At 41.7% G+C, this 288,358-nt stretch overlaps 1 protein-coding gene across 3 annotated transcripts; it reads left to right on the top strand.

The window, feature by feature from the left end:
* The first annotated feature begins 58,948 nt into the window (after positions 1–58,948).
* Positions 58,949–249,608, top strand: LOC119853315 (prolyl endopeptidase). 3 transcript variants are annotated; one of them, XM_038396251.2, is made up of 15 exons: positions 58,949–59,108; positions 63,690–63,764; positions 77,621–77,754; positions 82,307–82,437; positions 86,389–86,598; positions 87,946–88,067; positions 109,707–109,812; positions 146,455–146,646; positions 160,686–160,883; positions 164,150–164,253; positions 224,618–224,754; positions 231,408–231,502; positions 234,181–234,312; positions 238,109–238,265; positions 248,862–249,608. In XM_038396251.2, the coding sequence occupies exons 1-15, from the start codon at positions 59,064–59,066 to the stop codon at positions 249,154–249,156; spliced, it is 2,133 nt and encodes a 710-aa protein (XP_038252179.1). In that variant the 5' UTR covers positions 58,949–59,063; the 3' UTR covers positions 249,157–249,608. The 3 variants fall into 3 exon arrangements, with proteins under 3 accessions (XP_038252179.1, XP_038252180.1, XP_043366671.1); XM_038396252.2 differs by having other exon boundaries at positions 58,961–59,108; positions 109,707–109,803; XM_043510736.1 differs by lacking the exon at positions 238,109–238,265 and having other exon boundaries at positions 58,961–59,108; positions 248,862–249,126.
* Positions 249,609–288,358: the final 38,750 nt, after the last annotated feature.

Raw genomic sequence — 288,358 nt, 5'->3', positions numbered from 1 at the left:
GAAAGCAAATTAGTACCACGGCTTAAATATTTGTGACCATGAAAAAGAATCTTTTGGTGGAGAAAAAGATAGAGAGTGTAGTGGGAGTGAGAGGGTCAGTCTTTAAGGCAGATTTCCTATCTGATCTGAATGGGTACCCCTTTTAAGAGGACACCCCTTTAAGGTGTTACATTTTAGGATATAAAGATTCAGTATTAGGAGTGAAATTCTTTGACCTGAATCTTAAAGAATATAGATTCCTTTTATTTTTTTTTAATTGTTTTCTCCACAGTTGGCAAAACCAGTTACCTGAACCTACAGGCAAATGACATGTTGATAAAACCATGTCAGAACACATTTAAAGGATGTCTGATTTAGATCTCAGTTTTTCAAGTGTAACTTTAGTGTAACTTTAAGCTTATGAATAGTCCTATTAATGTAACTGAACCAAGTTTTCCATAGAAGAAGTGGCAAATCCGCCTGACAAAGGATATCTGTTTTAATGTTTGTGTTGAGTGCCAACTAGTGCTATCGCTATAGAACTACGAAAAGGAATAGGACTGAAATTATGAAAACTGGTAAAACAAGTGTTAGGGGCTCTATACTAAGGAATTTAGATAAAGGTAATTTATGATACAAAGTAAAGGCCTTTGTTGAGGCATATTGAACTGTTGCTATTGTTTTGGTATTGAAATCTATTAAATAGGGTTTATAGATAGTAAAAATAAAGCAGGACAATAAAAATATTTAGTTGTGTGGAAAAAATAATCACATTTTAGAAAATTAGTTTAGTAGGAAATAAGCGTCCTGAATAGGAACAATGAACAGGCTGGAAAAGAGGCCTTATCCCACCGGCATGAGGAGCAAATAGTTGGCATCAGTGTAACAATTCCAGTTATGGGGAGGGGAGGACATGATGATATAACCAGGTAAAGAATATTTGTCAGTGCCTATGCAAAAAATAGAGCCATTAACTATGCAAGAGCTCAAGAACATAAAGGGACACCTGTAAGACAGCATATGGAGCACTGGAATTTATTAGAGAAACAGCTTTTTTTTCCCCCTCTGAAAATCTCCATCTAACTTCACAATTTACTACATCTCACATATAAATGCCATTGTTTAAGATCTACAGCTACCCTTTCAAATGAGTGATGGTATAACACATAAAACCGAAACAGACAAAAGCATACACAATGGAGAAATGAGAATAGGTGGAAAATATCATTTTGCTTGCCAAAACCGTTGACATACAGCATGCACACGCACTAAGCACTCATACACATACTCATGTGTGCAGTCCCATACACAACCATATACACAAACACACTCATCCGTACATACAACTCTCACTGTTGCTACTGCTAGTTGAGTTGTGCCAGTACAGGAAAATGTTTATGAATTTTCCAGTGCAGCTGCATCTTTTGAGATTTACCCTGTTTTTACAATACCTACATATACAAAACCATGATCAATTACATATTTTGTTAAAGAGCTAGGAGTCTTACTTGCAGACTAGCAAGCATGAAGATTAGTCATCACTGAATTTGGCTCCAATCCTGCAAAAAGTTCTCTACTGGTGGAATGCTAGTTATAGTCAAGCAGGTTTTTTTACATAACCTCCAGGAGCTCACATATTAGGATTCATAGAATATCAAGGTTGGAAGGGACCTCGGGAGGTCACCTAGTCCAACACTCTGCTCAAAGCAGCACCAATCCCCAATTTTTGCCCCAGATCTCTAAGTGACCCCCTCAAGGATTGAACTCACAACTCTGGGTTTAGCAGGCCAATTCAAACCACTGAGCTATCCCTCCCCTTGTTTACTTGCACTAGTTTGCAGACTGGTATGACAAGGCTAGGTTTATGGGCAGGTAAATCTGAAAGTAGCTGAACCATCATTTTCCAATAGGTTAAGCAAAGACAATCTGCACAAAAATTGCTAAATAATTTTTTGATTTTGAACAATTATTCAGGGCATGGACTGTTGCTTAAATAATCAGGAAAACACAGATCTTAGTGACAGTCACCTAAAGTTTCCTGGTAATTATTTAATAGATTGAGCTGTCCACAGGATCATTTGCAAAATAGGTTGTTTTAATATCATTTCTTTGAGGACCATTAAATCTCTAGAGTTCAAGGGTAGCAAGGGAGCTAATATCATGGCAATGGTATCAAATCATTCTTTTTACGACATCAGCTTTCCTATAGATTATACTTTAAATGATCTAGTTGTGGAGACAAGCTGTTCTATTAATCTGTCCTATCCTTCACCTCGTATCAACGCAGTTAATTTTAAAAAGCGTATTTGTGGGCATAACAGGATTAACACAACAGCCATAAATAATCTCCTTGTCAGAACTTCGTGTCATTGCATGATTTCTTTCTACCAAACCCCAGGTTTTTTGTCACATCACTGTTAAGTCACACATCTTTGACTCATGGGCTCATCGGAAATTATTTAGTTTATTAATGAATTTAAAACCATTTAACGGTTTGGGATTATTTTTATATTATTTCCATGTCTCCTTCTAAAGGCCTTATTCTCATAGATATTCCAATTCATTCTTCTAATATAAACCAAACAGGGTGATATCCTGGCTCCATTGAAGTCAGTGGCAAACCTCCAATTGGCTTTAATGAGGCCAGGATTTTGCCCATAAAATTCAACTTGAAAAAAACGTGCAAATAGGACACAGCAGCATACTCCATGATCATAAATTCACGCCATATCCTGCCATTCATACTCAGGCAAAAGTGCCTTTGAAATGACTGAGTCAAGTCTGACTAAGAATGACAGGATTATATCCTTAAATTGTTGAAGGTTCATGTGCATAACTGAATAACATTTCCTTTGAAAGCTAGAAGAAAACCTTTCTAAAGTTAAAAAAGTGAATCTGAATTTTGTATGTTTCTGAGGTCTGTATCAGAGCCTGCAGTTTTTGCCTTGGGTCTTGTTTTTAGAAACTCAGACTTTTGGATGTGGTCCAAAACTTTTTCAGCACTTCATCATTATTAACTCAGTGTTTCTGTGTGAGTGTAAATTTTCCAGGCCTCATTGACTAGACAGACTGACAAAGCTAAATCAGTCAGGGCATGTTTGACACATCTACTGCTACAAAGGGAAAATAGAGGGAGAGCTTTAAAAATAATATATCAAAGCACAAAGGAACTATAATGAATGCATTCCCCTTATATACTGGTGTCAGAGGATCAATGGTGCTTAACAAGACTCCATAGGAAGCAACAGTGAAAACAGCAAGTTTAAAGGAGAATGACTTTGCTATAAAACTAGCACCTCGGTTTACCAGCAGCCATGAGAATTGAAACAAGAATGCTATTCATCTAAATAGGCTGTTTACCTAGAGTTTTATTAACCAGCAGGATTTTTCTGTATTTATTGTTGCTCTGCAACAGCCACACGATTTCTGACTAGAGCATCAAATAAGTGAACTCTAATCCACAAAAAGAGATATTCACCATCCATTTGTGATTTATTGACCCAGACAGATTTAGTTCAGCATCTGGTTTCTTTTTCACTTCCACATCTTACCCAGACTTCAAGCTTGGTGGGCTGAGGCACAAGGAGCTCAACTGACTTGGCCAGTCACACAGTGAGTCAGTGGTTTAGGTGGGATTAGAGTCTAGAACTCTTCAGGTTCCCAGTGGTTTGCACTAACCACCAAACAGTTTACCATTAGGGAGAAGTCTGTATCACTTAGTAGGGATGGTAACAATAGAAATTATTTAAAACATTTATCATTTAAGAGAGAATGACAACTTTGATATAGTATTTTTAAATCATTCTATTGAATTTAATAGATAATTATATTCTTGCTATTTTAAAGATCTCATTATCAGTTTGGGTGTGATGCAAAGTCAATTGAAGTTAATAGAAAGACTCCCATACAAGCCCTCAAATTATGTAGGACTTTTCTGTAAGAGTCCTTGTCTTTACTGAGAAAAATCTCCAGATTGTGTGGTCTTAGTTGTAGAGATTCCATGTCACCTGTAGCAGTTGCCTCTCATCTTAAGAGAGACCCATGAAACAGCTTTACATCATTATTTATTTAAAATGTATATTGCAGTAGCATCTAGAAGCCACCCAGATCAGGACCCCGTTGTGCTAAAAACTATACGAGCATATAGTGAATGACAGTCCATGCCCCAGAGTGTTTATAGCCTAAAAGAGAAGACGTGGCAGATGGATGAAACAAAAGGGGCCCTACCACCTTATCTCCTCAGAATGAAGGTATGCTCAGCTGACAAGAGAGTTTAGAACAAGGAACTCTTTCAAAGTTCATTAGCATCTCAGCACAATTCCAATGAACAAACAATATAGTCAACAATTTGGGGACAAGTCCTGAAGGAATGGAGGACAGTCCACCCTCTGTGTGCACTTTCTCCACTCTAAATACTGGGATTTGCATGCTTCAGCCTGAGTGCTGTCAGATGTTCCCATTAACCGTTTTGTAGTGAGGTTTCTCAAAGGACAATGAAATGGAAACGAGATAGTCAGATACCACAGTGATGAGCTTTGCATAAATCCTTATTAGATAAATAGATAAACCATTTACAAATTACAATAAGGTCCCTGTGCACTGTTCTGGGTCATATGCCCTCATTTGAAGGCCCCTTTATTCTAAGACGAAGAGCATAAAGGGACCTGAGTATAAATAAGCACCTAGTATCCAGAGCTCAGCATGGCACTTGCACTATTGTGGATCAGCAAAACAACTCCAGCGCAGCCCAGCCTAGCCCAAGGCAATGAAGAGTGGCAAATATGTAAGCATCCATATATACTGACTGAATGAGAATAATGACATTAAGGAACAGTTCTTGGAGGACTACTCCTTTTTATTATTTTTTTCCTATTGCTGAAATTCTTTTCACTCCTTGTGCTCAGATAAGATCTAGTGGTTCACCATAGTCTAACCTCTATGCAGGGACTGACTGAAACAGAACCAGATGATCTTTAAGTATATACCGAGGTCTTGCATAATAACTTAGCTATAATTCCTTAATATATGTTGTAATTGTTAATTCCGTTGGTCTTCCTGCTTATCTGAGGTTGCCACACTACTATTTAAGAAAAGATCCCTATTTCATTTCCTGTCTTTGTTTTCACCTATTTCCAGCCCATCTGTGTGCTCTGTGTTCCAGCATTTTCACTCACTGAAATTGGAAATGAAATACAAAAACGCACCCCACACCTTCGAGAATTAAAAGATGGAAGAAAATCTATTAGGTCATATGGCGCAACTCTCTGATGATGCAGGATTGTCCCTACTTACTAATGTTTGATCAGATCTAATTCTACATGTCCTAAGGTATGGGCTTTTCACCACTTCTCTTGGAAGACTATTCTGCAGCTTAATAGATCTCACTGTTGGGAAATTTTCTGTGATATTCAGCTTAATTTTTCCCTTCTAATCTCATTCCATTATTTCTAGTTTTACCTTGCATTACCTAAAATAATTCTTCCTCCTTAATGGTTACACTTTCAAATATTTTAGTGATATATCAAAAGCTTTCCTCCTTTAGTAGCTAAACTATACATATTTAACTCTTTTTTAGTCTTCTCTCATATATCAATCCATCCAAACTCATAACAGTTTACCTTGTTGTTCTCTGAACTCATTCCAATATATCAACAACTTTCTGGCAATGAGGTACCTATGCACATATAAAAAGGGAATATTTTTGTGTGATGTTCTGTGTAGACAGCCTATAATAGTGTTGGTCTCAGCTGTAGCCATACTGCCTTGCAAACACATGCTGAATTTATTGTCCTGAAGAGCTGGTCAAAAATGTTAAGCATGTTTTGTGAAAAATTCTGGGGAAAATAAGTTGGGTTTTTTGTCAAATTATTTTGTGGAAATGTGATTTTTTTTTCAATAAAAACACCCTTAAAACAGATTTTTTAAAAAGTTTGTTGTCCTGTTTTGGGTTCCCCCCCCCCAATTCCCACTGTTCTTCCCCCCCCCCTTTTATTTCCCTCCTTTTTTCAGTGGCAAAATGAAAAGAAAAAAAGGAAAAAAAGATGAAAAGGGTAAAATTAACCATTTTTACCATCCTTCTACCCCTCAGGCCCACAGCCTTGATGGCATCCTTGGTTTGTCTCCTCCCTCGCCCCACCTTTGATGCAGCTGTAAAGTCCAGCCAATTTATCCTCTACAGTATTTCCAAAATCCATCTATTCCTCTCCATTTTCATTGTGAATATCCTGGTACAGGCCCAGGCTATTTCTCACCTCAGTTATTGCAAATGAGTGGTCGTCTTTGACCTAGTGGTCCTCTTTGACCTTCCAGACATCTTGGACTACTTCCATCCATCCAAAATGCAGCCATCAAGATCACCTACTTTCATTTGTGAACATTTTCTACTATTCCCGGTAAGCAGCACTCACTCTCATTTTTTTTAAACTGAAGTATAAGAAAATATTAATTTTGGAGTGCTGTATTCAATAAATGTATTTTAGTAATTTATATATTAACACTGCACAAATAAAAACTATCTAACCACATTATCCTTTTTTTGCAACCTGCCTCATAATCCCGGCCTTCAAGTGTAACCTGCTTGCTCTATGAATGAATTTGTCAAATGCCAAAAACTAAGCAGGGTTGTACTGTGTTGGTCATGTGCTGGTAGACTTCCAAAGAATGCCTAAGTCAACGGTAGTCAACAGGCCAAATCAAGACCACCAGCTGCTTTTGAACAGACCCCAAAATCGTTTTATTTACTTATTATTATTACTTATTGTTGTTTTTTATTATATTCTCTGGAGTCTGGACCTTGACTATACCTTGACCAAGAAATGTGGACCTTGACAAAAAAAATAATTGACTACCCTTGGCCTAAGTGCTACCAGAAATTGTGCTGAGGACACTGTTCCCTTTAATCTGGACTCATCTGATGTCCTGATAAAGGACATTGTGCTGCTGGAACTGACAAAGTTCTGACCACTGGGGGCTATTAAAATTCCCAGGGCCCTTTGTGCAAAATATGGACATTAACCCCATGACCTGAACAAATTCTACCTTTAAGCTGTGGAAATTTCTCTTTCCCTTCTTTCTTTTTTTCTACTCCCTTCCCTCCTACCTCTTACGTCAATTATTTAAAAAGAGAAAAAAATCCCAATGCCTACAATACACTCAAATAAAAAAGCTGTGCCAATTCTTTATCATATCATTTGCTTGCATACTGTATCCTTATCTCCTACCTTTCATCGTTTTATGTCTTTAGATTGTAAGCCCTTCAGAGATGGTCTCTTTTCTATATTTATATGGGGTCTAGCACAATGAGACCTCATTCTCAATTGGGGCCTTTGGATGCTACCAATATATTTACTACTACTACTAATTATTAATTATAAGTACCTATATTCAGCATACCTAGACATTCCTCTTGCAGTGTTCATTAGCTATGGTATTATTCACTAACTGCTTTAAACTGCATTGCTGTGTACATTAAAACAACTGATGTGTAGTCATTGACACCAGTGCAAAGTGAATGTAAGACATGATTATTCTAAAAGGGTTGCATTGCACCAATGTTAATGACTACACAAGGTGCAGGCAACAGAGGAGTATGCAAGGCGTGATATAAAACCAAAATCTGTTCTTTCTAAGGCACTCCTAGAATGGTGTCAAATAAGAAGCCTGATTGATAAAGGTGAAATGCCTTTTTCTGGTGAACTCTCTCTTGCCTGTGGCAGAAATGTGTGTTGCTACCACTGAGCAGTCACCCTAAACTAATAGTTTCTGCCTGGAGACTACTGGGACTAGAATGGGCTAGTGGTGGTGGGTTTTGGGGTGGTCTGGTTGGAGGCCCTTCACTCCACCTGCAAACAAAGGAATATCACTCAAGAAATAAGTGAATTTGTTTTTCAGTTTATACATTAGAAAGTCAGGAGCTGAAATTAATATTTTAAAACATGACAAAATAAACTCTACAGATATGTAGTGATGTCCTTTAAAAACTACAGATTTCAAAAACACACATTTGTGAGAATTGTAACCCAGTATCAAGAAACATCCAGTGTTCAAAAAATGTCTATGTTTATAAACAAACGACTTCACACATTTTTTAGAACTACAAAGTGAAACTTGTCCCTAAATGACATTTTTGAAAACAACTGTGAACCATAATGTTTCACATATTTTAGATTTGGCATAGTTCTGTCAAAGAATTAGAATTCAGATCCTAGCACTAGGAATGGCTGGATCCTTCAAGTATTAGGGACATCTCTTTTTTCTGACCTCCCATTGCAGAGCTTTTTCTTAAACTATTGGAATCAAGGCTGATATAATTCTAGAACTGCTCTGAGATTTATCAGTGTAATTAGGGCTTTGACAACATTGGGAAAGGAAGCAGTGGCTGCCAAACATTATTGTATCCGATGACTCATCTCAGTGAGCTCCAACATGTCTAGGCAGGTATTTACCCTGTTATCCAGTGACTAATTGACCCTTAAATTCCTGTTCTGAAAAACAGGTGATCCAAGTGTAACAGCACCAAGTTTCACAACATTATGGATACATCTATGTTAAAAAAGGCACGGTGTATCAATCACAACTCCCCAAGTACCTTCCTCAATGATGGTTGAACACAGTCCGGCCACTAGGGCCAAACTACATTCAACACCCTTGATAGAATCATGGCCAACCAGATGGAACAAATAGTTGATCATATTTTCTGTTGGCCTAATTCTAACTCCAATGAAACCTGGATTTGATCTGCTAAAATATGTTCAACCTAGCCAAAATCTAGCAGCCAAATAATATAACCAGGGGGCCTTCAGAAACACTGACACTTGTTGCTGTCCATAATTGTAAATTTTAATGCAAACCCAAGTGTGAAACTTTATTTTGTTAAATTAGACCTGATGTTTCTTTCCAAGGATGACGTGGCCAATCACTTTGCTTGGAAAGAAAGATAAACACACCTCTGGAGATTGGAAATTGGAAGTATGGGTCATCATATCTAGTATAGGTAGTGGGAGATTATGACAGTTTGAAGAATGCAGTTTGCAGTTACAGCAGCCTAAACACTGTGAAGTTGTAAAGTTTGATTTACGTGTTACTTTTTTAGTGAGTCTTATGAAAATCGTTGTTTGGGTGGCATAAGCTTGTTCAACAATTGAAAGGTTTAAAGTTGAGCTATGAAAGAACTGAGAGTGTCTCAGGGGTATATATAAAGCAAAGTAGAATTAGGAGGAATAAAAACAAAAGAGGAAATCCTTTCTGACAAACAGCCTTAGGTGAAGGAATAGGTGTTGTTTCTCTTAGTGCTTGGAGGGCCTTTTCCTCATCTCACACTCCCAGTTTGAAAAGCCTGTGTTTTTGTTTGGTAGCATTATCATTCTTTAGGGGTAAAATAAATGGTAGCTTCCATTGAAATGCTGATCTCAAGGGAATTTTAAAAAGTCCCTCTTTAAAACCATTGAGATGAGTGAAATGAATCACAGACAGGTTCAGGCTTTTTTTGATTGGGGTATTAAGCTAAACATTACCATTATTTCTGTCACTGTGCTATGTGTTGTGGAGATAGATGTGCAGGAAGCTGAGGGGTAGAGAAGAGAATAAAGAATAATATACTTCATGCCATTTTCTTTATTCCCTTCCCTAATTTTTACATATGAAAAAATTAGGGAATAATGGGGATTTCTTAAACAGACTTTAATCTTTAAGTAAAAGGAAAAATCCTCTTTGAAATGTGCTTTGTATTAGGGTTATCTGGTCAGTCACCAATGAATGTGAAAGGTTTAAACACAGAGACAAACTCAAAGAAGTTCAGTTTCCAGTTTTCAGAGAAGTTTCAGTTTCAGCGTGAAAGGAAATATGTGAATTTACAGTCTGAAGGTTCATCTGAAAATTAAATATGTAACACAGGCTGCAAGGCTGTAGCTGGCAGCTTTTAAGAATGTGCAATTTTCTGTTTCAAAACAATTGAGATCTGTAAAATGCACTGCCTCAGTGTAGAATAAATCCCTCATTTCAACAGGGTTATTCCTTACAGATACCTTGCGTTCACTCAGCTGAAACATTGACTTAAATTGTTGCAGAGCAGATTGATTTATGTAACATGGTATTTCACAGAAGGTTTTGTGCTAATTATTGGATTTGGCATGCAGTATTACACTATCTGAGCAGATTTTTTATTTTCCTTTCAAATATACTCATTAAGGGTCTGATGCAGAACAATCAACTTATTCATTTGGCAGGTTTAAGTATCATGTTTGATTGATTGCTGATGGCCAGAGATTCTGCACCAGTAAAACAGCTAAATCTGAACTACAGTACCATTTTAATGTAAATGATAAATTAAATAAGAGAAAGTGAATGCTAACATGGCCAGCTTGCACCCTAAACATTGGAGCTCTGAACTGGGAAGGAGATCTATATTAACCCCTTTAGTTAAATCAGTGTATCTTCAGTATGTAGACAAGCCCTAGATGCAGCCATTAAGCAGATAAGGTGTGCTATTTGTCCATTGTTTAGTCTTTGAAATGCATTGTGTTTTGCACTGAATCTGTTTCTTCAAAATTATCCCATTCCCAATTAAGTATCTGTGCAACTTTTGTCAGGGCATTAAATAAATTCTACTGTATCACATAAGTAAGGAACAGCTCCATTATATTTAGCATTACAAAATAAAATGTTATCCAAACTTAGGAGAGAGGCTTCTGGAAATGTCTTTCTCTGAATTTGAAATTTCCATTATGGGGCTATGGAAAGACTGTATGTATTAGTCATTATTTATTAGGCATATGGTTCTCAGGACATCACTTTTTTTTATCCCACATTTTTATTTCGCTCTACAGCGTTTAATTCCTTCTAAATTTTGACTTTGTTTTCTAATAAATTGTCAGCGAAGTCTGTTTCTGATACCCAACATACAGTACTTTAACTATTTACAGTTACTACATTTCCCAAGGGCTGCCAGGGTCTAAAGGCCTGATCCAAAGCCTATTGAAGTTGGTACATTGACTTCAGTGAGCTTTAGGTCAGGCCCTTAGGGCTTTAGAAAAACAGAGAATGTTATCAGTTTGAAACAAAGCACAGCTCAACCAAATAAATGCAAAATAGCTGTCAGTTTTCAGGTTTCAGAGTAGCAGCCCTGTTAGTCTGTATTCGCAAAAAAGAAAAGGAGTACTTGTGGCACCTTAGAGACTAACAAATTTATTTGAGCATAAGCTTTCGTGAGCTACAGCTCACTTCATCGGATGCATTCAATGAAGTGACCTGTAGCTCATGAAAGCTTATGTTCAAATAAATTTGTTAGTCTCTAAGGTGCTACAAGTACTCCTTTTCTTTTTTGTCAGTTTTCACTATTTGCAGCACATGAAAATCCATTTATGCCCATAAAGGTCAGATTGAATTGAATCCAAGCAATGTTTCTTTTCCTCATATTTTAACATCTTCAGTTTCACTCTGTTACTCGCTTTTGAGAAATAAGTTGAATGCCTTCCTATGAAAAGAATAGCTTAGTACCGTAAGAGCCAAAAAAGGAACTGATATTTATGTGTTTCCAGAACAGAAATTCAATCCCACTTGTGGTATTGTAATAGCTATGAGTGTGTTCCATTGTACAGAAATGAAAACAGAATCAACAATAAATACCAGATATTCTTTTCACATCAAACAACTTCTTTGCCTTTGTTTGAACTCTCTGTGCTCCTCTCTCAGTTTACTTTCTGTTATGGAAGGGCTGCACAATTCTGTATCAGTGGCATAGTGACACCAGCTGGTAATAAGAAAGACTGTAACTAGATAGTCTATTGTCAATGCTCCTCATTCACCTTGGAGCAGGAACACAAAGAGGTTCTTGTCAATGCTTTCAGCAGCATCACTTTTTGAATGCAGGAGAAAGAATATTGCCTTCCACAGTAAAATGCTGTCCTTCTGAAATCATACCTAAAGGAACCAACTCTATGCTCAGTTACATTGTTTTAAATTGAATTGTATTAGAATAAATAAGATAAATATTTGGCCCTTGTTTTTTAAATGCCACACTGATAAGCCTAAATGAAGTGATTTGTAAGGAAAATAAAATGACTGTGCAGGTGGGTGGGTGAGTATGTGTGTGTGTGTGGATGAATAGATGTGTATCTATGTGTATATATATTCAGATAGAGAAAATTACTGTGTTAACTTTAAGGAATAACACCCCTAAAAGTAACACTTGAAAATGAGTATAAAGTTACCCCTTGGAAAATGAATGAACAAAACTCATTTATATCCTAGATATAAATCCTCAGCTCATGCAAAGCGGCATAGCTGGAACATCTTCTACCCTACTCTGCCCTAAAAAAATTACTTAAGCAATCCACAAGACACATCCCGCCATTCTCTTGTGTTTACTACAGAGGGAGTGGAGTGGAAATATAATGTATATGAGATGACTGTGCGGGACTTAGGGTGCCCTTTTTCCACCAAATGCATCCGATGAAGTGAGCTGTAGCTCACGAAAGCTTATGCTCAAATAAATTTGTTAGTCTCTAAGGTGCCACAAGTACTCCTTTTCTTGGTGCCCTTTTAACAGACCATGTTTCAACAAGTGTTTTGATGCAAAGCCACATTCCAGAATTTCCCTTATGAAAGGGAAACATGCAGCAGCACATCCTTCTGAACATTTACCTTAAAGCTGCAGCAAGCTCTTTGTCAGGGACTGAGGCAAGGGAGGGGTGAAATTGTTTTGCCTCATTTCAAACCCACTTGACGGTCATGGGTTTTAAAGTTCAACTCAAACGGTTATTCGCTTTGCATTCTTCTTTGGTGAGGCTGTGAGGTTGGCGGAGAGGAGGAGAGAGGTACAAGAATATGTAAGATTAAAAAATGGGTCAAAGAGTGGGAAGAGAGACAAACAAATTCAGCAAAACAATGAAAAAGGAGCAACGAGGAGGAAAGAGATAAATAGAGTAAAAATATGCAGTGCAGTATATTTATACCCTCTATAACACAACTCTTTGCTGATTGCTCTTCAAAGCCTATCATTGTTACAAAATGTGTTTACTATGGTCGTGTCTACAGGACAACAGATAATGGGACTTGTGCTAGAATAATGTAGAAACATAGAATAAGAGACAGCCCCTGTTCTAAAGAGCTTACAATCTAAGACCTTGTCTATACTGGCGAGTTTCTGTGCAATAAAGCAGCTTTCAGCTTTCTGTAACTCCCAAGGTGTACACGCTGCCACACCACTTAGTGCACGAAACTGCACAGTTTCAGCACTTTAAAAAACCTACCCCGACAAGAGGTGTAAAGCTTTCTGTGCCAGGGTACAGTACTGCAGTGCCAGTGTAGACACCCTGGTCGATTACAGTTTTCCAATTTCCCTCCGGGAGGCATCCCACAATGCCTGTTCTCACCTGGTCATCAGTTTGAACTCTACTGCCCTGCCCTCAGGTGACCAACTGTGAGCCCAACCCCTTAAATTCCTTGGTAATTTTGAAAGTCCCCTTCCTGTTTGCTCGGTGATGCGTGCAGTGGTCTCAGTGCTTCTTTCCAGGTAACCATGCCTGCTCCATGCACTAGGCGATCCCTCACTTGGAGCAATGCCAAGCTGTTGGATCTCATCAGCATTTGGGAAGAGGAGGCTGTCCAGTCCCAGCTGCACTCCAGCCATAGGAATTATGATACCCATGGACAGATTTCATGATGCATGACAGAAAGGGGCCATGACTGGGACACACTGCAGTGCAGGGTCAAAGTGAAGGAGCTGTGGAACGCCTACCACAAGACGCAGGAGGCAAACCGCCGCTCCAATGCTGCGCCCACAAGCTGCCAGTTCTACAAAGAGCTGGATGTGATACTCAGTGGCAACCCCACCTCCACTGCAAAAGCCATTGTGGATACTTCGGTGGCCCGCATGCCAGTCAAGAGTGGACTGAGCCAGGGGGAGGAGGAAATCTTGGACGAGGAGGGGGAGGGGGACCCAGAGGCAGAGGATGATTCGGAGGTCAGATGCATGTAGCCAGGAGCATTTTTTATCTGGAGGAGGCTAGCCAGTCACAGCTGTCAGAGCTTGGTGAAGCGCAAACAGGAGAGGAGGCCCCTGGTAAGTAACTTTGATTTTGGGAATCGCTGAAGTGAGTTGTTGGGGGCAGGAGGGTTGCAGAAAGCAGGCTTGTGTCTGTAGAATGCGTATACCACTACATGCCTAGTCTGAGCAGTGGAAGAGGGTGTTGATTGACTCCCTCACTTCACGGGAATCTGCCCAGAAACTCTCATGGAGATATTGGGCAATCCGCTGCCGCAGGTTCTTTGGCAGAACTGCTTTGTTTCTTTCCCCATTAAGGGTAACTTTCCCATGCCGCTCTGCCATCATGCGGGGGGTGGGAGAATGCGGCGTACCAGAAAGAAGCCACGGAGCAGGTAGGCGGGGTCTCCCAGGATCACAATGGGCATTTCGACTTCCCCTACAGTGATCTTCTGGTCTGGGAAGAAAGTCCCTGCTTGCAGCTTCCTGAACAGGCCAGTATTCCGAAAGATGCATGTGTCACGCACTTTTCCAGCCTGTGTTAATGTCTGTGAAATGCCTACGGTGATCCACAAGCACCTGGAGAACCACTAAAAAATACCCCTTCCAATTATTGTACTTGGTGGCTAGGTGGTCTGGTGCCAGAATTGGAATATGCGTATCATTTATTGCCCCTCCACAGTTCGGGAAACCCATTTGTGCAAAGCCATCCACAATGTCACACACGTTGCCCAGAGTCACGGTCTTTCGGAGCAGGATGTGATTACTTCTGTCAACACAAGTCCAACGGTCGACTTTCCCAATGCAAACTGGTTAGCGACCGATTGGTAGCAGTCTGGAGTAGCCAGCTTCCACAGTGCAATCGCCACACACTTCTCCAATGGCAAGGCAGCTCTCATTCCCATGTCCTTGCATCACAAGGCTAGGGCAAGCTCATCACCCAGTCCCATGAATGTGGCTTTCCTCATCTGAAAGTTCTGCAGACACTCCTCATCATCCCAGATGAGCATGATGATGTGATCCCACCACTCAGTGCTTGTTTCCCGAACCCAAAAGCAGCATTCCACTGTGGTCCTCTGTAAATGCCATAAGCAATCTTGTGTCGTAACTACTACGCATGGCGAGATCAATGTCGAACTCCTCTTGCCTTTGTAGTTTAAGGAATAACTCCACTGCCACTCATGACGTGTTAGTGAGAGTGAGCAGCATATTGGTCAAAGAGCAGGATCCATTCCTGCAGACCGAAGAGGCAGAGCATGCAGTACACAAACCGTTGAAAGATGGCACCAAATGCAGATGGAAGCACAGGGATTGCTGGGATGCAAAGCAATGCATCATGGGGCATTGGGACAGGACCCAGAATGCCCCGCGACCCCCTCTGCTTTTCCACAACTTTTAGTGGCAGAAGAGGAAGAGATACTCTGTGGGATAGCTCCCCAGAGTGCACCGCTCCGAATACCACTGCAAGTGCCGCAAGTTTGAACACGCTGTTGTGCAGGCAGCTGACAGTGTGAACATAGAACAGCAGTTTCCCTTCAGTGCTCTCTGAGAGGCTCAGTAACTGCCGGCACTGTAACTCTGCCAGTATAGACATACCCTAAGATGCAGGGTAGGGAAAATAAATATAACACACAAGCAGAGTGAACAGAGTGATGTGGGACGGATGAAAAGGGAGAGAGCTCTAGAAGGAAGACAGGTGAGGGGGATATGACAGGAGAGAAAAGGAAAGGAGCATGGAGGGCAGGCAGAAGTGAGTTTCAGAAACAGCCAATCAGCACAGGACAGAGAATGTCCAGTTAAATTTATAGAAAGCAGTGATATCGTCAATGTCCTCTAGTACCTACTGCAAAATCTGGTGGGGCTGTCTCTCTGCTGGCTTTAAAAGTTCTCTGGCTCAAAAGCTGGCTTCTCCCTGGAATATTGCTTCCCAAAGTACGGGGTGGGGGGAGAAGAGAGGCTAGTCTTTAGCTGGACAAACATGTTATTATTATTAAATTACCCATGAAGAAATATGGTTTTAAATTATAACTAATTTTTGAGCCCACCAGCCAGTATCAGAGATTCACAAGAAGTCTTGTCACCACCACACAGCCCACATGAGGGCACAGTTCAAGTCCATAACTTTGGAAGAGCACAAAGATTTCTTCCTCTCTATTCCCATGGGGGAACAAAGAGGATCAAATGGAGCAGGGAAGAATGGGGAGAAGGCAGGGCCATGCTCCTACTCTCTTTCACTTTGGCTTACAATGCAGAACCAGAGCAGTGGATGGGAAGGAAAAGAATGCTGCACTCCCTAAAGCGGGTGCAGACACAGTTCCTCCCTCCCCTTCCTGCACCTCAGGGAGCTGAGGGCAGAATTCCTTCTCTGATACAGAATTCTTCCAAGCTGCCCCAAGGGTCGTGTGGTTCTGCTTCACCCTCATGCTGGCCTGTGCTTTAATAGTGCATTGAGTTCATACTTATTAAAGAAGGGGAATGCGGGATGCAGTGTGTATCATAGAACAAGTGCATTGTACTAGATCACCTTCTTTAGAAAGAAGGAGTGACGTGCGGCTGGACTAGTGGTATGAGTTATCTTGTGTTGAAAAAGGAGGATCAGGCTCTTGCTGCTCTCTTCTTGTAATTCTTGCATGACATTCTCTCATCCTAGGCACTTGTTAATCCGCACATCAGTTCAAACTGACATCCAGTCATCTCGGCCTTTCTTCACAACTTCATATATGGCAGAACTAGTGATGTAAAATTTCCAGAAATTTTGAAGGCATGGGAAAACAAAGGGGGGTGGGGAATTCTACTGTTTTTTTTTTCCTGGAAAAAAATGGAAATTTGGGGGAAAATGGAAATATGTGCAGCAGTTACTTGCTCATTGAAACTAAACTTTATTCTGAAGAATGAAAAATGCATTATGTATAATTTAGTTAGCTTATAGAAAGTACTGCTAGGTATATTTCTGAAATAAATAAAATACTAAAGTAAAGAATTTATACTTATCTAGTATTGGAGACGGAATTGCACATTAAGGTATTTACATGTATTTTTTATGCCTGTTGACATGTCTCTAGACACCATTAATGATTACTTCGTGGAGCAGCTAGTCTAGAACCCAGAAGAGGAGAGGAAATTCTTGATTTAGTCCTGGGTGGAGCACAGGACCTTGTCCAAGAGGGGAATATAACTGAATCGCTCGGTAGTAGCGACTATAATTTAATTAAATTGAATATTCTTGTGCGGAGGAGAAATACCAAAGAAACCCACCACAGTAGCACTTAACTTCAAAAAGGGGAACGACACAAAAATTAGGAAGCTAATTAAAAGTCACAAGAGTGAAATGCCTGCAAGCTGCATGGAAATTTTTTAAAAAGACAATAAGAGAGGGTCATACTAAAAGTATATCCCAAATTAATAAAAAAAACCAACCCAATAAGAGAACCAAAAACATGCCATCATAGGTAAGCAACAGAGTAAAAGAGATTGTTAGACAAAAAAAAAGTCTTTAAAAATTGGAAGTCAAATATTATTGAGGAAAAGAGAAAGGAACATAAACTCTGGCAAGCTAAGTGTAAAAGCATAATTAGGCAGGCCAAAAAAAAAAAAAGGATTTGAAGAGCAACTAGCAAACAACACAAAAACTAACAGCAACATTTTTTTAAGTACATCAGAAGTAGGAAGACTGCCTAACAATCAGTAGGTCCACAGGACAACCGAAGTGGTAAAGGAGCATTCAAGGAGGACAAGGCTGTTGTGGAGAAGCTATATGAATTCTTTGCATCAGTCTTCACTGTAGAGGATGTGAGGGAGATTCCCACAGTTAAGCTATTCTTTTTAGGTGACAAATCTGAGGAACTGTCCCAGATTGAGGTGTCAGTAGAAGAGGTTTTGGAACAAATTGATAAATTAAATAGTAATAAGTCATCAGGATCAGATGGAATTCATCCAAGAGTTCTGAAGGAACTCAGATATAAAATTGCAGAACTATGTGATATGTAACCTATTGCTTAAATCAGCCTCGGTACCAGATGACTGGCAGATAGTTAATGTAACTCCATTTTTTTTAAAAGGCTCCAGAAGTGATCCTGATAATTACTGAAAAGAGTCAGTTAAGGGGGGATATAACAGAGGTCTATAGAATCATGAATGGTCTGGAGAAAGTGAATAAGGAATTGTTATTTACCCTTTACATAACATAAGAACACAATGAAATTAATAGGCAGCAGATTTAAAATATACATATGTAAGCTCTTCTTTACACAATATTCAATCAACCTGTGGAATTTGCTGCCATGGGGTGTTATGAAGTCCAAAAGTATAACTGTGTTTAAAAAATTAGTTAAGTTCATGGAGGATGCTCAGGGACACAACCCCATGCTCTAGGTGTCCCTAAGCCTCTGACTGCCAAAGCTGGGACTAGACAACAGCAGGTGGATCACCTGATAATTGCTCTGTTCTGTTAAGTCCCTCTGAATCATCTGGCATCTGCCATTGCTGGAAGACGGGATACTGGCATAGTTGCCAAGTTTCATGCAGTAAATAAGCACCTCGACTTTCACAATAAGCCAGAAATCAAGCTAATCCCATTTCAAAACAAAGCCAAAACAAGCCAATCCCTAAGAACCTGTGTGACTAGATCCCCCTAGCGTGCATGCAGTCTGGGACTGTGGTGGGCCAACGGTGCACCCATGACTCTCTCCCCACCCTTGCCCCGCTTGCCCTTTGCCTCTGCTTGCTGGGAGCTGATCATAAAAAGAAGCAACAAGCTACAACAAGCAGCAAGCTACAAGCCAAAAACTAGCAATTCACAAGACAATTAGGTCAAAAACAAGCTAAATTTCTGTGTTTTTTTTTCACAGGTTTGGCATGTCTGGATACTGGGTGAGATGGACCATTGGTCTCACCCAAAATGGCCTTTCTTATGTTCTTATGTTCTAAAATTGAGAGGGAAATAAAATGTTGAAAATAGAAGACATCAATATTGTCGACTTATAAACAAAAAGGAAGGTTATATCCATAGGATCAGATACAGAAAAAACTTATGTTGAGAATAAGCTCAAAAAATGAACATCCCTATATATATTTGTTATAATGGCGTTAACACAGCACAATATTAAGGACCAACAGTAAATATGGGTATACAGCCAAACTTTATCATAAACTCCAGACTCTTTAATAGTGCATTATCACCATATATAAAGTAAGTTTCATAATTGTAGGCAAAACTAGCCATCCTATACCATTTGAGCAGTTTAGTTACTAATATCATGGAAATGCTAACATAATTCAAATTTTTCCTTGTGACTTCTCTAATCAGAATCGATGTCTGAAAGATCTACAACTTCTGATTCTTAACTTTCATTATGATTTTAATGAATTCACTTAATTAAACTGAAGATTTGCACACATTGAAACAGGTTTCTCAACTCTTTTACGTTAGCCTGTTTTTTGATTTTGTGTATGTATTTCCAATTACTGACCAGTTTCTTTTGCATGCTACAGAATCTGGAGGAGTCTGAAGCAGATGAGAAGCAAAAGGAGTCAAAGGCTCTTTTGAACAAAGGCTTTACCACTATGTTGTAGAAAAAGCAGCTTCTCAGATTGTTCTCTTGGACCAAATACCTGAAGAGGCTCTGTATTCTGCAACATTTGAAAGCACTTTTCAACATTTGGTTCTAAGTATGTGGCTTGTTTAGTAATCCAGTCAAATGCTACACAATGCTATCATTATTAAGGCCTTGTCTATATTAATGCTGTAAGTTGATCTAAGTTACAGCTGGTTAAGTTACGTAAGTTATGTAATTTATATAGACTTAAAGCAGTGTCTACTCTCCTGTCAACATAGCTTCCATCTCTCATTGAGGTTGAGTACTGAAGTCGATGGGAGAGCGCTCTCCCATCGACTTAGCTCATCTTCACAGACCTGCTAAATCGACACCGGTGCATCAATGGCAGTGACGCCGATTGAGCACGGTAGTGAAGACAAGCCTTAACATTACTGCCTCCAAAGCCTGGATCTAAGAGGTTTGCTTGTATTGGTTTGCAGCAAAAATCTTCCCATCTCTGAATAAACTCCTTCACTTCTACTCCTTCCTGACTTGTGAGTGGAGATGCACTTAGATTCTCAAAAACAGTTGACTTTATCTTAGCCATAAACTGAGGAATGTCTGACAAAAGTACTTTGTCTGGTTCAGGTACAGTGATTGCAGAAGCAATTGGGTGTAGAATCTTCAGAGAGTTCTGCAGGTGAACCTAGAAGATCTCCTCATCAGCTACTATGGATCATACACTTTTAACTACTTCAGTATCTTCAAATATCACTGTTTCTTGAAAAGCTACTTGGTTTTTTAATAAACTTTCAAATGACATCACCACACTTCCCCATCTTGTTTTGCTAGAAAGTTCCAGTGTTACCATTTTATTTGTACCATGCTTTTCTTCCTGCTTCTTCTTAAATAGTGCATCTTCAATATGAATAGTTTTTCACATATTTTAGAACTTCTTTTCAGGGCTAAAATTCAGACCGAACTGTCCAGCGCAGAGCTCCAGTAAATATTTTCAACCCCCCTGGAGTTCTCATAGCATGTTGGGACAAGGGAGGGTCTGAGGAGGCTCTGGGAAATATTCTATAACGTTGGATCTCAACCTATTTAACTAAGTGTTACCTGGGCCACAGGTTGAGAACCACAGTGCCCCCCACCTAACTCCCCCCACAAACCCCTATGCACAGTGTCCTTCAGCCAGAGACCTCTTCATAGAGTGGGGTGTGGAGCGGGACACCGGGCGCAGGGTGAGCAGCAGGGACCTCAATTGTGGGCCCTGCTGCGTGGGGACCCCTGACCCCACCAGGCAGTGCTGGGGGGCAGCCAGACCCTGGCCTAACCTTGGACCCCGTGATCCTGTACCCCATGGGTACATGCTGCATGGGGCTAGGCAGCAGCCAGCACCCCGGCCCCTGATTCTGCTGTGTGGGGCTAGACAGCAGCCTGGAGCCCACAGCCTGACTCTGTCATGCAGGTCCATGTGGCAGCCTAGAGTCCGCAGCCTGACCCTGATGTGTGAGGCCGGGCGGCAGCTTGGAGCCCACAACCTGGAGCCTAGAGTGTGGGACCAGGTGGCAGCCAGCAGCCCGCCACACAGTGGGACAGTGGAACCCAGACCTGCGGCCTTTAGCACACAGCTGTTCTGGGCTACATCTGTATGCTAATTGGGCCACCTGCTAATTGGTCTTTTATAGATCTTTTACAGTGTGCCCCATTTCATGAAATCATTAAGAAGCAACTTGAGGCCATGGGAAGCATATCCTACTGTTGTAATATGTGGATATTTGTCCACTATGATATCCCATGCTGCTTTCATATTACTGGCATTATCAGTCAGTATAGCAAACACTTTCCCATTTCCAGTCTTCTCTAGTACTTCACATATTTCACTACTAATATACTCTGCAGTATGTCTGTTCTCTCCTGTTTCAATGGTCTTGTAATAAACTGGTAAAAGTATTGTTATCACAAAGTTTACAATTTTTTCCCCCTAAACATGTGTTCAACCATCTGTAAGTACTGCCAGACAAAGTGATTCATTTGCGTTTTTCTTGCACAGTTTGCATTGCTCATTCATACTCTGATTGCAGAAGAGGCTTGCTTGAAGAATGTCTGCTGGGTAACTGGTATAATGATCTTAATAGTTTAAATGCTATCTGCCAAGAACTATTTTCAGTGACTGATAATGGAGTGCTAGAGGTGAATATTGCTCTTGAGAGAGCTTGGTCAATTTTTTATTGATGTTCAAGTGTCATCCTGTCTATAATTGAAGTAATTGCTAGTAGTATTTTGGATATAGTTGGTTGAGATGCCCGTTTTCCTGATGATTGAAGAGCTGAACTCAAGTGTACAACACTTCCAGATGGTGATATCACAGAAGCAGAAGGACGTCTGAATCAAAAAAGTTTATTGTTATGTGCAACCACTGTCAGAGTCATTTACCTCATGCTCTTCTTCTTGACCTTCATTTCCACTCAGAAAGGATTTATTAATGTCTGCAGGACATTTCATGCTGTCACGGAGTCACCGGGTGATGCTCTGGAACTACTCCATATGAAGCCAGTCAGGACTCTGGGGAAGCCTCCCCAGGGCAAGAAGCTTACACAACTTCGACCTTCCTTGGGCTGACCTCGGAGCATTCAGCATCCCCATCCACATCGTGCGCTTCCCACAGCGAGTCTGCACAGGCGGGGCTCCTGGGGAAGCCAGTGGGTCCTGCAACCCAATTCCACAGTCAGATGTGACTCTCAGCCAGCCAGTAAAACAGAAGGTTTATTAGACGACAGGAACATGGTCTAAAACAGAGCTTGTAGGTAAAGAGAACAGGATCCCTCAGTCAGGTCTGTCTTGGGGGGCAGGAAGGCCAGAGCCCCATCTAAGCCTCCCCACATTTTCCCAGCCAGCTCCAAATTGAAACTCTCCAGCCCCTCCTCTCCTTGTCTCTTTCCCAGGCCAGGAGGCCACCTGATCTCTTTGTTCTCCAACACCTTCAGTTGGCACCTTTGCAGAGGAGGGGCCCAAGCCATCAGTTGCCAGGAGACAGGGTGTCGGCCATTCTTTGTGCAGACATCATCACACTGGCCCCCTAGGGCTCTACCACAATCAAACACCCTTATCCCACCACCTGGATACTTAAGAACTGCATGGGGAAACTGAGGCACCCACATAGTATTCAGAGAAAACATTAAGAACATTCCCACTTCGTCACACATACATACGATGTGTTTCGTCATCCTGGTAACATTTGGAAATGCAGATTTCATTTGGTAGTATTTGCAAACTAGAGGTCCTTTTGGGTCTGAATGTCTTTCAGTGTGGAAATGCTTCCATATGTCAGAAGATGGTTGCACCATTTTTGCTGAGGCAGAAGAAAAATGTAATAAGAGCTCCTCCATGCTGGGTGTGGTTGGTTTCTCCTGTGGATCTCAGGGTAAAGATTCAGAGACAAGATCTATTCCAGCCTGCTGAGGTGAGATGACATCTAAGGGATGTGTAGGCTGCTCACCAGGGATAGGCAGGAGGACAGCAGCTGCTTCTCTTCTCCTGCTCACATTGTCTCCACACCAATCTCTACTTCCAGGACAGAAGTCATCCAAAACAGGCTGCCAGCAGTCCAAAAGAAAGGGCCCCTGTATTCATTCACCTGTTCTCTAGCTCCCTCTACTGTACTAATATGCCCCAGGAGGTTACATAGATATAAATGCAAAAAAGAAAATGTTAGTCTCTAAGGTGCCACAAGTACTTCTTTTCTTTTTGAGAATACAGACTAACACGGCTGCTACTCTGAAACCATAGAGATATATAGGTATATAGACCTACAATACATAGGAATTGTAATTGCCTAAATTGTAAGTTTTGAAATAAAGAAACATCATTTGAAATACTTGTCAGGTAATTATAAAGCATTTTGAAAGACTGAAGTGTAGCATAGTAATATCATTTTAAACATTACTCTAAAAATTATTTCACTGTATATTCTGAGAGGAAATATTTCACATAAATATTTCTTTTCGATTTTTCCTCCAAATTTCCAATTTTTCCATATCAGGCCTCAGAGGGAAAAAAAATAGTTTTTTTTTCTGAACGTTTCAGGGATTTTTCCGGCCCCTCACATCTCTAGGCAGAATCCCTGTATTCTGTTGCTTCATGTACCAGGTATTTCCTACAAACCGCTAATTACAATGGGATGCATTGCAATACAAAGACAGTACAGTGGGTGCAGTAGCAGAAGAGCTCCTATTGGGATAATATTCTACTTTTATTATTTCCACCTAACTTTTATATATTGTGTTTTGTCATCAAATATAATTCCTAGTGTTCATTTTAATTAGCATCTGCCTTGGCTCATAAGCAGTACACCTTTTATGTTATTTTAAAACAGAAATCACGCTCATCGGGCAAGGTTTTTTCAGTCTCTCACCAATCCAGTTAAAATGTTTGGAGAAAAAAGGAATAACCGTATGGTTTCTTGTTGATGACATGTTTGTGCTCTCCACTGCTTTCTAACCAAAACGTGCCACCATACCTGAAATGGTAAAACCTGACAAGAAGATCCATGTGCAATGTCTTCAGAAATTCCTTCACAGTGGATGTTTGAAATCACCTCGTTCTTGTTGTTTTGAAATAAAAGTTGTTGAAGTGAATTTACATACCAGAAACCTTCATGAAGACAGAAAAGTCTGTGGTACTCTCTCTTTTCTTATTGTTATATTTGAATATCTGATATGTCCACAATTCACCATTTTGGGCTTTTGTTTTTTTTCCATTTCCCAATGTATCTGAGTATTTCAGCAAATGAAAAGTATTTAAAAATATTCCATTGCCTATAACAGGAAACTAGACAGCCCTGATCCATCTGCAATCTCCCCTTCTGTTTCTCTGGCATTTGAAAATAAATTATTTTAAAAATCACTAATGTTATATAGATCACTAGCTTAAGTGACTCTTGACAAGAGAAGAGCTTGTGAATTCAAGAAGTGGATTTTTTGAGGCCTGCTCAGTCTCTTTATTGTAGAGGTCCCAACATGAGGCCTCCCTGTGTTAGACTTAGTACATACACATAGTATGAGACTATCCCTCCCCCAAATATCTTGCAAGCTAAATACATAAAACAAAGGTTGGTAGAAAGGAAGTAGTATTAACCTCCATTTTATAGTTGGGAAACTGAGGCACAGAGATTAAGTGAATTCTCCAGGGATACAAAGGAAATTTGTGGCAGAACCAGAAATGTAAGCCTGGTCTCCTGAGTTCCATTCCAATGCATTTATCACAAGACCATTCTTCTCATATTCAACATAACTTCTATGACTACAACATCATTGGCAGTGGTATCAGGAGCACTGCAGTGATACAGAGTGGCCTCCCTCCAATGAGATGGAGAGGAACCACTCTCCACCCCTTGGTGGGCAGAGTCAGGCCAGCTTCACCCCCCATTCTGGAGGCAGAGAGCCAGGACAGGAAGTATAAGAGGTGGGGCCTCCATCTCAGTTGGATGAGAACCAGGGAAGGAGACAGATACCCCTTCCTTGCTGCTGAACCCTGGATTGAATTGTGCAGCACCCAGGCCAGTGTGGGAGACTGATGGTGGGGAAGAGCTGCTGGGATTGCCATCAGCCAGAAACCCAGAGGAGCTGCTGGGATTGCCGTCAGCTGAATACCCAGAGGAGCTTCTGGGACTGTCATCTGGTGAGTATCCTGAGGATTCAGAGGAACCGCAAATGATGGAACCCTATGACTGGATTGGGGTAGGAAGTAGCCCAGGGAAATCAGACATTAGTATGGTTGAGTTAATGGGCGTTGAGTCAGAGTGTTGCAGTGGGATCCCTGCTGATCCAGTGGCATGATTACTCACCACTGCTAGTGCCCTGGGCTGGGACCTGATGGACTGGGTTGGGCCCGGATCCCCCTCTGCCAACCCCACCCTTGTGGGGGTAGCCTATCCACCTGAGGCCGGAAGGCCTGTGTGTGCTTGCTGTCTTCCCAAGCTAGGAAGCAGGGCTAGACTGCTAACTGCTCTGCCCTGCCCAGAGGCCTAAAGCCTGACTGTGTTTGCCATCTACTCAAGCAAGGGAACATGGGTGACAGTCTGCTGGTTACTCAGCCTAGCCCTAAGGGGCCAGGGTCCTTGACCATTAACAGATGCTATATCTTTCTAATCTCCTGTCAATTGACTATCAATAGCTAGGTGGCATAGTGAGACAGAGTGGCCTCCCTTCATGGCTGACTGTCACAGCTGTGTCACCACCAAACCTTCTGAGATGAAGGCCAAGGACAGGGTAGGCCACTTACTCAATAAGGGGAGGGGGGAACAATAACATGAAATATGGAAATGGCAGAAGTGCTAAAAATAATTTTTTTCTTTCAGTAGCGATAGGAGATCTGATAGTGATATTGGATAGTGAATGCCGGTGACAATAAGATAGGATCTGAAGCTAAAATAGGAAAAGAACAAGTTAAAAATTACTTAGAAAAGTGAGATGTTTTCAAGTTGCCAGACCCTGACAAACCATATCCTAGAATACTCAAGGAGCCGACTGAGGAGATATTTGAGCCGTTAGTGATTATCTTCGAAAAGTCATGGAAGATGGGAGAGATTTTAGGGGACTGGAAAAGAGAAAATATAGTGCTAATCGATAATAAACGGGAATAAGGACAACCCAGGAAATTACAGAATAGTCAGCTTAACTTCAGTACCAAGAAAGATAATGGAGCAAATAATCAAGCAATCAATTTGCAAACACCTATAAGATCATAAGGTGATAAGTAACAGTCAGCATGGATTTGTCAAGAACAAATCATGTCAAATCAACCTAATATTTTTCTTTAACAGGGTAGCAAGCCTTATGGATGGGTGAAAATAGTAGATGTGGTATGTCTTGACTTTAGTAAGGCTTTTGATACTGTCTCGCATGACCTTCTCATAAACAAACTAGAGAAATATAGCCTACATGAGGGGAAGGGATAGCTCAGTGGTTTGAGCATTGGCCTGTTGAACCCAGGGTTTGTGAGTTCAATCCTTGAGTGGGTCATTTAGGGATCTGGGCCAAAAATTGGGGATTGGTCCTGCTTTGAGCAAATGGTTGGACTAGATGACCTCCTGAGGTCCCTTCTAACCATGATATTCTATGATTCTAGATGGAGCTACTGTAAGATGGATGCATAACTAGTTGGAAAACCCTTCCCAGAGAGCAGTTATCAGTGGTTCACAGTCAAGATGGAAGGACCTATCAAGTGGGGGCCCACAGGGATCTGTCCTCAGTCCAGTTCTGTTCAATATCTTCATCAACAATTTAGATAATGAAATAGAGAGTACACTTATAAAGTTTGCAGATGATAGAAAGCTAGGAGGGGTTGCAAGAGTTTTGGAGGACAGGATTAAAATTCAAAATTATCTGAATAAACTGGAGAAAGGGTCTGAAGTCGATAAGATGAAATTGAATTAGGACATACACAAAGTACTCCACTTAGGAAGGAACAATCAATTGCACACATTCTGACTGCTAAGGAAGGAGTACTGCAGAAAGGGATCTGGGATCATAGTGGATCACAAGCTAAATATGAGTCAACAGTGTAGCACTGTTGCAAAAAAAAGCAAACCTTATTCTGGGATGTATTAGCAGTATTGTTGTAAGCAAGACACGAAAAGTAATTCTTCAGCTCTATTCTGCACTGATTAGGCCTCAACTGGAGTATTGTGCCCAGTTCTGGGCACCATATTTTAGGACAAATTGGAGAAAGTCCAGAGAAGAGCAAAAAAATTATTAAAGGTCTAGAAAATGAGCTATGAGGAAAATTGAAAAAATGGGGTTTGTTTAGCCTGGAGAAGAGAAGACTGAAGGGGGACATGATAACAGTTTTCAAGTACATAAAAGGTTGTTACAAGGAGGAGGGAGAACATTTTTTCTCCTTAACCTCTGAGGATAGGAGGAGAAGCAATGGGCTTAAATTGAAGCAAGGGAGGTTAGATTGGACCTTAGGACAAATTACCTAACTGTCAGGGTGATTAAGCACTGGAATAAATTGCCTAGGGAGGTTGTGGAATCTCCATCATTGTAGATTTTTAAGAGCAGGTTAGACAAACACCTCTCAAAGATGGTCTAAATAATACTTAGTCCTGCCTTGAGTCCATGACCTCTTGAGGTCCCTTCCAGTCCTACGTTTCTATGATTCTATGAATTTTGGAGGCCGATACAAGAAATTAGGTTGCGTTTAGGCAATCATGCATTCTCAGCAAAAAGAAACATAGCTAATTTTCTGACCAAATGCATTTCAATGAACAGTTATAGGACCAAATACAACCAGTGTTCAGATGCCCAAGTTAGAAGAGCCCACTTATTTTCTATCGTCTTATCATGAAAAGCACTGAGGCTCATCATTGTACCATCAGGATTTGTGTGTGGCATCATTCCAACACTGGAAGCAACACTAGACAATTTAGGAAGACCAGAATGATCACCTACATCTTTCTCTTTCATTGTGTTAACAATTGAACCGCCCAATGCTTGTTTCCTCCAAATAACTGCCCAGTAATTGTTTCCTCTTGTCTAGCGCATTTTTAGAATTATATTAATTTCTCCTATTGTTGACCCTGTTAGTTTAGTCTATAATGTATATTTATTGCATACACATGGCACCACCTAACTTTCTGCCCTCTATTAGCTTCAAGTGCAACTTCAGGATAACAAACATAAGTAATTTAAAAAGAACTGTTTTGACCCATGTGACTATTTATCATGCCAATTTAGATTATTATTAAAATTCAAATGCACTGTTCATCGCTTATGCCATTTGCTTGTTTTATGCATTTCACTTAGACAATGAGACTAGACTGACCAATTTCATTTTGTGATTCTGCTCAAGGATACAAATGTTGCCATATTTTGGTTACACACACTGTAGTGTATTTACTATTATTAGTATTTTTAATCCAAGCAAAATATCTTTTCAATTAACTCTTTTTTAAAAAAGATCCTGAAATATTCTACAAATATTAGGATTTTATAATACTTAAATGCTGAGCCTAATATCTGATAGTGTCCCCTTAAATGTTCTCTTGCCTCTGTCTTTGGGAAGAGCTCAGCACCTCCATTTTTTTAAATTTATTTATTTATTTCCCCACCCCATTTTGAATTCAATTTGCTTCAAGGAGATTGATACAAAGGAGAGCAACTAGAATTGTGAAAGTTCTAATATCAAGATTTTCTCTATTTCTCTCTATTCTCTATTTCTGTCATATCCTTTAATGTTTGCATAATGTACTGGCTTAGTGTTTCTTTTTAGTAGCTGGCCTGCACCAATGATAAGAGCCTGCTGCTTTCATGAAGCCAAGAGAGTTATTCCTTTAGCTGAAATGATTGGGGTTGTGCTTTTGAGGACTGATCCAACACCCACTGACATCAGTGGAAAAATTCCCATTGAAGTCAGTTGGCTTTGGATCAGCTCCTGGATGATAACGAGGAGTCCAGTGGCACTTTAAAGACTAACAGATTTATTTGGACATAAGCTTTCATGGATCAAAAAACATTTTCACATGCATGGAGTGAAAATTACAGATACGGGCATAGATATACTGGCACATGAAGAGGTGAGAGTTATCTTACAAGTGGAGAACCAGCCATGTTGCTGACAAAAAAATAATTTTACTGTCAAGAATAAATGTCATGATTCATAACCTTAATGACTCCTCTCATATACACCAGGGTGACAAGAACAAATACAGGAAACCCTGACCTCTGGTGTTTTGTATGTACGTCTCCTTTTAGCTTTTGTTCTCCTATTTCATTACAAAAACCATGAAACATTCAGACATTTTAAACAATGTTTTCCCTATTTAAATTTTATTGCTTTAAATTCTTTCTAAATTTATGTATATTATTTTAAGCAACACAGTTAGAAATATATATATACACACACGCATGCACAAAAATTAGGATCAAATGGAGAATCTTCCTGCAAGCGATGGCAAGAGTGTGAAAAAGGAAATCTCTCTCTCCTCTGCACCATGCACCCAACACTGCTAGCTCTGCTTGATCCAATGGGAAGGTGACATAGCCTGCCCAACAGTGTTCTATCCCCAGAAAAGGCACAGCCAGTTGGATTGGGGTCATAGCCAGAGCCTTGAACCTTCTGTGCTCCCCTCAGCATCTGGCAACAGGAATGGAGAGAACATGCTATTACTTTATAAAGGAAATGTTGTGAATTCTGGGGCTCATGATGTTCTGGGGTGTGTCTACATTGCAAAACAAAACCCATGGCACGGAATCTCGGAGCCGTGGTCAGTTGACTTAGGTTCACGGGACTTGGGCTGTAGGGCTAAAAATAGCAGTGTAAACCTTTCTGCTTGGGCTGAAACCTGGGCTCCAAGACCCTCCCCCCCTCGCTTCAGAGCACAGGCTTCAGCCCAAGCCTGAACATCTACACTGTTATTTTTATTCCCGCAGCCAGAGCCCAATGAGCCCAAGTCAATTGACCCAGGCTCTGACAGTGACACTCAACCTCACATGTTTTTCTTTGCAGCATAGCTACACCTCCACTTTCCCACAGGCTCTGTGCCAGGCAGGCAAACTAGCTATCTTCATTCAGCTACAAGCTGTTTTGTATTTTCCAAGTTAGAAACCAGGACACTTTAGCATAAGCTTTCATGGGTAAAAAACCCACTTCTTCAGATGCATGGAGTGAAAATTACAGATGCAGGCATAAATATATATTAGCACATGAAGAGAAGGGAGTTACCTTACAAGACTCCTTTCTCTTCATGTACCAATATATATTTATGCCTGTATCTGTAATTTTCACTCCATACATATGGAGAAGTGGGGTTTTTACCATTGAAAGCTTATGCCCAAGTAAATCTGTTAGTCTTTAAGGTGCCACCAGACTCCTCGTTATTTTTGACAGGTTTCAGAGTAACAGCCGTGTTAGTCTGTATTCGCAAAAAGAAAAGGAGTACTTGTGGCACCTTAGAGACTAACAAATTTATTAGAGCATAAGCTTTCGTGAGCTACAGCTCACTTCATCGAATGCATCCGATGAAGTGAGCTGTAGCTCACGAAAGCTTATGCTCTAATAAATTTGTTAGTCTCTAAGGTGCCACAAGTACTCCTTTTCTTTTCTCGTTATTTTTGTGGATACAGACTAACACGGCTACCCTTCTGATACAGGACAGTTTAGGGTGACGAAAGTCTCATTCAAAAGACACTTTTTTCAGTGTAGGCTGGTGTTTCTACTGCCAGCCTCTGACTCAACACTAGCTTAGACATATTTCTCAGAACCAAGGATTTTTTCTCCAGCGATTTAATGTTCTGAATTAGGTAATATGAAACCTGTGCCATTAATATGCAACATGGAGTAACAGAACAACTCTGATAGTATCTATGTACACTCATTCAGCTTTTCTCAGCACTTCAAACACTGTTCATCACACTGATGACTTATTCTACAGCAAAAAGAAAAGGAGTACTTGTGGCACCTTAGAGACTAACAAATATATTTGAGCATAAGCTTTCATGAGCTACAGCTCACTTCATTGGATGCATTCAGTGGAAAATACAGTGGGGAGATTTATATACACACACAGAGAACATGAAACAATGGTTTTATCATAAAAAGAAAAGGAGTACTTGTGGCACCTTAGAGACTAACAAAACAAAAAAGACTAAACAAGGTGCCACAAGTACTCCTTTTCTTTTTGCGAATACAGACTAACACGGCTGCTACTCTGAAACCTGGTTTTATCATACACACTGTAAGGAGAGTGATCACTTTCGTGAGCTATTACCAGCAGGTAGGGGGTGGGGGAAGGAAGAAAACCTTTTGTGGTGATAATCAAGGTGGGCCATTTCCAGCAGTTGATAAGAATGTCTGAGGAACAGTGGGACGTGGGGGTGGGGGGGGGGGAAATAACATGGGGAAATAGTTTTACTTTGTGTAATGACCCATCCACTCCCAGTCTCTATTCAAGCCTAAATTAATTGTATCCAGTTTGCAAATTAATTCCAATTCAGCAGTCTCTCGTTGGAGTCTGTTTTTGAAGTTTTTTTGTTGAAGGATAGCCACTCCCAGGTCTGTAACCGAGTGACCGGAGAGATTGAAGTGTTCTCTGATTGGTTTTTGAATGTTATAATTCTTGATGCCTGATTTGTGTCCATTTATTCTTTTACGTAGAGACTGTCCAGTTTGACCAATGTACATGGCAGGGGGGCATTGCTGCACATGATGGCATATATCACATTGGTAGATGCGCAGGTGAATGAGCCTCTGATAGTGTGGCTGATGTGATTAGGCCCTATGATGGTGTCCCCTGAATAGATATGTGGACACAGTTGGCAACAGGCTTTGTTGCAAGGATAGGTTCTTGGGTTAGTGGTTCTGTGGTGTGGTGTGTGGTTGCTGGTGAGTATTTGCTTCAGGTTGGGGGGCTGTCTGTAAGCAAGGCCTGTCTCCCAAGATCTGTGAGAGTGATGGGTCGTTCTTCAGGATAGGTTGTAGATCCTTGATGTTGCATTGGAGAGGTTTTAGTTGGGGGCTGAAGGTGATGGCTAGTGGCGTTCTGTTATTTTCTTCATTGGGCCTGTCCTGTAGTAGGTGATTTCTGGGTACTCTTCTGGCTCTGTCAATCTGTTTCTTCACTTCAGCAGATGGGTATTGTAGTTGTAAGAATGCTTGATAGAGATCTTGTAGGTGTTTGTCTCTGTCTGAGGGGTTGGATTGTCTGGCTATGTAGTGAGCTCACGAAAGCTTATGCTCAAATAAATTTGTAAAATTTTAGTCTTTAGTCTCTAAGGTGCCACAAGTACTCCTTTTCTTTTTGCGAATACAGACTAACACGGCTGCTACTCTGAAACTTATTCTACAGCAGGGGCTCTCAATCTTTTTCTTTCTGAGTCCCCCCAACATGCTATAAAAACTCCACTAATTGAACAGGCTAATAACAACAACTGCCAGACCAACTGGTTTTCTGTATATAAAAGCCAGGGCTGGTGTTAGCAAGCAGGGCAATTGCCTGGGGTTGCACACCACAAGCCCCCTTCCCCCAAGTTGCTCACACTTCAGCTCCATGCAGTGGAGCTATGGCTTTCTGCCCTGAGCCCCACCAAGTCTAATACTGGCCCCACTTGGTGGACCCCTGAAACCTGCTCGCAGACCCCCATCCCCCGGGCCTTGGACCCCAGCTAAGACCTACTGTTCTACCGGACTGTTTGTTCAAAGCAACCTCTGTTCAGTATAGCACTATGCTTTGAACAAACATTTTGCTGCTATCAGAAAGCAACAACAAGCATTTAGACTAATGAAAGGAAAAACTGGATTTTTTAGGAATTCTAAAAAAAGTTCCTGGGACATCATATTTAAAGCCAGGACATGTGATCTCTCTAACCATTAGGTAGGCTCCTATCCCCAGGGCAGTTATTGTACTTAAAGGAATCACTTAGCCATGACTAGAAATAATTAAAATATCCTGTTGAGTTTTCCATAGAAAGAATTTAAAATAAACACAAATTGCACATTTTGTACCTCATGTACCTTGATATGTAATGTGTGTAGCATTTCTATGCTTTACTATATCGGCAGAGGTTTTTAAAATGGTAAGCATTGGCTTATATATGATCATTTAAGGATTCCTTAAACTCCAGTAAGCTTTGGATAGCCTCCGAAAGAACAGAAGTGATACATTAGCTAGACTTGCGTGACAGAGTTTGCTAACATTTCCATTCATACAAAACAAGAGGAAACCTAACCTTAGGAAGACCCTGCCAATGCTTGTTGCCAGACATTTTAATCATGAAGGAAGGGACAGCTACTGGGTGTTAAATTGCATGGGCCTGTGTGCTGCTGTTTAGATTTGTCTGCAGTCTTCAAGCATGAGGGAAAATCCATTTATCAAGATATTTGCTGGATTTCAGTTTGCCCTTAAAGCAAAGGTATGGCATCTACTCACTTACCTGGGAGCAAGTATTTGCACTGGAATATTGTTTGTTTTTGATGAGTTGAGCCCTGCTTGCACATGGCTCAACACGTTACATTGCACTGTGTTATGATATTAAAGGTGGTGCTGTGTCACTTGAATGCTTTTTAGTGCATCGAATGACACAACGAAATGAAGCAGAAAGAATGCTGTGACATTTCTCAATAGGAAACATTTAACTCTGCTTCATCAGTGCTTAATTGACTTGCAAACCACTCTGGACTCCATGAATGTTAAGTGAACAGATCCTTAGCAGACAGTAACACTTTATATTAAGTGTCTCTAAGTACACTTGTTTATAGTGTAAATGTTCTATAAATAACTCATCTTAAATAACACCTTTCTGCATGTTAGTGACTATGTGTAGCTTGAGCTCTGTCCCCACTGAAGTGTGCAGGGGTTTCATGTTTGGCACTCTAATAATTATTTCTGGAGTTACACAAGATCCCTGCTTATGGGTACCTGCTTGCATGATCTTTGTATCATTCAACAATTGTTACAAGAAGCCTGAAAGTCCATTAGCAGCAAACTGTGACAATTTTAAAAACAACTCTCAAATAATAGCTAACTTACCATGCAAGTTAGGGCCTGATTTGTTCCCTGTCTTCTTTACTTGTAATATAATTTATTTTGAGATCCTGTTGAACAATGTATGCAAACCCTGGGGGAATTTAATTATAATGTCTGTGTAATTTTCTATACCACTTCATGCCATTTAAACTGTGACAATAATCTTCACCTCCTTGTTATATCTTCCATGTTTTGTGCATTTCTGGTTGCTTGTTCTGTTATTTCAAATTTGAAATATTCTTTGGGCTGTCATAAACTACCCAGAATGTAACCCATTTCTAGGAAATGAGTTATTGATTAAATATTGACAGATTTCTTCCCTCTTTACAGACTGGTCACGACCAATATGCTGCTCCAGAATAGGGAGGGGTGGGGGGTAGGACTCAATCCTTCCTAGTCATCTTTCTGTGAGGGGAGTAGTAGTCTTAGTGGGGAAAGAGAGGGATTTTAAGTCCTCAACCTTACAGGACTGTCCTCTCTGTGGAGACAATTCAGTTTTAGACCTTTCAGGCAAGACTGCTTTCTGTGAGCTGCAAAGGCCTTTTCGTCCCTTCATCTGTCAGTCATCTGGGCTAGAGCTTCAATCCTGGCTATGATGGCTGGGAGCACTGACTGCTCTCATATCATTATCCCCCAACAGCTCCTAATAGCTCTATGCATGGAAGTGACGCTGCTGAGGATTTTGGCCCTAAAAGCACATCGCAATTGGCTTTTATAAATTATCATGCTTGAAAGAAGTTAGATTTACAGGTTTTTCAAATTCCTTGGCACAAATGGTGTTTCCTAAACCTCGAGGAACTGGATAAACACAGTCCCATCTGAAATTGCATGCTGTAATTTCTGTATAGGAACTTCAAGAATAAGTTGCATTTCAAATGTAAAGAGCTGCTTCTGCTACTTAATTATTTTAAACACTCCTCTTAACTTTCTGTGCCACAGTGACAACAAAATGGCCTCAAACAAAAGTCCCGGTATGAGAGATGAATGAAGGGTCATGAATCCTCAAAAACAACAATGCGACAGGTCTATTTTGGTAACTATCTTGGCAGACCAATATGGAAGCTTTTTGTTAAGTGAACTACTTCCAAGTTTCAAGGGAGTGGGTCATAAATAGATTCTTCAGGAAATTCACAAAGCTAGGGTCTGACATTGAGACATGAAATGATTTGGTTAAAGGCACATGTTTGCATTTACCCATCTGACTGAATTACTACAACTATGAAAGTGTTTTTGTAGGACTCTGGAGTTTTTCTTCTTATTTAGATTTTTTTTAAATTAAACTCCCCTCCCCTTTTTAAAGGAGAATTTAAATGATCATGGAAGACAGTGATAGCCTTTGAGCAAGGTTAGGGGAACATAGTACAATAAAACACAGAGAGGTCTGTGTGATGACAGCAGGAAAAGCACAAGAAAAGAAAAGAGAGTGCTGCTGAAGGATATGTGCCAGAGAGGGAATGGAGAGTTGAAGGGGAGGGAGGAAGTGGGGGTCAGAGAGTGAAGAAGATGAAGGAGTCCTGGAAGTAACTGTTATTTCAAGAGATGGCACTGATAGGCACAGTGTAGACTATATAGCATGGCCACTGACCTTTAACTAGATTCATGTTACAGCAGCTGTCAATCTCTAACAATGACAGAGTTGGTCCCATCTTCAGTATTCTCCTGAAACACTCATACACTATATTGCACCTAATTCTCCCAACTGTTACTTTCCACTGTGTGTTGTATTTAAGCCACTCATAAATACCTCAGCTAGTCAGGTAGACTGTGATTTTCTGCAGATTAGAGATGGTCAAAAAAAATTATTCAAACAAAATTATTAGGGGAAAAAAAGGGCATTGTGAAAAAAACAAAATGTTTCTTTGAAGGACTTGATTTCTTCACACACAAAATGAATAAAAATTTCAAAATGAAAAAAATTGAAATATTCCAAATTTTTCTTTGATTTCAGTGAATATTTTTTAAAAATATTTTTTCTTTGATTTCAGTGAATATTTTTTTTAAAAAAATATTTTTAAACCTTTTTGAAACACATTATTTTACTTTTTACTTTTTTTCCCCACTAGAAAAACATTAAAATAAATTAGTCACAGAAAATGTGTGGGAGAAACCCTTCCTCTTACCTTTTTATTTTATTTTTTCCACTGGAAAAAGATTCTCTCTCTCTCTCTCTCCTACCCACACTGACACACACACACTCACTCACACACAAACACTTTTTCACTATCTTTTAAAAAAGAAGATAGATTAGAGTACTTCCAAACTTATGTTTTGATTTTGGCTTAAAGTATTTGTTTTCCATTTTTTATTGAAAAATTAAAATTTCCCACAGAAGGAGGAAAATATTTTCTGAACAGTTTTCCATGGAAAGCAAGCAAAATAGAAACGAATAGGCATAAAATCACTGGTGAATATAAAAGTTTTCAAATGATCACTAAAAGAAAACTAAATTCAACCCATCCTTTATTATTAATAGGAAAAACTTACATTTATATAACACATTCCTCTCAAAGGATCCCAGAATACATTAGAAAGACATCTGAAGTACAAACTATACACAGGGGTCACATAATGTTACTGTCATGCCACTGCTCTGTGATGAAACTTGGCAAATAGTTAACAGCAGGAAGTGAAAAATATCTAATTGTAGGGGGAATAAATTTCTGTTGACAATATAATACTTCACTTTTGTATCTGAGCATGTCACCACATTTAACAACTCTGTTGTGACAAGTGTTATGAAATCTTTAATGTCTCAAATGATCAATTGCATTTCATCTGCATGATGTCAACCCCAGGAGCATAGTACTGCCATAAGAATAGTGGGGACATTCTTGCCTGCTAAATCATGAACGTCACTTTGTACAGCACTTGTGAGTCTCATGGACATCTCCTGACCAAATACTATTCTGGCTTGACCCTGTTCACATTATGAGAGCTGAGGGACATTGCAGCACATAGTGGCATGGAAGCTTAATATAAAGGGTTCACTCAGACTTACCACTCATCCTGAATTTTGTGAGACAGTCCTGATTTAAGCAGCTCAGTCCTGGGGCCTTCAAACAGCACAAGACAAAAATTCTCAGTTTAGATTTTGTAGGAAACAAGATCTCTGCACAAATTTTGTTGTAAACTGGGTAAGCCCCTAAAGAAACTTGATTGAAATCCAAGTTTGCCCAACATTTTACTGAATTTTCTTCCTTTACATCATGGGACAAATACAAGTTAAAACTGGTAGTTAGAACTTGTTCAACCTTTTATGCAATTATTTTCAGTGAACATACATACCTGCAGGTATCATGCCAAGCAAGTACAATCCAAATTCCTGTGTACTAAATAAAGATGTGCATTCTATTTGTTGTTTTGAAACCTTGAATATCCTTTGATCAGCCTGCCATACCGGAACTGCTTTCTGAGGTATGTGGAGAGGAATGGCCTCTTAGTTACCCCCTGTTTTGTGAGAGTAAGACAAGTTAATTGGGCTTGACAATACAGATGACCCTTTCAAGTCATGTAAAATGAGACTCCTTTGCTTATCACAGATAGATAACCATTAATATTACTTGTACTGTCTATGGGAAGAGAAAGGGTCTTGTTTGTTTTAAATGTTTTCAAAGGCAGGTAACAAAGGGGTAGTAAGGGGGTACCAGCATAGAGGAGACAGTGCAGCCATACGAATAGCTCAAAAGAAATTAACAGACAGGATCCTTCAATAAAAATTGATCATTACTCCTAAAGATCCAACTATTTCTTTACCATTGGATTAAGCCTGTTCATTGAGAAGAACAAATATTCAGAAACAGAATAACTTTATATTTTATTCAAGAGGAACTACTGGGCAGAGATTCCACTTGGTAAACCAAATCCTGTAATTTGTATCCACTTTTTACTCAATTCTTATTTATGCAAAACCCTTATTGCCCATGATTTGCACCACTCAGGATTTGGACCAATAGAAATTTTGCCTGAGTAAGTGACTGAGTACAATGTGAGTAAGGACTTGAGGATTTACTACCTTACTAGCATAAGCATTTATGTGGCACCAATTGCTATAGTATACAGGCACACTTTCCAATATTTAGATTTAATAGCAAACATCAAATCTCATTAAATGGGCATATATCTTCCAAACATAAGCAATGCTCAACTATCTAACATAAAATGGAGGGGGAAACTAGTCAGTAGGGTAAGTGACAGGAGAATTTACAAGTGCAGTCAGTAGTCAGCCCAGACAAAGAGGGAAATTTTGCAAACACTGTAGCTGGCCAAATATTTTGTTCCCATAGCACTAGTTATAGACCTGATTCAAAGTCTATTAAAGTCAGTTGAAATGTTCCACTAAGAAATGGAGAGACATCTCCCTACAAAAACTGAAAGCACAATGTACATATTTCTTTGTTACATGCGGCTGTGATGCACCTTATGCAGTATCAGTCTATTGAAGTCAATGAAAAGACTCCCATTGACTTGAACTGTCTTGGGATCAGGCCCTAGTAGATTTTTTTCAGAAAGATTCTTTGTATCTGATAGTAGAAGCTTATTTCAGCTCAAAAGTTAATGTTACAATCTAAAGATAGTGTAACCGGAGACCATATGAGCTGCGGTATGAACCTGTAGTAAAATAATATGAAAAAGACTACTCTGGTGTTTATTTCCCATCAAATATATCACACAATGATCATTTTTGTATTATTTTAGGGACACCATTGTAAAATATACAAAGACAACTTCCCAAAACGGCAGCCAGGCATAGAGCTCATTGTTGAAAAGGAACTCAGCGGAGACAAGATATTTCCAGCAGTACTGAAGATGCCAAACCCCCAATGGGCTGGAGTTCTTAGTTACCCATTTATTAAGGGTCGGGACACCATTTTGATTTCTGAACTTTCTAATGAACATCCCCAAAACAGCAACAACAAAACAAAAAGAAAAATTTTGCCTCCTCTAAAGGTAAACCTTCTTTAAAGAAATAAATGCATAATTGTTTTGCTTCAACTGAATAGTGAATTAAAATACACAAAGAGACTTTGTATCATGCCAAGATATCAAGATCAAACAAGAAGTGTGTGTCAGTAAAAAAGCCAGCAATTTCAAAATACCTTTTTAAAAACTTTTAAACTTTTAAAAAATAAATTCTATGAAAACTACTAGAGTTGGTCAAAGAAACATTCTTTCTGCAGTAAATTCTAACATTTTGAATTGAAACGAAAAGTCTAAACTTTGAAATTTCTCAAATAAAAAAAATGATTTGGAAACATTGAAGCATTTCATTTTGATAATGTCAAAATATTATAACATAATATAAAATTTAAAATAAAATATAATCTTAAACAGAATATACACATGTAATACAATAACATTGATATTTTAATATAATATTAAAGACTAAACTAAATTAATTGAAACACTTAAGTTGAAACAAAATGATAAAGGCAAAATGATTCATTGAGAAATTTTTCTGGAAAAAAATTCTTTGAAATCTACACATTCCTTTGAAATGTTTTGATTTTGACAAAACTTCATTGGCAATGGAAAATTGTGTGTTCCATCAGAAAAATTCCGATGAGCTCTAGAACATACCCTTCAGCATCAACTTCATCTGGGTATTTACACTACTTTCTGTGTTCATCATTTGAGATGTTCCAGTTTATACTCCTTGATGGAATGGCTATTTACAGAGAGATGGCACAAAAGAGATAATGAACTTGAACAGTCACACTATATTATATCTCAAGGCGTATACTATAAAATATTTTAACAGTTTTTTTCAATGAACATATTTATTAAAGCTGCCAGTGCACAAATCAAATTAAGCACTTGTTAATGAGCAATGAATTTTTCCATCAGCAGATTTAAGTAGGATTTTATTTCAACAACTCTCTTACTCAGAGATCACAAAGTACTTTATAAAGCTGTGGAGTTACATTTTTCTAGTACAGCAGCCATACGTACTGAGCTATAGCTCATATACAGTACTGTACAGTAGACCCTAGCTTGAGAGAGAATGATGCCAAGATACATTGAAGTTATTCTTTGTCCTTTGCAAGAAACATTATATGTTTTTTGACTTCAGTAGCTAGCTGAGATTATCAGAAGAGAACTCTGTATAAAATCTCAAATGAAGGATTTATCCTCTTTGTAAAAGTCTTTCCATCATAAGAATAATGCTCCTTGTCGACACTACAAAGTGTTGCTGACATAGTTATGTCAGCTAGGAGTGTGGAAAAAATCCCATACCCCTAGCCAACACAGAAATGCTGACAAAACCCTCAGTGTAGATGCAGTTAGGTCGATAAAAGCGTGCTTATGCTGGCTTAGCTAACATCATTAAAGGAGGTGGTGTTAATATGCCAGCAGAAGAACTCTTTCTGTTGGCATATGCTGCATCTACAGTAGGGGGTTACATTGACACACCTAGACAAGCATAGGGTCTGTAGTGGACATTTGGCCTTCAGAATGCCGATAACTCCCTTCAACCAGGTTTCAGAGTAGCAGCCGTGTTAGTCTGTATCTGCAAAAAGAAAAGGAGTACTTGTGGCACCTTAGAGACTAACAAATTTATTTGAGCATAAGCTTTTGTGAGCTACAGCTCACTTCATCGGATGTATGTCCCTTCAACCACTAACTCCCTACCAAACCAAACCAAATCAACAAACTACTCTAAGAAGAGCTCTGACCCCATAATGGGAGAAGTGGCAGAGACTCCATGAAGTCCTCTAGGGCCTTCACTATTGCTATTGATTTCATAAGGTTGGTACTCAGATACTTTAGTGTTGGTCAGTCAGATAAAACCCTAAGATTAGCTAACTAGCTAGGATTGTGTCTCTAAATCCTCCTTCTCATACTAAGATTTGAACAACTGCTATCGATAGTAGTACAGTAACAGGCTCCCCTGAGCCATTATTGAAAATAGTTTTAGCCCTCGTGTAACCCTTCATTTTAATTATTTGAGAATCCATTCCTCAGGCAATTTGTTTTGTCCTTTGGAAAGGCAAAGATTTTGTTTGCTTTCTATAATTTCTGCATGAGAAGTAATTTGCAAGGACAACACGATGTGCATACATTTTGAAGCAGGCCATAAAACCTCATGCACTGGACAAATGAGGCTATATTCTATGGAAAAAATGGACTCTGTCCATAGAGTTATCAGTTGGTCACTAGTTAATAAGTAACAGTCAATCTACAAGAAATGAACTCTTCATAATTCTACATCACCTGGGAAACTGTGCAGATATGCTTGCCTTCCATAATCTCATAAAATTTCCATTTGTTGTGTTAGCTTCATGCATACTAGCTTTAACAAAAATTAGTTATTGTCAATAATTTACTTGCTACAATGCAGTTTATAATGCAATAATACCCAGACAGAAGTAGCTATTAACATAGAGAAATGAATTTGGAATATTTTATAAATAATAAAACCACAAACAATTATATATGTATATTAATAGTACATGAAATTATTAAACCCTGAAGATATAGCTCTAAATTCAGTTAGTTTATGCAGGCTCATATAACATAAAATATTTTGTAGGTTATTCACAAAATCTGTAGGTTATTCACAAAAAGTGAAGCAAGTAGTTATTTATTTATTAAATCTTGATAAGTTTTTGCTCTGTTGAAAACATATCAGCTTTTTATAGGTGGTAAACAGAAATGGAGATGTTCAGGTTCTGTCTTGTTAGAACTAAATTTCAATCAAAATGCATTGGAACAAGTTTATCTCTGGTATAACTCATTGGTCCAGATCCTAAATTGATACATATTTGCATAACTCCATTGTCTTATTCAGCTATTCTGATTTTAAATCTATTACGATAGCTAAATCAGCTCTTCTGATTTCATCTGCTGAGGATCTGGCCCAATATTGACTTCAACACCGAGTTTAAATTTAGCCCATTCTTTTTTCCTTTCAAACTATGTAACAGGCACTTGAAGTTCTAAGACATACAGAGATCAGCAAAACTGGGTTCACCCCACCATTGGTGCTGAACCATTCGAGTTCCCCTGGAGTTCCACAAAAGCACCCTGGAATTGGGTAAGAATTACCCTTGCTATGAAGATGGTACTTCATACTTCAAGATGGTATAGTACTCTCCCTCAACACAAAACATGCATACCGCAAAATTGTACACAGACACCCAAACTGAGAACATTCCCATCCCTCACACACACACAAAGTTTTAAGGGGACGCTGTGTTCCCAATTCCTAATATGCCCCTGATAGAGCCTAATTCAAAAAATACAGAGATTATTAAACTTTCATTGAACCTTAAAAATGTTTTGGCTCATCCCTTGGGCAATGGTTTGAATTGATTCTTATTTATATACCTAATTAAAACATTCAGCTTGATTCTTGGGTTTGCTTTCAAATTTAGGAGAGAGCTGTTTTAACCACACATAGAATGTCTCAATTGTTTGCTAAAGGCTCCAGAGGTTGTGGTCAGGGTCAAATACCCTTGCTTTCAACAGATTTTAACTTTGCATAACACTGACTCCTGAGTTCATGATAAGGAGGTAAAGCAAACCAAGAATAAAATCTTCACACTGTATCTGAAGGAATTGCTGAATGTGCAGGGCCAGGTGTGCAAAGCATTTGGGGTGGGGAAAGGGAACAGAGTGCAAGGAGAGTGATCTTCCTTTGTATCTCTATGGAGGGGCCAGGCACATGATACCATGATAGTAGCTGCAGTACAAATGCCCAGAGAGACAGGTGTTTGGTGTTTGCACTTCAGTGAGAATAAAGACTCCACAAGATTAGTGGTACCAGTACTGCACACCTTTCCAAGGGTATGTCTTCACTGAAGAGTTAACTGAGGCTCTTACTAGGTGTTGCCCCAACCCACCTCCTGTCCATACACAAAACTTTCTCACCCAAGTTTGGCGGTGCTTTCAATATGGGCTAACTGGCTAGCTGGGTTAGCTTCCCACAATTCCCCCCAAATTCCCAGAAAGACAGACAAGTTATCCCACAATTCACTGGGAAAAATAATAGATGACCCAGTTTATTGCAGCACAAAGAACCATGTGATATGCCCCCTGAAGTCCTAGTGCTGCACATGGGTGAAACACAACACAATAACTTGAGTGTGGCTTTTGCAGTTTGTTTGCTCACACCTAAAGTAGGCGAATGTGGGTGCTCAGAACCAGGTGCCAATCATTTGAGTTAACTTTGCAATGAAGGCACGTTCCAAGTGTGTGGGAGGGAAAACCATGGCTCAGGGGAGTAAAAGCACCAGAGAGTATTTTGCTACCTTCATCACTGTGGTATCTGTGCATGTAGTCTCTGCATAGATGTGTGTCTGTTCGCTGCCCTTGCATTCAGGACCAGATTGTGATAGTCCCTTGTGTGGTTGCATGGGAATAGGAGGCCACAGCATAATCTTTTATATAGCTGACAACAAGGAATGATCATAATAGCAGTCCCTCTGATCAGGGACTGCTCATCCTTGTTCCCACAAAGGGCCAAATTATCCAGAAAGAGGGAAGAGGTAGGGATTCAGATGCAGAGCCCCAACTCCTCTCTATGCTGGCCTGGAGAGTAGGAATGGCACACTGGGAGAAGCAATCTATTCCATTTTATTGACTTGCCCACAGTGTATAGCCTGCCATGCCCACTAGGCAGCCCCACAAGAGTTTGAGCCCTCTGAGAGGCGAGGCGTTATTTTAACCCAATCAAAAAAGATGTGCACCTTTCCAGTAAGAGAAGGCAATATTCTCTTGATATATGCTTGGAACAAATGGACCAATTCTGTTTATTTTTCCTTGGAAAAGAGGGATTACCAGTTCGTTTCCATTGCCAGGAAGAAGGGGACTATCTTTGTTTATTTTCAGCACCCTCCAGAAAATTGGATTGTTAGGTGCATTATCCTGAAGTTTGAAGATGAGTTTGCTTTCTTAAGTGGGTGTAAGGGCCTGGGTACTGAACTTGATGAAACTTTGCCAGAAGGTGGAAACTTAAAGCAACCCTATTATCTCTCCTGACTGCTTGGTGCCCAGATGTGCCTTGGCTGAGCTTGCCAAATTCAAACTCAATCTGCCAATCCTCTGCAGAGGTCCTAAACATGCAGTAACCTTCTTTTCAATTCATTCAAAACAGCTCTCCATAAAATTATCAGGAGCTTGGTGAAAATGTATGTCCTCACATAAGTCATAGTTGTGTTTGTGGCAACATTATCCAGAAGCTGCCAGCTTTGTATTAAACTTGAAATTCAGTGTAGTCATCTTACCAGAGAAAAAGAAAATCCAGGTAACATTACACAAGAGAAAGGTACATTTCTTTATAGGATCTCTTTATTGCTAATGAGGTTTAGATAACATGCTTATCTTTAAACAAATCAAGATATTTTGCAAGTCTGACTTGATGTGGTAACAACTATTACACTTTATACCTTAGTAAATATTGTGAAATTCACAACAGCAAGGGCACAAATAAAGTTAGCAAACTGACCCTAACTCTGAACATCACTTGCCTTTTAGCATGCATATTTAATTATGTGTGAAAATTAATGTTTGGACATTTTGGTAATAAGACAAAAAACTCAGGTGACCAGAAAAAATTCCTATAAAAGATTTTATCATTTTTTGAAGTTTTTGATAAGAAATAATGAAAAATTTGAAGGGAAGTAATGAATGAATTCAGTGAAAGGCTGTCTACAGCATTAGCAACATCATAATAAGTAGAGATGGGAAACACCTACTAGATAATCAAGACCATCCCCCTGGAAAAGTAGGAGCTATAGCCCCCAATGTATAGTATTTGCATGTTTCCTTTAAAATATGAAAATGAGATATATTTATTATTAATTTATTATTATTATTATCCCTCAATATTACAACTTGGGAATCATTTAAAAAAACAAAAAACAAAAAGCCTTCACAACATACAAGATCTTTAAGCACAAAAAGGGAAAAGCTACTGTCTAAAATATATCCTCGTGAGTCTAATAAATCTGGACCACCACCTGTCTCTTTTGAGTTGAGTAATCAGGAGTTTTGTTAAACCATCCACAGAATTCCTACATTTTAGGTGCTCAAATGCACTTGCTCCTTAAAATTCTTGCAGTGCCTAAGAGCAATGTCTTCTGGAGGTCACTGATCATGATGTCTGGCATGCTGAATGGGTTTTTGAGCTGCTCATACACCTTCACAGATCAATCCGAATGGTCCAAAAATCACTGGGCTCGCCTTTGTTCTAGTTTTCCGTAATCATTCCACTTCGTGGTGAAGTTCTCCATACTTCACTATCTTCTCTTCTTGTTTCTTTTTTATGTGTCTTTCTGCCGGTATGACAATATCTCATTTAACATGGTATTAATGATGATGATGATGTACTGGATTGTCATTAAGAAACTGTGTTGCACAGACAGAAAATTTGATATCAATGCCCTGAGGTTATAAAATGGAAAAATATGGGTTCTGATTAAGTAGTAACACTGACAAATAAAAAACCAATTAAAACACTCACGACCAGCTCCTCAACTGAACTATGCTGATGTACCTCATCTGAGGAGGTGGCCCATGATTTCCTTTTCTCTGCCCTCCAGCTCTAATAATCCTTGGGAAGCACCAATTGTTTCAGGCTGTTGATTAGGCTCCATTCAAAACTGACCCCAAAATTTTGGAGTATGTGAATTATGGGAGGGAAGGAAGCAATCTAATCATTCTCCAGAATGCGTCTCTTATAAGAAAACTCCCAAATAGTTTAGCTCTGAAATTCAGACTAAAAAAAGAAAAAAGAACTAAGAATTTGTTAGGATGTATTTTATTTGTATTGATTTTCAAAATTTATTTCAATAAAACTTTTTTTAGTTTTAAACCTTCCCAACAAGTATAGAAATCAAAACTCAAGACTATAGTAGAAGTATAGAAATGGAAACAGAGCAGTCTAATTTTACTGCCAAAGCTGAACAAAATGGAAAAGATAAACCATATAAATGGTTAAAAAGAAAATTAGATTTTTAAAAATATTTCAGTTCTAATAACCCAGCTGTTATTTGTTACACTTCAAAGGACAATTTCTTTAAATAGGATTATCTTGAAAATGCTCCTCTAGCCCTTTTGGAAGTTTTAGACATATACATTTTATTAAGCCACAGTTAACTGATAGTGTGGAAAGTGCTAGTGTTTTCCAGGCTAAACAAATTCCTTTATACCTCAGAGAAACTTTTGATACCAGTAAACTTTCCTGCTGAAGGACCTTTACTTAAGTGGCATAAACTGGGGTACCCCTTTTCAGTCCTAACTTGGGGCAGAGGAAAAGGAGGATGGATGGCCCTGAATCACAACTGGCTCAGAGTGAAGAATCAAAACCTCAAATTCTGCTTTAAAGTAATTTTACTTACTATAATACATTTGTCATGGATCCTGTTATCAGTTTCTATTGGAGCTGTGCTTTCAGGGAACAGACAGGGTTGTTGAATTCTCAAAGCTAGTAGAGAGGCACTGATTGCCCTATTCCCTCTGGGATGCTCAGGATTTAAGAGTGGCACTTTCTCCCTGAATGATTTGGGTGAAATTCTGTGGAGTTCCTCTTGTGGAGTTTTCCTTCCCCTGAACTCTGTCATGGGGGTATTTCTGCAAATACCATGGGTATTTCTGCAAATGGGCACAATCCAGTCTGAGGAACCTTGACCTAGGTTGACCAGATAGCAAGTGTGAAAAATCAGGACAGGGTGCAGGGGGTAATTGGCAACTATATGAGTAAATGCTCCAAATGTCAGGGCTGTCCTTATAAAATCGGGACATCTGGTCACCCTACCTTGACCTGTGTCATTCTTCTTTTCACAATGTTGAGGAATTCTTTTCCATCAATAACAAAAAGAGTTTCTACTTTATGGAGTGCAGTTTCACACCTGCCAGTTGAAAATCACCTAATAAAGCTAATAACATATATATATATATAATTTAGTTGAAATGCAAAATTTCCCTCCAAAATTATTTCCACGAGCTGTGAAGATAGTGAAAATAAATAAATAAAAATATTAAAAAATTGTGAAAATTACATTAAAAAATTTAAAATTTGAAAACAATTTGGCTGGTCTAGTATCCAACACATCCTGCAATCTTTATGCAGGAGAAATTCCATACCCCTATAGTACGGCAAACACTACCAATTGTCTGCTATAAAAAAATGCATAATTGGCATTGGATTTCAGCACGTTTATTGTGTCTTCAGAAGCATAAAATTCATATCCATAAGAGGTAACTAATTAGTAAATCATGTGGGGATTTAATTAGTTTAAATGCTAACCATTTAAAATTAATTAGCTTTTATTAACAATGAAATGTACTTTAGAATAGGAAAATAATATCTCCATGTCTTCTCCAAATTTCTGTGGGAGATCCCTCTTGGTCCTCTTCCCATCTCCCTCTACACCTTATATTGGGAGTAATCTCAGGGTAATCTGATCTGCAATCATAAATTCAACTATCATCTTACTATCGGTGACTCACAGATCTATCTCTCTGTTCCAGAGCTGTCTCCTTCTGTTCAAATTAAAATCTCAGTCTGTCTCTCTGACATCATCTCCTTGTGGATGTCTAGCCATCAGCTCAAATGCCACATGGCTAAAACAGAGCTTTTAATCTTCATCCCAAGCGCTCCCCATTACCACCTTTCTTAAATGCTGTCGACAACACCACCATCCGGCCTGTCACTCAGGCCCATAACCGGGGTGTCATCTTCAACTCAGAGCCCTCTCTATGTTTTCACATCAAGGCTATGTCTAAACCGTGAAGATTATTTTTTCATATCTCTAAAATATGGCCTTTCCTATCTAGCCACATTGAAGACACCGTGGTCAAGCAGCAAAGAGTAGGCTGGCCTGGAGTGCAAGGCCGTGGAAGGGAGCTCGGGGCAATAGGTGGGGAGGCAGTGGAGCCTGGGGGCAATGAGGTGGGGTAGGAAGTCTGGGGAGGCAATGGGAAGCGGAGGAGATGGGGTGGGTGAGGGATGAGGGAAGGCAGTTGGGGACAGAGGTGATGGGGATGGACCTGGGGAGGCAGCAGGGGTCAGGGATGCCAAAATACAAGTTAGCCCAAGGCACCATTTTTCCTAAGGCTGGCCCTGGCTGGTGGGAACTGCAATAATAAATAATAATAAATAAATAAATATTAATATAATGAATGTCAAGTTCAATTATGAAAATATTGGACATTTCTAATTTAATTACAAAATTATGTTTAGATTGTATTCATTTAGAAGAGAATCAAACACTATAGAAGTTATCCAAACCTATAAAAAACAATTTTGAATTCTTTATGAATGTACTATTTTTATTCTGAGGTTACCTTGTTTTTCTTAATATATATATTCAGATATTTATTTTGGAACAGAAATACTTGTCTCCTTCTTATCATTTTCTCCCTTATGAAATGCCAATGATAATATTTAAAATAAATTGTTTTAAAAAGTGGGTAGAGAAATTTAACATGCAAAATCCTAGCACATTGCTTGATGTAGCACGGGGTCGGCAACCTTTCAGAAGTGGTGTGCCAAGTCTTCATTTGTTCACTCTAATTTAAGGTTTCGTTTGCCAGTAATAAATTTAAATGTTTTTAGAAGGTCTTTTTCTATAAGTCTATAATATATAACTAAACTATTGTTGTATGTAAAGTAAATAAGGGTTTTAAAATGTTTAAGAAGCTTCATTTAAAATTAAATAAAAATTCAGATCTTATCAGTTTAGTGTGATCCTTGCCCTTGCTTTTCCTTGCTGAGTTTTCCAATGTCTGGCATGTATTTGGATACTTTCAGCTGCACACAGGCTTCTGAGTGATCAGTTGTTAACCGGCTCCGAGAGGGACAGAGGACAGATTTCATGTTTGAAAATACCTGTTCACACAGGTATGTGGATCCAAATGCTGAAAGCATTGCAAATGCAATTTTCTTCAAACAGTTAAATTTCACTGGCAGGGATGTCCAGCAAGTCGCCCCATGATCTCTCTCGGTAGCTTCAAGTGCACTGCTGAGATCTCCAAACTTAGATGCCCACAATTCTGAGCTTTTTAACTGAATGAGTTGCATTTTGAAATCTTCAACACCCATCCGCTGAAATACAGACAAATCCAAGTCGCTTTCATTGAACTTTTCAGGTTTAATTAGAAGAGAAAGCATTGGGACAAATCACTGGAAATCTTGAAATCTGTCAGAAAATTCTGATTCCAGTTCTTGCATGTACATTCTAATCTCAACGTCAAATGAAGTGCGCTGTTCCACGTGGCGTGATAGTGATGTAAGCAGGACTTAAAAATATCCCAGTACAGCGGCGCTGGAACAATTTTTAAGGTGGGGGGTGCTGAGCTGTGCCTCCTCTTGCCCCTGTCTGCACCCCTCACTGCCCCAGGCTGGGGCCAGTAAGCCACAGCTGCGAGTGGCTGCAGAGCTGCGGGCCGGCGGCCAGGACCCCAGGCTGGCAGCAGAGCCCCCTGGACTGGCGGCCAGGACCCAGGGCTGGCGGACGGAACCCCAGCTGGCAGGGGGCCAGCAGCCAGTACCCCAGGCCAGCAGCGGAGCTCCTGGGGCTGGTGGCCAGAACCCGAGCAGTGTGAGTGCCACTGAAAATCAGCTCGCATGCCGCCTTTGGCAGGCGTGCCATAGGGTGCCTACCCCTGATGTAGCCTATCAGCTGTACTGATTCAGCAGTCACTGAACTGTGCTGGGTTGAGGCTGGGTTGGGTTTTTTATTTGTGTAATGGGTTGGTTTGGTTTGGGGGGTTTTATGTTAATAAGTTCTTTTCAAAGATATTCAGTTGGCACTCATACAAATTGAGCTTGGGATGGCTTTTCTTGTGTTTTTTACTCAAAAGTCTCTACTCTTCCTACAGAAATCTGGGGCATTGTATGAAATTATAACGCAAAACCAAGCATGTGGTGGTAGAGTGGGGTGTTGTCATAATGTATGTATGTATATAATAGAAGTCATTTATTTATATTATATTGCTCTGCAATGTCTTACACTGCATCTGGTCCTGACACATAGCCTCATGGCAGCAATGGGAGTCTAAGACAGTTTGATAAATGCAAGCAAAGTGTGTATATATGCAACATATAAAATTAGACAATGACTTCCTGAAAAAGATCTTTCATGCTGAGAACTTTTGTAAACAAGACAAAGCAAAGAGAGAAGATTGTTTTTCTTTCCCAGGAAAATATATCAATTCTTCTATATTTAGTATATTCCAAACTCTGTCAACAAGTCACAACTTGTGAAAAGAAAGTTGACTTCTACGTTGCCTGCTAAAATTAGGGTTGAAATTCTGGCCCCATTGAACTCGATGGCAAAACTTCCTGGATATCATCCAAAACAACTAAATGTTTATTGTTAGCTTTTGAAAATTAAAAAGAACCTGTCCCCCTCCCCCATTCACACTTATCTACATTTCCAAGGACTGTATATTTAAAAGCTATTCATAGTATGATCATTTTCAATAAATAGGTTATTTTTGTAGATATTGATGTTTGAAGATAGAAATTTGTATATAAACTATTTTTGCAGTGTACAACAAAAAGAATAGAGTTAAGCAAAAATAATAGCAAACATATGTAAAAATAAACACATCTGTACTCCCTTTAATATTTTTGTTCTGTATATATTTCTATAGAAAATGTGTGTTTACAGACATTTTCTTGTTTTTACAGAGTGATATTTGCTGAGCTAGAGTGTGATCCAAACACCACTTAAGTCAATGAAAAGACTCCCATTGCTGCCATGAGGCTATGTGTCAGGACCAGATGCAGTGTAAGACATTGCAGAGCAATATAATATAAATAGTTCCATCTGCTCTGCAATAATTTTCTTTAGAAAGAGCAGAAAATTTGTGTTTTGTTCATGATGTCATAGCTGAATTAAACTATTTAGGGGTTTAAAAAAGTACTGCTTTGAATTAGAGTGGGATAAGTTTCCAGAAATGCTGCAGGAAGTATAATTGATCCAATGGCATACGTATATTGAGGGACCAGTCCAGCAAAGTGCTTGGCTCTTCACGGGAAGTAACGATTGTGCTCAACCACACTGAATTTTTCAGTGGGAGCGGAAAGTGTTCAGCAGCTCCTCAGAAGCACTGAGGCCCAATTTTTCATAAATGGCCTCTAGTTTTTGGCACCTCTATTTTTCAATGCCCAAGTCTGGTAGAGTTGGGCAGTTAAAAATTGAAGGACCAAAAGTAGAGGCCCCTTATGAAAATTTGGTTGTAAGTTTCTTGCCAGATTGGGCCCTAGACTATTTTCTTGTTGAAAGAATATCCTATATTTCTTTGCAAAAGAAAAGGAACAGGTTAGGCCTTGTCTACACAAAAAGTTTCACCACTTTAACTAAAAGTACGTTTCTAAACCAATTTAGTTAAACTCGTACAACTTTTTGTGTGGATATTTTTATATCAATTTAAACTTGGTTCATTTTGCTTTAGCTTGTACCTGTGTGGAAACTAAACTGATATAAGATGCCAACAAGTTTGAACCAGTTTAATGAAATTGGTTTTTTAACCAGTTTAAGTTAAACCAGTGCAATTTCTATGTGTAGACAAACCATAAGCACTTCACGGGGTGATGGAAGTTCCACAGTTTATCTATATGGACACCAAAACTATCCAAAGTTATATTAAATACTAAAAATCCAGTTTTGGAAGGGATATAAAACCTCATCATTCAAGGGTTAATCCAGTCTCCTGCTTTAGGAGCAGATTTTTCTGAGAGACAGTTTATCCTACTTCTACTTACTTTGAGGCTTTCCCCACCTTCCTTGGAAGCATGTAGTGCTGGCCACTGTCAGACACAGAGACTACATGGACCATGAGTCTGATCCAGTGTAGCAATTGCTATATATGAGCACGTTTTTTTAAAGAGAAACATTTATTTTTAATTTAATGTATTACAAAAAAAAATTGTACAATCTCTTTCTGTTTGAGTTTTAGAAAAGTATTTTGCTCATAGAACTTCAGTAATTTCTGAGTCTAAACAAACAGCAAGTTAAAGTAAAAAGAATGAAACATTATTTTACCAATTACTTCCATTTTTAAACAATTGATATTATTGGGGATTTGTTGTGTACCAAATAATATTTATTTAATATGCTGTTGTACTATATAATACTAAAGACATATATAGAGATATGAATTTCATATTTCATTTCTACAGCCATGCAAGCTATCAATTATCCATAAATTATTTCAATGCTAATAAAATCTAAATGGTATATAGTGGGTAAACATGATTTAGGAGCTTAAGTCTCATTGGAAAACAATGGGATTTGGGCTCATAACTCATTTAGGCATGTTTGAAAATTTACCCATTACACTATATATTTTCAGAGGCATATTTCCCCCGAACAACATTTTTCTGATATTTTTAGATGAATTTCAAAACATTCAGCAAACCCCGATACAGATAAGAAGCTTTGACATTTAGCTGCTATTTGTGAGAATGTGAAAGACTGAGGGTTTGCTCCCATCTGGTGGTAAATATCTGAAAAGCAGGAGCTGTGTTTTGCAATAACGAAAAACCACAAAAGTTGAGGTTTCAGAGTAGCAGCCGTGTTAGTCTGTATTCGCAAAAAGAAAAGGAGTACTTGTGGCACCTTAGAGACTAACAAATTTGTTAGTCTCTAAGGTGCCACAAGTACTCCTTTTCTTTTTACAAAAGTTGAGGAAAGCAAGAGTGAGGGTAGAAAGTTGACATCTGTCTTTGGGAGAGAAAAATGTCAAGTTATTAAGTCGTAATGATCAAATAGGGTGGGGGAAAAGGTGAAAAAGGAAGGTAAAAACTGAATTCACAGGATTTTTTTTCACATCTTTCTTTACAGAAGCAATGAGCTCATTTCCTACTGAGTCAGTATACTACTGGAAGTGAGTCAGTGTGGATATGCTGAGTAAGTTGAAAGAATGTAGCTAATGACTGTCTGATAGCCAGAAATATAATTATTAAAAGAACACAATGAACCAAAATATATTTTTGAAATGAACAAACTAGTACTAAAATGGGAGCGCAATGGAGCGTATAAACCACATGCAGTGTTTGACATTCAGCGATTAAAAACCTTTTTTGAAGTAAAGCAGAAGAACCTTCCTTCACCCACTAAAATAGAGTATTGTCTTCCATTTAAAAACTCAGGAACCAACTTGCAAGAACTGTTGTGTTGATAAAGGGGTTTCAGGCCCAACAGAAAATAATAATAATACCTAGCTCTTCTATATCATATTTTGTCAGTAGATCTCGAAGCACTTTACAAAGGAGGTCAGCTTCTTTATCGTCCAGGGGAAACAGAGATGGAGTGATTTTCCTAAGGTTACCCAGAAGGGAATAAAACCCACATCTCCTAAATCTCAGCCCAGTGTTCTATCCTCTAGGCAGCACCCTTCTTTACTGTTACAACACTGAGGCATGATCTACAACACAAAGTTACGTCCACGTAAGCCACCTCATGTCCACCTAGTTATGACATGTGTCTACATTTGTCTCCTATTTATGTGTCCAGTTACAGTGATGCAGTAAAACCACCCCCACACCCCCTTGGCATTGAGCCTTGGTCAATTTACTGAAGTCAACTCAAACCTAGCGTAAACACTGCATTACCTATTTCAACCCTAACAGTCCTCCAGCAGCTGATCTGCAAGGCCCAAACTGACCACTGTAATTACAATTGTGAGCGCCACACTGCCCAGGGGTCATGGAGACTAGAAGCCCCCTCTCTCCTTTAAAGCCCTGCAAATTTTTGAAATGCCTTTTTCTGACTGCCCAGTTTAGCAAGCACACCTAGCAGCTCTCCATTGTTGTGTGCAACTACCCAGCTAACTATGCCAGCTAAAGTTTCATTCAACCAAGCAATTCCCTCCTCAATTCTATTTCCCTGGTGCCACACTCACCATGGCTGATGCTGTGAGTAGAATTAAGCAGCTGCAGTTAGTGTATAGCTTGTGAGCATGCATACTTGGCTCCTTGCATCATCACTGTGCATTCTCCCCAGGAGTGCTCGTGTTGATGCAGTGTGGCACACCATGGGTAGGGATCCCAGTGCGTAACCCACCACCGTCCAGTGCACTGTCTTTTGGGAAGTTTTGGCAATGCATGATGGGACAGAAACAAGTCACACAGGGTGACTGAGAGCAAGAGGTCAACTTCACAGCATGCAATTTTCTCCGTCCCCTACTGTCATCTATGTCCCATAATTTTTGTGCGTTTTTAAAAATCCCATGAACCAGCAGAGCCCTCCTTGCTGTCCACTATCTCTGACAGAAACCTGGACATTGCTCTGCACTATTGTTATAAGCGTTGTAAGCACAGGACACACAATCCTCTGGTATTTGCAGAGCCACAAGAAGAAGCAAATCAGCAGGGAACATACCCTGAGTTTAGGTAGTATAGAACTATTGTTGTTATGGTTGCTGAACTCTGATCCTGTTTTCTTTAAGACAAAACAAGAGAAACACATGAAAAAGCAGAGAAAATTAAGGGCTAGTCTACACTGGCAACGCTAAAGCACTCCCGTGGCAGGCTTTAATGTGCCTTGTGTGGTCACTGCGCAGCGTGGGAAGAGAGCTCTCCCAGCGCTCTAAAAAAACCCACCTCCATGAGGGGTGCAGCTCCCAGCGCTAGTGCACTGTCTACACTGGCACTTTACAGCGCTGAATCTTGCTGTGCTCAGGGGGGTGCTTTTTCACACCCTTGAGCCAGAAAGTTGCAGTGCTGTAAATTGCCAGTGTAGACAAGCACTTAGCTTCTGTCTCTGGTGCTGACTTTCAAAAGTAACCTCACTACTGTAGAATCATAGGCTCAGCGCATGGTCTTAATCAGCCTGACTCTGACACCAGGCAAACTATAGGCTGTTTAAGGCATTGCTTTTAGTTGTCTTTCTGGTCAAGTGCTCACAGCACAATAGCAAAAGCTGCAATTGTCTTGGTGGCTAACACAGAAGAGGGCTATTAGAAGACAAAAAGAGAAAGATAGAACAGAGAAGAAATAAAGTGGAGAAGAAAAATGACACACAAAGGAAAGAATAACGGATGGAATATAAATCTCACATTCCAGGTGTTGATCAAGATTTAGCTAAAGCTGATGAAGGAGGTGATGTTATTTGGTTCTTTCTCTGTGGCCCAGTGTGGTCAGAACATCTTTCAGTATCAGAACAATGAAGACCCAAACGTGTTATGGTAACTCTCAAAATCCCAGAAAACTGTGGTGGTAGCAGCCACCTTGGCAAAGCTTGCTCCCTCCAGTCCGCCTGTTGCCCTGCTCCCTTTTTGGAGCCTCTCACAGCCAGTTAAACAGTGTCCAGAATAGGTGGTAACTTCATCTCATTAAAATTAACCAGTCAAAGCACATTTCAGTGATTTCTACTATAAACATTCCCTCCCACTTCTAGAATTTTTCAGCAAATTGTCCTGTCAACCTGTGACAGGAGCCCCTCATCACCATTCTTTAAACTTAATTCAGCTTGTACCAGTTATTAGTTTCCAACTTTTGCTGATTTTTACAAACCATTTTATATTGCAGTCTGAGTTGGACTTCTGTTATCTTGGACAACTTAGACCTCTGCTCAACAGAACCTTGGTTGTGCATGGGGCTAACACTGGTAATCCACAACCAATAGCGATACCATGGCCAGAAATCAAAGCATCATTTATGTGTGGCCCTGCCTGCCATGGTGTGAGAATCCAGCTAATGGTGATTTGTAAGGCATCTCTTTCCACTTTGGACCTGCTCCTCCTCCCACTTATACTGATTCAAATCAGAAGTCATTCTGGTGAAATGGTTGGGACAATTTGAGGTAAGACTCAGGTGGCTGAGAAGGGAATTGGGCCCACTATCCTAATAGTTCAGGGCTTAAAAATGTTACCAGATGCCCACTAACTGCAGGATTAAACAAACTAGCTACTACTTAAGAAAATAGGGTGTTGGGAGACACATACACAAGATTCAAAGACAATGGCCTGGTGAGAAGTCCAGCACTCCTGCCATGCCCAGCAGCTGGGAATGGGAACAGTCACAGTGCTGGGTTTTCTACCAGATTTCTCCACCTCGTGTATCAGATGGAGGGCTTGTCTACACATGGAAGTTATTCCTGAATAAAGAAAAGGAGTACTTGTAGCACCTTAGAGACTAACAGATTTATTTGAGCATAAGCTTTCGTGAGCTACAGCTCACTTCTTCAGATGCATTTGGTGGAAAATATAGTGGGCAGATTTATATACACACACACAAAACATGAAACAATGGGCCTTATCATACACACTGTAAGGAGAGTGATCACTTAAGATGAGCCATCACCAGCAGAAGGGGGGGAGGAAAACCTTTTATGGTGATAATCAAGGTGGGCCATTTCCAGCAGTTAACAAGAATGTCGGAGGAACAGTGGGGGTGGGGTGGGGGGGGAGAAATAACATGGGGAAATAGTTTTACTTTGTGTAATGTCCCATCCACTCCCAGTCTCTATTCAAGCCTAAGTCAATTGTATCCAGTTTGCAAATTAATTCCAATTCAGCAGTCTCTCGTTGGAGTCTGTTTCTGAAATATTTTGTTGAAGGATAGCCACTCTCAGGTCTGTAATCGAGTGACCAGAGAGATTGAAGTGTTCTCCAACTGGTTTTTGAATGTTATAATTCTTGACACCTGATTTGTGTCCATTTATGCTTTTACGAAGAGACAGTCCAGTTTCACCAATGTACATGGCAGAGGGGCATTGCTGGCACATGATGGCATATATCACATTGGTAGATGCACAGGTGAATGAGCCTCTGATAGAGTGGCTGATGTGATTAGGCCCTATCATGGTGTCCCCTGAATAGATATGTGGACAGAGTTGGCAACAAGCTTTGTTGCAAGGATAGGTTCCTGGGTTAGTGGTTCTGTTGTGTGGTGTGTGGTTGCTGGTGAGCATTTGCTTCAGGTTGGGGGGCTGTCTGTAAGCAAGAACTGGCCTGTCTCCCAAGATCTGTGAGAGTGATGGGTCGTCCTTCAGGATAGGTTGTAGATCCTTGATGATGCATTGGAGAGGTTTTAGTTGGGGGCTGAAGGTGATGGCTAGTGGTGTTCTGTTATTTTCTTTGTTGAGCCTGTCCTGTAGTAGGTGACTTCTGGGTACGCTTCTGGCTCTGTCAATCTGTTTCTTCGCTTCAGCAGGTGGGTATTGTAGTTGTAAGAATGCATGATAGGGATCTTGTAGGTGTTTGTCTCTGTTTGAGGGGTTGGAGAAAATGCGGTTATATCGTAGAGCTTGGCTGTATACAATGGATCGTGTGGTGTGATCAAATGCGGTTATATCGTAGAGCTTGGCTGTAGACAATGGATCGTGTGGTGTGATCTGGATGAAAGATAGAGGCATGTAGGTAGGAACAGCGGTCAGTAGGTTTCTGATATAGGGTGGTGTTTATGTGACCATCGCTTATTAAGCACGGTAGTGTCCAGGAAGTGGATCTCTTGTGTGGACTGGTCCAGGCTGAGGTTGATGGTGGGATGGAAATTGTTGAAATCATGGTGGAATTCCTCAAGGGCTTCTTTTCCATGGGTCCAGATGATGAAGATGTCATCAATGGAGCGCAAGTAGAGTAGTGGCATTAGGGGACGAGAGCTGAGGAAGCGTTGTTCTAAGTCAGCCATAAAAATGTTGGCATACTGTGTGGCCATGCGGGTACCCATCGCATTGCCGCTGATTTGAAGGTATACATTGTCCCCAAATGTGAAATAGTTATAGGTGAGGACAAAGTCACAAAGTTCAGCCACCAGGTTAGCCGTGACATTATCGGGGATACTGTTCCTGACGGCTTGTAGCAATGCTCCTCTGCCATGTACATTGGTCAATCTGGACAGTCTCTACGTAAAAGAATAAATGGACACAAATCAGACATCAAGACTTATAACATTCAAAAACCAGTCGGAGAACACTTCAGTCTCTCTAGTCTCTCGATTACAGACCTGAGAGTGGCTATCCTTCAACAAAAAAACTTCAAAAACAGACTCCAACAAGAGACTGCTGAATTGGAAATTAATTTGCAAACTGGATACAATGAACTTAGGCTTGAATAGAGCCTGGGAGTGGATGGGTCATTACACAAAGTAAAACTATTTCCCCGTGTTATTTCTCCCCCTCTACCCCATCCCCCACTGTTCCTCAGACATTCTTGTTAACTGCTGGAAATAGCCCACCTTGATTATCACCATAAAAGGTTTTCCTCCTTTCCCCCCCCTGCTGCTGGTGATGGCTCATCTTAAGTGATTACTCTCCTTACAGTGTGTATGATAAAACCCATTGTTTCATGTTCTCTGTGTGTGTATATCAATCTCCCCACTGTATTTTCCACCGAATGCATCCGATGAAGTGAGCTGTAGCTCACGAAAGCTTATGCTCAAATAAATTTGTTAGTCTCTAAGATGCCACAAGTCCTCCTTTTCTTGTTGCGAATACAGACTAACACGGCTGCTACTCTGATTCCTGAATAAGGTAGGGTGTGAATTTAAAGGGGGCCAGCTTTCGGAACTCCATATGTGGACATTCCTATTCTGGAATACCAGTGCCTTGGTCTGGTTTAGTTCTATCCACTTCCAAATAGCTCAAACTAATTTGGAAAAAAAGACAGGGTTATTCCGGGTTTGGTGCCCACCCTTGGGAGCTGCTCCAGAACAGCTCACCGTGGAGTCAAGCCCTCAGGGGCTTAGGGCAACGTGCAGCTCCACCCCCTCATGCTGGAAGGGAAAGAAGTGGTCAATGTTTTCTTCCTCCCCTCCCAGCATCTTCTGCTGAGTACACTCGTGCACTGCCCCCTGCCCGGTAGCAGCGGGCGGAGCCCAGCGCAAGGATGCCACAGCGCCACCACGCGGGCAGTATCCCCCCAGCCTCGCTAGCGAGCCGCGGCGGCCGGGGACCGTGCCGCCCCTTGCCTGCAGAGGGCGCTGTGTTCGCTGCGCTGCCGGCTCCCCGGCACACGCAGCCCTCTTGGCTGCGGGCGGCGCTGCCAGCGCAGCCGCTTCTTGTCACGTGGGCGGCTCTTGGCTCCCCGCCTGCTTCCAGCTGCGGAGCCAGCCCCGAGCGACCCCTCTCGCCGCCCGCCCCGCACCATGCGGAGCTTCCAGTACCCGGAGGCCTATCGCGACGAGGCTGCGGTGAGTTCAGCCCTGACCCCCCCCCCCCCACTCCCCGCCCCTCCCGCCGCCTTTGTCTCCCCTGGGCGGCTGCCGCCCGGAGCAGCTGCCCAGCCCCTGACCGGCCACGTGGGGCGCGTCTCCCGGCCGGCCCCGGGCTCTGCGCCTGGCTCGGCGGGGCAGGGGCGGGCTCTGCTGCTGCTGCCCACCGAGGGGAGCGGGGCACAGGCTGGGGCAGTGCGCTGTGTTTTCCGCCACGCCGGTAGGGCCTTCCAGCTGGGGAGCCCCAAAGGGTTTGTGATCCGGAGTGTCCCCTCCCCACGCTATCGGTTAGGAGAGTATTAGCAACCCCGTTTTACAGCTGTAGACATTGAGGCTCTCCCTTCAGCGAGAGGCTAAGTGACCCGCCTGACGTGCTGGTGAGCAGTGCTTGCTCTGAGCCAGCTGGACAAGGATTTTTCCTTTGTTTTTGTTTTCTTTCAGGAAACTTTGTTAGCATGACGTTATAAAACTGTGCTTATTTTTGGCACCTGAGAGACTAACAAATTTAAGCTTATGCTCTAATAAATTCGTTAGTCTCTAAGGTGCCACAAGTCCTCCTTTTCTTTTTGCGAATACAGACTAACCCGGCTGCTGCTCTGAAACTTATTATTTTTGTTGCTAATCACAGTCTGGATGGTGTGTTGTGGTGCAATTTGAGGCACAGGTGTCAGTGAAGGGCAAACCCTGTCAGTAATGGGTGTACTTAACAGTTCTGAACTGTGAGTTTTATCCCAAACTTGAAAATGTTTTCTCACAACCCTCACCGTTTTTTTTCAGCTAAGCAGGCAGTAATGCTTTGGATTTCACACCCTTGATAAATAAAAGTATAATCTTTGTCCAGTAAATAGCACTTACATTTTGTTTTAGTTTTATAGAACTAAAGAGGTACTCCTGCTGGAATTCTGCACCACTACCCAATGCAGAATTGGGCAGATTAATGACAGGTTTCAGAGTAGCAGCCGTGTTAATCTGTATTCGCAAAAAGAAAAGGAGGACTTGTGGCACCTTAGAGACTAACAAATTTATTTGAGCATAAGCTTTCGTGAAGTCACACAATAAATTTGTTAGTCTCTAAGGTGCCACAAGTACTCCTTTTCTTTGTGCACATTAATGTTCCCCTGTGCTGCTGGGGCTGACAGCAGGAGTGAGATTATATTGTGTTATTTCTAGGGCTGTCAAGTGATTACAAAAATTTAATCACGATGAATCGTGCAATTAAACAATAATAGAATACCATTTATTTAAATATTTTGGATGTTTTCTACATTTTCAAATATATTGATTTCAGTTACAGCACAGAACACAAAGTGTACAATGCTCACTTTGTTTATTTTTTATTACAAATATTTACACTGTAAAAAACAAAATAAATAGTATTTTTCAGTTCTCCTCATAAAAGTGCTGTAGCGCAATCTCTTAATTATGAAAGTTGAACTTACAAATGTAGAATTATGTACAAAAAATAACTGCATTCAAAATTAAAACAATGTAAAACTTTAGAGCCTATAAGTCCACTCAGCCAGTCGCTCAGATAAACAGGTTTGGTTACAATTTGCAGGAGATAATGCTACCCGCTTCTCGTTTACAATGTCACCTGAAAGTGAGAACAGGCGTTCACATGGCATTGTTGTAACTGGTGTCACAAGATATTTACGTGCCAGATGCGCTAATGATTCATATGTCCCTTCATGCTTCAACCACCATTACAGAGGACATGTGTCCATGATGATGACAGTTTCTGCTTGATAACAATCCAAAGCAGTGCAGACTGACACGTTCATTTTCATCATCAGAGGCTATGTCTGCACTACCTCCGGGATCAACGCTCTGAGATCGATCCGCTGGTGGTCGATTTAGCTGGTCTAGAGAAGACCACCCAAATCGACAGCAGATCACTCTCCAGTCGACCCCTGTACTCTACCCCCAACGGGAAGAGTAAGGTAAGTCAATGGGAGAGTTTCTCCCGTCGACGATCCCCTGCAATGTAGACCCTGCGGTAACTCGACCTAAGGTATGTAGACTCCACGTTATTCATGTAGCTGGAGTTGTGTAGCGTAGGTCAACTTACCGCGGTAGTGTAGGCATAGCCTGAGTCAGATGTCACCAGCAGAAGGTTGATTTTCTTTTTTGGTGGTTGGGGTCCTGTAGTTTCTGCATCTGAGTGTTGCTCTTTTAAGACTTCTGAAAGAATGCTCCACAGCATGTCCCTTTGTGGACAGCACTTCATAGTCTTAAACTTTGGGTCCAGTGCTATAGCTATTTTTAGAAATCTCACATTGGTACCTTCTTTGCATTTTGTCAAATCTGCAGTGAAAGTGTTCTTAAAACGAACATGTGCTGGATCATCATCCGAGACTGCTACAATATGAAATATATGGCAGAATGCGGGTAAAACAGAACAGGAGACATACGATTCTCCCTCAAGGAATTCAGTCACAAATGTAATTAACGGATTATTTTTTTAATGATCATTATTAGCATAGAAGCATGTCCTCTGGAATGGTGGCCGAAGCATGAAGGGGCGTACGAATTTTTAGCATATCTGGCATGTAAATACCTTGCAACGCTGGCTAAAAAGTACCATGCGAATGCCTGTTCTCACTTTCAGATGACGTAAATAAGAAGCAGGCACCAGTATCTCCCATCAGTGTAAACAAACTTGTTTGTCTTAGCGATTGACAGAATAAGAAGTATGACTGAGTGGACTTATAGGCTCTAAAGTTTTACTCTGTTATGTTGTTTAGTTCAGTTATGTAACCAAAAAAAATCTGCATTTGTAAATTACACTTTCACAATAAAGAGATTGCACTACAGTACTTATATGAGGTGAACTGAAAAATACTATTTTATCATTTTTGCAATGCAAATATTTGTAATAAAAATAATATAAAGTGAGCACTTTACACTTTGTATTTTGTGTTGTAATAGAAATCAATATTTGAAAATGTAGAAGAACGTCCAAAATATTTAATCAATTTCAATTAGTATTTTATTGTTTAACAGTGCGATTAATCATTGTTGATTTTTTTTTGAGTTAATCATGTGAGTTAACTGCGATTAATCAACAGCCTTAGTTATTTTGATAAATATTTAGAATTTTGTGGAATTTTAAAATATTGTGCACAGAATTTTTAATTTTTTTTTGTGCAGAATTCTCCCAGGGGTATAGAGGGTAACAGTGTTGTGTTAATATAATCATAGGACACATAAAGAAAGGAATCACTTTTGGCATTTTCCCCAAATGGTAATGTCATTGTTTGGGTATAAGAAATAAAAGCTAAACTAAATCTTAAATTTATGTCAACTTTTTAAAAGTTTACATATATAACATATGTAGGAAAAAACATAGATGTAAATTTTCCTAAAGTGACTAGCATATTGCATGTTTTTGGATCACCAACTTGAGACTTCTTAATATGACCTGACTCCCATAGTGCGTGTGTCCAAATATCAGGCCCTTTTGAGGGATCTCAAGTTTAGTATCCAAAAATGGAGGCCTCCAAAATCTCCAGTTTCTCTTGGAAAATTAAGGCCTTAATCTAAATGATGAAAGATGCAGAAAATTAGAAAGTTTATCTTATATAATGATGCACCTGTAAGACTCTCACTTTGCTTTCTGTACATCAACATTCAGAATATATATTTCGAAAACTAAACATCTCTGTGTTCAAATGGTGAAACTGATGTCCATTAAAAATAACCATGTAGGTTCTATTAAAACTGGTTGGTGGTTCCCCCCCTTCCTGCCCCACAAAAGGCAGTGCTTTAGGCCCTAATCTTGTAATATTAGGTATGTGTTTAATGTCACTCATGAGAAGTCTTTGCAGAATTGGAGCCTTAGCTGACACTGCCAAAAAGATCAGCTTGACTTCCTACTTTTAAAGCTGAGTGAACTATAAAACTTGAAATGTCTGAACTAGATTCACACCCTGGCTTGCCATGCAGTAACTTGTCATAGTTACTATGTTGTTATATTAAGTAGACAAGCCACTACTTAAATAACTTTCCTTGGCATCGTTAATACTGATAGAATAACTACAGTCAAACATACTTATTCTTAAATAATTGGAAACTTTAATTACTGAGTGTCTATAAAGGTTACTAGTGAAATGAAAAGTCACAATTCCAGTTGAACACTGGGCTTGTGGCCATCTTAATTGTATCTTCAGATTGCTGAGCAAGACAGTGAAGAGGATGCTAAATGATGGTGATTTGGTTTGGTTTCCCATATGAAAAGAGTGTAGAATTTATATGTACCTTCAGGAGTTGCACTCACTGCTAGATAATTATCTGACTTTTTCTTTCACGGTGACTCTACTGACTTGGCCACCATTCTCCTGGCCATAGAACGTTGGCTTGCTTGCTTTGGAGCCAGGAATTACCGGGGGTGGGGCTGGGGGGAGTGTTGTTTTTTTTAAATGTTACTCACATAGTGCTTCTTTCTTCCCAGTTCTCTTGTTCCATAGAGCCTTTATCTTGATGTGGATCATTTGCTAATTTCAAAACAAAACAAAGTTTGCTTTTGTGTTTGTTAAAGAAATGTCTCTCTCTTAAATTCAGGTACATGATTACCATGGGTGTAAAATATGCGACCCGTATAGCTGGCTGGAAGACCCTGATAGTGAACAAACAAAGGTAACTTTTTAATCTATAAGATTCGAAGTTTTTACATTCATCTCTTTGTAGGCCTGAGACATGCTCCCCTTCCTGCAAAATATTGATAACTTTGTAAAACTAGCATATTATTTCCAAGGTAACAGTACTCTTTGATATCAATGAAACAATGGTATTAAGACACCACATCTTGTGACTTTGTTAATGTAGAGCTAAAGATATTAAACCATTTGGATAGTTCACATCTTATTTATAATGTAGCCCACATATGGGTGTTGAGGGTGTGGCAGTAGAAACAACAACAAAATAATGGTTTTTGCTTTCAGCACCCTCACTATAAAACTTGTTCCAGCACTCTTGCCCCATATTGACAGATGATTCCTGAATATCAAGGGTGACCGAACTCAAGTTTCTGTTTCAAAATGTTCTAACACCTAAAATTACTGTAGCCAAAATAGTAGAAGGTTCTCCTTTCATTGGTTTTACTTTGTGTATTTGACAGCACTTTGTGTAAAGTTTCATTCCCCCCTCCCCCCCCCGTATAACCAATATAGCCATTGATTTTGGGATTACTCTTGTGAATAAGGTTACACGTGTGTATAAGTGTTTGCAGGATTGGTCCAAAAGTAGTCGGGCTATCATGTTAGAGTGGGTCTTTCATGCAGCACCAGGAGGGAGAAAACTATTTGATTAAAAATAAGAAATTGTCATAGGAACTCGGGGAGGATGGGGCAGAAGTAGTGTCTGAAATGGCTGTTAACTTTTTTCTTTTAAGGTGACTGTTGTCACAGTTCAGGGCAGCTGCACCGGTATTCCCCCCTCTGTGGTCCAACAAGGGCATATGTTCTCAGGCTTGCGGCTCCCCAGCTGTCACCTGTCTTGGATGAAGACGTGTCTCTTTCCCTCATTACCAGGATTTTTCCAGACCACTCAATTCCCTGCCTACACTGAATTCCCCAGCAACTCAGACTGCCTCAGCAGGCCTGCTTTGCTTTTCTTCTCAGAGGCTGTAAACAGCATAATTGCCCATAGATTTAAGTTACAACACATCTTTTCCTAAGCAAGCACACTTATTCTTAAGATAAAAGCATTACAGAGAAAATATTTTAAAATAATAAAAAAAAATCTACATGCATGCTAATAATCTTACCAGATCACCCAAATTCTGTATAAGGGCTTTGACAGATGTACTAGCCTTTAAACAGCACCAAGGATTTTTTTGTGTGGTCACAAGTTCACAACAGCTATTAACTCAGAACAAGTATGCCCATGTATCTGTGATTATTATTTTATTATTATTTTTTAAAAGGTTGGGTCTTTGATCCTTAGAAACAGTGAATAAGTAATCCATCAGACAATGCGTTTTCCTCAAGATGTAGCTTTAATAGGTTGGGCCCAGAAGTGGGGAATTTGCATTCCCTCCCCCCAGGTATTTCTTTAGGTATCCCACTAAAATTTGTTTATCCCAAAAGTTCCTTCTTCTATGGCTCATAATGCTTCCCAACTTTTGCATTAGTCATGTCTCCCTCCTAGAGATGTTACATTCAGTCCCCCAGTAATACATAAATATTTGCATTTTTAATATAATGAACTCCTAAAATGCTTAATTCAATAAGGTTTAATTTAATTCAGTAAGGCTTAACTTAATTCAAGTAAAAGTATAAAAAGATGGACCATGAAAGAATTTGAAGAGCAACTAGTTGAAGATACAAAACCTAACAGCAAAATTTTTTTTAAAGTACATCAGAAGCAGGAAGCCTGCCAAATAGTCTATGGGGCCACTGACCAATAGAGGTGCTAAAGGAATACTCAAAGAAGAAAGGACATTGTGGAGAAGCTAAATGAATTCTTTGCCTCAGTCTTCACTGCAGAGGATATGGGAGAGATCTGCACACCCAAGACATTCTTTTTAGGTGGTAGATCTGAGGTAGATCTGAGCGGTCAGTAGGTTTCTGATATAGGGTGGTGTTTATGTGACCATTGCTTATTAAGCACCGTAGCGTCCAGGAAGTGGATCTCTTGTGTGGACTGGTCCAGGCTGAGGTTGATGGTGGGATGGAAATTGTTGAAATCATGGTGGAATTCCTCAAGGGCTTCTTTTCCATGGGTCCAGATGATGAAGATGTCATCAATGTAGCGCAAGTAGAGTAGTGGCATTAGGGGACGAGAGCTGAGGAAGCGTTCTTCTAAGTCAGCCATAAAAATGTTGGCATATTGTGGGGCCATGCGGGTACCCATCGCAGTGCCGCTGATTTGAAGGTATACATTGTCCCCAAATGTGAAATAGTTATAGGTGAGGACAAAGTCACAAAGTTCAGCCACCAGGTTAGCCGTGACATTATCGGGGATACTGTTCCTGACGGCTTGTAGCAATGCTCCTCTGCCATGTACATTGGTCAAACTGGACAGTCTCTACGTAAAAGAATAAATGGACACAAATCAGACATCAAGACTTATAACATTCAAAAACCAGTTGGAGAACACTTCAGTCTCTCCAGTCGCTCGATTACAGACCTAAGAGTGGCTATCCTTCAACAAAAAAACTTCAAAAACAGACTCCAACAAGAGACTGCTGAATTGGAAATTAATTTGCAAACTGGATACAATGAACTTAGGCTTGAATAGAGCCTGGGAGTGGATGGGTCATTACACAAAGTAAAACTATTTCCCCATGTTATTTCTCCCCTCCACCCCACCCCCCCACCGTTCCTCGGATATTCTTGTTAACTGCTGGAAATAGCCTACCTTGCTTGTCACCATGAAAGGTTTTCCTCCCTCCCCCCCTGCTACTGGTGATGGCTCATCTTAAGTGATCACTCTCCTTACAGTGTGTATGACAAAACCCATTGTTTCATGTTCTCTGTGTGTGTATATCAATCTCCCCTCTGTATTTTCCACCAAATGCATCCGATGAAGTGAGCTGTAGCTCACAAAAGCTTATGCTCTAATAAATTTGTTAGTCTCTAAGATGCCACAAGTACTCCTTTTCTTTTTGCGAATACAGACTAACACAGCTGCTACTCTGAAACCTAACAAAAATGTGTATTAGGGTGATCCAGTGGATATATAGGGTATTTAGACTTTCAAAAAACTTTGACAAGGTCCCTCACCAAAGGCTCTTAAGCAAAGTAAACTGTCATGGGATAAGAGGGAAGGTCCTCTCGTGGGTCAGTAAGTGCTTAAAAAATAGGAATAAATAGTTGTTTTTCACAGTTGAGAAGGGTAAATAGGGTTTTTCCCCCAACGATCTGTATTGAGACCTGTGGTGTTCAATATATTCATAATGATCTGGAAAAGGGGGTGAGCAGCATGGTGGCAAAATTTGCAGATATTAAATTATTCAATATAGTTAAGGCCAAAGCTGACTGAAGAATTACAAAAGGATCTCACAACTGGGTGACTGGTCAACAAAAAGGCAGGTAAATTCCGTGTTAAGTGCACCGTAATGCATGTTGGAAAAAATAATCCCAACTATACATACAAAATGATGGGGTCTAAATTAGCTGTTACCATGAAAAAGATCTGGGGTCATTCTAGATAGTTCTCTGAATACACCCGCTCAATGTGCAGCAGCAGTCAAAAAAGCTAACAATGTTAGGAACCATTAAGAAAAGGATAGGAAATAGGGACACAAAACATCAAATTGTCATTACATAAATCCATTGTATGCCAACACCTTGAATACTGCATGAAATTCTGGTCACCTCATCTCAAAAAGGACATATTAGAATTGGAAAAGCTACAGTAAAGGACAACAAAAATGATTAGGGGCATGGAGGAGCTTCCATACGAGGAGAGATTAAAAAGGACTGGGACTGTTCATCTTAGAAAAGAGATGGGTAAAGGGAATTAAGATAGAAGTCTATAAAATCATGAATGGTGTGGAGGAAGTGAGGGAAGTGTTGTGCCATGTGAAGGGGTAAACAATACCTAGTAGTCATACGATGAAATCAGTAGGTAGCCGGTATAAACGAACACTTCTCCACACAGTTTGGAAGTGTTGGCAGAGTATGTTGTGAAGGCCAAAAGTATAACTGGGTTCAAAAAGGAATTGGATAAATAAGCAAGCAGGAGGCTCCAGGGAGCAGCTCTAAGGCAGAGGGCAGAAGCAGCACATAGCAGTCGGGGGGGGGGGGGGCAGCTGAACTGCTGGCAATTGATAGCCTGCTGGGCGGCTGCCGCACAGGGAACTTAGGGGAATGGGGCGAGGGGGCGGTCTGCCGGTCCACCCTGGTTCCAAGCCCTCACCAGCTAGCTCTTCCTGCAAACCATGGACAAAGCAGGCAGCTGCCAGATGACGTTATAAGGGAGCATTGCACAACTTTAAACGAGCATGTTCCATAATTGATCAGCAACCTAACAACAAAACAATGTTAACTGGGACGACTTTAAGTGAGGAGTTCCTGTCGTTGTCTACCTACATTCCTCACTGGCCTCTGGCTCCGCAGCAGAGGAAAGAGGACATGGGTCTGCTTTCTCTCTCCTATGGGGAGCAGTGAAATTGATACTCCTGTCTTCCTCTTCATCAAAAGGGGTAGGGCGGAAGAGGAGGGACAGCCACACTTCCAGCAACAGAACAAATAAGCAGGGACTGAGGTTGTAAGAAGTTTGGACTACCCAGGGTGCTTCAGGAAGTACCAGGGCTGGTTTCAGTGCAGCCAATAGGTTTTCAGCATTGAGACCTGTGCCCATCCCTCCCCTTCTCCCAAAGGCTTTCCATTTCTTTGTGGGCTGAGGGTGCTTCTCAACACTCCCAATCCCCCAAGTATCTTGGGGGGAAGGGTATAAAATCTCATTCAACTGACTCCATAGATCACTTTTATGTCTTCTGCTTTGCTTTGAAGGAGCAGCCTGTGTCATTTGTCTTCATAGAGTCAGTGTTGCCGGCAGCTGATGCGCCTCCCCTGATTTTGATGGAATGAGCAACCCTGGCAGGGAGGCATAGTGTCCTTCCTAGAAACAGGAAGGAAAGAGAGACTCTTGAGTTGAGGGTAAGATGGGGCAAGAACCTAATGTTAACTTTAAACAAACAAGATCAAAATTAGTCTCTTATCCAAATGGACCTTCTGTTATTTAAGTGGGTGCTAATGTGTATATATAGGTGACCTCTAAAAATAGTTTGTTTTTTTTTTAACAGTGGTACCCCTTCCATACCTCATTCTCCAATCCTGTTGTGCCTTTGTATGTTATTTAGAAATGCTACAACGTGTAGCTAGACAGATCTGAATCCTAGAATATCTTCTCTTTTTTTCTATATGATTTTCAAATTCTACTTGGGTCAGGCATGCTTATCCTTATTGAGGGGAGGCACCTAACATTTCATCCAACCAACTCCGTAGATAATCTTCGCTGTCTTCTTTTTACACTTTGTACCCATTTAAAAGATATTGCTTTGAACTCTCCACCTTGTTGCTACTAGGCTATTGTTGCTAATGCAGTTTGGCTGCAAAATACTGAGGTCAAATTATGTGAAGAGCCTACTTTAAATTCATAAGAGTAAAGAAATTCCAAGGTAAAACTGAAAACTCTGATCTTCTCTCCCACTAGTGCGACCAAAGCAGTCACCATTAAAATGAGGTCATGATTAAAATATTGATATCTACATCAGATATTGAATTATGTTCTTGTGAACACAGACATAACCGTGGTTGAATTTAGCAAAAGTGTAATGACGCGCTAAGGTGATCCTGTTTGCTTATAAATCAATTCATAACATGCATGAAATTCTTACCCAATGACTGGGTCAGGGAGATTATACTAAATGACTCACCCTTTATCTGGGCAGTTGAACCTTTTCTGAGGTTCCTTTGTAAAGCAGCTGCACAACGAGGGTTGATGCACAGGTTGTCTTATTGTGACCATTTCATCCCAGAGGAGGAACTCTGAATAGGGAGTAGAGGTGGGCTGTTGATGGAAGGAACAAGGAACAGTATCCTCTGTGCATTGAGAGACAGTTCTGAGGCTGCTGCTGCTTGGTGATGAGGCAGTGGTGCCGTACCTGAGGTTTGCAGGAGGGACTTGCCTGTGAGCAATTTGAGACCATCTCTGTTCAAGGAACCAGGACTTATTTGTATACTTCATAAGTAAATATATTATAGTAGTAATACATTAACTCCATGTCACTGATTTCACCTCTGACACGAAACTGATCAGCAAGGTATGAAATCTGCTACTGCTTGGCAAAGGGGCAAAATTAATCATGCATCTGGTATAGCAATACTGTGATTTTTAGACAATACCCTTAGGAAATAAGCTGAATACTAAGCTTATCCTAGTGGGTGTTGTCTTTGAAGGTGAATTGCAAGCGGTTTCTCCTGTTGGTTGGCTAGCTTTAAAGACCTAGCTTCAGCATTAGATGCTGAATGCCCCAGGAATAGTGGGTGTATGAGCAGACATGTAACTTTAATTTATTTTCTACCTATGTTGTTGCAAACTGAAGCCCGCTTCTTGCTGTGGAATGCCTCAATATGTAGTCTGCTAGTAATATAACCACCACAAAATAGGACAGAAGAATACCCTACCCTACCCAAGGAAGGAAGGTCCTTCCCTCTCCAGCTCCAATATTTAGATAGTGCATGCAGGACATGAATAACAGTAATAAAGGAAACCATATAGAATTGCTGAATAGTGGGGCCACAGAGAAATGGTACTTACTCCTTTGTTATACTCCACTTTCAGTACGTTTATACAGCAGCTTTGACAACAGCAATAGAACATGTGCTGGAACAAGTAATTTGATTGAGATTTGTGATCAGACTTCGCAGTTTAGGAAAAACAAATTAATTTACACACTTCCGATAATCCTTTCAAGTGTACATTTTAGGCACATTTTGCACTGTTGATAAACAAGTTAAAATAACTTCATCAGCCTTCAGAATTTGAAGAAGAATTGCAGTTAATTCTTACTAATCCTGGTAATCTTCCAAATGAATGTTGTTTATTGCTTGTGTGGTTTTTCCTCTTTTCTCTTTTATTTATGGATAAGCTATGTGCTCATGAAAATAGTGGGCTAGTTGCTGTGTACCATATCCACTTCAGTGCACTCCTATGCCCACAAGCTTAAATCCTAACCTTCTACATGCCTTTTTTCTCCTGAAGCTCTTTTGATCACACCATATCCTATTTTATAATATGATGATACCTTCATTTATGACATTGTAGTATGTTTTAGAGAGTTTGAAGAAAAATCTGATTTATGTTACGGCATAATATATGGTCGGTGACTAATAATGCACTGGGTGTCATTGAGTTAAAATTTGTCACTTCATCACAGGGCTAGAACATCTTTATAATCCAGCATAAAAATAGGCAGGAAGAGTGCTTCTCATCTTTATGACCTCCTTTTATTATTTATCCCTCTGTTTTTACTGTATGCACACAGACTATAATGCATGAGTTTTGCTTATTACCTTTTGAAGGACAATAGAAGAAATACTATACATCTTATTTTTAGGTAGTGGCTTTGATACCCAGTATTGCAAAATGTGTCACTAAGAGTGTCTGTCTTTCTCATAAACTAAAGAGAAAAAGACGATTTAAGGTGAAATTTAAAGTGAGGCTTCCGAGCCTCAGTCTGCATATCCCTGCGATAAGAAGGCTTTTGCTGACCTATGTCGGTTAGGCTGGATTTCTCTCATTTTTTATTTATTTATTTTTAACGCTCCTAGCTAGAAAAACTTTTAAGTGTGGGCCAGGCCTAAGCCATGCTGGCAGAAGTCCAGTTTTCCTAGTGTAACTGCACTGGGGGCTTTTGCCAGGACAGCTTTGTCATCACACCCTTAAGTAATGTAGCTATGTTGGCAAAAGTTTGTATTGTTGTTCTGGGCTGAGAGCAGACTGGGAATAAAAAGGGCAGAGATTAAGCAGCAAGAGCAGTTAACTTGGGACGATGGAAATATAATGTAGTTATAAACAGAAGGTATGCTTGAAATAATAAACTAGAAGTGAAACTATTTTAAAAGGTTCATATAGATTTGTAGTAATCTCTGATTGATTCTTCTCCAGTTGCACTTTGACTTGTCTCTTTCCCCTTAGAACTCTGTTACATTGTAATATTTAATTCCATCAGTGATACCAGCTCTGTTCTGGGGTATGGGTTTTGTTAGATTGATCGCCCTTTTAATAATAGGATATATATTTCTGTTACTGCTAAACAAATAGAACTCTGTATAGTTCACTTACAGAAACTCAGACCACTGCTGAACACTTTCAAAAATTCTACCCCAACTCTGCTCTCACAGAAGCCAAAGATAAATCCCTCTCTGACTTCAGTGGGAACAGAATTAGGTCAGTACTGCGCACTTTTGAAAACCCCATCCTGTGTGTGGGGAAATTATTATCCTGCTAAGAGACTAGCATACCTCTAGCAAGAGAACTGGTGGGTATGACAAAGAATTGGTCAATAACTTAACAAACTTTGCTGCATAATTATTTGAATACTGTTCAACTTGCTCTGGAGTGAGTCATATATTTTATTAATAAACTATCAAAAATCCATCCAGAATTGCTGAATATTTTACCAGTTGAATATTCAAACAGCTACACATATTGTTTCTGATCTATTTCACATTTAGTCATTCAGCAAAAACTTCAGCATAAAGCCCATGACAAAATAAAACCAGTTGCTAGTTGTGTACGTTGTCATCAAAAAACAGCACGCCAGTTAACCTCAGTCCAAAAATGCAAAATATTGAGGGCACTGCGTGGTCTTTGCTATTCTCACTTAAGTAGGGGGATAAAGTTCATCCATAATATTTCTGTAGAAATAAGCTATTATGTTTCCAAACTATAACCCATATCATGCAATTTATGAGCAGGCAGACTGCTACACCTGTGCAGAGCCCCATTGACTCGTATGGGATTCTGTGTGGGTGTGGCAGTCCATTGGTGTACAAGTAGCAAGAACAGGGCCCGTTTCAGCGGCCTTTAACAAGAAAAGGTAAACCTAACAGGGGTGTGGCTTTTGATACAACACTGAACTTTAAGTTGACATTGTAAGGATAAACTAAATATTGATTGTAAAACACACTGGCAAATAAGATACCTATCTTTAAGTAGCTTTGAATGTTTCCAGTGAAAATATAACAAGGACTGTTTTGTGGTCTCTTCTTTTTGGGTAGATTTTTAAATTAAAAAAAAAAAAATTCTACTGGTGGTGAAGTCTCTCCATATGTGTATTTTATGCTTCAGTGTTTGGAAAGTGCCTAGCATGCTTTGGGCATTAACACTATATAATTAATTATAAAAACAGTATATCCTTCATTTAAGTTGCTGATATGAAACTGTGGAAAAATACATTTGGACTTCTTGTGCTCTGACAGGGAATGCAAAAGAAATGTGGCTATTGCTATAATCTAACTGGATTTAAAATTAAACAAATAAGGAAGAATTATGTTGTTTTGGTAGGCACTGTGGTAAGTAGCAGAATGAGTTATACTATTTTTGAGGTTGAACGTAGATCCTATATATATGTATGTATATATATGTATGTATATATGTATATATAAAATATTCTCCACTACTGGATTAGTGAAGAAGATAACTATAATAGCATTCTGTATAGTGTCTCTTTTTATATATCAAAAGACAATCTAGTATGTTAGAAAAAGACTGTCAAATATTTAACCACACCTTCCATTTTTGTGTACATATGTAGAAGACACATGATGGGGTGGTACACTATTATTTATGAGACCTCAGTGCTGTATGGGGATCTGCTAGCACAGGTTTCTACCTACTCAGCCCTGACCTACACTGGAGTGGGGGAAGGGTGTTTCGATCCAAATTACTCAACTTCAGCTACGTGAATAACATAGCTGAAGTCGACGTACTTAGATCGACTTACTGTGGTGTCTTCACTGTGTTGAGTCGACTGCTACCGCTTCCCCGTTGACTCTGCCTGCGCCTCTCGTGGCGCTGGGGTACAGGAGTCAATGGGAGAGTGCTCGAGGGTTGATTTGTCGTGTCTAGACTAGAAGTGATAAATCCATCCCTGCAGGATTGATCACTGCCCTCCAATCCGGCGGGTAGTGAAGACATACCCTCAGGGTCCCAGACCTGGGAGACTCTGCTCTTCCCTTTCCTTCATAATCATTGGGATTCCTCTGATCAGAAACCAGAGGCCAGGGCTGAATATTTCTTAACTACGTGAGTTTGACTTGAGGTTCTAGCTAAATAAAGAGAGGGATGGCAAGTGGAATACAAGTTAGAGGATCTATTCAAACTAATGTTCTGAAAGAAAGAATTCAGACAAATTTAGTATGAATTCTGTAGTCCTATGATGTGATCAGCAGGAAATGCAGCTTGCTACTATAAATGCATTTGCTACAGTCTTTAAACATATGGCTGTTTCCCATTTTCTCCTCACTGACTAACCGTGAAGCTTCACTTTGAGTCCTTCTACTGTACAAATCAATAACTTAAAATGGCTTTGTCATTTCACTTTTATTCAGGGCTTTGCGCTTGACTAGAGTAGTGAACTCTATGGTGACATCTTCATAAGAAACTGGCTTTCTTTTTTTTCCTTAAGTACTAACTTGAAAAAAAGCCAGGTTATTTGTATGAAAGATACAAATATTTTGTCTCCTCTTAACCTTTTTATTCTCTCCTTCTCTGCTATAACTCAGTTCTGTACTTCTCCAAATCTAATGATGTGACATTTGTCAGTTGTGAATTTCAACAAAAAATACAGGATCTTCCTCTGTAGGCTCATGAAAGGAGGGAGGGTAGAGAATAATGTTGCTGGTCTTTTATATATCTGTCCTGAATGGACTCTGGGTTGGAAGGATTCCAGTAAGCATTCTGTTTAGTGCCTTTCGTTTGGATGTGGCTATTTAGTATGAATGTTTCTGTTGGCAAATTTAATGTGTTCAGTGTATGTTCTGTAGAGCAGTGCCTTATTTGCGTGCAGTCTTTTGGAAAGTCTCTGGGTTTTTTTTTTTTTTATTCTTGAAGGTAGTTGTCTGGATGTTCTCAACAAAACTCTTGCAGAACCTATTCATTCTTATTCATTCTTTAAACTCTGATAATATCCCATGTATAAATATTTTTATAACTTCTACAACATACTTTGTGATTGAGCAGAGGCAGGGGGAAATATAGTAAAGTATTCCATAATGGCAAAGTTGGTCTAATCCAGAGGTTCTCAAACTGGGGGGGTGGGTCCCTTTGGGTGGGAGGGGGTTGTGGAATGAATTCTATGGGGCATGAGAAACTTTAGGGAGAAAAAACCTCACTGCACACATTTTACCCCACAGCAACAAATAATTAGCAGAGCTGAGGCCTTCAGACATATCAGGTCCTCAGATGGCGCTGTGTGTGTTTTGATGGATTTCTGTTAAGCTTGCATAGCATTATACAAAGTCTTTGCCATCTGTACCTTAATCCGTTGTCTACAACACGACGTGCACAATTAATTGTGAGCATGCATCACAATCATAGTTTTGCTCTTACTAGAGTGGATCATTGGCTCATTCATGCAACAGAAAAAAACTCAACTCAAGTGAAAAACCCAGAAACCGAAACTGATTCAAGTGAAGTGCCTCTGCTGCTTTTATCAGTATATGTACTTGTGTGGCGGGAGGGATGCGGGCGGTGTTAACTACTACAGACACAAAGAAGGGGGGCGCGATCAAATAAATTTTTGTTGGGCATTTATAGCTCCTAAATTAATACTCTTGGCTAGATTTGGTTAGTGCTTGTACTAGCAGACCAGGAGCTTATGTGAGTTCCTTACCCATATGCAAGGTTAGAATGGTACTTTTTACTCCATTGCACAAGAGGTAAATGAGTACTCAAGGTACAAGGCAATGGACAGCTAGGATCCATTATGTTTGTATAGCACCTTGCTTTCTGAAGAATTTTAAGGTACTTTAGACAATGTAAGCTATAAAGGGCTCGTTTCATCTGCTGCTGAAAAGAACTCCAACTCTGGGATAAAATACAGCACCTACTTAACACCTTCCAGACACCCTACATAACAGTTTTAGGATGTGAAATGGAAGAATATCATTTCTAATTGAAACTGCAGAAGGAACTTGGATAGACAGAAGATAACTGAGTTGGAATTTGGCCTTGAGATGGGGGTTGACATTACTACTCTTTTGTGACACTGAAATTTTAACGTCCACAAGTGATCAGGGACTTGATCATGCATCTCTCAAGAACGGGGACCCAGCTCAGAATATACCATTATGCATCATTCGAGTCCTCTTCATGTGTGAATCTCACCTGCTGTCATGAGGATTTGGTTCAGTGCATTCTGAGAAGGAAGAAGTGCTGTCTTCAGAACTACTAAAACCAATTCCTGTTTGTACCTTGGACTTTCCTGGGTTTACTGTCCAGACCAATTCTATATAGCTTGTGAGATGTGATGGATTCACACAGCTCAAAGTGTTATGTATGTCTGCCAGTCACACGCTGACATATAAATACTATTCTTATTGGGGTGAAATGCTCTTTATTTTTCCTTATGAATTTTCCAGTTTTGGTAGTTGTAGAGTACTAGAGGCACACTGCACTGCAGCTCTATATACTTCTTGTGATGCAAGTGAAGCTAACACTATTTATATACACACTATAATCTGATTTTTACCCAAGCCTCTTGGACAAATATGAGAAGCTTTCTTAAATGCTTCTTTCTGGGGGATGGGAGGAAATCTAGTTTTTGGTGAATGTAATTTTAATTACACAAGTGTGCATCTGAGAGTCAAGATTGAGGTCTACTATTTTATCTTGAATACTTTATTTTCTATCACTTTATCGTGATATTTTGGAGGTAGGCACTGAGATTCTTCATGGGTGACTCTACACATCATATACATAGAACAATTCTTTCTGTGCTACTTATGTCAGATAGATAGATAGTATTTCTTATAGGACATATAGGTATGTTTGACTCAGCATGTGTTATACCAATAAAATAAAAACCAACAGGATTTTATTAAAGGGGGAAAGGCAAAATGACACATTTATTGTGAATACAGAAAGAATCATAGTAAGCAGCTAGTTATAGCTCTAACATTCCATTCAATTTCATATTTGCGCACGCACGCGCACACAGAGGTTCTGCAAGGTTGTTATCATAGTTACCAGCCTTAGAGTTGCTCATGCCAAGCCACTGGCCAGGTGGCCTGGACATGAGGAGGGAGCAGGGTCTCCTCAGATGCTCATCTGATGCTCCTGGAAGTTGGTTTGCAGAATCAGACCCCAAAGTTCTCACTTTCTAGAGTCCATTTTTATAGGAATTTCTTCTTATGCCAGTCTATGGGAATTGCTTCATCATGCTGTTGCTGAATCAATCAGCAGATGGCACATTCCTGACGGCTCCATGCTGCCAGATGTTATCTTGTTCTTTGGTTCTCCCACTCTTGAGGCTGTTGGGTGGATTCCAGTCTGCCCTCCGGGGGGTCCTCTGGTTATTTCCACTTGACGCCTTCTTCAGCCGATGGACACTGGATTCTTAGGCTGGCACCTCCCTAATCATTCAGTTATTATCCACACCAAGCATCCATCCACATACATCCTCTATCTCTATTTTAATCGCAATTGTTAACAAAGCGAGATGAATACAACAAAAGGGCGGGGAATCTCTGGGTGCTGTTTCTGTTGTTAGAGAGTATTGCTTTGAGTCTCTCTCTGTGTGAGTAGTTGTTGTTACAAAGAATTGCTTTGAGAACAGACTCTGTCTTAGAATGTACTAACACAATTAGCAGCTTGCAAGTTTCACACAATGAGGGAGAGAAACAGTACCAAAACCCAGGAGACCTCTTAATTAGTAATACTCTGGAATTTAAACTATGGGGAATCAAACTCATTTGTGATTTTAATACAGAACTTCTTTAATATGTGCATTTTTTATTTTTTTTTTTTACCTTCAGGCTTTTGTGGAGGCCCAGAATAAGATTACAGTGCCCTTTCTTGAGCAGTGTCCTGTCAGAGGGTTATTCAAAGAACGAATGACTGAGCTCTATGACTATCCCAAGTACAGTTGCCACTTCAAGAAAGGAAAAAGGTATGTAAAGAAAGCTTTTGGGTGCTTTTTAGATCATAAAGCTGAATTCTCAGCCCTGGAAATTCAAAATAACTTAACTTGATCTGTTCCATTCACATTTTCAAATTATCAAATGTAGTAAATTGGGAAGAATGTGATTGTGTGGTCCAGTAGATAGTATCCTAGTCCTAAAGACCTGAGTTCCATTCCCATTTCTCCTGGTGCCCTTTTTTGTGACCATGGACAAAACACTTTTTTCCCTTCTGTGCCTCAGATCCTTAGGTAACAAGTGCCATTTAATGATAAAATTCTTTCACGGCTTGGTATGGTCATTATATTTAAATGGACATCCAACTTGAAAAATCACAATTTTTGACTGAATATTTTGTTTCTATTATAGTTATAAGTAATACCTAGGATTACTAAACTGGAAAGGTTGGGGGGCTGGAGGAAATTTTGCTATTTTTTGGTTGGTTTACTTTGCGCAATTGACAGGACTTTACATAGTCATTTTCATTACCTTTCTATGGATATTCTTTTGCTCCAAAGACCCTTAAATATCAGCAGAGGAGCCGAAAGTCGTGCTATTTAACAAGGATTTAAAAAAATAGAATGGGAACGTAAGGGTGCTCATTTAAAAATTCTAGTTTCTGACAATTTGCCAATTTAAATCACAGCTTTTCTTCCTTTTAACTAGGCGAGGGCAGAAAGGGGGATGCTGATTTTTGGGCTTTCCTCAGCTGCAGAGATGGAGTTGCAGCTTGGGTTACCTCGTCCTATGACATCACTATAGAGACATGAAGCAGTTCTCCAGCAAAAAGAGAAAAGGAGGACATGATGGCCATGTCTGTAATGTTGTCCGTTTGTCCCATGTGGACATTTATTATTTGTAAAAAATTATAAAGAGCCCTTTCTATCTTTCAGTTCAGCCTTTTTTCAGTCAATCAGTACGTTTTTTGATGCTTTCCCACAACCATCCACAGGCACAAGGAATTGTAGGCAGGGCAAGGAATTCCCCTGTCCCCTCCATGCTGCTTCACAGAGTTTGGGAAATGAGGACTGCTCAGAAAGTGGGGTTTTGCTACACAAAGCCAGGGAGAAGAGCTGTAGCTCTTCCTATAGCATCCCTATCTGAAATATGTATTCACTATCCATTAGTAATGATCAACCTCATGTGAGAGACTAACTTCAAAAAAACTCTGTTGTTCCACTTCTAATCATATTTATCCAGATTTAGAGATTACACGATATAAAAAAGGCTTTCTCATGTACATCTTACTCAGTTGAAATAAGGCCTATAAACTTCTTATGGTTATAATATTTAGAAATTCATAAATCCTATCATTTCAACTATAAGATAAGAAATAGCAGCTGCAACTAAGCATCTCTGAAACAGCAGGTATTACAAATACTCTTTAAAAAGTTCAGGGAGCACAAAAAGTGTTTTGGGAAACAGTGGTCCAGTCGTGCTAATTTAGTAAACTAGGAAGTGAAAATACTTGGCAACACAGAAGTGAAACTAACTTAAAAAATGCAGTCAGATGGAATTATTATGCATATTTTGCAACAGGGTGGGTGAGAGAGTATTTTTTTTATTGAACCAACTTCTGTTGGTGAGAAACATAGGTGCTGACTCCGTGGGTGCTCCAGCCTTGGAGCAGCTATGGAAAAATTTAGTGGTTGCTTAGCACCCACCGGCAGCCAGCTCCCTCTCTCCCTCCCAAGTGCCTCCCACCCACCGTGATCAACTGTTCCGCAGCATGTAGGAGGCACTGGATGGGAAGGGGTGGAGAGGGGTTGGGAGAAGAGGTCCAGTGGGGGTGGGGCTTGGGGCAGAATGGGGAGTTGAGCACCCTTGGGACCCTGAGAAAGCCAGCACCTGTGGTGAGAGAGACAAGCTTTTAAGTTGATACCGAGCTCTTCTTCAGGACCTGTGTAAACTCGAAAGCTTCTCTCTCACCAACAGAAGTTGGTCCACTAAAAGAATTACCTCACCCACTTTGTGTCTCTAATATCCTGGGATCAACATGGCTACAACAACTTTGCATACAATCTTGTGCAACAGTCAGTTCTATTGGCTGAGGGTATTTACAAGACCATTGTCTAAGTAGCTTCTAATTTCAGGGCTTTACTTTCGTCATTGCTCCTAGATTAACACAATAGTATATAACTGTTGGATTCTGAATGAATATTGGCTTGAATTCATTGACTGAAAGCGATGGAGAGATACTCCCCCCCCCCCCCCCCCCGTGAAGTTGTAGATTTGACTTGACCTCACTGGCACGAGTTACTAATAAACTGCAGAGTCCTATACAATGAAACGAAGAGACACACGGTTTTGGCAGGTTAGCTAGGTCCTTACTAGTTTGGAATAGTTTTACGATCAGCCTAAAGAAAACTGAAGTACTGTACCAACCTGTGCTGTGGAATGTACATGTCTAACTTATTATTAAGATCAACAGTGCTCCGCTCAAGTCACTGGAGAAGTTCTGCAGCCTAGGGAATGTTGTCACAAAATGCCACAATTGATAATGAGGTTGCCCGTTGCATTCCCAAGGCTGGCTCTACATTTGGAATGCTGTCACACTGTCTATGGAACAATAAGGGCATCAAAACAAGCACTAAACTGCGATTGGGCAGTCTTGCTTACAGTGCTTCTATATGGTTGTGAGATGTGGACAACATATTGCTGCCACATTGGGAAACTTGTCCCACCATTTGACCCTGCAAACTGACTGACAACAGCACATATGGAAAAAGATTCCCAGTATCAAATTCCTTAATAGTTGTGGGATGTCTGGCATTCAGAGTATGTTCATAAAAGCGCAGCTGCTTTGATCTGGCTATGTTGTTTGTATGGCTGACTTGAGAATGCCCTAGGCTAGTGGTTTTCAAACTTTTTTTTTCTGGTGATCCAGTTGAAGAAAATTGTTGATGCTCATGACTTGGTGGAGCTGAGGATGAGGGGTGTAGAGGGGCTCAGAGCTGGAGCAGAGAGTTGTGGTACGGGGGTGAGGGCTGCAGAGTAGGGCCAGGAATGAGGGGTTCAGGGTGTGGGAGGGAGCTCTGGACTGGGGGTACTGGAGTTCGGGGTGTCGGTGGGGGTCAGGGCTCTGGACTGGGAGTGCAGGCTCTGGGGTGGGGTTGGGGATGAGGGATTTGGACTGCAGGAAGGGGCTCTGGGTGGGAAGGTGGAGGGGCTCAAGGCTGGGGCAGGGGACTGGGGTGCAAGATTGGAGTACGGACCTGCGTCCAGTTGCTCCCGGTCAGCGGTGTAGCCGGGGTGCAGAGGCAGGCTTCCTGCCTGTCCTGGTGCTTCGGACCGCACTATGTCCCGGAAGAGGCCAGCAGCAGATCTGGATCCTAGGTGGAGGCGTGCAAGTGGCTCCCGTGACTCTCGCACACAGGCACCGGACCCCCCAGCTCCTATTGGCCAGTTCCCAGCCAACGGGAGTGCGGATCCAGGGGCAGCACGCAGAGCTCTGTGGTCCCCCCACCTAGGAGACGGACCAGGGTGACAACTGGGAAGCAACATCCCATGGCAAAGTAAGATGGTGGCAGATTTGTCATGTCGCCGCTAACTGCTTTGAATCAAGATGCATTAACATCTTGTGTGAAAAATGTGAACTGAGTAAAGCAAAGATGCAACAGTCTTCTGTCCCACATGCAATCGTGTTTGCAGTTCTTGCCGTGGTCTGAACTTGCATACACATCTTCACCTATAGTGTTTGCTGAATCCTCGTACATGAGATTCTATCATTATCACTAATTTACGAAGACAAGATCAATTTCTTGGTTGAATTTATTAATTTCTAAGCACGCACTTCTAATACCCATTCTTCAGGTGGGCAGCACCATATTACTAATGTAATATAATTTTGTAACTCTTGGTTCATGCAGCTATCTCCTGACACTTATTACTGTTCTAGACCTTAGCAAGGAAATGCAGGGAAACAGTTTCAAATGCAGTTTCTTTTATTTAAAACTGGCTTATCAGCCCCCAGATACAGTACTCAGGATGGAAGGAAAAATAAAGGAGTCATTTGCTCTAGGAAGCATATGAGGGGAAAAGTTTAGAGAATGAAAATTCTGAATTATTATTTTAAAAACTTAGAAAACCTTTGCACTCAATATTACTATTTCAAAGGTACACAGTCCTGTGAAGCTTCCCTAACTTGCTAACATGTCAAGATTGTCAAACGGTTCAGTGTCATGTTGTAGTGTGGAAGTTACTTCGTCCTCTATTGTGTGTGTGTGTGTGTGTGTGTGTGTGTATATATATATATATATGTGTGTGTGTGTGTATATATATATATATATGTGTGTGTATGTGTGTGTGTGTGTGTATATATGTGTTGGGGGTTTTTTGGTAGAAGGTGGCTTAGATGAATTCCACATTCCTCTATTCCAGAAGCATTTGGATACTCTGTTGTAAAGATGTCACTACTGTATGGCTTCTCTTTCTTTTATGGCTTCTTATCAGTCTTTCATATCCTACTCTCTTTTTTTTTTTAAAGCTGAGCTGGAAAATTTAAAATAGTTCCTTTTTACTTACTCAGTTTGTGTTTTCCAGGTATTTTCACTTTTACAATACTGGACTGCAGAACCAACGAGTATTATATGTGCAAGAATCCTTGGATGCTGATGCCAAAATATTTCTTGATCCAAATAAACTTTCTGATGATGGCACTGTGGCTTTACGAGGTCAGTGAGGCAGGAGATTTTTAAAAAACAAAGGCTACAAAAACTATAAAATTTAAGGGTTTTTGTTTGTTTACATCAAAACATAATGTTCATAAGTGTTTTTGTGGGGAAAGCTGTGGTGTCTGATAAGGGTTTTGTCTACTCAAAATAAAAAAGCAAAAGATAAAAAGGTGAGTGCGAGGAATTCTCATTACTTAAAAAAATTCCTAATGATTATTAGTTTTTTATGTGTATGGGGAAAGAATGTCTAATGTCACTTGCTAACCTTGGGTAATCTTTCCTCTCTCTCTCTCTCTCTCTCTCTCAGCACAGGCTGTTGGCTTTCTGGATTGTTTATAATCCTCATATGCATTTGTGTCTAATACTCAGGTGCCTCCGCACTTTCTAGCGTAACTTCTTTCAAATGTCAGTTCAAAGTATTTGTCCAGCTTTATGCCAGAAATGGTAATTATTGGGCAAGGTGGAGTGGGAGTTCTCCAGAGTAGTGCTTTGCCTCTCCACTGATTGTCTATCCAGTACAGAATCTAGTTAAAGATGCTGATCTACCTTTTACAAAAATTGTTTAATTAAGCTGTACCTGTGGCACTGTAATGTCTGCCTCATGCTACATCCATGCAGCCCAGCTGCCTTGAACAAGCAAGGAATGCCTCTCACTCAAGGCAGAATCCTAGTGAAGACCAGACAGTATGTAGTTTTCACATGAGCTAGCAGGTTGAGTTAAAGAGCGTGTGAGGGAGCTATGGGCTTACCTTAACCTTACCTTAAGGGTTAAGGTAGATCACCATCCATTAGGGTTAACTCGGGCTATGGGGCTGTTTAATTGCAGTATAGAGATGCGTGGGCCTGGGCTCTGGAAACCTTCCCCTCATGAGGTCCTTGAGCCAGAGACTGAACACTACACTGCAATTAAACAGCCCCATAGCATGAGCCCAAGTCAGCTGAGACGGGACAGCTGCAGGTGTTTAATTGCGGTGTAGACGTATCCTAAGTAGCCATGGGATAAGAGTGAAGGTCCTTTTGTAGATCAGTAACTAGTTGCAAGGTAGGAAACAAAGGGTAGGAATAAATAGTCAGTGTCACAATGGAGAGGGATGAACAGTGCAGTCCTCCAAGGATCTGTACTGGGACCTGTACTGTCCAGCATATTCATTAATTATCTGGAAAAGGGCATGAACAGTGAAGTGGTGAAGTTTGCAGATGATACAAAATTATTCAAGATAGTTAAGTCCAAACCATACTGTGAGGAGTTAGAGGGATCTCACAAAACTGGGTAACAAGCCAACAATGTCAGATGTAATTCAACGTCGATAAGTGCAAAATAATGCACATGGGGGGGAAAAATAATCCCAACTATTCATATATAATAGATTCTAAATTAGCTGTTATCACCCAAGAAAGTGATCTTGGAGTTACCATGCACCGCAGCGGTCTAAAAGGCTAACAGTATGTCTGGAACTATTAGAACAGGGATAGAAACTAAGATGAAAAAAATCATAATGCCAATATATAAATCCATGGAGCACCCATGCCTTGAATACTGTATCCAATTCTAGGTGCCCCATCTCAAAAACGTTATAGTGGAACTGGAAAAGGTTCAGAGAAAGGCAAGAAAGATGATCACAGGTAAGGAATAGTTTCCACATGAGCAGGGACTAAAAAGATTAGGGCTGTTCAACTTAGAAAAGAGACAACTAAGGAGGAATATGATACAGGTCTATAAAATTGTGAGAGGCGTGGAAAAAGTAAATAACACTTCGCTGTTCATCCTGTTTATTTATCTTTTCAGGAGTTACCTGATTAAATTAAGAGGCAGCAGGTTTAATACAAACAATAAAGTCCTTCTCTCACAAAGCACAACTAACTTGTGGAACTCATTGTCATGACATATGATGGCCAAAAGTATAAGTAGTTTTAAAAAAGACCTGGATATGTTCATGAAGGATAAGTCCATCAGTGACTATTAGCCAAGGTGGTGAGTGATCTCAAGCAAACCCTAACCCTTTAACTAGCAGGTAGTGGAAGACTGATGGATCATTCCATAATTGCCCTGTTCTGTATACTCCCTCTGAAGTTCTGTTGGGAGACAGGATACTGGGCAAAGTTGACGATAGTCTAGCTCAGCATGGCAGCTCTTATGTTCTTGCCTCAAGAGAGTTAACACTTTTTTTTCCTATTGAAGACAAGGCCCCATGAGCTATAAAGGTAGGTAGAGGGGTGGTGTGCATGTGTACGGGGTGGAGGGAGGCTTTTAAAAAAAAATCATAAATAATAATTTAACTTGTAATTATATTGCTAGTGGAAACACCAGGCCAAATTCCGGCTTCGTGTAATCCGTTTTCTTCAGTAGAGTTGAGCTTGTTTATAACCAGACTGAATTTGTCCCTCAGTGCCTGGGCCAACATCCATCTAAGGCCCTCGTGAAAGATGTTGCAGAATCTTGTTTTCCTTCCATGATTCAGATAGAAGTACATAAATCTCGGGTCTTTTCCAACTAATTCTATTAGGTCATATAATCTGTCCATCTGGTGGTACACAGTTTTTCCAGTATATTTCTCTATATTTTCTATTGCTTTGCAGAGTCTAACTTGAAATGACTCTCAGGAATGGCAATCACTTTCTTTGAGGAAGTTTGTCCTTTGTCAGCCCACCTCTACCCCTTTAACTTCCTATTAATTATAAGCCTACTCCTCTGCTCTCCACCAACATCCACAGGCAATTGAAGAAGAGGCTCACAGTTCAGATACTTGTTAGTAGATCATCCTCAGCATTTGTCATGTGCCAGTCTTTCTTTATGTAAAAAGGATGGTATGCTAAGCTAAACTCTGTCAGTTAACTGTGAACTTGTGGAATCTCCAGGGACTTGAGAAAAATGAATACCACGTGTTTGGGAACAGATGATTGTACTAAAGATCCCTTCGTATCCCCAGAACAAATTACCAACCAGTTAACTAATACTTGAATATTCTGAGTGAAGTAGTATCTTTTACTGGAGCAAGTTCTGTTGGTGAAAGAGACGAGCTTTTGAGCTACACAGAGCTGTGTGTAGGGACTCTAATAAATTATAGATTTATTATAGGGTCAAACAGTGGGAATGTTGAAAGCCCCATTTGGAAAAAAGTGTTCCCAATTAACAGACAAGTTTTTAGGAGGGAGTGACTGAATACTGCAGGGCCCACCAGTCAAGTGTCGCCTCACTTCAGCCGTGGTTTACTCTAAGGCTAAGATTCTAAGCAGTGGATTAGAAGTGATAGAAACACTAATGCATCCGATGAAGTGAGCTGTAGCTCACGAAAGCTTATGCTCTAATAAATTTGTTAGTCTCTAAGGTGCCACAAGTACTCCTTTTCTTTTTGTGAATACAGACTAACACGGCTGCTACTCTGAAACTAAATAGTTGCGTCAGAGGCAGCTCTGGGAGTAGAAATTAAGAGTCCTGCCTTTCTGTCTTTCGGGATAACCACTAGACAGCACTCCTAGTTACTACATATGTGTATAAATAACTTGTCACCACTTCAGGTTGAAAGATGGTAAGATGCTTCAGACCTAAAGATGAGCAGTAGATGAGAGATGGCCAGCAACCAAAGATCACTGTGGCTGCCAGTGCATTCACTACTAGTTGCTGGCGGAGGGAGCCACAACCTACTTCAGTAGTTTAATACAAAAAAAAAAAAAAGTGTGCTCTAAACATTTATTTAAAAGTGAAAGTTATTTTTTTAAATGCTTTTCAACTTTAAACTGGTAACATGCTCCTTCATTTCCTTTTTTCTTTCTTGTCGAAATAAACTAACAATCTAAAATGTACTGGAGAAACATCTCTGTTAAGTGAACACAGTTATTGCATATATTTAACCAAATCTGAAACAGGGAAAAGTTAAATGTGTGGGAAATGTTAGAAAGTTGTGCAGCCAAATAGAAAGAGTGATCCAGGCATTTGTTTGGCTTTATCCATAGGCTATGCGTTCAGTGAAGATGGTGAATACTTCGCTTACGGTCTGAGTTCCAGTGGCTCAGACTGGGTAACTATCAAGTTTATGAAAGTAGATGGTCCTGAAGAGCTTCCAGATACGCTGGAAAGAGTAAAATTCAGTTGCATGGCTTGGACCCATGACGGAAAAGGCATGTTCTACAACAGCTATCCAAAACAAGATGGGAAAAGTGATGGTAAGTATGCCTGGCATCAGTGGAGAAAAGTAACCCCTTTTTTCAACAGGTGGGTGTAATAGTGGCTCGAAAATTGTTTTACTCGAGCGCTATTTAACCACATCCATGGCAAGTTGCCCCAGGAAATTTCCTTGGGCAGTTGAGAAATGTGTAGAATATTGATTGACCTCTTGATACTCTCACTCCCCTCTGAGATTGCTACTTCTACAATTACTGTCCACTGCACTCTCCATTCCTGAAAAGACTTAACGAACATATGTGTTCCCCAATCATAGTGAGAAAGGTGTGTAAGTCTTTGAATGATCAGGGCCTAAATCCATACACATTATTTTTCTTTATAAGTATGGTTTTTTTCCTGTCTCTCCTTTCTTGTTCTGTTTTTTTTTTGTTTTTTTTTTTTGTTTTGTTTTGTTTTTTTTAAACAGTTTACTCATCTTTCTTTCCACAGTGAGGTTTTTGAAGTTCTTGTACCAAGCACTTTTTGGTAAATATACTGGGAGCAAGCCTTTCTCTTATTTTTATACATTCAACTGCTATGGAACTATAATTTGGACAAACTTCCAAATTTGGTACCGTGTCTTGTCCTTTTTGCATTGAAATAATGCTCCTAGTTCAGAAGTTAAAAAATTATGTAGCGGTGCTTTACAGTAAATCTAGAAATATTTGGTAAAGATTGAGTTACTGACTAAACTGCATCTGTCTGTCACTCCTGAACATTTAAAATAAAAATGTTTAATGAGGAAAAAATCAGGAAATGCAGCCTAAACGTTGCATTCCCAAAAATTACTGGGCCAATATTCTTTTTTACCTTGATTTGATTAAACAAAATCTGATGGCATGGATTCCTATTTTCCTATCACAAGCTTCATCTAGCACTTCATGCAGAGCCTTAAAATATCACTTCTTGATTTTTAGCAAGTATTATTATATGAACTCTAACTGATAATATCCTAGCGATACCAATGTTATCTTACTTAGTTACTGTAAATTTATTAAATGGAATGACTATCAATGGCATCTCATGTTACACGATGCCAAAACCTACTTGGATATTTTGGACTCCTTGAATAATGTTTGCACTTGCTGATGGTTTCCAGAAAATGGAGCATGAAACAATGCGTCCTGAAATTAGTAATATTTGTCATACATGCTTCTCCCCCAAATACATACCCTTCTTACTTGTGTAGTGAGAATAAGACTGGCTGCTGGCCCGTATCAGGCAGCAATCCTTGAATAACTCCTTTCACCACAAGTGTGTGTACGGAGGCAGAGAAACTTGCAAAAAGTTTATGGTGTAAATAAAAGTTGTCTTTGAAAATGAAATAATTCCCTTCTGAATTATACCAGGCACTGAGACTTCCACTAATGTGCATCAGAAGCTGTTTTACCACATCCTTGGGACTGACCAGTCAAAAGATGTTTTATGTGCCGAATTTCCTGATGAGCCAAAATGGATGGGTGGAGCTGAGGTAAATTGCACACTTTATTTATCTTTATGCATGTTCAGTCTCTTTGATTAAGCCAAACTGTAATATTTATTACAAACAAAAAAATCTGTGTTGAGACCATTATTAAGGTTGCGAAGTCAAAGGCTCAAAAGTTAGGAAATGCCAGTATTAAAGCTACTTGTGCAATTTTAATTCGGTCATTCTGTGCATCTGCATTATTATACAGGCTTTAATTGCATGGTCACATACTATTTTTTTCCCTTGGGACCCTGTGTCATTCAGCACAAAGTTTGGACAAGCTCTGGGGATGAAGCTGGGTAGTGTAGTGAAGGAGACGGTTGTCTATAGCCCCCGGCACATTTGTTGTGGAAGTTGGAAGGCGCACTGGGAATGAGGCAGAGGATTGCAGGAAAAGAAGGAAGGGTTTCAGGGATAAAGCAGGTGAATGCTGTCCTTTTATCCTTCCCTGCCACAGAATTCCTGTGTGATGCTGGACATGTCATGTAAGTTGCACTTTTTACAGGTGATCACTAATTGTGACTGCGTCATCGTCTGGAGCCTGACATGAGACCCGGAGGTCTCTCTTGCAGAGGTGCTGAGCACTCACAGCTGCAACTGAAGTCAATGGAATCTGTGATTTGAACATCAAGTATATGTAACATATAATGCTAAATACTCTGAAAAATCAGATCCTAGATGTCTTAAGTTGGGTACACAATTAGTTAATACTTTTGACCTTGAACTCTGTCTCTCAATTCCCATCTATAAAATGGGGATAATAATACCCTTCATCTCATAGCTGCCTTGTGAAGATAGATTAATGTTTGTGAAGCGCTCAGATGCTATAGTGATGAGTACTCTAGAAAAGCCTGCAAGGAAATTAATAGTTGTCTTCAGGGTGGGATTTGAATAGTGTGAAGCAAATAAGCAGAGGGCCGCACACTGAACAATAAAGATAAAACAAAACATTGAATAGCTGCTTACTTAGTGAGCAGCATTCTGTGGTACATGGAATGAGGTAAGGTTTTTGTGGAAAAAATTACATGTGATTAAGTAGTTAAAGACATTATCATAATTAGGGTTAAGATTTTGTTATGGATATTTTTAATAAAAGTCACAGACAGGTCACGGACAAAAAAGAAAAATTCACGAAGTCATGACCTGTCCGTGACTTTTACTAAACCTGACAAAATGGGTCTGTGGATCCCCACACTGTCTGAAGTGGGGCTAGGAGCCACCTGCAGCAGCTGGGGGCAGTGGGGAACCCGTGCCACCTGCAGCTGTGGGGGTCCCCTGTTGCCCATGGGGGCTGGGAGATGTGGGGTGCCCTGCTGCCCCTGGGGTCAGGAGCTGCAGCTGTGGGGTTCCCTACAGCTCCTGACCACCGCAGGCTAAAGTCATGGAGGTCACTGGAAGTCACAGATTCTTTGACTTCCATGACTAAATCGTAGCCTTAATCATAATGCATATTGAGAAGATACCTGAATTAAGGTTGCATAGGTATGAACTGTCAGAATTAAAGTAAACTTTTGAGTGCTTAACTTTGCAATCGTAATGTTCTTTTAGCATAGCTCTGTTGTAACTTCCTGGGTTGTGTGTGTGGAGGGAGGGGTGTGGAGGGGGCTTTTTTTTGTTTGTTTGTTCTAAAATTTTTTAAGGCACACTGAAAAAACAAATGCCGCAATGTGGTAGCATGTTGACACTCACATAGGTCATCAGCAGGTTTGGAAACTTGAGACCAACTAAACAGACCTCTGACACATGAACTAACGGAATAACTGATAGCAGTAGTAGATTGTCATCCTCTATGTGGACCAACACCCGAGAGGGATGGAACACTGCCAATGGATTTCACAGATATTTGCTGACTGTAGAGTAGTGGTGAGACTTGGGATTCTTGGGTTCCATTCCATGCTCTGGTGAGGAGTATGGTCTAGTAGGCACAGATTCTTCTTCTAGCTCCCCAAACTTGACTCCAACCTGTTCATGTCCCAGTCCTGTCTCTGCGCCACTCCAACTCCCATTCTCCTTACCTAGCCAGTCCTAGGCTTCACTTCTCAGGTTTCTTATCTATCTTACTGCCCAGCCAGTAGTGCCTGCCCCTGGGTGGATGGATGTTATCTCAGTCTCTCTTCTCCTCTTCCTTCCCCCTCCCCTCCGCCTGTGTTTCCCTCCATGGCTCAGGCTATGTCTACGCTACCATGATAAGTTGACCGACGCTACGCAACTCCAGCTATGTGAATAACGTAGCTGAAGTCAACCTACCTTAGGTCAAGTTGCCGTGGGTCTATGCTGCAGGGGTTCGATGGGAGAAATTCTCCAGTTGACTTACCTTACTCTTCTCGTCGGGGGTAGAGTACAGGGGTTGACTGGAGAGCGATCTGCTGTCAATTTGGTGGGTCTTCACTAGACCTGCTAAATTAACTGCTGGTGGATTGATCTCATCCCGTCGATCCCATCTGTAGTGTAGACGTAGCCTTACAAGTTTCCTTGTCCAACGAGTTCCAGTCTTCTCTACCCATCCAGTCCTATTGTTCCATTCCCCACCACTTAGTCCAGCTCTTACTCCTTCTGCATTCCAGTCAGGAACAGGGGAGATCATTTGAGAGCACTGGGGAGACAGGTTCCCATGCTCTCAGTTTAGGTGACCAGACTTGGCTCCACCAGGGCCTACAGCAGCCCAGAGCTGAAAGTGTAGGGAAAAGTCCTGCTTATCCCAGGAGTGGAGTCTCTGAGTATGTGTAAAGTCTAACTTAAAAAAAAAAAAAAGGGGGAGGGGGTTGGAAGAAAGCACATCCCTGGCACAAAGGCCACCCCTGCCAAATTTCAAGTTCCTACTCCAAAGCATAGCAAAACACTTCCCTGTTCTTCCACTCCCCAGTCTCCTCTAAAACAACTGAACCATTTTGACTGAAATTTTCCAAAACAATTCAGCACGAGACAGATGGCAGACACGGAAAATCAGTCCAGACAGTTGGCAAAGCAACCTTTTAGTGGGATTATGACTGTTTGGGTCACAGAGACCCCCTTGGGACTGCCACCTGATGTGCTGAGACTACCTGAGCCCGTTTTCCCTGCCAATTTGGGACTTCAGTGCCCTGTCTTGTTGACCCAGACACGCTAGCCTGCTGCAAACACAGGGCCAGGTCTGAGTCATGTCCCCCAAAAGCTGCAGACTTAACTGAAAACAGCTTAAGAAGTGGTCTTGTCTCTAGCACCCAGGCGCCCACTTCCCAATGGGATCTAAACCCCAAATAAATCCGTTTTACTCTGTATAAAGCTTATACAGGGCAAACTCATAAATTGTTCGCCCTCTATAACACTGATAGAGCGAGAGATGCACAGCTGTTTGCTCCCCCAGGTACTAATTATTTGCTCTGGGTTAATTAATAAGCAAAAAGTGATTTTATTAAGTATAAAAAGTAGGATTTAAATGGTTCCAAGTAATAACAGACAGAACAAAGTAAATTACCAAGCAAAATAAAACAAAACCATTCGGCAAGTCTAAGCCGAATACAGTAGGAAACTGATTACAAATAAAATCTCACCCTCAGAGGTGTTCCAATAAGCTTCTTTCACATGTTATACCAATAAAATAAAAACCAACAAGATCGTATTAAAGGGGAAAAGGCAAAATGACACAATTATTGTGAATACAGAAAGAATCATAGTAAGCAGTTAGTTATAGCTATAACATTCCATTCAATTTCATATTTACAACACACATATTTTATTTATATAGATATATACAGGTTCTGCAAGGTTATCATAATTACCAGCCTTAGAGTTGCTCATGCCAAGCCACTGGCCAGGTGGCCTGGACATGAGGAGGGAGCAGGGTCTTCTCAGGTGGTCATCTGATGCTCCTGGAAGTTGGTTTGCAGAATCAGACCCCAAAGTTCTCACTTTCTAGAGTCCATTTTTATAGGAATTTCTTCTTATGCCAGTCTATGGGAATTGCTTCATCATGCTGTTGCTGAATCAATCAGCAGATGGCACATTCCTGACGGCTCCATGCTGCCAGATGTTATCTTGTTCTTTGGTTCTCCCATTCTTGAGGCTGTTGGGTGGATTCCAGTCTGCCCTCCGGGGGTCCTCTGGTTATTTCCACTTGACGCCTTCTTCAGCCGATGGACACTGGATTCTTAGGCTGGCACCTCCCTAATCATTCAGTTATTATCCACACCAAGCATCCATCCACATACATCCTCTATCTCTATTTTAGTCGCAATTATTAACAAAGCGAGATGACTACAACAAAAGGGCGGGGAGTCTCTGGGTGCTGTTTCTGTCGTTACAGAATATTGCTTTGAATCTCTCTGTGTGAGTAGTTGTTGTTACAAAGAATTGCTTTGAGAACAGACTCTGTCTTAGAATGATAACCAGAAACTTCTATGCCTAAACTCTGTACCGTTTTCTTTTTACTTCAACATTATCTTAATAAAATTATTAAATCTGTACTAATACAATTAGCAGCTTGCAAGTTTCACACATAGAGGGAGAGAAACAGTACCAAAACCCAAGAGACCTCTTAATACCCTGGAATTTAAACTACAGGGAATCAAACTCATTTGTGATTTTAATACAGAACTTTAATAAAAAGAAAAGGAGTACTTGTGGCACCTTAGAGACTAACAAATTTATTTGAGCATAAGGTTTCGTGAGCTACAGCTCTCACGAAAGCTTATGTTCAAATAAATTTGTTAGTCTCTAAGGTACCACAAGTACTCCTTTTCTTTTTGCAAATACACACTAACACGGCTGCTACTCTGAAACTTCTTTAATATGATCAAACACACAGACTAGACTCCTTTCTAGTCTGCGCCCAATCCTTTCCCCTGGTACAGTCCTTGTTACAGCTCAGGTGGTAGTTAGGGGATTTCTCATGACTGCAGCCCCCTTTGTTCTGTTCCACTTATATACCTTTGATACAAGGCGGAAATCTTTTGTCTCTTTGTGTTCCCACCCCTTCTTCTAAATGGAAAAGCACCAGGTTAAAGATGAATTCCAGTACCAGGTGACATGGTCATATGTCCTGTGAGACCCCAAGCCTTCATTCTTCCTAGCCTGACTCTCAGGAAGGCTTGCAAGTAAACAGAGCCATCAGAGTCAGTTGTCCTAGTTGATGGGAGCCATCAAGATTCTAAACCACCATTAATGACCCACACTTGGCATAATTACAGTATGCCTTGAGAGTTATATTTTATATTCCTAGTTTCAGATACAAGAATGATACATTCATACAAATAGGATGAACACACTCAGTAGTTTATAAGCTTTATAATGATACCTTACAGGAGACCTTTTGCATGAAGCAAATTCTAGTTACATTATATTCACACTCATTAGCATATTTTCATAACATCATATGGAGTGCAATGTCACAGGGATGTGTTGGGCAATCTTAATATTAGGCTGCACTACCAGTCTCTCCTACAATAATTTATTAAAGAGCCACATGCTTGCGTGGGTTGAAAATAGCAATGTATTGGCCACAGAGTAACTCCTACCCTGCATATAAATTGGCAAACAGTCAGTGAAAATAGCAGTTATTCAGGTAATCATAGAACTGATCTTCTTAATAGATGATATTCTCTTGGAATTTTCAGATCTACTCCAGCTACTGTGCTTAACCACTCTGCTCTACTTCTATTTATGATTTTTTTATTATTTTTATTTTTATCTTCTTTGTGATTAATAATACTACTTTTCTCCTACTTAGTGTACTCAGCACATAGAACTACAGTAGTTAAATATTTTTTAAAAATAGCAAGTCACTGTGAACAGAAAAGCTGGAACTGTTGGAATACAAATAGTTTATCAAAGAATTTAAAAAATCAATTTAAGAAAAAGGCAGTGATCCAGATTTAGATCCCTCATTTGTGAATATCCTTGGGGAGAAAAATGTCTGTGAAGCAGGGTTGTTTTTTGTTTGTTTGTTTGTTTTTTAAATTAGAGCACATATGAATCATAAAATCTAGAGATGGCAAAGACTTCTTAAGCTACTGGTTTCTCAACCAGGGGTCTGGAGGCCCTTGGGGGGCACTGTGAGCAGGTTTCAAGGGGTCTGTCAAGCAGGGCCAGTGTTAGGCTTGCTGGGGCTCAGAGCAGAAAGCTGAAGTCCCACTGCATGGTGGTGAAGCGTGAGGCCCTGAGCCCTGCCACCTGGGGCTGAAGCAGAATCCTGAGCAATTTAGCTTTACAGTGCCCCTGTAGTATGGGGCACTGGGCACCTTCCCTGCTTGCTACCCCTTACTGCCGGTCATGACTTTTAGATTCAGAAAACCAGTTATTGTGGCTCAGGTTGGCCATGTCATTTTTATAGCATGTTTGAGGGCCTCAGAAAGAAAAAGGTTGAGAACCCCTGTCTTAGGCCATGCAGTCCATCCATGAAGTAGTTATTCACTAGATCACGTACTGTAAACTATAATCTGTCACTGAAAATTAGACAAATAGTAAAAACTAGAAAGTTTATGGAGTTAAATTGATAAAGGGATGCAACTTGAAAACTGTTTGTCCTTATTTTTTCACTCTTATAAATAAACTGATTCCTCTGTCTGTTGGTGACAGATGTCTTGTAGTGATGAACCCACTGATTCACACGGGTGACGCACGTTATTAGAGTACACATGTTGTTGTGAAAGATAATTCATTTTCCTTTTGAGCACTGTGTTCTGATTTACCAATATGTACAAAACCTAGGGGATCTTTTTATGCTAGCTAGGACAATAATATAAGGGGTGAAGGTGTGCTCTCTTGAGGGAAATCTTGCCTCCAAACTCATAGTAGGAGCCTGTTGAATGATCTCTTGTGGGTTAATGGAGGGGAAACCTGCAACAGAGACTTTTTCTATTCAAGTGGAAGAAGCAGGACAGACATGTCTTGATGTCAGAAATGTGGAGCTGTGTGTGAGGAGAACTCATTGTAGAATCTTCATGATGAGAGGCAAAGAGTCTGCCATGCCAGGCGCAGAGTCGCCGTCACATCTTTGGCCTCTGAAGGCCATGTCCGCGTCAGTTCTGTACCTAGTGGTTCTACCACCGAGACAGAGAGCTTGAGGAAGATTTACATTAATGAAAGAAGTAGCTTTTTTTCTAAAATTTGCCTTCTGTGACATTTTGTATGTGATAATGACAAAGGATGGTCCTTATGCTGAATGAGCAAACCACCTCTCTGTTTTGTAGCAAGAATTTATCTTTGTACATTATAAAAAGTAATATTAAGAGTGTAGGGATGCTGCCAGATCCCTTAGGGCCTGCAGATATTGAAAGGGGTTGCTGCTGTGAACCCTGGGGAAAGTAATGAAAAGAGAAATTTCTGGATAATGAATTAGTACTGCTTCCCTGGGATCTAGGAAGATTAATCCACCTGAAATTCTGATCCCGTGGAGGGAGTGAGAGGACCTAATGGAGCTTGATTTCTTTTAAAGGTTTGAGGGTAGCCTACCTGATTTTACTGAAGAGACAGATAGCTATCTACTAATCTAATAAAGATGCTTGAACTGGTGTAAATTCTAGGAGTGCCCTGGGCTCCTGTTGTGAAAGACTTTGCACTTGTATGTATTAGATGAAAAAAACAAGCTAATAAAAAAATGAGGACTCTTACATGGAGGGTGGGGGTGGGGCAGTGTGTAGCGCTTGCCCATCAGTTTTAGTATCTTGAATAAAATTATTTTATTGTTACTTTTAATTGTAGTGTTTTTCCCAAAGTCCCTTCATGGTAAAAGGGAAAATGCTGTGTTTAAAGGGTGGGAAAATAGATCAGAATTTCTCTTTTATATGAACTTGTTTGTAAGACTTGACTGAATCTTGTCTGGCAAACTTCTGACGGTGTGTGTGAGGAAAAAATGGACCATACAAAGTTAATTGGAAAAATTCAAGAGACTTTGTACACCCATGGCATCTGTTATTAATTAAAATGTTTACTGGCTTTGCTGCACTCTTTAAATATTTTTGACTGATTATTTTCTCTTAAGGTGCTATGAAATGTAATAATCTGCAATTGAACATCTTTTTATTAAGCAGATTTGTTGTGTATATCCAGAGTCTTATCTACTTCCTTAAGTGACAAAAAGTTTACGTAGCGCTTAGCTGTGTTGGCCTTGCAGGGCTGAGAGACCTGAGTTCTTTTCCATTTTATACAGTTATAGCAGTGCAAACCCAAATAAGTCCATTGGGTATACCAAGTGTAATTGAAAAACTTAATCTGGCCTATAGAACCTTGCTTGCTGCTGGTGATACCTGAGATGGAAAGAACTCCTTTTGATTCTTGTATCCAAGGCTGTTTGCAGGGCTGACTCTTGGAGGGTGGGGTGAATACCCTTTTATTTGCAAATGTCATACACTTGAAAAGGAAATCTATGATCCTTGGGATGACAGAGTAAAGCCACTGTACTTTAAAAATTCTCCTATGGAAGATATAGGCCTGATTAGGTATATATTTTCAAAGGAGAAAAATGAAAATAGTCACTGACTTGGGAAAAGCAAAGTAGAAGAAATGTGGTCAGTTTAATACCTTTGGGAGACAACATGCAGTAAAAAAAGCCTCCATTCCCTGACTCATTACTCATTCAACTCTGGGGCTTGCATGTCTGTCTGATACGATAGCTGTTTGATTTAAACATAATTGCTGATGCTGCAAATGGTATTGAAAGATTGCTTTGAAAGATTGATAGAAACAATTTAGTTTATTTCCAGTCTATTTGTTAAAAATAATCTAGCTATAAATATAAAGATGATGGCATCAAGTCTCTTCAGTACTCCAGAATATTTAAGATGGGAAGGGGCAAAAATCAGTTTGACTAACTTCCCAGTAGAGGGCAGTGTGGAATGAAGATTTCTGAAACAAATACAGTATTGTAGGCTATCTTAAAAAGAACAACAAATGTATTGCCTTAATTAATACCAATGTTTGTGTATTATGGTGTATTTTACAAACTACTATAGCATATATTCCTGTAGCATCCAGATTCATATTTTCAAAGTTAAACAATGTTATGTAAAGCCTTTCACAGCTGGTAGAGTTGAAGAATCACTGTATTAGAAAAGCAAGCCGAACAAAAATTTGAAACCAAACCATTGTTTCCCAGATTTGCCAATGCTGCAGCTTATAACATCATATATTGTTCTCTAATGCATTACACTTGGTCTCAGGTCTGCCATGGGAAATCTATTCCAAAGGCTAGAGCTGTAAGGTGAAGCTTTGTCTGCATTAAACAATTTTTTCCAAAGACTTGCCATTGTTGCTACCAGTGATGGAGCTGAACTTGTGATAGGAGTAGGTGAGGAAACTCTGTGGGCTGGTGGAAAATAAGTTACATACAGCCTAGGAGGGCTCTGCCAGTGTTTCTGGGGTGTTTTAACAGTGAGATCCACCTAGGTGGATATAGAATAAGAGTTGGCTTTCAAGGCCAGGCCCTAGGGTTTCCAGGGTTTAAACAACTTTTAGTGTACTCAAAGGCAAACAGGAAGAAAGTGCAACATGCACATGCCAGTGTTTGCAAGGTTAGAGCTCCAGGAGGGGGTGTGGGAGGGAGTTCGGGATACAGGCTGTGGCCGGGTGGCGCTTACCTCGGGCGGCTCCCCGAAGCAGCTGACATGTCTGGCTCCTAGGCAGAGGTGTCAGGGCTCTCTGTGTGCTGTCCATGGCTGCAGGTGCTGCCCCTGCAACTCCCATTGGCCATAGATCCTGGTTCCCAGCAGAGGCGGCGCTCAGAGCGGGAGAAGCGCACAGTGTCCCCGTGACCCCTCCTGCACCTAGGAGCTGGACATGCTGGCTGCTTCCAAGAGCTGCATGAAGCCAGGTCAGGCAGGGAGCCTACCTTAGTCCCACTGCGCTGCTGACTGGACTTTTAGCAGCCCAGTCAGTGGTGCTAACCGGAGCCACCCGGGCCCCTTTTCGACTGGGTGTTCCAGTCGAAAACCGGACGCCTAGCAACCCTAATGACTGGGGGGTACTAGGTGCTATGATAATGCAAATACTTATGAGGTCATTGATTTAATTACATTAACAAATTTTAGCCATGCATTCATTTCAAGAATGTACCAGATCATTGCCATAGAACCTCACTCCTGATGGGTCTTAGACGGTTACACAAAACATAGCATGTAGTGCAAAACAGTACTGATGTCATTTAAAAGGTGAAACAGTTTTGCTTTGTCCTTTCTGTTTCAGTTCAGCAACAGTCCTCCTCCTTCGTGCCTGCAATCTTTCTTTTGGTAATAGTGCTGGAAAATAGCTCACTATTGCTGTTGACATCACTACAGTTGCTGAGCCCCTGGGTATTGGTACCATGCTCGGTGCAGCTGGATCTCTGTTGCCACCAACTCTTCCTTCTCCAGAAGGTCTAACCTTCCCCTGCCTGGTTTATGGGAACATTGAGTCCAGTTCCTAACTCAGCCACTTGGCTCCACCTGAGCGCTTTGCTGAGTTTGTTCTGTTTCATTAGGAATGCATTATGTGATAATGACCATTATCCTCTTTGGAATGCAAAGAACACTAGTGTTTGAGGAAGAGCAGCAATTTGTAAAAATAACGATCAGGGTTTCTTTATGACTTCAGGGTGGGAATTATAACAGCATTAAAAATGTTTGGTGTTATAGGCAAAGTGAATTTATCTTCCCTCAGACAACAATGTGTTCTTTAATCCCTGAAGTTTTCTGCATCAAAATATTTATTTTTTTCATAGTTTGTCAGGCAAAATAATTTCTGAACTGATTATTTTTCCCTTGTAGTAGTACAATTGGACAAGATGAAGGAGGGTAAAATAGGCTTGCTGGCTTGTATAGGAGTAAAATACATAGTTGCTTGATACAATGTTGCAAACTGTAAGGACTGTCATTTGTGAAATAAAGAGAAAGTAAAAATGCATCCATCTGGAGTGTTGCTGCAGTGACTATCAAAGTGATTTTAAAAGCACTACTTGTACTGTTGATGAAATCTTGGGCACTATCAATACACTTGAAAAAAATATATACATTTTTTTTGCTTTCAGGTTAAAATCACTTTTATAGATGTTATAGCTGTGGAGAAATACATAAAGCCAAAAAAGTATGAAATTCTCAATCACTGGTAATTTGAAACACAAGATTGGATGATTTTCTATGCTCCAGCCCCAACAGTAATTATTTTGGGGAAGTTCTGTGGCTTGTGTTATGCAGAAGGTCAGACTAGATGATCACAATAGTCCCTGCTAGTCTTACAATCTATGCAAATCCTGCATTCTTCTTGTATTTTTTACTCTCTCTCTCTCTCTCTCTAAATTATGTATGAAAATCTTGGTATTCTCTAAGCAATACACCTGGATTGAACTCTGTGGCCCTTCTATAACATTTTTTGATTAAATTCAGTTTTGCCAGTGGATATGATAAACCATAACTGCTATATGTATTGCATTCATAAAAGTCTATCCACTTCTTCGGATTACTAATATAACAACAGAACTAATCTTTTTCTCTAGCAAATAACGTGTAGCCTGTTGGAGAATATAGTTGACTGACTGAATGTTTTGAGTTCAAATGTTTTTTTCTCCTTAGATATTAATTCATCTGTGTTTCATGGGTAGTCTCATCTACCACGTAACTATCTTCCTAAATAGGCAATATCTTTATTTCCAAGAAACAAAGTTAGTGTGAACAGAAGAAAACAAAACAAAATATCCACCAAACCCTAAATTAGAAAATGGAAAAACTCAGCCATCAAAAATGTAGTGGCAAGAACAAACAGAACAAATGTCTACTTTTGTCAAAAGTTTGGGTGCAGAGGAATTTGTGTGTGTTTGGGTGGGGGGGGGGAGCAAGTGGAGATGCCAGCCCTTTGCAGGGGAGAGAGGCAGGGCTCATTCAGGGGCAGCAAGCAGGATTGCAGTGAACAGCAACAGCCTCTTGCGGGGGCGGCAGGTAAGGTTCCTGCAACACCCGCCTCTTGGGTGGGGCAGGGTTCCAGCAACCTGAGCCTCGTGGGGGAAGGGGGGCAGGCAGGGTTCCAGCAACCTGAGCCTCACGTGGGGGCAGGGCGGAAGGGCAAGCAGGGTTCCAGTGACCCCAGCCTGGTGGGGGGAGGGGGCCTTGGACCCCAGCCCCACATGGTGTCCCGTTTTTCCCTTTGGGAAATACGGTTACCCTAGTGATTGTGAATGCAGAAGAAAGGAAGTCACACCTGCTCAGTCCAGACAAATTGCTCATTTCATTTATGAATGAATTTTCCACCTTAATTCCAGTCTCTCTCTCTTGTGGATTAAGCTAGCTTTCATCCAGGGCCTCCCTTGACAGACCCTACACAAATGTTGAGTTAGATATTGACAGCGCAGTGTTGTGTGTTGGTAAATGTGGCTGTCACTAAGGTTTTTAGGAGTACAAGTCACATTGATAGACAATGGGATTTATGCCCCTAAATTTCTTAGGCCCTACTGCCTTTCAATAAGACTCCTGCTCCTAAAATCCTATTAGATGCTTTTGTTAAATCTCCCCCTTAATACTCATCAATGGGTCTTACTGCTTTGAACATCAGGAATTTTTACTGAGAAAGGTTAGCCTTGACCCGCAATCCAGAGGTCTCTCAGAAAATGCCAGGAGATCTTTTAATTTCCACTCAGACTGATAGGCGACATTGGGGAAAATTTACCTCCAATTTAAAATCTTATATAAATTGTCACCTCTTACAGTGCGGACTCCCCTGATTCAGTATAGGATTTGAACCCAGATGCTAGTGTGAAACTTAAACTTTGTGGGCTATCAGTGAGAGTTACTAATTGGTCTCTTTAACAAGATATGGCCACTTGAAGAAAATCCAAATGTGGGTGGGGAGAATGCTACTTCACTTCTTTTTCTTTTGGAACCACACCCAATCTGTTTGCAACACAAATTGCCAATGGCATTTTGAGAAATGGATGTCTGCCTCTCCAGGAGAACATTTATTAAACATTTTAGTATGCTGCAGTCAACAGTGTCTTGTCCTGTTGCTGTTAAATTCCTTTGGGTTACAGAACTCACTGATGTCACAACAATTAGAGTGATGCAGACAGACCTAATTCGCATCCCACCAGCAATATGCTTTGGGAATTCCTGACTCAAATTAAACATAAACTGCTATCAGCTCTTCACCAGTCCATCTGGGAAATGCTGAAGGAAAACTCATTAGGGACGCTCAAATCTGCTGTCATCGGACGCCCTAAATTACCCTTTCCGAAAAAAACACGTGGTACAAACAAGTTATTTTCTCTTACGTATTAACATATACTGTAACTTCAAAAAGTAGGCTGGTACCAGTGATTCTGTTCTTGATTGAAGAATCACAAAGCATCCTATTACTGAGTCAAAAAATTGTAACTTAAATATACACTACTCATTATTAGTACCTTTGATTCTCTGAAAAGAAGAAAGCAAAATATTAGGCAAACTAGTTTATATATATATTAAGGAAAACATTAAATATGTAAAATATGAACAGTAATCAAAAATGTATACTTTTGTTTCAGTTGACTGCAATGCACTTGTCTGTCACACCTTAAACATGCTTATCTCTGCAACAGTTAATTTTGATTTCCATCTCTCTATGTAACCTTGACTTGAAATGGATGAATTTACCTGCTGTGGATAAAGACAGCTTGAATTAATTCATCTGTTTTAGTGTACTGATGTTAATGCAAAAATAAAGCATGTTGCCCTTTGCTGTACCTCTCCCCCTCTATCTCCAAAGGTGTTGCAATTTATTGGAGTAGAATCAAAGATGGGATTTAGGTATTCTTAAACTTATTGTGTAGCATCAGTTGCAAATATTAACGATTTTTATATCTAAGAAAGGATTAACAAATGTAGGGCCATATGAAACGCTTCTGTCACAAAGAATCACATTTCATAACTACAGAGCAAAGTTTGCTTTAGATCAGATCTCAAACTGACCACTAGTGGTCCACAAGCTCCATTCAGGTAATCAGTGGATAGTTCCCTCTAAGGTGCATGCCCACACATGAGAGAATGGAGGGCCACCAGCCTAATTAGTGGAGCCACACAGGTGTGGCTCCACTAGTTAGGTGCCTGGACCCTGGAGAAGAGAAACATGTAAGGTGAGGTGGTGGCTTTGGGGGGAGTATGTGGGAGGGGGCAGTGGGGTGAGAAGAGGAGGTGGGAAGAATTTGGGATGTGCAGAGCCGTGGCGGCCAGAGAAAGAGGCGACTTTCCCCAGCTCCAAGGCTGAGGCTGCCAGGGAGAGACCCCCCTCCTTCCTAGCCTCAGTTCTGTGGCTGCTGTGGCGGGGGAGAGACCCCCTTCCTTCCCAGCCTCAGCTCTGTGGCTGCTGTGGCGGGGGAGAGAGGGCACATCCATTGCATTAGAAAGGTAAGACTACTGATATTAAAATATGAGTTATGTGCTTTTATTTGTAGAACAAAAAAGTTAGTTATTGTGGGGGTTTTTTATATAGTGCTTTTATCCAAAGCACTTCACAATACTTAGCTAATTGTACAAACAACATTTGGAAAGATCATTAAGTGGTCCGCCGAGACCCTCAGCAATTTTCAAGTGGTCCACAAAAAAAAAAAAAAAAGTTTGAGAACCACTGTTTTAGATATCAGATATTTCCTGTACACATTTTGCTATATCATTACTGCATCAGTGTGACATACCGCAAGGTATAATCTGGACTGCTGGATAGCTGTCTCTCCTCAGTTCTCCCACTTGAATGCCTTTTACATTGCTTTACTGGTGAACAGCCCCTCCTGGCCAGTTAACATACGGCCTCCAGCATGTAACCTGCTCCCAATTGCACAGTACTGAGTGCTACGAGCTAACCACTCTTAAATTACACAGCAGACAAACACCAGCAGATTCCTAGTCCTAGCCTTGTGCCCCAGAAATGTGTCTGGTACTACACAGTACAATGGAAGCTCACATAAAATCCCATCATTTCATCAGCAGAAAATATGTACCAGCCTTGTTATCTCAAATGGAGTTTCCCACACACTTTAATACAAATACAATACAAATGGTTAAGATAAAACAATAAGATAAGATTTTTAAGTGATTACAAGTAATGATGCATAAAAGTCAGGATCAATTACAAAAGAAATGAGTAAAATGCAAGCTAAGTGAACTTAAAGCAAAAAGGTTTTGTGTTGCCATATGTTTACAGCAGTCTGTACTGGCTGAAAAGCCTTCCAGCCAGGACCACCTCTCTGCTAGTTCAATGATGCTTTATTTATGTTTCGAGAGCATAGCTGCCGTAAGCAGAGATGTAAGGGGAGTGGGGTGATTTGGAGGCCACTGTCTCTCATTCTTATACCACTTTCCCCTCCTTGAGGATTACCTCTAGCTGGGGTTCAGGCAACAGGCAATCTGTTTACACAGGAATACCCCCTTCCCTACCCTCCACTTTGTCAATATGTAAAGTCCTTGCTCACATCCTTCTTTCTGCCAAGGAATGGCTGTTTAACTAAGTACTAGTTCATTAAGACCTGGCTGGAAGTTGGTCTGTCCTTTGTTTCTGAGAAACTGGTTTGGACCTGCTTTTCTTAAACTTGGAGCAGGTTATAGCAATAATATATAGTAGAATCTTATAACTTCACATAGAATGTTGGTAAGCATATTGTACCAGGACAATAATATTCAGAAGAGTGACATTTCAACTGATCCCTCACAAGGCAGACTGCACAAAATTTATCATAGTCTTCTAAAAGTGGTGAACATAATAGTGTAGACCATCACAATCTGTTTCTAATGTGACTTCCAATTCCAGTGATTTTTGGAAGACTAAAAGTGTACAACAGCTCACTTCAACGGGAAACCTTTAAATTGATTACTTCTCACTACAAAAGCTTTAGGCGAAGGAGAAAATATACTTTTTTCTTCCCACTGATCAAGTTAATAAATACATTTTCTCTTACTACATTGGCACACGTTACCATGTGTCAAGGCTGAATCCCCACTCTAGCACTTTGAGTGCAGGAAGTGGGGGCCTGCAAGGATTTTAAAAGTTAATACTTGCCACTCCAGACTTGTATTAAACTTCCAAGGTTACAGCTTCTCTCTAACCTTGGCTTGGTAAACGCTGCCACCACCCAAATTCAAAAAAACCCCTTTGAACCCAGGAAGGAGCACTTGGGAATTCCTCCCTGTGGGGTACCCTCAAGCCCTTTCACCCCACCCTCTGGGGAAGACCTGAGAGAGAAAACAAAGGAAATTAGCTGTGACTATCAGCTAATCAAACAACATGTACAAACTTCTTAGGATACCAAAAATCCAATCCTGTTCTTAAAAAAGATAAATTTTATTAAAAACAAAAAGGGAAAAAATACATCTGGAACTTAGGCTTTTTGCTAGATCTTAAAAGAAACAATTACAAAAATTAGGCACCCAAAATAGCTTTCTTGGGGGTTCAGCTTAAAGGGTACAAGCAAACAAAAGCATCTGGGTTTAGCACAGAGGAGATTCACAAGCCAAAATAAGAAATAAACCTGATAGCGTCTTAACTAAACATTCCCTATCCAAATTATTTCTTCTAGATATGGAAAATACTTTTTCATACCTGGTTCAAACATTACACAGCATTTTTGCTTATAGCATTACTGCTCTGTATCCCTGCAGTCCAGAGAACAGACAAAGGGAAAAAGAAAAGGAGTACTTGTGGCACCTTAGAGACTAACAAATTTATTTGAGCATAAGCTTTTGTGAGCTACAGCTCACTTCATAGCTCACGAAAGCTTATGCTCAAATAAATTTGTTAGTCTCTAAGGTGCCACAAGTACTCCTTTTCTTTTTGCGAATACAGACTAACACGGCTGCTACTCTGAAACCAGACAAAGGGAAAGTTTCTTTCCCATTTTTTTAAAAGTTCTAGCCTTCCCATTGGCTCTTTTGGGCAGGGGCCCACTCCTTTTCTTTTACCTGTGGGCTTGTTAACCTTTTCAGGTAAAGCAAGCAGAGAATGGCTACCAAGAGGGATTTTATAGCTAACTGGCTGTCTGGTTGACCATCAAAGGGAGCTACCCCACCACTTTATTTATCACACCGTAGCAACAGTTACCAGAAAACAGGACACCTAGGAGAAGCCTGGTACAAAAGAGGATTTATTGGTGGCTTCAGTTATGCTTTCCCATTAGAGCAGCAGGTGTTGGAGAAGAAAGCCTCTGCTGGATATTATGATGCAGCTGTTGCTCCATACAGTTGTAACAGAGTTCAGTTTTAATAGGAACTTTAAACTTTTATTTTGTGTAAATCTCATTGAAATGGCAAAAACTAAAACATAGAATATAAACTTTGAGGTCTACTTGAGTTTTTCATGTTGGTTTGATGAAAAATGAATTCGTAGAATAATAAGAGTTTAAAAATTTCTGCTGTGGGTGACTTTGCTTCTTACAACATTTTAGCCATCTCGGAAAACCTATGTGCCAACTTGAATGAGTTGATTTTTAATATGAGGGCAAATCTGCTGTGGTGCAAGTGATCTCCCAGAGATGCAAAAATACACCTACAACCCTTCACTAATTATCCCTACAGCCTAAAGCAAAGTTCCCTGAGCTGGTAAAGGAGCCCAAATTTCACCTCTGAGTTCTGTTTAAATTCTAGTGCTATTCATGCTACCATTATTAACTAAGGCCATGAACCCCCTCCTAGAAGACCGTTAGGTAACAGCTGCTGAACTCTTCTCACCGCTCTACCTGCTTTTTTATTTAATTTATTTATTTATATTAAACTCATTTGGCCGAGAGCTTTTGCAATATCATGGCAGGCACAGAATGTAGGTCTTTAATGTGAGATACACCAGTCTTACCCGCTGCACCACACTGTTTCAGAGTGATCCAACCAGTTTGGTTTACCATGTATTGTCTGTAACTACTAAAAACCACACTCCTCTCCCAGAGTCAGTGATAGAATCTAGGATTCCTGGCCACTGATCATCTGCTGCTGACTAGTTAATAGTTGTGTAACCCATTAGAAAAGTGTGTGACCGGGAAGAGGCTCCAGTCTCTGCTCTGCTTAGTGAATAGCAATTATTCCTATAACTCAAAAGTAGGAATATAAAAATCAAGGGGTTCAAACCCTGCTGCTGATCTGAGGGGATGGTGTGATTGAATGTGAGTCTCTCAGTGAAAAGATTTCTTTAATACAGGTTTTGCACTGAAATTTGTATGATGATATGTAAATTATTGTGTGAATTGCCAAATACACGTTTCAGTAATATGTCACACATTTTGCTTTGGGTAAACCAGGTGGGGGAGGGATGTATATATGGTGTCCCTCACTAATCCATAGAGGATCTGTCCTCATCTTGGGAACCTGCCTTTTTTGCACAAGCTTTAAAGAATCATGCTTTTAGTTTCTGGAGGTCATCTGTTTAATTCCCAGTGTTGGCTGAGATGGCAGGTGTACACTTGATAATGCAGGGAATCTGCATGTTTGTAGATGGAGAGACATGCTTGTATGATGCATCTGAAGAAGTGAGTTTTTTACCCACAAAAGCTTATGCCCAAATAAGTCTGTTAGTCTTTAAGGTGCCACTGGACTCGTTGTTGTTTTTGTGGATACAGACTAACACAGCTACCCTTCTGATGCTTGTATACTGTTTGGCATGGGGTGCCCAGAGGAAGGATCAGCACAATAAGCAGATCTACTTGTATAATAGAGGCACATGCCTCTTGTTTCTGCTGCAGCTTCTGTCTGTATCCAATTTCCACAAGTCCATGAAAGGCTATGGAGTGTTGTGGGAATCAACTTCACAGAGGTTCTTTCCAGCTGACAGGTTATGTTGCTAATTCTAAACACAGAAGATTGCTCTTGATGGACCTTTTTTCCCCAATAACTTTTAAACAGGATAATCTTCTCTCTGTCCCAGGGTTATGTCCATGTTCAGCCCTTCTTAAAATATCTTTGCTGATTCACTATCTTATTACAATTCAAGTTTCTCCTTCTTAAATCAGCCTCTGTATCAAGTGACTAGAGGTTAACTAATGTAATGCTGATTTTTTTTTTAAAAAAAAGGCTCCAGAGGCCATACTGGCAATTATAGGCCAGTAAGTCTAACTTCAGTACATGACATATATTGGTAGAAACTATAGAAAAGAACAGAATTATCATGGTCATCTATGTGTCTGATATGTTGGGAAGAGATAACATGGCTTTTTTATAGAAAAATCATGCCTTACCATGAATCTATTAGAATTCTTTGAGGGAGTCAACAAGCATGTGGATAAGGGTGATCAAGTGGATATAATGTACTTGGATTTTCAGAAAGCCTTTGGCACAGTTCCTCGTCAAAATCTCTTAAGCAAAGTAGGCTGTCATGGTATAAGAGGGAAGGTCCTTTCATGGATCAGTAACTGGATAAAAGATAAGAAACAAAGGGTAGGAATAAAGAGTTTTCACAGTGGAGAGGTAAATAGCAGGGTCCAAGGATCTGTACTGGGACCAGTGTGTTCAACATATTAATAAATGATCTGGAAAAAGGGGTGAACAGTGAGGTGGTAAAGTTTGCAGATGATTCAAAATTACTCAAAATCCAAAGCAGACTGCAGAGTTATGGAGGGATCTCTCAAAACTGGATGACTGGGCAACAAAATGGCAGATGAAATTCATTGTTGATGAATGCAAAGTAATGCACATTGGAAAAAATCCAGACTATACATACAAAGTGATTAGGTTCTAAATTAGCTGTTGCTACTCAAAAAAGAGATGTTGAAGTCATCGTGGATAGTTGTCTGAAAACATTTGCTCAATGTGCAGTGGCAGTCAAAAGAACTCACAAAATTAGGAACCATTAGGAAAGAGAGAGGTAATAAGACAAAAAATATAATGCCACTATAAAAATCTGTGGGATGCCCACATCTTGAATATTTGTATGCAGTTCTGGTCACTCCCTCTCAAAAATATGTATATTATAATTGGAAAAGGTACAGAGAACGGCAACAGAAATGATAAGGTGTATGGAACAACTTCCATACTAGGAGAGATTAAAGAGAGTGGGACTGTTTAGCTTAGAAAAGAGACAACTAAGAGGGATATAATAGAGATCTATAAAACCTTGAATAGGGAAGTGTTGTTTGCCTCTTCTGATAACACAAGAATCAGGGGTCACCAAATTAAATTAATAGGCAGCAAGTTTAAAACAAAAGGAAGTACTATTTCACACAATGCACAGTCAGCCTGTGGAACTCATTGCCAGAGGATGTTGTAAAGGCCAAAAGTATAACTTTGTACAAAAAAGAACAACAGGGAAGGCTCAGTTGATAATTGCCCTCTTCTGCTCTCTTCTGAAGCACCTGGCACTAGCCACTGAGAGAAGACAGGATACTGGGCTAGATGAACCATTGGTTTGATCCAGCATGGCCATTCTTATGTTCTTCTTTATACCTAGCTCTCATCTTCCTTTCTGCTCTTATCTCCTTAAATTCTTCCTCACCATGCTCTCTTTGCTCAACACATACCGCTCATGCTGAGCTTTCCCTGTGACCTTTACTCATGATCACCTCCATGCCTGCTTTTGTCCTGCGCACTCTTCCTAGAACTCCCTCATGGACCATGTCTACCTTGCCTTCTCTCTGTCCTTCCTAAGTCCATTTTCAAAATCCCCTTCTTCAAGGATCCCCATAGCCTCTTTTGTGTGTGTGTGTGTGTGTGTGTGTGTGTGTGTGTGTGTGTGTGTGTGTGTGTGTGTGTGTATACACACACACACACGTACGTGAATGTGTGTGTATGTACTTGTATATCTAATTCTTTCATATATACTAAATATATAAATCCTTTTTCACTTCCATCCAGATGTGAGCATTAGCCTACCAAGCAACAGAAATATCATATTTGTCCTCATTCTTCCCTCTACTGCCTTTCTATCTTTTTTTGTTATTCTCATCTAAAGTTTTCATTTCCTCTCTAGGTTGAGTTTCAAGCAAGCTGGTGGAGCAGTAATGAGAAAGCATTCATTGACTGTGAGGTGTATATTCTGTGGCTATGTGGAGGGCATCTGCCTCCTGTCCCATCAAACAAGTGCCTTTCAAGAGCACCAAAACTTGTTTGTTTAAAGTGTAAGATTATATATTCAATGAAAGGTGCAGATCTTATACCTAGAAGATATGGTTGCATGTTTTAATATTTAAAGTCTGTTAGAAACTGAACTCAGTATCTGCACACTTGCCTTTCAATTTTTTTAATAAGATGAGTAGTCAGTCTCCCATTTTTATTGTGTTTGGGAAGCTAACCCTGATGGTGTATTAGCACAGATGACTATGAGAAGATGAAGTGTAGAGAGGAGAGTGTAAATGAGTGAATACTACCAAGGATAGTCATGGCTAGACTTTAACAAAAATAAGCCGAGCATTCTTTGTCTTTTCCATTATGTCTCTGCTGTAGTTCGAATGTTCTATGACCAGTATAAAGCTACTTGATACTATACTGTCAGTAGAAAATGAAGACACAACAGAAATATCTATTCTTGTTCAAATAGCACATATTGAATAGCCTTCCCTTTCGGTAAAAAAAAACAAAAAAAATCCCATCACATTTTAATTGTGAATTTTATGTGCTAGTCTTACTTCCTAGTAAAGTTTAACAGGAAAATTGTGTTCCTTTTTAAATAATTATCTTGAATATCTTAAATGTACATGTCACTGATTTTCCTATTCAGAAGTATCTCTCAAAATAATGTGTTGTCCTAATTTTCTGTAATTTCTTGCAGGTATCTGATGATGGTCGATATGTCTTACTATCCATACGAGAAGGATGTGATCCAGTGAACAGGCTGTGGTACTGTGATCTACAAAAGGAATCAAATGGTATAACAGGTAATTTTTTCTTTTTCTTTCATCCTTCCCTTCTTTAGGTTGTTTTTCTATATCGTCTATATAAAAAGATACATAGCTAACATTCAACTTCTTCTGTTTAACATCAAGGACAGTCATCATGTATACATCCCATTTTTGATTTATATGTCTAAAAGGATGATGTGCGTGAATGTATGTTTAATGTTTATGATTTCGTTTTACAGACTAACTTTTTTTCCAGTGTGTAAAAACAATTGGAATATTTCTCCATGCCAGAATTCTGTGGTGCATTTAAACTCAGACTATCATGTTCATTTTCAAAAGTGCATGACTTGGGTATAACTTAGATTTTCTTTGTACATTATCAGTAAAAGAGTGAAATATTTTAATTCTTTTAAACCTGTAGGTATAGTCACAAAAAACTTACTTTGTAGTATCGTTTCATCTCCAAAGGTAACTTTAGTAATTGTTACTCCATCAGAACTTCGAATATAGTTACATGCATTACTGTTCTAAGGGATAGTTCTCATATATTATAGCTGGATTAACATAGTTATTGTTTATGTAATAGCAGACTTATTTATCTTACTTTCTAACCACACAAATGTAGTAAAAAAAGGGCACAGTATGTCCCTGTGCTTTTTGTGCCTGTTGTGTGTGTAGCTGTAAGGTCTAATATCTCCATGTTGGTAGTTTTATTGTCCAGTATTTTTGATACTTCCAGAGCATTAGGCTTAGAGAAATCTCCTCATAATATGCTCTCTGGTCAGATCATAACAGGCACATCTTTGCTCTGTTGGATTCTTGTTGTGTTGAATTAGAAATTTACAGACAAACTGAATAAAATCTACAACAGTTGCCACATCAAATGTTGGAGAGTAAGGAAAATTGCATTTGTGCATGTAAACAGAGTACTAGAGGGATATTGTGGTGATTGGTACTGTTTAGAAACAATGGAGCATGGGATGGATTTTGATTTTGGTTCCTTAGTCACTGCGATTGTAACCCAGGGTTCTTTCAACCCAAAGCTCTTGGTAACATTTACTCTGTGTGAGATGGTGTCAGGAAATAAATCAGGGGAGACACGGCCGGCCGACCGACCGATAGATGGCTGGAATAAACAGGACAACGCAGGAGTGCTTTCATTTAAAGCTAAACTTTACTTAGTCTCAAGCACTTATACACATGTCCGCAACAGGTTAGTAAAACACCCCCAACCCTTGATAATTACCAAAGCTGAGTGTGGCTCTCGAGTGGCACAGCAGCAGCCCATCTGCTAGTGGGGAACACAAAATGCATCCAGAGGGAGAGTCCAGTCCTGAAGAGTCCCCCACCTCAAACTTTTCTCCCTTATTTATACATTAGTAATAGAATGACATGTCCCTTAAAGAAAACTTGTTAAGCAAGCAGTTCCAATGGGCAAGCGAGAGGTTCCTTCTGATTATCGATTAACTAGGTGTGGGTTTCCAGAGTTTGCAGTCTTGAGGCCCCAATAGATGTTCCTGGGGCACATCCTGCTCTTCCAAGATGCATGTATCAGCAACTTCCACACAATTCTTATCAGGAAGGATGTGGGGTCAAGCTGCCCTTTCTGTGGTACCCAAAAACCCCCCTCCCCTCCTCTCCTGCCTTGGTTAAGCTAAGCCTGCTGAGTTGGCTAATTTACAGCCTGCTGACTTGGCTGCTTTTAGCAATAAGCCATAGTGGTTTCAGGCACTTTACTGGTTTGCCAAAGTCTCCCGGTCTATGATTACTATGCTATATGATTTATTTCACACTCAGCGTGAAGTAAAACTTAATTGACACACGTTGTTCAGCTCAGCTGGTAAACAAAGGTGAATCATTTGAACTTTCTGAGTATTGCTGGAATTTGTTCCACTTTGTATACTTCATGTGCTTGTGCTAAATAATGCTAAGGTAAATGGGGTAGTTAACTCTTAACAGCTCCTTTCCAAGAGGAATACTCATTTAAAATGTGGGCACTCTTTCTGGAAGCAATGTGTTCTAACTGCTGTCAGTGTGCCCTTGTAATATCGTTTTGGACAGCTTAGTAACTTTTTAATGAGCTCTTATAATTGTGATAACTATAGGATAGCAAGCCCAATGAAAACAAAGAGGAACAGCACAGAAAGGTTCTTTAGAAACATAAAGACAATTAAAAGACTCTGAAAATGAAAGTGTTGGGTCTAGTGGAGACAGACTACAGAGATATTTTGCTAAATAGAAAACTGTATAGTTTGTCATTTGAGCTCAAGAAGCTGAAGATGGGGGGGATACTGAAACTGCATGCAAAATACCTTTCTTTCTCTCCCCCACATCATCCCTCCCACCACAAATGAACCTAACACACAGCCTTACAGAGAGTACTGCTGTGGCATCTCAGAAGACCACATGGGCTAATGAAGTTTGTATTATGTATAGCTAAGGCCACGATTTAGTCACGGAGGTCGCAGAAGTAACGGAATCTGTGACTTATAGTGACGTCAGCGTGTGGTGGTTGGAAGCTGCTGGGTCCCGCACCTCCAGCGGGGGTAGGGAGCTGCGGGGTACCCCGGCACCTCTGGCAGCCCCTGGAGTTCCAAGCTGTTGTGAGCAGCGGGGGAATCCCTGAGCCCCCACCAGCAGAGGACCCCTGAGCCCCTGGCTGCGGTTGGGGGACACCCTGAGCCAGGGGACACCCTGAGCCCCTGGCAGTGGTGGGTGAACCCCTGAGCTCCGAGGGAATCCCTGAGCCGCAGCCAGCAGGGAACTCCTGGGCCACTGGTGGGGAAACCCCTGAGCTCCCAGCTCCTAGAGGAACCCTGAGCTCCTGGCAGCAGAGGAACCCTGGGCCACAGGCAGGGGAACCCTGAGCTCCCGGCGGGGGAATCCTCGAGGCCCTAACTGTCACAGGCGAGGGGGAATCCCCCAGCCCCCGGAGGGGAACCCCACAGTTCCCTCAGCAGCAGCAGCTGGGTACCCCGCAGCTCCTAGTGGACATGGGGAGTGGGAGCATCCACAGCTTCTGGCCCCCATGGGCAGCGGGGGACCCCCAGAGCTGCAGGTGGCAGGAGTACCCCCCAGCTGCTGCAAGCAACTCCTAGCCCTGCATACAGCTACCCCTCTTCAGGTGATGTGGGGATCAGGAGATCCCCATTTTGTCAGGTATATTTTAGTAAAAGTCAGGGACAGTACAAGGCTTCCTGTGAATTTTTCTTTTTTGCCAGTGACCTATCTGTGACTTTTATTAAAAATATCCATGACGAAATAGCCTTATGTATAGCTCAGTGTGAAGTAAACTTATATATACTGAAGTTTAACCATTTATAGCCTCTTCCTTAAAGTCAGGTTGAACACATGCTTACATGCTAGCAATAATATATATAATCCTACTTTGCTTGACTAAGTTACAAGATATAAAAATAACAAATTTAAAAAATTCATAAATGAGAACTTCTAGAATAATAACAGTATCATTTGTTAATGGGGGTCACAGTAATTGTGCATGCTGAGTGTGCCTTATTCTCACTAAACCTGCTTGAACCTGACTACCACAATGTTGCAGGGATTTCCATTCCTTTCATTTTAGTTTCTGGGGAGGGGCAGGATTTGAAAATGCTATTTTTTCCTATGGATTAGTGCTGCAATACTGATATGAAACAGTAGCGAGCTCTGTACCAGCTTTCGGAATACTATTTGAGTCCTGATCATCCCCTTGTTTTTTATTCTGACTGTATCACCTCACTCTTGTAATCACCATGCTGGCGTCTGTTTCTCCTTATTAAGTCTAAGGTCCTGTCTACACTGGCAAGTTTCTTCTCAATAAAGCAGCTTTCTGCATTGTAACTCCCGAGGTGTACACACTGCCACGCCACTTTGTGTGCAGATACTGCGCAGTTGCAGCGCTGTTTTTAAAAAAAAACAAAAAAAACACCAAAAAAAACTCCCCACCCCAACGAGAGGCATACAGCTTTCTGCGCTAGGGTCAGTGCTGCGGTGCCAGTGTAGAGACACTGGTCGATTACAGCACTGTGATTGGCCTCCCGGAGGCGTCCCACAATGCTTGTTCTCACCTCTCTGGTCATCGGTTTGAACTCTACTGCCCTACCTTCATGTGACCAACCGTCATCCCCACCCTGTACATTCCTTTGGAATTTTGAAAGTCCTCTTCCTGTTTGCTTGGTGATATGGGCAGTGGTCTCAGTGCATCTTTCCATCTGACCATGCTTGCTTCACACACCAGGCGATCCCTCACTTGGAGCAATGCCGAGCTGTTGGACCTCGTCAGCATTTGGGGAGAGGAGGCTGTCCAGTCCCAGCTGTGCTCCAACTGTAGGAATTATTATACCTATGGACAGATTTCATGATGCATGACAGAAAGGGGCCATGACTGGGACACACTGCAGTGCAGGGTCAAAGTGAAGGAGCTGCAGAATGCCTACCACAAGGCGGGGGAGGCAAACCACTGCTCTGATGCTGCGCCCACAAGCTGCTGGTTCTACAAAGAGCTGGATGCAATACACGGTAGCAACCCATCTCCACTGCAAAGGCCACTGTGGATTCTTTGGTGGATCGTGTGCCAGTCGACAGTGGACCGAGCCAGGAGGAGGAGGATATCTTTGACGAGGATGTGGAGTGGGAAGGGAACCCAGAGGCAGAGGATGACTAGGAGGTCAGAAATGCATGCAGTCAGGAGCTCTTTTCTACCCGGAGGAGGCTAGCCAGTCACAGCTGTTGGAGCTTGGCGAAGCGTAAAGAGGAGAAGAGGCCCTCGGTAAGTGACTTTGATTTTTGGAATCACTGAAGTGAGTTGTTGGGGCAAGAGGGTTGCAGGAAACAGGCTTGTGTTTCTATGATGTGCATACCACCATATGCCTAGTCTGAGTGGCAGAATAGGCTGTTGATTGACTCCCTCACTTCACAGGAATCTACCTCAGAGATCTCCATGAAACTCTCATGGAGATACTGGGGAATCTGCTGCTGCAGGTTCTTTTGCAGAGCTGCTTTGTTTCTTGCCCTATTAACGGTAACTTTCCTGCACCACTCTGCTGTCACGGGAGGGTAGGAGTGGGGGACCATTGCTGCACACACACGAGCTGCATAAGGGCCAGGATGGAAGCCACAGTCTTGAAGAAGACCCTCCCTTGATTCCCTGCTCACCCTCAGCAGCGAGAGATCTTCCATAATGGACACAGTACCCGCTGCATTGTACTCCAAAGGAGAAGGTTGGATATGATCCCTGGACATGCGCAAATCTGTAACCATCCTGGGACCTCACCGCCTCCTGGGACCTTCCCATCCCCCACAGTGCAATCGCCACGTGCTTCTCCAAGGACAGGGCAGCTTTCGTTCTCATGTCTTTGCACCATGGGGCTGGGGCAAGCTCATCACACAGTCCCAAGAATGTGGCTTTCCTCATCTGAAACTTCTGCAGCCACTCCTCATCATCCCAGACATACATGACGATGTGATCCCACCACTCGGTGCTTGTTTCCTGAGCCCAAAAGCTGCGGTCCACTATGGTCAGCCTCTCCGTGAATGCCACAAGCAATCTCGTGTCGCAGCTATTAAGCGTGGCAAGATCAATGTCGCACTCCTCTTGCTGTGGTAGCTTAAGGAATAACTCCACTGCCGCTTGTGACATGTTAGTCTGAGCGACCAGCATACTGATCAACAGTTTGGAATCCATTCCTGCATACCAAAGAGGCAAGGCGTGCAGTACACAAGCTGTTAAAAGATGGTGCCAAATCAAATGGACAGAAGCACAGGAATTGCTGGGATGCAAAGCAATGCATCATGGGGCATTGGGACAGAAGCAGGGATGCCCCATGACCCTCCCTCCACCTTCCCATAAGTCTTAGCGGCAGAAGAGGAAGAGATGTTTTATGAGAGAGCTGCCTAGAGTGCACCCCTCCAAATACCACTGCAAGTGCCGCAGGGGTGAACATGCTCTTGCGCAGGCAGCTTATGGAGTGAATACACAACAGCAGTTTCCCTTCAGGGCTCTCTGAGTGGTGCTGTAACTGCTGGCGCTTCAACTCTGCCAGGGTAGACATACCTGTAGCTTCTTGTTCTTTTGAAGACTCTGCATAGGTTTGCGTCTCCCTCCCTTCTTGTGCAGCCTTGTCTCTAATTGTATTGCTCCTCCAATCCTTCAACTTCATCATGCTGCCAGTCTCAGCACCCCAGTTGTCCTCTTCTGAAGATTGTTTCTGCAATTTTCCCCATGCTGCCTGTGCCCCATAGTATGCTCTACCTGAGCTGATCAGGAAGGCTACTACTGCTGCCTTCTCATTGAAATTCCTTTCTAAAACCTCCCTCTGCTGTGATGTGTACACACAATTAAGCAGATAAAGATTAGCTAGAGAGGCAAGTAGCAATTGGTCATTGTAGAAGGACACTCTGCCCCTTTAAAGGGCCAGCATGCCTTGGGCCAGTGAGCTCTGTTCAGTGAGCCTTGCCCCACTAGGGCAGGGTGGTACCCCATAGGACCAAAGGAGGAAAGCCCGGCAGTTGAAGGCTGACTGGGGAGGAGAACAGATGGGCTGCTCCGACGTGTGGCACGAAGCCAGGCTTGAGCAAGGAACTGGCAGAAGACCAGAGCCTGCCAGATGCCTTTGGAAGGAGGGGAGACCTGACCCAGATGGCTGTTTAACTGGAGCCCAGGAGCTTGTGGTTAGATAGTGGGAGCCCACCTATAAGGCAGAGGGCTGAAGTCTGACCGCAGCAGGACCAAGTCTCTCTTGTTTTGATGTTGTGTTAGACTTGGACTAACAGATTCTGTTACCCCAGAAGAGGTTGAACACTTTAAGTGTAAACATGTATTAACAAAACCTTAATATTGTACTATTGTAAGGCATGTTCCTTCACTAACAATGTAGTGCTTTTCTCTGAGTAGTAATAGAACTATACTTTACATCTCAGCAGGACTGAGCCTATATTTATTAAAAAGAAAAACAGCCCCCCAATCTGAAGCAAATACTCACCAGCAACCACACAACAGAACCACTAACCCAGGAACCTATCCTTGCAACAAAGCCCGTTGCCAACTCTGTCCACATATCTATTCAGGGAACACCATCATAGGGCCTAATCACATCAGCCACACTATCAGAGGCTCGTTCACCTGCGCATCTACCAATGTGATATATGCCATCATGTGCCAGCAATGCCCCTCTGCCATGTACATTGGCCAAACTGGACAGTCTCTACGTAAAAGAATGAATGGACGCAAATCAGACGTCAAGAATTATAACATTCAAAAACCAGTTGGAGAACACTTCAGTCTCTCTGGTCACTCGATCACAGACCTAAAAGTGGCTATCCTTCAACAAAAAAGCTTCAAAAACAGACTCCAATGAGAGACTGCTGAATTGGAATTAATTTGCAAACTGGATACAATTAACTTAGGCTTGAATAGAGACTGGGAATGGATGAGTCATTACACAAACTATTTCCCCATGTTATTTCTCCCCCCCAACCAACCCCCCACTGTTCCTCAGATATTCTTGTTAACTGCTGGAAATAGCCTACCTTGCTTGTCACCATGACAGGTTTTCCTCCCTCCCCCCCCCCCCCCTCGCTGCTGGTGATGGCTTATCTTAAGTGATCACTCTTACAGTGTGTATGATAAACCCATTGTTTCATGTTCTCTGTGTGTGTATATCAATCTCCCCTCTGTTTTTTCCACCAAATGCATCCGATGAAGTGAGCTGTAGCTCAGGAAAGCTTATGCTCTAATATATTTGTTAGTCTCTATGGTGCCACAAGTACTCCTTTTTCTTTTTGCGAATATAGACTAACACGGCTGCTACTCTGAAACCTATATTTATTAAAGTATCTATATATTAAAAATATACAATATTCAGAGGAGGGGGACTACCCCGCCAGCTCAGCAGAATCTCCAGCCTGCTTCTTTGAATGTTATCCTGATACCCAAGTAATGTACAATGTAGTATGTTAATGTTTTACTTTATTGTAACTTTAAGTTAATAAAATTTGAAATTAATTAGATATATAGATATAGATATATAAACACGCACAACATTTGCTGTCCTCTGAATCAGTGGCTGTTTTAATGAGATAATTTGCATATTTTTATCATCTCAGTCACTTCATGCTTAAGTTCCTTCAGGACTCTTGGATGTATATCATCTGGGTTAGTGACTTATTGCTTTTTAAATTATCCTTGCTCCAGAATCTCCTTCTGGCTCCTCAGTCTCTTGAGAGTAGCTCATCTTTATTACCAGGAAAAAAACAGGTCAGAGGTAAATATCTTCCCCAACATCTTTGATGGTGAAGACTGATCGGGGGGGAGGGGGGGGGGAGTTAGCTTCTCAGCAACATTCTTACCATCTTCAATTGCTCCTTTTAACCCCTGGTGATCCAGCAGATCCACCAGTTGTTTTGCAAGCTTTGTGCTTCATCTATTTAGAAACTCTTAAGTTTCAGTAATGTCTTTAGACTTCATATTCAGAGTTTTAAATCATTCCATCAGTATTTTTGTAGGGCAGAAAGGTTAGATATTATTTCAAGTGATCTCCATAATCTGTAGGGATTTTTCTGTGTGTAACTAAAACTAAATGCTAGAATAAACAATGGATGAAATTCTGACTTCATTGAAGTCTATGGCAAAACTTCTACTGACTTCAGTGGGGCCAAAATTTTACCTTTTTTCTATACCCTTCAAGTTGGAACACTGAATGGCAAGGATCTGAAAAGGAGTATTGGTAGATGTTAGTCTGTAGTGAACATAAGCTTATACAAATAGCCTTTAAGGTCTGAGAGAGAGAGAGAGAGAGAGAGAGAGATGATTCCCAAAGCAATTCATATTAAATAAGTTTATAGATCACTTTGTTTACAACCCTGAATGTACTACTTTGACATTTTACAATCTACAAACTTAGTTGCAAATATGTTTACATGAACTATTAACTCTCTTCTTTGAATATCTGCTTTCTAAATAACTTTTTAGAGTTGAAAAATTTAGAAGTTATGCCATGTGGTAAAGAATAATTATTTGAAACTAAAGAAATCATGCTAAAGTGCTTTGAAATTCAGTATGTCAAGCTGTGAGAGAGAATTTTCTGTCTTTGCTTTATGGCACATTACAGAAATACCAAGAACTGATTCTAATCTGATTGATCTCTACAAAACCTGTTTTAAATATAAATTAATTTAAAGTTACCTTAATTAATTTTTATTCAGTGATATCCAATGTGGTGAACAATTATGCTGGCTTTTCCTGTGACAGGAAATACTCACATTCTTGAGCCATGTGTGCCAATTTTGTTTCAGCAGGAGATGTTCCAGTATACAGGAGATATGATCATCACCGTGGGCTTGTTTATCTTTTGGTATACTGAGCGCCTTGTTGAGCTAATTGTAGTGCTGTCACTGTTTCTTTGGACTTGATGATAAATGCAGCCTCCACATCCCGAGTTCTTCACAAATGGTTGTGAAGAAATATCATGAAGTTTAGTCAGCATATTAGAATTTGAGGCTTAAGTGACAATATCATTGATTGCAGTCTATACAGACACTTTGGTAAAACATGTCATTTGTAAACCCCCGCAGTTACAGAGAAATCTTCTCTTTACATGGTGACAAAACTTAGCTTTCATTAGGACCTAACTTGAGAAATCTTTCTAAAACGTATGATTCAGAGAAGATAACCAATAGGCATTGATATTTTTAGGAATACATTGTGTTGATTCATTGTAAGTTGAAATGATTTTGGAAAAGAGTTTCTCATTACAAATTATTTTGGGGTGCCACAGTGAGGTAAAAAAGAATACTTATTTTGTGAACAAAAACAAAAATTCACAGATGCTTTGACTGAGATTCTCAGTTCCTGAGACATCTCTGATGAAAATATTCCTTTGTCCTATTGTTATTGGCAGCTGAAATAGCCAAAAACCCTGGCGAAAGGTTGGTGCTGCCATCTGGGTGGAGCAGGCATGGCTGCTTACGTGGAAGTTGAGGCAGGGGTAAATTCAAGGCATGTCTTCTCTCTGCAGCATTGTTTTCTTCTAAAGCTGTGAAAAAACTCTGCAAGGGGAAATCCTGCAGAAAATCTGGGGCTGGAGATGGAAACAACAAATACAGCCACGAATTCAAATGAGACATGGATTCAAATTCAAATGAGTATCTACAGAACATCCGTCTGTTGTGATTTCAAGTTTATTTAACTCATTTCTTCGTATTTAATGTACTTCAAATATTGTAATCACTTTCTTGTAGTGTGTATAACAAGTCATGTTATAGTTTAGTTTCCTTCAAAGTAGTATCTCAATATGAATGGCTAATTTCTTGCATGCACAATTTTATTACAGTGAGGCATGCTATTTGCAACTCCTTTGTAACTGCTTGCTTACTATATCATCATTCAGTATCTATTCCAGTGTGATTGACTGGGTAGGTGAAGTATCCAAGGCTATCTTAATTAATAAAATTAGGAATAATATGTAAAAGTAGAGGTTGCACTGATTATTCTTCATTTCTGTTAAGTTAGTGCCTCAGGACCCCCACAAGGGATCTAATTGTAAAAGCATTGTACAAACAAACAGCTCAGTCTTTCTTTCCCCAGAGAGCTCCTAGCCTAAGATCTGCAGGAGCCTTAAATAAGCCAAATATGAATGGCAACTTGGAGAATGTAGCTTCTTGAAAAAAATTCAACTTCCAAAAAAGTACTCAGTTCTTTTATTCAATTTATACCTGTGACAGGGTTGGGGGGACCCCATCTAGTGCAGGGCTAGTGCACCCCGTCTCCCTTAGGGTGTAGGAGCAGGGTGTAGGAGCAGCTGCGTCTCCGTAACCGGAGTGAATATGCTCACCTCTGTTAGTGGGGCAATGAGGTCTAATGGTCAAAGTCAATGTATTAGCCCTGCTCCGCCGGGCCACAAGGCCTGGGGACCACAGTCACTGTGTCCACTCCTCTTAGCAGGGCAGGGTGGCATAGTGGCCAGAGTCAATAGGTTTGCCCATCTTAACAGGGCAGTAGGGCCACATGGCTGAAGTCAGTTAGAACTGCCTCAGTTTGCAGGGCAGTAAGGGCTAGTGATGAAAGTCAAAGGATTCACCCCCATTCACAGGGCAGTGTGGCCCCAGTCAATGGATTCACCCCCGTTGGCAGGGAAGTACGGCCAAGTGCCCTCAGTCGGGGTAGGGGGCCACCACACCCAGAAAAAGGGATAGTGGCAATCTCGGCCCTCTCTCTCCACCAGGCCCCAGCCCGGAGGCCCTGGTAGTGGCAGGAGCTCATGTCACTGAGTCAGCAGGCAGGTCTGACCAAAACAAGCTGTCAATACTCCAGTTCACCAACCAGGTCACTATTTGTTTCCCCTGGGCTGCTTCTTGTCGTGTTTCTCACCACTGTGGTCTGAGCGTCTCGGCTGTCTCTGGATTCCCCAGGCTGTGCTGTCTCCGGCAACTTTGGACACTGCAGTGCCTCTGTAGGTAGCCTGATGTCTGCCTGGGTTGTGGCATCTCCCGGTTTCCATGGCCTCTGGCTTCAGCTGATCCTTGGCTGGAGCCTGCCATATGCATCCTTCCTCTCCGGCAGTCAGCCCCAGCTGGCCTGAGCTGCTCCCTTTTATACGGGTGCATTTGGAGCATGCCCAGTAGAGTTGAGGGGGCATGACTTATAGGGTTAACAATGTAGGGTTGACTCCTCCCAGTCCAGTGCGGAGCAAGTGCGCCCCATCACAATACCATATAAAGCAATTTCTCTTAGCCACTGCATTAGCAAAAATGCCATCAACAGTTCCCTGCAATGAAGAGGAAATAAGTACGAAAATAGCTGATTTTTCTTTTCCTGAGCTCTGAAATAATTAATTTTTTGTGGCAGATTATTTTAAATCAGTATGAACCAAATTGGATCAGTATTAACCAGTATAGAGGACTCTGTATTGCACAGTGTATAGAGTGGCAGGTTTTTATTAGCATTTATTTCCTTCTCTACCTGACTGATTTATTCAAACAATTAAAAGTCCAATAATTATATTCTCTTTGCTGAAGAAGAACACAATAACCAGCTTTCTCTATATTTAACCTGTATTAAGGATTTTTAATTACGATTTGGTTTTGTCAATCCCAAAATGTTGTTTTTATTTTATAGGAGGTGAACAATTCAAATTGAAAAACAGCAGATGGTAGGGTGCAGTAAGGGAAGAAAAAAGAAGAAAATATGATCTATTTAGCCTCTTCAATAAATAATGTGATACACTTTCACAATAAGAAAAGGAGTACTTGTGGCACCTTAGAGACTAACAAATTTATTTGAGCATAAGCTTTCGTGAGCTAAATGCTGGTCTTCAGAACTGACAAAACTCCAGTTACCAGAGTAATTGGACACTCTTAAACTAATAACTTTCCTGAATGAAATGAATAAATTTTGAACATTTTTATGTAAGATTCCACAGACAAGCTATGTGATTAATGGTGGTCAAGTTTCATATGTTAAGAATTATAGAGATTTATAGATTCATAGATACTAAGGTCAGAAGGGACCATTCTGATCATCTAGTCCGTCCTCCTGCACAGCGCAGGCCACAGAATCTCACCCACCCACTCCTATGAAAAACCTCACCTATGTCTGAGCTATTGAAGTCCTTAAATCATGGTTTAAAGACTTCAAGGAGCAGAGAAGCCTCCCTCAAGTCAACCATGCCCCATGCTACAGAGGAAGGTGAAAAACCTCCAGGGCCTCTCCAATCTGCCCTGGAGGAAAAATTCCTTCCCGACCCCAAATATGGCAATCAGCTAAATCCTGAGCATATGGGCAAGATTCACCAGCCAGATACTACAGAAAATTCTTTCCCGGGTAACTCAGATCCCATCCATCTAATATCCCATCTCAGGGGATTAGTTCTATTTACCCTGAATATTTAAAGATCAATTACTTACCAAAATCCCATTATCCCATCATACCATCTCCTCCACAAACTTATCAGGTAGAATCTTAAAACCAGATAGATCTTTTGCCCCCACTGCTTCCCTTGGATGGCTATTCCAAAACTTCACTCCTCTGATGGTTAAAAACCTTCGTCTGATTTCAAGTCTAAACTTCCTGGTGGCCAGTTTATACCCATTTGTTCTTGTGTCCACATTGGTGCTGATCTTAAATAATTCCTCTCCCTCTCCTGTATTTATCCCTCTGATATATTTATAGAGAGCAATCATATCTCCCCTCAACCTTCTTTTAGTTAGGCTAAACAAGCCAAGCTCCTTAAGTCTCCTTTCATAAGACAAGTTTTCCATTCCTCGGATCATCCTAGTAGCCCTTCTCTGTACCTGCTCCAGTTTGAATTCATCCTTTTTGAACATGGGAGACCAGAACTGCACACAGTATTCTAGGTGAGGTCTCACCAGTGCCTTGTATAATGGTACTAAAACCTCGTTATCCCTACTGGAAATGCCTCTCCTGATGCATCCCAAAACAGCATTAGCTTTTTTCACAGCCATATCACATTGGCAGCTCATAGTCATCCTATGATCAACCAATACTCCAAGGTCCTTCTCCTCTTCCGTTACTTCTAATTGATGCGTCCCCAATTTATAACTAGAATTCTTGTTATTAATCCCTAAATGCATAACCTTACACTTCTCACTATTAAATTTCATCCTATTACTATTACTCCAGTTTACAAGGTCATCCAGATCCTCCTGTATAATATCCCGATCCTTCTCCGAATTGGCAATACCTCCCAGCTTTGTATCGTCTGCAAACTTTATTAGCACACTCCCACTTTTTGTGCCAAGGTCAGTAATAAAAAGATTAAATAAGATTGGTCCCAAAACCGATCCCTGAGGAACTCCACTGGTAACCTCCCTCCAACCTGATAGTTTGCCTTTCAGTAGGACCCGTTGCAGTCTCCCCTTTAACCAATTCCTTATCCACCTTTTGATGTTCATATTGATCCCCATCTTCTCCAATTTAACTAATAATTCCCCATGTGGCACGGTATCAAATGCCTTACTGAAATCTAGGTAAATTAGATCCACTGCATTTCCTTTATCTAAAAAATCTGTTACTTTTTCAAAAAAGGAGATTAGGTTGGTTTGGCACGATCTACCTTTTGTAAAACCATGTTGTATTTTGTTCCATTTACCATTGACTTTAATGTCCTTAACTAATTTCTCCTTCAAAATTTTTTCCAGGACCTTGCATACTACAGATGTCAAACTAACTGGCCTGTAGTTACCCGGATCACTTTTTTTTCCTTTCTTAAATATAGGAACTGTATTAGCAATTCTCCAATCATTCGGTACTACTGAGTTTACAGATTCATTAAAAATTCTTGCTAATGGGCTTGCAATTTTGGGTGCCAATTCCTTTAATTTTCTTGGATGAAGATTATCTGGGCTCCCCGATTTAGTCCCATAATTTCATTAGTTTCAGTTTCGCTTCTACCTCAGATATGGTAATATCTACCTCCATATCCTCATTCCCATTTGTCATGCTACCATTATCCCTAAGATCCTCCCTAGCCTTATTAAAGACTGAGGCAAAGTATTTTTTTAAATATTGGGCCATGCCTAGATTATCTTTAACCTCCACTCCATCCTCAGTGTTAAGCGGCCCCACTTCTTCTTTCTTAGCTTTCTTCTTATTTATATGGCTATAGAACCTTTTACTATTGGTTTTAATTTCCTTTGCAAGGTCCAACTCTACTCGACTTTTAGCCTATCTCACTTTATCCCTACATGTTCTGACCTCAATTAAGTAGCTTTCCTTGCTGATCCCTCCCATTTTCCACTCCCTATATGCTTTCTGCTTCTTCTTAATCACCTCTCTAAGATGCTTGCTCATCCAGCTTGGTCTACAACTCCTGCCTATGAATTTTTTCCCTTTTCTTGGGATACAGGTTTCCAATAGCTTCTGCAGCTTTGATTTAAAGTAATCCCGGGCCTCCTCTACCTTTAGATCCATAAATTCTTCAGTCCAATCCACTTCCCTAACTAATTTCCTTAATTTTTGAAAGTCAGTCCTTTTGAAATCAAAAACCCTAGTTGCAGATTTATTTTTGTTAATCCTTCCATTTAGTTTGAACTGAATTAGCTCATGATCACTTGAGCCAAGATTGTCCCCTACAACCATTTCTTCTATGAGGTCCTCGCTACTCAACAAAATTAAATCTAAAATGGCATCCCCTCTAGTCGGTTCAGCAACTACTTGATGAAGGAATCCATCAGCTATCGCATCTAGGAAAATCTGAGCCCTATTATTATTACTAGCACTGGTCCTCCAGTCTATATCTGGGAAGTTAAAGTCTCCCATGATCACGCAGTTTCCATTAGTATTTACTTTATTAAAGACATTAAAAAGGGCTCTATCCATATCCAAATTAGATCCCGGAGGTCTATAGCAAACCCCAAGTACTATCATAGGAGAGGCTTTACTAATTTTCTTCCCCAATGTAATTTTTGTCCAGACGGACTCTGTCTTATCCATTGTATCGCTTCTTATTTCTTTACATTCTACCTCATCATTGATATACAATGCTACTCCACCCCCTTTACCTTTGTTTCTGTCTTTCCTAAAGAGCACATACCCTTCAATACCTGTAGTCCAGTCATGACTACTATTCCACCATGTTTCTGTTATCCCTATAATATCTGGTTTCGCTTCCGGCACCAGTAGCTCTAGTTCCTCCATTTTGTTACCTAGACTCCTCGCATTGGTGTATAAACATCTTAATTTTTGCTGTTTGGCCTCTCTCACATTTTGTACCCTATTAGGCATAGTCATTCTACAGCCAGTATAACCTATTAGACTAGTATCCACACCGCCCTTGCGACTGTCTTGCCTTGCCTCTCCCCTTTCCCCCAAAAGCCATAGGGGCAACTTGCAGCTATGCCCGCTACGTTATGCTATGTCTGCCAATAAAGGGTACAAGGCCCAGTAAATTTAATGCACTTTGGTTCTTTCCACTGTTACTAAATAAAAGGCCCAGCATGGAACTTCCTTCCCAAGGGAGGGGAATAATGTGGCGTTGGGCTACCTTGGGCTGCAGAGGTTCCTGGCGTAATTGAGAGAGTCCTAGGGGCCTGTTTGAGTCACCGCAGCCTTTCTGGGCTGTGAGGCCGCTAGGAATCTCTATAATGTTGTGTGTGTCGCGGTCCTACCCCAGCATATGCTGCACACCCGGTCTTGTGATGGCATCTTTGGGTGTTAGCTTTGCTGCTGTCATCCACAGTGCGTGTACCAGGGGAAATCTTCCCCCAGCTGTAGACTTTTCAGGCCTCTTTAAGTTGCTCTGGCTTATTTACCTATTGAAAAGGGTCTGGAACTGAGGGTGAGGAACTTGCCTCAGAAATTTAAGTGAAACTTATCTTGCTATGATAAGTACAGTCACAAAACGGAATCTCTGGAAACAAGGATCATAATGGAAGTGTTAGTATAATAGCAATGGCTATAATATGTCATTTGTACATTAAGGCTGTATTTGCTAAGAAAGGAAAGAGTTACACGCATGAGCAGTTCTCCATCTCTCTCTCTCAGTATGTACTAGTATACACATGCCTACATTATAGGCACAGCAGGTGGAGTTTGAAAAGCAGTCACCTGGAATAAATGTTGGAATATCACCTCAGCCCGTGTCACACTAGTGTGTGTGGATGCCGGGGGAGGCAAAGCCAGTACAAATCCTTAGTTTGCTTATGGTCTCTAAGTTGATTATCTTATAATGGAATATGGTTTGGGTGCACTTTTTGTTTGCATGGAGAATCGTGATGCTCCATTGTTGCCTTCTTTGGTGCCATGATGGTTTGCCAAAAATTGAGAAATTAAAATACTGTTTAAAAAATTGAATCAGATATCATCTATAGCTGTGTCATTTCATGAATGTTTTGCTAGCTTTGGTGGCTGCCAGAAAATGTAATAATTCCAAGTGTCTTTCCTTTGAGTCCGTCCATATTAGAAACACTTATTTAAATGCTGGCAGAGCATTTAATACCACTATTACCAAGTGTTTGATACACGCTACAAAATAAAAATGATTAATAAGGAAATACTTTTTAAAAGGTTGTTCATGATTTCTTTGGAAAGGCGCTTTCTCTTTAAAGAAGAAGAATGGTCTTGTGTTTAAAAGACCCTGTTGGACTGGATGGGGATGGGGAGAGGGAGAGGCCTCAGGAGATCTGGATTTAATTCTCAGGCACTGCTGCAGACTTTCTGTATGAAAGGGGCATATCACTTAATAGCTCTAGCTTACTTCTCCTTCTATAATATGGGGATATAATAATCCTCCCCTCTCCTTTGGCTCTGTCCACTTAGATTGTAAGCCCTTTAGGTAAGGGCTATCTGCTGTTATGTGTTTGTACAGTGCCTAGCACAATGAGGTCCTACATTTGATTGGTGTCTGCTGGCACTACTCTATTCTCTGAATTATAATTTGAATTACAGTGGTTGGAAATAAGACATCACTTTCAATCATAAAGTCAAAACTGAACAGATGTCAGTAATATTCATTTCCAACAACTGACAAGTCACAGGTTTCCACAAAGCTCCTTAATGAGCTATTAAAATGTTTACTGTGATTGTCTGCTCCTGAAAACAGTAGCAGTGTAACTTGCACTGCAGTTAACAATACGTTAGACAAAGGTGTGCTCAGAGCTTAAATTAGTTCTGACCATTCATACAACATAAATTATATCTTGTAGGCCTGGCTGGGCATTAGTAACCTGACATAAATAAGACCTCATTTCTTAGTGGGCGTGATTGGGAAGGTGACTGGAAGGTTGAGTTGTAAAAAGGGACTTAATAAGAAGTGTGTTGAGTCACGATGTCTGTGCTATCAGATAAGTAAGAAGACCTTGGTATTAGGGTCAATGGACAGGATATACCTGAAATGTAAAGATCAGGTTATACGTGAACAACACATGCTGTTCAGGGTTTGGTTCCTGAAAAGTAACCAAGACAATCATGAAGTGTATGATGCAATGTATAGTGAAGCATGCGTGTGTTATTAGTGCTAATTAGTGCTAACTTTGGATGTGTGGTATGCCTTATGCTTACCCTCTATGCTTGAGTCTGATCAACTCAGCATAGCTTTGCTATATGCCAAATAAAGGAACCTGAGGGACAAGCTTGGAGTCAAACTGAGTTCTTGGAGAACTGGGTGGAAGAGGTCTCGGGAGAACCCCAACATGTCTGCATTTATGGCAGCATGTCGAGTACGGATGCTGCACACCCCCTAGCACTGGTGTAAACACTAGTGTAAATAGTAAGGCGCTGCTTAGGTGAATAAATAGTTGACAGAACCGTAGGGGTATATACCTTACATGGCTCTCTACATATCCAAGCACTGCCTCCCTCATCTACACTGCTGTTTTTAGCAGTGTAGTGTCCTGCTGTTGGAGCATTTCCTGACGGCAGTGAAAGACTCCAGCAACAGGAAAAGACTGCCAGAGCATTTCCCCACTGCCAACCCACATCAAAGACTTTCATTACAACATGTAGTTACACACCACAGTGTGGACGCAGCCTGCTTTTTATTGCAGCTACAACTACTCTACATGCCGCTGTGACCAGTGTAGACAAGGGTATAGTAGTGAAAACATATCGGAATCTGACAGTCGGGAATGTTTGAAAATTTAATTGTTCATGAACTGAAGAGCTCTCTGACTAGGGTTATATGTCCATGTTGGTGACTTAGCCAACAAGTGGGTTGTAGAGTGGATTTATGATGACTGAGCAATGCTACCACTATGCTATTTCCACTCGTGTATGTGTTCATACTGCAGCTTCACTGCATTCAGTGTTGTGAATGGCTGCAGCGCTTCAGAAATAGTAGCATTCTTAAATTATACTGTATATTGGGAGTTTAATGGCTATAGTGCTCTGAGACGGTTCTTAAAGGTTACAAGAGAGAAAGGGGAACGTCAGGAATCTTATATGAGCTAGAGGAGACTAAAAGCCTAAATCAAAGCCTACTGAAGAAAATTTGTGGAGGACGGTGTTTCTTTTAGTTGAATTCAGCGATCTTTGGGGAAAGTCCTAAGGGAGCAAAAGCTTGACTGATAAATACTAGATGAGGGCAAAAATGCTATGTTTAAAAATAGGTGAGATGAGACAATGCATGAAAGTTCTGGGAAGAGAAAATAGATCTCAAAGAAGCAAACTAGTTACAGGACCTTCTTAAATAAGGAACTGTTTCCCACATGTCAAGCTGTATAGTACAGGATTACAAAAAGGGAGTGGCGGTTAATTTGAAAATTGAGGGAAATTGAAAAAAGGAAATTAGGGACGCAGTTCTTGGAGGACAAAGCCTCTGTATGGGTGCCAGTAAAGGTGTTTAAAGATGAACATTTCTGGTAGTGAAACATTTATCATGCTATCTAGTCACCTTAAAGAACTGAGGTAAGAGCCATAGTGTTCAAAATTGAGAAGGGTTATTAAGGTAGCACTGATGCACGCCCAGAATACAGGATGTGGGCCCTCGCTTGTCCCTGCCCCCACCTGTGTGACCTCGCACAAGGTGTTACAGATAGCATGACTGATTTATAGAAATGAATCCTTCCTCTTGGAAACTACTGCATTTGGGAGTCTATTTTACAACCCTTACTCATCCATGTAGACCTGTTGAAGCTGATGCAGGATTAAGCCCTTTGTTTTGACTCTCCTAATGATGTAGGTCTTGAGGCTTCATATTCATGTCATTTCTACAGACAGAGAAGTAGTGCTGAATTAAACATACCACCACACATTTAAATGCTGACAATGTGCAGAGTAGTGTACAAGATACAAATATAAAGACAATCCGTGCCCCAGAGATCTTACAGTCTAAAAGTCCTTTCCATAAGTGTTGTCCTGTCGTCGTTTGCTAACCCTAAATGGTTTCTAAATATGTTAACGCAGACCCTTCTTTACTTCTTGGTGGTCATGTTTCCTGAAATATGTTGACACTCTTTTTAAGCCTGTGGGAATATTGTGTGCTGTAAAGCTCACCAGAAGTCATGTTAGTTTTGAGATTATTGAGCAGGAAATTTCTCTTGTAGCTTATGTGTTTTACAGAAAATCAAACAAATTGAAATTCTGGTAAACTGCTCTTAATCCTTCATTAGGGTTGAGCTTTATCAGAGTGTTTACATTTCTGTGAGTGAATGCTCCAATGAAAAGGTGTGCTCAGTCCTTCTGCCTGTTTCTCTCCCTGTTCCTTTCTCTCACAACATTTTGTTATGATTATTTAGTTATTTACATTGGGGTAGCTCTCAACAGTTTGCTAGGCAAACACATAAGACAGCACTGGTCACAAAGATCTTACCTTCTGAAAGATAAGTGATAGAGGTGGAGAAAGGGGAGAAAGCAGAGTAATATAGTGGTTGACAAACACACACATTGGAACTACCAATGTATATGTTTGCAATAAACAAAATGACCTCCAGCTGCCCTCCTACTCAACTATTATTAACTAGCTAACATTTTTGTAGGCTTCACGGAAGAAATAGGTCTCTATTATTATGTGAGCTGTCACTTACACTACTGTGCCATTGCTAGGTTGATGGGGAAATCTCTTGTTAATTTCTTTTTAATTTATAATTTATCGTGTGTGTGAAATATGCTGATTGACAGCAATAGCGAACAAAATTTTCTCTCCATGATCAGATTGCCGTAGCATAGGCCCTAGCAGTATGTGTTTCTCCATGTTATGTCTCTGGTCTGATTGCATGAACTATCTCTAGTGATTAGATTCCATGCCCATTCAATCACTGGCCTTTCTGCTGAGACTGGTAGTCCCAGTGTGATGGTTGACTGAAAAATCAGTCTTTTTTTTTTTAGCAGTGTTACTTTGCAAATAATGGGAATAATAATTTATTAGAAGTTGTAAATTAGACAAGATTTCTCCTCTGTTTTTATTCTCTTCATTTTTATAGTATTTTTATATCTTAATTTTTGGTGAACCACTTTTGGGCTGCAAGAGATATTGATGTACTCTACTCAACTGAATCAAAGTCTAAAAATATAGCTGTTAAATCAGATATGCTGGGTTTATGTCTGGAAAGCATCTTCTGGAACACACATCAGCTCTGCTCTACATTTAGACATTAGAGACCTAGACATAATGTAATAGAAGCATCTGAGCAATTTTTCTGATTTAGCTTCTACACAAGTTAATATCTGTTGTTTAAACTGTGTTCCATCTGTTATTTGCCACTTCATAATTGCATTAGTAATCTTTACTCACCACATTTCATGTACACTTTGCTTAGTATGAGTTGTGGAATTCTGTTACACGCACTTTCTGTAAATTTTAAGTGAAGAGATAAGGGTATCATTAAAGACTAGGCAAGCGTGACATTTTATTAGTTCTGCTGTAGAGAAGGCAGCTGTGTCTTGTACATTCATTGATTCTTGATGTGTAAGTGTCTGTGGATTAGTTGAAGTTAACTCATCCTATGTCTGGTAGAAAATGAATTTCTAAATGGAAGGCACTTGTGATTATATGTTACTATCTAGTAGGGTAGAGTATGCTCTAGTTTAACTCATAGAGAATATGCTGGTGGTTTAAAAAATGTCTCTAGAAGACTTAAGATCAGAAGCATTTCTCTCATTTGTAGAACACTGATTTTAAGATAGTGTGACAGACAGCCTGACATCCTCAAAATGTTTGAATATTAACTGAAGAACATTCATAACTTTTTGTCAATACCTGAAAAGCTAAATTAATTTACAGTGTGACATTTTGTAATAGCCATTGTCGGTTTGTCTTCCCCGCAATCGTAATCTATGTGACACAACATTTCCAGTTTTGTGCTACTGGAAAACGGAAGGGAGCATCTGTTCAACTTTCCAGGTTAGTTAAAATGCCTTTCACGCTCAGTTTTTGTAACCTTCACACTGTGCATAGTGTCCGTTTTATTTCTTGCATGTTGTGTATGTTTAATAGTTTTAACAAGGCAATCGTGAACTTGTTGATTAAAAACCAGAGTAGAGCAGTGATAGGGTGTGTAAACCCCATATGGACGAGGAAGGAGTTCCTGTGTGCTAAGGTAGCCCCGTCCCCTCCGTTCCTGCCAATCGTGCATGGTAGGAAGGAGGACTTTAAAAGGGGGAATCTGCAGTCAGCAAAGGGGAAGCCTTAAGAAGGAAGCAGCTTCTGAAGCAGCAGAAGGAATCACCCACCTCTGAGAGAGAGACCCCCAGCTCTGCAAGGCGTTCAGCAAGGCAGGGATAGACTGATTTGGCTAGGTAGCTGGAAGCACTCCAGTAAAGCTGCTACACAGGCACTCCTGAAGAAAGGTGGTGCCATTGACCTTTTCTCTTTTTGTTGACCCCGGGAAGGGCTTGGTCTCTGAGTTCGAACAAAAGCTTTTTCCCCACCCATAAACAAAGTCAGAAGGCCTGTAAAGGTGGGGCCCATGCAAGGACTAGGTGACTGGGGCCTGAAGTGGGCTGACTCTGTAGTGGTAACTGAACATGGCAAGGGAACCCAAACCTCTAGAGAGGTGCACCAGAGAGACACTTTTACAAGTCCCTTTAAAATAGGGACACTAGTTAAAATGGAAAACATTTTTATATAGCGAAAAAGAAGAGATGTCTTTCATAATGTGAACTTTGATTTAGTGTGAAATGTCAAAGGTACTAAAATTTGTAGGTTGTTTTCACCCCCCAACCCAGTTTTTTTACCTTATGCTGTGTATAAACTGATCTCTCTCAATTTTGCTAATTGATATCTTATGGTTAAAATGAGAACCTACTGAGCACTAACATATATGGTCTCTTATAAAGAATTTGTCTCACGGAGAAGCCTACCCACAACCCACCAGTTCTTGGAGTGTGCTGGGATTCCTACTAAGATGCTGTCTTTGGACCCTGCTTACAGACTTCACCTTACTTACTTAACTCAATGGCAACACGAATGTCATTAAATTGAAGCCACACTGCTGCTTTTACCCTCGCTCATGGCCGTTCAATAAAACAAAGATCTTCCTCTATGGACCACAGAGCTTCCTGAGTGAGTCTTGGGAGTGACGACTATGTTTCACTTCCCCAGCCCCTGGCCTGCCGTGAAAAGCAAGGAGTCTCACCTGCACACATCTCCATAGGCTGTTTGAGGGCTTCTGCCCTTGTGCTGCCTCCTCTTCATTGTTCTGAGAAGGGAGGAGGGGAATAAAAATGTGAAAATGCTTGACCATGTCATACCTAGGGTTAACCAATCCATGAAATTGACTAATCTTGTTAATTTCACTTTACTGATATTTAGGAAATCTAAACAGTGGAGGCACTGGGAGCTGTGTGTTGTCTCAGAAAGATATTACTAGGGGTTCATATTTGGCAGGTTTTCTTCACAAGTATAAAGCTATATGTTTAAAATAAAAACATAAATTTTGCAGAAATTGAAGAGTTAAAGGCTGTAACTTGAAAAAGTTTCCTAGAGCCCTGGCCATTAGCAAGTAGATGTCTAAAGCTCTGGTTTTAAATAAATGTGTGTGAGCTAATTGTGAGATTTTTTTGTAGTGGCTATTTTATCAAGCTTATTCTGACAGCACTCTGGAGGCTGCTTATATGTTGAACCAGCAGAACAAGAAAACGTATTCCATTAACCATTTTCTTTTGGCTGTTGTCCTGTGCAAACCTGGGAGCATGTCTGATGGTTATCAGAATAAGCTGGACACACAACAGTCACACACTTATACATTCGCAGACCTTCCTGGTACTCCTTCCTGTACCCTGTGGTGTTTCTCTTAGCGTGCCTGTTCATATTTCTGTGTCTGGTAGTAATTTTGTTTTGTCCTTTCACTAGAAATGAGATTGTTCCATTTTATTAAGTTGTCAGTGCTGATTGTTCTTTTGAACATGTATTCATTTTTTAATGCTTTTTGTTGCGTAAAGAGAGAGAAATCCAGGATCTTGAAACAGCATGTTGCCACCAAAGAAAAATCACCATTGGGTAAAAACTTTAGTCACAGAGATGGCTGAGTAGAATTTTTAACTTATCTCCCTTGTTAAGATATCCTTTGACATCTGAATATTATTTTTTGTGTTATGGTAGCATCTAGGACAGGGATGGGCAAACTACAGCCCATGGGCTGGATCCGGCCCATGAGCCATTTTAAGCCGGCCTGGGAGCTCTTGCCGGGGACCGGGGTCGGGGGCCGCACCATGCGGTTCGGCCCCGCTCCGGCTCCTATGCACTCCAGTGGCCTCCTCCAGCACTTCAATGGGAGCTGTAGGGATGGTGCCAGCAAACAGGGCAGAGTGCAGAGCCGCCTGGCTGCGCCTCCACGTAGGAGCCAGAGAAGGGACATGCCACTGCTTCCGGGAGCCGCTTGAGGTAAACGCTGCTCGGAGCCTGCACCCCTGAGCCTATCCACATGCCCCAACCCTCTACACCAGCCCTGATCCCCCTCCCACTTTCCAAACCCCTCTATCCCAGCCCAGAGCATTCTCCTGCATCCCAAACCTCTCATCCCCAGCCCCATCCCAGAGCCTGCACCCCCAGCCAAAACCTGCATCCCTTCCCGCACCCCAGCCCTGATTCCCCTCCTGCTCTCTGAACCTCTCCATCACAGCCCAAATCACCCTGCTACATCCCAAACTTCTCATCCCCAAACCCACCCCAGAGCCCTCACCCCCAACCAGAGCCCCACCCCCTTCTGCACCCTAACCGCAATTTTGTGAGCATTCATGGCCTGCCATACAATTTCTATTCCCCGATGTTGCTCTCAGGCCAAAAAGTCTACCCATCCTGATCTAGGAACACACATCAAGGATCAGGGGTCCCATTGTGTTAGTCCCTGTACAGTCAAGTTACAAAAGAGGCAATCCCTGACTCGAGCAGCTCACAATCCACCTTCAAAAGAAGGACTGTACAGATGGATGAAACTGTGGGGTAGGTTGAAAGGAGGAGGTAAAAATAAAATAAAAGCTTAGCAGAAAAGCTGAAGTAGCTATTTGCCTAACCAATGCCAGATGGATGTAGTAAAGACCAAGAGATAGATTTAAGGTGGGACTTAAAAGAAAGACAGCTTTATGAATTTTTGAGGGGCAGTTTTTCCCATGCTTGGGGGATAATTCAGAGGTGCTTGGGACAGAAGCAGACAAGCAGGTTGACATCATTGACGGAGCAAAGGTGAGATTTCACAGCATTTTCAGCTGGTAGATCTGAGTAAAGGATTTAAAAGTATGCTGGTATCTGGGGGGTTAGATGTGCAGCATAAAAATGCACAAATTGTACTAGATACAGATACAGTAACTTCACAAGGAGGAGTCAGAAGATGGCACATAGGCTAAAAAAATTATCAGAACATTCAAAATGAAAATGAGGTACATAATAGCAAAGAGATAACAGAAGTACAAAATCACTAGATATCATTAAGGAAGTGAGACATGGGGTGAAAAGAAAAATAATTAAATAGAGAAGGTGAATGATTTTTTTCACTTTATCATTTCAAGGTAAATCTTTCAATAATAAATATTGAAACAAGGTCAATATATCCTAGTTCTGTGACAAACAGCAATAAGAAACTTGAACCTTAAGAAATACGGAAAGACATTTAAAGATAACAAACCCAAAGCTCACCAACCCTGGAATTTGATTTAGCAATATGAAGTAAAAGATTTAAATCTGAAGAAATTTTTCATAGCTTGATTTATGCGATTTCCAAAGAGATTGAGTATTTGTACTTTATAATCTAAGTATTAAATTTAGTCGTCTAGCAAGAGTAAATGTCTCCTTGTCAGTATCAAATTGAACTTCAACAAAGAGCAAATTAGTATTGCTAATTTATGGCTAGACACTGTATTTATTGATATTCAAAATCTTTCAAATTGAGGCATTAGGAAAATATGTCTTCATCTAACTGATCTGCTGTGTGAAGAGATGAGTCTTAGTTTTATTGTAAAAATATATTTTTACATCTTTTATAGAAGCAACATTTGAATAGAAACAAAATTGAAGCCTTGAAATCAAAGAACGTTCTACTTGTAAAAGTTCTTAATTTCTTTCTTTTATATCTTGAAATGTCAGGTCTTTTTAATTCAAAACAAAAATTTTATATATGTATATATAAAATTTGAAATGTGCATAATAGATTTTGCTGAGAAAACTCTTCATGGGAATACAGCAAGGTCCACACTGCAAGGTGATAGATAGGACTCCGGCTCAGACCCACCCACACCTGCATTGTCCTCAGGCCCAGATTGACGGCTTACTAGCCCCGGTCAGACAGATTTGTGTGTGGACAGAAAGGGAGTTTGGGCTCGAGACTGAGCCGAGGCTTACATTTTTGTGTAGACATACTCTTAACATTGAAAAAAAGTGTCCAAGCAATCTGAAGAGGAATCAGAATCACAGTACCCACCCAGATGGAGGGGAGCACCCCAGCAGATACAGGAAAAACTCTAAAGAAAATACTGTAGGTCTAAAAAGGTGGGGAGAAATTCCTGACCAAGTAGCAGATTTGTCCACTATCTTCACAGGTATTAAGGCTAGAATGGGTTAATTTAAGGAAAGATTTACATTAGTGGAGCAGAGGGTAAGTGATCTTTGAGGACTGACAACCAACCAGAATGACTTCAAGGGCTCTCTGTTAAATAGGTGGTCTAGAAGATAGAATGTATAGATCAACTGTAGAGATGTGTATCAGAGGGGTAGCCGTGTTAGTCGTTATCTACAAAAACAACGAGGAGTCTGGTGGCACCTTAAAGACAAACAGATTAATTTGGGCATAAGCTTTCGTGGGTAAAAAACCCACTTCTTCAGATGCATCCGAAGAAGTGGGGTTTTTTATCCACTAAAGCTTATGCCCAAATAAATGTGTTAGTCATAGATACTAAGGTCAGAAGGGACCATTCTGATCATCTAGTCCGACCTCCTCCACAGCACAGGCCACAGAATCTCACCCACCCACTCCTATGAAAAACCTCACCTATGTCTGAGCTATTGAAGTCCCTAAATCATGGTTTAAAGACTTAAAGGAGCAGAGAAGCCTCCCTCAAGTCAACCATGCCCCATGCTACAGAGGAAGGCGAAAAACCTCCAGGGCCTCTCCAATCTGCCCTGGAGGAAAAATTCCTTCCCGACCCCAAATATGGCAATCAAATAAATCCTGAGCATATGGGCAAGATTCACCAGCCAGATACTACAGAAAATTCTTTCCTGGATAACTCAGATCCCATCCATCTAATATCCCATCTCAGAGGATTAGTCCTATTTACCCTGAATATTTAAAGATCAATTACTTATCAAAATCCCATTATCCCATCATACCATCTCCTCCATAAACTTATCAAGTAGAATCTTAAAACCAGATAGATCTTTTGCCCCCACTGCTTCCCTTGGAAGGCTATTCCAAAACTTCACTCCTCTGATGGTTAAAAACCTTCGTCTGATTTCAAGTCTAAACTTATGGTGGCCAGTTTATACCCATTTGTTCTTGTGTCCACATTGGTGCTGATCTTAAATAATTCCTCTCCCTCTCCTGTATTTATCCCTCTGATATATTTATAGAGAGCAATCATATCTCCCCTCAACCTTCTTTTAGTTAGGCTAAACAAGCCAAGCTCCTTAAGTCTCCTTTCATAAGACAAGTTTTCCATTCCTCGGATCATCCTAGTAGCCCTTCTCTGTACCTGCTCCAGTTTGAATTCATCCTTTTTGAACATGGGAGACCAGAACTGCACACAGTATTCTAGGTGAGGTCTCACCAGTGCCTTGTATAATGGTACTAAAACCTCCTTATCCCTACTGGAAATGCCTCTCCTGATGCATCGCAAAACAGCATTAGCTTTTTTCACAGCCATATCACATTGGCAGCTCATCGTCATCCTATGATCAACCAATACTCCAAGGTCTTTCTCCTCTTCTGCTACTTCTAATTGATGCGTCCCCAACTTATAACTAAAATTCTTGTTATTAATCCCTAAATGCATAACCTTACATTTCTCACTATTAAATTTCATCCTATTACTATTACTCCAGTTTACAAGGTCATCCAGATCCTCCTGTATAATATCCCGATCCTTCTCTGAATTGGCAATACCTCCCAGCTTTCTATCATCTGCAAACTTTATTAGCACACTCCCACTTTTTGTGCCAAGGTCAGTAATAAAAAGATTAAATAAGATTGGTCCCAAAACCGATCCCTGAGGAACTCCACTGGTAACCTCCCTCCAACCTGATAGTTTGCCTTTCAGTAGGACCTGTTGCAGTCTCCCCTTTAACCAATTCCTTATCCACCTTTTGATGTTCATATTGATCCCCATCTTCTCCAATTTAACAAATTATTCTCCATGTGGCACAGTATCAAATGCCTTACTGAAATCTAGGTAAATTAGATCCACTGCATTTCCTTTATCTAAAAAATCTGTTACTTTTTCAAAAAAGGAGATTAGGTTGGTTTGGCACGATCTACCTTTTGTAAAACCATGTTGTATTTTGTCCCATTTACCATTGACTTCAATGTCCTTAACTAATTTCTCCTTCAAAATTTTTTCCAGGGCCTTGCATACTACAGATGTCAAACTAACTGGCCTGTAGTTACCCGGATCACTTTTTTTTCCTTTCTTAAAAATAGGCACTATATTAGCAATTCTCCAATCATTCGGTACTACTCCTGAGTTTACACATTAAGGTGCCTCCAGACTCCTTGTTGTTTTTGTCGAGATATGGTTGATTTGGGCTGCTAGTGGGAAAAGGAAACAATGTGTTAACATCAATCTTATTACTAAAAAGAAAAGGAGTACTTCTGGCACCTTAGAGACTAACAAATTTATTTGAGCATAAGCTTTCGTGAGCTACAGCTCACTTCATCGGATGCATTCGGTGGAAAATACAGTGGGGAGATTTATATACACACACAGAGAACATGAAACAATGGGTTTTATCATACACACTGTAAGGAGAGTGATCACTTAAGATGAGCCATCACCAGCAGCGGGGGGGGGGAAAGGAGGAAAACCTTTCATGGTGACAAGCAAGGTGGGCCATTTCCAGCAGTTAACCAGAACATCTGAGGAACAGTGGGGGGTGTGTTGGGGGGGGAGAAATAACACGGGGAAATATCTTTGCACCCAAAGGAAAAGCACATTGGACTTGAGATCATAGAATATCAAGATTGGAAGGGACGTCAGGAGGTTATCTAGTCCAACCCCCTGCTCAAAGCAGGCCCAGTCCCCAATTTTTGCCCCAGATTCCTAATGCCCCCCTCAAGGATTGAACTCACAACCCTGGGTTTAGCAGGCCAATGCTCAAACCACCAAGCTATCTCGAGACAGAGCATATCCTAGGAAAATTGCTCCAGGATGAAGGGGTATTTTAGTAAAGTTTTTTGTAACAAGAGCTCTGAGGCCAGAGTGATGGGTTCAGTACTTGTAAGGACAGCCATGTAATGCACTTCTCTGACGTTGGAGTAGGGAAACCTCATAGAAAAATACAGTTATTACGAAGAATCGGGAAGAAAAAAACATGATGGCACTATCCAGCTAAATTGATCACACTATCCCAAGGAAAATTTGGATTCCTTAACATACTGCAAGAGGCAGTGGAAGCCAATTTGTGGATTCTCTTGTATATCTCGAACAGCACGAGATACAATCTGTCCTATGATAGGATGAGAGGGAGAAAAAGGATACAGCTAATAAAAGTCTAACAGGAATTATGAACAGATTATTTGCTAGAGAAATGCAGTAACAGTTCCTGCTGATGGGGTTAGTCTAAAGACAGGAACAAGAGAAAATTTGAATGGTAGAGAAATGAAATCATATTGATGAATTCTAGATAAAATCTCATGATACAATTATATTTATTTTTTATAATGGAAGGCTTTGTGTATCCTATGCTTGAGGTTTAGAGGGAATGAAACAAGTTGTCAGGTCTGGCTAGCCAGCTAAACCTAGTCTTCAGTATGCAGGGTTGTTATACCCATCAGGATATTAGAGAGACAGGGTGGGTGAGACAATATCTTTTATTGGACAAATGTCTGTTGGTGAGAGAGACCATCTTTTGAGCATATACAGAGCTCTTCTTTAGGTCTGGGAAACTTGCTCAGGGCAAGTCTACGCTACAAAATTAAGTCGACATAAGTTACGACTACGTACAGCCACCACAGTAATTAAATCAGATTTACATTTCTGCAGTTTTGTTGGCAGTGCGCATCCTCACCGTGAGTGCTTTCACTCATTCATCTGTTATTGGGGGGGCATTGACAGCCTCCTGAAGCAGTGGGGCTCTGGCTGTCCCTCTCTGGGGGGTTATTAGGGTTGCCAATTTTAGTTGGACGTTTCATCACATGACATAATCTTTAATTAAAGATTATTCTTTAATTCCTGGAGACTCTAGGACAGTTTCGGAGGGCTAGCAATCCTAAAGTTATTCGTAGGTTATAGATTGTTGTAATAAGCCATAAATCCAGTGTCTCTATTCAGTCCATGATTTTTAGTGTCAGGCAAAGCTATGACCCTAAAAATCATGGATTGAATAGAGACACTGGATTTAAGGTTTATTATAACAATCTATAACCCACTAACTACCTCCCTCCCCTGCTTCCTTCCCTCCCTGTGACTAGAGGGGTGTTAACGGGCCACTTCATCTTGAATTTTCCTTGAAATATGTGTTAACTGCTTATGCTAAACAATTGTTCCACCTTATATTTAGCTGTGACGCTCTGAGGCCTGCTCTATGCTACTGGAGCTTAAACTTTTTCAGTCACGCCTCTCCCTCCCAGTAATGGAATCTGTCTATACTCCCCTCCATTACTGCACAGCCAAGGCTTCCTCAGCAGCAGAGCTAAGGCCTAAGGCAGAGCTGGGGGGGAGTGGACCTGGGGGATGGGGGAGGAGCTGGGCTGGAGGCGCAGCAGGGGAAGGAGTGGACCTGTGGCTGGGGTCGGAGCTGGGCTGGGGGCGGAGGGAGAGTGAGGGCAGAGCTTGGCCTGGAGGCAGAGCAGTACTGGGGGATGAATAAAGTTGAAGGCCGAGCAATTTATGTCAACCTAACTCTGTAAGCATCTACACTACAATGTTGCTCTCGCTGATGTGAGTCACCCACTGCACTGATCTAATAACTGTACCTCAGCCTGGAGCCCTGTCACTTGGGCTGACAGCCCAGAGCCTCGCCACCCATTGCTGGCAGCTGGGTCTCCAGGGTCTCTGGACTGTCAGTGTTCCACAATGACCCACACTATCCATTAAATCAGTGGTAGCACCCCACCGACAGAAGGAGCATAGTGTGGCTATGAAAAATCAATGTTATTACTGAGGTGGCTGTACGTCGACGTAAATTAAATCAACTTAATGTTGTTGTGTAGATTTGCCCTGAGTAAGTTTCCCAGATCTGAAAAAGAGCTCTGTGTAAACTCAAAAGCTTGTCTCTTTCGCCAACAGAAGTTGGTCCAATAAAAGATATTACCTCATCCACCTTGTCTCTCTGATCTTCAGTAATAGAGATTGGCATTCCAAGGACAAAAGAGTTTTTTCAATTATATAAAATGTGTTAACTTTTAAACATAAGCACCACTTTAAGAAATATATTAAAGGTTATGTAGACCACTAATCGTAGTAAACTGAATCTTCAGAGAATGATGCAACTTTTAGAAAATGAAAATCTAGAGGCATAAGGTACCTAGATGTCAGAGATAATGAGTGGCTCTTAAATAGGGCGGGAGTGAGAGGGGGAGACAGAAATTATGTGGGAACAAGATAATTCTGAATTGTTTTCCTGTAATACAAAAATGTTTAATAATCTACTAACAAAATTCTAAATTATTTGGGGTGTAAGTATTGCTTTCCTGCAACACGTACATGCAGAAGGAATATCTAGATCTCAGAGGATGGCTAAAAGTGGTTTACAAAGTTTAGTCTTTAAAAAACAAACAAACAAACAATGGGCGTGCGTTGGTGTTGCACACTGAGGTACAAGCAGTGCAACCTATTGGTTGAAACAGGAATATTGCTTAGTGGTCCAAGAAGAATCAGAGGGCAGAACCAGAGGAGGGGTCAAGGAACAAGCCAATGGTTGGAGCCAGGAGTTCAGAGGAAGGTATGGACTAGGTTTGGAGCAGGAGCAGGCATTGTTTGGAGCAAGGGCTGGTATAGGAAGCATGTCTGACATAAGCATGGAACATATTGAACAGCCACTTTGCTGCTGTTTCGACAAGCCTTAAATGGTGATCTGTTGGCCCTTCTGTCCACAGTCACTTAGTGAGGGCTTATTGGCCCAGCTAGTTGCTAGGCAACCGAGACAAGTCAATTGAGTTCTTGACAATGGGTGGAGAAAGAAGTGAAATTATTTTTTTAATATAATTAAAATGGGATTTTTGCTCCTGGAGGAACAGGGATGCCTTTAGATAAAGAAGGGAGGCATAATGGTGTGAGGCCTATTGCATGAACAGAAAATAACTCTTATATGCCCCCAATGTACAAATAACTTGCATAAATGGATGAATTCATCTTAATTGCTTGAGTACTGCAAGAAAGTTTCACTTATGATTTGAAAGCAACACTTCAGTGTTTATATCCAGAACTTCCAGTGCCTTTCACAAGGCTTAAAAATCAAATTGGATTAAAGTCTGGGAATTGAAAAATGGAATAAAGTTTGGTACAGTTTCTAAAGTTTCTTAAGTTTCTAAATGTGATTCTTGAGTATAATTTGGCCTATTTTATGTACACAGAATTGTTTAGACATTAGTGAAACCACCCAATACTAAGTTTAACTTTAGCCATCCAGCAAATGTTCATTCTGTCTTGCTGAGCCAGGCGTTCTAGTTTAAAGTCTGACTGTCCCCAGTACTCTAGATTTGTGGAGAAGCAATCATTTTTACACAAAAATATAAGTGACAACAATTGAAATGCAAAATAACTTTATTGAGATTAAAATCTGTATCCTTACCAGTTAACATCGAGTGCTACAGTATGTAAAAAGGTAATTGATATTTTTTACATTGCTCATAAAACTTGCTTTCCCTCAGATGTTGCAAAACTCCAAAGGGAGCATTAGCTGATCGATGAACCCTGTATGCTATTGATTTCCTGTTCTGTTGGGTTTATTGATGTTTCAATCAAATGAAGAAAATAATCTAACTGTAGTTCTTATCAGTAATGTATTAATTTGAAGATAGTAATAGTGTAACTTTTCAGTTCAGACACTTATGTGCAGGCATATGTAGCTCTTCAGCATTATACCTTCTAATGTGAAGACTAGCAGTGAGAAGGATTCAGTAAACTGTGTCAAGTGCTTTGCCTCTCCCTCACTATTTGTCCCCAATAGAATATTTCTCTCTAAATGCATGCTTGAGCGACCTTTTTATCTGAGCCATCACTCGTCCCCACATAGGAGACCAGGAAAGATTGACTGGTACATCAAAAATGCCAGTTTTCAATAGTTGTTTCTGAGACCAACTTTCTCAAAGGGATGCTATGTAAATGTGTAACTGCTTACTCTGTCTCATCTACATTAATTTTTTAAAATACCTTTTTACCGCATATTGTTGTCCCTCTCCCCCTTCTCCCTTTGTACTTTGTCATCTTAGATTGCAAACTCTTTGGGGGGAAAATTGTTGTCTTGTATGGTTGGACAGTTTCTAGCAGACATTATTGGATTATAAAAATAATAGTTTCTCTACTTCATTCAAACTTGCATCAGAGATTATTGATTTTTTTCAATGTCACTTTAATTTTTTATTCCTTTTTGCAGTATTTGACATTTTAATAGCTGGTTTAAAAAAACAAAACAAAAAAAAACAAGTTTCCAGACTATTTGGTCAACCTCAGTATCCTGCTTCTGACAGTTTCACCTGAAACCAAGACCTTCACTGATGTACAGGTAATCATCGGTAGGCATTGTGCCAGGAGCAAATCAAAAGATCCTGTACCCCGTTAAGTCCATCAGCCACTCAAGATTCTAATTTGTATGTTTTCTATTTTGCTTTATTTGTGATTTTTGTACTGCCATGACATACAATGCTTTATTATGCTGGGGAAAAATTATGTTGAAGCTTCCCCCTCCAAAAAAAATACACGGTAAAGCCTCTTTGTTGTGAACTCTGATATAGTACAGTGAAACTCTGCTCACAGGTCCTTATTCATAGGCTTAAACACTTTGCTGGTGAATGCGAATTTAATGCAGTAAATGTAGTGAAACAATTTTTGAATTTTCATATTTAAGATGGAATGAAGATCTTCAGTTAAGGAAGAAGCTGACTTCTATGAAAGGGTTCCAAATTGCTGATTTGAAAAACTGTAGTATGTTTTGCCTGTCTTGTGCTACAAATTGCACAGTATCTCTGGTCTGCATGATCCTAAGAGATTTGATTTTTTGAAGAGAAAGGGGAACACCATGTACAATAACCGTACACTGGTAATTTCAGTTCCCTCGTTGGAGCACAGTCACCCAGTCCAACATGGTTATCGGAAAATACCATCTCTTTGCACAGTGTGGCTGATTTTTTTAGAAGGTTGTATTATGTTTTTCAAAGCTATAGTATTCGTATTTTAAAGAATGACAACTGCAGTTAAAAATTAAAATTAAATACAATACAGAATAGGGAAAAATTAACCTCATGAATTTTGTCTTAGGATATTACAGAACTGAAGTGGGTTCAAAGAAGAGCAAGGAAAATGGAAAGGGGCATGGAAAAACATTCATATGAAGAGATTGAAAAGACTGGAATTACTTATTTTAGAAAGGAAATTAATAAAGGGTAACGTGATAAAGTATATGAACTAATGAACGATCTAGAGAAGGTAGATCAGGAGCTCCTATTGTCTGCATCTCATAACATAAAAACAATGTGCCATTCAATAAAACTGAAATATGGAAAATTGAAAACTACTAAATCCATATTTAGATTGTGGAAATCTTTGCTACAAGATGTAACTGCGGCCAAGATTTTAGCAAGATTCAAAGAGAAAATGGACATTTGTATGGATAGCAAGAATAGAATTATTATTAACTATTATAACAGACATTTTTGGAAGGGATATTAAACCTCAGGCATCAAGCTTTAAAACAATCCCCAACTATTATCATAAAGCATTCATTATCCCACATCATCATACCTGCACCATCCTTTTATGCATCTGGGGTGAAATGTTGGCTCCCATTGACTTCATTGGAGACAGGATTTTTCCACGTGGTGCTGGCCACTGTCAGAGACAGAATACTGAATTGGATACACAGGTCTGATCCAATATGCAATTCGCAAGCGGCCTTCATTTCACTGTAAATTATTTAATATAAGTTAAAGGTAAATGATAAAATAAAAACTTTGTATTGCTGTGATATAAATACTTGGATTTAGTTGGCGAATAGATTACCTTTCATATAAAGAGGAGGAAGGTTTCTCAAACCAAAATGGCAGTTAAGAAGAGTTAGCTTTATTGTTGTATTAGAAGGCTCTGATAAACTAACTTGTTATATTTAATGGGATTAAAGTGGCCTGAGCCATCCAATAGCTCTCTTAGTGATTGTTTTGTTTTTACTTGCAGCAACTTAAAGCTCAACTATAATCTCTACTTTTCTTGCATTATTTCAGTTCATATTACTGAAATGGGTGGTGATTTAAAAATAAATTGATTTGGTGTTGTATGGAGTCAGTACATTAGATAATCCGTGTGTGTAGGTAAGTTGATATATATTTAGCTTAACAAAGAAAAGACTAGGTCTGTAAGTACCTACGTATGGAACAAATATTTAATAATGGGCTCTTCAGTCTAGCCGAGAAAGTCTGACACAATCCAGTGGCTGGAAGTTGAGCTAGACAAATTCAGACTGGAAATAAGGTGTAAATTTTTAACAGTGAGAGTAATTAACCATTGGAACAGTTTGCCAAGAGCTTTGGTGGATTCTCCATCACTGACAATAGTAGATCAGTATTAGGGTTTTTTTCCTAAAAGTTATGCTCTATGAATTATTTTGGGGAAGTTCTGTGGCCTGTGCAAGAGAGGAGGTAGGAGTACATGATCACAATGGTCCCTTCTGGCCTTTAAAATTATGACAGTCTTTGTCTTTGATAGAATAGAATCAAGCATCAGTTCTTTTGGGTGTTTTTGAATCCCCAAGTAGGCAATTGGTGATGTTCTTGTATTCTCTACTTTAATAAGGAACCTGATTTTCAGTATGGCAGATGCTACATCTATGAAGTATAGTTGGTTGGTTAGGTTCTGGACATAACATAAGTATTGTATACCTGGTTTATTCTTGCCTCCTTTTCTTTCTAGGGTCTTATAAACCTATATAAACATAGTAAAATGTAAGAGGAAAAGTACTGGAATCTGTCATACAGTCTGTTCCCATCCCCAAATGTATTCAATTCTAAGGTTGTGGTACCAAGTGACAAAACCAAGCCAATTCAGATTTAAAAGCAAACTGCCCTCATTTTTACTCAGTGAAGCATTTTCAAAAGTTCGTAGGAAAACCAAAGATTCATGCCACACAAACTTCAAAATTACTTTTTAATTAATATTGTTATGTCTGATCTTCCTTTTGGTAGCTACCAAATGCTGTAAAGTAACAATGCATTGGAATTTCATTTCTGAATTGGTCAGATCGTTGGTGCTATTCATTAAGTATTCACCACAAGGCTTGTTGGCAATTATATGCAGGAATAACTAATACAGTCATTATTGTAAAAGGAGCAAGAAGCAACTGTGCAGTCAGAAGAACTTTATTGTAAAGTATTAAAATAAAATATTTCTTGTTTTAAAGAGTAAGTAATTAATATGAATGATTTGTTTGCTCTTAGGAATTCTTCAATGGGTGAAGCTGATAGACAACTTTGATGGCGAGTATGACTGTGTCACCAATGAGGGAACAGTGTTCACTTTCAAGACAAATCGCCATGCTCCAAATTATCGACTAATCAATATTGATTTCAGTGATTCAGATGAATCCAAATGGAAAGTGCTTGTCCCTGAGCATGAGAGAGATGTTCTAGGTAAGAATATAAACCAAGTGAAAGATGTCCTGTTTTGTTTTTTTCCAAGTGAAGTCAGTCTGCTAGTTATTGAAAAGGACTGGTCTCTTAAACCCCCCTCCCCCTTTTTTTTTTTCTTATTTACATTTGTAGGGATTCTTTTGATTTGAAAGATAACTTTGGTTAAGCCTGACTGAGACTTGAGAGATCTAGATTCAGTTCCTACATTTGTTGCAGACTTCCTGTGTGACCTTGCTCAAATTGCTTTTCTCTTTGTGCCTCACTTCACCATCTATAAAACGAGGCTAATACTATCCCCATTTCATGGGACTTCGTGGAGATTGATTTAACATTTGTCAGGCACTCAGATAAGTTAACTGGGGCCCTGTAAGCAGACAAAAATAAGAGCTAGCCTAGCAGTGATACGGTACATTACAAGCCAGGGGATCAGATTTTGAGAATCAGGTTTGATCTGACATTCTTGAGATGACAGGAATTGGGAGTGCTGAAAGGCAAGGCAAGATTTGGTGGCATGAAAGAGGTTGGTAGAGTATTTGATTTTTTTGAATTTTGTTTTTTAAGGAAAAGTCAAAGCAGGACCTTCTGATTTTCAATTAATTAAAATAAAGATGCAGTACAATAAATTCCTGGACTTTGCACTAACTCAGGAGTTTTTTAAAAATGCACTCATTTGGGGAAATTCTTAGTGTTTATGTGCCTGAATTAATTGTAGAAAAGCCTATCCTGATGCATCTTTGTCCCAGTGTTTCAAAGATGCATTTAATACATTTAGGTGCTCCATGCTCCTTACAGTACATTGTGTAATTATACCTGACTAGCATAATAATGGCTGTTTGAAAACTACACATTTGTTTACCAGGGGTTTTTTTTTGTTCAAATCCCCTCACTGATTCTGTGCAAATTTTCCTGTGCATAGCTTTTTACATTGGTGATGAAATAATAGAGTTCTATATACTCACAAAGTGACTGCTGTATCCCAGCTAACACAGCCTCCGCTCTCTTCTCTTCCAAATCACTGTTAGATCACTTCTTCCATGACACCCAGAAGCTGTGAGTTCATGAGAATAATTTTTTAAGAACTCTGTGCATGATTCCCTCCTTTGGATTTCCCAGGATATCCAGCAGGTCTCTGGGCCACATCCTAGCCCTACCCTGGCTTCTGTGTGCCACAAAAAGGGCTGTAAAGCTGCTTTAAATAGGCAGCTGAGAAATTCTCCAGCATGACGAATCCTTAACTGGCATAGAACCACCTTAGCCAGCTCTATACCACCATTTTCTATCTCTATCCCTGGTACAGGGATTGTTGGGGGTGGGGTGGGGGGAGGAATGGAGCATGACTGGACTATGCTATTCCAAGTTATGCTCAAAGTCAAATTTGGCTGTCCCAAGGTTTTAGGGTTGCAAAGGTGGCAAACACAGCTTGGTCATACTCGAATATTGAGACTTCTAGGTCTCTATTTTAGATTGTAAGCGCTCTGATGCAGGGACGTCTTTCATCTTGTGCAGGGCGGAGTACATTGTCAATGCTATATGTGTAATAAATAATAGATAGAAGTGACAAATTATGTTCCATTCTGGTCATCTGCTAACTGTTCATCAATCTCTGAAGTTGTATTTAAGTCATAGGTAACAGCAATGTAAAATATGGGTTTAAGTTAAATATGTAGCTAAAAGTCTCAAGGTGCCAAAATGCTATGGATCTTGGCATTAATAAATTTTGTTACTATTTTCTGAAATGAAAATCCTGTGATCTGCCTTGATTTTTAATTTTAGCACATGAAGGGTTATTTCACAGCAGATTTCTGCTTCAGCTTTTCCATTCTATAGGCAAAGTCAAATTGAGTATGTGTGTATATTCATATAATAATTTTTTTAATGCATCAAAAACCTCTTTAAGGGATTATATTTGGCAACCTTGACTATTCAAACGGAAATAGGACTTCATTTAGATAACCAAAGGTTCAGATAAATGGGAGTACTGAGGGCAGTGCCATTAGAGACTGAAAAATTGCTCAAACACTTCAACCCAAACATCAGTGGGCATATTTGACCTGCATTGAACTGAAAGTTTTGGGTGAGTGTGGGCTGGATAATCAAAATTTCACTATGCCTACATACAGAGCAGCAATACACAAAATATACAATGTCCAGAGCAGAGCTCTGGTAAATATTTTCAATTCCCCTGGAGTTTTTCTAGCATTTTGGGAGTGTAGGAGGCTCCAAGAAATACTCTGAGAATTTAATCCCTGCATGTACTCTATATTTAGCTTTATAGAGATAGCTATGTAAAGTAATTATTACAATGGGTGAGTGGCTTCATTAGATAGTAGCAATTAAATATATATTAAAGCCAACACTAAAATGAAATAATCTAAAACAGTTTGATTATGTATGATGGCACCTGTAAATTAAAGAGCTGTATTCCTCTGTGCAAAGGGAACCATGAGTGCTTTTAACAATCTTGAGACATAGCCCTGAATAAAAGAAAATAACACTAGATTGCAGCTGATGAAACTATAATCCTTCATTCCTAAAGAGCAAGATATTGTACTGAAGAAAGACCATCCTGCCATTATATTATATTGCTTTAATCCTTCCAAGATTTGGTTTGGAAAGACACAATTATAGCAGAAGACAGTTAATAATTTATTACCGTGAAAGCCTTAGAGTCAAGTGAATTTGATACAAAGATGACATGGTAATGAAACACCTCCTACAAAAGCTATGAATATAAGAATTCAAAGGTTAAATGAGTATTTGCTGCTAAGAGAGACAAGCTGGGTGAGGCAATATCTTTTATTGGGCCATCTTCTGTTGGTGAGAGAGACAAGCTTCTGAGCCACAAAGAGCTCTTCTTCCGGTCTGGGAAAGGTACTCCGAGCGCCACAGCAAAATCAAGGTGGACCAGATTATTTAGCATAAATAGTTAGCACATATTGTAAAGGACCGTTCAAGGTACAGTGGCCTGTTAACACCTCTGCAGCCGTAGAACATAAAGAGGGGTTTAGTGGGTTACAGATTGTTTTAATAAGCCATAAATCCAGTGTCTCTATTCAGTCCATGAATTTTAGTGTCTAGAAGAGTAGTGAATTTAATTTACCAGGCTTGTCTTTTGAGAATGTTGTGCAGGTTTCCTTTGAGGATGAGGGTTGATAGGTCAGATGTAGTGTGACCGCTTAGTGAAAAGTAATAGGTAATAGGGTGTTTCTGTCTTTTTTTCATTTTGCTGCGTGAGTTCATTCAAGAGCATAGGTATTACCTAGTTTCACCCACATAGTTGTTATCGGGGCATTTAGTGCATTGGATGAGGTACAGCACATGTTGTGGTAGGCAAGGGTAGGATCCATGGATCTTGAAAGGTGCGTTGTGGGGCTAGGGGGTCAGCTGATCATTGTAGCAGTGAAGATATGTGATTTTGCATCTGTTGTTCTGTCAGGGTGCTGCTTTGGGTTGGTTTGTCTAGACTCCTGGTCTGTGAGGAGCTTGCTTCTGATTATGAGCTTTGAGAAGTTGTGGGGGGGGTCTGCTTGTCCATTTGGTTGGATATAATAGTGATTATTTACCCAGATATAATTAACCGTATTGGAAATCACTTCATAAACATTTTGGCAACTGATGCTCAAAGTCACAAATGTTTTTCTTGCTTAGAATGGAATATGGAAATCTGTAACTCAACATTCTGTTACCTTCTCATGATCTACTTGTTAGCCATATCTTATCCTTTTCTGGATATGAACATAGTCTGAATTTGATAAAAAAAACAACCACCACATTATAATGGAAATAGATTTTGTGAGTTAATAAATAAATAAATAAATAATGTGGAACTCTGCCAGTGTCCTCCAGTGGCAAAAATTTTCCACAGAGTAAAAGGTAATACGTCATACTGCATTTGTAGTGCAGCTAACAGCCTAACTAACAAAAAATACACATACCAAGAGATGAGTGAATTTAATTTGGCTTTACTGACCCAGTCCCCCAGTTGCAGTTGGCTGTGGGCTTTAACTTGTGTTTGAGATCCCAGTCCTGCATTACAAGTTCCAGAAAACTTTGAAAAAACAAAAGTATTGCAATAATATGGGGTTGTAAATATGACCAGTTGTTTAAAAGCACAGAACATAAAGAATTATTCATTTGCATTCTTATTTTGAATCAGTCTCTCCCAAACAGTAAGCAGTGTCAAGGTTTACTTAATTCTCAGTAGGCACTTCACACAAAGTAAAGAGAAATTTAGAATTCTAATCAGTGAATGAAGGGGGAAAAAAAACAAATGACAACCATTTTAAAATGAAAATAGTTAAGTAAGGGCCCCAGGATATCTGCATTTGCCATGAGATGCATTCCCACCCAAGCCCCCCCAACTGGAAAGCATTTATATTGTATTACATTTAATTCTCAGAGAGTCTAAACCTTGGCAAATGTTTGTGAATTAATTAATATTAAAGTGCAAGTTTAAAAGCCAACAAAGGCAGTATTAAGTGTGCCGAGGTCATTCATCAGAGGGATCTCAGAACAATGTAAGAGCTTACATTCCACAGAGCTTGTTTAAGCACAGCAAGGTGAGATCAGTATGAAGTTTAGATTAACTCCCTCAGGGTGGCTGGGTAACTGGATCCCTGAGGCCACTCCCCCTTCCCCACCTCTTCCCCCAAGGATCCACCCTTGTGCTGCTTCTCCCCCCAAGGCCATACATCCTTCAGTTTGATGTCTTCTATATTTTGGAGATAAGGCGTTAGTGTTCCCTTGCCACCAGTTCGGCCACCTCCAAAAGTATTTTTTTTAAAGTATATATTCATATATATTGTGATAGCTCCCAAGGCCCTACACAGGATCACGACCCCATTATGATAGGAGCATAAGAACAGATAGGAAGATTGAATATGCCATTGAAGCAGGTTATGCTAGATTTTTACTGCTGGGGACTGGCAGTGGTATAGTGAGACATGGGGGGAAGATAAAAATATGAAGTTTCACTGGTTGAAATTAATTTTTTCTTCTCTAGACACTACATATCACTAATTTTCCCCCTGCATGCTTGACAGAGGCAGTTTCACGCTATCCTTTTGACAAAGTATTGTTCGTTTTCCTAGGGCGATGATATTGATCTTTGTCAAAATCCTGTTGAATTTAGCTGTGCTCATAGGGCCTCACTGCACCTGGCATACAGGGGATTGTTGGAGGAAAGAGTCACACTGATTAGGCCTTCGGCATTTCACCAGCAGCGGAGGAAAGAAGAGTAGACAATAAAGCATAGAATGTATTTCAACCTTTAGTCCAGAGCACAAGATGTGAAATGGCTTCACTCCCCCTCTGGAATGCATGGAGGAGGATTCCTCCCTTTTGGAGCTCACCTGGGGCCCAATTACTTGCCCCTAAGCAAAGGCTGTAAGAAGCAGATTTTAGTAAACTTCAAAAGCAGTTATACATTGCAACTCAAAAGAGAGGATGGAGTTACTATAAAAACAGTTTCATAGGGCTCCATGTTTTATTATTTGCCAGTGACACTGAATCAGATGTGCTCATTTACAGGTGAAACAATCGTGGTTGTTTTATTGTTTTGTTTCTCCCCTCCACTGATGGCCTTGCAGAAATTCCCCATGCACTGTGAGAGTAAAGCAAGATTCATTCCATCATGTACATCTTCACTATAAATAAAGGTTCTGCAGGCCAGATTAGGCCCTCTATGTGATACTGCTGGCTTCAGGTGTAGGGTTGCCACCCATCTGTGTTTTAAACCAGACAGTCCATTTTTTGGCTTCTATGTCCGGGTACCATTTAGGATTGCCAGGTGCCTGGTTTTCCACGGGAAAGTCCTAGCAATCCTAAATGGCACCCAAACCAAAAGTTCAGCTACTGCAGGGTCCTTGGAGGTGCCAGGTCATTAACCCGCGCCAGCCCCGGCTCAGCTGGGGCCACCTCCTACCTGCAGACAGGCTCCTTGAGATGATCCAGCAAGCAACGGGGGAAAGTGGGGAGAGGAGTGAGTGATGGGGCTGGAGCCTTGGGGGAAGAGGCGGAGAAGAGATGGGGCCTTGGGGGAAGAGGTGGAGAAGGGGTGGGGCCTTGGGAGAAGGGGCAGGGCCTCGGGGCTCCGGTTACCAGCTATAAGAAAGTTAACAATCCTCCTCAGGTGTAACTAGTTGAAACTAAGTAAAAAATTATTTTGGTAATGCACAAGCTACAATAGAGCCCTCTGTTCATTCAGTCATAGATAGATGTATTGGCTTTGCAGGGGTACCAAGAATAAAGAGCAGTCGTTAAAGTGAATAGATAGGACTCTGAGTTGGAGTTACCTGTAATGATTTCTAAATATTATATCTTGACTTGGGTATTGTGGTGTTTATTGTATGCATATATTGAGTTCATTCAATAGCAGGGCTGTCAGGAAATGCCCCCAGAAAGGCAAAGGGGGTTCCTGATATACCCTTCACCGCAAACACTTGAGACTGTGCAAGAGCTGTTCACGTTGGTGCCCTGGTTTGACCCCTTGCTAGGCCTGCCAACCATGTCTCCCTCGGAGTTGCTCAGTCTTTGGAGGAACGAGGAGTTCAAAGCAGCGTGGAACAGTTAAGAGTGAGACATTAGACAAATTTTGGGGGAGACTAAGACCCATCTCTCCAAAAGATAGGGGTCTGGGGCAAGATACGCTGTGGGGTAAGACAGGCCTTTTGCTGTTTTAAAAAGCCTTATTCTCTTATGCTATGCTTTGTTCCTATGATTAGATAAACAATACTTTTGTTTTAAGAAGGCTGTTCTGAGTCATTGTAATCTACTGGTTGCAGATTCCTGAAGGGAAGAGCTAGACTCACTCAGACTTGCTGGGCAAACACAGGATACTGTAGCCAAGCACCTGGTCTAATTGTGGAAAAATTGCATGGTTCCACCTCAAAGAGAGGTAAAAGTCATGGGGCCTGATACCTGTCAGGCGGCTGCAATCTGGGAAACTAGAGAGGGGACAGAGGTGCAGCTAGCCCAGGGCTGGGCAAACTATGGCCCATGGGCCGGATCCGGCCCACCAGCCATTTTAATTTGGCCCTCGAGCTCCCATTGAGGAATGGGGTCTGGGGCTTGCCCCACTTCGTTGTTCCAGCCAGGGAGCAGGGTCAGGGGCTGCTCCACATGGGGCTCCCAGAAGCAGTGGCATGTCCCCTCTCCAGCTCCTACGCATAGGGGCAACCAGGGCACTCTGCACGCTGCCCCCAGCCCAAGTGCTATCCCCTGCAGCTCCCATTGGCCGGAAACCGTGGCCAAAGGGAGCTGCAGGGACACTGCTTACGAATGGGGCAGCATACAGCAAAGCCACCTGGCCATTCCTCCGCGTAGGAGCCAGACGGTGGACATGACGCTGCTTCCGGGAGCCGCTTGAGGTAAACGCTGCCTAGAGCCTACACCCCTGAGCCACTGCTCCGTGCCCTAACCCCCTGCCCCAGCCCGATCCTCCTCCTGCCCTCTGAACCCCTCGATCCCAGCCCCATACCAGAGCCCGCATCCCCGAGCTGGAGCCCTCACCCCCCACACACACCCTCTGCCACAGGCTAGAGCCCCCTCCCGCACCCTGAACTCATCATTTCTGGCCCCATAGCCGTACCCCCGCCAGAGCCCTCACCCCCTCCCACACTCCAATCCCAATTTCCTGAGCATTCCTGGCCCGCCATACAATTTCTATACCCAGGTGTGGCTTTCGGGCCAAAAAGTTTGCCCGCCCCTGAGCTAGCCCTATAACTCTGACAGACTCTGAATAGAAATATTGAATGGGTCTATTGAGTAAAAAGGTGCTATTTTTACATAGTTATTTAAGACTTAGGACTCAGAGATGAGTTATGTTCCTGGCTGATTTAAGTGATTTAAATCTGATTCCACAGATTTAAGTGACCTTAAGCAACTATGTTAAAATTTTTGTGCCTCAATTTCCCCATCTCCAAAATGAGAATAGTAGCACTTCCCTACCTCACAAGGTCTTGTAAGCTTTAATTCAGTATTTTAAAGTGCTTTTATTCCTTCCATGTAGAAGGTTATATACAAGTGCAAAACGGTATTTATTTTTTCACTTTTTTTTCTCAGTTTTAAGCTTCAGATTTGGAGCCTATTACCATTATAAATACCTAAACCTTGTCCTGTAGGCATCTTTTTATGGCAAAGTTTGTTAATAAAATAGCCTTTCTGTCATTATTTTGCTGTTGGTATAACCCAGATTTCTAATGGCATTTTTTATTTAAATTCACTATAAAGCACTCTTCCAAACCTCTGGGCATTGTCCAATCAATATAAAACTTAAGTGCAAAGTGTAAAAAAAAGTCTGTACATTCTTGCAGAGTTTACTTGTTCAGTGTTTTTAAGTATATAGTGCATTGCAATAGAGAGACAAGAACAGAAAACTAAAAACTCTATAATCAAATATATTCCAATAAAAATAAGATTATAGTAAAACTAAGTCAGAGATCAAAATCAGACTTTGGAATCAGGATCACAACATTGTTGATACTGATGAGAAGGGATTGTTATCTCTGTGAGTAATAACTATATGTTTATTCCAACTGTCAGGAGACATGCATTCCATTACTTTCATGTTGTCTTTAAAAATATCCATGACTTTTTACACTGGGGACTTTTGCATGCGAATGGAAAGTGGGTGAGTGAATGGATGCATGAATATTCTTGAGGAACAGTAGCACAAACTTTGTTCAAAGCCTTAAAAAAATACACTGTGAATTGCACAGAAGGCTAGTAAGGAGCAGGGAATTGGCAGCTACCCAAAGGACCATATTGGTGAGTTTGTAGTAGAAACCATTTAGTAGTTGGGGGTGTGGCTTAGCCCCAGAGTTTCCTAGCAACAACTCTGAGCTGCCTTTGAGATGCTCATAAAGCCAGAGCATGCTCAGACCAAGAGACAGTCCATGAGCCACAGGAGGATATGTTCTAGTCCAGAAGCACATCTTTGTCTGACTTTTCATGACCAGGGCTACCGCAGGTCCATCATGGCCTTTTTCTCAAAAGATACCATGGCAAACCTGCACCAGTCATAATTGACCAAGGCATAGCCCTGGATTTCTTGAGAGGCTTAGTTCTCCAGTGTTTGCAGCTTTAGGACAACTTGGCACTTTTTACCTCTCTCACACATGTATGGCAATATGGGTTTTCTGAGAGGAGGGGTACAATCCTAGCCTTGTTGAAACCAGTGGGAGTTTTGCAACTGACCTGAAATGTGTTAGGATCTTATTTTAGGGTGTCCATTGCCTTCTTTTTATGTGTTTGTTAGATAGGTCCATTTATAGTAGTATACATATATAATGAGTAATGCTTTATTCTGTAAACTGTTAAAATTGTCTTTGCAGATCTTCCTACACATAAATAACTAAGGTTATATTGTAGTGGGGAAAAGTGTTATTTTCTGTGAGTTCTGCAAACATGACTGTTACTGTGAAATGTGGACTAACTCACATGGCAGAAGAAAGAAAAATTACACACGAGCAGCTGTCTTTGAACTCACATTTTGATGGCACTTCAAAGCTTATCCCTTATTAATGGAGTTGAGACATGTGCTTGATCAGGAAGTGAGTTTGATGTTTCCTCTTGGGAATTATTTGCACATGGATCTTGTCTTCATTTTGGTTCTCTTTTCTCCTCCATCAGTGATTCAGCATAAGAATGTCAATATGCATCTGTACAGTTGGATTGCTTGACGTGATGTGTCTAGCACTGCAAAAATAAAGGGTCAGCACTAATTTCTGTACCTTAAGTTCTCAGGATGGAGATGAATCAGTGATTGTCACAACTGTATTTTAAAATGGAGAGCTTTCGCTTGATATTTTGGATGGAGAGGGAATATCTTCATAAAGAAAAGACTAAATAAATATTTTTGCATGTATGTTATGGGTTGTACCCAGTTCTGAAGTTAATCTGTGGATATCATTTTATACAGCTTTGAGATGCAGAACATTTTTAATATAAAATTTGAGAATATTCTAGGTATAGAAATATGTTGTCTACTGGGAACACAGATTGCACTTTTGCAGCCCATACTTGTATTGCCTGACCATTATTCGTGTTGCCAGAAGTAGAATATTCCCCTTATTGCATTTATACTTTTTTCTTGTTCATATTTTTATTAATAAACCAAAGTTATAAAATGAACTGAAACCAATCTGCAGCATGGGGCACGGGTCATTTGCTGGAGGATTCTCTGCACCTTGAAATCTTTAAACCACGATTTGAGGACTTCAGTAGCTCAGACATAGGTTAGGGGTTTGTTACAGGAGTGGGTGGGTGAGATTCTGTGGCCTGCGTTGTGCAGGAGGTCAGACTAGACGATCATAATGGTCCCTTCTGACCTTAAAGTCTATGATTCAATTTGAACTCTGGCATCTTGCAGATTCTCCAGTTTTATTCAAACTGCCTATTGTGCAGTATAAAAATGCTATATAATAATGTAGTATTTCTTATTTTAGTTAGAGCTCCGTATGATGCTATAACTTGAAATGCATAATAAGATGTAAGAAATTAAAATATAAAACTATATTTTATTATCTGTCCTCACTTATAAGATTTATTCCACACCATAGCAATGATTACATAACAACTACTATTTTATAGAGTTCCATACTTTTCTATTACAGTATCTTGTTATTCCAGGTCATGGCCCCATGATTAAAATTCCAGTTAGTATTCCAGTATAACGTGTCTGGCTTTGGGTTTGGCCTGAAAGTTGCCAGGTTTACATTAAAAGAAAAGGAGAATTTTTTCCCCCAAAATCTGAAGAAAATGGGTCAGTCACTTGAGTTGCATATTTAATGTTTAAAATAACAAACTAAAAATTTAAACCAATGTCAAACTTTCATTGGCCCTTCAGGAAAGAGGGTGAGGGGAAAGTGAAGACTCTGTATAGTCATTAGGATTCAGAGGTGAGCAGGAGCCAGGGTGTCACAGCAGTGAAAGGACAGATCTGACCTATATAAGGAAAAGAAACAGTAAAGAAGTTAATGCTTTATGGACAAATTAGTTTTGACCTACAATTCTTAGAGTTTGTTATCCTTATCTAAAATTATGATGACGAGGAAGAACATAACATATCCTGGAACTTTTTTTCTGAAAATTGGATGTGCAAACATGTTTTTAGTCTGTGTTCAGCTTTGCTCTAGTTGATTTAAAAAGACTGTTGGGGGAAGCCTGAATTCCCATAGAGAGTTTAAAACCCAGGGTAACCTGTAAGATGGGTCTTTGTCATATTTTGGTCGATTTTGTTTTGCTTGCTTTGTTTCTGTGTTGATTTTCTTTATTTTCTGTTTCAAGTTATACAGCAGAATCTCAGAGTTACAAACACCTTGGGAATGGAGGTTGTCCATAACTATGAAATGTTCGTAACTCTGAACAAAACGTTATGGTTGTTCTTTCAAAAGTTTACAATTAAACATTGACTTAATACAGCTTTGAAACTATAATATGCAGAAGAAAAATACGGCTCCCCACCCCCCCCTTTTTTTTACTAGTTTACATTTAACACAGTACTGTATTGTATTTGTGTTTGTTTTTTTTTTTTGTCTCTGCTGCTGTCTGATTGCATAGTTCCAGTTCCAATTGAGATGTATGGTTGACTGGTCAGTTCGTAACTCTGGTGTTCTTAACTCTGAGGTTCTACTGTAGATGCAAAAACTATTGGTCATGATGTTACTTGGGTTTATCAACATACCCTTAGGCAATCCTAGGTTTAGTCTTTGTCTGCTCATTAATGGCATCTCTGCAGTTTCTTGCAACCAGGAGCCAGGAGAAAACTTTGTCCAACAGTTGGACCTTGGCTGTGATCCAGCCCTCCAACCTGACCCAAATGTACCAGGTTCTCTTCCTGCCAGGGAAAGCAGCCACAATTTTGGCCTGAAGAACACAAGAATTGTTATCCATTTATCACCTGGCAAGAGAAAGGAGAACTTATTTTATATTTTCCCCTCATCTCCTTTCTTATCCTTTACCACTGTATGCATTTTGTCAAAATTTGGTTGAGGACATTGACTTGGCAAAGGAACAACTGTAAGGGATAGTTAGTTAGTTGCCAACTAAGTAACCCTTTTCCTAAATGACAGAAATATTTAGCAAGAAGCTGTTTTTTCTAAGCTGAATTTTCCCCTTATGTGCAAGTTAATAAAGAAAGGCTTGTTATGTGGTTAATAGGGATCTAAAGCCTATGGCATGAGAGAAACCCCAGGCATTTTAGGACATACTAAGAACAGTGTGCCCCAGGCAACATCTAATCTGTAAACCAAGGCAGAGCATCCAAGTACCCAGGCGAATGCCACATGATAATATGTGATGTGGGAAAATTGGCACCGTAAAGAGCTCATAAGCTTTCCAGGATAGGGTGTTGGAAGGGTAGAATCAGGTACCTTAGGGATAGAGCTGGTCGAAGATTTTCCGACAGACCAGTTTTCTGTCAGAAAATGCTGATTCAATTAAGTCAAAACATTCTGCAGGGTTACTTGCCCAGAAGTTTTAGAAAATTCCATTTAGGTTCTTCTGAAACTGAATGTTTCAAAATTTCCATCCTGTGGAAAATTTTGCATTTCTGATTTTGTTTCAATTTAGAATGAAAACACTTTCAGAAATGCAAAATTTTCCATGGGATGAAAATTTGGTTTCTGCCCAGCTATCTTCCCTATTTGGGAAGTCCTAATCTCTGTATTGGCCTTATATTAGATTAAAATATACAGACACACACGTGCTTGCTCAGAAATTAACTTTTATATTCTGATGATACTTAGAGACCTTAATCAGGTTGGTACTCACTGTGATATGCACTGTACAACCATGATAAATGACAGTCCCTGCCTATGAGAATTTATAATCTGAAAGCCAGTAAGTATAAGCAATCTGTGTATGTACCCCATAGGAGGTGAATGAACTGCAGTGTGGTCTGTTAGTTATATGTTGCAGTTCAGTGAGGATTTGTGAAGGTTTGTAGCTCAGGTTGGAAATGTAGGTGATGTATAGTGGATGGTTGTAAGAGGATTTCTCAATCATGATTAGACTCATTGGAAGGGACAGAGTTAAAATTGATTTTAACTGCAATGTAATATTTTACATTTGTACATTTTAAGAGATTATATTACGTGTGAAGATGTTTGAATATTTATATTTCTTTACTTCTAAATGCTTAGGTTCTTTTTCCAGCACCATTGCTTGGTATATTTTAACTAATATCAAAGTAACAGCATTAACTAAAAATTAGCTCTTGTCCTTTAATCTGTATACTTCAAAATAGCTTCTCTTCATACTTAAAGGTTTAGAACTTTTCAATATTAAGTATTAATCATCTGAAAAAGAAGTATGTGGTTTTTGTCTTAACTTCATAACATTAGTGTTTTCAGAACACTAGCTTGGGACTTCATGGATTCCATTAGGCATCCTTAATCACATTGAGTAGTACTTATTTATAAGACTAGTCTAGTGAATCCTTTAAAAGATACAAAAATGGCTATGTACTGTACACAGCTGTTTACCTTTTCATTCTCATAAATTTTGTTTGTACAAAAGCTATGGTTTAGTTTTCTATCTCATATGCTTCCATAAATAATTTTCCTGATATATTTTTGACAGAAGGATTACCCTTTTATGAAGAAAAAATTGTAAATTTTGTCAATACTTTTGTCAGATATAGCTTTGAAACATTGGACATACAATAGCAATATGAACCATTAAACACTGAATACAGAAACACCTTTTAGTTTGTGTACATTAATTGCAAGGGGTTTGAAAAAATATTTGTTAGAATGTATGTTCTGAGAATGTAAGTCTTATGAATATTGCAGCTCTTTCCTGGCATCTTGTGTTTCATATTTATATATAACTTTTGCTGGTATTTTGAAGAACTGTTTATTTTCAGAGTTGCAAGGAAACTCTGAAGCTTACAGAATTGAAATCAGATATATGCTATAAGAGGTTTTGTGTGTTTTTAAAGCAATTTTTAAAGTTAGTTATATTTAATTATTTCGTTCCCACAGTAGTTGCAGGATTTTGTTTCACTTTACTTTTTTTTTTCTTTACCCCTTTTACAGAATGGGTGGCTTGTGTTAGGTCCAACTTCCTGGTTTTGTGTTACCTGCATGATGTGAAGAATGTTCTACAACTTCATGATCTAGCCACTGGCACACATCTCAAGACTTTTCCTTTGGAAGTTGGCAGCATTGTGGGATATAGTGGCCGAAAAAAGGACACAGAAATATTTTATCAGTTTACGTCCTTTTTATCTCCAGGTAAGGTTGTTTATTTCCTCAGATGTTGCCCATTTTACAGGGGACCTGCCCAGTGGATCTTTAATTTAGGAAGTACTGTACACATAATGAGATTAAATTGTGGCTTGATCTTTAGAGACAGAAAAAGGTGCTTTCCCCTAAATAGCATGTAGTTGTTTGGACTGTGCATTTAAAATATATTAATGGAGAAGACTCTTGGATCTCATTGATCTACAGTGAGTTAATATGTTGGGGATCTGGGTTCAGAAATGACTCAATATTACAAAGAGTTCTATGGAAGATTACAACTTTTTGCTCATTCTGTCCTCTCAAAGAAGTGAATTAGTGTTGCTTTCATAGCACCGATTAGAGGCTGTATGAATGTGCTTTGAGCAGAGCTGCAAAATCATGTAAAAGTGGGCCAGATAATATCTTTTGACCAGCCCATTGATACCTAATAAACTGTCGCAGAGTTTAAGACTAAAAGGAACCTAGTATGACCTCCTGTATATTACAGGCCACCATCACCACCCAGCACCTGCACACTAAAACCAACAACCAAAGTTAGACCAAAGTATGACAGCTCTCAGGAGACTAAACTATTGTGTGCCACAGGCAGAGAATAGGAGTGATCAAGGTGCACCAAAGCCCGAGGCCCCTGCAATGGTAAGGAATTGAATAAATGAGAGAGACCCAGATGATCTGGTCAAATGATTCAAGCTGCAGAGAATGGTAGTGACCTTGCATTCTTTTTGCCGATCTGTCCTGGGTGAAAATTCCATCCTAGTCCCATATCTGGTGATCACTTAAACGCTGAGCATGTGAGCAAGAACCAGCCATCCAAGCACCCTACAGAGAGAATTCTCACTATTACCTCAGAGCATCTCCAGCCATGTCCATATAGGTTGTTCAGAAGAAGGAGGCCAAAAAAAAAAAGAGGGCGTCCCTTCCTGAAGCCCTGAAGCATGAGATTTTAGGAACATAAGACATGAGCTCTGCCCCTGTCACCACAAACAACCCAGTCATATGATCCCACTCATAAATTTGTTCACCTCTCTTAAAATGAATTAAGTTGTTTGTCCACCCTCCCTCACCTTCTCCCCCACTGCACTTCCTTCCCTCCCTCCCCCATCCAGTCGGGAGGCTGTTCCAGAACCTGATTCTGATTATTAGAAACTTTCCAATTTCCAGCTGAAATTTGTTCGTGGCCAGTTTATATCCATTTGTTCTCATGCCAACATTGTCCTTTAGGTTAAATAGCTCTTCATCTTCTTTGGTATTTACCCTCCTGGTGTATTTAGAGGAGCAAGCTTATCCTCTCTCAGCCATGGTTTGGTTAGGCTAAACAAGCCCAACTCTTTTAATCTCCTCTCATAAAATAGGCCCTCCATTCTCCTGATCATCCTAGTAGCTCTTCTCTGCATCTGTTTCAGTTTGAATTCATCTTCCTTGAACATGGAAGGAATGACGAAGCCCTTACTAGTGGGGCATGAGGTATTTAATTATACCCTTGGAAATGGCTATGAAAATATCCCCAATCTGTTGAATTTCAAATTTAAATTAATATTCTTCAGCAGCATTGTTGTAAATCAGAGATTAATCAGTCTTAGCAGAGACAGTCTTACCAGTATCTAAAGAGGGGTACGAGTCCACCTCCATCTGAACCATGCTTACTGCCATACGACTATCTTCCTTCTTCCCATTTACTTTACTATCCCTTCGCTTTTTTCTCTCCTTCTATAGAACTCCCCATCAATCTCCGCTAATATAAAAGCAAAGATTAAACACAGAATCTAAATCTTACCCTCTCTCTCACCCTCACATTCTGTTTTCCTCTTTAATCTGAATTTATTTAAATCTGAAATGGCAGTGCTCCACTGGATCAGGAATAAGAGGTTTTACAAAAAGCCCTATCCTAGGTTTGTCACTGATCCTGAATTTTTTTCCAGATTTTGACAGAATAATCCTCTGTCCTGCAAGCCTATCGTAAGGATATTGACTGCTGGCTGTTGAAGTTAGGTTTATTTGTATCACACTAGGATTCCCAACCAAGTCTGAGGCCCCATTGTGATAGGGACTGTACAAACATATGTTAAGACTGTGTCCTGATGAGCATACAATATGAATAGACAAGACAAAGGGTGAGAGAAAAGAAGTACTATAATAATTATACTATAATATAATTTTACATCTGAGGAACAAAGGCACAGAGAGACAAAGTGATTGTCCAAGACCACACAGGAAGTTTGGGAATTGAACCCAGAGCTCTTGCATTGCAGTCCAGTTCCTTGGCCACAAGACTGTCCTTGTCCCTTCCTACCAACTGACCACCTTGGAGAGCTTTGGGGAAGAACTTATCTTTCTTGGGAAGTTTAGAAAACAGAATGGGAGCAGAGACTTTAAACACATGGTTAAATATGTGCAGGATTGGATCCTAGAAAAGGAGATTACAGTCTAAAAGCCAGATCCTGCCTGGCCCTTACACAGGTGCACAGTGACTTTTCCATCCGAGTTCCTTTAGGGGATGGGCTAGGTGAAGAGGAAGTGGGTGCAGGGCTCTGCCCACTCCATAAATGTGCAGTGGATAGAGAGGTGTTCCCCACAAAGGGGCGTTGCAGCAGGTATACTGTCACTGGACGATGGATGTTCCAGAAGGCCTTCTGCTTCCCTGAGCAGAGTGCCTCCATTCCCTCCAGGGCAGTGCGGCTCTGCCTCAATCACACCCTTTAAAACAAGTTTAAGTCTATCAGCTTCATCATGGTCATGTGCTTAAGCACGTGAATAATTTTACTCATATGAGTAATTCCACTGATTTCAGTGGGCATACTCAAATGAGTAAAATTATTCATGTGCTTAAGTGTTTGCAGGATCAGGCCCTAAGTAAACGTATTAGGCTAAATTCTGTTCAACTACATTGGTATAATCTGTATTAGCCCACCATATTTCCAAGTAGACTCCTAAATCTTTCCATTGTCTGAATTCTGTTGGATTTATGATTGTTACTAAATGCAAAGCAGATTAATTTTTTTTTCTTGTATTTAGTTGGTTGTGGGAATTCTAACTTCACATGCTTAGTATGAGTAGCAGTAATTGTTCTTTGCATACAGAAAGTCTCTGCTTTCTTCAGTGAAGAAGTGCATGTCAATTAAGTGTAAGAATGTATTAAGGCTGCTTCTTTACCCTACTGGGTTAACTTTGCCATTCATTACAGTCGTTCATGTTTTTTAATCCAGTGTCTTTTTAATGATGCATGTGCACTCAATGGACAAATTTGACCTCTATTTCAGGTATTATTTATCACTGTGATCTGACGAAAGAAGAACTGGAGCCAAGAGTTTTCCGGGAGGTGACTGTGAAAGTATTTGATCCTTCGGTTTATCAGACGGTTCAGGTAATAACAAAAACATGAATTTTTCTGCCTTGTTTTAATCACTTGTGAAGCAGGCTAACAAAAGGTGCAGTAAAATGAGAGTAAGATCACTTTCAAGCAACTCCTGTGTAATTTTCAATATCAGAAGTTTTGAGGCAGGACTAATGTGCTTTTTTGGAGTAAATTTAGTATGTGCCATGCTATGTAACTAAGAGGCAAACACAAGCATGCATCTTCTCATATTGTGAACTTTAAAGGTATTAGTAGTGTTTTGCATCAGTCTCAGTGATGTAATTGCTTTCCATATACTGTGCAGTTCTTCCACTTTACTTAGTACAGTCATCCATGTAAACTCTTTTGGTCAAAAACTGTTTTATTTTTGTTTGTACAGCATCTAGCACAATGGGGTCCTGGGCATTAATACATTACAAATAATAAATAGGTGTGTACAACATTTGGATTCTGACAAGCTAATTCCTAAAGCTCCAAAATAAGAATGGCCATTCCAAGTCAGACCAATGGTCCATCTAGACCAGTATCCTGTCTCTGACTGTGACCAGTGCGAGATGCCTCAGAGGGACTGAACAGAACAGGGCAATTATTGAGTGATCCATCCCTTGTCGTCCAGTCCCAGCTTCTGGCAGTCAGAGGTTTAGGAACACCCAGAGCATGGGGTTGCATCCCTGACCATCTTGACTAAAAGCTATTGGTGGATCCATCTTCCATGAACTTATCTAGTTCTTTTTTTGAACCCAGTTATTCTTTTGGCCTTCACAACATCCCCTGCCAACAAGTTCCACAGGTTGACTGTGTGTTGTGTGAAGAAGTACTTCCTTATGTTTGTTTTAAACCTGCTGCCTATTAATTTCATTGGGTGATTCTAATTCTTGTGTTATGTGAAGGGATAAATAACATTTCCTTACCTGTATTCCCCATACCATTCATGATTCTGTAGATCATTTATCATCTCCCCACCCAACGCCACACCTTAGTTATCTCTTTTCTAATCTGAACAATCAGAGTCTTTTTAAACTTTCCTCATGTAGAAGCTGTTCCATACCCCTGGTCAGTTTTGTTGCCCTTCTCTGTCCTTTTTCCATTCTAATATATCTTGCCTGAGATGGGATGACCAGAACTGCATGCAGTATTCAAGATATGGGCGTACCATGGATTTATGCGGTAGCATTATCTTTTCTGTCGTATTACTTGTCTCTTTTTCTTAATCATTCCTAACATTCTGTTAGGTTTTTTTTGACTGCTGCTGAGCATTGAGCAGATGTTTTTTAGAGAACTATCCGCAGTGACTCCAAGATCTCTTTCTGGAGTGGTAACAGCTTATTTAGACCTCATTGTCTTGTATGTATAGTCGGGATTATTTTTTCCAATGTGCATTAATTTTCACGTACCAAAATTAAATTTCATCTGCCATTTTATTGCTCATTCACCCAGTTTTGTGAGATTCCTTTATAACTCTTTGCAGTCAGCTTTGGACTTAACAATTTTAAATAATGTAGTATCATCTGCAGACTTTTCAACATCACTGTTCAGCCCCTTTTCCAGATCATGTATGAATATGTTGAATACCACACGTCCCAGTACAGATCCTTGGTAGAACCCACTATTTACCTCTTTCTACTGTGAAAACTGACCATTTATTCCTACCCTTTGTTTCCCATCTTTTAACAAGTTATTGATCCATGAGAGGACCTTCCCTCTTGACCCATGACTGCTTACATTGCTTAAGAGCCTTTGAGCAGCACACCGACAGAGGGTGCTTGCCAGTGCAGAAAAAGGACAAGCATGGGGAAGGTAGCGCGATGCAATCCATGTTGGGCCACTCCTCCACCCGTGGTCCCATGGTGGCACCATTGACTCTGCCCAGATCGTTGAGTCCAGTGCCGGACCCTCCACGGACACCCGGAAGCCACTGCGGTACCAGCGGTCTGACTGTCCCGGCAATCACAGCAGTCAGGGACTTACTATTAAGGCTAAGGTTTTGTCATGGTTATTTTTAGTAAAAGTCATGGACATGTCATGGGCAAGAAACAAAAATTCATGGAAGCTGTGACCTGTCTGACTTGCTGCTAGGGCTCCATGGTTTCCCCCGCCACCGTGATGGCTGGGAGCTGTGGGGTTCCCCCACTCCCCATGGCAGATGGAAGCTGTAGGGTGACCATATTTCCCAAAGAGAAAATGGGACGATCCCAGCCTCTCACCCAAGGTATCCCCTCCCCACCCCCGGGCAAAGCTGTCGCCCATTGCTGGAACCCTGAGGAGGGCCCACTCAGGAGGCTGTCGCCTGTCGTTGGAACCTTGCAGGGGGCCCCCTGTCACTGCTATTGCCTGTCGCTGAAAGCCTACCAGGGCCCTGCTGGCTGCCAGGTCCAGAGTTCTGCAGCCCCTGGGGCTGAAACAGAGGGAGGTCTCTGGAGTTGGAGGCGCAAGTGGTGTTCTCGTCCATCCTCCCCGTGGAAGGAAAAGGCCTGGGTAGGGACCGTCGAATCGTGGAGGTCAACGAATGGCTACGCAGGTGGTGTCGGAGAGAAGGCTTTGGATTCTTTGACCATGGGATGGTGTTCCATGAAGGAGGAGTGCTGGGCAGAGACGGGCTCCATCTTACGAAGAGAGGGAAGAACATCTTTGCCAGCAGGCTGGCTAACCTAGTGAGGAGGGCTTTAAACTAGGTTCACCGGGGGAAGGAGACCAAAGCCCTGAGGTAAGTGGGAAAGCGGGATACCGGGAGGAAGCACAGGCAGGAATGTCTGAGAGGGGAGGGCTCCTGCCTCATACTGGGAATGAGGGGCGATCAACAGGTTATCTCAAGTGCTTATATACAAATGCACAAAGCCTTGGAAACAAGCAGGGAGAACTGGAGGTCCTGGTGATGTCAAGGAATTATGACGTGATTGGAATAACAGAGACTTGGTGGGATAACTCACATGACTGGAGTACAGTCATGGATGGTTATAAACTGTTCAGGAAGGACAGGCGGGGCAGAAAAGGTGGGGGAGTAGCACTGTATGTAAGGGAGCAGTATGACTGCTCAGAGCTCCGGTACGAAACTGTGGAAAAACCTGAGTGTCTCTGGATTAAGTTTAGAAGTGTGTGCAACAAGAGTGATGTCATGGTGGGAGTCTGCTATAGACCACCGGACCAGGGGGATGAGGTGGATGAGGCTTTCTTCCGGCAACTCACGGAAGCTACTAGATCGCATGCCCTGATTCTCATGGGTGACTTTAATTTTCCTGATATCTGCTGGGAGAGCAATACAGCGGTGCATAGACAATCCAGGAAGTTTTTGGAAAGCGTAGGGGACAATTTCCTGGTGCAAGTGCTAGGGGAGCCAACTAGGGGGAGCGCTTTTCTTGACCTGCTGCTCACAAACCGGGTAGAATTAGTGGGGGAAGCAAAAGTGGATGGGAATCTGGGAGGCAGTGACCATGAGTTGGTCGAGTTCAGGATCCTGACGCAGGGAAGAAAGGTAAGCAGCAGGATACGGACCCTGGACTTCAGGAAAGCAGACTTTGACTCCCTCAGGGAACAGATGGCCAGGATCCCCTGGGGGACTAACATGAAAGGGAAGGGAGTCCAGGAGAGCTGGCTGTATTTCAAGGAATCCCTGTTGAGGTTACAGGGACAAACCATCCCGATGAGTCGAAAGAATAGTAAATATGGCAGGCGACCAGCTTGGCTTAATGGTGAAATCCTAGCGGATCTTAAACATAAAAAAGAAGCTTACAAGAAGTGGAAGGTTGGACATATGACCAGGGAAGAGTATAAAAATATTGCTCGGGCATGTAGGAAAGATATCAGGAGGGCCAAATCGCACCTGGAGCTGCAGCTAGCAAGAGATGTCAAGAGTAACAAGAAGGGTTTCTTCAGGTATGTTGGCAACAAGAAGAAAGCCAAGGAAAGTGTGGGCCCCTTACTGAATGAGGGAGGCAAGCTAGTGACAGAGGATGTGGAAAAAGCTAATGTACTCAATGCTTTTTTTGCCTCTGTTTTCACTAACAAGGTCAGCTCCCAGACTGCTGTGCTGGGCATCACAAAATGGGGAAGAGATGGCCAGCCCTCTGTAGAGATAGAGGTGGTTAGGGACTATTTAGAAAAGCTGGACGTGCACAAGTCCATGGGGCCGGACGAATTGCATCCGAGAGTGCTGAGGGAATTGGCGGCTGTGATTGCAGAGCCCTTGGCCATTATCTTTGAAAACTCGTGGCGAACGGGGGAAGTCCCGGATGAGTGGAAAAAGGCTAATGTAGTGCCCATCTTTAAAAAAGGGAAGAAGGAGGATCCTGGGAACTACAGGCCGGTCAGCCTCACCTCAGTCCCTGGAAAAATCATGGAGCAGGTCCTCAAAGAATCAATCCTGAAGCACTTAGAGGAGAGGAAAGTGATCAGGAACAGTCAGCATGGATTCACCAAGGGAAGGTCATGCCTGACTAATCTAATCGCCTTTTATGATGAGATTACTGGTTCTGTGGATGAAGGGAAAGCAGTGGATGTATTGTTTCTTGACTTTAGCAAAGCTTTTGACACGGTCTCCCACAGCATTCTTGTCAGCAAGTTAAGGAAGTATGGGCTGGATGAATGCACTATAAGGTGGGTAGAAAGCTGGCTAGATTGTCGGGCTCAACGGGTAGTGATCAATGGCTCCATGTCTAGTTGGCAGCCGGTGTCAAGTGGAGTGCCCCAGGGGTCGGTCCTGGGGCCCGTTTTGTTCAATATCTTCATAAATGATCTGGAGGATGGTGTGGATTGCACTCTCAGCAAATTTGCGGATGATACTAAACTGGGAGGAGTGGTAGATACGCTGGAGGGGAGGGATAGGATACAGAAGGACCTAGACAAATTGGAAGATTGGGCCAAAAGAAATCTAATGAGGTTCAATAAGGATAAGTGCAGGGTCCTGCACTTAGGATGGAAGAATCCAATGCACCGCTACAGACTAGGGACCGAATGGCTCGGCAGCAGTTCTGCGGAAAAGGACCTAGGGGTGACAGTGGACGAGAAGCTGGATATGAGTCAGCAGTGTGCCCTTGTTGCCAAGAAGGCCAATGGCATTTTGGGATGTATAAGTAGGGGCATAGCGAGCAGATCGAGGGACGTGATCGTTCCCCTCTATTCGACACTGGTGAGGCCTCATCTGGAGTACTGTGTCCAGTTTTGGGCCCCACACTACAAGAAGGATGTGGATAAATTGGAAAGAGTACAGCGAAGGGCAACAAAAATGATTAGGGGTCTAGAGCACATGACTTATGAGGAGAGGCTGAGGGAGCTGGGATTGTTTAGTCTGCAGAAGAGAAGAATGAGGGGGGATTTGATAGCTGCTTTCAACTACCTGAAAGGGGGTTTCAAAGAGGATGGCTCTAGACTGTTCTCAATGGTAGCAGATGACAGAACGAGGAGTAATGGTCTCAAGTTGCAATGGGGGAGGTTTAGATTGGATATTAGGAAAAGCTTTTTCACTAAGAGGGTGGTGAAACACTGGAATGCGTTACCTAGGGAGGTGGTAGAATCTCCTTCCTTAGAGGTTTTTAAGGTCAGGCTTGACAAAGCCCTGGCTAGGATGATTTAACTGGGACTTGGTCCTGCTTTGAGCAGGGGGTTGGACTAGATGACCTTCTGGGGTCCCTTCCAACCCTGATATTCTATGATTCTATGATTCTAAGTCACGGATTCCATCACCTCCATGACATAAACATAGCCTTACTTACTGTCACTCTGAGTCCCTCCAGCTCCGATGGGGCAACTACTTGAGCAGAGAGTGTTGAACTCCTTCCTGGCCCTTGGCCCACCAGCACCTTCTAGGGGCAAGTCAGCCCTGATCCCATTGTCACAACCATCTTTGGTCTGCCACCAATCCCTGGACCCTCGGCACTGTATGGAGGCAGAGCACACTACTGTATGGAGGCAGAGAGTGGTCACTGAGAGAGGACTCTTCGTCTGAGTCTGAAGGAGAACCCTATGTGCCACTGGACTTCAGTGTGGGTCCCCCTGCCAACACCTGGCCAACAGGTCAGTGGCCTATGCACTGGCCATACTGGAACCCTTGGGGTTTTCCCCTGGTACCGGGTCCTCCCTCCCATTGATCCTACTTGGTGGTTTCAGAGAGGTGGGCTATCGCTCCTTCCTGCTCAACATTGGACCCTGAATCCAGTACTGATCCCAGTACCAACGTTCAAGATGTGGTTCTTTTAAAGGATTCATTAGACTAGATGTGGTTCCCATGGATGATGTTGAGAAAAAGGAAGGAGCCCCTCCTTTGGTGCAGGTTTCCTCCTCAGCAGATGAGGCCATCTCGGGGCCCAGTAACTTGTGTCTGCGAGACGACTTCAGGGCCCATCAGAACTTGCTGAAGCGGATAGCTGCTAACCTGGGGCTAGAAATTGAGGCGCTTAAGTAAATATCTCACAGCCTTATTGACGTTCTGGCTGCGGCAGCTCCCTCCAAAATGGCCTTACCCATAAATGGAAAATGGAAAACTCCTTCTTCTCTGCACCCCACCTCAAAGGGCAGAAAAGAAACATTTATGTGTCAGCAAGTGGATTCGAGTACTTGTTCTCACACACACACACACACACGTAAACACCCAGGGCGTCTCATTGTTTTGACAGCCAATGAGAGGGACAGGTGAGCACTACCCCCAAACAAAAGAGACTGAAAAAACTGGATCTGTTTGGGAGAAGGATTTATTCAGCGGGTAGCCTTCATCTATGTATCTCCAACCAGGCTTATTCAACGAGTAGCCTTCACCTGTGTATCTCCAACCAGCAAGGTTTGCTGGGGAGATACGATTACAATCTCTGGGACTCGTTGGCAAATTTCAAAGACTTTCTGCCTCAAGAGTCAAGGCAGGAATTCGCTGCCCTCTTGGAGGAGGGGAAGAATGTAACCAGGACCTCTCTCCAGGTAACTCTCGATGCAGCTGATGCGGCAGCAAGGACAATGGCCTCTGCTGTCACAATGAGATGGTGTTCTTGGCTCCAGTCCTCGGGACTTCCTCATGAGGTCCAACAGTCCATCCAGGACCTCCCCTTTGAAGACTCCTCACTATTTTTGGAACAGAAAGACATGAGACTTCACAGCCTGAAGGACTCTAGATCCACCCTCAGGTCACTGGGCCTCTATGCTCTGTCTGCTTCCAGGAAGCACTTCAGGCCCCAACAGCCACCTTATTTCTCGGCGCCCCCTCCGAGAAAGGAGTCCTACAAAAGGGAAGGGAGAAGTTATAAATGGTGTCAGCCACTCCAGTCTACCTCAGCCTCCCAGCCAGAATCTGATAGGTACTCTGGTGGGTCCAAGCAGGCCTTTTGAAAGTATACCCAAGGACACTATCTCGGATCCGGCCTGCCCTTTATTTTTGGACCATCTGTCCCATTTCAGCCCGGCATGGTCCTGCATAACATCAGACCACTGGGTGCTAAGTACAGTGACAATCGTCTATATCCTTCAGTTTTTATCCATCCCTCCCTCACACTCCCCAAACAGCACTGGACTCAGTGCTCACTGTTCCTCCCCGATCCTCATCTCCTGGACTGGTGGAAGGACCCGGGATCAATAATGATGGGGATACCCTTTGTTGCCCCTCAGCCATCCATCTCGCTAGTCTCAGATGCATCAGATGTAGTTTGGGAAGCCCACTTCGACTGCCTCAGGACTCAGGACCTATTGGTCAGGGAATTCAGGGCTGTATGTTTAGCCCGCTAAGCGTTCCTCCCTCAGATCTCAGGCAAGGTGGTGCAAGTTCTCTCAGACAATGCCATGGCCATGTTCTGTATCTACGAATAGGGACATACTCGATCCTCTACCCTGTATCAGGAGGACATCCATCTGTCAGAATTCTGCCTGAAACACTCCATCCACCTGGAGGCAACACATCTCCCAGGATCCTGGAATGCAGTGGCAGATCATCTCAGCAGATCCTTTTCCTCTCACAAGTGGTTCCTTCAGCCGGAGATCGCCAGGTTCATCCCTAAAAGGTGGGGGGGTCTCCCCAGATAGACCTGTTCGCGACCAAGCAGAACAGGAAGTGCCATCAGTTTTCCTCACTTCGTGGGCATAGTCTGGGCTCCCTGTCTGACACCTTTTTGCTCCCCGAGTCAGGACCCCTGCTCTATGCTTTTCCCCTGGTTCCTCTTGTTCACAAGGGCCTCCTGAAAATCAAGCAGAACAAAGCGAGAGTTATTCTTATAGCCCCAGCGTGGACACACCAGTGCTGGTTCAGCATGCTACTGGATCTTTCAATAACATCCCCTCTTTCACTCCCACTCCATCCAGACCTAATCTCAGAAGACCACGGCTGGTTGCTCCACTCAACCTTCGCCTGCTTTCACCTAACAGCATGGATGTTAGATGGCTGAACCCTGCGGAGCAGTCCTGGTCAGAGCAAGTTTGTCAGGTCTTTCTAGATAGTAGGAAACTGTCCATTAGGGCTACCTGCTTAAATGGAAACGCTTCTCGATATGGGTATCTCAATGAGGTCTCTCTCTGCTTTGTTATCTTGGACTCCTTGCGCCATCTGAAGCAGCAAGGTCTGGTCTTTGCATCTATCAGGGTGCACTTAGCAGCAATCTCCACCCACTGGTAAAAGATAGGTCAGTATTCTCCCATGAGATGACGGTCTGATTTCTCAAGGATCTGGAGAGAGACTACCCTCATGTCTGTGAGCCAATCCCTCCACGGTACTTAAACCTGGTTCTGTCAAGCTCATTCAAACCGCTAGCACCATGCCTGCTACTATTTCTCTCTTGGAAAGTCACCTTTCTGGTGGCCATCACCTCAGCCAGAAGGGTCTCTGAATCAGGGCCTTTACGTCAGAACCACGGTACAAGGTCCAGCTGCACCGCCACCTAGCCTTCCTGCTAAAGTGGTGTCACAATTCCATAGCCACCAGGCTATTTTCCTCCCAGTCTTCTTTCCGAAGCCTCACAGGAACTCTAAAGAGTGGTGGCTTTACTCATTGGATGTTAGACGTGCTCTTGCCTTCTATATTGAGAGGACTAAACCCTTTCGCAAATCCACGCAACTTTATCTTGTCCTGGATAACTGCCTGTATTCTAGCTTGCTATGAGCAGGCAAATGTCCCACCACCAACCATCCTAATCACTCACTCCACAAGAGCTCAGGCCTGTTCAGCAATATTCCTTGCGCAAGTGCCCGTCCAAGACATCTGGAAGGCTGCAGTTTGGTTATCGGTGCATACCTTTGTATCCCACTATGCCATCACCCAACAGGCTCGAGACGACGCTAGGTTTGGAAGAGCAGTGTTGCCGTCAGCATGTTCATGAACTCTCAGCCCACCTCCAGAGGTACTACTTCTGAGTTACCAAACATGGAATGGACATGAGCAAGCTCTCAAAGAAGAAAAAGTGGTTACTAACCTTCCATAACTGTTGTTCTTCAAGATGTGTTGCTCATATCCATTCCATGACCCACCTTCCTACCCCTCTGTCAATTGTCCAGCAAGAAGGAACTGAGAGGGTGCATGGCCGACAGTGCTCCTTATACCTGTGCATGAGCGTCATTGGCAACAGAGGGCGCTAGAGCCGGCCTGACAGACACCACTGAGGGAAAAATCTCTGGCAACGGTGCACGCGTGCACACACTCCTAACATGGAACGGACGTGAACAACACATCTTGAAGAAAAACATTTACAGAAGGTTAGTAACCGTTTTTTCATCTATGTGCCGGATAATTCTGTTCTTTACTATAATTTCAGCCAGTTTGCCTGGTACTGCAATGAGGCTTGCTGGCCTGTAATTGCCAAGGATTGCCTCTTGAGCCTTTTTTAAAAATCAGCATTCCATTAGCTCTCCTCCAGTCATCTGGCACAGATACTGATTTAAGTGATAGGTTACATAACATAATTTAACATACAGAGAAGATACTATCTCTTTCTGCACAAGGCTGTTGTAAATACCCTCATTCATCTCTGATTGCTTCCATAGATAGAAAGATGAGCTTTGCAAAGGCCAGTTTGCTAAAGATGCAGTTATCGAAAATTTATCTCTTGGCTTGAATTCATCAGGGAGGCTACTTCTTCTTTCTCTGTTTTATTATATATATACACACAAACTAAAGAGGATATGGAGTTGAAGGAAGAAAACGGCATTCTCTTTGAGAAAGAACATGATTATATAACTAATACTATCAAGTTCAGTGAGATAACAATAATGGGATTAAAAACCAATATAATAAATATAATTAAAAAGAGGTTTAGAAAGAATTACTGTAAATTAGGAATATTGTATTTTACTGGCAAATCAAGTGTTTTATATGAGAAACAATTGTGGAATCAAATGCCACTTTTACATATAAATCAATTATTTATTAAATTAGGCTAATAATTAAAAAGAAATTCCTTAAGTTAAGAGCTCTTCTCATCCAGAAGGATCCCAGGTTTTTTGGTCGTATATAGAAAGAGATTATTTTCCCCACCACTGAGAAGCTGCTACCTTTATATTGCTTTAGTGATGTAACAGTGATTCACTTTCAGCAATGCTCCACGTTTTGAAAGCAAGAAAAATAACCATCCATTTTCACCTCAGTTGGAATTTGATTAGCAATGTTGAGTTTAACTATAACACAGCAGTTACTACAGCATTATAATTCTGATAAGTGCCTTTGGGCCCTTAATTACATGGGTGGAGAGGGGGAGGAGGACAGTCCTTGCAACCTTGTACACCCCAAATATAGCACCTATAATAACAGAAGTGGTGCCCCTGTGCTGTGGGATATTGTTTTTTGCTGACTTGGAAGGAAAGGTGCCATATCCTGAGACACATGCGACTTCCTACACCATCCTCTGTGTGTATGCTTCCTTGTATTTGAGATTTGAGGAGACTCCAGCATCAGAGAAGAAAGATTTCTTACCTTTGATCTGGCCAGTTTATTGTACATTTAAATCTCAAATTCATTTGAAATTGCTCCTTTAAAATGACACCTATATACTTGAGATTCTGTGGCTGCGCTGTGCAGGAGGTTGGACTAGATGATCAGAATGGTCCCTTCTGACCTTAGTATCTATGAATCTATGAATTGCATTGAGTTCAATCACAGCTTTGCTATAAGCCCTGCATTAGTGTCAAAGTATTGCACATGCCCTGCAGCAAGGGGTCTGTTGCTCAGTAGTGAATGGGCCTGATCCTGCCAACCCGTACTCACGGGAGTGATGCTCACTCATCGGAATAGCCCCGCCGAGCCCAGCACGGTTATTCTGAGACTGCTCTTTTAAGTGAGAAGACGACTGCGCACGTTTTCCTTGTCCCTCCGTCTTCCTGTCCGCCAGCTGCAGCCCCTCCCTTGCTGACACGGGCCAAGCGAAGGATCAGCAGCAAATCCCTGGTATTTCCACACATCGGCCAGGCCCTTATGCACAACACGCGGGGTCTCGCTGGATCTCTTCAAGCGGATTCCTCCCGCTGTTCTCTCGCTGCTCCACCCTCCGTTCTCACTTCCTTCCTTTGCTCCATCACTGGGCTCCCTTGAGCTTGCTAGTTGTCCCCTCGTCCCTGTCGTACGATCCTGCCCTCTCCTCTGAGTCCCTCTGCCCGGTTCAAACTGCAAAGAACCCCCAGCCTCCAACTCTCCTCCTCGTCTCTTAAAGAGGCTGTGACAGGGAGCTGGGAATCGGCAACTGAACCAGCACTCTGATCACTGGTTAACCTATTGGGTGCCTGGGGGCTCGTCTGGGATCCTGCCTTTATCCATGCGGATGGAGAACCAGAAGGGGGAGCCGGTGTAAAGGTTCGGCAGGCTCAGAGATGGAGGAGACACGGTGGCTGGCCAAACAACAGAAGGAAACGCGGAAGACCTTGCAGACCTTCCAGTTGTCCCACCACTTGGAGAGACCTTGCTCAAAAAACAACAAAAAACGCCTGCAGGAATTGATAAGGGAGCCACCCAGGTGCAGCAAGAGCTGCTACAAAGCACGGGGAGTCTGTGGCAGGGATTGGCAGTCGCACTCAGGGGATATGCCTCGGCAAAAGGGGCCCCACAGATGATCCATTTTTGGTCACGTTTGAGAGAGGGCTGTGGGGGCAGGATGGGATAAGGGCAGCTGGGCCCTATGCTAGTATGCTGTTTAACAGGAGAAGATCATGTGGCCTACATGGCTCTCAGTGATGAGCAAGCAAGAGTCTATGAAAAGGTTCAGGTGGCCATTCTAGACTGGGTGGCGCTTTGATGGAAAAATACCAGCAAAAACTTTGAGCCGCAAGATGGACTAGGGGATTACGGCCCTGGACATTTGCCCCCAAACTGCCAGACTGGGCCATGCGTCGGCTGAGGCCAGGTGCCCAAGGCATGGCCAATATTATGCATGCTGTCATTTTGGAACAATTCTTGCAGAGCCTCCCAGAGAATGCCCGGGTATGGGTCAGGCAGCATCAATCCATCACCCTAGAGGGCAGCTAAAGGAACAGAGGAGTTTGTGGAGACATTCCCGGAGGGGGTCAGCAGTTTAAGGGTCTGGATCCAGGGAGGAAGACCGGCGCACAAGTGAAGCTTGAATGTATGCAATGTAAGAACCTCTGCCCTATGGCACAGGTGCCCCAAGAAGTTCAGAAGATGTTTAAATGGAAGCAGGTTGGGGTAGTGGCAGAGCTGGCCTCAGGGAATATGGTGCCCTGGGTGAATTTGTTTTTTGGCACCCCTGGTGCCTGTGGGCCCCCCATCACCTCTGGCCCTCATGGGCTCCCCCCCCCATTGCCTCTGGCCACCATGGGCTCCCCGGGCTCCCTACCCCATCTCCCCTGGCTTCCACGGTGTAACCGGAGTCCCAGGGGAGCCAACTGAGGTCACTCAATTAGGGTGAACTGCAAAGAATCAGGCAGGAAATCCCCAATGCTGGTGGATATTCCAATGATTAGATTTACCGAGACCGCACAAAACAGCTTCTATAATACCTCACTGGTTACCAGAAGCCAACAACACAATTCCCTTAAAGTAACCCACCCACAGGCCTCCACCTAGACACCCAAGTCAAATGTGATGAGGATTACTCAAAATCTTATTCATCATATAAAAAAGTTCTACCAATCCCAAAGGATCAGACACATTACCTCTCAGGTTAATGAATATTCCAAATCTTACCCAAATACACGCTTACAGCCAATTCTTATTAACTAAACTAAAATTTATTTAAAAAGCAAAGAGAGAGCTTTTTGGTAAAAAGATCAGTACACATGCAGACATGAGTTCAGTTCTTGAGATTGAGATTCATAGCAGACGGTGAGCTTTGTAGATGCAAAGAGTTCTTTTAGAAATATTTCACAGGTTATAGTCCAATGTTTATATTCAGGGTGGTCCAGTCAGGACTGGGATTCAGTCCTTATGGCTTAGACTTCCCCTGCATGAAGCCTCAAGCAGATTTGAGATAAAAAGACTGGGACCCAAACATCTTTATACAGTTTCAGGCCTTCTTGTGACAGCTCGGAGTCCTTTGGTGAACAATAGGCAATTATGGGGACTTTGAAGTAGATCCATTTCCTAAGAATCACTGGTAATTATCTACACAGATTAACATAAGGCAATTGCCTGTTTTTCCACCATTCGCAGATGATTTTCTGTACATTTCAAAGATGGATGAATACAGTGATATCCTATGTTTACAGTTCATCTAAATGTTAAGATGTCTTTTTGATCTCTGAATGAACAGAATACAGCACAGACAGGGACTGTTTGATAACACTGTTAACCTTTAACAATATATATGTAAATACACAAAAACACAAACATTATGGGTTGAATTTGAGTCATGTATCCTGCAGGATGCTTAATGCTTCCCGGTCCTGCGTCACACACAGACTCCCCCTCCCATCGCCTATCGGGAGGGCAGCACAGGGGGGAATTTCTGAGCTAGGGGAGCCCCCTCCCCTGACCACCGTGCCCATGGGAAGAGGGGGGACACAGAAGCTGTCTCTCTGGCTCTGCAGACACAAGCCCTGCTGCCTGCACCTCCCCGCCAGGCTGGCAGCTCTGGGTGGCATCACCCACCCCTTGCCCAGAGGCTCCAGCCCTGGGCTTGCCACACTCACCCCTGCTCCAGCAGCCCAGGCCCGTCAGCTTGCGGCACTTGGATGGTGACCCCCCCCCCAACCATTTCTCCCTGGGCAGTCACCCTTGTCACCCACCCTATGGTCGGTTCTGGGTAGTAGATGGGTTGCCCCACCCTCTCTTGTTAGACACAGACTGGAATCCCTTCCCATTAGAGAAGCAAAGGGGTGGCTAAGTTGAGTAGTGGCTCCAGTAGCCTGGAGATAGAAACACCTGGGCGGGAGGTGGGTGGCAGAGTGCTGCAAATCAGCAGCCGAACCAGCGCTTGGATCACTGTTTAACCAGTCAGACCCTCCCCAGGGGCCTGGTCCAGGAGAGGCGTTCCTGATGACCAGGTCAGATGGGGGCTGGATAGCTACCCAGCTAATTAGCCCATTAACAAGGGGGCTGGACAAAAGGGCAGAGGCAGGAAATGTGAGGGGAGAAACGGAAGAGAAAGACAGGCCAGTGGGGCCTGAGACAAGGGAATTCTCTGGGAGGAGACACCTTTGCCACCCTCCCCTTTGGAGGAGGGGTAGTAAAGCTAGAGGCCCCTGCAAATGCACTAGTATGTAGGTGGAGGAGTGTAAATAAACAGCATGGTGGCATCTATGCAAGAAGTCTCTGGGCGGGTCTATGCCAGGCAAAGAGAATGGAGCAAAGAATGCCCCATCACAAGGCCAAAATCTCCTTGCTCTTTGGACAGCAATCGGGGGGAAAGAACGTGTCACCATATGGACTCCAGTAGTCTCTTCGTGGTGCCCCAGCAGTCCTCTAAAGCAATGCAGCTGCTACCCCGGCATCCATGCCAGCGTCTCCCCGGAACACTGTGGTAGAGTTGCTGTCATGTTTCAGGCCAATCACATTCACACCTTTTCTGCACACATTTGCGCAAGTGGAGTTCTGTTCCTCGGAAGCACATGTCAAGCCCACACACCAAGAAAAAGGGCTACATTTGTGAAGAAATTGCTCATAATGTATTCTGTGGCTGGCTCGGATCTCTGGGTTTTTTAGTCAACAGATCTAGCCTTGTATTTCTCTTTTATCATCAGATAGTGCTTTTTATGAATTCATTATTATGTACATGACAGTATTACCGAGAGGTCCCATTGTGCTGGGTCCCGGACACACACATGGCCAAAGACAGGCAATCTAACAACACAAGCCAGGTAAAGGAAGTATAATTATCCATAGTTTACAGGTGGGAAACTGAGGCACAAAGAGAGCAAATAACTTACTTGATTTCATGCCGGGAGCAAGTGGCAGGGAGAGACCTGGCAGTTACACATGTGCTCTCTAGGCATTTGACAAAAGTGCAATGGAGCAAAATCCAGAGCTAGACACCAAGTATCCAGTCTCTGATGAAATGTGGACTCTGATTGCCAGAGCAACAGTTCAGGATGAGAACCTGCAGAAAGCAGATAATGCTTATTAGCACAGGGTGGCCAGGACAGCATCTTCTCAGTCCCTATCACTGATTCGGGTGGAGCTCTCAATCCGGTGGGATTTTGTTTAAAAACGTCAGGGTAGCAATTCTCTAAGGTGCTACAGAGGAATATGTTACAAAGGATACAGGAAGGACCTTGAGGGACTGAGAAAGCTAAGAGAAGGGCCAGAGATTTTTTATACTGGCCACAAATGAAGAGCGACATTGAGGAAATTGTCAAAGGCAAGTGAAAGTGACTATGCTGGTGATGACACGGGAAAAAATTGTCCCCTGGAGCAAAACAGGCATAGATTTGTTTACGTTGTCTGGGGGGAAAATGATGTACTTGGTCTAAATGATTATTTTCACTTCTCCAAGATAGCCTTATTAGCAGATCCTGTGGCTAAACAGGTGATTGTGCATGTCAGATCTATTTTAGCTGGACGTTGTTTGCCTGACCAAGCGATGTCTGATGATGGGCTGCAGTGCAGCAGGCATGTGTTTAAGCAGCTTGCAGCAAAGTTTGGGTTTACATGTCGCATGCCCTGATTCTCATGGGTGACTTTAATTTTCCTGATATCTGCTGGGAGAGCAATACAGCGGTGCATAGACAATCCAGGAAGTTTTTGGAAAGCGTAGGGGACAATTTCCTGGTGCAAGTGCTAGGGGAGCCAACTAGGGGGAGCGCTTTTCTTGACCTGCTGCTCACAAACCGGGTAGAATTAGTGGGGGAAGCAAAAGTGGATGGGAATCTGGGAGGCAGTGACCATGAGTTGGTTGAGTTCAGGATCCTGACGCAGGGAAGAAAGGTAAGCAGCAGGATACAGACCCTGGACTTCAGGAAAGCAGACTTTGACTCCCTCAGGGAACAGATGGCCAGGATCCCCTGGGGGACTAACATGAAAGGGAAGGGAGTCCAGGAGAGCTGGCTGTATTTCAAGGAATCCCTGTTGAGGTTACAGGGACAAACCATCCCGATGAGTCGAAAGAATAGTAAATATGGCAGGCGACCAGCTTGGCTTAATGGTGAAATCTTAGCGGATCTTAAACATAAAAAAGAAGCTTACAAGAAGTGGAAGGTTGGACATATGACCAGGGAAGAGTATAAAAATATTGCTCGGGCATGTAGGAAAGATATCATAGAATCATAGAATCATAGAATATCAGGGTTGGAAGGGACCCCAGAAGGTCATCTAGTCCAACCCCCTGCTCAAAGCAGGACCAAGTCCCAGTTAAATCATCCCAGCTAGGGCTTTGTCAAGCCTGACCTTAAAAACCTCTAAGGAAGGAGATTCTACCACCTCCCTAGGTAACGCATTCCAGTGTTTCACCACCCTCTTAGTGAAAAAGTTTTTCCTAATATCCAATCTAAACCTCCCCCATTGCAACTTGAGACCATTACTCCTCGTTCTGTCATCTGCTACCATTGAGAACAGTCTAGAGCCATCCTCTTTGAAACCCCCTTTCAGGTAGTTGAAAGCAGCTATCAAATCCCCCCTCATTCTTCTCTTCTGCAGACTAAACAATCCCAGCTCCCTCAGCCTCTCCTCATAAGTCATGTGCTCTAGACCCCTAATCATTTTCGTTGCCCTTCGTTGTACTCTTTCCAATTTATCCACATCCTTCCTGTAGTGTGGGGCCCAAAACTGGACACAGTACTCCAGATGAGGCCTCACCAGTGTCGAATAGAGGGGAACGATCACGTCCCTCGATCTGCTCGCTATGCCCCTACTTATACAACCCAAAATGCCATTGGCCTTCTTGGCAACAAGGGCACACTGCTGACTCATATCCAGCTTCTCGTCCACTGTCACCCCTAGGTCCTTTTCCGCAGAACTGCTGCCGAGCCATTCGGTCCCTAGTCTGTAGCGGTGCATTGGATTCTTCCATCCTAAGTGCAGGACCCTGCATTTATCCTTATTGAACCTCATTAGATTTCTTTTGGCCCAATCCTCCAATTTGTCTAGGTCCTTCTGTATCCTATCCCTCCCCTCCAGCGTATCTACCACTCCTCCCAGTTTAGTATCATCCGCAAATTTGCTGAGAGTGCAATCCACACCATCCTCCAGATCATTTATGAAGATATTGAACAAAACGGGCCCCAGGACCGACCCCTGGGGCACTCCACTTGACACCGGCTGCCAACTAGACATGGAGCCATTGATCACTACCCGTTGAGCCCGACAATCTAGCCAGCTTTCTACCCACCTTATAGTGCATTCATCCAGCCCATACTTCCTTAACTTGCTGACAAGAATGCTGTGGGAGACCATGTCAAAAGCTTTGCTAAAGTCAAGAAACAATACATCCACTGCTTTCCCTTCATCCACAGAACCAGTAATCTCATCATAAAAGGCGATTAGATTAGTCAGGCATGACCTTCCCTTGGTGAATCCATGCTGACTGTTCCTGATCACTTTCCTCTCCTCTAAGTGCTTCAGGATTGATTCTTTGAGGACCTGCTCCATGATTTTTCCAGGGACTGAGGTGAGGCTGACCGGCCTGTAGTTCCCAGGATCCTCCTCCTTCCCTTTTTTAAAGATGGGCACTACATTAGCCTTTTTCCAGTCATCCGGGACTTCCCCCGTTCGCCACGAGTTTTCAAAGATAATGGCCAAGGGCTCTGCAATCACAGCCGCCAATTCCTTCAGCACTCTCGGATGCAATTCGTCCGGCCCCATGGACTTGTGCACGTCCAGCTTTTCTAAATAGTCCCTAACCACCTCTATCTCTACAGAGGGCTGGCCATCTCTTCCCCATTTTGTGTTGCCCAGCACAGCAGTCTGGGAGCTGACCTTGTTAGTGAAAACAGAGGCAAAAAAAGCATTGAGTACATTAGCTTTTTCCACATCCTCTGTCACTAGCTTGCCTCCCTCATTCAGTAAGGGGCCCACACTTTCCTTGGCTTTCTTCTTGTTGCCAACATACCTGAAGAAACCCTTCTTGTTACTCTTGACATCTCTTGCTAGCTGCAGCTCCAGGTGCGATTTGGCCCTCCTGATATCTTTCCTACATGCCCGAGCAATATTTTTATACTCTTCCCTGGTCATATGTCCAAGCTTCCACTTCTTGTAAGCTTCTTTTTTATGTTTAAGATCCGCTAGGATTTCACCATTAAGCCAAGCTGGTCGCCTGCCATATTTACTATTCTTTCGACTCATCGGGATGGTTTGTCCCTGTAACCTCAACAGGGATTCCTTGAAATACAGCCAGCTCTCCTGGACTCCCTTCCCTTTCATGTTAGTCCCCCAGGGGATCCTGGCCATCTGTTCCCTGAGGGAGTCAAAGTCTGCTTTCCTGAAGTCCAGGGTCCGTATCCTGCTGCTTACCTTTCTTCCCTGCGTCAGGATCCTGAACTCAACCAACTCATGGTCACTGCCTCCCAGATTCCCATCCACTTTTGCTTCCCCCACTAATTCTACCCGGTTTGTGAGCAGCAGGTCAAGAAAAGCGCTCCCCCTAGTTGGCTCCCCTAGCACTTGCACCAGGAAATTGTCCCCTACGCTTTCCAAAAACTTCCTGGATTGTCTATGCACCGCTGTATTGCTCTCCCAGCAGATATCAGGAAAATTGAAGTCACCCATGAGAATCAGGGCATGCGATCTAGTAGCTTCCGTGAGTTGCCGGAAGAAAGCCTCATCCACCTCATCCCCCTGGTCCGGTGGTCTATAGCAGACTCCCACCATGACATCACTCTTGTTGCACACACTTCTAAACTTAATCCAGAGACACTCAGGTTTTTCCACAGTTTCGTACCGGAGCTCTGAGCAGTCATACTGCTCCCTTACATACAGTGCTACTCCCCCACCTTTTCTGCCCTGCCTGTCCTTCCTGAACAGTTTATAACCATCCATGACTGTACTCCAGTCATGTGAGTTATCCCACCAAGTCTCTGTTATTCCAATCACGTCATAATTCCTTGACATCACCAGGACCTCCAGTTCTCCCTGCTTGTTTCCAAGGCTTTGTGCATTTGTATATAAGCACTTGAGATAACCTGTTGATCGCCCCTCATTCCCAGTATGAGGCAGGAGCCCTCCCCTCACAGACCTTCCTGCCTGTGCTTCCTCCCGGTATCCCGCTTTCCCACTTACCTCAGGGCTTTGGTCTCCTTCCCCCGGTGAACCTAGTTTAAAGCCCTCCTCACTAGGTTAGCCAGCCTGCTGGCAAAGATGTTCTTCCCTCTCTTCGTAAGATGGAGCCCGTCTCTGCCCAGCACTCCTCCTTCATGGAACACCATCCCATGGTCAAAGAATCCAAAGCCTTCTCTCCGACACCACCTGCGTAGCCATTCGTTGACCTCCACGATTCGACGGTCCCTACCCAGGCCTTTTCCTTCCACGGGGAGGATGGACGAGAACACCACTTGCGCCTCCAACTCCTTTATCCTTCTTCCCAGAGCCACGTAGTCCGCAGTGATCCGCTCAAGGTCATTCTTGGCAGTATCATTGGTGCCCACGTGGAGAAGCAGGAAGGGGTAGCGATCCGAGGGCTTGATGAGTCTCGGCAGTCTCTCCGTCACATCACGAATCTTAGCCCCTGGCAAGCAGCAGACTTCTCGGTTTTCCCGGTCAGGGCGGCAGATAGATGACTCAGTCCCCCGGAGGAGAGAGTCCCCGACCACCACCACCCGCCTTCTCCTCTTGGGAGTGGTGGTCGTGGAACCCCCAACCTCAGGACATCGCATCTCATGCCTCCCAACCAGCGGAGTCTCCTTCCGCTTTCTCCCCCCAGACATATCATCTGGTCCACTCTCCGCATTGGTACCTGTGGAGAGAACATGAAAGCGGTTAGTTACCTGTGTCTGTGTTACTGGAACCCGGACATTCCGCTTACCTCTTCTGGAGGTCACATGTTGCCAAGCTTCTTCACTGGCCTCTTGGCTCCTCTGTGCAACCTGCTCTACATCTTTAGAGCTTTGTGCCCCTAGAAGGCTATCCTGAGTTTGGTCCAGAAAATCCTCAGTCTCTCGTATACAACGCAGGGTCGTTACCTGTTGCTCCAGACCTTCAATCTTCTCTTCCAATATGGAGACCAGCTTGCACTTTGTACAGACAAAGTCGCTTCTGTCCTGTGGAAGAAAGACAAACATGGCATATCAGGAGGGCCAAATCGCACCTGGAGCTGCAGCTAGCAAGAGATGTCAAGAGTAACAAGAAGGGTTTCTTCAGGTATGTTGGCAACAAGAAGAAAGCCAAGGAAAGTGTGGGCCCCTTACTGAATGAGGGAGGCAAGCTAGTGACAGAGGATGTGGAAAAAGCTAATGTACTCAATGCTTTTTTTGCCTCTGTTTTCACTAACAAGGTCAGCTCCCAGACTGCTGTGCTGGGCATCACAAAATGGGGAAGAGATGGCCAGCCCTCTGTAGAGATAGAGGTGGTTAGGGACTATTTAGAAAAGCTGGACGTGCACAAGTCCATGGGGCCGGACGAATTGCATCCGAGAGTGCTGAGGGAATTGGCGGCTGTGATTGCAGAGCCCTTGGCCATTATCTTTGAAAACTCGTGGCGAACGGGGGAAGTCCCGGATGAGTGGAAAAAGGCTAATGTAGTGCCCATCTTTAAAAAAGGGAAGAAGGAGGATCCTGGGAACTACAGGCCGGTCAGCCTCACCTCAGTCCCTGGAAAAATCATGGAGCAGGTCCTCAAAGAATCAATCCTGAAGCACTTAGAGGAGAGGAAAGTGATCAGGAACAGTCAGCATGGATTCACCAAGGGAAGGTCATGCCTGACTAATCTAATCGCCTTTTATGATGAGATTACTGGTTCTGTGGATGAAGGGAAAGCAGTGGATGTATTGTTTCTTGACTTTAGCAAAGCTTTTGACACGGTCTCCCACAGCATTCTTGTCAGCAAGTTAAGGAAGTATGGGCTGGATGAATGCACTATAAGGTGGGTAGAAAGCTGGCTAGATTGTCGGGCTCAACGGGTAGTGATCAATGGCTCCATGTCTAGTTGGCAGCCGGTGTCAAGTGGAGTGCCCCAGGGGTCGGTCCTGGGGCCCGTTTTGTTCAATATCTTCATAAATGATCTGGAGGATGGTGTGGATTGCACTCTCAGCAAATTTGCGGATGATACTAAACTGGGAGGAGTGGTAGATACGCTGGAGGGGAGGGATAGGATACAGAAGGACCTAGACAAATTGGAAGATTGGGCCAAAAGAAATCTAATGAGGTTCAATAAGGATAAGTGCAGGGTCCTGCACTTAGGATGGAAGAATCCAATGCACCGCTACAGACTAGGGACCGAATGGCTCGGCAGCAGTTCTGCGGAAAAGGACCTAGGGGTGACAGTGGACGAGAAGCTGGATATGAGTCAGCAGTGTGCCCTTGTTGCCAAGAAGGCCAATGGCATTTTGGGATGTATAAGTAGGGGCATAGCGAGCAGATCGAGGGACGTGATCGTTCCCCTCTATTCGACACTGGTGAGGCCTCATCTGGAGTACTGTGTCCAGTTTTGGGCCCCACACTACAAGAAGGATGTGGATAAATTGGAAAGAGTACAGCGAAGGGCAACAAAAATGATTAGGGGTCTAGAGCACATGACTTATGAGGAGAGGCTGAGGGAGCTGGGATTGTTTAGTCTGCAGAAGAGAAGAATGAGGGGGGATTTGATAGCTGCTTTCAACTACCTGAAAGGGGGTTTCAAAGAGGATGGCTCTAGACTGTTCTCAATGGTAGCAGATGACAGAACGAGGAGTAATGGTCTCAAGTTGCAATGGGGGAGGTTTAGATTGGATATTAGGAAAAGCTTTTTCACTAAGAGGGTGGTGAAACACTGGAATGCGTTACCTAGGGAGGTGGTAGAATCTCCTTCCTTAGAGGTTTTTAAGGTCAGGCTTGACAAAGCCCTGGCTAGGATGATTTAACTGGGACTTGGTCCTGCTTTGAGCAGGGGGTTGGACTAGATGACCTTCTGGGGTCCCTTCCAACCCTGATATTCTATGATTCTATGATTCTAAGTCACGGATTCCATCACCTCCATGACATAAACATAGCCTTACTTACTGTCACTCTGAGTCCCTCCAGCTCCGATGGGGCAACTACTTGAGCAGAGAGTGTTGAACTCCTTCCTGGCCCTTGGCCCACCAGCACCTTCTAGGGGCAAGTCAGCCCTGATCCCATTGTCACAACCATCTTTGGTCTGCCACCAATCCCTGGACCCTCGGCACTGTATGGAGGCAGAGCACACTACTGTATGGAGGCAGAGAGTGGTCACTGAGAGAGGACTCTTCGTCTGAGTCTGAAGGAGAACCCTATGTGCCACTGGACTTCAGTGTGGGTCCCCCTGCCAACACCTGGCCAACAGGTCAGTGGCCTATGCACTGGCCATACTGGAACCCTTGGGGTTTTCCCCTGGTACCGGGTCCTCCCTCCCATTGATCCTACTTGGTGGTTTCAGAGAGGTGGGCTATCGCTCCTTCCTGCTCAACATTGGACCCTGAATCCAGTACTGATCCCAGTACCAACGTTCAAGATGTGGTTCTTTTAAAGGATTCATTAGACTAGATGTGGTTCCCATGGATGATGTTGAGAAAAAGGAAGGAGCCCCTCCTTTGGTGCAGGTTTCCTCCTCAGCAGATGAGGCCATCTCGGGGCCCAGTAACTTGTGTCTGCGAGACGACTTCAGGGCCCATCAGAACTTGCTGAAGCGGATAGCTGCTAACCTGGGGCTAGAAATTGAGGCGCTTAAGTAAATATCTCACAGCCTTATTGACGTTCTGGCTGCGGCAGCTCCCTCCAAAATGGCCTTACCCATAAATGGAAAATGGAAAACTCCTTCTTCTCTGCACCCCACCTCAAAGGGCAGAAAAGAAACATTTATGTGTCAGCAAGTGGATTCGAGTACTTGTTCTCACACACACACACACACACGTAAACACCCAGGGCGTCTCATTGTTTTGACAGCCAATGAGAGGGACAGGTGAGCACTACCCCCAAACAAAAGAGACTGAAAAAACTGGATCTGTTTGGGAGAAGGATTTATTCAGCGGGTAGCCTTCATCTATGTATCTCCAACCAGGCTTATTCAACGAGTAGCCTTCACCTGTGTATCTCCAACCAGCAAGGTTTGCTGGGGAGATACGATTACAATCTCTGGGACTCGTTGGCAAATTTCAAAGACTTTCTGCCTCAAGAGTCAAGGCAGGAATTCGCTGCCCTCTTGGAGGAGGGGAAGAATGTAACCAGGACCTCTCTCCAGGTAACTCTCGATGCAGCTGATGCGGCAGCAAGGACAATGGCCTCTGCTGTCACAATGAGATGGTGTTCTTGGCTCCAGTCCTCGGGACTTCCTCATGAGGTCCAACAGTCCATCCAGGACCTCCCCTTTGAAGACTCCTCACTATTTTTGGAACAGAAAGACATGAGACTTCACAGCCTGAAGGACTCTAGATCCACCCTCAGGTCACTGGGCCTCTATGCTCTGTCTGCTTCCAGGAAGCACTTCAGGCCCCAACAGCCACCTTATTTCTCGGCGCCCCCTCCGAGAAAGGAGTCCTACAAAAGGGAAGGGAGAAGTTATAAATGGTGTCAGCCACTCCAGTCTACCTCAGCCTCCCAGCCAGAATCTGATAGGTACTCTGGTGGGTCCAAGCAGGCCTTTTGAAAGTATACCCAAGGACACTATCTCGGATCCGGCCTGCCCTTTATTTTTGGACCATCTGTCCCATTTCAGCCCGGCATGGTCCTGCATAACATCAGACCACTGGGTGCTAAGTACAGTGACAATCGTCTATATCCTTCAGTTTTTATCCATCCCTCCCTCACACTCCCCAAACAGCACTGGACTCAGTGCTCACTGTTCCTCCCCGATCCTCATCTCCTGGACTGGTGGAAGGACCCGGGATCAATAATGATGGGGATACCCTTTGTTGCCCCTCAGCCATCCATCTCGCTAGTCTCAGATGCATCAGATGTAGTTTGGGAAGCCCACTTCGACTGCCTCAGGACTCAGGACCTATTGGTCAGGGAATTCAGGGCTGTATGTTTAGCCCGCTAAGCGTTCCTCCCTCAGATCTCAGGCAAGGTGGTGCAAGTTCTCTCAGACAATGCCATGGCCATGTTCTGTATCTACGAATAGGGACATACTCGATCCTCTACCCTGTATCAGGAGGACATCCATCTGTCAGAATTCTGCCTGAAACACTCCATCCACCTGGAGGCAACACATCTCCCAGGATCCTGGAATGCAGTGGCAGATCATCTCAGCAGATCCTTTTCCTCTCACAAGTGGTTCCTTCAGCCGGAGATCGCCAGGTTCATCCCTAAAAGGTGGGGGGGTCTCCCCAGATAGACCTGTTCGCGACCAAGCAGAACAGGAAGTGCCATCAGTTTTCCTCACTTCGTGGGCATAGTCTGGGCTCCCTGTCTGACACCTTTTTGCTCCCCGAGTCAGGACCCCTGCTCTATGCTTTTCCCCTGGTTCCTCTTGTTCACAAGGGCCTCCTGAAAATCAAGCAGAACAAAGCGAGAGTTATTCTTATAGCCCCAGCGTGGACACACCAGTGCTGGTTCAGCATGCTACTGGATCTTTCAATAACATCCCCTCTTTCACTCCCACTCCATCCAGACCTAATCTCAGAAGACCACGGCTGGTTGCTCCACTCAACCTTCGCCTGCTTTCACCTAACAGCATGGATGTTAGATGGCTGAACCCTGCGGAGCAGTCCTGGTCAGAGCAAGTTTGTCAGGTCTTTCTAGATAGTAGGAAACTGTCCATTAGGGCTACCTGCTTAAATGGAAACGCTTCTCGATATGGGTATCTCAATGAGGTCTCTCTCTGCTTTGTTATCTTGGACTCCTTGCGCCATCTGAAGCAGCAAGGTCTGGTCTTTGCATCTATCAGGGTGCACTTAGCAGCAATCTCCACCCACTGGTAAAAGATAGGTCAGTATTCTCCCATGAGATGACGGTCTGATTTCTCAAGGATCTGGAGAGAGACTACCCTCATGTCTGTGAGCCAATCCCTCCACGGTACTTAAACCTGGTTCTGTCAAGCTCATTCAAACCGCTAGCACCATGCCTGCTACTATTTCTCTCTTGGAAAGTCACCTTTCTGGTGGCCATCACCTCAGCCAGAAGGGTCTCTGAATCAGGGCCTTTACGTCAGAACCACGGTACAAGGTCCAGCTGCACCGCCACCTAGCCTTCCTGCTAAAGTGGTGTCACAATTCCATAGCCACCAGGCTATTTTCCTCCCAGTCTTCTTTCCGAAGCCTCACAGGAACTCTAAAGAGTGGTGGCTTTACTCATTGGATGTTAGACGTGCTCTTGCCTTCTATATTGAGAGGACTAAACCCTTTCGCAAATCCACGCAACTTTATCTTGTCCTGGATAACTGCCTGTATTCTAGCTTGCTATGAGCAGGCAAATGTCCCACCACCAACCATCCTAATCACTCACTCCACAAGAGCTCAGGCCTGTTCAGCAATATTCCTTGCGCAAGTGCCCGTCCAAGACATCTGGAAGGCTGCAGTTTGGTTATCGGTGCATACCTTTGTATCCCACTATGCCATCACCCAACAGGCTCGAGACGACGCTAGGTTTGGAAGAGCAGTGTTGCCGTCAGCATGTTCATGAACTCTCAGCCCACCTCCAGAGGTACTACTTCTGAGTTACCAAACATGGAATGGACATGAGCAAGCTCTCAAAGAAGAAAAAGTGGTTACTAACCTTCCATAACTGTTGTTCTTCAAGATGTGTTGCTCATATCCATTCCATGACCCACCTTCCTACCCCTCTGTCAATTGTCCAGCAAGAAGGAACTGAGAGGGTGCATGGCCGACAGTGCTCCTTATACCTGTGCATGAGCGTCATTGGCAACAGAGGGCGCTAGAGCCGGCCTGACAGACACCACTGAGGGAAAAATCTCTGGCAACGGTGCACGCGGTGCACACACTCCTAACATGGAACGGACGTGAACAACACATCTTGAAGAAAAACATTTACAGAAGGTTAGTAACCGTTTTTTCATCTATGTGCCGGATAATTCTGTTCTTTACTATAATTTCAGCCAGTTTGCCTGGTACTGCAATGAGGCTTGCTGGCCTGTAATTGCCAAGGATTGCCTCTTGAGCCTTTTTTAAAAATCAGCATTCCATTAGCTCTCCTCCAGTCATCTGGCACAGATACTGATTTAAGTGATAGGTTACATAACATAATTTAACATACAGAGAAGATACTATCTCTTTCTGCACAAGGCTGTTGTAAATACCCTCATTCATCTCTGATTGCTTCCATAGATAGAAAGATGAGCTTTGCAAAGGCCAGTTTGCTAAAGATGCAGTTATCGAAAATTTATCTCTTGGCTTGAATTCATCAGGGAGGCTACTTCTTCTTTCTCTGTTTTATTATATATATATACACACAAACTAAAGAGGATATGGAGTTGAAGGAAGAAAACGGCATTCTCTTTGAGAAAGAACATGATTATATAACTAATACTATCAAGTTCAGTGAGATAACAATAATGGGATTAAAAACCAATATAATAAATATAATTAAAAAGAGGTTTAGAAAGAATTACTGTAAATTAGGAATATTGTATTTTACTGGCAAATCAAGTGTTTTATATGAGAAACAATTGTGGAATCAAATGCCACTTTTACATATAAATCAATTATTTATTAAATTAGGCTAATAATTAAAAAGAAATTCCTTAAGTTAAGAGCTCTTCTCATCCAGAAGGATCCCAGGTTTTTTGGTCGTATATAGAAAGAGATTATTTTCCCCACCACTGAGAAGCTGCTACCTTTATATTGCTTTAGTGATGTAACAGTGATTCACTTTCAGCAATGCTCCACGTTTTGAAAGCAAGAAAAATAACCATCCATTTTCACCTCAGTTGGAATTTGATTAGCAATGTTGAGTTTAACTATAACACAGCAGTTACTACAGCATTATAATTCTGATAAGTGCCTTTGGGCCCTTAATTACATGGGTGGAGAGGGGGAGGAGGACAGTCCTTGCAACCTTGTACACCCCAAATATAGCACCTATAATAACAGAAGTGGTGCCCCTGTGCTGTGGGATATTGTTTTTTGCTGACTTGGAAGGAAAGGTGCCATATCCTGAGACACATGCGACTTCCTACACCATCCTCTGTGTGTATGCTTCCTTGTATTTGAGATTTGAGGAGACTCCAGCATCAGAGAAGAAAGATTTCTTACCTTTGATCTGGCCAGTTTATTGTACATTTAAATCTCAAATTCATTTGAAATTGCTCCTTTAAAATGACACCTATATACTTGAGATTCTGTGGCTGCGCTGTGCAGGAGGTTGGACTAGATGATCAGAATGGTCCCTTCTGACCTTAGTATCTATGAATCTATGAATTGCATTGAGTTCAATCACAGCTTTGCTATAAGCCCTGCATTAGTGTCAAAGTATTGCTGCAGTGACCCTAAAGCTGCCTAAATCACAGTTGCCCATCCAGCCCATCTCTGCTTCCACTCCAGGAAAGGGAGCCTGGTGTGTCAGAACTACCCAAGTTTTGTATGCTCTCCGAGATGGGGTTGGAGCTGCACCACTGGGTGCTTTGTGGAGCTAAACCAAGGTTACACCCCATTCCTTGCCTACTCCCCATCCACTTGCAGTGGTGGGGAGAGGGAGAAGAGTAGATGCTCTGTAAAGTTTGCGTTCCCCTCCCACAAGGAATCTGTGTGTGTATGTGTGTGAATCTAAATGATAACCTTGTTCCTCCTCTTACTTCTGCACCACCTCAGAGCCCTGGTCATGATTCAGGCATTTGAAAAGGAGAAACTAAAAATGGATTCAAGAAAAAGTAGATGTGCAGAAAGTCACAGGTTGAGGTTAATTTCTTCACTATAAATAACATTGTATAATAACCTCGGTTTCATTATTGTGATTTATATCAAAATTGCTGAGTACTGAAAGGAAGAAAACAGAAAGCTTGCTTTTTCTTTTTTTTCTTATTGGACTAAGGCAAATTTGATTCTGCACTGAGGGAAGTCCTTTTTTAATAAGATACAGATGAAAGGAATTCCCGTACAAAGCTTTCTACATTTATTCTCTTCCACTTGAATGAACAGAATGAATGCACGCACATCTGGGGGTTTCCTAGATTTATTTACATAACATATATGAAACTTTAATGAGAGTTGTTCTCTAGTAGTCTCTACACATAATTGAGCAAAAGTGTTCGAAATGAAGTACGCATGCATGCACACGTGTGTGTTAACCTAAACTGAAATAGTCAAAGTGACAAATCTGTGCTCTTTTGGGCACATTTTCAGTGTTGTATGGATTTTTAGTGCAAGACTCTACATGACTTTAAAAAAAAAATCCCACTGCTAAATCCCCATGCAACATAGCAAAAATGTACCCTACATCCTTTGGTTAAAGTATGTATTAAATAGTGTTAATAATCTTTAACTAAATAATGCTTCCTGGAAAAGGTGAAAAGGAGTTTTGATTCTCTGGATAATTTCATCATGTGATATTTTACGGGGAGTAATAGAGAATAATGGATTTATGAAGGGAAACATTTGCACAATTTTGTTTAACTGAACAACTTATAAGTAAAATTTATCAGAAGCTGTTTACTGCATAATAACTCAAATGCTCCTTTAGTTAAAGGTCATGAATTTTAACTTCATGAACTTGCCAATTGAGTTCTTGTGTGCTTCTTGTTACACCTCATGGTGAAGGTTAATCATTGATAAACAGGCTGCTGTCCTGTCTCTGAATTAACCTACTTTTATGCTGGTATGCAAGATTGCAGGTGTTGAAATTGTAATTGCAAAACAAGTTGTTTGGATCCCTTTGCCATTCTTTTAATATCTTCCAGTGTGTTTAAAATAGTTCAGGATTGCAAAAGAGTATATCTGCCTAGCAAGGGTTGTACTTTGTTTAGCTACTCTCTTGTAAAAGAACTGTGAAATTCATGGTATAACTTAGTTTGATTTAAAAGCAGCTGCCATTTTTTACATTGTATCAATAAATGATCAGGTGGAGGGAGCGCATCCTGTGTCTTTTATAAAACCTATCTTTGTAGGAACTAAGTAGCACTATGTTATTTCATTGTTCAGCCTCCTTTGGAGACCTGGGTTCAAAATATCGGTAGTTAACAAATGAAAATGAGGTTACTGTCACTCTAATTCTTAACAGATTTATCTACACTATACAGATTGGCACAATCGGTGTCTCTGCTTCAGGGATGTTTAAAACTAAGATGAGTCAGAATTGAGGTTGATTGGTAGAGTTGTAGGAGAAACTTGTGCACAACACCTGCCAACACTATTCCTGGATTTTGCCATTACTATTACTACATCCATTTATGAACATTAAATTCACTCATTAAAATTTTTAAAAACATCCTTATTCAGGGGCACGTACAAGGGGAGGTAAGCAGGGGCTTGGGCCCCCCAATAATCAGCATGGGCACAGAACTCCTCCACCCGCAGGGACACGGTGGGGGAGAGCGAGTGAGCCTCAGAAAGTGCCCCTCCAAAAGCAGTCAAATTTGTATTCCTGCCTACGCCCCAGGCCTTATCAGTTGGTGTCCTACGGATGTCCCTATCTTTTTGAATCTGCCTAGCAAAATATAAGCTTCAGTAATAATATTTTAAAGTGGATGTGAAGAAGGACTTATTGTTATTTCTTGTCTTTTCCTTAGCACAAATGAATGGTTCCCTGGTGTTTAGAGAGAACTTTCAATGGCTCTGTCATCTCAGCTAAGATGTAACACCCTCAGAATAACAGGCAAAAGGCACATTCTTCAAATGAGTGTTGTGTTAGGAAGGAGAATTAAAGAACACTCTTTCCTCTTTCTTTCTTCAGTAAATAAATTACTCTGTACTATTTTCCATCCTCTTCTCCTTCCCCCTTCTCTTTAACATGAAAACGCTTTTAAAGCTGGAGCTTTTAAAGGTGTGGGTAAAGAATGATGAATTTTGAAGAATTATACAATATTATTATATACCATATTGATTCTGTGGATGCTTGGACTGTTTGATTCCTCACAATCTCACTGTAAAAGCATAAATTTTAATATTAGAAAGGGCAAAACAAATCAGTTGTTCCTGTCTCCTTCAGTTTTACTGTTTTTAGTTCCTCCTGGCTTCCCAATTCGGAAAGATAGAACATTTAGCGAACCTTGTTTTGTGTAAAAATTGATAGTTCTTTTCGAGTGCTTGTTCACGTCCATTCCACATTAGGTGTGCACGCGTTGCGTGCACGAGCATCGGAAACTTTTTCCTTTAGCAGCTCCCGGCGGGCCCCTCAAGTGGCGTGACTGCGCCGTGCATATATACCCCTGCCGGCCCGATCCCCTCCAGTTCCTTCTTACCGTCCGTGGCAGCGTTGGAATAACCTCTCTCTCGTAGAAGAGCAGTCCCTTAGCCTTTAGAGTGGCTGTTATCAGGTAGTTTACATACAGATTGTGAACACTTAAGTCATTAGGTGCTTGGAGGCCTCAAGCACCTGCCGCGGGCCCATGGCTTCAAGGCTTGTGTCACATGCCGCAAACCTATGCCAGTTAGTGACCCCCACGACTTGTGTCTATGTTGCATGGGGGACGGACATCAAACTGAAAGGTGTAGGATTTGCAAGGCATTTAAGCCAAGGACAAGGAAAGAAAGAGACTTTCGCCTAAAGCAACTGTTGACAGAGGCCGCATTGCAGCCGCCGTGCCTGACACCGGCTCAGGCTTCCTAGGTGCATAGTGCCCCGGAGCCGTCGAGAGACCCGGCACTGGCTAAACACCGTAAACTGTTGGCTCTGGAGCGCCAGGCTAGGCCCCAGCACCGATCGTCCTCCCCGGTGCGGCCCCTGGTGCAGCCAAAAGGAAGGCACGGTCGTTCCCCGCACAGGAGGCTGGCGCCTCCCAAGGCCCCGAGCACCAACAAGAGCGGGAAGGCCGTGGTACCGGCGCTGACACAGGCGGTCCCGGAAGCACAAGCCCCACCGAGCCCAGATCTAAGTGAGCTCAGTGCGGACAATGGGCTTGAGGGCATAACGGATCAGCCCTCCACTCCTCTCACCTTTTTGGCCGCAAAGGACCTCATCGAGCTGTTGGCGGTGAGCCCCCTCCCGTATGGGGAGAACCCTCTGGCACCCATGCCTCGGGTGCCGTCGAGGGGTAAGCCGGCAATGGTGTGCTGCTCGTGGACACTGTCCCAGCCCCACTCCCGGAGTTGGTCCCGGTTCAGCTCCAACTCTGCAGCGGCCCAGAAGGAGGTTGCAGCAGCAGGTCGACGCGAAGAAGCACCAGAAAGGGCACGCCGCTCTCTGGCACCGCCCAGTGACCAGCACTGGGAGGAGTTAAGAAGCCCTCGCCAAAGGTCTCCCGCAGACGGTTCCGGTCCAGGGAACGCCAGCACCAGTCCCGGTCCCATTCAGCCAGGAGCCACTCATTCTCCCGCCAGCGCAGATCATTGACACCAGCTCTGGCCGCTATAGCTACCGGCACCAGGGCCCGGAAAGCAGGGACCCTCAAAGGAGCTGGCAATCTCAATGGGGACCGCCAGGCCATTGGCCCTTCTGGACCCCATGGGCCTATCAGGAGTGCCAAGGGGCCCCATCCAGGGCAAGTTACTTGGTGCAACAGTCCTGGTCCCTGCACCAACACCAGACGGTCCCGGAGGCAACAGTATCCAGGCCTCCAGCATACCCCCAGCATAGGCCGGAGAGTCCGGCACCGAGCCCGGTGCCGTCCCCTGGACTACCGTCCCAGCCTGAGCTGGAGCCCCCTACCATGGGAGATGGGGAGCAGGAGGACCAACCAGAAGGGGTTGAGCAGCAGCTAATCTCCTCGTCTTCCCCCAATGAGGCGGTGGCAGGTACAGAGGAGTCTGACCCTCTGCCGATAGACCATAGAGCCCACCAGGAACTGCTGTGCAGAGTCGCCCAAAATTTGGGGTTGCAGGCCGAGGAGATGGCTGAGCAGGAGGACCCCAAGGAGTCTTGGGGGAAAGACCATTACCATGGTGGACATTTTGAGCCCCAAAGGTCCATCCAGAATAATGCTCCCACTCATTAAGACCATCCAGTCTAACTATAAGACTATATGGCAGACCCTGGCCTCCAGCGTTCCAACTGCTAAAGGAGTGGAGCGTAAATACTTTGCCCCATCTAAGGGCTATGAGTTCCTGTTCTGCCACCCGAGTCCATGTTCCCTAGTGGTTTCAGCGGCAAACGAAAGGGAGCACCATGGTCAGCAGGCCCCGGCCCCTAAGGCCAACGAGGCAAAACGCCTGGACCTTTTTTGGTAGAAAGGTGTACTCATCTGGGGGCCTTCAGTTGAGGATTGCTAACCAGCAGGCCATCCTCAAGAGGCACAATTTCAACTCCTGGGCAACGGTGGGGAAGTTTAAGGACAACCTCCCGCAAGGTTCCCAACAGGAGTTCATGGCCCTGGTGGACGAGGGCAAGGCAGTAGCCAAGAATTCTCTCCAGGCCTCCCTGGATTCGGCAGACACAGCGGCTAGAACAATTGCATCGGGGGTGGTCATGAGGTGCTTGGCGTGACTCCAGGATACACTCTAGGACCTCCCCTTCGAAGGGTCCGGTCTCTTCTCGGACCAGACAGACGCGAGGCTGCATAGCCTCAAGGACTCGCGAGCTACGCTCAAGTCGCAGGGTATGCACACCCTGGCGACCCAGAGGAAGCCTTTAAGCCGCAGCCTCCCCCTCAATGCCAGTACCAACCTCGCCATTGGCATGGGCCTTACCGTAGGCGAGGCAGGGATTACAGGCGACGACGCAATAATAATAATGATGATAATGCACCGGGTCAGAACCAAAGCCAGCACATATCCCAGCCGGGCACTAAGCCAGGCTTTTGAAGGTGCGCTTGAGGACAGCGTACAGACCAGTCACCGGATCCGTCCCCTTGTTTCCTGAACCACCTGTCCCTTTTCTCCCATGCGTGGTCTACCATTATGTCAGACTGTTGGGTCTTACGGACTGTGCGGAACAGGTACTCGCATTTCGCCCCCGTCCCTCTTCAGGGACCCCTCTCATGAGCATCTCCTAGAGGAGGAAGTCCGCTCGCTGCTAGAGGCGGGGGCAGTAGAGGTGGTGCCTTATGGCGTAAGGGGAAAAGGATTCTACTCCCGGTACTTCCTCATCCCTAAGGCCAAAGGGGGCCTTCGCCCCATCCTAGACCTGCGCAGGCTTAACAAGTTCCTGGTCAAGGCCTGGTTCCGCATGGTCTCTCTGGGCACCATCATCCCTTCCCTGGATCTAGGGGACTGGAACGCTGCCCTCAACATGAAGGACGCGTACTTTCATATCGCCATCTTCCCAGCACACAGACGGTTCCTACACTTCACTGTGGGCTGAGAACATTAATAGTTTGTGATTCTCCCCTTTCGGTCTAGCCGCAGCCCAAAGGATGTTCACGAAATGAATGGCGGTGGTAGCGGCCTTCTTACGGAGGCAGAGAATCCGGGTGTACCCGTACCTCGACAACTGGTTCCTGGCGGGCCGATCCAAGGAGGAGGTGTGGGGCCATGTGGAGGTGGCCCTGAGATTGTTCCGCAAACTGGGGCTCCTGGTCAACATCCCCAAGTCCACGCTTGTACCCACGCAGAGAGTGGAATTCATAGGGGCGGTCCTGGACGTGGTGCAAGCCAGGGCAAGCCTTCCTGTATCCCGATTCTGGGCTATCCAACAAGCAGTGGCCTCCCTGCGCCAGTTTCCAACGACAACGGCCAGGTGCTGCCTGCGGCTGCTGGGCCACATGGCAGCATGCACGCACGTGGTCAGGCATGCCAGACTGAGACTCAGGACTCCGCAGGAGTGGCTCGCTTGGGTGTACCGCCCAGGCAGGGACCCCCTGGACTTGGTCGTGACAACCCCAAAGGATGTGCTGGACTCCCTGCTGTGGTGGTAGTCCCAGCGTATGATTTGTGAAGGCATCCCCTTTGCTACCCCACTTCCGGACCTGATGCTGGTAATGGATGCGTCAGACCATGGATGGGGGGCTCACCTGGGGGACCTCATGACGCAGGGGTTGTGGTCCGAGGCAGAACGATCACTCCATATCAACGTGAAGGAGCTCAGGGCGGTTTGTCTCACCTGCCAGACCTTTCACGCCACTCTCAGTGGTCACAGCATGACAGTTCTGACGGACAACACTACTGCCATGTTTTATATAAACAAGCAGGGCAGGGCTCGTTCCTCGCCACTCTGTTGTGAGGCTCTCCTCCTCTGGGACCTTTGCATTGCCCATGCAATTCACCTCGAGGCGTCCTATCTCCCGGGGGTGCGGAACGAGCTGGCGGACTCCCTCAGCAGGTCGTACCTCATGCACAAGTGGACGCTCAGGGTGGATGTCGTGCTTTTGCTCTTCCGCAGCCAGGGGTTTCCCCGGGTATATCTGTTTGCCACCAGGGCCAATGCCCAGTGCCCGCAGTTCTTCTCATTCCAGGGCCGCAGCCTGGGCTCACTCGCGGACGCATTTGCGATCCCGTGGAGAGGGGGCTTGATGTATGCCTTCCCCCCGCTCCCCTTGGTGCACAAGGTCCTGCTCAAGGTGCGCCAGGACAGGGCAGCGGTGATCCTCATCGTCCCAGCCTGGGCCCTCCAATACTGGTACACATCATTCCTAGAGCTTTCTGTGGAGGCCCCAGTAGTCCTGCCCCTACACCGGGACCTCATTACACAGGACAGCAGGTGGCTTCTTCAGCCCGACCTGCAGCCGCTGCACCTGATGGCGTGGAGGCTCTGTGGCTAAACGCCCTGGAGAGCCAGGGCTCCCTTCCTGTGCAGCAGATTCTGCTTGGCAGTAGAAAGCCCTCTACCAGGGCAGCCTATATGGCCAAGTGGAAAAGGTTCTCGTGTTGGTGTGAATCCCAACAGGTGCAGCCGGGCCAGGCCATTCTGGAGTACCTCCTGCACCTCAAGGAGCACGGGCTAGCCCCGTCCTCACTCAGAGTGCACCTGGTGGCCATCTCCGGCTTCCATCAGGGGTTCTCGGGGGGCTCGGTGTTTTCCCACCCAATGGTGGGACGGTTCCTTAAGGGGTTGCAGAAGGTGTTTCCATACTCCCGCCCCCTGGTCCCTCCATGGAACCTTAACCTGGTCCTTCCTAAGCTCATGGGACCCCCTTTTGAGCCTCTCGCTACCTGTTCTCTCCTCCACCTTTCCTGGAAGGTGGCATTTCTGGTTGCCGTTACCTCGGCCAGAAGGGTGTCCGAACTGAGGGCCCTCACCTCTGAGCCACCGTACACAGTATTTCACAAGGACAAGGTGCAGCTCCAGCCACACCCCAAGTTCCTCCCTAAGGTGGTCTCCCAGTACCATTTGGGCCAGGACATTTGTCTGCCGGTGTTCTTCCTGAAACCCCCTACAGACCCGAGTCACCGTAGCTTGCACACCCTGGATGTGCGTCGAGCGCTGGCGTTCTATTTGGAGCACACCAAGCCCTTTTGCAAATCCACGCAGCTGTTTGTGGCTTCAGCCAAGAGGATAAAAGGCCTCCCCGTGTCAGCGCAGCAGATTTCATCTTGGATTACAAGCTGCATCCGGGCAGGCTATGAGCTTGCAGGTGTTCCAGCCTCAGCGGTCACGGCACACTCGACCAGGGCGCAGGCGACTTCCACGGCATTCCTGTCACAGGTCCCGATCCAGGAGATCTGTAGAGCAACCACCTGGTCTTTGGTGCACACCTTCACGACCCACTATGCGGTCAACCAGCAGTCCAGAGAGGATGCGGCAGTTGGCAGAGCGGTCCTCCAAGCAGTTGTTCCATGACTCATACCCTCCTCCAGAGGTAAGCTTGTAATTCACCTAATGTGGAATGGATGTGAACAAGCACTCGAAGAAGAAAAAACAGTTACTTACTTTCTCGTAACTGTTGTTCTTCGAGATGTGTTGTTCATGTCCATTTCACCACCCACCCTCCTAGCCCTCTGTCGGAGACGCCGACAAGAAGGAACTGGAGGGGGTCGGGCCGGCAGGGGTATATGTGCATGGCGCAGTGGCGCCACTCGAGGGGCCCGCTGGCCCGACGAGAGCCACTAAGGGGGAAAGTTTCCGACGCTCATGCACGCGGCGTACGCACACCTAATGTGGAATGGACGTGAACAACACATCTCGAAGAACAACAGTTATGAGAAAGTAAGTAACCGTTTTTTATTTTAATGCCTGCCACAATATGGCAGCAATGTGCCCCAATCTAGTTGCATGCATAAGGAATGTTGCTATTTTAGTTGCTTCAGTTTTCATTAGAATTCCAAGAAGAACACAGAAGGTTTCAGCTCTGATCTCTTCCTGCGGTTTGGCAGTGACTGTATTGTTGGCACCAAGACAACAAACAGTCCTGCTCTGGAGGACATTAACAAATTCATTTTGGCAACTCTGGCACTATTGGCTACATGCCTTCTGAATTCAGTATGGGTAGTAACTTCTTACTCCATTAACATGGGAATATTGCAAATGCCACTTTAATCTGCCATTGCTTTCTCTAATTGCAGCTCAGTGGAGAGGTGCAACTCAAAATGCATTGTTCCAATTTTAGGATCTTGTATGTTTTTTAAGCTCTAGAGAAATATTTTAAAAGGTGACAGGTCTTTTTAGCCACACCGAGCTCCTTTTAAGAGGGGTTCCCTCAATATGAAGAATTGTAAAACTAGAAAGAAATTTCTAGAGAAGCATCCATAAAACTAAATGGAGGATTTTGTTTAGTGATCTCACATTTTCTTGGGCTTTGAATCCCAGACACCTAATTAGATGAGAGGTAGCTGGATCTCCTGTAGTAATTGTCCAGGGTTAGAACAGCTCCATGTAGCATGCTTTAAATAATTAACAGTAGAAATCCTAGTTGACTATGTGATTCTCTAAATATCTGGTCTAGTAGGTAGATCACCTTGTTCTTGATTGGTGTATGGCATGGTGGGTTATTGCATTAATTTTCAGCTCTAGAGTTCAAATGCAGGTTGAGGCCCCAAATTAAGGTGGTTGTGGTAGTCTCTCATCTTAACCTCTGTTTGTGTCAGAAAACAAATGATTGGCAGCGTTTGCGCAATAGGAAGTGGAATAATGGAAATGCTGTGGGTCAGGACTGAGGTGTGCATAGCACAACTATAAGTGGGAGTTTGCACAGCACCAGACCATGTCTATATCTGAAACTAGTATTAAAATACTAATCACCCAGTCACCACATAGCCTATGGGGTTCACCAATCCCAACCTCGTAATTATAGTGTTTCCTTTCTGTTTAAGATGCAGGGAAATGAGGCGACTATCGAGGGGTCGGGAGAATCCTCAGACACAAGGTGTTATAAATATAAAGGGAATGGTAACCACATTTCTGTATACGGTACTATCAAATCTCTCCTCGCCAGAGACAAAACCCTTTCATCTGTAAAGGGTTAAGAAGCTACGGTAACCTCGCTGGCACCTGACCCAAAATGACCAATGAGGGGACAAGATACTTTCAAATCTGGAGGGTGGGGGAACAAAGGGCTCTGTCTGTCTGTGTGATGCTTTTGCCGGGAACAGATCAGAAATACAGCCTGTTAAGTTAGTAATCACATGTTTCAGAGTAGCAGCCATGTTAGTCTGTATTCGCAAAAAGAAAAGGAGTACTTGTGGCACCTTAGAGACTAACAAATTTATTAGAGCATAAGCTTTCGTGAGGTGAGCTGTAGCTCACGAAAGCTTATGCTCTAATAAATTTGTTAGTCTCTAAGGTGCCACAAGTACTCCTTTTCTTTTTAAGTTAGTAAGTAATCTAGCTAGAAAATGTGTTAGATTTCGTTTTGTTTAATGGCTGGTAAAATAAGCTGTGCTGGAGGGAATATATATTCCTGTTATTGTAACTTAAGGTTTTGCCTAGAGGGATTCTCTGTTTTGAATCTGATTACCCTGTAAGTTATTTACCCTTCTGATTTTACAGAGGTGATTCTTTTACCTTTCCTTTAATTAAAATTCTTCTTTTAAGAACTTGATTGATTTTTCATTGTTTTTAAGATCCAGTGGTTTGGGTCTGTGTTCACCTGTACCAATTGGTGCAGATTATTATCAAGCCTTCCCCAGGAAAGGGGGAGTAGGGCTTGGGGGGGCGTATTTTGGGGGAAGATGTCTGCAAGTGGTCTCTTTCCCTGTTCTTTGTTTAAAACGCTTGGTGGTGGCAGCATACTGTTCAAGGACAAGGCAAAGTTTGTACCTTGGGGAAGTTTTTCACTTAAGCTGGTAAGAATAAGCTTAGGGGGACATTCATGCGGGTCCCCACATCTGTACCCTAGAGTTCAGAGTGGGGAAGGAACCTTGACACAAGGTCTTACAATAAATATTCTTTTTTTTTTTTTCAGTCCAAAGAGGTGACGATGCAGAGCTGCATAGTAATCTAGTTAAAACCAAGAGAAATATATCCTTCTTTTTGATTTACACTTTTAAAACTTTTTGCTTGAAACTACTCTTTGCTTTTTTATTCCCACTGCTAATGAAGAGGAATATTGAGATGGTGTATTTGATCCCAATTCAGGTCCCTTTGTTTCACTTAGAACCTCCCAAAACAGAGAGCTAAAATAATATAAAACAGTTCTAATCCATAACCATTTTTCCTAGCATATGTGAATTATGTACTACATGTAAGAGTGACTAGGAACTAGTGCTTAAATCAATTTTAATAAGAGTTTAAAGGATTGCTTTTATATTCTCAGATATCTTAAACAACTGCATAACTATTGGCAAAAAAATTAGTTTTACAGTAAATAGGTGAATACAACTTTGCTCTCAGGAAAAAACATAAGCCATTAGGACCCCTCCCCCCTTTTGTTTTTAAAAGCGATGTGTATTTAAACCCCAAGTATCTTAGTGGGATTGGGTGGGGGGTTGGTTATGGATAGAGACAGATTAAAATGAGAAACATATTCATTACAAAAATAAGTTTCCTTTTTGTCAGCTTTCTAAAGAGATTACTGAAGACTTTTTCCTTATTTTTCCTTCTTTCTCATAAACATTCATCCCTAAATTTGATTTTTCCCTCCAGTATTTAACCATTAACACATTGCTAATTTACTTAACTCCCTTGGTCACAAAACAGGGAAGAATTTCATCTTCTAAGTCTCAGCGGGTATTTTTTTCCAAACTTTCATTCTCTCTTTTCTCTGAAGATCCCAAAGTACTTCCCAAAGGTAGAGAAGTATGATTAACTTTATTTTACAGATTGAGAAACAAAGGCATTGAAAAAGGCTAATGTAGTGCCCATCTTTAAAAAAGGGAAGGAGGAGGATCCTGGGAACTACAGGCCAGTCAGCCTCACCTCAGTCCCTGGAAAAATCATGGAGCAGGTCCTCAAGGAATCCATTCTGAAGCACTTAGAGGAGAGGAAAGTGATCAGGAACAGTCAGTATGGATTCACCAAGGGCAAGTCATGCCTGACTAATCTAATTGCCTTCTATGACGAGATAACTGGCTCTGTGGATAAGGGGAAAGCTGTGGAAGTGTTGTTCCTTGACTTTAGCAAAGCTTTTGACATGGTCTCCCACAGTATTCTTGCCAGCAAGTTAAAGAAGTATGGGCTGGATTAATGAACTATAAGGTGGATAGAAAGTTGGCTAGATTGTCGGGCTGAACTGGTAGTGATCAATGGCTCCATGTCTAGTTGGCAGCTGGTATCAAGTGGACTGCCCCAAGGGTCGATCCTGGGGCCGGTTTTGTTCAATATCTTCATAAATGATCTGGAGGATGGTGTGGATTGCACCCTCAGCAAGTTTGCAGATGACACTAAACTGGGAGGAGAGGTAGATATGCTGGAGGGTAGGGATAGGATACAGAGGGCCCTAGACAAACTAGAGGATTGGGCCAAAAGAAATCTCATGAGGTTCAACAAGGACAAGTGCATAGTCCTGCACTTAGGATGGAAGACTCCCATGCACCGCTACAGACTAGGGACCGAATGGCTAGGCAGCAGTTCTGCAGAAAAGGATCTAGGGGTTACAGTGGACGAGAAGCTGGATATGAGTCAACAGTGTGCCCTTGTTGCCAAGAAGGCCAATGGCATTTTGGGCTGTATAAGTAGGGGTATTGCCAGCAGATCGAGGGACGTCATCGTTGCCCTCTATTCAACATTGGTGAGGCCTCATCTGGAGTACTGTGTCCAGTTTTGGGCCCCACACTACAAGAAGGCTGTGGAAAAATTGGAAAGAATCCAGTGGAGGGCAACAAAAATGATTAGGGGACTGGAACATATGACTTATGAGGAGAGGCTGAGGGAACTGGGATTGTTTAGTCTGCGGAAGAGAAGATTGAGGGGGGATTTAATAGCTGATTTCAACTACCTGAAAGGGGGTTCCAAAGAGGATGGATCTAGACTGTTCTTAGTGGTAGCAGATGACAGAACAAGGAGTAATGGTCTCAAGTTGCAGTGGGGGATGTTTAGGTTGGATATTAGGAAAAACTTTCTCACTAGGAGGGTGGTGATGCACTGGAATGCGTTACCTAGGGAGGTGGTGGAATCTCCTTCCTTAGAAGTTTTTAAGGTCAGGCTTGACAGAGCCCTGGCTGGGATGATTTACTTGGGGATAGGTCCTGCTTTGAGCAGGGGGTTGGACTAGATGACGACCTGAGGTCCCTTCCATCCCTGATATTCTATGATTCTATGATAGATTGTGTGACACATCACAGTGATCAGTGGCTGAACTAGGAATTGAGTCCTGAACCTCCAGTTCACTGTTTTGACTACAAGACTAGGCTGCTTCTCTATGTATTTATTTAGCAAAATGAGTCTTCAAAATGTGTTTAAAAGTAAAATTGCAATCTAATTGATTATTATAAAGTCTGTTCTACAATCAGCATAGCATAACATTTCAGTACCAATATAAAAACAAATCTCTCTAATATTAACATTCAATAACTATAGTACCTGGATGTGTTTTACATAATTTAGATGAGCAGTAACATTTCACAAATATAGAGCTTTATCCTTTGCCCAGTGAAGTTAATGATAGAGCTCCAATTGTCTTCAGTGGGGCATGATCAGGCACATAAGCAGTTCCAACAAAACAAACAAAATAACATTGCATTTTTTCCTGATGATCACCTGTTCTGTTCATTCCTTCTGAAGCACCTGGCATTGGCCATTGTCAGAGGACAGGATACTGGGCTAGGTGGACCTTTGGTCTGACCCAGTATGGCCGTTCTTATGATTCTTCAGTCCTTCCTCAGACAAACTGCCATTGAAATCAGAGAGTTTTACTGAAGTAAGGACTACAAGGTCAGGCCTAATATCAGTATTTCTTGCAGTAAAAGAGATAAATGATAACTGGCAAAATATGTCACTGTTTCTTCTGTCCATATTTTTCTGTATTTTATTTGGATCAATTGATCAAATCAAAATATAAAACTTCCTTGTGCTTGCATGCCAGATTTGTTCAGGAAGGGATCATTTTTATGAATGTCAGTCCCCCTGCCTATTCATTTCTCTGCTGAGCCTACCAATAATGGTGTTAAATTTTGTGACATCTCTTTGCAGGACTGAGATCTCCAGCTTTATTTTACACAGCTGGCAAAAGGTCTTTAGATGGCTCCAGCTGTGAGTTATCATTGACATGAGTCAAATTCAAACCACTGCTGTAGAAGAGAAAGGCACTGTATTACCAATCCCTTGAGACATCCAGCCTCTTTGGAAGGCTGATGCTGAGTTTATTGACTTCTTTTAGTGCTACATTAAGGTGTTGTACAAATCTACTGAATAGTATTAAATAATGTTAGGTCCCCAAAGAATCAGGGAAGAGTAATACACACAGAAAAGTCTATTACTTCTCTTACAGCAATAGACTCAAAAAGCTAATGGTTCTGAAATTACATCTGATTTGGAGAGCAACAGCAATTGTTTGGCAGTGAAGCTCACATTTCTTGTGTTTGTCCCAAGCTTGCATAATACGATGAGTTCCCTGCATTAATGGGCATATGCTATTTAATGTGTAGTTTATATGGAAGTCTCTCTTGAATGCTGAATAATACTCAATGTAAACAGTTTCTAAACCTGGTTGAGGTTAGAAAGGACCAATGTGTATTCCAGAATTTTAAGGGAGAAATAAGTTTTGGGGGTTTCTTTGGTTGCCAATCCAGTGAAAGATAGCACTTTTCTGTTTCCTTTCCCAGTCTTTTTCTCTCACTGCACATTGGATTTCTTGCATATATCTCTATTTCTGGCCATTTTACCTCAATGCATAAAAGCTATTTCTAGGTGTCTCTCTTTTTAATAGATGGAGGTTTGGGAGAGAATAGAAGAAGAGAGGAAAGGAGGGACACTTGTTCTCTTTCCCGACCCGTCCAAAAAGTTTGAGATTTCTCCCCTTTCTTTACTGCTTCAGGACAGCATCAAAATGCTGTTCATAGATTCCAAGGCCACAAGGAACCATTATGATCATCCTCTTCTCTGACCTCCTGTCTCACACAGGCCATAGAACTTCCCCAAAATAATTCCTAGAGCAGATCTGTTAGAAAAATATCCACTCTTGATTTAAAAATTGTCAGTGACAGAGGATCCACCACAATCCTTGGTAAATTATTCCAGTAGTTAATTATTCTCCTTCTTAAAAATGTACACCTTATTTCCAATCTGAATTTGGCTAGCTTCAGCTTCCAGCCATTGGATCGTGTTGTTACTTTTTCTGCTAGATCAAATAGCCCATCATTAAATACTTGTTCCCCAGGTAGGTACTTACAGACTCATCACCTTCTCTTTGTTAAGCTAAATAGATTGAGCTCCTTGAGTCTATCACTGTGAGGCATGTTTTCTAATCCTTTAATTATTCTCATGGCTCTTCTCTGAACCCTCTCCAATTTATCAACATCCTTCTAGAATTGTGGGACACCAGAACTGGACACATTGTTCCAGCAATTGTCTGTTGCTGATGCCATTGCCATATTTGACTCTGAGTCTCCCACTCTAGGGCATCTGTTAATAATTATAGGCAAGAGGAATTGTAAGCTTCTCCACAGTATCGTACCCAATTTAAACCACTATGTAGTGTACAGAATTTCTGATATAGCAGGTTATTCCAATAGCCTACCAGAGCCTTCAAAACAACCATTGCTCAAGGTGGTTGGTTTGGTTTATTAATTTGCCTCAGGTGCAGATCTACAAACCCCAGGCCTCTAAACACACACACTTCAGTAATAATCAGTAAATGATTGGGGTCTGATGTGCAGCTGATAAAACGGTGTGTAAGGTCATTATAATTACAGCAGCCGAGAGAGGATAAAATTGGAATAATTGCAGTGCCTGAATCAGTCATGGGTATGGATACGATTTTGTCACAGTAAAATTAGGCAAAATTCATGAGGAAGTCATGGTAAAAATGTACAAAATCAGGGTATGATCACACCGGGTCTGGCTGAAAAAGTCACAGAGGTCGTCACAGTGATCTCCATGATCAAATAATATCCTTAGTCATAGGCTCCTAAATAGAAAAAATGCATGATGACCATGAAAGAGTAAATCACAGTTCTGTAGGGTGTCCAGCATGTTGGTGGCTTTAGCAATAATAATGGTAATTGTACACTGATTATAGTAAGTAAGGATAATTAGTGAAGTTTTTAACTTGTGCACTTGTAAATATTCCTATAAAATTCAAATAAACTTAATATATATTAGGTCATCCTGGAAAAGTTCTACTTACCCATTTGCTCAAGTCCAGAAACATTTTTTTTTGATGGGAAAGTCATTTGTTGTTTTGTAATTATTCATCATCATGTTGGACGGCAGGCAATTAGCAGCTGATCAGTGGCACTTTACTGGGAAATTGCAAATCACAATGTTGCCAAAACCTTAAACAGACCTACTTAAAATAACTGGTATGGCTACTAATACAAACATAATTATGGAGGCCCCAAGAAGTTTACTGACACTTCATAAAATTCAAATGGGCAATATGAGTCAAAGGAAAGGAACTAATGGGGTGTGGGGAAGGGGTGGTATGATTGCATATCATTATGTAAGATGTAGTTGTGGTTAATCCTTAGCTATTTCTGTTAATATGATTAGCTAAGACAAAAGATGCATAGTAAATAATATGATGTATAACAAATTAACTAACATGATGAATTCATACTCTGGTAAAACAGTGAAAAGTGGAAGTGGGCATATTTCGAGAACTTGTCAGTGCCTCAGTGGTTTGGGGCAGGGGGGAAGAGGTTGGTCGCATATATCAAAACAAAACAATGTTCAAAGCCCTTTTTTCAACAACCTGTTGACGTTCTTGATGCAATAAACAAAATAACCTCAATTTATACCAGTACAATGGTAGTTTGTTAACAAATTTATAATGACAACAGCAAAGGACAAGTTACGCCAACTTTAATTCAGTAGCAAGTTATCAAGGCTAGCCTTTCCTCATGAAAAGACTAGAACTGAGTTACATATTCTCATTCACTGATCAAAAGACACAACTGGTGAACCTCAGAAAGTTTGGACTTTGCATTTGGGTAAACATCCAAAAATTCAAGTGTATCCAAATTACTTGAATCTGTGGGAAAACTGTGCTGGAAATCTTGTGTGAATAGGCTTTCTTTTCATTAGATTTTATCACTTCTATATCATGCCGTGGCCAAAAAAAACAGCCTTTTTTTTTTAAAGTAGTATCTGAATATTTCAGCATCTTTGTAAAAATGGTTTGTTTCAAAAAATGGTCAGAGATGACAGTTATCTCTTCGCACCCACCCCCAAAATCCAGTTCAATTGCTAATTACAAGAGTTTGGGTTTGGTTTGTTGTTTTCATTTTTTTCCTTGCTTGTTAGTTAGCTGTCAACACAAAACAAATTCATCAGTGTACAATCTTATTAAAGATATTTTAGTTAGCATCTTCATTTGGGAGTTGATTTAATTCTGTCAACATACATTACCCATAGGTATTTAGAGTATATTATTTTTACTTAGATTAATTATTTCTGTTCTGTCCTTGAGACATTTTATGGAAATTTATGGGGTAGGAGAAGCCTGTTGAAAGTATCATTAACATTCATAACAACCAGTGTTTGAACTGCTAAGATGAATGATAGCAAGAAATAGAAGGTCTCCATAGTCCTGGACTGCTGTTCTCACAGATAGGAGAAAATATGTATTCGTTTTTCAGCTAATATATGAACCAGCATCAAAGGTGACAGATTGTGGTAAACAATGGTAGCTGTTGACAGTAGGAAAGACTGATGTAAAGTGGTATTCCTCATGAAGAGTCATTGCTTATGTGAGAAGATTGCTAAGTATAGAGGAGCTTCAAACATAAGGCTATCTCTAGACTGCAATTAAAAACCCACAGCTGGCCTGTGTCAGCTGACTCGGGTTTGTGGGGCTTGGGCTGAGTGGCTGTTTAATTGCAGTGTCTATACGGCTGCACTGCATTTCAACAGTTCCTTAGCCTGAGAGCTGTGAGCCTGAGTCAGCTCACATGGGTGAGCTGCAGGTTTTTGATTGCAGTCTACACATACCCTAACAGTCCACGACCCCTGAAATCAAGGGATGCTTCACTTTAAATATTCCCCAGGTTTCCCTTCTACACTTATTGTGTTATAGTGTTTATTGAACTCCATTAGAACTCATAGTTCTAGAAGCTAAACTACTCAGAGATCTGCTGAGTTAACATCATTATTTTTTTCTCTTTGATGATTTAACAGTTTTGGGAATTAGAAAGAGATGGGGTTTTTTGCAATGTTGTTTGCGACCCAAGGAAGCGATCGCTATAAACTACCCATTAAATCCTCAGCATCATGACATATTTTAAATTTTTTACAATTCTTTTTCATTTTTGTTTCTCCCTTAGCCTCAGAAGTATTACAGCTCTGGGTCACTGTACTTTTTGACATTAATTTTATCAGACCAAAGAGCCAGAAGTCCTAATATGTTGTCCTTCTGTGAATCAGATCATAAACTGGTATTGCTACCAGGATGTATTATTTTATGAGTATCTCCAGTCCCATTTTTTTCCTAACTATTCCTACAGTAGTGTTAGAGGAAGTCATTCTTAGTATTCTTTTCTGCTTTCTACTGTTTGTTGGGTTAATTTTCTTCGGGTTCATCCATGGTTTTCCGATTTGTAAACAATGAAGTGTCATCTCTGTAACATTCTAACACAGAAGGTGGTCACCAGGAGATGCTGGTGAAATCAGAGCACCTGATCCTTAGTCCTTTTCTAATCTAATACCCTGGGGGTTACTTGGGAGGGGGATTTAATTTATCTAACCCATTAGTAGGGATAATTAAGTTTTTCCATTTTTGCTTATGTAGATTGGGGGAAACACAACCTAAACTCAAACCCAAGTCTAAGACATAATGTTGTTCCAGATTGAGAAACCTCAAATGGAAGGGCATCACAAGCTTTTAAGTCAGTTACTTCTCAGCAAAATCTTTAGTATAAGCATTTGCATGCGCTGGGGTAAAATCTTGGAACTGGTTTTGAAGCATGTACTAGCAAATATAGCAAATCCCTGCATGTTTCTTATAAAGAGGTAAGGACAAAGAACCTCATAATTATTACTTGTAGCCACCTCCTCTCCTTTGTTTCAATATTTTTTAAAGCACCTACCTTCTAGGAAAAGGGCGTTGCATCATTTAATCTGCTATCCTTTACTGTTGCCAGCTTGTTTAGCTGTATCCCCTCACTTGGAGAGTGTTGAGAGGAGGACAGTGAAGGGGAAAAAGGAGTTACCAGTATTGTCTCAGCTGAATTCTTGTCTACATTATTATAAGTTGAGCTGATTTTCTACATGGAGGTGATTGTGGTTATTTTAGCTTTTTATCTGTCAGTATAGTATTATAGTAAATCTCTTAGCGCAATCGCCTCATTGAAGTAAAGCCTTGTTTTAATTAAGGGAATTGAGCTATCAGCTGTTAATTACAATTTTGTTTCGTTGTAGTAGCTTGCTCACATTCGTTGTGTGTGTGTGTGTGTGTGTGTGTGAGAGAGAGAGAGAGAGACACACACACACACACAGAGAAATCATGTAAGAAAGTCATAGTCATCTCCATTTGGTCTAGAAACGTCAAATAACTTGCCCCTTTTTGTTCCAAGTGCAAGGCTTACTACTTCGACTTGGCCTTCACTAATATCAACAAATAGCACGGTGTACATTTTAATTTATAATAAAAACAAAAATAAGACAACAAAACACTACACTGCACACACAGTTTTCCCTCCGGGGAAATGATGACAGAGAGATAACAAACCACACATGACAAGTGTTAGTTTGCATTACCGGGAGGGTCTCAGATACCACCATGATGAGGGCAGTAGAAGAATCTTTATAGAATAGTTTAATTTTCTATCAGATTGCTAAAAGCATCCTTCATCTAGTGGCTCTTAAAAGGGACTGATTTGGTGCATTTTGCCACTTACACCTTTGACACTTGATATTTATGCAAAGGGATCAAAACCTTTCACTTAACCAAGTAAAGGAATGATTCAAAAAGAATTTTTTCTATGCCTTCCCTGTAGGATTTCTGAACTTTGATTTATATTTTTCTCACTTTCTCCCCATTCCTTCTATCACCTGGTGAGCTGCTTCCCAGCAGCCATTTGCTACTAGATTGCTAGGCTCACTAACGAGGAATTTTTCTAAATGACTATCTCCTGGCACTTAGCCTCCATCAGCATGAGACTGCTTCGAGTCCCAATGGGTGGGTGGTAAAATGATCTCTTCTAAAGAGCTTTTTGATTATTTCTGTAGTGATTTTGCAATTATCTGTAACAGGTGGTCTTTAAGGCTTTTACCTATATGAATTTTTTACTATACCCAAGTTACTTTAGCTCAGGTCCTGCCCCATGTTAGGGCAGCTTTGCCTCCATCTGCCAGCACAAAATTGTCTTAAAGCCAATGTAAGAGGCCACTGTACAATTCCTCCTGCATAGCAGGAAATCTCAAATAGCATGGAGCTACTGCAATAGCTCTCCCCCATCATTCCTTCCCCCTCCTGGTACATAAGTGTGAACAGAGAGAGAGCAGATCTCTTATAATCTGTCAGCTTCTGGCTGTGAGAATGGCCACTTGGTCCATTGGCTCCTGACACAGATTTATGCTGAGGACTGGACTGCTGCCAGAATTGCCCCAGTTTTAGTTGAAAGAAAAGGAGTACTTGTGGCACCTTAGAGACTAACAAATTTATTTGAGCATAAGCTTTCGTGAGCTACAGCTCACTTCATCGGGTGCATTTGGTGGAAAATACAGAGGGGAGATTGATATACACACACAGAGAACATGAAACAATGGGTTTATCATACACACTGTAAGGAGAGTGATCACTTAAGATAAGCCATCACCAGCAGCGGGGGGGGGGGGGGAAGAGGAAAACCTTTCATGGTAACAAGCAAGGTAGGCTATTTCCAGCAGTTAACAAGAATATCTGAGGAACAGTGGGGGGTGGGTTGGGGGGGAGAAATAACATGGGGAAATAGTTTTACTTTGTGTAATGACTCATCCATTCCCAGTCTCTATTCAAGCCTAAATTAATTGTATCCAGTTTGTAAATTAATTCCAATTCAGCAGTCTCTCATTGGAGTCTGTTTTTGAAGCTTTTTTGTTGAAGAATAGCCACTCTCAGGTCTGTAATCGAGTGACCAGAGAGATTGAAGTGTTCTCCAACTGGTTTTTGAATGTTATAATTCTTGACGTCTGATTTGTGTCCATTCATTCTTTTACGTAGAGACTGTCCAGTTTGACCAATGTACATGGCAGAGGGGCATTGCTGGCACATGATGGTATATATCACATTGGTAGATGCGCAGGTGAACGAGCCTCTGATAGTGTGGCTGATGTGATTAGGCCCTATGATGGTGTTCCCTGAATAGATATGTGGACAGAGTTGGCAACGGGCTTTGTTGCAAGGATAGGTTCCTGGGTTAGTGGTTCTGTTGTGTGGTGTGTGGTTGCTGGTGAGTATTTGCTTCAGATTGGGGGGCTGTCTGTAAGCAAGGACTGGCCTGTCTCCCCAGATCTGTGAGAGTGATGGGTCGTCCTTCAGGATAGGTTGTAGATCCTTGATGATGCATTGGAGAGGTTTTAGTTGTGGGCTGAAGGTGATGGCTAGTTACGTTCTGTTATTTTCTTTGTTGGGCCTGTTTAATTTGAAATTAAATTTAAAAAAAAATGAATTTAAAAGAAATAAATATGGCCTATTCAGATTGCTAGTGCATTAATTTTAGGGCCCAATCCCATGTGTTTCGAAATGCACTCATCTCATGTTGATGTCAGCAAGAGACGAAGGCTTTCGGTGCTTTACCTGATCAGATGCTTAATATATTTTTAGCTGAACTTACTTCATTTATACCTACACATATTAGTATTGGACTTATTGTGGTGCTTCTCTTTCACTGTGGTAAATAAGACATTGGTGACCATATTCTCAAAAACTAATGATGGTGGGTCAGATGTTTTTTTCTTTATTCACAAGTAAAGTACAAATTGCTAAATTTAGCTTGGTGTTTGAACCTGAGTTGTGGTAGTTATTAATTTTGATTTGTTGCAAATCAGGAAATGTTTTTCAGTATCTAAAGAGTGGAAAACGTTGGAATAAAATTCATTTCAAAGGCATTATTTTGATAGTACCTTACTATTAAATATGCATTATTTAACACACTATTTTCCTGAAAGGATAGACTATTTATTTATTTATTTATTTATTTATTGGTAGTAGTTCTGCTTTAAGATTCTTTTTCATTTGAACTATAGCAGGTGACAGTCCTATGACAAGTTTATCCATTATCTGTTTTTGATCAAGCACACAGGTGCATGGGAAGAACAGATATCTCTGGCATGTAGTAAGTGATCTTGAAACAGGTTGTGTTTATAATCATTTTTATAATCACTGGAGGCTTTCTAAGAATAATTAGTTTGGCATGGCTTGCAGTTTGTTTTCAAATACAATGAATTAATATTTCTTGTTGGATGAGAAAATCACATTACCTGTGGGAAAGGATTCTAGTTAAGAAGCCAAACCAATCATTTTTAAATTGAATTTTTATCCTCATTGCCATGGTTAAGGGAGTCAGCAAAATTATATAAACTTTTTTTAGCTAAACCCATAGTTAAAGAAATGTGCATTAGACTTCAGATGGGATTATTTTTGGTGGTTTTATCTATTGCAGTAATCTGCAATCTTTACTATAAAAACTCTCTAACTTTTTTATAACATCATCTTGAAATTTAATCCTTTATTTTAAACTTTAAAAAAAAAATTCAGGTTCTACACCTTCCCATTTTTCCCTTGACAATTTTTGTGGGTTTACAATCAGATTTTCCTATTTTAAAAAAAAATCTTTTCCATTCATGCTGTGTGTGAGAGACCTACACACACACACACACACACACGAGGAGGAGCTGGGTGTGATTAAACAGGGGAAACAGTGAAGAGGACTATTCATAAATTGCTGTCACATGAAAGAAACAAACATGTCACAACAAGGAAAAACCTGAAAATAAGGTGATTTTCTTCCTCTTGCCCCTTAGTTCACTTTGTTTTAGTAATTTTAGGTATTATAATAGTATTGAGAGGATGGGGGGGGGAATTCAGACAGAAGTATGACTTTTAAATTGATGGTGTCCCTTGAGGTGAATGAACTGGAACATATTTTATAATAATTCACATGAGAATTGTTTTGGTGATTTTTGGAGGTTTTTTTGGTTCAATGTGTCTATCTCAACATTGGCACCATTTTATTTTATTTTATTTTATTTTATTTTATTTTATTTTTTTGGTGAGTGATGGAAAATAGTTGTCTACATTCATTCTATCCTGAGTCCTTTTCGTATCACGCCAAAAGCTAAAGTACGTAAGCAAAGTCTGTACTCTTGCACGGTTCTGGAGGAATGGAGGAAAGGACACTACTTGTCACCTTAGATGTTGAGTTGGATAACCATAGACTCTTTCTTTCTTAAGGGCTGTCTGCATTTCATATATAACTGAATGACAGGTCTCCTATGCTCTAAGTGAATCTTAACCAAAAGAAATCAGGACTTTCTACCTATTCCCCGTATATAAAAAGGCTTTCAAAATAACAACAATAAAAGAACAAAGACGTGTACAAGAAGTAGGGGGCAGAGTCCCGGAAGCCCCATGTGGTGGTGTGCCTCGAGCCCCAGATTGCCTTAAGAAAACAGAACTTATGTGCTGAAATGTGTCCTAGAACAGGTGGTATTTCTGGTGACAAAGGTGTGCTCTATTCGTGCATTATTTAGGGGAGCCTTCAAAGCCTAAGTGACAGCATAAGAAAAGGTACAGACTGATGCGTGAATAATGGGAGTTCTAGAGAAGCCAGGGTGAAGAGTGAAAAAATTATCCAAAAAAACACTTAGCCAAGTTGCCTTCTTCATTGAGGATAGTGACTATGCAAGGTTTTAAGTTTAAAACAAAGCCATCTCTGGAATGCAAGTTTCTTTAAAAATGAATATTTGGGGTTTCTTTAATGCTTGGATGACTCAGAAATGGCTCAGAAGATTTTCTTAAAATATTTGTTTGATTTTGAAGTCTTTTATGCGTACTTCTTATGCTTTTCTTAAGTGATTTTCTTAAGATGATTCTCATTTACACTAAAACCGCCTTGCACTGCTCCAACTGCATAAAGGGTCCTTAAGGTCAGCAGAAGATACATTTACAACCACTCCAAAGCTTCCAGCTTACACTGCCAGAGCAGCACAAAGTGTTGTATATAATAAGAGTTCTTTCTCAACAATATAGCACCTTTTGCTGCAGGGCTATAATTTTGAGAGTGGTTGTTTTCAGTCTTATCTCCACCCCATAAATTAGTCATATGTGCTTTTATCTCATAATGTAAGGAGATTTGATTGAAGCTTTGTCATTGTTTTCTTCAGAAGATTTTTATTTGTTTGCCTTTTTGGTATACTACAGCTGCAACAGACTTATACTCTGTTGTTATTAAAGTATATTAGCAATAGTTAATACACTGTAACTAGCACAAGTGGATCTCTCCTAGCTCTGATTAAACAGAAACCAGTAGTACCCTTTTATAAACATTCTCCAGTAAAAGCTGTCAGAGTCTAAAATTAGACGTGAAATACCATCGCTAGACATTCTTCCCTCTGTAGGGCTTGCCCTTTCCAGTTTACCTTAATCTCTCAGATAGAAGCCCTTCCCATTATTGGTCCTATAAATAAATTGATAGACAGTTACTTCAGAGATTAAGATTGAATCAGTTGAAAATAGTCTATTTGAAGAAGCGTAAATAGCTTCACATATCTCAGTGTCTCCTGAATTGATTCCCCATCCCTTGTTTGTTCATCTTCGCTGGCGGGGGCAGGGGAGTAATCATTATTTTAACAAAGATAGTTGGAGTGAAACACTTTTAAATTCTGAACAGCAATGTCACCTTGACGTGCTGTTTTTCCTTTGTTGTCTTTTTATTTAAAGAGTGTTTAATCTTCACTGATGATGATAAAAAAAACCCCTCTTAAATCAGTCTTCAGCCAGTTGTTAGAAAAGCTCATGTTTAGAAAGGGGCAGGGAAATTACTGGCAGCCTGTAGTCAAAGGAAAGTAACTGATCTGTCAACAGCAGTCACTTGGTGGAAAAATTTGGAGGGCCAGATCCTCAGCTGGTAGAAATTGGTGTAGCTCCATTGGAGTCAATTGATGAAGTTTTTGGGAAGTGTTTCCCCTGAACCTCTTGGTACTGGTCTCTGCCCAAACGATTTTATCTAAACTAAAATACTTTAACTCCTGGGAGTTTTTAAAATAAGCATCTTCCCCTCCCCAACCCCCCCCCCCCCCCCACAAAAAAAATCCACCCCAAACAAACAAAAAAACCCAAAACCCTTTTGATAGCTTTATAATTTTCTAGTGACTGCTGGTGCACATTTCATGGGTGACTGCTATGGTCATGCCAATAGCTAGAAACGTCATTTTAAGATGGACAAAAACGATGTAAAGCTTTGTCCCTAAATTTCACAAGTAGTATATGATATGAAATGGAATAGTAAATTAAAGAAAACTTTTGTAAATTTCCCAGAGGCAAAGTTCCTGGAGGTATGCTTTATTTGTTTGTTTCATTTGTGAAATTACTTGTATTTACTTAGTCCTGATGAAACAAAAATTGTTGGGTTTTTTTTTTAAGTGAGATGCCATGAAGGCTTTGTATTTCACTTTGCAGCTAGTGCTCGTGATAAATATACTTAATAAATACCATGTGTTGGAAAGGATCATATTTCTGTTGGGGCTCATCGGAAAGCTGTAAAAATAACTCCTGTTTAGTGTTCAGTGTGGTGTCATAGACATGAGGGTGTCTCGCTTTCCTTTGAAAGCAGAAAGATTGAAAAGAGGAAGCCGTGTAACAGATGTCATTCTGCTCTTGTTTCTTTTTTGTTTTAATTAGAATAGAAGCTGTAAATAATTATATTAAAAAGCTCAGCCATGCAGAATAACTTCTTAAGTTAAATTGTCATTAACTGAAAGGTTTAGGACAAGCAGTTGCTAACTGGAGATGCACTCATAAGAAGGATTTTTAAACCAAATCTGTTTAAATATTAGAAATGTGGATTAATTACAAGCATCATCACCAATAAAATGATCCTTTTAAAAACACTGCATGCTTGTTAGAACAAACCTGATTGCATTCCTGGTTATTTAAATCTTCTATTTATCAATAGAACAAATACAGCATAGGTAGAAACAGTGCAAACTGCCACACCATCGTGCCTCAAATCTAATCTTGTGGGGCACTTCTGGGAACTAAAATACACCAAAATAATTGGTTTTAGGTCACACTTTTTGTTGTTTTGGTGCAAGCCTTTGTGTGAATGCTCTTGTTTTGAATTAAGAATGTCTTGTATCAATTTGGCTTAATTTGGTTTTTATTTAAATCAAAATAGGACAGGCTTAATGCTAAGTAAGAGTGTCCACAGGCAGACTTGCACTGAAATAACAAAAGGTGTTAATTAAAACCCAACTATGTTGTTTTTGTGTATGTTAGTGTGTAGACAAACCATAGGAGTGAGAGAGAGAGTGTATGGAGTTCAGCTTTCAGGTTCATACCATCCTTTGGCATTCTCAGAAAGGTAGTTTTTGTGATATGGACACTTATCTGCTTGGGAACAGACATCCTTAAACTCAGTTCATAAAGATCAGTGATTTTCAGCTTGTATGTCAGAGCTCTTATGGGTGGTCTGCAGAGAGCCAGCTGGTTCTCTGATCATAGAATCACAGAGTTGGAAGGGACCTCAGGAGATCATATAATCCAACCCCCTGCTCAAAGCAGGACCAATCCCCAATTTTTTTTGCCCCAGATCCCTAAATGGCCCCCTCAAGCATTGAACTCACAACCCTGGGTTTAGCAGGCCAATGCTCAAACCACTGAGCTATTCCTCCCCCTGGTATTGGTACTCTTTGTTTCCAGCTGCTAAATTTCAAAAAAAGACAGCTGAAATACATTAAATACTTACCTGATATTACCTTTACAAGTTAGTAATGTCTATAGTTGCTATGGTAATATGCAATCAGAAATGGAAGGGGAGATAGTCTATGCAATTAAAAGGGAAGTGGTTCTCAAGAAAATCTGTTAAGATTTGGTACATACTATGAAAAATTGAGAACCTGTGATATAGTCTACTGAGCAGCAATTGGATGGTAGCAACATTTGATGTCTACCAAGCTGAGTCTTGATTTAAAGCTGCCATCCAAAGCTTAAGAGGTTCTATCTCCCATTACCAATGTCCTGGCTCATCCAACTTCTCATGAACATTTTTCCAACAAGTTTAACCTGTTTTTTTGGTCAGAAAATTCCGAAGTCAAGGATGGCACTCAATGGTCAGCTTCTGCCCTGGCGGGAAATACAATAGCCAAGACTGCGAAATGTGACCAATTTTGCACGATATTCCCACATTTGGTTGCCCAGTCATGCATTCCCACATCTCAGCAGCATGCCCATGTATGTGGCTGAGCTGTGGGAAGGCAGCCAGCATTTGCCAGCTGTTCTGTCTTTCTGCCACATCACATGGGGCAGGTGTGGCATCTGCTGAGTAAGCAGATCCTTGAGTTTCCCTCATGCTGCCCATCAGCTCATTAAGTGATTTTCATAAAATGTCACAGTTGAAGCTGCACAGAACTTGGCAGTAATGAATAGCCACAAGGCTATAGTGGAGGGCTTGATCTTATTCCTTAGTCTATGGAGATAGTTGACATCTGAAAGGTAAGTCAGCCAAACTGATACAAAGGTATACTCAAAGCCAGTGTGCAGGAGCTGGGAAAGTTCATAATGAATATGATACACAGCAGCTTAGAGCCTTTGAATCCCTTAGCTAGGGGGAGCTGGAGGGAAGGGATGGGTACAACTTATTACTAGAGAGCCATAAAATTCTTTTTATTTTTTTTTATAATTTTGCATTTTATTTTTTCTGAATTTCTTGTTATATCATTTTATCCTACACCCCCCCACACACTTCCCGATGGGAGGGGGCAGGTCCTGAGTGGCATTGCAGCCCCATGTGTCAGGTCACAATGACACTCATTCAAATTTGGTGCGGCTGCCCTCCCATCGTCATGACAGAGGGGTGGCCAGGCCAGACCTGAGCCGCACTGTAATCCCATCTTTAAAAAAGGGAAGGAGGAGGATCCTGGGAACTACAGGCCAGTCAGCCTCATCTCAGTCCCTGGAAAAATCATGGAGCAGGTCCTCAAGGAATCAATTTTGCAGCACTTAGAGGAGAGAAAAGTGATCAGGAACAGTCAACATGGATTCACCAAATGCAAGTCATGCCTGACTAACCTAACTGCCTTCTATGATGAGATAACTGGCTCTGTGGATGAGGGGAAAGCAGTGGACGTGTTATTCCTTGTCTTAGCAAAGCTTTTGATACAGTCTCCCAAAGTATTCTTGCCAGCAAATCAAAGACGTAAGGGCTGTATGAATGGACTATAAAGTGGATAGAAAGCTGGCTAAATCGTCGGGCTCAACAAGTAGTGATCAATGGCTCCATGTCTAGTTGGCAGCCGGTATCAAGCAGAGTGCCCCAAAGGTCGGTTTTGTTCAATATCTTCATTAATGATCTGGAGGATGGCGTAGATTGCACCCTCAGTAAAGTTTGCAGATTACACTAAACTGGGAGGAGAGGTAGATATGCTGGAGGGTAGGGATAGGATACAGAAGGACATAGACAAACTAGAGGATTGGGCCAAAAGAAATCTGATGAGGTTCAACAAGGAGAAGTGCGAAGTCATGCACTTAGGATGGAAAAATCCCATGCACTGCTACAAACTAGGACCGAGTGGCTAGGCAGCAGTTCTGCAGAAAAGGACCTAGAGGTTACAGTGGACATGAAGCTGGATATGAGTCAAGAGTGTGACCTTGTTGCTAAGAAGGCTAATGGCATTTTGGGCTGTATAAGTAGGAGCATTGCCAGCAGATCAAGGGAAGTGATCGTTCTCCTCTATTTGGCATTGGTGAGGCCTTCTCTGGAGTAGTGTGTCCAGTTTTGGGCCCCCCCACTGCAGAAAGGATGTGTACAAATTGGAGAGAGTCCAGTGGAGGGCAACTAAAATGATTAGGGGACTGGAGCACATGACTTATGAGGAGAGGCTGAGGGAACTGGGATTGTTTAGTCTGCAGAAGAGAAGAGTGAGGGGGGATTTGATAGCTGCTTTCAACTACCTGAAAGGGGGTTCCAAAGAGAACGGATCTAGACTGTTCTTAGTGGTGGCAGATGACAGAACAAGGAGTAATGGTCTCAAGTTGCAGTGGGGGATCTTTAGGTTGGATATTAGGTAAAACTTTTTCACTAGGAGGATGGTGATGCATTGGAATGTGTTACCTAGGGAGCTGGTGGAATCTCCTTCCTTAGAGGTTTTTAAGGTCAGGCTTGACAAAGCCCTGGCTGGGATGATTTAATTGGGGATTGGTCCTGCTTTGAGCAGGGGGATGACCTCCTGAGGTCCCTTCCAACCCTGAGATTCTATGATTCTATGCCCAGAGCAGGGATCTAGGGGCAGGAGCTGCTGCTGCTCCAGAGTGAGTTTTTCATCATATGTTGTTTTAATCATTGTTTTTTGTTTTATTTCATGTTGTTTCACATTTGCAAAAAACAAAGGGCTCTGCTTGCCACTAAACATAAAATGAGCTAAGCTATTTGGTGGACTTCAGAATAGTGTGCAGCCATATGGTATGTGTTGTAATACTCATTCATACTGAAGTGAATGGCTTAATACAAAGCCACTGCCTTGGAATATCTGTGCTCTTGTGAATGGAATCAGCACCATCAGTTTAAGGATGAGATACCTCCAACTTTACCCCCAGATTTAGCAAGATCATGGTAGCCACAAAATCCTTGTCCGAAAATCCATTACAATGGTACTTTAGCCTGTTTGCAGCTTGGGGGAAGATTCAGACCTGACAGTCAGTGATAGCAGCGAAATACCCCATGTCCTAAATTCCCTCCAGGATTTTTCTGCCTCCACAACTGCTGGCGGCTTAGTGAGGCCTCCCTGCTGCAGAGCTTTACTGAGGGAAATTCCAAACAATTTAGGATATCTGAGTAACAGCTCAGCTTTGTAATGTGTTTGTTTGATCCCCAGCTCTGTCTCAGGACTGCATGGATTTTAGGGGTGATTGTCCCCTCAGCTGTGCTTCTCCTTTTGAGGTGTTTGCAGGAGCTGGTGCCCCTGCAGACTTAAGGGAGAGAGTTAGGCTGAGAAAACCCAGGGGCAAAAGGAAGGGTCTGTGTCTCCTGCTTCAAGCCCTTGAGTGTCTTGTTGGAGAGCTTGGCTGACTCTGTGAGCAGAATACAGTTCCACCCCTCTGCACAGTTCGGGCAGCACTGACTCAGCTCCTCTTTCTCCCACTCTCAACCACCCCAACCCCCGCAGAATAAAATAAGCCAGACGGGATTGGATAAACTGACTCCTGGGCACCTGGCTTCAGTCCTGGACCCTGTGTAGTAGTCCCCAGAGCTTTCGTAGCCCTATTCTACAGTACAAACTTTGTCGGTATAACTATAAAATTCAGGGATGTGAAAAATCTGATCTAACCATCAGCATAAACATTGCTATGTCAAAGGAGCGCTTCTCCCGTCAACAAATCTTCTACCTCTTGCGGAGGTGGAGTGCCAGTGGGACAAGCTCCTGTCAGCACAGGTAGCGTCTTCACTAAGTGCTCCAGCGGTTCTGCTGCATTACTATAAGTGTAGAGAAGCCCTTTAGAGATGAGGCTTTCATTTCTGGATGTAGATTGCTATTTCTATTTATATTTTTATATTTCTGCCAAATGTCTTGTCCTTGGTTTCAGTACATTATTCATTCATCTTAAGAATTCTTCATGGATTGTCTTCTGTGTTAAAATTTTGTGAATTTGTAACATCCACAGTTATTTAATATCCTCCTTTTCTTTCTTACTCCACTGAATAGCATAAGCCATTTTTCAGTCCATTAGCCTTACCTAGTCAAATTACTTTAAATTTGTTTTGTTCCTCTATTCTGTATTTTCTGCCGAGTTTTTTCCCACCACACTATACAGCATCATCCTATTATTCATAGTTAGGCATGTACAGTGCAAAGCAAACAATGGGTTGCATGCTGGCCATTTTGTCACATCCCACCTATTTCACCATTTCAGCCCTTTCACGCACCACAGTCTTAACATTTGTGCTTCTTTAATAACCCTCTCTGGTTTGTATTCCCAAACCAATTTGAATTTGTTATAATAGTTTCCTATTATTATTTTTTAACCTTGCAAGGTCAGTCAGTTCTAAGGGCAAGTGTAAATGCTTTGTCTGAAATCCAGACGTGTGTCAGGGTGTGTGTGTCCCTTACTAGATTCTACATTTAAAAAATGTTCAGTAGTCTCTTTCCATCTCAGTGATTTCATTACTGTAAAAGTTTAGCATTACTACAAAGAAACTCTTAGATTAGTCAAAGATCACTCTTTTGCCTAAAATATGATATGAAAGTGACTCTTCTTCTAATTGGTGAAAAATGCTGTTAATACAAACGTAATAATGCTGTTGTGACTAATGATGGAACAACCGTGGCCAACCCAATAATATTCACAATAAAAATAAATAAAACATGATGTTTTTCAAACATAAATATTCCTAGATATGTTACCATGGATTTTTAAAATGCTGCAGTCTGTCTCTCATGATTAAAATTGTGCTTTTAAGTCCCAAACTCCAGTTGATTTCAGTAATCCAGGATCAAGCCCATACAGGGTTGCATTTTTATTTTATTTTATGATCCTTGTTTAAATACTCGTATGGTTCATGAAGCCTCCAGTTATCTAGTACTAACCTAGTCCTTAGTGGCCTATCACTAAATCTTTACCATAAGCTTATCAGTTTCTCCTGCTGCTAGTGCAGCAACAGTCTCTGGAATTTTGAGATATAATTCTTAAAATAATTATTTGTCAGCTTCTTATAGCTCTAATTGCCTACTCAATCTTTTGGGGAATTGCTGAAGCATTAAATTCATTGATGTCAATGACACTGGTCAACGTTATTTGTCACAAGCTTCCTTCTCCTACCTCTCAGTTACCTTGCTTTCCTTCTTGTGTAAATGTCTAGTTCTAGTATTTTAAAAATATATATTTTATCTTAATTTGTAATTTATCTTTCTTATTACTATCTTTCCTGTTTGTCTATGTAGCTTATCATATTCCTTTCATAAAGTTTTCAATGACCATTAGTCATTTGAGTAAGCACTATCTGGAGTGAGTAAAGGTAGCAGAATCATACTCTTAAAAAGGTGTTTGATCTTATTTTAGTACATATTTTTTAAAATTGTCAGTCAAGTTAGGGACAAACCAATTTCACACACCTTGTGGATGATGATAGCAATGGTCTTTCTCTATTTTTGCAGTAATAAACTATTAAATTACAGGGAAAAGGCTACAGTTCGACAGTTCCCAGACTTGTATCCGTATAAAATAAAAGCATAGAAATAACTACTTGTGATTTGTGAGTTCTCAAATAGTTCCCAGCACTAACAGTATTTCAAATATCTTTCCTCTGTATTGTCCTAGGTTTTCTACCCCAGCAAAGATGGTACCAAGATCCCAATGTTTATTGTCCACAAGAAGGGAATTAAATTGGATGGTTCTCATCCTGCTTTCTTGTATGGCTATGGGGGTTTCAACATATCTATTACTCCAAGCTACAGGTAAGTTGGATATTTTTGACAGCATCTTCCTCTAAAGTATCTGGTGCTGGCCATTGTTAAAGAGATTTCTGGGCTAGATGGACTTTGGGTCTGATTCAGTATGGCAATTCTGTGGGGGTTTTTTGTGCCTTTATAAACAGGACCAATTGGCTCTTCATCCGGGGGGAAGGAGGAATTACAGGTTATATCCAGTCTGTGTTTTCCTTAAAAACATTTGCAGCTCTTCACTTCCTTTAAACTAATGATGTACCAGCTACTGAAAACGCTTTTCCTAGTGCTAAATCCATAAGTGGATGCACATGGTCCCAGAAGCTTGCCAATGGGAACATTCCTTATCATTCAAAAAATAAAAGATGATCACTGTAACATAATAAAAGTACAAACTAGCTTTTAATAAAATATGGCAATATGTGTAGGAAGGCAAGAACTGCCAGCACAAGCTACTGGTATAAATTTTCCTTCACGGATACTGTCTATAGCTTCCTTAAACAATTCTGGTACACTATTTTTAACTGAGACGTTAGCTAATTTCTGGAATCTTTAAAAATATGCAGGAAATGCTGTTCACTTGAATCTGTTATAAATGAATTAATATTGATATAAAAAAGAAAATATCAGCCTAGCATAAACTGTCTTATTTTAAAAGAGAGAGAGAGCAAGAGGCCCAGCTAGGAACACAATATTATTAAGTATACCTCACAATATTCAATATGTTTGTTCTTGCCACACCCTTATAAGACAGGGAAGTGATATTATTCCCATTTTGCAGAGGGAGACAGGTGACTTGCTTGAGATCACACAGAAAGTCTGTGGCAGAGCAGGGAGTCAAACCCCAAATCTCCTGATTGCCTGGCTAGCACCCTAACCATTGGTGTGTGGACTCACTTCCTGTGTGGTTTTCTCATTGCACTCAATGGGATGGTTTATGGGCTTAAAATAAATTATGTGTTTAAGCACTTTGCTGAACTGGGACCTTAGAACGTATCTTTCCTGCGCAGTAAAATATCAATGTGTGGAGAACAGAGAATAAACATGTAGGAGGGTTTCTTTTCATGCAATCAATGCATCAAAGATCAAAAGTGGTAAGTTTAAAACAGGACTTCCAGTCCATTCTATAGTTCATGAGCCACAAACAGCAGCCTACTTGACCCATTAATAATCTTGTAAAAGGGAAGCAATGTTTATTGCACCAGCAAGTGAACTCTTATTGCAAGTTTGCCAAGATATGACATTGGTATTATTTTACAGCTTTCAGTACAAAGCAAAGCCTGCTAGACACAATTTCGTAGAAAAAATAAATAAATTGCAAGTACAGGATAAAGGAAGATTCTTTGGACAGTAGGTTTGCATTTTGTCACAAAAATAATCTATTATTAAACTGTGCTGTTAAATTTACATGCAATATTAAGAGCTACAGCAATTTGCTGCGTGCTATAATTCTTGCATTAAAGTTTGCAAATCTCATGAAATCCTTTGCACGCCTCATTCTTAATATATTGTCAGATAGTATTTACAATTTTCTGGTCCTTCATATCAAATACATCATGTAACAATGGACCGTACTCTTATGGTATATCATGAGATTATCTGAATGCTCTTTTCAGCTGTCTTCCAGAAGCTACATTTTTAATTTCCGGTGGTTTGTGTAAACCAGAATTACATATACTAAATAGTTTTTAAAAATATTTATGTAAAGAAAGTTCAACCATTGATTTATTAGTTCCTAGTAGGATGTGATGCACTGTATATATTGGGGAAGGGAGGTGGAGTGGGGGAGATAAAAACCAAATGCTGGGTATATTTAATTTAGAGTCTCACAAAGTACAGTACGCATGCCTGCCTAATGCTCTAGGCATTTTTGACAATCTTTTAAAATACACTAATTAAAGAGACCCACCAATTCCCCCAGATCAAATAAAATACCCAGTGACAATGTTAATGTAATAGAAATTAACTAACCCACACACACAGTCCCACACTAGAACCTTACATCACTACTACCAGCCCTTCCCAATATCTAGCTCCTCATGGGCAAAGGAGGAAAGGAGTGACCTTATAAAGTGCACCCTGGAAACTAAAAAAAAAAAAAAAAAAAAAAAAAATCTGGTTGTTACAGAGTTGGGGAGGAAGTGAGTTCCAAAGGCCATGGAGAGTGTCAGCCATTCACTTTGTCATACTGATGGAGGAGATTCACCTTAGGCGCCTCTGCTGACCACAACTGTGACCACAAGTCAAGCAGAGAAAACAGTTTTAGGTTCCAGGCCACTTACAGATTTTAGAGAGAGAGAGAGTTATTGATAAATGATGGAGATAAATAGGTCATTGTGTTAGGTGAGTATCACCCTGCAAATATCTTCTTCCTCCTCCACTAAAAATATATCATTGACTTCAGCTTGTGATGCAGAGTATGTTTCCTATAGAGTAAATTGATAAACATATCATATTGATTTTAATTATTCACAGAGAATCCAATTCACAAGATTATTTATTATTTACATTGTGGTAGTGCTTAAGAACATCAGTCAAGGACCAGAGGCCTGTTATAGTAGAGGTTGTCCAGACAATAACAAAGGAGAGTTTACAGTCTGTATGTCAGGACATGACAGGTGGATGAGACACACAAACAGGCTGGGTTGAGAGAGTGAAATTACACTACAACGATTTAGCAATAAAACAAAACTCAGCTCCTTTGCACAAAATACGTTAGAGATTGTAGTACTACATAGCCCTTGCCTAAGATATATACAGAAATAAAACTAAATTTAATGAAAAATTCATCGTATTTTTCTACTTTTTTATATTATTATTATTATTATTTCTGGTCTCCACTGAATAACAGTCCTTTTGTCTAAAACAGAAGGGTTTTTTTTTGTTAAGATAAATACTCCAGATTTTTAGTTGATCTCAGTGCTCCTGCAGCTTATCAAATCCAAGTTATTCCAGTTTCTTCTTTTCTTCCTGGGGACTCTGTTTTTTCTGTTACCCTTTATTCAGTTAAGTAAGATGTCACTCAGCTAGTGTTTTGTATTATTGCCTCTTAAGCCTGAGGAGCTAGCCTTGTAGGTTTGTTTCTTTTTGAATGAGAAATTATAATGAGATTCAGAAATATTCTTGATGCAATCTTGTTAATTAATAAAAAATATACATGAATGTCCTTTTTCCTGACCGCAGTAGAAACAAACGTTAGCAGGTCACTCCAGCAAACTGAGCCCAAGAATCTCTGTCTCTTTGTTTCCCTTCAGTCACACACTTACAACTCTTGCAGGCTTGCTCCCTTCAACACACAGCTTCCACTCGGTTTCTCCTAGCCCTGTTGCATTTTTAACCAGGAAAACCCTTATTAAGCTACGTGGTTGAGCGATGCCCTGGCTATTTGACCTGGTGCTTTGGGCAGTAGCTACATTGTGTACGTTAGCATTGTATTTTATTGTTAGCAATCTTTTTTAAATGTATGCTACCCAAAAAGGGAACTGCAGCTGTTACTATTGCAACTGCTCACTACATTTTAAGGAAACTACAACAGCATAGAAAGAGTTTAGGTCAGTAGATCCAGAAATAAATGCAAATAAGTAATAGCAGACCAAAGTTATTAACCCAGTTAGAGTAGTACTTTATTTTTGGATATAAGCATGCATTTTTTATTTGTGTGTGTGTGTGTGTCTCTCTCTCTGGACTGAGCAGTTGGATTTAGAACCAATTCTAGTAGAATACATGCTGTAGCACTGTCATCAATTATACAGCCTTCATAGTCTGTATAGCAACACCACAGTTAAAAGGTGTGGTGTAATTGGTGGCATTCAGTGTGGGCTTGGCAAAGCTCTTGTGAAAATATTATTGAAAACCCTCCAGTAATACCTCAGATTCTGCACACCACCCTGAAGGAGGTGCCATGTTTTACCCTGTTGCTCTGTATGTGCCTTTGTAGGTACAGCAGAACCAGTTTCTAGTATATACTGAAATGTTGATTGTGAAGTAAGCCATAAATCTAAATTGCTGTTCCTGTTACAGGGCCAAATTCTGCCAGGCCCTTAAGCAAGAGCATAGTGTGGAGGAAGGGCATAATGACTCCTTTCAGAGTGCACACAAGGGTCAGGCAAAATAGCAGCCACTGTGTTCTGCAAAGCACAGGAGGTGTTCCTGCCCTACTATCTCTACAGCGCACAGTCCCCCAAAGGAGGTTGGGAGAAGGCAAGTCCATGGCTTTTTCTTCCTGTCTCCCAGCACATTGGCCCGCTGCACAGGAGAGAGAGTAAGTTGCATCCCTCAAAAGAATATCATCTCAGACATGCAGAGTCTGTGCATCCAAGATTTCTTGGAAACATTTTGCCTCCCTGAATTCCTTACAGTCTCCCTCCTATAGGCTGTGGCTAAAGGCACAGTCTTTCCCCTAATAAATATCCACTTACAGTGAAGTTGTTCTATGCACATGTGGTAAAATGTTCAAAATTTCTAAGCAACTTAGGAGCCTATGTATTACTGAAAGTGAATAGGACCTGAGCTTTGTATACCAAGGGCAATTGACAGAAAAGCTAATGCTGAATAACTTAGATGCTTTTTGAAAATTTGAATCACAATGACTGCTCTGTTAAAGTTCCAGTGTTTGTATACTTTTGTCATGGGATGAATTCTCAGTTTGGGTTTGAGTTGTACAGAAAAAGGCGTTGATAGTGAAGTATTCAGAAATTGCTTGGGAGAGGCGGGGGAGAGGATGGTAGTTTGTTTTGGTTTTGGTTTTAGTTTTTTAAATAGCTATGAATAACATGTATTGAGTTAGTGATCCCATGCTCAATCAGCTATATCCTGTGATAGGCTGCTTTTGATTGCTACGTGACCAATCAAGTAGGTTTGGACATAAAGACATCCCTTTTGATTTTGTTAGGGATATTAGGAATGAGAAGAAATACAATAAAATCTAGGAGTTCTTCTTTCTGTGACTATAATCCACCAAAAATTGATTGAAAAACCCCAATCTCTTGGATCAGTCTAGTGTCAGGCTATTCCACATTAACTATCTCAACCTCTGGAAATTAGTCACTCTACAGTTTGGCAAAACAGTGCACTGTGACCTTGTACACAGTATATGTCTGGAATATAAATCTAGTCTCTGACCAGGACATCACAGAGACCTAAGCCTTGAAAATTGATTTGAAACAAAAAAGAGAATTCACATTGCCCTAGGTGAGCTGATGGCTGTAGATAACAAGCCTATTGTGGTGGATTTATCGTTTGGGTGGATGATGAAACTACAGGAGCCTCTTCTCAATTCCCCTTCTACAAGATCTCTGCCCCCGCCCGCCGCGAAAAGTTTACCCCTGTACATACTGTGCAAGAGAAGTCTCCAGCAGGTGTTAATTGTTTTTAGAGCTGTGAAAATATTGCTTCTCTTTTTAACTACAGACTTATGGACACACTGTAACATTATAGTCTTTCTGTAATTAACAAAATAACTTGGTAGGTGAGTTCACAAGAATAATTGTGCTTCTTTAGGAAGCATTTGACATCAAATGCATGGGAAATGACTTTTCAGAAGTATTTCTGAATGAGGCTCATAAGTGGCATCAGGGCTTAAAGACATAAAGACCCAATTCTTTCTTATGTGAGTTGTTAAGACTGATTCATATAGGTTTGGACTTGCCTGGGGGGAAAATCTGGTTGGGGTTAATTCCCATGTTTTACTGTTCTCCTTGGTGTACTCCTGGTTTGTCATCTAGAGCTCTGGCTACATTAAGCTTTTGCCTCAATTGATGGGAGGCCTGCTTCCTTTATGATTGTCAAATATGATTTAAGTGACTTTTAATTAAATCTCTTTTTAAAATATATTAATGACATTAATATCTTAGTAATTTAATATTGAGATATTTTTATATTACATTAGCTTTCATCCAACCTCAGAAAATACCAGCGAGGTCAGCTACTGAAATTTAGATTTTAATGTTCTTTTGTTTACTTACATTGTTCAGTATAAAACAGTTTTGTGTTGTCAAGAACTCAAATGCATAACCACTGGTACAAACATTTGATGTAAGAACATGATCTCTTCTGCAAATACAGCCTTGTAAGTGTCAAAGGCAAGCAATATTAAATACAAATTTAATGCCTATTCAGATTTCTACAATTCCTAAACAAAACCAGACCAAATGGTGGCCTTCACTTTTAGCCTTTAACATCTTTGCTCTTGTTCATTGGTTAACAAATAGGTTGCTTTTCTGAAGTAGCAGATGGCTCTAGACACAGTGGAGGAAGAGTTTAGAGAGTCTGTGGGGGGGGGGGGCATATGTGCTGCAGAGCCTAGCTCCCCACACTGAAGAGTTGCAAGACTGTCAAGGAACAGAGACATCGCCAGTGGATCCGTGTTTACATAGATCTGCTGGCCACTGCCCTTGAGGAGGGCTATAGGAGGAAGATTGGAGTAGCTTTGCTTTCTTTGCATAGGCTTACAGTAATATCCCCATGGAACACTACTGAGACACGTCTGGCTACTCAGGCTTGATATAGAGGGAGGATTTAACCCTTTATGTTGTCACATACATTATGCCAGACTCTCTCCTGCATCTAACATACACACCTCATTGAGGGGCAGGGGGGAGAAGAGAGAGACATTGGGGGGCAGGAAATCAAAAGTAATCTACTAGCTTTCTGTTTTTCTCCTTCAGTGTATCAAGACTTATTTTTGTGAGGCATCTGGGTGGTGTTCTAGCTGTGGCTAACATCAGAGGAGGTGGTGAATATGGAGAGACCTGGCACAAAGGTAAAGGTTCTGAGAACAAGAACAAATGGTGGTTTTAGCAGTGATACTGACAAAGCCCGTGTCTACATTGCACAGTTAACCCACATTATTGGCACCTGGGTTTAGCCTCACCTGGGTGTGTGTCCCCCTATAGCAAAGCCATTCTTGTGTTACTGTGTCCTCAAAGTTTGTACATCTGCCCACATGTGCCTGGGGGCATATCCTTTGGTTCTTTGTGCAAGGACGCTCTAGGATTCTTTTCCAGTCAGTTGTGTCAAGTTGTGGGAGAACTTGCCTGCCCTTCAGGGGAAAATGTGGGAAGGCACTTGAGTGATAAGCCTGTCCTCAGTACAAAGTGAGCAGCTTGGAGAGCCCATGTTCTAACCCACATCTCCAGCTAGATAAGCTAGCATGGGCTTAAAGCACCTCCAAACCTAGGTCAGAGGCTTTTCTGTATGGATGGGAGCAAGCTTGAGGCTAAAACTCTGATAAGAGTCCAGATTAAATGTGCATAGTGAACATACCCGAAAATTGTCTGCCTTTCTTCTCTCATCTTTTGTTTACCCAGATAGTTATGAAAGTCAGAATTTATTTATTTATTACACCTGTACCTCCCTCATGTTGTTTGATCTTTGCAGTTAGATTGTTTTGCTTGTTGCATCCCACTTAAAAATATTATTTTACAACATAGTGTAAAAATTTTATTTTACAACAAACATTGTGTAAGTTTTCTAAGGAAATTATTAGCATTTTAACAAAACAGGATCAACTTTCTGGATTCAATGCAATATTTATAAATACTACTATTTATCTCAAATCTGCTTTCCAAATGTATCTATCTGTACCAATTTCTGCATATTATTTCTATTGTTAACCTACAGTAAAGTGATTTTGCTCAGTATTGCTCTTTCATCTCTTTCTGCTGTAACACCTGTCTGGGACATTTCCTTGTAATTGACTTAAAGATGTAATGGTTTCATAAAAAGAAATAGCATATGCTCAGGCATGCATAATGTCACTGCTAAAGACAAAGTATCCTTCAGTAATTTGGATTTGGCCATCGGTTTTTAATGAGATTTTATCTTGCTATGAAAATGCTTCTTTAGTCCCCCTATTTCCTGTTTAATTTAATTTCAGCTCAAGTCTGTTATCTCAATTGCATAATTAGGTATATATCTGTTCTTTGTTAATTTCAGAGACAGCTAATACAGATGTCTATTTGCATTGCTTTAACTTCATGGATAGGATCCTGACCAAATGCATCCTATTAAATGAGCTGTAGCTCACGAAAGCTTATGCTCAAATAAATTTGTTAGTCTCTAAGGTGCCACAAGTACTCCTTTTCTTTTGTGAATACAGACTAACCCGGCTGCTACTCTGAAACCTGTCAGTATTCTGAGTAAAGCACAGGATGTCTCTTCACTTCTGTTTCTCCTTCACCTTTGCAATTTGGGGGATTAATTAATATAAAAATATCCAACATTCCCAGGACACCTCTTATGTGGTCTTTGTGTTGGATGAATTATGTATTCTGCATTTTTAAGAAGTTTTACATTTTAAGAAGTTATACATTTCTGCAAAGGGATCTGAACAGTTGTAAAGTCTGCCCACAAGAATCCCTTTACAAGATTGGAACATAGCCTTTGCTATAAGGGTATTAGTACTTAATTCTCAAATCCCATCTAAGTACAATTCCTAATTAGTATTTAATTACCCAAGACAGGACCGTCAAGGTCAGATAGGGGTGGTATGCATTTACAAAGCTTTATGCAATCTTTGATCAGGAGCCATTTATAGTCTCTCATCAAATGAACTTCTTAAATAGGGAAATGTAAATTGGTGTTTTGGTCAGTTGTGAATCCTTCTGTGAATATCATAGCTTGGCAATTAATATTCTTTATTTTATATAAAAAGGTTTCAGGGCAAGACTGCCTACCATATGGGATTTGGCATTAGAATTAGAATATCTCTTGCATACAAAATTCTTTCTTCCCCAATTTTTTAAAAATTGTACATTTATTTCCCCTTACATGAGCCTTGTTAAAATTTTGTCTAAAAAGACTACAATAATAAAAAGACTACTATAATAGATTAATAAGACAACAGTAGCTTTTCAAAATTTGAGCTATTTTAATGAAATGCCAAATTAAGATCTGGCTCTGAAGTCACATTTCTATCATAGCTGTATGTCATCAGATTTGAAAACAAATAATAATAATAAAACCCAGTAAATTACCAGTTATGTATCTGATGTCCAGCAAACATTAGTGTTAGCTTATTTTTTACAGCAGGAAATTTGAAGTTTTATCTTCTTAAAAGGTCATAAGTAAGCTTAATTCTGTTAAAGTTCCATTAAGACATACCTCAAGTGGAACTGTGTGTGTTCATTTTGTGTAAAATTGGCAGTGCAAAGCTTTCAACTGAAATCTCGCTGGTAAAGAGCATTACCTGTTCGATCCTCAGCACAGATATGTATTATTCAAGATTTTTGAGACCATTAGAGTTATTGGCAGAACCATCTTATAATTTCTGTGTTGGAAGAGTTTTTCATTTTCCTTTGTCTTTCTCAGCTGCATCAATTATTAAAATGTTCATGAAGCTGAAATTCATCCTACGCATTTCTGCATACACTTTTCTGAATAGGTGCTGTCAAATGCATTTTATAGAACTAACTGTTTTTTGTTTTCCTTTTGTGGTAGGTGGTATTTTAGCGAACAAACAAAATTGCTTTGTTGACTTCCAGTGTGCAGCAGAATATCTTATCAAAGAGGGATATACATCTCCAAAGAAGCTGACTACTAATGGAGGTTCAAATGGGGGTCTCTTAGTGGGTAAGAACTATTTGTATATTTACTGTTATGTGGATGCTAGTACGTGGATGGTTTTTCATAAGCTAAGCAGGGGGAAAAATTTATAAGAGCCCCTGGATGTAAAAATTGGTGGCATGTCACTGTGTTAATACAGATAAAGTAATTAAATTCCACTTCAGTCTCTGGTGGCATGGGACATTGGCATTCTGTAGCCTTTGGAAAATGCCCACCATTAAAAGCCACACAGACAATTGCTACCCATAGTCAAATGCATATTCTTCATGTGTATTGGAACCTGCCCTGTGCAGAATGTGCAACACAAACTGAGCTGGTGGAGAAACCGGGGGAGATGTTCACAAACATATATTCTTCTTATTTTTTTCTTCTTCTTTTAAGTCCAATTGTTAATGACATTTTTCATTAAAAATAAATTTGTGAAACTTCATCCGGATTCGCTAGCAGGTCTCCATGGTAGTAGTCACAGATGGGTTAGTTGACCATTGGATCTGCATAGTTTACCCCAAATCCTCATAGTTAGCCATGCCCCTAAACCAGGGGCTGGCAAACCCCCGCTTCTTGCCCCCTGACCGCCGCCCCCCCCCCAGACTCCTGCCCCATCCAACCCCCCTGTTCCATGTCCCTTGACCGTCCATGGACCCCCTGACGCCCGATCCAATCCCTCCTCTCAATCCTGACTGCCCCCCCGGGACCCCTGCCCCCATTCTTAATTTACTTACTTACTTAATTTTTCTTTTATGTATTTTTGTCAGAAGTATTTGTTTCTTGTGGTAATCTTAAGTCTAAATAATGGAAAAATTTTGATTCTCAGAAACAATATAAATCTAACACACCATTTATAAGTACACCTTATTAATGTGTGGTTTCAGAGTAGCAGCCGTGTTAGTCTGTATTCGCAAAAAGAAAAGGAGTACTTGTGGCACCTTAGAGACTAACAAATTTATTTGAGCATAAGCTTTCGTGAGTTACAGCTCACTTCATCGTATGCTCAAATAAATTTGTTAGTCTCTAAGGTGCCACAAGTACTCCTTTTCTTTTTATTAATGTATAATTCTCTAATACATCTTTACTCAGAACAACTTAAATATAGAAAGTCCATCTCAAAGAAAAATTTCTCACATTCTAAGAAAATTTTTAAGAGCTGCCAACTTTGTCACTAAATAAATCCTTATTCTCTCGTGTGCTCTCATCCTAGGTAGCAGAGGGAACAAAGGGGAAAGGTTTTTTACCCACCCTAAATGGGGATACAATGACACAGGAATAGCGGGGAGGGGTGGGATAACTTTGAGAGGACCATATTGCAGTTTGACAGCCTAAGGCTACTGAAATAAAAACACCCAAGGATTTAAAGAAAAAAATGTTTTACAGAATTAAGGTTTTGGTTTCAGCATCAGTAAAATTAGACTTTTACTTTCAATTTACTTTCTTTTTGCTAGAAGATATTGTGTATTGCAAATGAGAGCATAAATAGAAAGGAATGTGCATGGTAAAGAGCTATTGGGCATTAATCTCTCTGCAGTTCAAGCACAAAAAAGTCCATTTTACAGGTGCATTGAGCACCTAATTGAGAGCTCATTTAAACATTGAACTGGCCATCCACCTTTTCTGATTTTTATTTTAATTTGGTGGTTTAACTGCTTATGAAAATATTACTTTGTTTTATGCCTGACTGAACTTTAATGAGCATTTTAAAGCTCTATTTTGATAGAATATAGTTTAAGGCCTGTAATCAGAGTTCTTCAGTTTGATTTCTTTGATGCACAAGGAACAAGAAGGGTTTTTCCTCTCCTTCAGCAGAATCAAACTGCTATGTTTTCATTGCTCCTTTATTTTGAAATTCTTACCTGTGCTCTTTCTTCAAAGCAGAACAGGATTTTTTCTCTCTTGTTACCCAAGGGATTTCAAAATAGCTATTCATGTCCTTGTACAACAGCTATCATTTGCTACTAATAGCTCAGATGCAGGGGCCCAATGCCATATTTAATAGTTTGCATTCATCGAAGAAAAGATTGTTGGCATTCCTCCAGAATACTGTGTTCCCTTTTAGTCTTAATTACTAAGAGGTGACTCTGAATAGGCTAAAGCCATAGTTTCTGGCTCATTCAATTGCAAAACAAGATTTCCTTGTCCTGCACAATGGAATCATAGTGTGAGGCAAAGGCTTAGTTGGCAGCACAGCTATGGGCTAAAAAGGCCTCTTCACACAAAGAGGATCTCTGTACTGTACTGTTTGACCTCTTTGTGCTAGCTTTAATAAACAGTTACGGGATTTTGTGGTCTTTGGCATCTGTATCTGTGAGTTTGTTAGCGAAAAACTCTAAGATTCTATGGAGAGGGAAAAGCCTGAAGAGAAAGCTCTAATGTCAGAAACCAGAGTGCTTTAGCTCTAGTGATTAATCATATGCACTCATTAAAGTGGGGCAGCCATTATTCTTTAAAAATGCCCTATAGTAATAGGAAGATTGGAAGCATAAGGAAACAAAATGCAACCATTCTATAAAAAATGAGCTCCTCCCTCTGCGATTACAGCTGAGGCCAGGTCTGGACTATGGGGACAATTGCATCATAGCTACAGTGCCAGCATAACCCTGTAATGTAAGTGCAGCCTAAAGTAACGGAAGAGTTTTTCCCACTGCTGTGGGAATGCCACCTCCCCAAGTAACAGTAGCTAGGTCAATAGAAGCATTTTTCCATCCACCTAGCTGCATCTCCATGAGGGGCTAGGTCAGCATAGCTACAGTTGTCAGGGATGTGGATTTTTCAGACACCTGAGCGCGAAAGCTATGTCAACCTAAATTTTAAGCGTTGACCAGGCTTAAGTCAGAAATGATTATTTACCAGAGTTCTTTGGCTTGCATATAGCTGAAAAATGAAGGAACTACTACGTTCATGTAGCAATAAAAGAGCTTTATGGTGCCGTTTCACCCATGGAGAGCAATAAATACAGATTTGTGCTTCGTCAGTTTCTTTTTCCTGACAGTGATATCAGAATGTTGGAGAGTTCCAAGCTGTAATTCAACAAACCAATATTCAACAAACCACAACCTCCCTGTGGAGGTTGTTGAATCTCCATCATTGGGGATTTTTAAGAGCAGGTTGGAGAAAACCTGTCAGGGATGGTCTAGATAATACTTAGTCCTGCCTTGAGTGCAGGAGACTGGACTAGATGAATCTCAAAGTCCCTTCCATTTCTATGATTTTATGAATATCTTTACTTATGTTACTGATAACACTATTGATTGTTAAAAGTGAGTTTCTTGTTTGAATCCAGTTTGTTTGTCAGTAATTACACTCTTGGGCTGGAATTTATGAAGGAGCAGAAAAAGTCAGGTGCCAATCTCTATTTCAGTGGTATGTGGGCACCTAACTCCCTTAGACTGTTTTAAAAATACTATTCTTTGTTTACACTGTTCATTTGCCTCTACTTGGACAATGAGAATTAGTGAATTGACTCTCAGGCTTGTTTTTAAGTCAGTTTTCCTTTGACTTTCTTTGCACCTAAACCAAAGCCCATTGAAGCTATTGGGAGTCTTCCCTTTGACTTCAGTAGGTATTGTGTCAGGCATTTTTAGTCAATGTTTGTGTTTCAAGCACTGCCTGGGGATATTTATTTTTAAAACAATTGTTTTAACTGGATTTTTTTTCCAAAATGTGTAAAATTGCCATCCTTAAGTTTTACAAAAGCTAACATTACAAACTTTAATATTGAGCCAAGTTTATGTTGACTGTACCTTTTATTACTGCCCTTGATTTCTCCTTTAGACGTCAGTGTTAATAGAATTGTCTTGCTGTTTTTAAGCTGCTTGTGCTAATCAACGCCCTGACCTGTTTGGTTGTGTGATTGCTCAAGTTGGAGTAATGGATATGCTTAAATTCCACAAATACACCATTGGTCATGCCTGGACGACTGATTATGGCTGCTCTGACTGTAAAGAACAATTTAAGTGGCTGTTGAAGTAAGTGCCTTTTGGTGTTTTTAATGAACCGACCAGTGTGAATGTTATATTATGCTGTAGCTAACTGATAATTACTGAGTCAAGTCTGACTGTTTTAAACAGCAGTCATCAAAAAACTAAATATTGTACAAATTAATTTCACCCTCACCCATGTGAACTAAGTAATGGTATGGATCAAAATGACTCCATTAAATGAAAGAGACAAAGCAGGTGAGGTAATACATTTTATTGGCCAACTTCTGTTGGTGGAAGGGAGAAGCTTTCGAGTTTCACAGAGCTCTGCTTCAGATCTGGGGAAGGTACCCAGAGCGTCCAAACGAAATACAAGGTGGAACAAACTGTTAAGCATAAGGGGCTCACACATACTGTAAAAGATCACTTAAAATGAAGTAGGCAGTTCACACTTAGTTGTAGGACCACAGAGGGTTAGTAAGCAGTAGGGTGTGTAACAAATTGTGGTAATGAGCCGTAAAACCATTGTGTCTTTTAAGTCCATGATTTTTAGTGTCCTGCAAAGTTATGAATTTGAGCGTATGTCCACGGGATTTGAACTCGCACTCAAACCTACCTACCCACTCCCTTCTGCCTGTGTACAAATCGCACTAACCCAGGCCTTGAACCTAGGGTCCCCATACCCCATGGGGTGGAGAGTCTGAATGCAAGTCAAACTGAGACCATAGATTCATAGATTCATAGATACTAAGGTCAGAAGGGACCATTCTGATCATCTAGTCTGACCTCCTGCACAGTGCAGGCCACAGAATCTCACCCACCCACTCCTATGAAAAACCTCACCCATGTCTGAGCTATTGAAGTCCTTAAATCATGGTTTAAAGACTTCAAGGAGCAGAGAAGCCTCCCTCAAGTCAACCATGCTCCATGCTACAGAGGAAACCGAAAAACCTCCAGGGCCTCTCCAATCTGCCCTGGAGGAAAATTCCTTCCCGACCCCAAATATGGCAATCAGCTAAACCCTGAGCATATGGGCAAGATTCACCAGCCACATGCTACAGAAAATTCTTTCCTGGGTAACTCAGATCCCATCCATCTAATATCCCATCTCAGGGGATTTGGCCTATTTACCCTGAATATTTAAAGATCAATTACTTACCAAAATCGCATTATCCCATCATACCATCTCCTCCATAAACTTATCAAGTAGAATCTTAAAACCAGATAGATCTTTTGCCCCCACTGCTTCCCAGGAAGGCTATTCCAAAACTTCACTCCTCTGATGGCTCCGAGGAGCCTAGTATTTCTAGTATTCTAGAAAGTTCTCCTCATAGAAGAAATGGTTGTAGGGGACAATCTTGGCTCAAGTGATCATGAGCTAATTCAGTTCAAACTAAATGGAAGGATTAACAAAAATAAATCTGCAACTAGGGTTTTTGATTTCAAAAGGGCTGACTTTCAAAAATTAAGGAAATTAGTTAGGGAAGTGGATTGGACTGAAGAACTTATGGATCTTCCAGCCAGAGGGAAGAGGGGAGAGACTGGAGAATAGCACTGTCACCAGGAAAAGGCAGGTCTATGTGATCGGGGACTCTTTATTGAGAAGAATAGACAGGCCTGTAACTAGAGCTGATCCTGAGAATAGAAGGGTGTGCTGTCTTCCGGGTGCTAAGATACGGGATGTAGACCTGAGGTTGAAAAGGATCCTCAAGGGAGCAGGAAAGAATCCCCTAATTATCCTTCATGTGGGAACAAATGATACAGCCAGATTCTCGCTGGAAAGTATCAAGGGAGACTATGCTAGGCTGGGGAAGACACTTAAGGAAATTGAGGCTCAGGTGATCTTTAGCGGGATCCTTCCTGTTCCTAGAGAAGGGCAACAGAGGTCTGACAAGATTATGACTGTCAACAGATGGCTTAGGCAGTGGTGCTATAAGGAGGGCTTTGGGATGTATGGCCACTGGGAGGCATTCACGGACAGAGGTCAGTTCTCTCGGGATGGACTTCATCTAGTAGGGAAGGAAATAGACTTCTAGGATCGAGGCTGGCACAACTGATAAAGAGAGCTTTAAACTAGGAATTGGGGGGAGAGGGATGGGAGATGTCCAGAAAATCTCCACGCCAGATTTTAGCATTGAGAGGGAAGAAGATGAAGTAAGAAAGGATACAGCCATGGGTAGGAGAATGTATATAAGGAGCGAGGGCGGTGTGGATACTAGTCTAATAGGTTATACTGACTGTAGAATGACTGTGCCTAATAGGGTACAAAATGTGAGCGAGGCCAAACAGCAAAAATTAAGATGTTTGTACACCAATGCGAGGAGTCTAGGTAACAAAATGGAGGAACTAGAGCTACTGGTGCAGGAAGTGAAACCAGATATTATAGGGATAACATAAACATGGTGGAATAGTAGTCATGACTGGACTACAGGTATTGAAGGGTATGTGCTCTTTAGGAAAGACAGAAACAAAGGTAAAGGGGATGGAGTAGCATTGTATATCAATGCTGAGGTAGAATGTAAAGAAATAAGAAGCGATGCAATGGCTAAGACAGAGTCCGTCTGGGCAAAAATTACATTGGGGAAGAAAACTAGTAAAGCCTCTCCTACGATAGTGCTTGGGGTGTGCTATAGACCTCCGGGATCTAATTTGGATATGGATAGAGCCCTTTTTAATGTCTTTAATAAAGTAAATACTAATGGAAACTGCGTGATCATGGGAGACTTTAACTTCCCAGATATAGACTGGAGGACCAGTGCTAGTAATAATAATAGGGCTCAGATTTTCCTAGATGCGATAGCTGATGGATTCCTTCATCAAGTAGTTGCTGAACCGACTAGAGGGGATGCCATTTTAGATTTAATTTTGTTGAGTAGCGAGGACCTCATAGAAGAAATGGTTGTAGGGGACAATCTTGGCTCAAGTGATCATGAGCTAATTCAGTTCAAACTAAATGGAAGGATTAACAAAAATAAATCTGCAACTAAGGTTTTTGATTTCAAAAGGGCTGACTTTCAAAAATTAAGGAAATTAGTTAGGGAAGTGGATTGGACGGAAGAATTTATGGATCTAAAGGTAGAGGAGGCCTGGGATTACTTTAAATCAAAGCTGCAGAAGCTATCGGAAGCCTGTATCCCAAGAAAGAGGAAAAAATTCATAGGAAGGAGTTGTAGACCAAGCTGGATGAGCAAGCATCTTAGAGAGGTGATTAAGAAGAAGCAGAAAGCATACAGGGAGTGGAAGATGGGAGGGATCAGCAAGGAAAGCTACTTAATTGAGGTCAGAACATGTAGGGATAAAGTGAGACGGGCTAAAAGTCAACTAGAGTTGGACCTTGCAAAGGAAATTAAAACCAATAGTAAATGGTTCTATAGCCATATAAATAAGAAGAAAACTAAGAAAGAAGAAGTGTCGCCGCTTAACACTGAGGATGGAGCGGAGGTTAAAGATAATCTAGGCATGGCCCAATATCTAAACAAATACTTTGCCTCAGTCTTTAATAAGGCTAAAGAGGATCTTAGGGATAATGGTAGCATGACAAATGGGAATGAGGATATAGAGGTAGATATTACCATATCTGAGGTAGAAGCGAAACTGAAACAGCTTAATGGGACTAAATCGGGGGGCCCAGATAATCTTCATCCAAGAATATTAAAGGAATTGGCACCTGAAATTGCAAGCCCATTAGAAAGAATTTTTAATAAATCTGTAAACTCAAGAGTAGTACCAAATGATTGGAGAATTGCTAATATAGTTCCTATTTTTAAGAAAGGAAAAAAAAGTGATCCAGGTAACTACAGGCCAGTTAGTTTGACATCTGTAGTATGCAAGGTCCTGGAAAAAATTTTGAAGGAGAAATTAGTTAAGGACATTGAAGTCAATGGTAAATGGGACAAAATACAACATGGTTTTACAAAAGGTAGATCGTGCCAAACCAACCTAATCTCCTTTTTTGAAAAAGTAACAGATTTTTTAGATAAAGGAAATGCAGTGGATTTAATTTACCTAGATTTCAGTAAGGCATTTGATACCATGCCACATGGGGAATTATTAGTTAATTTGGAGAAGATGGGGATCAATATGAACATCAAAAGGTGGATAAGGAATTGGTTAAAGGGGAGACTGCAACGGGTCCTACTGAAAGGCGAACTGTCAGGTTGGAGGGAGGTTACCAGTGGAGTTCCTCAGGGATCGGTTTTGGGACCAATCTTATTTAATCTTTTTATTACTGACCTTGGCACAAAAAATGGGAGTGTGCTAATAAAGTTTGCAGACGATACAAAGCTGGGAGGTATTGCCAATTCGGAGAAGGATCGGGATATTATACAGGAGGATCTGGATGACCTTGTAAACTGGAGTAATAGTAATAGGATGAAATTTAATAGTGAGAAGTGTAAGGTTATGCATTTAGGGATTAATAACAAGAATTTTAGTTATAAATTGGGGACGCATCAATTAGAAGTAACGGAAGAGGAGAAGGACCTTGGAGTATTGGTTGATCATAGGATGACTATGAGCTGCCAATGTGATATGGCTGTGAAAAAAGCTAATGCGGTTTTGGGATGCATCAGGAGAGGCATTTCCAGTAGGGATAAGGAGGTTTTAGTACCGTTATACAAGGCACTGGTGAGACCTCACCTAGACCAGAGGTTCAAACCCTGCTGCTTTCCAATGTAGATATAGCCCCGCTGGATTTGTGTTCTGGGAGTCTGCCAGAAGTATACCACAATCCCACAGGCTGACTTTCTGCGTCCTCTGGGCAATCAAGTTTGGTGGATAATCAAGTTTTCCCATACTGCACCACGAACAAAAGGCTAGAGCCAGCCACATTTTGAGAGAGCACTAGGAAGTCTGGGATATGGGTGGTTGGACTTGGGCCCACATAATGCAGTGTAGACACTACAGCCCCTGGTTGGGACCCAGGGTTCAACAGTTTCTAACTTGGTATTTCAAATGAGTATAGATGCTCAAGCCCTAGGTTAACAAACCCAGGTCTGCTATCTAAAGTTCTACGAACCGTGGGCTTATATTGCAGTGTAGACTTACCCTAAGAATATGTCCAAACAGGGATAAAAGCCCTATGGCCTGGGTCAGCTGACTTGGGCTCAGGCTGCAGGGCTAGAAATCACTGCATAGATGTTCAGGCTTGGGCTGGAGCCTGAACTCTGAGACCCGCCACCCTCTCAGGAGCCTAGAGCTCGAGTTTCTGCCCAAACCCAAATGTCTACATGGCAGTTTTTCAACCCCAGAGCCCAAGCACTGTGAACCCATGTTTATTCTCATTTAGGGGCATATCCTAAGTTCCCATGTTTGACTTTTTGAGGGTGTTGTGCAGATTTCCTTTGAGGACAAGGACTGAGAGGTCAGATATGAAATGATCGCTTTGTGAAAAGTGTTCACCCATGAGTGATAGGATGTTTTTGTCTTTCATCATTTTTTCCGTGTGAGTTCGTTCCAGAGCTTAGCGATTGTCTGGTTTTACCCACATAGTTGTTGGTGCATTTCGTGCACTGGATGAGGTACACCACATATTGTGATAGGCATGTGTAGGACCCAGGGAAGGTGTGTTGTGGGGGGTGTTGATCATCATAGCAGTGGAGATATGTCTGTAGGTTTTGGATCTGTTGTTCTGGCAGGGTCCGGTGCTTCTTTGAGTGGCTGTGTCCTGGTCTGTGGGGAGCTTCCTTCTGATGATGAGCTGGGTGAGGTTGGGGGGTGTTTGAAGATCAGAAGAGAGGATTTGGGAAAGACTTCTTTCAGTATTTAGTCCTCATCAAATGTGGGTTGTAATTGTTTGATGTAACCCCATCTGGGTTCTAGTGTAGGGTAGGGATGTGTAATCAGTGGGATGGGGGGGTGGGGTTTCTGTATTGAAGCAGGTTCTCCTGGGGTATTTGGGTGGCCCGTTCCCTGACATGATCTACTTCTCTGGTGGAATGTCCTTATTTAGTGAAGGCGGTGTTAAGGTGTGTAGCCTGGACTTTCTTTTCAGAGCAAATTCTGGTATCTGAGTACCTGGCTGTAGGTAATAGCTTTCTTGGTGTGTCCAGGGTGGTTGCTAGATCTGTGGAGGTCAGCGTGGGGATCCATGAATTTCTTGCATATAATTATCTGTATATAATCCATTTCTAAAACTGATTGTGGTGTCCAGGAAGTTGATAAAGTTCTTCCATAGAAGAAATGTATTCTAGAATCTAGAATACTGTGTGCAGTTCTGGTCTCCCATGTTTAAAAAGGATGAATTCAAACTGGAGCAGGTACAGAGAAGGGCTACTAGGATGATCCGAGGAATGGAAAACTTGTCTTATGAAAGGAGACTTAAGGAGCTGGGCTTGTTTAGCCTAACTAAAAGAAGGTTGAGGGGAGATATGATTGCTCTCTATAAATATATCAGAGGGATAAATATAGGAGAGGGAGAGGAATTATTTAAGCTCAGCACCAATGTGGACACAAGAACAAATGGGTATAAACTGACCACCAGGAAGTTTAGACTTGAAATCAGACGAAGGTTTTTAACCATCAGAGGAGTGAAGTTTTGGAATAACCTTCCAAGGGAAGCAGTGGGGGCAAAAGATCTATCTGGTTTTAAGATTCTACTCGATAAGTTTATGGAGGAGATGGTATGATGGGATAATGGGATTTTGGTAAGTAATTGATCTTTAAATATTCAGGGTAAATAGGCCAAATCCCCTGAGATGGGATATTAGATGGATGGGATCTGATTTACTATAGAAAACTCTTTCCTGGGTATCTGGCTGGTGAATCTTGCCCATGTGCTCAGGGTTTGGCTGATTGCCATGTTTGGGGTCGGGAGGGAATTTTCCTCCAGGGCAGATTGGAGAGGCCCTGGAGGTTTTTTTGCCTTCCTCTGTAGCATGGGGCATGGTTGACTGGAGGGAGGCTTCTCTGCTCCTTGAAGTTTTGAACCATGATTTGAGGACTTCAATAGCTCAGACATGGGTGAGGTTTTTCATAGGAGTGGGTGGGTGACATTCTGTGGCCTGCGCTGTGCAGGAGGTCGGACTAGATGATCAGAGTGGTCCCTTCTGACCTTAGTATCTATGAATCTATAAACACACTGGACACTGAAAGTTCAAAATTAACTTTTAAGTCACTTTTATAAATAGTAGATTTATACCTTTCTGCTTTTTGGAAAAATTCTGTAAAGCCAATGGGCCATATTTTCAAAAGTTGCATACCATGCGCGGTTGGCTTTTTAAGTAATGACTACTTTTTCCGGTAGGCTGTCAGAACAGAGCACTCAGCCCCACAGCTAAACAAATAGTGTTTTTAATTATATGGGAGAGCGGATTGCTTTTCTAAGTTACATTGTGAATGTAGATAGGGATTTGTATAAATTGATTGGGAGTGGGGCACAAAAGAAAATTAATTCAGGTTTAACTTCTTGCTCAGAAACCTAAGAAGATTCTGTATTTTCACAGACCTGTTTTTTTTAATATGCTGCAAATTGATAATGGATTATAAAGAGCCTGTTACAATATGTAACCTCATTTAAAAAGTACTTCTGTAACAGTTGCACTACTAATGCTGAATTTTCATTTCTTTAACAGTGAAGACTAAGAATGAGGATTTCTCACAAGTATTAAACTACTATGTAAGATTTAATACTAAATCTAGATATTAGATACTAAAATAATAGCCCTGTTAGATGTAGTGTCTCGATACTAAAATAATAGCCCCATTAGATGTAACTGAATAGATAATCTAATGCTCATTTGTGAGCTAAAGCATTTATTTAAAATATCATAGAGTTCAAAAGAAAATTAATGCAAAATGAAAATACGTTATGATCTATTGGCCTATTGTAAATCATTTGCCTCTTGATTGCCATTTTATCAAGACAGTATAAACTTTCGTATGGTGATATTGATTGCAAGATATTTTTACAGTATTATAGTGCACAATAAAATTTGTTAATTGTGACAAGTTCATATTTTGAATTTTGTCAGGATTTTTCCCACAAAATGCATCTACTGTAGATATGATACAAACGTTTGTGTATAATAAAACTTGTTTCCTTCTAGTAAGCTGTGTTAGGTGCTGCTAAACCCAGACAAAAATAAATGAATTTAAGACCTCATGAGATAACTTGTATGCCTATGTTACTTACTCCTTCAGTAAGCAGTCTGAAGCTTGTTTAACTAATGTGATATTAAAACAAAATTAAAGCACAAATACCAAATGAGCTCAGTTTGCGATCAGTAAAAACAAAAACATTTTCAAATAAGGAAGCCAGCTCTTCTTCTAAAGGTTTTCTTCTCTCTAAATGAAGTACATGCTACAAAGGGGAAGTCCATATTACAAGCCAGTAAGCCTAACTTCAGTATCCTGCAAACAGGCTGTAACCATAGTAAAGAACAGAATTATCAGACACGTACATGAATGTGATATATGGGGAAAAGTCAACATGGCTTTTGTAAAGGGAAATCATGCCTCACTAATCTATTAGAATTCTTTGAGGGGAGGTCAACAAATGTGGACAACGTACTTGAACTTTCAGAAAGCCTTTGACAAGGTCCCTCACCAAAGGCTCTTAAAGCAAAGTAAGCAGTCATGGGATAAGATGGAAGATCGTCTCATGGATCAATAGCTAGTTGAAAGATAGGAAAGGGTAGAAATAAAGTGTCATTTTTCACAGTGGAGAGAGGTAAATAGCAGGGTCCCACAGGATCTGTACTGGGACCAGGGCTGTTCGACATATTCGTAAATGATCTGGAAAAAGGGGTAAGCAATGAGGTGACAGACTTTGTAAACAATACAAAATTATTTCAGATAGTTAGGTCCAGAGCAGGCTGTGAAGAGTTACAAAGGGATCTCACAAAACTGGGTCACTGGGCAACAAAATGTATAGTTTTAGCCATGTTGATCCCAGGATATTAGAGAGGGTGAGGCAATATCTTTTATTGGACCAACTTCTATTGGTGAGAGAGACAAGCTTTCATAGAGCTTGTAAGTTTGTTTCTCTCACCAATAGAAATTGGACCAATAAAAGATATTACCTCACCCACCATGGGCAACAAAATGACAGATAGAATTCAATGTTGATAAGTGCAAAGTAATGTACATTAGAAAACATTACCCCAACTATACATACAAAATGATGGAGTCTAAATTAGCTGTTACCACATAAGAAAGAAATCTTGGAGTCATTGTGGATAGTTCTCTGACAACATCTGCTCAATGTGCAGTGGTAGTTAAAAAAGCTAACAATGTTAGAACCATTAGGAAAGGGATAATTAATAAGACATAAAATATCATAATGCCACTATATAAATCCCTAGTATGTGCACACTTTGAATACAGAATGCAGTTCTGGTTGCCTCATCTCAAAAAAGATATATTTGAATTGAGAAGAGCAACAAAAATTATTACGGGTATGGAACAGCTTTCCTGTGAGGAGAAATTAAAAAGACTGAGACTGTTCAGTTTGGAAAAGAGACGACTGAGGGGGGATATGACAGAGGTCTATAAAATCATGACTGGTGTGGAGAAAGTAAATAAGGAAGTGGTATCTACCCCTTCGCATAACACACAAGAGGTCACCCAATGAAATTAGTAGGCAGCAGGTTTAAAACAAACATAAGAAAGTACTTCTTCACACAGTGTGCAGTCAACCTGTGAAACTCATTGCCATGGAATGTTGTGAAGGCCAAAAGTATAAAAGAACTAGATAAGTTCATGGAGAATAGGTCCATCGATGGCTACTAGCCAAGACGGTCAGGGACACAACCCAATGCTCTGTCTCTCCCTAAACATCTGACTGCTAGAAGCTGTGATTGGATGATAGGGATCACTCAAAGTGCCATTTCTACTCACTCCCTCTGAAGCCTCTGGCACCAGCCACTGTCTGCAGACAGGATACTGAGCTAGATGGACCATTGGTCTGATCCAGTATGGCTGTTCTTATATTATAATCCCCTGTGTTTTAGTATTGCTGTAATCTTAATTTCTAATATAAGAAGAGTCTTGAGAGAATTCATGGTATGTTAGTGTTTAGGGATATATGGTGCCCAGTGGGAGTGAAACAAATTTTTGGAAGCCAGACTATCCCTCATTCAGAGAATCGCCCACGAAGGGGTTGGTCAAAGAGGCAGGAAAACTTCCCCTCCGTTTCCTGCACAGTGTCCCCTGAAGGCAAATAGGGGCTGAGAAGGGGTCCAGAGGTTGGAGGGGTCCAACTTCCTAACCCCATGGCTCCTGGAGACAACCATTCCTGGCTCCATAAAGGCCAGAAGCCATCCCTATGGACAGTACTTGGCTGATTCCCAGCAGCACAGCACCTGGAGTGGATGTGGAGTGGACGCTCCAGCCTATTAGGTTTCCCTATTTCATATGAGTACTATTGCAGTTGCTGATAAGTCTGATGTCTGTCTAAAATGTTTGCATATTTACTTCCAAAATGGAAGGAGTTTACTAAGGGCTCCCACAGGGCTGAGAGCCAGAATATTCAAATAGAGAGAGATAAGTGGCCATTGTTCTACTTTAATAGCACACAAGTGAGAGAGAATCACTACCTACATCACATAAAATTGATTTTATACAAATGGGGGACTGACTTTCTGAGTGCTGTCAGGCACCATTCTGATGGCTTGAATGTTCAATGGCCTTGTGTCCTCTTTTCAGGTACTCTCCACTTCATAATATCAAACTACCAGAAGAGGATGGAATCCAGTATCCCTCGATGTTACTTCTCACAGCCGACCATGATGATCGTGTGGTCCCTCTGCACTCGCTGAAATTCATTGCTACTCTGCAGTATGTGGTGGGCCGAAGCCATAAACAAACAAACCCACTTTTCATTCATGTTGATACCAAGGCTGGGCACGGAGCAGGAAAGCCGACAGCTAAAGTTATAGAAGAAGTGTCTGATATGTTTGCCTTTATAGCACGGTGCCTAAATCTTGATTGGATTGAATAGGTAGAATACACATTACTGTCTCAATTAGAAATCAAGGGCTTTTACACTACGTGAAAACAACCAACCACTTGGTGTAGTACTTACATTTAAGAACTGCAGTTTAATATTTTATTGATCCCATCTGCTGTGGAGTTTTGGTCTTTTAAGCTTCCTTCTTTTTAATATTTACTTGGGTTTCTTTTCTACTAGGTACATGTTTTAAATAGCACCTTTGAATAGATAGCTGAATTGCTGGCAATGCTGTTGTGAAGATTTAGATTCCCGAGTTTGTGGTAGTTGAGCTTATTTCATATAAAACAGTGTTAATGTATTTTGCACCTATAAACATATCCAGTTCACCTGGAATTAAATGTAAGTACTGTTCCAGTACAAACACTTGGAGAATAATATCAGTTATTTAAGAATGTTATGGTTATTACAAAATCTTTTCAATTAAAATGCTGAAGTACAAATACGCTGGGTCATTTGAAGTCAAATATTGCTGTTAAAAAGCTTACACTTCACATTATTCATAACAATGTATTACAGTCCATCATACGTCTGTTGCTTAACTTCATCAGTTTCTTGCAGAAACTACTTCACCAGCTTAGTATCAGGTAATTTATTTCCACATGTAATAGAAACTGAACCTGCAGAATTTGGATCATCTCTAGGATTTTACTGTGTTCTTTTTAAGTTGCACAGATAATCTTGACAATGTTGTCCCTGGATCTTTAACTACTTCTGAAGAGCAGACCAGATATCACCAGTGTCGCCACAGAGCCCTGATAGAGCTCCCCCAAAACTGGACATTCACCAGGCTGTTATGTTTTGGGCCTACCTCGCTGGGTCCTGTGTGGTATTTAAGCCTCCTGAGTCTGAACAGAATCCAGGTACTGCCCCTGGCTTACAGTCCCTATGCGTACTCAGGGTGAAGATCCTCTTCTCTGGCACTCCCTCATGAGAGATGAGACCCTGCAATCCAGCTACCCAGCCCTTCAGACTAGTGCTGACCCCTTAGGCTCATCCATAGCTTAAACACATACTCTCCCCAAGTTCAAGCCATGTGAGCATTCTGGGTTTACAGTTTAGCTCAATATGGTCATTCAACAGTGAAAGCAAACAGACCCATTAATTTTGCATAGGATTCTAAAATAGCATTACTCTTTTATTCTTGGGCGAATTCTGGATCACGGTGCATACACAGAATTTATGTCCCCTGCAGATTTCTGTGCTTCCCTGCAGAAAAATGACTTTCTGATGGGGAAACAAAAGGAAGCCACAAAAGCAGTTATGTGACCCTCCCCAGCAGTTTTAAGTGCCAAGGGTAGCTGGCAGAGAGGTAAATCACTGTGGGGCCTGGGGCGTGACTGCAGAAGACCCAGCTGGTGGCTCCTACCCTGCACCGGGCTCAGCTGCTAGTCCCAGCTGGCTGGGAAGGAGGGGACTTCCTCTTCCCCGCATGGCACCCAGGCCATGTCAGACCCACCTCCAGATTTCTCCCCTGGCTGTAGGAAGCTCTGCAAATTCCTCCCTTCTCCCCACTGTACTTCCTGCACACATCGCTCCTCAGCTGCAGGGGGAGGGAACACTGTATGGGGAGCTGCTCCCCTACCCACCCAACCCCCATGCATCCAGACCCCCTCACACCCAGACCCACCCACCCACCGATCATCACCCTCCCACACACACCGAGAATCCCCACCCCGATGAGCCCCACTCCCCCTGCCCCTGGGCCACCCCAATGAGCTATCTGCACTCGGATTCCCACCCTGTCAAGCCCCAACCCGTTGCACCTGGATCCCCACCCCACTGAGCTTCACCCCCCCCACTAAGCTCCCCAGACCCCCCCCCGCCCAGCTCCAATCTCCCCACATACCGACCCCTCCCTGCTGAGCCCCAATCACCGTCACTTGGACCCATCTGCAGGGTCCCATTACCATTGCACCCAAAATCCCCAACAAGTCCCCAGATCCGCCCTGCACCCGGATCCCCCACTGAGCCGCCCGCACCCAGATTGCCCCACACAGAACCCGCTCAACCCACACCTGGATCCCCACACACTAAGCCCATCCACACTTGGATCCTGACTTGCTGAGCCTGCCTTGCATGTACCTGGTGCATCTGGCACGGAGGGACAGAGCCCTAGGGTGTTTCTGGGGCAGGCCTCGTGCTTGAGCTGTGTCAGGGTGGGTGCAGCCTCACTGCTGAATCCGTGTCCTGGGGCAGGGGTGGTGCACAGTGATCTCCCACCTCTGTGCAGCCAGTGGCCTGTACTCCCCAGTGCCATGCTGGAGCCTCCACATTTATTTGACATCTAAAATTTGCAGAATTTCAAAATATTGGGCGCAGAATTTTTTTTATTTTTTTGGCACAGAATGTCCTCAGGAGTAAGGCCCTTTACTTAGGTAGCATGAGAAATACACAAATCTAGACAAAATAATGAACACACTTGTATGCATTTTCCCTGACTCAGTTTCCTTGCCACTCTCAAGAGTTCTTTGGGCTTGAGCTGAGTTCTCTGGGTAGTTCTCGGAATCATGGCATCACCCTTTCTCCTGCAGCTAGCTTACTTTGCCTTTGGCTGGTCCCACTGTTAAACAGAACACCCCTGTGTACAAAATCATGCCATTCTGTCCTGCCCAAAGCTTCCTGCATATCTCTGTGTGTGTCTCCTTTGAGTTTATGTAGCCCACTATCACCAACTTGTTTGGTTTGGTGGGGAAAGAATGGGGGTTATTTTTTTGTTCTACTGCTGAGAATTTTCCAGTCTCCACTTTTCCAGCCCCTTGCAGAGAAACTTGGTCAAACTGGTTTCCCCAGGCTCCAGCCAACACATTGTCCCAAGATGCTTTCACCTACACTACAGCCCTGACAGCAGGTGGCTGACGCCACATCTGCATTGAGTCATAGAGTCCCCAAATTGTCACAGTGTGAAAATGGTTTCCAGTTTGGTTGGATTCACCTTGTCCTGATGTCCAGAACACATGTATACCCCAGCACTGGCATTTAAATAAGGCAACGATAGCTGGATTCAGTTATAGCTTTAACATGTGCACTTCACAGTATTTTAGCTGCCATTTCTTATCTTCTAAGCCAGCGGTTCTCAAACTGCGGGTCGGACCCCATTTTAATGGGCTTGCCAGGGTTGGTGTTAGATTTGCTGGGACCTGGAGCCCAAGCCCCACCACCCGTGGCTGAAGTCCAATGTGGCAAGGGTCAAGTTACAGGCCCCCTACTTGGGGCTGAAGGGCTTTGCTCCCCCCGCACCCAGGGTGGCAGGGCTCAGGGTTTGGCTTTGACCCCCCGCCCGGGGTGGTGGGGCTCAGGCAGGCTGAGGCTTCGGTCCCCCCTCCTGGGATCATGTAGTAACTTTTGTTGTCAGAAGTGGGTCATGGTGCAATGAAGTTTGAAAACCCCTGTTCTAGGCTGTATGGGTATTGGTTAAATAGATGCAGAAGTTTGGTTCCAGACTGCCTTAATGTCCATACTAACTATGCTAGAACTAACTTTTGACTTTCCAGAACAAAAACATGTTCCTCAGATTTCCCCCCTCCCCTTCCAAAAAGTAGAAAACACTGTTATTTTCCAGTTTTGGATAGCCCAGAAACACTCACTTCTTGTTATTAAAACTTCATTCTAGAATCTTTAGAGCAAAATTTGCTCTTATATCTGTGTTTTTCATTGACTTTTGTTATAGCCATGCATACATCTGAGGGCAGAATTTGGCCTTTAATGTTGTTAGCCTACCAAAACAATGTATGTTTATTTTTAAAATTCAAAGTACACCAGTCAATTACTGTGGGCTAGATTGTGAGGTTAGGTACAATGCTGAGAGAGAGGCAGTGTGTAAGGCCTGGTCTAAACTACAAACTTAGGTTGACATAAGCCACGTTAAGTCAATCTAATCATATATTAGTCCCTTCCGCCAACCTAAGTGGTCTGTAAAGTTGACTTCTGTGCTCCACCTCCGCAATGGGGGATAGTGTAGACTCTGTGTTGGGTAATTTCAATGAATTGGCCTCCAGGAGGGGTCTCTCAGAGCTCTGCTGTGACCATTGTGGAGAGCACTTTCAAGTCCACTGCATGTCAGCCGGGTACCCAGGAAACAGCTGCTCCCCTTTTAAAGCCCCGGGAACTTTTGAATGTTCATTTCCTGTTTGATCAGCATGGAGAGCTCGTCAGTACAGCCGATCATGGAGGCTCGAGGCCACAAATGCACTCCAGCATGGAATACCCAGGAGGCGGTGGCTGTTATTGCAGTGTGGGAAGAAGAGTCTGTGCAGGCAGAGCCCCGATCCAGCAGAAGAAATACTGACATCTATACCAAGATTCTGCGGGGCATGAGGGAGAAGGGCTACATTGGGGACATGCAGCAGTGCTGTGTGAAAATAAAGGAGCTTCAGCAAGCGTACCAGAAGACAATGGAGGTGAACAGTAGTTCTAGTTCTGCCCTGCAGATATACCGCTTTTATGAGAAGCTGCATGCAATTGTCGGCGGTGACCCCACCACTACTCCAAAACGCTCCGTGGATGCCCCCCAGGAGCCCCAGGCGACCTCAAGCAAAAGCAAGGAGGAGTGAGGCAGGCAAGCGTAGGGTCCATTCTCCCTGACAGCCAAGAATGTTTTTTAACCCTGGAACCCATCTGTCATAAATATAAAGGGAAGGGTAAACACCTTTAAAATCCCTCCTGGCTAGAGGCAAAGCCCTTTCACCTGTAAAGGGTTAAGAAGCTAGGATAACTTCGCTGGCACCTGACCACAATGACCAATGAGGAGACTAGATACTTTCAAAGCTAGAGGGGGAGAAACAAAGGTTCACGCTGTCTGTGTGTTGTTTTTTGCCAGGAAGAGAACAGCAATGGAGTCTTAGAAATTAGTAAGTTATCTAGCTAGATATGCGTTAGATTCTGTTTTGTTTAAATGGCTGATAAAATAAGCTGTGCTGAATGGAATGTATATTCCTGTTTTTGTGTCTTTTTGTAACTTAAGGTTTTGCCTAGAGGGATTCTCTGTTTTGAATCTGATTACCCTGTAAGGTATTTACCATCCTGATTTTACATAGGTGATTCTTTTACTTTTTCTTCAATTAAAATTCTTCTTTTAAGAACCTGATTGCTTTTTCATTGTTCTTAAGATCCAAGCGTTTGGGTCTGTGTTCACCTATGCAAATTAGTGAGGATTTTTATCAAGCCTTCCCCAGGAAAGGGGGTGTAGGGTTTGGGGAGGATTTAGGGGGGAAAGATGTTTCCAAGCGGGCTCTTTCCCTGTTATATATTTGTTAGACGCTTGATGGTGGCAGCAATAAAGTCCAAGGGCAAAAGGTAAAATAGTTTGTACCTTGGGGAAGTTTTAACCTAAGCTGGTAAAAATAAGCTTAGTGGGTTTTCATGCAGGTCCCCACATCTGTACCCTAGAGTTCAGAGTGGGGAAGGAACCTTGACACCATCCCTTTACAGGACCAGTTGGCGGCAGGGTAAGGCACCTCTGGAGAATACACATTTCCAATCAAACTGTAGGGGTTACATACTATTATTTTTTGTTTAATCTGAACAAAGAAGTAGGTGTAGTGGATATTGGTGGCCACTCCAGCTATGCAGAGGGTGCTCTCCAAAAAAGACTGTGTATGTACGTGAGGATGGCCCAGGAATTCTCCATGGAAATCTCTACGAAGCTTTCATGGAGGTACTCTGCAATCCTTCACAGAAGGTTTCTGGGAAGGGCTGCCTTACTTTGTCCACCACAGTAGAACACTTTCCCACACCACTCCAGTATTAACTCTGTTGGCATCATTGCAGCACACGGCATTGCAGCATAAGGATCAGGTCTGTACCCAGAGGCTTGCAGCATCTGCTCCCTTGCTGCCACTGTTACCCTCAGGAGAGTGATATCACATTGGGTCACCTAGGGGAAACGGGGGAAGTTTTGAATCCTAGCCCTTAAACCGCAAAAAATGTAACAAGTAATCCGCCCTGTTTAGTGAAAACTGGATCATACACCCACTCTTTCCCAAACGTGCCGTGGTTGTGGTTGGAAGGGGTCACCGTATATTGCAAGCAGCACTGAAAAAAAGGGTAGGTGGCAGCTTCCTGTTTGTCTCTCCCACCCCCCACCCAACTCAGTGCCGCTTTTGTAAAAAACAAACTCTTTGGGGGGCTTTACGCTGGTGCCTGCCCTCAACACCATCCTGCTTACTAGGGAAAAGGCGGCTTTTCTCAAGTTCCAACCGGTGATCCCAAAGACATCTTCACAAAAGCAGCAGCACGAGACCTCTCGCCCATGCCTCATGGTCTTACTCTCCATGGCTGGAGCAGCAAACTGACTCTTGCAGTAGCCAGCGTTTGTGATTACATTGTGGCTGGCAGTGAAGTATATTGAGGGGTTTTTTTTAGTAAAAAAACTTGCTCTAGAAACAGTGTATGCACTGTCAATGCTACCCTTATGCTTTGCATTCCTTGCGGCTGAAACCTTGTCTGTCGGCGCATCCTCCACACCGGGACAGAGACTTTCCCAAATTACAGGTTTCAGAGTAGCAGCCGTGTTAGTCTGTATTCGCAAAAAGAAAAGGAGTACTTGTGGCACCTTAGAGACTAACAAATTTATTAGAGCATAAGCTTTCGTGAGCTACAGCTCACTTCATCAATGCATCAATGCATCCGATGAAGTGAGCTGTAGCTCACGAAAGCTTATGCTCTAATAAATTTGTTAGTCTCTAAGGTGCCACAAGTACTCCTTTTCTTTTCCCAAATTAGAAGGTGGAAAAAGAAGACTCAGAAGGACATGTTCAGTGAGTTAATGCGCGCCTCCGAGAGTGGCAAGACGGAGCTCAGAGCATGGAGAATTGCACTGTCTGACAGCCTGCACAATGACTGCGAGGACAGGAGAGCTTGCAGGGAACAAGAGCATGCCATGCAGGAAGAGATGCTGCTGATTATGAATAAGCAATCAGACATGTTGAGGCATCTGGTTGAGGTTTAAGAAAGGCAGCTGGATGCTAGAGTCCCTCTGCAGCCTGTGCTGAACCTGCTGCCATCATTGCCCAGTTCTTCCCCAAATGCCCTATGAGGTGGGGGGGGAGGGAGAGAGCGAGTTCGGTGTCCCTTACACTCAACACCAGGGGAGAATACAAGGACCAGAAGGCGCCCATTCCCACGCCTTTGATTGTTATTGCAGTGCATCTGTCCTTGTTTCTCCCCCCACAGTGTTATCAGCCCTTTTGCCCCAGGATATCTTACTTTTCTTTGCTGTCTCTGTGTGTTTGTATGCAACACACAGAGCTTGGTGGAGGTGAAGTTTACAGGGGAGAAAATGCACTGGAGGGGACAATTTGGTAAGGAACAACATAGATAAGTGTCACCTTACTCTGGCTTATTGCTGAAACTGGTTTTCAAAGCCTCACAGAGACGCAGAGCCCCTTGATGTGCTCCTCTTATTGCCCTGATGTAGGGCTGCTCAAAATTGGCTGCCAGGTAATCTGCTTCAACCCCCACCCCGGTGGAAACTTTTCTCCCTTTGTTTCACAGATATTATGGAGCACACAGCAGTCAGCAATAACAATGGGGATATTGCTTTCACTGAGGTCTAATCTAGTAAGCAAACAATGCCAGCGACCTTTTAAACATCTGAAGGCACATTCCACTGCCATTCTGCACTTGCTTAGCCTACGGTTGAACCAGTCCTTACTGCTGTCCAAGCTGCCTGTGTACAGCTTCATGAGCATGGGAGCAAGAGGTAGGCTGGGTCTCCCAGGATCACAATTGGCATTTCAACATCACCAGCAGTTACTCTGCAGTCTGAAAGAAAGTCCCTGTTTCCAGTTTTCTGAACAGACCTGTGTTCCTAAAGATGCACATGTCATGCTCCTTTCCCGACCATCCCAGGTTGATGTCAATGAAATGGCCCCTGTGATCCACCAATACTTGCAACACCATTGAGAAGTAGCCCTTTCAATTTATGTACTCTTTGGAAGGTGGTCTGGTGCCAAAATAGGGATACGCATTCCATCTATCACCCACTGCAATTAGGGAACCCCATCGTGGCAAAACCATCAACTATGTCCTGCACATTTCCCAGAGTCCCTACTCTTCTTAGAAGAAGTCTGTTGATGGCCCTGCAAACTTGGATCCCACGGTAGATTTACCCACTCCAAATTGATGCCCCACTGACCGGTAGTAATCTGGCATTGCAAGCTTCCACAGAGCTATCGCCACTCATTTCCCCACTGTCACAGAAGCTCTCATTTTAGTATTGCTGCACGTCAGAGCTGGGGGAAGCTCTTCACACAGTTCCTGGAGAGTGGCCTTACGCATTTGAAAGTTCTACAACCACAGCTTGTCATCCCATAGCTGCATAACGATGCAGTCCCACCCGTCAGCGCTTGTTTCCCAGGCCCAGAAACGGTGCTCAACCGTGCCAAGGTGATGCATGACTGTTGGCAGCAACTGCAAATTGCTCCGCTCTGTCTTCCAGCAGGGCTGCTTGCATGGCATCACATTGTTCCATGTGGTGGTTCCTGCATCAGCTGAGTAAAGACTGCACGATTAGGCATGAGGTGTTTGTAATGCTCACAACAGTGTACAGATGAGTGAGGTCCATGCTAATCGTGCTATGGCGTCCGTGTGTGTAACCCAGGCTTACAAAAAAATGCATGAAAAAGGCTTGGTTTGTTTGCTGTTGATATCAGAGAGGGAGGTAAATGCATCATCAGAGGCTAATGCCATGTTCCCATAACCAGTGTTTTGGTCCCATAAGTCATTGCATGGCCAACCCAAAATTCCACTCAGCTATGTGCACTGTGGGATAGCTACCCACAGTGCAGTGCTCCGTGCGTCAATGCAAGCACTGTTAGTGAGAATGCACTCTGCCAATACAATGAGCGTAGTGTGGACACTCAAGATCGACTTGCTTAAATCGGAGGCCTGATGTTGACTTACATGAAGTTGACTTAACTTTGTAGAATAGACATGGCTTAAGGTGAACTACCCCAGAAGCAGCTCTGAACTATTGAGCTTGTCCACACAGGAAGGCTAATTTGGATTAAGGTAGGATGTGAATTTAAAGCAGAATACCTATTCCAAATTAAGTCCCTACATGGTCACTCTTATTCCAAAATAAGAATGCTTTATGCTAAATCAGATTAATCTATTACCAGAATGGCTTAAGCTATTTGGAATAAGGCACTTTTTGTTTCAGAACAAGAGGATCCTCCTCAGGAAGTTAATTAGGAATAGTTAACCAGGAATAGCTATTCCTGAATAACTCCCCAGGTAGACAACCCCATTGTAATATAGCAGAGTACCTCTGAGTCACTGTTTCTCCCTTGCTTCCTCGTAGTAATTGATGATTGTTGACATAACTTAAATCAATTTAACTTTGTAGCATAGACATAGCCCCTTTGACAGTGTTTGGGATGCAAAATAAAAAATGAAAGGCTCATTTAATGTTCCACAAAATTCTGTCATTTGAGAGGAAACTACAGAATTTTTTGCAGATGTACTGAAAGTTTACAAGTTTAACTTCTATTTGATTCAATTATAGAAACATATTTTAAATAAACGTGTTTGTTTCACACTATAATATCTATTTCAGAATGGTGTGCATGGGGAGGATCATCTGTCCTGTTGTAGAGTATGTGTTCTCGTTTTATTATGTGGCTTCCAACTTGAGTCGGATCGGATTCCCAATTGCTGTTGGATGGTCCAGAAGCAGCAGTAACAGCCAGGACAGATTTTTTTCATTTTTGTCGGGCTAGTTGTGACTTTTTTTTCTACACGTGCTACCTTTATCCATGCTCTTGTCACCTTGAGATTAGACTACCACAATATGCTGTATATGGGGCTACTCATTAAATTAACCAAAAAACTGAAGCGGGCAAAATGAAGTTGCTCAGTTATTAGGGAGTGTGTCAGGAGTATATTGGTGATTTGGGATCTGTTTTTGACCTATCAAGTCTTTAAGGCCAAGATTTTCATTGCTGGGTATTAAGGTGCACTGCAAAATCATTAAACAATTTAAAATAATGGATTTGTTTGTATTAAGATTCAAAGATATACAAAAGCACTTGGAGTAAAATGTTTTGCACAATATTACCATGGATAAGCGTGGACAACTGCTCTGTGTACTTCTTGTTTTATTGCAATGGTAGCTTAAAAATTAAAAACGAATTTTAAAAAAGGTTGGGGGCGGGGAAAGGAATACATCATGTTCTGATTCTTGGTGATTCTGTAAGATTTTTCTTAAGGAAAATATGACATGGAAGTATATCTCCTATGGCTGCAGATGGAATAATAGATGAAGAGTGCTCTAACAGATGGTCTTCACTACGGAGAGATTGACCGGGTATCGATTTAGCGGGTCTAGTGAAGACCCGCTAAATCGACGGCAGAGCACTCTCCAGTCAACCCCAGTACTCCAGCTCCCCAAGAAGATTAAGGTAAATCAACCAGAGAGTGTCTCCCATCGACACAACGCAGTGAAGACACCAGGGTAAGTCAACCTATGCTACGTTATTCACGTCAACTCCAGCTACATTATTCACATAGCTGGAATAGTGTAACTTAGGTTGTCTTACCCCGGTAGTGAAGTTATTACAGAGAATTCTTTCCCAGGTGTTGGTGGGTTTCACCTACATGCTCAGAGTCTAACTGATCACCATATTTTGGGTCAAGAAGGAGTTTTCTCCCAGGTCACAATGGAAGAAACCCTGGAGGTATGAGGGTCACCTTCCTCTGCAATATGAGGCACGTGCCACTTGCTGGTTTGAACTAGAGCAAATGGTGGATTCTCTGTAACTTGAAGTCTTTAAATCAAGATTTGAGGACTTCAGTAACTGAGCCAGAGGTTATGGGCCTATTACAGGAGTGGGTGGGTGAAGTTCTGTGGCCTGCAATGTGTAGGAGGTCAGACTAGATGATCCAAATGGTCCCGTTGGGCCTTAAAGTCTGTGAATCTATGGATGCAGTTATACAGATAATGAGCAGAAATTATGTTCCCCAAATGGGGCCTGATCCAAAGCCCACTGAAGTTGATGGATGGACTCCCATTAAATTCTTTGGGTATGAATCAAACCCATGATCATCTAGTTGACTTTTCTTGTATCGGAGCAAAGAGTTCACTCCTACACCTAAACTTCCCCTGAGATATGGAAGAAGGAAGGGTCATCCGGTTTGCTGGTAGGCACCTTCACCATATAATGATAATTTGAGCGTAGTAGTCCTATCCATGTCTAAGCCTAACTGTGGGAAAGTGGATAAAAATAATCAAATGCCACAATAACCCACAACAATAAATGTTGATGGGAAATGGTGCAAAAGGGAGACAGATACTGAACTAATCTAAATAGAAAGGCCTACTAATGTAATTCAAGGACTGTGTTAATATCATGTTGGGCAAACAAGAACAGCGTGGGACTGGAAATCAAGGGACCAAAATTGATGCGTTAGAAATCAGGCCTAATTGGTGGACAAAATAATGAGAGGATGAGCTATTCCACCCACCATTCCCTTTTGGGATCCTTAACAGAAAAGACTTTGGGGAGAAAAATGGGAGGATGTGAACGCAACAATTACTGACCAACAAAAGGGGGAGACACGAGCTTTACATCGTGGCTGCCACCCCGTCCTGTCTCCTGTGACCCTGGAATCCCTGTAACCCTGGGCCTTCATTGTCCTTATCCTGCGATATGTCCTGACCACTTCGGGTCCCAGAAAGGGATCTAGATGACATTGTCACCATCGCCAGCTATGGGTAAATCCTGAATACTGCCTGGGATGTGAATATCTGCGAGCCCCCTCCTTTCCCTTCTTGTCTCTTCTCTTTCTCATCCTTCCTCTTATCTTCTGTTTAAAAAAAGTTGGTTTCGCTAGCCAAGACTACGTATTTTGCAACACTGCTGTAAAGCTTGTGACCAGTAAGGCAAGTAAAAGCAATGCCTTATGCAGCCTGATGCTGGGACAAGTTTGCCAGGTCTCAGAGTGGCTGATACAACCAAGTGCCATGCCTATGTTTTGCCAGCAGTGAGGTTAGAAGTGAAAGTCAACACCAGAGACAGAAGCTACATTTTCCATCTTTGCTGTTCTTTTCTTTCCCTTTTTGTGTGTCTTGTTTTGTCTTTTAGGAAGCAGGATCAGATTTTAACAACAACAGCTCCAGCCCATTTCAACTAACTTCTCTTAAGGACAGTTATTACCATTTTAACACCATCTAAAAGGCTGTGAGATGTGGGGGAGGGGTCCTTCTAAATAAGGCAAATGCCACATTTATGGTAAATACAACAGTTAGCATATGCTTTTCAGTCACACAACATACACACACACACACACACACACACACAAGTTCTGCAGATAGTATTTATAGTTACCAGTCTGTTGTAGCTCAAGTCAATCTAATGGCCAGTTAGATTGAGCACGAGTGAAGAGCAGGGCTCTGTTGGTCACAATCCGATGCTCCAAGGCTTTGCAGGACTGAACCCAGAGTTCCATGGCAAAACACCCCATCTTGATAGTTGTAAATTCCCATTTGAGTCCATGCATTTTGCAATGTCATCCTTTAATCATTAGTCCTTAACTGGTGTTAATCTTGGGGTTTTCTGCTGTTATCGTTTATTTGTTGTCTCACCTTCGGAAGTGTCTGCCTCACCTCTGAGGTTGTCAATGCTGCTAACATGTTTAGCATGGATACAATGGATATTTTCTGATTATCTCCTGCTGTTTCCAAGTCTCTCACTTTTTCTTGACCATCTGGACATTTGTGATGGCTTTCATACCTTATCTTTTCTTGATGCATGCATTCCTGATTCACACAAACAGTCTCTCATAGAAACCTTCAAAGGTATACAGAATACATTGTAAATTAAGCCTTGCTAAATCTTATAACTAAAACAATTCACATTGGGCTTCAGGCCCTCAACATTTCTCTAATCTATTTATCATAGGCACAATACAAAATCCTGTATTGAATGTTGTTACAATTAAACCCTTACTGAATACTTCACATTTCAAATGCTTGAACTATCCTGAGGTCCCTTCCAACCCTGATATTCTATGATTCTCTGAAAAGGTTTAAAATTCTAGATTTATAATGTCCCCATGTTCATACTCAGGGCTCATGTTTTTAATATGACTTTCAGAATTTGAATTTAAGCAACTTGCATCACAATATCAGAGTAAAAATCTTTTTCTTGAATTGTATCAGCAGTTGGCCCCCTCGAAGCTCTGTGCTCCTGAGATTGAGTTTGTGGCAAGTGTAACAGCTGGATCCTCCACAAGTAATTTTCAGTAGCAGAAAATATAATTGTTTATTGGATTTAATAAAATATATCTCAATTGCTATTTTTCTTCTGTAGTCTTCTATAAGAAATGCTGTCTGATCTTAAATGGTCAAGGAGTATATTTGTTTTCAAATGTTTGTGTATCAGGGTTGTTAAACTATCACTGAAGAATGTATTGGGCATGTAGAAAGATTTTGCCCACATTCAGTATCACAGGCTAGCAGTGTTTGCTGACACATTCCATTAGTTGATCCTGCTGGGAAAGGATTAAGTGGTTGTGCTGACTCAGTGAAGGAGGTGATTGTTAGTCTCCTCCCTTAAGGGAGGTGCAAGTGCCTGGAGTGGCTCTGAGCTAAGAAGTCCTGAGGTGGGAGCAGCAGCCTGCCCAACTCAGAAGATCTGAGCTGAATTTTTATGTTATTGTTCCTGCCAAAGCTCAGGAAGGGAAATGAATTGTTGACTCTACCCAGTATGAGGTGTTTGTCTGCTTTTAAAGGCACCTGCTCACCATTAAGTGTTCCCACATGCATCATTTCTGGAAGACAATCATCTTGATGAGGATCAATCTATTTCTGAAGCAAGATCTTGGTTCTGATTTTAATAAATCTTATACTTAGTCACACCAGTCAATCAGAAGTAATGGTTTTTTAGGTCTGGTCTACACTACAGAGTTAGGTCAATGCAAGGCAGCTTACAATGACCAAACTACGAAAGTGTCTACACTTAAATTTCGTTCCTGCCGGCCTAACTGTGCCACTACACTGACTTAATAACTCCAGCTCCACAAGTGGCGTAGAGTCAAGGTCAATATAGTTAGGTCGATGCAGTGTCAGGGTAGACACTACAAAGCTTGTGTCAACTGTTACTGGCTTTCATGAGCTACCCCACACTGACAGTACAATCGATACAAGTGGTCCACTTAATTTTGTAGTGTAGACATGGCCCTAGAGCTACGCTAGATCCCAAGTCACTGAATTCTATATGGAAGAAGTGCCATATCTCTAGAAATACACTGGTGTTGCAGCCTTTTGGAAGTGATTGAATTTGAGAGTTTCATTTGCTTGTAGACTGAATAGACTCTCTATAGCAGTATAGAACAAATGTGGATGTTCTTTTGTGGAACTATATGTGGATGAAAAGTGCTGCTTTAGATTCAGTTTATTGTAAAGATGCTGCTTCTATTCTCTTGAAGTAATCATAGACCTTGAGATAAGGGGATTTGTCAGATACTAGTTATGCTCTCATCATAGTATAGTATTTAAACCTGAGTGTTGATGGTTTGTCTTAAGCAGACCTGGAACCAAGTCATCCCTAACTACATAAAGCCAAAACAAGATCTCAGGTCCTCTGTGGGGGGTTGGTTGGTTTTTAAAGTGGAAGTGCTAATTTCTGTATGGACAAACCTTGTATGCACTTCTGGTTGGCTTGTGCCTACTAATTCTGGAGGATGAAGCAAATTCTTCTTCAGTGAGAAAGTTAGCCTGATCTGTACCAAAAAGCTACTTTTAAAAAAGGGAATCTGTACTTTGCAACAATTAAAGTTCAGTTTTATTTGCATAGACTGAAAATATTGCTTTGTTTGCATTATTTTTATTAAACTTGTGCAACATGAATCTTTTTTAAAAGTTAAAATTTGTCTTTCTGCATTTCTAGCCTTTTAACATTCTTCACAACTAATGGATAGATATAATAAATTAGACACTTTTCCAGTGAGAACATGTTATTGATAGAATTGTTTTCTGTGAGAAAAGTCGAAAGGGTTGTTGGGTTTTTTTGAAGGAAGGAGGATAAAATAAATGACAGAAAGCAGTTAAAATAGCATCTCAGTGGTTTTAAACTGTTTTTAAAATGGGGTTAATTTAAACTTTTCATTACACAGCATAAATATGATCTTACAGGTGCCCCTTGCTCCACAACAACACAAGTGTAGCAAATTGGGGGACTGGGTGAGTTGGCTTGTGGGTCTGAGAAGATGAAAGAAATTCCAAATACAAGTAGGATCTGGAGCAGGTATATTACTGACAATGGGGATTTATCCTGCCACACCAGGATTTCCTTGAACATGGCCCTTGACTGAATCCACCTCCTTCCTTCCCTGCAGGAAAGCTTAAGTACGTGCAGGGATGACTCTGCATTTAAAGCTCTCCACAGCTTTAAAACATCTGTTTCTTCAGCTCATTTATTTATTTTTAGGCACAGACTGACTTCAGAAGGACCTGATTGTGGACACTTTTTGACAACCTCTGCTTTCAGAGGGCTTTCTGAGTTGTTTGGGTAGGATTTTCTATTTGGAGCTAGAAACCATCCTGATAAGCAACTGTCCCATCTCTTGCCAAGCTCTTCTGCTCTGAAATTGTTTAATAGACACAGCTTCTCCGCACAGTCTCTTCATTCAGCCAACCATTATTATTATTATTTAGATAATGCCACATGTATGCTAGGCTAGGCCACTGCTTTCTTAGCAGTCCTTCCCAGTGTCTTCATCTCTCTACTTTTTCCTCAAAACACTTTTTCTTCCCTGTTGTTTTGGGGATGGGTGCTTGGTTTCTGGCGGGGTGGGAAGGGTTCTTGTTTTGCCTCTATTACTGTTGGATATTTTTCCAGTCTCCTATTTTTTTTTTTGTTTGGTTTTTTTTTTTTTTTGGACAACCCACAATGTGTCTACCTCTGGGCAGTATTGATATCGGGTGAGTTACTCTTGCATCTGAGACAGAAGGTATATTGGGTTGAAGTCCCATAGTAGAACCATGGCTAATTACTCTCAATCAGCCAAATACCAGAGGAGTGCTAGTCAGATAAATGAGTTAGTACTTAAAAGCCCTATTTCCCATTCTTCGTTGCTGTCTATATGAAAGTTAAGGGTCAACTGTAAAGCTGAAGTTTAAAAATTGTGTTCAGCTCAGCCAAAAGGTGAGAGAGAACTTATCAGAGGGATTCTCCCCTCTTCCACAACCCCTCGACACTGCTGTGAGCAGTATAAAGCCTCTTAACCACACAAAATTTGCTTCATGGTCTTGCTCTTTGTTTCAGTCTCTTCATCTGTAAAGTAATTCTGAAGCTACTTATTGGCAACAGAGCCACTACAAGGCCACTATTACAGCTTGAGGGCTATTGTAATTTCCACAGTTGCTGCACCCTTGAGAAGTTTAGCTAATAGGTCCATATAGCTGCAGACCTATTAGCCCCCCTAGCAGAAACCCCATAAAGCACTGCTTGGAAGCACCTAGGGTCTGTACTGAAGGACGACCCATTACTCTCACAGATCTTGGGAGACAGGCCAGTCCTTGCTTACAGACAGCCCCCCAAACTGAAGCAAATACTCACCAGCAACCACACACCGCAAAACAAAACCACTAATCCAGGAACCTATCTTGCAACAAAGCCCATTGCCAACTGTGTCCACATATCTATTCACGGGACACCATCAGAGGGCCTAATCACATCAGCCACACTATCAGAGGCTCGTTCACCTGCACATCTACCAATGTGATATATGCCATCATGTGCCAGCAATGCCCCTCTGCCATGTACATTGGCCAGACTGGAGAGTCTCTACGTAAAAGAATAAATGGACACAAATCAGACGTCAAGAATTATAACATTCAAAAACCAGTCGGAGAGCACTTCAATCCCTTTGGTCACTCGCTTACAGACCTAAAAGTGGCAATTCTTCAACAAAAAAACTTCAAAAACAGACTCCAAAAAGAGAGACTGCTGAATTGGAATTAATTTGCAAACTGGATACAATTAACTTAGGCTTGAATAGAGACTGGGAGTGGATGGGTCATTACACAAAGTAAAACTATTTCTCCATGTTTATTCCCTTCCCCCACTCCCCACACCCCCGTTCCTCACACGTTCTTGTCAACTGCTGGAAATGGCCCACCTTAATTATTACTACAAAAGGTTTCTCCCCCCCACCCCCTCCCACTCTCCTGCTGGTAATAGCTCACCTTACCTGATCACTCTTGTTACAGTGTTTATGGTAACACCCATCGTTTCATGTTCTCTGTTTATATAAATCTCTCCACTGTATTTTCCACTGCATTCATCCAATGAAGTGAGCTGTAGCTCACAAAAGCTTATGCTCAAATAATTTGTTAGTCTCTAAGGAGCCACAAGTCCTCCTTTTCTTTTTGCAGATACAGACTAACACGGCTGCTACTCTGAAACCTAGGGTCTGTGGACACCCTGCTTGGGTTCTACTCATCCTACCTGATCCCAAATGCACCACTTTCACGCTTATCAGGCCTTCCATGCCCAGGGAAGTGGTAGAGATTTGTCCTTACCACACTGAACTGTTGCTTTTTTGCTGTTTTTTAAATCATGCATACAGGACCGTCCCTATCCATATGCAAAGTATGCAGCTGTGTAGAGCACCAGAAAATTTGGGGCACCAAATCTTCCTGGTGCTCTACGCAGCTGCGTGCTGCTCCAGCCCCTGCTCCGCCTCTTCCCCAAGCCCCCTTCCCTGCTCTGCTCCAACCCTGCCCCCACTCTACCCCTTCCCCAAGCCCCCACCCCTGCTCTGCCACCAGCCTGCCTCTTCCCGCCCCTGCTCCGCCCCCACTCCCCTGAGGACTGCTGCAGGGGTCGGGCCTGCACTCACCGCGTGGTAAGTGGAGCAAACCCGGCCCCAGCCTGCTCCGCTCCCCTGGCTCCCAGCTGCACCACTGGCAAGAGCTGGGAGGCTGTTCCCCCTTGTCCCCCCAGGCTGAGAGCCAGAGCAGGCAGTTCCCCCCACTCCCCAGCCCCCCTCATGGAGGCCTGGGGCCCCACACAGTCCCCCCATGGGGGGGCTGCGTAGGGCACCAAAATGGCTACGGATGGCCCTGCATGCATACAAAAAAAAAATCCTTTAAATGTCTATAGTTCTGTAACCTGCAGACAGTGCTACCTGAAGTACTAAACCCTATGATCACTGTGTAAGCTTAACAAGAACATGTCAGTAGTTTAGAAGCCAAAATATCATCTGAAACTGGACATTATATCTCAGCATTGTTTTTCAAACATATGAGGGGAAGATTATTAAAAGGATAGCTATGAAAAGAAACAATTTCTGAGCTGTGTTTAACCCCTATCATACACATGTATTATTTAACCTCTTCAAACCTAGCTTGTCTCTTTCAATATTTTAGGGTACAAGATGGACAGTCATAAGGACCCTAGAAAGAAAATCCTATACAGCCTCATCCTGCCCAAAAGAAACCATTGGGGAAATACTTATAGCAATGTTACAAATCCCGCACCCTGAGTTGAGTGAAATATCTTCTCACTGCAACCCAAAGGTGAAAAGGATTAGAGGTGATTGTTTCTTTTATTTAATGGCATGATCTTTCTCATGCAGGCATAAAGCTGCTTTCTTTTCTCTGTGAAGGACTATGCCTAATCTATAATATCTCCTCACTACAGAAGCAGACAAATGGTTTTATCAAGATATACTGCATTTCAAAGATGCCATGCTACTTTCTGTAACATCTTTCACTAACACTATCCCTGTGACAGGTTTCAGAGTTTCAGGTTTCCACCGAATGCATCCGATGAAGTGAGCTGTAGCTCACGAAAGCTTATGCTCAAATAAATTTGTTAGTCTCTAAGGTGCCACAACTAAGTCTCTAAGGTGCCTGTGGGAATCTGAAAGTGTCACAGGACTGCAGCAAGAATCCCAAAATATTGCTAGCTTTGGCACCCAGTGGTCATGGAGCAACAGCGAGTATATAAAATAACTTAGCAATTTATCCCTTAGTTTAACACAAATTGATGCAATTTTTCAGAAATTCTGATGGGAATACTTAACAGATGAAGAATTTCTTTGCTTCATTAAGTTTTTAGGCTACTTGCTAGCATGAGGCAACAATCTGTCATTTTGACAGCAAATGACAAAGTGCAGTGGTGTGGGCTGGCTTTCTTTTGCCTTCCCGGTAAAGAAGTTGAATAAAGAATTCAGTTATTTTACTATTTAGAATCCCTTGGAGTTGTGACAAGAAGAGAGAATGTCTCCTGCCTCTTTCAAGCTTAACAGTACAATTCTCTTACCAGAATCTGATGCTTGTGACAGATAGTGCAACCAGGTGCAGTATGTTATGGCTTATATGTATTGTAGTGGGATAGGATTGTATTCTGCTCCATGAGGGAGGGTTACCACAGTCCCTCCAGGAATGATGAACAGTGGACAGTAATTACTGCAAATCCTGGGGCTGTAAACCAGCCCCTGGTGTTGTTTACATATACTATACTCCTTCAAGCTAGGTTTCTGAGAGAGGCAGGAGACAAAGCAAGAACAAGAGGTCTAAAGATCCTGCTTGAACTGACCAATTCAACAAATGAGTATGACTTTTTGTCCAAGGGAGGACCCAAACCTGCAGAAGGGTTGGAAAGACTGGAACTTGCCCAAGTCTCTGTAGGACTCATGGGGCTGCTGGTGAAACATTTAGGTCATGTTATTGTTTGTTTTCTATGTATAATTTTGACCTTAAATAAATGTTCTCTGCTTTGGAAGAGCTCTGTGGTCCCTCAGAGCTGCTGGCATTCCCTGGTCCTGGCCTTTGGAGAGAAAACAAAGTGCAGGGACTGATCTTTAGTCAGACCTTCCTTAGATAATCATAGTGCAACTGCAGACAGCTGCATGGGCACATGTCCCTTCTCAGAGAGGCATGACCTGAGAGGGCATTTCTCGAGCAGACCACAGAGGGGGGCCAGAGGTGCAGTTACCCCAAAACTGCGATAATGCTTACAAAGTACTGGCATAGGGCAAAGAGCTATATCCTCAAAGAGAAAAATCTGCTCTGGTATTGACTGCATTAAAGTTTATATATGATCAGAAATGAAGTGCAGATTGGCTGTTAATGTTAAACCCCCTGATGTGCCTACCAGCTTGGCCAATGTAACTTACACACTGAATGTTGATATTTATAATTTTTCTGGGTTATATTGAAAAATAAAATTCACCTTGCAGTTTTTTAAAAAGTGTGTATCCTACAGAAAATATTGTTGTGGTTGAATTCTTCTCTATAGAGAAGGCAACAATCTGGAACCATAAAAATGCAACAAGCATGAATTTGTAGCTGCTGATATGGGCCACAACCTCAGCTGGTGTAAATCAGTGTCTCTCTTGACCATTGTATTTAACAGAAAGTCTCTCTCCAGCTTGACGGTATAGTTTGCAGAACCTTACCTTTAGTACAAAAAAGGGGAAATAAGCATTTGTAATCAGTGTGGTATCTGGGTAGCTTATTACTTCATACATGTATAAACACCCTGCTTGCTTTTAGGGGGAATTAAAATAGGGGGTGTAATAATTAAAGAGGTTCAAACCTCCTTGAGCATTGAAGTTCAGATCTATTCCTTAACTTCATGCTTTGGTCTATCTCTTAAAATACCTGAAGACAACTTTTGAGAAGTGGTTGTTATTTATAGTGTGATTATCCTGCAGAACTGACTTCTAGAGATTTGGCAGCCAAGGACAAACTGGAAAACATACTCCTCTCACAGATGACAATCATTCGCACAACAACCCAGCCATTAAACAGTTTGCTGCCCTAGGCCCGCTGTCTATTCTTCCTGTATGGTAGAGCTTTCCAGCCTTTCTAGCATTTGCTAAAGAAAATAGATTGGGGGGAGGGGTTTCTTAGTAAGAATAAGAATTTTCTGTTTCAAAGTTAGCAAAGTTGTTTCTAACTAATGAATCAGAAATTTCATTGCGATGTAACTAGTTAATTAGAATTTTTTGGCAGTATTTGTTAATTGTGATACTTGTTCCTTTCATTAGGATTTAGGCAGCCTGTTCTTTTGCATGCTAGGCACAGCTCTGCTGGGGTAGAGAGAGAACACGGGAAATATTCCATTATTATATGGTTCACATCACATGTAGAGAGATTCTGAAAAAAAACAAAACAAAACATGTTTTTAATACCAAAATGCATTTATTTTTGCCTTTATTTATCAAGTTAGATTAGGTCATTTCAAGGGAGCTTGTGCCATAAATTTGACTGAAAAGAGAAGCATAATCCTATTTGGTCCACAATATGAACATTTGGTACCTGAATGAGGCATCTGTTTGCAACTATACATGGCCACATACATACATAAAATGTAATCACTGGCCAAACATAAGTATTTAAGATCAAGGGGTGGGGGTGGGAATGTAATAGAATTAGAGATTTGTGCCTCTGTGACCAGAAACACAGACCTCAACCCAGGAAACTAAGAGCTGTCCCCTAGCTGTCAGAGGCTACTGTTATATAAGCTAATCTATTGTAGCCAGTCAACTGTAGCTCATCCCAAGTGCCCAAACCAGCCATTGTACTAGCTTTGGTGCTTAACTATTGGCTTTGAACTCTCATAACTTAGAATGATCTGTATCTGTCTGTTGCTTTGCTGTTGGTTTGGGAGCTTGGGATAAAACACAGATGACTGGAGGAGAGATGTGATGAAGTGGATCATAAAAAAGGTTCCCTCTCGGATATTATTCAGACAGAATTTATCTGAGGCTTTAAATTCAAAGTGCCAAATTATGCCCACAGTTAATGGCTACAGTCAGTGGGGTTGCAGGGATGTAACTGACAGCAAATTTTGGCCAACCGGCTTTTAGTCTCAGCTGATGGATCTGGAAAGGTTAACTGAGATTTTCTAACATAAAAGAAAGTGCGCACACACACACACACACACACACCCCAAATGTCTTTTTTCTGTATGTATCTCATTTAATCAAACATGGGTAGAAGGAAAAACAACTGAAAGTGGCCTGGAAGCAACATGTATAATGAAAATTGTTGTGAGGTGTATGGTACACATGCCAGGTGTGCTTGTTTCATGAAACCCAAAGCTTTGGGATGTGTTGATACAGTTGGAAAAAATGGTATATTCTCTCAAATGAATTCACAAAGAAAAATGATAAAAGCATATCACCCATGAGTGAATACCTTTCACATAAAGATCATACCATATCTGATCAGCCCTAGTCATCAAAGGAAACTTGCACAAATCTTCAAAAGATGAGCCTGCGAGCATAAATTCATAGCTTTGCTACACACTAAAAATCGTGACCTCAATAAAGACACTGGATTTGTGGCTCATTGCAACAATCTGTAACCCACTAACCCTCCTGTGTCCTATGATGGTTAGGTATTAACTTCCCACTTCACCTCAAATGGTGTCTTTTAACGTGTTAACTTCTTTGTTTAACAATCTGTTCCACCTTGTATTTACCTGTGACAGTCTGGGTACCTTTTCCAGATCTGAAGGAGAGCTCTGTGTAAACTGGAAAGCTTGTCTCTTTCACCAACAGAAATTGGGCCAATAAAAAATATTATCTCACCCACCTTATCTCTCTAATATCCTGAGAACAACACCTCAAACATTTAAATGCATATGTGATGTCTTTTAGTCTGATGTTTGCAAACATACCCATTAAAGGCTATTTTCTGTTCAAAGTTATTGCTGCGTTTGTCAATTTTTGTGGGTTTTCCCTTCTATGCAAAATGACATGAAATGTGTGATGGAATGTATCTACCCACACCGTTTCAACAAGGGTTAACTGCACACAGTGGGCAGAGGAAGCCACACCCCCTCATCCCTGCTGGGCATGCTCCAACTGGAACCAGGGGATAAAAGAGAGTAGTTCAGCTCAGTCTGGGCTGGCCACTAATGAGAGTAGGCGTGTGTTGCAGGCTTCTGCTGGGAAGCTACTGAAGCTCCAGGGTACAGAAACCCACTGGAATGAGACTCCAGCAGACCAACCACTGATGCAACCACAAGAGACATCAGAGGCCACTAGACTACCAGCACTGGAAAGAAGGGTAGGAAGCAGCCCCAGGAATGGGACTGTAGTTATGGGTGACCGAAACTGATTATAGAAGTACCGGTTCCCTAGGGCCCTGGGTCAGGACCCAGTGGAGAAGGGTGAGCCTAGGTCCCCCTACCTCGGCCCAGTCCCACCGCCAGAGGCAGCTAATGCCTCGAGGGGTGAACTGAAGAATAGCCTTACTGACTCTGGCCATTGGGACATGGGCTGCTATATAGACCCTGGCCACTTGGGCTGTCAAATACCCACTTGGATATCACCCAGAATCCGACACTCCATGATGGGGTGCACCTACCCCACAAGAAGATGTCAGAAAAGGGTTGTGTGAGTAAAATCTGACATTTCATGTTCAAATGTAATTATTCAAGTCTTAGAAGTCTGTACAAGCCTTTTGTGAGGTCATGTCTCCTGTATTGCTAGCAGGAAATGTGTTGTAAATGCTGTTTGCATTCATGAAAAGCTCTTTCACTGTGACAGAAACAAAGAGTGAGAAGGAAAAATCATACTAACAAATCTGCAGAAAGTACCCTAAAGTGCTATTCTGTGCAGCACTGATTGGGTCAAAAGTTAAATTTTCTTTATGTAGGCCACGGCATTTCTCAAAGAATGTGGGCGTGAAAGGAAGGGGCGGAAGATGGGCCCCTCCAGATACCTCCAGAGATATCTCCTTATCACAGTGCCCTACAATAAGCACCCTGGAACAACTCAGAAGATTCAGTCTCTGTGACTTTTCAAGAGCCTTTCCTTCCCAAAAGCTCTGTTCACAGCCCTGCTCCTTCATCTATTCTGTCAGGTCATGTTTGTTTTCTGGCCCTCACCTGAGGCTGTCTCTCTCCCGCTCTCATGAGCCTTATCCCAGCACTCGCTCTCTGCAGTGCAGTTATTTTCTCCTTGGTATTAAATGTGACAAATGCCATACCACTTTCTTTAGCTACTTTTAGCTCCACAAAGTGCCCTCATTTACCACTCCTCAGCTGTAATAATAACATGACCTCTCTTCATTTTTCATCCTTCAGCTCTACCTGCTGTTTTAACCTTGCTTACACCTTGCATGATCTGGAGCTTTAGTCTGCAGCATTTTTATACAACCCCAAGTGCAAGGAAACCTGTATTGTGCACAGTTTTCTTTCTGCTCTGTTGCAGGTCACAACTTATAATTCCATATATCCCTAATAGCAATCACTGCAAGGACAGCAGCTCACTTTGGATGAAGGATTATGCTCCACTTGAGTCCTATTTCTGAGTTGTAAGTGATGCCCAGACAATGTACTAACCATCATCAGAGAGATGAATTTCTTTCATTGAGAATGCTTGGTACCAATGTGACAGTTCCTGGTTTTCCATCTGTTCTTATCCTTGCTTTCATTGCATTTTCAGCTCTTTGATGTTAACTCTACCAGTCATCATCTTGACGGGAGACTTTCCCAACTAAGGAGTCTCACAAATTTGATAGGTCTCCCCTTTAGATGTTCAGCTAGTATCCCATGCTCATATTTTCCATTCAGCACTACCAGATACTCGCATTTTGCTCCTTTGAACGTCATCCTGGCCCATTTAATTAACTCCTCTAATTGGAACTATCTGTGATTTAACTTGCATTACTATGTTTTTTTCATTATTTCATCAGGGTAGGCCATCCCTACAGACTACTTTACTCTCCTGTCCTGTGTATCCTCCTTCATTATCATATTAATTGAATCTGCAAGCAAAATCTCTTCACATGACTTTACCTTTTCCTTTGCATGCTTAAAGGATATAGGGCTAATAGAGTTTGGAACTAACAGAGATATAACCTCTACAACTGTTACTTGTCATTATAATTATTTCAAATGTATAAGCTCTAGAGACTGCTTTGCTATTCTCCTACTACAACCTCAGTGTAATTTTCATTATCACATTCTTTGTAGCTGCAAAGAAAATTAATTTGCCTGACTTTACATTTCCCTTTTCGCATTTAACATGTATATAGCTAATAAGGTTTAATAGTCAAATACAATCCAATTGACTGATGGAGTCATGTGCCCTAAAAATGTTGAACTGTTCTAGCTGGCCAATAGTTTTGGGTGTTGGAAGCTGATTTACAGGATAACTTGACCCTCTGGGTACTTGATCCAAAACCTATTGAAGTCAATACGCATCTTCAGTGAGCTATGGATCAGACCCTGTGATTGGATGTCTGCCCCCACATAAGGCCTGAGGATGTAAAAAGGGTCAGTTAACCCTGCAACAGACTGAACCTGGAGATGATTCAGGACTGATAAGTTCTGACTGATGATGAAGTCTCGCTGGGCAGGGGCAGGCTGAGCTAGTATAAAATCAGGAAGTAGAGAACAAGAGGGGCTGTGGGAAGGAACTTTGAAGTCACTCCTGAGAGAGAAGGGAAGAGATGAGGAATCCTAGTGGGGAGTAAGCCCCGGGATCCTGCCTGGGACTACAATCATAGAATCATAGACTTTAAGGTCAGAAGGGACCATTACGATCGTCTAGTCCGACCTCCTGCACAACGCAGGCCATGGAATCTCACCCACCCACTCCTGTAACAAACCCCTAACTTATGTCTGAACTATTGAAGTCCTCAAATTGTGGTAAGACTCTCTGGCAAGAACCTGAGAGGGGGTGAAGAAGTCATGGGGAGCAGAGGAAGCTTTAGTGGCAACCCAGAGGAGCAGAAGACAGGAAAAGTAGGAAGGAGGCTGAGGAAACAGCAACAGGATCTGAGATTGTGTAGACCATGGTTGCTAGGCATAGGGTCCGTGGGCTGGATCCCAGCGTAGTGGGTGGGCCTAGGTTCCCCTACCAGCCACTGGGGAAGTGGCACAGTCCGAGCAGTGGAACAGAGGACTGCCTGAGACAGATCGTCCAGTGGGACTTTGATATCCTGAAAGGAGAAAATTGTAGTGATCTGTCCAGGGGACCAAGCCACAAAGAGGGAGCAACTGAGTCCAGAGAGAGAGAGAGAGACTCCTGCCCACCCCCCGTGGTGAACAAACAAAGGAGGGAGGATCAGACTGGTTGAGAGCCAACCCCTAGATGTTGTCACAAGGAGGTGCCACAACAGTGAGTAGTGAACCCTTTGACAGATCTTAATAGAGAAACTTCAGGAGAGTTATTCTGATGCTGCAGAATGTATAGGGCAAAAGCACCCTCTATTTGAGATTTTCACATAATACAACAGCTCTTCTGTTGCGCTTTCATATTGATCTTTATACAAGCCATAGAGGATCCTGGGAAGTATGGACCAGTGAGCCTTAGTTCATTAATTATCATTCCAAACAAACGTGTTGATAAAGAGAGAATTTTAAAACAGCTAGATGAATATGTGCAAATGAGTTTATTTAGCCTCTGTAAAGGAACATTTTGCCTCTCCAATCTAATAGCATTCTTTGACCTAGCTACTATTTTGTTGACAAAGGGAGAATCACTGAAACAGCATGCCTCAGCTTTCAAAAACCCTCTAACAAAGTCCATCTTAAGAAGCTATTAAGGAAACTAAGCAGTGATGAGAGGAAGTGGTCTGTCATGGATTTTAAACTGGCTAAGAGACAGCTGGCTAAGAGTAGGAATAAATGGACAAGTATCGGGGGGGTAGCGGTGTTAGTCTATATCCACAAAAACAACAAGGAGTCTGGTGTCACCTTAAAGACTAACAGATTTATTAGGGCATAAGCTTTCGTGGGTAAAACACCACTTCTTCAGATGCATGGAGTGACGGTTGCAGATGCAGGCATTATATAATGACACATGAAGGGAAGGGAGTTACCTCACGAGTGGAGAACCAGTGTTGACAGGGTCAATTTGATCTGGGTGGATGTAGTCCACTCCCAACCGTAGATGAGGAGGTGTCAATTCCAGGAGAGGCAAAGCTGCTTCTGTAATGAGCCAGTCACTACCAGTCCCTATTCAAGCCCAAATTAATGGTGTTAAATTTGCAAATGAATTTTAGTTCTGCTGTTTCTCTCTGAAGTCTGTTTCTGAAGCTTTTTTGTTCAAGTATAGCTACTTTTAAATCTGTTATAGAATGTCCAGGAAGATTGAAGTGTTTTCCCACTGGCTTTTGTATATTACCATTCCTGATGTCTGATTTGTGTCCATTTATTCTTTTACGGAAGGACTGTCTGGTTTGGCCAATGTACACGGCAGAGGGGCATTACTGGTACATGATGGCATATATAACACTAGTAGATGTGCAGGTCAATGAGCCTCTGATGATATGGCTGACGTGATTGGGTCCTCTGATGGTGTCGCTAGAGTAGATATGGGGACAGAGTAGGCTACGAGGTTTGCTACAGGAATTGGTTCCTGGGTTAGTGTTTCTGTGCTGTGGTGTGTAGTTGTTGGTGAGTATTTGCTTCAGGTTGGGGGGCTGTCTGTAAGTGAGGACTGGCCTGCCTCCCAAGGTCTGTGAGAGTGAGGGATCGTTTTCCAGGATAGGTTGTGAATCATTGATAATGTGCTGGAGAGGTTTTAGCTGGGGGCTGTACGTGATGGCCAGTGGTGTTCTATTATTTTCCTTGTTGGGCCTGTCCTGTAGTAGGTGATTTCTGGGGACCCATCTTGCTCTGTCAATCTGTTTCCTCACTTCCCCAGGTGGGTATTGTAGTTCTAAAAATGCTTGATAAAGATCTTGTAGGTGTTTGTCTCTGTCTGAGGGATTGGAGCAAATTCAGTTGTATCTTAGGGCTTTGCTGTAGACAATGGATCATGTGATGTGTCCTGGATGGAAGCTGGAGGCACACATGCGCAGGCTGAAATTGTGAACAAAGAGCATCACTTGCCCCATAACCTCAGCCGTACAGAACGCAATGCCATCCACAGCCTCAGAAACAACTCTGACATTATAATCAAAGGGGCTGACAAAGGAGGTGCTGTAGTCATAATGAACAGGTCAGATTATGAACAGGAGACTGCCAGGCAACTCTCCAACACCACATTCTACAGGCCACTATCCTCTGATCCCACTGAGGAGTACCAAAAGAAACTACACCATCTGCTCAAGAAACTCCCAGCTACAGCCAGGGAACAAAACTACACAGACACACCTGCAGAGCCCCAACCAAGATCCCAAGATTACCCAAGATCCATAAACCTGGAAACCTTGGACACCCCATCATCTCAGGCATCGGAACTCTTACAGCAGGATTATCTGGCTATTTGGACTCTCTCCTCAGACCCTATGCTACCAGCACTCCTAAGCTGTCTTTGAGACACCACCGACTTCCTGAGGAAACTACAGTGCATTGGTGATCTTCCTGAAAACACCATCCTGGCTACCATGGATGTAGAAGCTCTTTACACCAATATTCCACATGAGGATGGACTACAAGCTGTCAGGAACAGTATCCCTGATGAGGTCATGGCACACCTGGTGGCTGAGCTTTGTGATTTTGTCCTCACCCACAACAATTTCAGATTTGGGGACGACTTATACTTTCAAGTCAGTGGCACTGCTATGGGTACCCACATGGCCCCAAAGTATGCCAACATTTTTATGGCTGACTTAGAACAACGCTTCCTCAGCTCTCGTCCCCTAGCGCCCTTCCTCTGCTTGTGCTACATTGATGACATCTTCATCATATGGACCCACGGGAAGGAGGCCTTGAAGAATTCCACCTGGATTTCAACGATTTCCACCCCACCATCAACCTCAGCCTGGACCAGTCCAAACAAGAGATCCACTTCCTGGACACTACAGTGCAAATAAGTGATGGTCACATAAACACCACCCTATACCAGAAACCTACTGACCGCTAAACTTACCTTCATGCCTCCATCTTCCATCCAGGACACATCATACGATCCATTGTCTACAGCCAAGCCCTAAAATACAACTGAATTTGCTCCAATCCCTCAGACAGAGACAAACACCTACAAGATCTTTATTAAGCATTCTTAAAACTATAATACCCACCCGGGGAAATGAGAAAACAGATTTCAGAGAGAATTTAGCAGAACTAAAATTCATTTGCAAATTTAACATCATTAATTTAGGCTTGAATAGGGACTGGGAGTGGCTGGTTCATTACAAAAGCAGCTTTGCCTCTCCTGGATTGACACCTCCTCATCTATTATTGGGAATGGACTACATCCACCCAGATCAAATTGGCCCTGTCAACACTGGTTCTCCACTTGTGAGGTAACTCCCTTCCCTTCATGTGTCATTATATAATGCCTGCATCTGTAATTTTCACTCCATGAATCTGAAGAAGTGGTGTTTTACCCACGAAAGCTTATGCCCTAATAAATTTGTTAGTCTTTAAGGTGACACCAGACTCCTTGTTGTTTTAATAAATGGACAGTTTTCAATATAGCACAGTGGGGAGACCTCCAGAATGTTGGTACTAAATATAGTCATTAATTATCTGAAAAAGGAGGGAACAGTGAGGTGACGAAGTTTTCAGAAGATACAAAGATACGGGGATTTTCTAGTTTCTTCAATACTAGAGAAAACTTCAAAACAATATAGCAAATCTATGCAATGTGGCACATGAAACTCAGTATTAGCGAATGAAAGATAATGCACATTAAAAGGAATAAGGTGAACTGTTGGGTTCTCAATTAGCCATCACCATTCGGAGGGGAAAAAAACCTTGGCATTATTTGTGGGCAGCTAAGTAAAATGTCTCCTCAATTCATAGTGGTGGTGAAATAAGCAGACAAAATGTAGGGATACATAAGGATTGAGAGAGAATTCTGAAAATATTATGTCCAAATATAAATCTGTAATAAACCATTCTCCAGAATTCTATCACCAGTTCTGCACATGAAATATCAAAAAATCTATAACAGAAATGGAAAGATCTAAAGATGGGTAACAAAGATGATTGGATGCACAAAAAGATTTTCATTTGAGGGGAGAGAGCTAAGATTATTCAGAGGGGAGAGATGGATGGGAGCACGTGACAATGAATGGTTTAGAGAAGGTAAATCAGGGACTACTATCTATGCTGTTTCATAAAACAAGAAGGGGGCACCAAATGAAGTTAAAAGGGAAGAATTTTAAAACTGATAAGGGAATTAGTTTAATACAACACATAATTAAGCATGGAACTCATTACCACAAGATGTTGAGGCTGAGTGCTTGGCATGGTTTTTTAAAAATTGATAGGACATTTGCATGGCTAATGAAAACATTCAAAGGCTTCAGTTGCCTTGCTGCAGTGTAACCACTGGAATTTAGAAACCAGTTCTGCTGATGATGCAAAAGAAGGGATAGAATTCAGATTGCACTCTTATGGGTGTGGTTGGGCTGGGCTGGGATTAACAAGCAGTAAAATTTACTATTTACGACTGTAATCAGAATCCTCTCTAAATGCAAAGAGGGAGCAGATCTTTTGCACAGATAGTTACTTTTGAGAGTAGAACTGAGCTCTGAACAGGTGGCCAAGAATATTTAGAGTGGGGGGAGGGGACTCAAATGTGAGAAAGTATAAAAAATAGAGGAAATATTTTCACTTAGTTATTCAAGTTGCCTGTCCCTCTTACTGCTGGTGCTACATTTTGAGCCACATTTAAGCCATAGCAAAGGATAACTGATGCCATCTACATTTAGGTAAATACATATATTTCAAAGGGTATCATCTGCAGTTTTGCCTTAAACATTATATTCCACCCTTGATGAGTTTTTCAATTCAGGAGATAGTCATTTTCACTATAACCAGTACTCCAGTGCTTCAGTTTTTCGCTCTTACATATGATCAATATATATGTGTATAGACAATGGGGTAGTTAAGAAAACCAGCATTTTGATTCATTTTGAATCTCTCTAACATGGACTATTCCAAGGAGTTGGAAACAGTTAACAAGCTGCTAACTGTAAATTACAGATAAAACTTATCTTTTATTGTAAAGAGCTTTGTGATCTTTGAATATAAAAAGCTATGTAAGTGCTAAGTATTATTATTATTATTATTTACTATTCTCCTGAGTTCTTCCAGTTCTCTTTTGGTCAGAGAGACGCTTTTGATGCCATCACTTGTTATTGCAAGTATATAAGGCTACATCTACACTAGTACTTTTGTCGGTAAAACTTTTGTCTGTGAGGGGTGTGAAAAAACACCTCCCCACAAGCAACATAAGCTTCACCAACAACAGTGCCAGTGTGGACAGCACTATATCTCTAGGAGATGCTCCCACCAACATAGCTACCACTGCTCATTGGGGGTGGTTTAATTTTGCCGGCACAGGGCTGCCAGCTCGAGGCGGGGAGGCTCTGGTGGCAAGGCTCCAGCTGTGAGTCCTGTGCAGGGCTGACAGCCAACAGGTGATGTAAGTAACACAGTGTCTACACGGACACTTCATTCCCCTAACTACATTGATCTAAGCGCTTCACCTCTCATGGAAGTGGAGTTATTAGGTCAGTGTAATGGGTGATTTACATAGCAGAAGCAATGTTGCAGTGTAGACGCTTACAAAGTTAGGTCAACATAAGCTGCCTTATGTCGACTTACCTGTAGTGTAGATCAGGCCTAAATTACCTAACAATTTTTTTCCATCTGTAATTACTCTGAATCTATGGGTGGTAGGTACCTAGCTAAAGAACATTTCTTGAAACATTTCTTATAGACCAAAGGTTGTTACACTGCAGTTGATGGACCTTTAGTGGTCCATGAAGAGCTGGCTGATCACTCACTCTCTCTGACTTCCAGCTGGTCAGCTGCATTAAAAGTCAGCGACTATATTAAAAATTTCCTAATATTACTTTTCCTTCTAAGCAACTGCCAAAGATGTTCTGCAATGACCAATGGGGAATAGACCTGATCCAGAGAGAAGCTCTTTATTAAAATGTGGTCTACATTAACCCCAAAATTTTCATAATCTGTTCTGGTCTCTTTGGGCCTTATTTTTCTCCCCTGTCAGTTTTACTCCATTGACTTTAGTGGATTTACTCCTATGTACACTATTTACACTATTGACTCAGGCCCTCTATTTCTGTCCCGCCTAAAGGAAGAAGTGCAGCTCTTTCTCTTTCTGTGGGAGACAACAAAAACTTATTTAACAGGCAAATTTATTTCCTGTGATGAACAGCTTGTATAGTATATCTGTAGTATACCAGCTCTTCTCCCATGCTCTCCAAATGCCAGAAATTAATTCACAATCAGGTGAATGTATTGTATACTTTCCAAACAGGAAAAGGAATTTGGAAGGTAGGCAGGTCCTAGCAGGAATCTAGCAAGAGACTGACTAGCCTTTCCTCTAAAATGGATGACTAGATCTGGCCAAATTTCAGCAATTAACTTGGACCCAGATCCTCAAAGTATTTAGATGCCTAACTCCCATTGTTAGGAGTTGGGTGCCTAAATACCTTTGAAGATCTGTGCCTTGAAGAGCTGTTCCTAAATTTTTAATCTATATTTTGCTAATATCTGTCCCAGATTATTCCCAGCCATTGACATCTTTGTTAGGTCCCCTCATCAGACAACCAGCAATGCTGTTTGGGAAACCCCTGTTGAGAGAGGGGAAGCATGAGCCCAATGAACAGCTGTAGTAGTAACAACAGCTTCTTAACTGATTTTTTACTGTCTCTCTGACATACCAGCTTCCTTGTAGTTAGGTAAGTTTAATATAGAGCTGGGCTTGAATGTTCAGATCAAAATTTTCTCAATGCTTGGGGGTGTTAGAGGTGGGACTTTTGGTATGGCTCCACTTTACTTTTACTTTACTAAAAATACTCTGTATATTTAATTCTTCAGCCTGACTTTTCTACAGAAATGCTTTTGCCTCATATATGAAAAATGTTATAAATACGTCATCTAATTACTTCTGTACATCATGGGTGGTAGTAGGTATTTTTTTTTCAATTTTATTATTTATTTCTTCCCCCCACCTCACCCCGACAAACACCAACTTCCTTGCTGTTTTGTTTTCTAATCACATTCTTGTCTCATTAAAGGAACTGGGAGATCTACCATTTATTTTCAAATGGGATCTAAGATTTCCCCTTTTCTCTTTTCATCCTTTCATTTTGAAGGGATATGGGTCCTGCAAAAAAATTGTTCCTTCAAAGAAAAATGTATCTTCCTGCCCACCCACTGTTCTCTCAAATATGGGTAGTGGCTAAACCACTGAACTACTCACCTTTCATTTGGGGCCCTGAGTTCAACGTTACCCTAACAGGCTGAGAAGCAGACTTCATTTCTCACAGGTCCTTCTCATGACTTTTACTTTTCAGAAAGCCACAACTAAAAAAGCTGGGTCATAAGTGGCAGGAGCTGTAATGTGATGGTCTGGCACAAACTGCCAGCCTCTATCTACTGAGGCGCACCTCTGGAGTATATGCACATCATCTAATCTCTGTTGTGCTGGTAAACGACTTTCAGGGCTCAGAAGGGCAGCTCTTATGCTGGTTAGTATTTACACAAGTGGTCTCACTGACCTATACATGAGAGTAAGTGTTGTCTGATAAGAAGAGGGGTTCCACTACTGGCCCCTTAGCTAGCAAGCTAAAAGGTATGAATTCCAACAGTTATGAGAAAAGTCAGACTTAGTGATACAAGTTCCCTTCACTGCAGTGTTGTAATTCCTATTCACATTAATGGGAGCTAGTATATGCATTGAGGAGCAAAGAGTATATGTCTCAATCCATATTCCATTTCAGATGAGACACCCTCTGCCCACCCACAAACAAATTATTAGGAGCCTATTGAGAGAGTTCTTTGTCTTTTATGTCACTTGGATAAGTCAGTTTATACCATTTCATTTTTAGTCAATTTTCGTTCACTTACTGTAGTGTTACAGTGACTCTCAGGGAAATGACCTGAAGGGATAATCTTCCATTGTTGTTTGCAGTGTTGTTGCAGCCATGTTGGTCTCAGAATACTAGAGACAAGGTGGGCGAGGTCATATCTTTGATTGAACCAACTTCTGTTGGTGAGAGAGACAAGCTTTCAAGCTTACACAGAGCTCTTCAGCTTCTTCAGGTTCTCTTCTTCTTCCAGTCCTGAAGAAGAGTTCTGTGTAATCTGGAAATCTTGTCTCTTTCACCAACAGAAGTTGGTCCAATAAAATATATTAATTCCCCAAGTATGTCTCTTTAAGGGGGTAAGGCAAGTACTCTTTTCCATCAGACAGTTGGACAACAAAAACATTATGATTAACAGCTGTTGTCAGCTCTGTTAACAATAAATCTTTTACAGGTTTGAGTGATTATTTAATGTATTTTAAGCATAATTTATTACCTATGGTGCCCTGTTCACCTCCCTCATCAAAATTAAAATTCCCACTTCCTTCTCAACATGCTGTAGCTGGAAGAGAATTTGCCCTACATAATTCTAGTCAGATTTTAATATACTGTAAGAGGAAGGTTATCTTGGGTTTTACTTACCCTCTCCCCCACCATACACCCCTCCAAAAAAAACCCAAAATACATCTGTCACATAGAAGAAGCAGTGTACTCCATTTCACTGCAGTTCCTCTTAGAGAATGTTAACTATTTCTTGCCGGCTCTTTCATTTTGTGTATGTGTTTGTAAAATAAAGGCACACGCTGACTTTCATGCTGTTTCAGAGTTAATCAAAAATGCCATATACAGTGTAAAAAGAATCATTTTGACCAATTGGTTAAACATAAGAAATTTCAACAGAAGCCCTACCCCATAAATAGATTGATCCTTCCAGAGGCGAAAGTAAGCTGGTATGCCCCGGTACGGCGTACCGGTAAGAGCCGGTGCACTGTACTGAGGCAGCCCGGCTTCCCCAGGGGGCAATTTAAAGGGCCTGGGGCTCCCAGCAGTGGTTGGAGCCCCAGACCCTTTAAATTGTCTCCAGAGCCTGCTGCTGGAGCCCTGGGATAGCGGCTGCAGGGCTCCGGCTGCTATTTAAAGGGCCTGGGGCTCCCCTGCTTCCCCTACCTCCCGAGCCCTTTAAATAGCAACTAGAACCCCGCCGCTGCTACTCCAGGGCTCTGGCGGCTATTTAAAGGACCGGGGCGGTAGAAACGGGAGCCCCGGGCCCTTTAAATAGCCCCTAGAGCCCAGGGCTGCTGCTGCTACCCCGGTGGGGGGGCACTTACCTTACAGGGTGGGCTGGGACTGGCTCTGACCCCCCCAACCAGCTCCTTCCGCCCTAGGCCCCGCCCCTTCCAGGGGCCAGAGCTGGCCCCAGAGTACCGGTAAGTCACTCGACTTACTTTCACTCCTGGATCCTTCCTAAATGTACATAAATTGCATGATATTCATTCCACATAGAGCTCTGCTTCTCTGAGACATTGCAGTGCAGGGTGAAGTGTATGAGAGCTGAAGATAAGGGGACAGATCCTTAGCTGGTGTAAATTGTCATAGCTCCACTGGCTTCAATGAAGCTATGACAATTTAACCAGCCCCAAAGCATTCTCGGTTAACTTTGTTGGAGGTCAGGCTAACTTTAAGGCACCCTGGAAGGCCCTCCCTTTCAGAGAGCCTTCCTATTGTACCCGGAATGATACGGAAGGAGAAGAAACAAATGAAATTATGGATATATATCCCACACAGAGCCTCCTATAACCAGGAGTGGGAATAGCAGAGACAACATGATATCAGCTAGGGACTTCACCATGTGGACTCTAGTTTTTCTAACAAGTGCTTACATACTATAGTGCTGAACACTATAGAAAACCCAATGACAGATCAGAATTGAGCCTTTACAAGATTTATACAACCTACTGTAGATATGTCTATTTCAGATAGGTCAATCAGGATTGCTAAAAAATACTGCTTCAATGATGTTTTTAAGACATTAGAAATTGATTATAAAACATTTTATAATGAATTACCTGTAGTTGGGATAGCTGTGCAAAATGTCCTTTGTGAGACCCATGAGTTGGCCAGAAAGGGTCATCCAAAGAAAAGGTCAATTATTTCTGCTCCTCTGGGGAGTCTGCAAAACTGGAATTTATATGTAGTATTGTTGTAGCCATGTTGGTCCCAGCATATTAGAGAGACAAGGTGTGTGAGGTAATGTTTTATTGGATCAATGTCTGTTGGTGAGAGAGACAAGCTTTCGAGCTACACAGAGCTCTACCTCTGGTCTGGGAAAGGTATTCAGAGCGCTGGTCTACACTACGAGTTTAGGTCAAATTTAGCAGCGTTAGATTAACCCTGCACCCGTCCACATGACGAAGCCATTTTTGTCGACTTAAAGGCCTCTTAAAATCGATTTGTGTACTCCTCCCCGACAAGGGGATTAGCGCTGAAATTGACACCGCCGGGTCAAATTTGGGGTAGTGTGGATGCAATTCGACAGTATTGGCCTCCGGGAGCTATCTCAGAGTGCTCCATTGTGTCTGCTCTGGACAGCACTCTCAACTCAGAGGCACTAGCCAGGTAGACAGGAAAAGCCCTGGGGACTTTTGAATCTCATTTCCTGTTTGGCCAGCGTGGCACAGGTGACCATGCAGAGCTCATCAGCAGAGTCCCAGTGGAGTCCCAGAATCGCAAAAGAGCTCCAGCATGGACCGAATGGGAGGTACTGGATCTGATCGCTGTATGGGGAGACGAATCCGTGCTATCAGAACTCCATTCCAAAAGACAAAATGCCAAAATATTTGAAAAAAATCTCCAAGGGCATGAAGAACAGAGGCTATAACAGGGACCCACAGCATGCCGTGTGAAAATTAAGTTGCTCAGCCAAGCCTACCAAAAAAACAAAGAGGCAAATGGCCACTCCAGGTCAGACCCCTAGACATGCTGCTTCCGTGATGAGCTGCATGCAATTCTAGGGGGTGCCCCTACCAGTGCCCCACCCCTCTATGTGGACTCCTGCAAGTGGGGAGTCTCACGCAACAGGGATGAGGATTAGGGGCCGAGGAAGATGATGATGAGGAGGAGGATGAAACCATTTTCCTTGACAGCCAGGAACTGTTTATCACCCTGGATCCAATACCCTCGCAACCCTCCCAAGGTAGGCTCCCAGACCTTGAAGGCGGAGAAGGCACCTCTGGTGAGTGTACCTTTGAAAATATAATACATGGTTTAAAAGCAAGCATATTTAATGATTAATTTGCCCTGAAGACTTGGGATGCATTCGCGGCCAGTATAGCTACTGGAAAAGTCTGTTAACATGTCTGGGGATGGAACGGAAATCCTCCAGGGACATCTCAATGAAGCTCTCCTGGAGATACTCCAAAGCCTTCTGGGGAGGGCAGCCTTATTCTGTCCTCCATGGTAGGACACTTTTACCATGCAAAGCCAGTAGCATGTAGTCTGGAATCACTGCATAACAAAGCATGGCAGCATATGGTCCTGGTGTTTGCTGGTATTCAAGCAACATCTGTTCTTTATCTCTCTATTTAAGCCTCAGGAGAGCGATATCATTCCTGGTCACCTGGTTGAAATAGGGGAATTTTATTAAGGGGACACTCAGAGGTGGCTGTTCCTGCTGGTCTGTTTGCCTGTGGCTGAAAAGAAAACATCCCCGCTGCTAGCCACGCAGTGGGGGGAGGGATGAAGCGATCATCCCAGAGAATTGGGTTTGGGGGCGGGTTTAGTTGGGTTTGTGCTGCACGTTAACATGAAAACTGCAGCCCCTCCTTTTAAATGGCCAACCCATTTTAAATGGCCAACCCAACGGGTGCTTGGTATGGGAAATGAGGGTGCTGCTGTTAGAAACCATTCCCATGTTATGAAGGTTAAAGAAGCTAAAAGACTGTGGCTTACCATGGCCGCCTGCAAGACGAATTCTGTTGCCCGGCCCTGCATGTGTGATCTCTCACACCATACCAGCAGGCCCCAATAAAGGAGGCAAAATGAGACCTTGTACTGAAAGCACATGTACTATGTAATGTTAACAGCTTGGTTCACTATGAAAGAGTCTACCCGTTGTTCTCTAAAATGTGTCTTTTTAAATACTACTCTCCCTTTTTTTCCTCCCAGAGCTGCAAATGTTTCAGTGCTTCCCCTATCATCTCCATCCCAGAGGCTAACACAGATAATTTGGATATGGATAGAGCCCTTTTTAATGTCTTTAATAAAGTAAATACTAATGGAAACTGCATGATCATGGAGACTTAACTTCCCAGATATAGACTGGAGGACCAGTGCTAGTAATAATAATAGGGCTCAGATTTTCCTAGATGCGATAGCTGATGGATTCCTTCATCAAGTAGTTGCTGAACCGACTAGAGGGGATGCCATTTTAGATTTAATTTTGGTGAGTAGCGAGGATCTCATAGAAGAAATGGTTGTAAGGGACAATCTTGGCTGAAGTGATCATGAGCTAATTCAGTTCAAACTAAATGGAAGGATTAACAAAAATAAATCTGCAACTAGGGTTTTTGATTTCAAAAGGGCTGACTTTCAAAAATTAAGGAAATTAGTTAGGGAAGTGGATTGGACTGAAGAATTTATGAATCTAAAGGTAGAGGAGGCCTGGGATTACTTTAAATCAAAGCTGCAGAAGCTATCGGAAGCCTGTATCCCAAGAAAGGGGAAAAAATTCATAGGAAGGAGTTGTAGACCAAGCTGGATGAGCAAGCATCTTAGAGAGGTGATTAAGAAGAAGCAGAAAGCATACAGGGAGTGGAAGATGGGAGGGATCAGCAAGGAAAGCTACCTAATTGAGGTCAGAACATGTAGGGATCAAGTGAGACAGGCTAAAAGTCGAGTAGAGTTGGACCTTGCAAAGGGAATTAAAACCAATAGTAAAAGGTTCTATAGCCATATAAATAAGAAGAAAACTAAGAAGGAAGAAGTGGGGCCGCTTAACACTGAGGATGGAGTGGAGGTTAAAGATAATCTAGGCATGGCCCAATATCTAAACAAATACTTTGCCTCAGTCTTTAATAAGGCTAAAGAGGATCTTAGGTATAATGGTAGCCTGACAAATGGGAAGGAGTATATAGAGGTAGATATTACCATATCAGAGGTAGAAGCGAAACTGAAACAGCTTAATGGGACTAAATCGGGGGGCCCAGATAATCTTCATCCAAGAATATTAAAGGAATTGGCACCTGAAATTGCAAGCCTATTAGCAAGAATTTTTAATGAATCTGTAAACTCAGGAATAGTACCGAATGATTGGAGAATTGCTAATATAGTTCCTATTTTTAAGAAAGGAAAAAAAAGTGATCCGGGTAACTACAGGCCAGTTAGTTTGACATCTGTAGTATGCAAGGTCCTGGAAAAAATTTTGAAGGAGAAATTAGTTAAGGACATTGAAGTCAATGGTAAATGGGACAAAATACA

Source organism: Dermochelys coriacea, chromosome 3 (genome assembly GCF_009764565.3).
Source record: "Dermochelys coriacea isolate rDerCor1 chromosome 3, rDerCor1.pri.v4, whole genome shotgun sequence".
Lineage (NCBI taxonomy): Eukaryota > Metazoa > Chordata > Testudines > Dermochelyidae > Dermochelys > Dermochelys coriacea.
The sequence above is the reverse complement of the archived record's forward strand: the minus strand, read 5'-3'. Positions and strand labels throughout refer to the sequence as shown.

Excerpts from the sequence above, each read along its gene's own strand:
- LOC119853315 (XM_038396251.2), top strand. The coding sequence starts at position 59,064 with ATGCGGAGCTTCCAGTACCCGGAGGCCTATCGCGACGAGGCTGCG. Across the intron at positions 59,109-63,689 it reads CCTATCGCGACGAGGCTGCG|GTACATGATTACCATGGGTG; the intron begins GTGAGTTCAGCC and ends TCTTAAATTCAG. Across the intron at positions 77,755-82,306 it reads CACTTCAAGAAAGGAAAAAG|GTATTTTCACTTTTACAATA; the intron begins GTATGTAAAGAA and ends TGTGTTTTCCAG.